General features: G+C 45.1%; 13 protein-coding genes across 24 annotated transcripts; 4 read left to right on the plus strand and 9 right to left on the minus strand.

Moving 5' to 3' along the window:
- Positions 1-1894: 1894 nt before the first annotated feature.
- On the minus strand, positions 1895-6090 carry isl2b (ISL LIM homeobox 2b). 4 transcript variants are annotated; one of them, XM_047042225.1, is made up of 6 exons: positions 5947-6087; positions 5294-5483; positions 4540-4802; positions 3334-3620; positions 2841-3008; positions 1895-2588 (listed from the first exon to the last, which is right to left on the minus strand). In XM_047042225.1, the coding sequence occupies exons 1-6, from the start codon at positions 6002-6004 to the stop codon at positions 2472-2474; spliced, it is 1083 nt and encodes a 360-aa protein (XP_046898181.1). In that variant the 5' UTR covers positions 6005-6087; the 3' UTR covers positions 1895-2471. The 4 variants fall into 4 exon arrangements, with proteins under 4 accessions (XP_046898181.1, XP_046898179.1, XP_046898182.1 ...); XM_047042223.1 differs by having other exon boundaries at positions 1896-2588; positions 3322-3620; positions 5947-6090; XM_047042226.1 differs by having other exon boundaries at positions 1896-2588; positions 3334-3617.
- An 800-nt stretch (positions 6091-6890) lies between these two features.
- On the plus strand, positions 6891-20577 carry LOC124482198 (electron transfer flavoprotein subunit alpha, mitochondrial-like). The gene is made up of 12 exons (XM_047042624.1): positions 6891-7027; positions 7792-7941; positions 8250-8331; positions 8448-8530; positions 9183-9282; positions 9974-10084; positions 10215-10316; positions 10426-10494; positions 10653-10735; positions 17659-17724; positions 19156-19236; positions 20337-20577. The coding sequence occupies exons 1-12, from the start codon at positions 6989-6991 to the stop codon at positions 20373-20375; spliced, it is 1005 nt and encodes a 334-aa protein (XP_046898580.1). The 5' UTR covers positions 6891-6988; the 3' UTR covers positions 20376-20577.
- Positions 20578-21688: 1111 nt separating this feature from the next.
- On the minus strand, positions 21689-48101 carry LOC124482004 (transmembrane protein 266-like). Its single transcript, XM_047042326.1, has 11 exons — positions 48048-48101; positions 46927-47051; positions 44772-44960; positions 31727-31881; positions 30831-30904; positions 30018-30074; positions 29674-29812; positions 27056-27171; positions 25975-26191; positions 23895-23957; positions 21689-23799 (listed from the first exon to the last, which is right to left on the minus strand). The coding sequence occupies exons 1-11, from the start codon at positions 48099-48101 to the stop codon at positions 23117-23119; spliced, it is 1872 nt and encodes a 623-aa protein (XP_046898282.1). The 3' UTR covers positions 21689-23116.
- Positions 48102-51736: 3635 nt separating this feature from the next.
- On the minus strand, positions 51737-56382 carry fbxo22 (F-box protein 22). The gene is made up of 7 exons (XM_047041783.1): positions 56194-56382; positions 55667-55799; positions 55393-55480; positions 55036-55134; positions 54012-54164; positions 53721-53886; positions 51737-53547 (listed from the first exon to the last, which is right to left on the minus strand). Exons 1-7 carry the CDS (start codon positions 56319-56321, stop codon positions 53154-53156), a joined length of 1161 nt encoding a protein of 386 aa, XP_046897739.1. The 5' UTR covers positions 56322-56382; the 3' UTR covers positions 51737-53153.
- A 2105-nt stretch (positions 56383-58487) lies between these two features.
- Positions 58488-65089, minus strand: LOC124481929 (tropomyosin alpha-1 chain). Of its 2 annotated transcripts, XM_047042221.1 has the most exons (10): positions 64867-65089; positions 64259-64384; positions 62342-62475; positions 61971-62088; positions 61453-61523; positions 61223-61298; positions 60813-60875; positions 60638-60707; positions 59941-60019; positions 59273-59500 (listed from the first exon to the last, which is right to left on the minus strand). In XM_047042221.1, the coding sequence occupies exons 1-10, from the start codon at positions 64978-64980 to the stop codon at positions 59497-59499; spliced, it is 855 nt and encodes a 284-aa protein (XP_046898177.1). In that variant the 5' UTR covers positions 64981-65089; the 3' UTR covers positions 59273-59496. The 2 variants fall into 2 exon arrangements, with proteins under 2 accessions (XP_046898178.1, XP_046898177.1); XM_047042222.1 differs by lacking the exons at positions 59273-59500; positions 59941-60019 and adding an exon at positions 58488-58742.
- A 3797-nt stretch (positions 65090-68886) lies between these two features.
- Positions 68887-133726, minus strand: tln2a (talin 2a). 4 transcript variants are annotated; one of them, XM_047042127.1, is made up of 59 exons: positions 133634-133726; positions 116853-116904; positions 106454-106618; positions 106136-106233; positions 105424-105553; positions 105097-105249; positions 104467-104609; positions 102732-102859; positions 102455-102518; positions 102227-102331; positions 100917-101072; positions 99744-99845; positions 99552-99628; positions 98298-98478; positions 98030-98143; positions 97811-97919; positions 96921-97129; positions 96018-96116; positions 95700-95867; positions 95011-95305; positions 93575-93741; positions 91693-91821; positions 90958-91071; positions 90661-90774; positions 90394-90528; positions 90136-90264; positions 89911-90013; positions 89163-89371; positions 88085-88204; positions 87722-87919; positions 86713-86852; positions 86095-86188; positions 85724-85813; positions 85488-85610; positions 85097-85240; positions 84838-84999; positions 84579-84719; positions 84240-84421; positions 83443-83575; positions 82951-83052; positions 82680-82850; positions 82198-82344; positions 81210-81311; positions 80983-81102; positions 80534-80680; positions 79555-79721; positions 78776-78959; positions 78397-78522; positions 78150-78221; positions 77348-77464; positions 77002-77187; positions 76783-76890; positions 76355-76460; positions 76086-76091; positions 75483-75607; positions 74200-74388; positions 72113-72295; positions 71873-71998; positions 68887-71638 (listed from the first exon to the last, which is right to left on the minus strand). In XM_047042127.1, the coding sequence occupies exons 3-59, from the start codon at positions 106587-106589 to the stop codon at positions 71510-71512; spliced, it is 7707 nt and encodes a 2568-aa protein (XP_046898083.1). In that variant the 5' UTR covers positions 106590-106618; positions 116853-116904; positions 133634-133726; the 3' UTR covers positions 68887-71509. The 4 variants fall into 4 exon arrangements, with proteins under 4 accessions (XP_046898083.1, XP_046898086.1, XP_046898084.1 ...); XM_047042130.1 differs by lacking the exon at positions 78150-78221 and having other exon boundaries at positions 133634-133718; XM_047042128.1 differs by lacking the exon at positions 76086-76091 and having other exon boundaries at positions 133634-133718.
- A 1537-nt stretch (positions 133727-135263) lies between these two features.
- ddx28 (DEAD (Asp-Glu-Ala-Asp) box polypeptide 28) lies at positions 135264-137277 on the minus strand. Its single transcript, XM_047042062.1, has one exon. The coding sequence runs from the start codon at positions 137068-137070 to the stop codon at positions 135394-135396; it is 1677 nt and encodes a 558-aa protein (XP_046898018.1). The 5' UTR covers positions 137071-137277; the 3' UTR covers positions 135264-135393.
- A 4599-nt stretch (positions 137278-141876) lies between these two features.
- Positions 141877-187115, plus strand: nfatc3a (nuclear factor of activated T cells 3a). Of its 3 annotated transcripts, none has more exons than XM_047041901.1 (10): positions 141877-142346; positions 153177-154299; positions 157319-157481; positions 166983-167182; positions 167675-167847; positions 167958-168098; positions 172251-172306; positions 172472-172598; positions 174286-175332; positions 183891-187115. In XM_047041901.1, the coding sequence occupies exons 1-10, from the start codon at positions 142256-142258 to the stop codon at positions 183965-183967; spliced, it is 3198 nt and encodes a 1065-aa protein (XP_046897857.1). In that variant the 5' UTR covers positions 141877-142255; the 3' UTR covers positions 183968-187115. The 3 variants fall into 3 exon arrangements, with proteins under 3 accessions (XP_046897857.1, XP_046897860.1, XP_046897859.1); XM_047041903.1 differs by lacking the exon at positions 141877-142346 and adding an exon at positions 145054-145853; XM_047041904.1 differs by lacking the exons at positions 172251-172306; positions 172472-172598.
- Positions 187116-187395: 280 nt separating this feature from the next.
- Positions 187396-201209, minus strand: esrp2 (epithelial splicing regulatory protein 2). Of its 2 annotated transcripts, XM_047041905.1 has the most exons (17): positions 201101-201209; positions 200783-200935; positions 200211-200339; positions 195875-195988; positions 195344-195458; positions 195129-195224; positions 194822-194876; positions 194316-194426; positions 194077-194209; positions 193852-193894; positions 192738-193039; positions 192382-192612; positions 192048-192246; positions 190877-191078; positions 190589-190772; positions 189404-189503; positions 187396-188855 (listed from the first exon to the last, which is right to left on the minus strand). In XM_047041905.1, exons 2-16 carry the CDS (start codon positions 200912-200914, stop codon positions 189417-189419), a joined length of 2133 nt encoding a protein of 710 aa, XP_046897861.1. In that variant the 5' UTR covers positions 200915-200935; positions 201101-201209; the 3' UTR covers positions 187396-188855; positions 189404-189416. The 2 variants fall into 2 exon arrangements, with proteins under 2 accessions (XP_046897861.1, XP_046897862.1); XM_047041906.1 differs by lacking the exons at positions 189404-189503; positions 201101-201209 and having other exon boundaries at positions 200783-201094.
- Positions 201210-203537: 2328 nt separating this feature from the next.
- On the minus strand, positions 203538-205829 carry si:dkey-148a17.6 (uncharacterized protein LOC108190685 homolog). Its single transcript, XM_047041975.1, has one exon. It carries the CDS (start codon positions 205294-205296, stop codon positions 204211-204213), a length of 1086 nt encoding a protein of 361 aa, XP_046897931.1. The 5' UTR covers positions 205297-205829; the 3' UTR covers positions 203538-204210.
- Positions 205830-208646: 2817 nt separating this feature from the next.
- amfrb (autocrine motility factor receptor b) lies at positions 208647-215704 on the plus strand. The gene is made up of 14 exons (XM_047042451.1): positions 208647-208811; positions 209543-209893; positions 209991-210083; positions 210237-210401; positions 211225-211377; positions 211520-211560; positions 211842-211974; positions 212220-212353; positions 212515-212625; positions 212740-212939; positions 213043-213146; positions 213373-213507; positions 213645-213838; positions 214003-215704. Exons 2-14 carry the CDS (start codon positions 209636-209638, stop codon positions 214151-214153), a joined length of 1872 nt encoding a protein of 623 aa, XP_046898407.1. The 5' UTR covers positions 208647-208811; positions 209543-209635; the 3' UTR covers positions 214154-215704.
- Positions 215705-215849: 145 nt separating this feature from the next.
- Positions 215850-219809, plus strand: dpep2 (dipeptidase 2). The gene is made up of 11 exons (XM_047041646.1): positions 215850-215953; positions 216057-216218; positions 216642-216768; positions 216871-217000; positions 217083-217224; positions 217495-217564; positions 217756-217932; positions 218061-218145; positions 218339-218414; positions 218524-218659; positions 218759-219809. Exons 2-11 carry the CDS (start codon positions 216064-216066, stop codon positions 218963-218965), a joined length of 1305 nt encoding a protein of 434 aa, XP_046897602.1. The 5' UTR covers positions 215850-215953; positions 216057-216063; the 3' UTR covers positions 218966-219809.
- Positions 219694-235246, minus strand: slc12a4 (solute carrier family 12 member 4). Of its 2 annotated transcripts, none has more exons than XM_047041644.1 (23): positions 235006-235246; positions 227951-228048; positions 227543-227674; positions 227021-227167; positions 226688-226742; positions 226450-226580; positions 226073-226314; positions 225676-225890; positions 225414-225578; positions 225208-225306; positions 225034-225091; positions 224519-224693; positions 224257-224375; positions 223486-223584; positions 223059-223178; positions 222856-222960; positions 222329-222693; positions 221908-222077; positions 221669-221800; positions 221443-221550; positions 221121-221308; positions 220880-221013; positions 219694-220290 (listed from the first exon to the last, which is right to left on the minus strand). In XM_047041644.1, the coding sequence occupies exons 1-23, from the start codon at positions 235139-235141 to the stop codon at positions 220199-220201; spliced, it is 3285 nt and encodes a 1094-aa protein (XP_046897600.1). In that variant the 5' UTR covers positions 235142-235246; the 3' UTR covers positions 219694-220198. The 2 variants fall into 2 exon arrangements, with proteins under 2 accessions (XP_046897600.1, XP_046897601.1); XM_047041645.1 differs by lacking the exon at positions 235006-235246 and adding an exon at positions 228761-228904.
- Between the last annotated feature and the right edge of the window lie 8610 nt (positions 235247-243856).

Here is a 243856-nt window from a genome sequence, read left to right on the forward strand (position 1 = left end):
TCTCGGAACAGATGCCTTTAGTGCCCAGTCGACCGAGGGCTTGTGCTGCTTCCCAGCCCGTCCCACTTCAGTCACTGGCCAACTTCATTTCTGTAAGACTGCAATCAAGTTACTGTAGGTCATGGCTTATCACTATGAGGCTTTCACAATACAAGTTAGTTCTTTTCACCAGCGTAAACGAAATTATTGTGATAATTAATAACAATAAAAAAAATACAAACAACATGTACATTTTAACAGCGATGGTATTATAGGCTACTGTAGGCCCTACTTATGTGTCCTATTCGACTTAAACTAATTCGATTATTGAAAATGTATCTTTATTGTGAATGGGATTGGATAGAATAATCTTCTGATTATGTTAACGCATTTAAATGGACTCCTCGCAATGTAATTATGCTTTATATTTGGGCTACCACAGTAATTTCTCTAAAGATGATTCAGGGAAAATGTAGCGTCATATTAATAGAATATCCCTAAGTAATTCCTGAATAATAACAAATCTATCTGTAATGGTTTCATGATGGTCGTATTAGTCGACGCATTCTTGTGCCAACTGCATTGCTAGCCTATTTCTTCAACACTTAGGCTATCTTGTGTTATCTCTAACTGCATGCATTGTCATCTGAAATAGCTCAATTACAGATCTTTTATCTACCCGTTGTCATTATAGACTTCTGTTTAAGACATCCCAGTTGCGTCATAGGCTATACAAACATCGTGAGAAAAATAATACTTCCAGAGCCTATAGGCTATAATTTAAAAAGACCTGCATCGTTTTTTTTCCGTAGCAATTTTCACATTAACATAGTAATTTGCTTTTTATGTAGGCTAATTAAAATATTACACATTTTCCACTAAAACATACTTTTTATGTTTATAGTGTCATTTGTTCTGCCCAACTGAGTAATTAAGCTTACTGGAATGAAAATAAACCAAAGGCAGTGCGTTTACAAGCTGCCCTGTCCTACAGCTACCTTCTTTCAAATAGAGTTAGTTTGTTGTGGCTTCATTCAATACATAGTTTGCAGGTGATGCCAAGGGTAGATAAGAGGTCGCCGATTGCTGTTGGCTGTCTAGACTTGTGACTTAACCAGTGAAACTGGAGTGATCACAATAGATATTTGGCTTAAGAAAGCGAATAGCCATTGGTTATAACACACATTTAGTCCGGATAATTTGTTACCAAACTGTAGATCTTTTTTACAATCCATAGGTTCATTATCTATCTAATTAACTATTTTAATGCTGTTTTTGTATTTTACCTTGGTGACTAATTCTCACTTAGACGTTTTTCTGAAGACATTTGATTTAGTTATAGGCTAGTCCTATTACATCAGATACAACTTTATTGTAACCTACACAGATTATATTCCGAGGCAGAAATTATCATTGTGTCATTCACAAGTCCCAAGGGCGAATCTTGGGTGCTCTGTGACAACATTTCGTTTGAGGTTTTGGTCAAGTTTTATTCAACTTCGAATAAAACCAGAGTGAGACCCTTAATTAATTAAATTGGGTCTCCGTAATGCGGCAAGCATTGATCAATATTGCAGTCATGAACAATCAGTGAAAATGTAATTAACAAAACCATTCGTTCCTCTTAATAAACACGTTTTGCGTCATAAAACTACTGCTAGGCCTATAAAACTTAAATACGATTATAAACCTAAAATAACAATGCAATTGTTTCCAGGAAAAAATATGATTAGGTAACGGAATTTGTATAATAAATGATGATGAATGAATGGGTCGACATTATTCACAGGACACAGCGACATAGGCCACCTTAATGTGTTGACATTTTGAGATTCATCCCAATTCATATCCATTGTAATTTACAAAACGTTTTCATGTAGACATCCAATACAGTATTTTTAGCTGTTTATTTCGATCAGTTAATAATTCCTTATGAATTGTTGTCCTGACAATAAATAACAATAACTTACTTTTGTTCGAGAATTTCAAACAACATAGCCAACCCCCGCCCATTAAGATAAAGTATTTTACAACAAGGGTCTGATATAATCTTGGGACATCATGCTCCTTAAGACAAACACACGAGCCACAGAACTCGATAACGAAATAAATGTATCAAAATCACATATTGAAGAAACAAGACATAATGATCACAATGAATTGCAAAATCGTCATCTGTTTAAACATCAAATGGCTCCAATTTAGTATTAAGAAGGTCGGTTTGTATATCCATCAAGATCTTCCATCTTCTCTCCAATTCAATTCATGCAACAAAAGTCTGCTTTTTGTCAAATGGAATCCTCAAAAAACTATATACGCAGTAGTCCAGAGAAGTTCCATCGCATCGTAGTGCCGTAGGTGATGTTCGGAATATATTGCATGTCCTCCATGTCAAAACGCTCCTCTTTTTATTTTGGACGCTGTGATGAGCTGGTCACATGCAGGGGACCGGGAACATGCTAGGCCTGGGACAGAGACCACAAGGCCCGGTTTCACGTATCGACAGGACTGGGTACCATGCTGTTTGGAGTGTCAGGTAGTTGCGATGACAGGGAAGTCACGTCGCTGCCCGAAGAGTTCCCTAATGACCCAGATTCGGAGAATGACACCTGGAAGTTATAAATAAGGCAGGGTCAATTTAATGTGGATGTCTTTAATTATTTCATAAAGTAATAATTAAAATCAGGAAATCCTAACTCTGGCATCACTTTAAAGCAAAGATGCAAAGAAATAGCCTACACTTTAACATTGACACAGGAACATTTGAATCGATGGCTCTGATTTGAGATTTGAGAATTGAAATTTAACTTTTTAACTGCACTGTAATTTAGGGCATGCACGATCCATGATTTCACTCTCACCAATTGTTGAAAGGCTGGCTGGTCCAAGTCACTCTGCAAGGCGAATTCACTCAGAGCTTTCCAGGGCGGCTGATAAGTCTGTACCTCCACTTGGTTGCCTTGAACTGTGTTGTCATGTCTGATTGGACTCCCAGCAACGAGAGGCGTACCTGTGAGGCCTTGTAGATTCTAACAAAGCAGAAAACATTCAGAATGACGTGGTTATGGAATAACTATATGCTTTGTTACTTTTCAGTTTTTCTGTTTTGAAGTCGTAAATTCATTATTGAGTGCTCATAAGACTGAATATAGAGCACAAACTATAGCCTATTATTTGATTATTATGGTGAGTAATAGTGGTGAGTAATTTACTATTCGGTGAGGGATGCTGCTCATGATGAAACTTGATGGTAAGTAAAATGGAGAACAGTAGGTTCACCAAATGAGTTGAATGAAATGAAGATGAAATGGGTAAAAATAGAAGTTTTCTAGATTAACTTACGAAGATGCTTACAGTCTTATCACTGTGGTGCTGTTGCTGTAATTGCTTCATGAGGATTGATCTCTTTTTATCTTTGCATCTTTTATTTTGGAACCAAACTCGAATGACCCTTGGGCTCAAGCCAGTCATCTCCACAAGTTGCTCCTTCATTAACGCATCAGGCCGCGGGTTGGCGTTGTAGCAGGTCCGTAACGTGTGAAGCTGTTTCTCGTTCAAAACAGTCCGAACCCGCGTCGTTTTCTCTGATTGCTTATGGACGTGATTTCGATGAGGTGCTTGTCGAACGGTGACAGGGTCTGCTAAGAAGAAACACAATAAAAAAATATGCCTACATTAGAATACACGCTCACCCTTTTTAAGTAGGCTGAACAGAATCTTTGATTATTGTAAATCTGATGTTATGGGTTTTGTTAGACGTTGACCACTTTTTGTCATTGTTAGACATGTCTTGTTATTTATTGTATCATAAGTATATCACTGTTGTTACTATTATTAACAAAAGGCTACTACTAGTTGTCCTATTGTTAATGTTAGGCTATTACAATTGTTATTATTATTAGGCCTACATTTCTAGTCTACATAAATGCTTATTTTTTCTCTTGAATTTACCTTAACTGGTCACAATAACAATTGAAGTCATTAATTTTGAAAGTTTGACTATTCTTGCTACATGCGTCAAAAAGCATGAAACGTCACTTGCATCACTTTTAAGCTATTTAGCATTAGCTAGCATTCTTTACAACAAAAAACTTGTGCTGTGTCCGTCTGCAGTGAATACAAAAAAAATATTAAATTGATCGATAATTCTTTGACATTAGCACGTGTGACCTAATGTTATTAGTGTTGACCCTCCATAATATCGCCACCATGAGAAGTAGGTTGGAAGCCATCATAGGTTCTGACTTCATTTTATAAATAATAGGCCTACTCTGTTTGGAACATGTTTAGTCAAGAAATTATAAAAATAAAAACAATTCTAACTATCAGTAGCCTATCAGCACTCAATGCATTTATATGTTGGGTACAGTATGATTTTTCACACAACTTGAATAAGGCTTACATTCAGGACATAGCATAGGATTAAGATATTAGGCTACTAAAACATATGAAAATGCCTGTATAATCTCTAGCAACCTTTTTCGAAATTCAAAAAAATATGATCAACGATGGTATGAAACCAGTCAGACTTTTGTTTTAGATGTACAGCCGATAACTGACCTGCCATGTGCAGTGATCTGCTTGAGTGAATGTGACCAGGGCTTATAGGACTTCCCGCGGAGCTCCGTTCCATCAACAAGCTATGGTCAGCCCGGCAGAGAAGTTCCTCGTCCCGCAAAGAGAACTCGTCTCCCGGTAAGAGCTGCCTGCTGCACACCGAACATCGGAAACACTCGATGTGATACACATTGTCTCTAGCTCGCATCACTAAATCGCTGCTGCTGAATCCAAGGTTGCATTTTGCACATTTTATCCCAAACAACCTGCAAAGTAAAGCAAGACATTAATCAATCGTATCTGAGTTACAATAATTGAAGTTTCCTTGTTTAGGACAAGACAATAAGCAGGCTTATGCTAAAAAAATTGCTTCAACATTTTTGTCAAAATGAAAATCACTTTCATTTCGGTTTAACAGTAATAAATGGTGGATAAATAAATGAACGTAATCACATGCATTTAAAATAATAAATGTAGCCTATATTAGACCTGTGAAGCTTTAAATTATATACTATTAGCCTACTTTATAGTATGCCAACAGGATATAAATACAAAATGTACAAATCTGACACAACTCTACACCTTCATTTCGTTTTTGTTTGTTTGTCAAGAGGACACCACGAGTTTTTATGGTCTCACAGTTGCCTCTCTGCCAACATTTTGGGCATCTCATATTTTGAAGCAAATGGGCCTACATTAGGCTCCACTCGAGTTTACTCTCTCAAACAAAAATACAGGAGAAGAATTTCAATCCTACCTTACGTAATCTCTTTTACAATAAGTCTTGCCGTCCCGGACGAAGCAAGTGCAGGTCTCATCCAGGTATTGGCTGCATTCAGCACACTTCAAGCAGGCTGCGTGCCACTCCAGGTCCGGGGAGACTCGCAGTATGTACTGGTCATGTATCTGACTTCCACAGCCTACACACATCGCGAATCCGGACTTCTCTGCAGAAAAGCAGCTGTTGTAAGCATATAGGTACCTACCAATTTTAAGCATTTGAAAACAACGAGGCCTTCATCTGACAGACTCCAACTTAAGCAAACAGCTCAAAATCCTTTACAGATTTGCACAGTTGCAAGGTAGACCACAAGTGTGTTATGTAACCAACAATTTTGCCAACAGTCATCACTGCTCAAAATGATTGTATTTTCAAATAAATTGCCAACAATTTTACAAGATGACGAAATTTGTGATTTATAGATATAGGCATATATAGGCTATACATATATATTTTACAATACTATTGAAAATGTACATATTTTAACCTACCTTTCCACAATTACCCTAATATAAATACAGATATGTACCTATAATAAGATGGGCTACAAAGAAAACGATACTAAAAATGTTACTTCACGCTACTCAATTCTTACCCAGCAGTAAAACATTTATAAAAGGACAGCTTACTTTTGGAATGATCCCCCATATCACCCAAGAAAGAAGAGTTGAAAATAATATCCACCATACAGGAAGGATGAGGGAATTGCAAAAGCTGCAGAAATGTAGTGAGAAGCTGACTGGCCCGCGCCTCGCTGCCTGATAACTTCAGCCCGGACTGTGGGACGGGGAAGAGTCTGCAGTGTCCCATACGCGCTCTGACGTCACACGTAAAACTGGACATCCATTCGTCCTGCTGCCTATTCTATGCATGCCTCTTGACATTTCAAGTGCACGAAATATAAAATTATGATTTGACTTGAAACAATGCTTTGTCAGTCACTGAAAAGCATGGCAGTAGGTTTTACAATTAAACTAAAGATTGATATCTGTTGTTGTTAGAATAGTAGTTTATGGCCTCTATAAAGCCACTGTCTCTTCGAGGAGCAGTCTATTCAAAATGTATATAAAGATTTTTTTTAATCGAATGACAATTTCCAGGCTCATTAGTATAAAATCTTGATTTTAGTTCGTTTTCTATAGCTAGACTTGACACTTGACACCCCATGTGGTGTAGAAGCCTAGTCAATCCATCTATTCGAGGATAAGGACATCTACTGGATGAAAATAAGAAGTGCATTCATGTAGCGTGTGGGTCAGAACTGCAAAGGGGTTTTAACAAGGCTAATTATTTCAGTCAATTGAATTGTATCCTGGACATGCTGCTGACAACTGATCTTCAGCTGTGTCTTACATGCCATTCTATTAAGAGTAAGTTTAATAAACAAAAAAAGAAACGGGAGTGAAATGTGCTTTGGCAGAACATAAAATAATCTGAGTCATGAAGACATGATAAAGAGTTGCATTTCTTGGTTAATTAATCCAGTTGATCCTATAATGAACAACCATTAGGTTCCAGTAGCCTTTATCATATCTACACTGAGACTCGGTGACTGGCGCGGTGAGGTTATGACTAAAGTGGAATACTCGCGAGAGACGAGAACAGGGAACCTGCTGCGTAGTTCGCTGTTTATCTGTCAGATTTGCTGCTTGTACTATTAAAGTATTAGATATGTATAAAGCAATAAACAAAATCCGTGTAGGACAATTGGTAAGTACATCACCATAGTCTGTGTTCCTTAATATTGCTATATTTTGGTAACAACGTTTAGCTGTCAGTGCTGTCTGCTGTCTGGCGGTGGAGTTCTGGGGTTAGTTCAGGACAAAACACACCAGATACATGCGATCTAATTAGTAAGCTATAAAGTTTGTAGCAAAATAGACTTGCTAGCTGGTTAGCATGCTAGCTAGTCATGTTCAATTGTAAATAAGAGAAATATAGGCTACTCGTTTATTTAAATGTTTGTCTAATGCCATATTATACAAAAGCTTCGTGTGGGGAAGCATTGGAGCCTGAACAGTGCCATTAAATGTGAATTACACATACCTCTATCTGCCACGGTATTAGGTTGCTACAGTAGCTAGCCAGATTTGAAACGAGCTATTCTCATACTAGAAAAGAAAGGGGAAGCAAGGACATTAATGCGAACGAGAAAATCAGCTTGTTGCATTTTCGGATTGTTGAATGGTCTTGTGTTTTTTGTGTATGTTTTATTAAACTTCGACATTTCGCTTTTTAGAAGCAGTTTTGGAGTGTAGCAACCTAATGTATGTACACATATCATTTAGACTACAACAGTAAAATTGCAGACTCAATTATGTATTGATAAAAATATGCCTTGAATGGCAGGTACGGCCAGGGAATTGATAAAAATGTATCAAATAAATAGCTACAGTAACTTGAGTAACCAGGGTACAGTGCCGCTAAACCCTACAATTGAACAAATCTTAAAGTTGTTTGACCTTTCTCTGCAGCACAATCTCTTTCAAAGGTTCCAAAGCACTCTAGTGGTGGTAGAGCACAACAATGACAAGCTGACACCCATCACACTGAATGCCATCACTGCTGCCAACAAGGTGGGGGGTGAGGTGTCCTGCCTGGTTGCTGGAACCAACTGCACCAAGGTATGACTTCAATGCCCATCGGCCTAGATGTCTATACATATGTATATCAGGGGCATAGCCACTGGTAGAACTGGGTAGGCACAGGCCTACTCAATTTGTTTTAAGGCCTACCCAGAAACGAACATATCTCTGAAAAATATGCACTGGGTGCACATTGCAACGTAAATAAGTAAAAAAAAAAAACTGAAAAGATGCCTATCCATATTTTTCTAGGCCTACCCAAAAAGATTATTCTGGCTACGCCCCTGATGTATATGTGTTCATGTTATTGACTAATTATATTTTGGATGTATGTTTTATTCATACAGGTTGTAGAAGAGATCAGAAAAGTCCAAGGGGTCAGTAAGGTGCTTGTGGCTCAACATGATTCATACAAAGGGATGTTACCAGGTGATAGTGGAGATGCTTGTTTTTGTTGTTGCAGGGGGTGGGAGTATTATTAAAAGCATATTACTTTTGGTCCATAGAAAATATAAACCTGATAACATCTCCTTTTCTCACTTCAGAGGAACTGACACCTTTGATTCTGGCCACTCAGAAGCAGTTTAACTTCACACATATCTGTGCTGGTGCGTCTGCCTTTGGAAAGGTAACTTGCCTAGCATTGGGTCAAGCTAAAGTAATGGATGTCTGTTATTAGCGAATTCTTAGATCCGTTCAAATACGTTTGTTTAATTATCAGGCCATGTGTGAAAGGCCAAATATTTTAACGACAAAGCCATGTACAGTTATCTTATCTTGCACTTGCAGATCAAGTCTTGTCTAGGCCTAATGGGTCTGAAAGTTTTTCCCCCCAACATTTTTGCAATAGAATATCTGCAGTTAGCGTAGTACTTGCCTCAATTACTAGCCCTTGTAATCTGTCATTCTGCTATTGAACTGTCAAGTTGCTGATCTAATGGTATTTCAATTGAATTAGGATGCATTAAACAATATCTTATGTATTGTAATCCAACTCATATTGATTAAGGGTAGATGGTTTCGATTTCAGTGAGTAGATGAATGCTTTTTAGGCGCATCCTAATCCTCTAGATTTGATTTCATTTGTTACTAAAACAAGAACAGTCATTTATCAAAGATGGCTTGGAATACTAGCCTAGATTGTATTTATGAGGTAAACCTCATCCAGTTTTTGCATTCACAAGTATTAGTTGAGCAGAAGATGTCTTAAACACCAACAAAACATATTTTGACCTAATCAAATTGGCTGTACCTTTAACATGCATATCTTTGGTGTTCAGAATCTTCTTCCCAGAGTGGCTGCCAAGCTTGATGTGTCTGCCATTTCAGACATCATTGAAATAAAATCTCAAGACACCTTTATCAGAACAATATATGCTGGTGAGGTTCTTGTTTTTTATATATATCATGTAAAATAATCATATTCATACAGTAAGGGCCACTTATTATGTATAACACTGCATTTAAAAATGCAATGCAATAAAACATATAGAGCATATACTTCGGAAGGTTCAAAATAAGCAAATAAATCAGTTTCTGTGGTTCGTGATAGTCACTGCCTCCATTATTGTAAAGGTTAAAGGTTAAATGGAGGTGGTTTTGCCATGTTTATTTGTAAAGTGATGAAGCAGTACTTGCATGTTATTATTTTTGACCTGTTAATGATTCCATGATCTACCCCAGGGATCCCAGCTGTCACTCTAAAAGCATCCAAGAACCACTCCAATCATAGTTTGATTGGCTTCATCACTATCATGAAATATATATGAGTATGATAAAATGTATCCACTTAAACTTTGGCAAGAGATCCTGGCTGGAAATCAGTTGGGTTTTCCTGAACTTCTTACTGAGGCGCACACTTGAATGTTTTAGTGGGTTTTGGCCTATTGCCTTCATTGTCATACCAATATGTAATTTATTCTGCAAAGGTTTTGGAATTCCCTTAACTTCTTCCAAGTGTTTCAGTATTCTTATGCTTTAATATGCCACATAATTCATTATTCCATATACCTATCATAGGTCTTTGCTCTAATGATATTTGAATTATCCCCCATCATGTTTTTTATAACAGGAAATGCCCTGTGCACAGTTAAGAGTGGTGAAATAGTCAAAGTTTTCACTGTAAGAGGCACGTCATTCGAGCCTGCCTCTAGAGAAGGAGGAGATGCTACCACTGAACAGGGTAATGTAGTTTTAAGACATATTGTTTCACATTTTAAAACACTTGTTTTAACATTTATCAGACATGTTCAGATGTTAAGATCATTCTTGTCAGCATTATGTTGTGTTTTTTCCTCTGTTGTCCTGATTAGTTGGTTCATCAGCTGCCATAGGGGTTTCTCAATGGCTAGAAGAGACCCTGTCCAAGAGTGACCGACCAGAACTCACCAGTGCTAAAGTGGTAGTGTCCGGGGGTAAGGACTGTTGTCTTACAACCAAATGCAATCATGTCTCAGCGATGCAAATGTCCAGGTGTCTTCTTCCAGGTCATGTGACTAAACATATGGTGTATTTTACATTCAGGACGAGGCCTGAAGAATGGTGAGAATTTCAAACTGCTTTTTGACCTGGCGGACCAAATGAATGCTGCAGGTACAGTAACAAGAATAAATGTACAGGAACATAACCCCCATCAAATTCATTACTGTGGGATAAAGTGTGTTTGTGCATGTGTTTTGTTTGTGTGTGCCTGAATGCCTTTTATTATAAGAGCAAACCTATTAATAACCCTCTGTATGTTCTGAATGCAGTTGGTGCTTCCAGAGCTGCTGTTGACGCTGGCTATGTCCCCAATGACATGCAGGTTGGCCAGACTGGAAAGATTGTTGCACCGGTAAAAAAATTAAAGCGCACACACATACACACATAGCAATATAAGTTTAGTCTATTTAGTTATATACAATAAATATTGTTATTTATGCAGTGTTTTCATTACAAAGTCAAGCTTATTTGTTCAAAATTGTAATTGTGTGTGTGCTATGCGTGCATGCATAACAATGCATCTGGGGTATTTTATTGGCATCATTCACGAGCCATCAGACAGATTCTCAAATAGCAAGGGAATACCATAAACGTGTGCTCGCTTACTATGTTCTAAACAATACAAACACAGTCGGTGTCATACCTTTAAACATATGTATTCAACACATTATTTCATTATTTCAAATTGAATGAGCTTATAAAGGTCAATTAGCAATGTTGTCTGAAAGGAGGGCAATCCCAGTTGTCATCATCCACACATTAGGGCATTTAAAACCTTCTGAAATGTAGTTAATGTCTGATATAAATCCTTAAATGATTTACTAGACTCATTAGTAAGTGGTCTTTAAGTGCTACGAGCCTTCCCTTTTCCCAAAATGTGCAGGCCTGCCAATATTTCCCAATGTAGATAATGTGTAGAGGATCTGCATTAATTAACAACAAAATCTTTATTTTCTTCTTCAAATATTACAATCTGATGACATGCAGGTCATTATAATTGCAATTAGTGTTCTGGCATTGGACAATTTCTTAATACAGTGGCAGCGTGCCCATGTCTATCCCTATACTGTGACAGACCCTCAAATATATCTTAAAAAAATCCTCATGCAAGCTTCTTTGAAAGGGGAACCATGTTGCAAATTTATAATTCATAATTCTTCAGAGTTTATGCAGTATTCACATGATAATTAGTATTAATTTTTGATTGCTGCCTGCAGGGCATTCTGCATTGTTGGGTGGGTATGCTATGCCATTATTGCCTTATTAGTGTAGCTGTCAGTCGCCTGTTTTATTTTACAACTGCACGTCTTGTATTTTGGCATCAACTGCATTCATCAGCATAAACCTTCATTGTGGTTACTTATTAGTAGTTTTACAAAATGGCATGTCACTTGATGTTTGATGATGTTTGCGACACCTCGTCTTGACACAGTCAAAATAGGACTGATACTTTATTGTAAATAAAAAGGCAGCTTCAGTGTTTCCCACAGATTAGAAACCTAATTGTGGCGGGGAGGGGTGGGGGTTGTCAGACGGGGGGGGGGGGGGGGGGGGGGGGGGGGGGGGGGTCGTAATAATTCCTTCGTTAATAATTCTTTACAGTTAATTTGTTAGTAATTTGTTACATTAAATATTAATCCAAAATGATTCACACCTTCACAAAATTAACAACAACTAACATATTATTTCTGCATTATGCATGTAGCAACCCTAGTGCTAAACAACTATTTAACTGGTTGGCTCCATGACGCCGGGTAAGCTAGCTCTTGAGACTTCTCACCAAAAGAACGAAGGGGAAACTTCGAGTACTGTAATTAGCTCTGGATAAGAGCGTCTGCTAAATGACTAAATGTAAATGTGAGTAAGGTACCTCGCGAAAAGTAGCCTCAACTTTTCTCGACTTTTAGCTACGGCACTAATGCTGAAGGCTCGCTGATATAGCTGTCGGTCTTACTAGAACGGCATATGTATGCGTTGTTGTTGCTAACGTGTGCTGACGTTGTGACTGTGCATATGTGAGAAAGACGCATGAGTGACAGAGAGACGGAGGGAGAGCAGGGGAAAGGAAATGCAGCTGAACGAATACGCTGCGTGTTTTAACCTAAATAGCGATAAAAACAAATATTTTACGAAACGCAATGTGTGGCGGCCGGTGTTGATTCTGTGGCGCACCGCCACAAATTAGTCTATGTGTGGGAAACACTGCAGCTTGTAACAGGTTCATTAAATTAGGTTTTTCATTCATCTCTATGTAATAATAATAATCCAAACAATTTGCTATCAGAGGTAGAATAAATGTGTGCCTATTAATTTATATTAGAATAGAAATATAAAGCTACAGTAAATCACATTGGTAAAAATGTGAATGTGTAGTCCTGTATCACTTGAATGGATGTCACATTCCAACTAATATTGGTAGTATTTTGTCATGTCATACTGTAGCTTATTCGATTTTGAAGGAAAAGTCTACATTTTAAATTGACAAAGAAAAGCACCCCTCCTTGAGTCACCACCTTACCGCGGTGGAGGGGTTTGCGTGTCCTAGTGATCCTGGAAGCTATGTTGTCGGGGGCTTCATGCCCCTGGTAGGGTTACCCAAGGCAAACAGGTTCCAGGTGAAAGACCAGACAAAGAGTGGCTCAAAAAACCAACCATGAAGAAATACAACAATGGTTCTCAGTTGCCCCTGCCCGGAAGCGGGTCACCGGGGCCCCCCCCTGGAGCCAGGCCCGGGGGTGGGGCTCGATGGCGAGCGCCTGGTGGCCGGGCCTTTTCCCATGGGGCCCGGTCGGGCACAGCCCGAAGAGACAACGTGGGACCCTCTTCCAGTGGGCTCACCATCCGCAGGAGGGGTCATGGGGGTCGGGTGCAGTGTGAGACGGGCGGCGGCCGAAGGCGGGGGCCTTGGCGGTCCGATCCTCGGCTGCAAAAGTTAGCTTTAGGGACGTGGAACGTCACCTCGCTGGCGGGAAAGGAGCCTGAGCTGGTGCGCGAGGTAGAGAGTTTCCGGCTAGATATAGTCGGCCTCGCCTCGACGCACAGCGTGGGCTCCGGAACCAGTCTCCTTGAGAGGGGCTGGACTCTCTTCCACTCTGGAGTTGCCCTTGGTGAGAGGCGTCGAGCTGGGGTGGGAATACTGGTTTCCCCTCGGTTCGGCGCCTGTACATTGGGGTTCACCCCGGTGGACGAGAGGGTAGCCTCCCTCCGCCTTCGGGTGGGGGGACGGGTCCTCACTGTCGTTTGTGCTTATGCACCAAACGGCAGCTCAGAGTACCCACCCTTTTTGGAGTCTCTGGGGGGGGTGCTGGAAAGCGCTCCTCCTGGGGATTCCCTCGTCCTCCTGGGGGACTTCAATGCTCATGTGGGCAATGACAGTGAGACCTGGAGGGGCGTGATTGGGAGGAACGGCCCCCCCGATCTGAACCCGAGTGGTGTTTTGTTGTTGGACTTCTGTGCTAGACACGGTTTGTCCATAACGAACACCATGTTCAAGCATAAGGGTGTCCATATGTGCACCTGGCACCAGGACACCCGAGGTCTCAGTTCGATGATCGACTTCGTAGTCGTGTCATCGGACTTGGGGCCGCATGTCTTGGACACTCGGGTGAGGAGAGGGGCGGAGCTGTCAACTGATCACCACCTGGTGGTGAGTTGGCTTCGATGGTGGGGGAGGACGCCGGTCAGGCCTGGCAGGCCCAAACGTAATGTGAGGGTCTGCTGGGAACGTCTGGCGGAACCCTCTGTCAGAAGGAGCTTCAACTCCCACCTCCGGGAGAGCTTCGATCATGTCTCGGGGGGGGCCGGGGACATTGAGTCCGAATGGGCCATGTTCCGGGCCTCCATTGTTGAAGCGGCTGACCGGAGCTGCGGCCGCAGGGCGGTCGGTGCATGTCGCGGCGGTAACCCTCGGACCCGGTGGTGGACTCCGGAGGTGAGGGATGCCGTCAAGCTGAAGAAGGAGGCCTATCGGACTTTATTGGCTGGTAGGACTCCAGAGGCAGCTGATGTGTACCGGCAGGCCAAGCGGAACGCGGCTTTGGCGGTCGCGGAGGCAAAAACCCGGGCATGGGAGGAGTTCGGCGAGGCCATGGAGAATGACTTCCGAACGGCTTCAAAAAGGTTCTGGACCACCATCCGGCGGCTCAGGAGGGGGAAGCAGTGCTCTGTCAACACTGTATACGGTGGGGATGGTGCGCTGCTGACCTCGACTGGGGACGTCCTGGATCGGTGGAAGGAATACTTCGAAGACCTCCTTAATTCCACCAACACGCTTTCCGACGTGGAGGCAGAGTCTGGGGACATCGGGGGGGGCCCTTCTATCTCCGGGGCTGAGGTCGCCGAGGTGGTTGAAAAGCTCCGCGGTGGCAGGGCCCCTGGGGTGGATGAGGTCCGCCCGGAGTTCCTTAAGGCTCTGGATGTTGTAGGGCTGTCTTGGTTGACACGACTCTGCAACATCGCGTGGACATCGGGGACAGTGCCTCTGGACTGGCAGACCGGGGTGGTGGTTCCCCTCTTTAAAAAGGGGGACCGGAGGGTGTGCTCCAACTTTAGGGGGATCACACTCCTCAGCCTCCCTGGGAAAGTCTATTCAGGGGTCCTGGAGAGGAGGGTCCGTCGGATTGTCGAACCTCGGATTCAGGAGGAGCAATGTGGTTTTCGTCCTGGCCGTGGAACAGTGGACCAGCTTTATACCCTCCGCGGAGTCCTGGAGGGTACATGGGAGTTCGCCCAACCAGTCTACACATGTTTTGTGGATTTGGAAAAGGCGTTCGACCGTGTCCCTCGGGGGCTCATGTGGGGGGTGCTCCGAGAGTACGGGGTACCGGATTTCCTGATCGGGGCTGTCCGGTCCCTGTACGACCGGTGCCAGAGTTTGGTCCGCATTGCCGGTAGTAAGTCGAACTTGTTTCCGGTGAGGGTTGGACTCCGCCAGGGCTGCCCTATGTCACCGATTCTGTTCATTACCTATATGGACAGAATTTCTAGGCGCAGCCAGGGTGTTGAGGGGGTCCGGTTTGGTGACCTCAGGATCGGGTCGCTGCTTTTTGCGGATGATGTGGTCCTGTTGGCTTCATCGGGCCGTGACCTTCAGCTCTCACTGGAGCGGTTCGCAACCAAATGTGAAGCGGCTGGGATGCGAATCAGCACCTCCAAATCTGAGGCCATGGTAATCGACCGGAAAAGGGTGGAGTGCCATCTCCGGGTCGGGGAGGAGATCCTGAACCAAGCGGAGGAGTTCAAGTATCTCGGGGTCTTGTTCACGAGTGAGGGAAGAATGGAGCGCGAGGTCGACAGGCGGATCGGTGCGGCGTCCGCAGTGATGCGGGCTCTGCATCGGTCCGTCGTGGTGAAGAAGGAGCTGAGTCGAAAGGCGAAGCTCTCTATTTACCAGTCGATCTACGTTCCTACCCTCACCTATGGTCACGAACTATGGGTAGTGACCGAAAGAACGAGATCGCGAATACAAGCGGCCGAAATGAGCTTTCTCCGTAGGGTGTCCGGGCTCTCCCTTAGAGATAGGGTGAGAAGCTCGGTCATCCGGGAGGGGCTCAGAGTAGAACCGCTGCTCCTCCGCGTCGAGAGGAGCCAGCTGAGGTGGCTCGGGCATCTGATTAGGATGCCTCCTGGACGCCTCCCTGGTGAGGTGTTCCGGGCACGTCCCACTGGGAAGAGGCCCCGGGGAAGACCCAGGACACGCTGGAGGGACTATGTCTCTCAGCTGGCCTGGGAACGCCTTGGGGTCCCCCAGGAAGAGCTGGCGGAAGTGGCCGGGGGGAGGGAAGTCTGGGCCTCCCTGCTTAGGTCGCTGCCCCCGCGACCCGATCCCCGGACAAGCGGCAGATGACGACGACGACGACGACGACAAAGAAAAGCACCCATATAGTATATGTTTAATCTAAATGGTGTCACCAATCCATATTGTCAAATTATCAGGATATTGTTTTAATAGAACCAAGTTGGTTGTGCCATTAAAAAAAAAAATTACACAACACATAACAGATGCATTATAAAGCCATTTACAGTGTTTTGTATTGTAAACCAACCTGTTGTTTTGCTTTAGAACATACTATACTATCATGCTAGTATCACCTGGTTGATTAACCCCATAGTGTCACAATCTGCCTGCGCTGCAGAGAACTTGTGTTCTCACACCTGAGGAAAGCCTTACTGTGTGAATGGAAAGGTTTCAGCATCACTTTGGGGTATTTTATGAACAGGACAGCAGGTGCACTACTCTCTGTCCTGCTAGCCCAGCTGCTGAGAGTGTGTATGGACACCAAACGGAAGACAGCAGACAACCAGAGCTTTGGGAAAACTGACCAAGCTTGGCAAATAGGCAGGTTACTGGTCTCTCTCCTCTCCTCTGCTCCCCCAACCCCCCTACCCCCAAAAGAAAACTGCCCACTAGTATGCTAGTTTGTAATGGAAAACTTTCAGAAGCTGTTTGTACGTAGCTAGGGACTACAGACTAAGAGGGAGCTTTTCTGGATTTCCCCTCCTGTCTCCTGAGTGAATAAAGGGCCCAAGATTGACAGCGCCTTTCATACTGTATTATCCGGCCTGGCTTTTAACTCCGGGAGAACTGTGTTCACAAATTGATGCTCTGCTCCTTTGGGGCTGCAGCTGAAACATTAAATTGTACTGAAATATTCATATGTGAGTGCATTTAGCTGAAAGCAATTGATGTGCGGCTCTCCAGAGAACAGATGGAAATGTTTCAGGGGCCCCCAGCACACTCTTGCAGACACCCTAAGCTCTGGTCAGGACAGTGATTACACCATCTACCTGGTCGGGCAGGGTTGAGAAGCTTCAGGGAGAACTGCTTCTGTAGGGTGTCAGTGGGTCAGAGGTCCCTGGTGGTGCCCATAATTCTCTAATGGCCAAACAGTACACTCTTGTGTGTGCACACATACAATGTGGTCATCTATTTTTGAGCTTGGAACAGTCCTTTCCTAATTGGATCAATAATCGATTGACTTACCCCCCTCCTGTTGAAGAAAAACATTCAAGGAAATGTTTTCATTCAATTATTCTCTTATTTGACATTTTCAGGGATATAGTTTGTTCAAGAATTTGTTACTGTCATTGTTTTTTGGAATTTGTTTTTGCAGTATGTATGAGTTTATGTAGAGTTTAATTTTATACAGTTGACTAAACATGCAACCATATGGGTAATTACTGTATAAAATCGGATTTCATTAACAGTAACCGTAATTTACAGTTTATGAAGACACAGCTATTTCTATACTATAAAAACATTTCTTTAATTTACAGGAACTCTACATTGCTGTTGGCATCTCAGGGGCCATTCAACATCTGGCTGGGATGAAGGACAGTAAGGTACAGTCACTGCCTGTAATATCCAAACGTAAGCTCACCCTGAGAAGTTAAAAGGCATCAACCAAATAATTGTCTTTCTCTTTTCGGAATATGGAATATTTCCTTTTCAGAAAACATATTGTAGTTGGGGGGGGGGGGGGGGGTATAAAAACTGAAATGTGAGTTATTTAAAAGGTATTTTATTATGAATAGAACAAAAAAGGTGGATGTGCAACATGGCTTCCCTGATGACCCTATTGTTTTACTTTAAACATTAGCTAATTTGGCAGCCGCAAGTCATGCATAACTACACAGAGTTTAGACCTTGTGCATCTGATAGCTAACTTAATTTAGGTGTAGATAATTTTATTCAGTTCTTTGGAGCTCCCGAGTTGTAGTGTTTTTCTCCCCAGAGGACACTCAGCCTTACCCTCATATTTATCACATGATTGAATGTAGTGAACCTCTTTCTCTGATTGCTCATATGGAATAATGTAATGAGCTTGCGAGCAGAAATTTGAAAGAAACAGGAAACATTGTTTCTATAATGCTTTGAGCACTAATATTAGCAAATATAAATGAGCTATTAGAAGTTTAACATATTAATTCAGCCATATTTGAGATTTGTATTCATTTAGCAGAGGGCTTTATCCAAAGCAACGTACAAATATTGTGTTTACTACTGTGCTTACTATATATGTGTAAATATTGGACAAGAAAGATTATCCCAAAATGTACCATCTTAATAAAAATGATTAAAATACTATATATAGTATACCATAGACCCTTTATGTAAAATACTTTCCGGATTATTTCTTTTTTGCTGATTTTGAAGGATCTTAACAAACTCAGGACATACTCTGCGTTTTTGTCTGCTTTGTTGACCCACTTTTATAAAAAGTAATGGAGGGGAGAAAACAGGAAGAAAACAGTTTTATGTAAATGTAGTTGGAAAAAACCCTCTCCCGTAGCCATGACAACAGTCTCCTGAGTGGATTTCTTCCACCAAGTGAACTATCTACTTCTGGATCCCGTGCACTTAAGAAGTATGTTTTAAAATGGGAACCTGAGAAGCTTTTTAAAGAATGATGTATAATTTATTTGTATTTTTCTCTTGCCTCAGAGCTTCTTGAAAGAGTTCCCTGTGTGAGATGTTCTGAATATGTCAGACTACACATTATGCAGTCTTGGTCCCAAATCTATTTGTTTTGTTTAAGATCGACCCTTTACATATATCCAGCTGGTTGATGTCACAGACCTGTTTTCAAAATCACTTTCATCCACTAAATACTTACGTATGTTCATAGATTAAATAGCTTGAACGTAGTTAAATTGGTTAAAATACCGTCTGTCAACTCAAAACATCATAACGGCAAACTGTGACGGCAGAAGCAGTGGTACACCTCCATTGCTTTTGAAACTCACTTTGTGGTATCTGGTTTTTATTAACAGACAATTGTGGCCATTAACAAGGATCCAGAGGCTCCAATCTTCCAAGTAGCGGACTATGGCCTAGTGGCTGATCTTTTCAAGGTAAATATTTTGGCACTGCAACACGTACAATAACAATACTTCCTGAATCCTTTAAAGATCATTAGGACACTTGTAAACATTTGTTAGTCAACCATTTGTAAATGAACACAGAACCGCTATCAAGGCAGAAAGGTATATAATAAACCTCATCATTCTATTGTTACGCTCCAGTCAGCACCACATCCATATCACATCCTATTTATGTATTCACAATATTTACTAATGATTTATCAATGACCATTAACCTATTTAAACTCCACAGTATTAAGACACACACAAAGATATCAAAGAACTTGGCTGTATGTTAACCTGTATATCTAATTCATGATATAATTCAAAATGTCAGTTTTAGTTTCCTTCTGACCTGGGCAGTCCTGACAGGTAAATGTGGTAAAGAATCCTTAGGGACATGCTTACCTGCACTTCTTCAAAATAATTTTACTTTTCATAACTCTAATAAAACCCCAAAATTCACACAAACAAGTATATTTCATGCAGATTATAAGCCCTCACAAGGAACATAAACTTCATCTATTGCTTTGCATCTAGTAATGAGAATGAAGAGGGATCATGTAATGTTAATGCCTTCAAAGCAGCTCTGAGCCATTAGAAACATTTTTAATAATTGAAAGGTAAGTGTCTAATGGTCACTGTTAAGTCACTGCGTATACTCTGAATGTGACAATGGGAGTTCTTAGTGGCTCATATTGGAACTCCCATGTGCAATATAATCTTTTTCATGTGACATACTCAGGCTCCCTGCCAATCAAAGTTAAATGCTCTTTAAAAACATTGCACATGTTGACATTGCAGCAGAGTCTTTAGCACTGTCTCTCCCGCATACCTAGTATGATGCAGGTGAACGTGTTGGCAGTGACATACCTGGAGTCTGTCGGCCACTTCCAGAGCTGTTTGTTATGCTGAATGAAAGCCGTGTGTCTTTTTGTCCATTTTGTTTGGCTAAAGATCATCATTTATTTACTCACGCAGTGCTGTGTGATAGCCACTGGTTTTACTAAGCTCAGTTAAAGTGATATGGGGGGGCGGGGGGAAGGTATGGTCTGGTGTTTCTGAAGAAAGTGTTTTCTTTGTACTTTCAGGCTGTTCCTGAATTGACAGAAGCATTGAAACTTAAATAGATCTCTCAGATAGAGAAGACTGAAGATAATACTAAATCCTTTCAAAATCACACACACAAACACACACCTACACAACCACCTACATGTAAATCCTGCCTTATCTGGATTTTATCCTTTGAAATTAGTGCTTTGTTTCTAGATGTAATATATATTTGATTGTATCATTTTGTAATTATAATAAAACCAACTGCACTTGCTAAAACAAGCTGTCTGTTTCATCTTAACTCTGGTAAAGGTCAACTCTAGTAAATGTGTACAGGTAGGATTTCACAAGAATTTGCAGTAATTTGACAGTTCTGTTTGGTTGTCAGAATACAGTTTGAATGGACAATATATGCTATTATGTTAAGTATTTAACATGGTTGTAAAACAATAACCTCAGTAAATGCAAGTAACAATATTCATGAGCTGTACAGTATTGTAGTTTCGCTTTAAAACAATGCTGGATTTTCATTAACATGAATGTGGTCGAAAATTACTTAATTAAATACTTGTGAACCATTATGATTGCTTGATTGAAGCCTTGATTGTTATTAACAATTAAACATCTAAATACTTACAAACATTTGACAATTAACAAAATGGTGCAGTGGTTTATTCTTTGAATTAATTATATAAGTTAATTAGGGGTTTTAATTGTAATCACTAGACAATTATAACAACTTAACCAATTAGTTTTTGTTTTGACAGGCTGGTTAATGTTAATACCCCTGAATAATTTACATGTTCCCCGAAATATGCAAATAGGACGACAGTTGCTAATGCAATACTGTTGTACTGTCGTTGTCGTGTCTGAACCAATAGGGACGATGCGTTAACAGATTCAAGTTTTGGTACTCATTAGGGGTGGGAATCTTTTGGTACCTGATGATTCAATTTGAATCGATTCTTGGGGTCAAAATTCGATTAAAAATTGATTCACGATTTTTTATCAAATTTCAATTCAATATATGCTACATAAAAAACTAGAAAAAAAACTAGAAAAAACCCCAACCTTTTTAAATTTGTGAATCAATGTGAATCGCTAGAAGTTTGAATCGAGCAGCAGTCATTTCTCCATTAGGGGGTCAAAGGTTGTGTGGGCCAGCCAATAGGACTGAAGGCTACATGAATCAAACCCCTTCTTTTGGTCAAATCATTTAAATGAGATCATTAAAAAAAAAACTTTAAAAGACAAATTGTTGTGTGGTTATTTCCCTCAGTTTATTGAGTTGTGGATTCTGTTTGACATGCTGTACTGGACAGTTAGTTGAAGTGTGACAGGAAAAGAATGGAGAGGGAGGAAGACATACAGAAAAGTGTCAAGGCTGGATTTGAATCCAGGGTGTTGCAGTACTGACCAAGCTTTCAGAGCATGCACACTAACCCAGTGAGCTAACAGGGGAGCACTGCTCTCATTTGGTTTTCTGACACCACAACTCTGCAGGTTGTTACAACTAGCTAGTTCAATGTCAAATTTAAATGATGAGTGGAACTTGTTATAATCCCTGATAGGTCAGTGGTTAAGGATGTGGGCTGCTGTGTAAGGGGTCATGTGTTCAAATCAGGCTGAAAGATCTTACAGTTACATTTTTACTCTTCGACTAAATAATAAAACTCGACTTATAAATAAAACTGATAAAAGGCCATTTCTTTTTAGACTTGGTTGAGTCTTTCCTGGTGGGACAGTTGGGTACCTGAAAAGACAGTTGGGAGAGTGGATCTGGACAGTCGGGGAGTATGCTGCGTTTACAGGGATCTGGGCCCAGGGATGTGTTTGGCACTGTGCTGGATGTGAACCCAGGTCGTTGTGGTTTAGGCTCTTGTTCTCAACATTTCATACTCCATGTTCAAAGTAAATAGAAAGCACAGCTTTAAAGTAATGTAACATACAACCATAAGAATGTCCACGTACAGAAGGCAAAATACTATTGTGTAGTCTTATCTATCAATTTTGGAAACTTTTATTCAAATGACAACACCTGCAGTTGACAATGAGATCTCCCATTTTAAGTTTACAAAAACGTGTAAACATGAAAATGCACAGAATTGACATGCCATGTTGGTGGCCCAGATCATTGTATAGGTTCACTCCATGTTTCCCCACCTCCAACCGGCATTAACTTCACAATTAATTTATTTTAATGCCTCAATTAGGCTTTTATTTAATCCAAAAACGTCACACTTGCTATCCTAATCTTCAGTTTCAATACAAATATCTTCATCTCAGTTATATATAGACAAAGGTAAGAAATTGACTGTTGGCAATGGTCATTCAGTGTACCCTGTGGCTGTAAGAACAGAGAGACTGGCACAGATACCATATCTTAAAAAATAAAATCAAAATCAAAACACTGCTTTCACCATGTAAAAGCAGAATCATACATAAGGAAGTAACACTGTTCTTGAAGTTTGTTCTCTATAGGCTTGAATAAGTCCCCTTGCTGGTTAAATCTCACAATTGAGACCCATTTAGTAGAGGATTTCCTGACGACAGTGGTGTCTAGGCTTGCATTAGTCCCTTTCTCACAGGGTTGATGTTGTGCAATCATGGTGCATGGCTAGCAACCAAGGATCCCTAACGAGGAAGAAGGCAGGCTCGATCTGCCGATCGACAGAAGGGTTTAGCAGAGCACGAGCACGTTGCCAGTGTGCTCGTTCCTGCCTTACTCACGGAGGATTTAGAAGTTAGGGATCAGTTACAACTGTCTAAGGAGGAACAGGTTGTCCTGTCTGTGCTCCTCGCCCACCCACTGGGTGGACTATGTGTTGGGCGTGATGCGGCTCAGGGGGGTGTCGGCCGGGGCCGGGAGCCTGTACTTCTCCTCCAGAGACGGTTCAGTGCTGCTGCTATGCAGGTGGATGAGAGGCTTAGTCTGGAGGAACACGCAGCCCCGACCCCGGCCCCGGCCCTCCTCCTGGTTCCTCCTGTTGTAGATGTTGACCCTGTGCTCCAGCTCGGGACTGGCCTTGGTGGAGCCTGTAGGACTGGGCAGCTTCAGGTTGACCGGGTCCACTGGCAGACCCTTCTGGGCCAGGCAGGAGTCCTCTGACAGGGAGCACAGCAGCTCCTGCACCACCACGCTGGGGTCCCGGGGAGGTGGGCCAGACGACGGCAGCTGCTGGGTAGGGCCCCCGAGAGAGCTGCAGTAGGACTGGGGGACACAGCAGTGTTGGGAGTTGTAGTCCAGGCAGAGTTCCCTGGCTGTGCTGCTGCTGCAGTCTGTGGAGGACGACCCTAGGGTGTGGCTGCTCAGGCTGTGGGGGCGGGCTGTCAGGCTGCCGCTGGACCGGGATACGCTGGTGGATGTGTCACTCAAATCGCCGCCCACTCTTTCAACACAGAGCAGAGGGTTGGAGTGGCCGGGGTTGGGGTTAGTGGGGAGGTGGACGTCGATGGCCGCTGTGGTGATCACCCTAATGCCACCTGCTGAAGCACCCCCGTCTGAAACGATACTTCTCACATCAGGCTAGGAGGATGCATCACAGCAATATGGCTGGGAATTATGACTGTTCCTTTAAGAGAATGCTGTCACTTACCACTGCTTGGCTCGCTGTAATACTGGCTGATATAGTTGTTCATATCATCTCGTACAACTGGATCTGGTGAGCAAAGGCAATATTGTTCAGTACTTAGTTGTACAATCAATAACCTAGATAATGTACAGGTACAGTATCTACAGTGCAGTACTCAGTATGCAGTCTTCAAATGTATACTTCAGCAGTCACAGACTACAGACTACAGAATGACTGAATCCCTTGTCAAAGAGCCGAAGTGAAATGTAAACCTTTGAGTGCATCTACGACGTACCGTCACTTAAAGTAACATACAGTATACCCTTCACTGACATACAGGTGCTTTACTGGCACCACTGATGTCTGAAAATCACACCGTGCTAGCGTAGAGAAGTACAGCAGGAGTGAACATGAGAGAGGCCAGACTTTAGGAAAGAGAGTGCTCTTTGTTTCAGCAGCCGGTTGCTCTCTGGCGAGCGGCTCTGATCCGCTCCATTCTGATCCGCTCTGCTCGCTTGATTGGCCCTGAGCTCAGTGTCCGCTGAGTGGAGCCCAAAGTACCCTGAGTGCTAGCCCCACTCCCCCAGGACTACTGTTGCAGACTCTGACGGGTAATTTCATTTATTTTTCAGCCTAAAATATTAATCCGAGACCCACCCCCGGAGAGGAAGCATTGCACTCACTAAAACACGACCAAGACAATCACTCTGCAATTAATAACACATGAGCTTCAGAATAGAGAAAGAGATGTCCGGCATACATAAAATGCTGTCTCTCTGACAGTCAGGCTATCGGACTGCCAACCATCTATACACTCACAGAGAAGACACGCGGAGAGCATTCAGTTCATAGCTAAATCAATATACATGCTCAATGTATGTACTGGTTTGCGGGCAAGTCTTGCGTTGACGGTTCACTAAAAGCTATGTATTTTATTGAAACAAATATTTTTTACGTATTGCACAATACATATGGATTAGAAAACATCTCAAGTCTTAGAGTGATACTAATTGCAGGCAACTAAAATTGTAACACTGTAAAACCACACCGACCACAGCTACTGAATCTCAGTAAACTACCCCTGAACATCAGAAATGGTGAGTGTTGAATTCTCCTCGATATCGACAGGTTCACCGGTAGTTCTCTTGTTCTCTTAAACAGTACAAAACCACAAACCCCTTGAGACCTCCTCACAAAATGTTTGTAACCCTTTCCATGTCCTCCCTCAGCCTTTCCAGTTCATGCCCAACAAGAAAAGAGTCTTAACAGCAAAGTGCCTCAATGAGAATGAACGACACTTTGATGGCTACCCCTCGGGCGAGAGAGAGAGAGAGAGAGCAACTCTAGCTGTAACCCACGCCACCGCAGTCTGCCCGGGCTTGGCCCCTGCGGCCTAAGTGCCTCTCCTGATGCCCATGTTTTGGAAAAAGCACTGCTTGTTCCTCCGAGCCAGATTTACCACAATCCCCAGGGAGTGGCGATGTGGCGACAGCTTTGGCGTCTCTCTCGGTGCCCTACTGTGGTTTTTAGGTGAAGGGAACAGATGTTCACAGGGGCCAGCTCTCTCTCCCACAACAAGGCCCAATGCACAGAGCACTCTGTACCTGAAATAGCCTAGCTGGGCGGAGGGCGGGGGCCAGTCGAGGGGGCCAACAGAGATGCCCATGCAAGCTGACGTGGTGTGGGGGGGAACATGCTTGTTTTCCCTCGGATTCAGCAGATCCTAAAAGCTTTTTTTGCCCTCATATTGATCCTGAAGCGCCTGCGGTCAGATGGGTGTTGTGTGCTTGCGTCGGGAGAGAGAGATAGAGGGGTTTAAGGCCTCGGAGTTGCTTGGGGGCTACTGCGCTAGATTAGCTTGACACTGCTCTGGCATCCCATTCACCTGATGTTGCACCGTTTGGGACTTTTTTGTCCCACATAATTATGTACATAGTTTATGGCACACCTCTCTTTCTCCTCTGGTTTGTCAGGCTGCCTTCTCAACCAAACATTTCATGTACTACATTTTCAAATGAATCAAGTTGATGCGGCTGTGGTCTGCTAATTCACAGTGCTGTTGTTGCACAAAAAAACCCACTAGAAGTATATTAGAGTGGTGCACCTGTGGGGGCACGGGGCTCCCTGTGGTTCCCCTGCCGGCCCCCCTGGCGGCCCCCCTGGCCCTCGTCGTCAGACTCCCCTGGGCCCAGGCCCTCCAGCACCTGGAAGCTGCTGCTCTGCTTGCCCCACACGTGGTGGATCTGCATGGCCGCCTCCCGCTCCGCAGCCAAGTCCAGGTCCTGCTGGGCCAGATGTGCCCTAAGCTGCCTGATCTCAAACTGAGGCAGCGATGGAGGGATGGTGTGAGGGGGAGGAGGGCGAGTTGACGAGAGAATCAGGCGAGTTGGATTGGTAAAGGTTGGAAGCAGAGGGAAAGGGAGAAAGATAAGGAATAGGAGAGTGAGAGATATTCTCAAAATATGTATCCCCATCTAAACACATACATAATGTTATAGTGCCTACTATAATAACATCTCAGTCAAAGAAATGTATATGATCTGTAAGTGAAGTAACTTACGGAATACATGTTATACTTTCTCTACAGAGTGGACAACAAATACTGACAGACACATTCAAAATAGATGAACCGTTTTCAATTTTACACTATGTATTCAATTGTGGCTGGAGTGCTTTGTACCAACATGCTTGCAATGATATACAGTTATGGCTTCTGTTGATATTGATTTTGAGGTTGGGGGCCTGGGAAAGAAATGATGCTGACGTGCAACACTAATGTCTGTGTCACCATATTCAGACAGTCACCATACTTAAAGATCTCAGAGATATAACAAGTAGAAAAAAGATATGTCAAGCAGATACCAGTAGAGGTTTTAAACGACCTCAAGGAAGACACACATATCTACAGTAGTAGGGTCTTACTGCCCTCTTCTGGTGGTGTTTAGAAACTACAGCATTACAAGCGACAGGACCGAATGATGCGGCATAACAGTGTCAGTCACACAAGTCTCAGATGTTTTCAACACGTTTCAAGATCTGTATGTATCGTCCACATAGACTGGCATGCCGTGTAGGGTTGTATCACAGCGACCTATCAAACAGACTCGCGGCCACAGCTGAATCTTAGGACGGCCTCTTCGACCGTGTCTAAGCCGTCTCTGAGGGGTGTTAGTGTGGACACTCACAGCCTGTTCCTGGCAGATCTGAGTGAGGCGCTCCAACTGCTCCTCCCTCATGGCCTTGGTCTTCTCGCACTGCTGGATCTCCAGCTCCATCTCCACCTTCACCTGCAGGACATAGGCTGTCCAGGGGAGAGGAGAGAGGCCCCCTCAGGAACCACACCCTCTCCAAATCATATCAGGAGGACACGGTACAGAAACCATCGGCGTAGCTTCACTCACGCTCGATTATTTAATTGTGTTAAATAAGTTAAAGCGCTCGTTAATGTTGGAACTCAATGTCCCAATTTACAGGCTTGTCCTGCACAGTGGCCTCCTCAGTGACAGTGACTCGAGGACGTTTATTAAATGTTAAATGTTTTTGATAATAATTTCATTTTTGTAATTTGTATAATGTTTTGTTTGACAGTTGAACATCTTAATACATGATAAAAGCAGAATATTGCAGTGAAGGCCTAGTCAACGCTTCTGCCCCGCTAACTAAGAGGGAGAGTTGTGGCTGGCAGTACGTGTGGAGCAGTGTAATTCACACCCTGGCTGATTCCACAGCTTCTGCTTCTCAAGAGCTTGTTTCATTCTCCTCTCGGCTCAAGCAAAGTGTTAATCCCCTAGCAGATAGTCCTCACCCCACTGCTCAGCCCACACTCCCCACCCCACTGCTCAGCCCACACTCCCCACCCCACTGCTCAGCCCACACTCCTCCCCACCCCAGAAACCTGCAGGGGCCTTAGCACCAACCCAAGCAGCCCAATGGCAATCAGTTTAACACACACAACAGGTGTGTGTTATATATAAAATGTATTTGTTTATATGTATAAATCTTTTACTTAACGCTTTTTCTCTCACCTATTTGGTTTTTCTCTTACCCCTGCTCTGTTTCTCTCTCACTTTCACCCTTGTTCACTTTACGTCCCTATCACTTTCTCTCTGACAAATATTTATTCAAGTACTGAACTTTAAAAAGGCTTGAAAATATCGAAATACTTAGTTACAAGTACTGCTGTTCTTAAGTAAACTTAACTATTTTTCTGAAAACCTTTTACTTTCACTTCTTACATTACAATGTTGTTACATTGTTATTGTGTTATTACATTTGACAGTTTTTACAATGTTTTTACACTGTTATTACTATAATTTATTATGTTATTATTACACTGTTATTACACTATAATTACACTGTGATAACACTGTTGTTACACAGTTGCAGAGATGGGAAGTTTACTTAATCTACTTAAGTATATTTTTCTAACAACTTTTTAAAACACTATGGTAGTAGCAATGACTACTTTTGCCATCTCTGTGTATAATAAAGTACCCTATAGCTGTGTAATCAAACTATAGCTTGTGACTTAAAATTGTATCAGTGGCGAGATACATTTTCTTGCTGAGTGGGCTGGCCAGCTGCCTAACTCTATTACTTACACACATCGAAACAATCAGGTTAGAATAGGCTATTGTGAAAACTAGGAAATTATGTCCTTGACATGGCCACTCAAATAAACTGGTTTGGACCACATTCAACGTGACTGTATTGCTGCTGATTGGGTTGAGCGCCAAACCAAGAAATAGCTAAATGTAGTTTACAATCTTACCTAGAGTGTAATTCTAGAGATTACATTTTCCTGTCATACATCCAAAAACACAGATTTGACATCCTAACGTAAAGAAACACAGGCTAGGCTGTATTAAGTCTGTCCGGATACTGTGCATCCAAGTATTACCACAGCCATTTTACTTGTCAAACCATTAACATGAAATTGGAAGTCGATGGGTATATTCAACCCAATGTCCCCACAATGGCTTTGTGTCACTGAATGTACAGTCAGGTAGGTAGGATCCGATCTCTGGTGAGATGGACCTTTCTGGTTGCCAGTGCCTTCATGAGGGAATATAAAGGTTCACTGAATATAACATAACATAAAAATAATTGCTGTAGCGTGGAGTGCTTGTGTTTGTGCGACACTGTATGTGTGGTCGAGTCAAAGAGTTGATCATGAAGACAGGGGCCTGGATGAGGGTGACCTCCCCTGTAGTTATCGAGCGGACCTTCCATTAGCAAAGGAGAGAACAGCCAGTGGATTCATTATGGCCTCTGAATCTGTTTAACAAGGCCTGGCGATCAATACCAGTTTAAGTAGCAGAACGATGGCAATTTACTCTCAGGGACCGATCAATAGCGATATTGTTCTGAACAGTAAATAATCTGTATAATCATCAGGTCTATGGGGTGGTGCTGTCATTGCAGGATTGATTGGCCAATCCTGTGTTTGTTTACATATATGTCTTGGGTTAATGATGGCTTTAACTGTTCTTTAAATCCAGCTAAACCGTGACTGCTGAAACCACAGAAAAAGCACCTTGGCTAAAAGTTAGGACTTCAGTTAAAATGTTTTAATCAGAACTGTAACTCTAACCGATTGTTTAACCTCTTGTGTCACAGCTATATGCTAAAATAGCCAGCCTTGCCCCTCGTTCTCCCACAAAGCTGCACAGGCAAAGAGCAGCAAAGGAAAAGCTCTTGACTTGGATGTGGACAAGCGGCCGGAGACTCTAGGGAGATAGCTGCCAGCTGTCCAGAGACAAGAGAAGGCTGTCCGAGCCCCATCCCGCCTGGCCCGTCTCACCGTCAATGATCCTCTTGACCCTCCAGATCCGCAGGGTGATGATGAGACTGATGGCGTCCCAGGGGCTGCTGGGGCCGTTGGCCACGGTGGAGGCCACCATGGGGGCCAAGGACAGCACGATGACGGCACCATCAAACACCTGCGGGCGGAACACACAGACAGGAAGCGCGTCACGCACGGGTTCGCTCGGAGGCAGACAGTGTGGAACGGCTGCATGGCTGTGCATCTCACCTCAACTCAGTTTGATGGGCAAAGTCTTAACGTCAATGTTTTTGTTCGAGCTAACTATTCTGCATTGTGAGTTTGGCTTTAGGACTTTCTTAATGGCTCCACTGGAATCTTACCTCAACTTTATTTTCGATGTAGTCCCAGATCCCAAGGACGACAATCCGGAAAACAGTCTGTGAAAGAGAGAGAGGGAGAGAAAATGAAATACTTTCCCAATGTTCTCACCTTCCATGAACTGTCCACATACTACATAAGATTCAAAGGTTTTAAAAGTAAGTATATCTGAATAAATAGTCAAAGTTAACCATGTGTCTATTCATTCAAATGCCCATAGAAATGTTGCTCTAGTTTCTGTGACCCATTTAAATGTAATGTCCAGTGAATCTTGATATTCCCTTGCAAAAGCGCTGGCCAAACAAAATGGTATATCTCTGTGATCTGATCCTTCTCGACTGTACATACAGTGACACAAAGGATGTTGTCGAGGGTACCTCATGTTGAACACGCTCTTCGACTTACAATTTAATTAGGATGGGTTGACAGGCAAAAGTGGCCCAGACAATTCATCAGGGTGTAGCACATACACAACAACAGTGTCACTGTAAGTGAGAAGAGGAGAGGATCTCCCCTGCAGGTAGGACCCTGCTCTCTGACTTGTGGACTTGGAGCAGCTGGTATCCATCCATGACCTCATCCATCTGACACTGGTCCTCTATGGTGTCGGGGAGCAAGGTGTTGGGTGTCTCATATCAATGGAACCAGATCGGTTGCTCGCTAACCTCTTCCATCATTATTACCTCTACCTGCCTCCTGTGTCCGCTGTGGTATCGTACACATGTACTGTACTATAGGTGGACTGTATAGTACAGGACAGGCCAGTACTGTACTGCATACGATGGATTGCAGTGTAGTCTTAGTCCAGCACTAACCTCAGAGAAGAAGAGAGAGAGGATGATAAGGCTGATCCAATGCATGATGCTGGCAAACTGGAACGCATTGGCAACTAGTGAGGAATATGACAAAAAGAGACAAATATTTTTAGCCAAAAATTCAATTAATAAAAAAAAGAATGTATATTTCAAGTTGGTCCAAAAGGTAAGTTAGTATTGACATATGAGATGAATCCGGATATCTATCAGATGCAAGCGCTCAAGTGCTGTATCTCTTTATTCCTACTTTCCCAGCCCTACAGTATGCATTTCCTTCTCCTTCCAGCCATCTCCGATCTGTCCACCAGTCTTCCTATCCCTCCCCATATCTCCCTCTATTAATCCACATGCCACCCCCATGCCATCCTGCCGCTAATCTTTCAATGTCTCTCTTCCTCCCTGCCCTGCCCACCCACTCTTATCATTTGTCTTGCAGGACTGGTGATACATCTCAAGAGGCTGCTGCCACACAGTCCTTGGAGCGAGACTCGGCTATCATTACAGGGCCTCGTCTCCTGGCTCCGTGCCCATAATCGATGGGGACGTGTGCCCAGTGCCATGGAGAAGAGAGCGGCTCATTCTCACCTCTCTCCATCGGAGTCATTTACTACCCTGTTCCAACTGGCAGGACGCTGTGCGATTAAGAGACAGAGGACAGTGAGAGAGCAAGGACGGCTCCCCTCTAATATGCTCCTAATCTGTGTTGACAGCATCCCCATCCACCACTTGGATTACCAATGGATTTTGGTTGGGCTTTAACAGCAGCCCAGAGACAAATCTTTCTTTTACACAACCACATAGCTGCAGCTCCAACACTTGGCAATCCAAGAAAGGCAGTTCATGAAAAAAAAGTCAGTTCGTCAGTTCATGAAGGGTGTAAATATAGATTTGTTTACATTGTAGCAGCTTGGTGTCGATGAGGAGTTCCAGAGTTAGGAAGAGCACCACCAGGATGACACAGGCCACCAGTAAGCAGTTGAAGCCAGCACTGAGTAGACACACCTGCCACAGGGCTACCCGCCGACCACAGCAGGGCTTCAGCCAGTTAGACCTGGGGAAAGAGAGAGGCGGAGGAGAATTGTGAAAACAAAGTTGTCTATTGCATATATAATGACCTCCTCATTTTGTATGTCTAATAATGTATTCATACAGAATATCAATACCAATTAAATTATGTATTCATTTAGCAGACATTTTTATCCAAATCAATGTAAAATACAATGTCGTATCTCAATGTTTCTGTCATTTGGTAAACTTGATATGCACTTGAAATGCAAGGAATGGCTGTTTTCCCCTCCATTCACCAGGAGAGAGCGCTAGTTGACACTTGCACAGACACAGGGTCAAATACTCTCTGATCTAAGTCATGAGCCAGGCTCAGAAACCAAAGCAAAGGGTATGAACAGAGGCTGTATTAAGAGCAAGGACACTGAGACTCTTTGAGTTAGTGACTTGTTCCTCTGTCAAAATGTGATCGGAATAGCAAAGCAAAACCCTTTGACATGAATGAAAGGATTTAGTGTTGAGGAAAGCACTCAAAGCTCAGGGACCTTTGAGGTTTGGAGAGTAAAACATAGAAGCGCACAAATGCATAGTCCACAGATTCCGTTGTGTGTCTCTACTCGTATTAGATCAATTCTTTGTGAAGTATTCCATAATTCAGAGATAAGATGCAGTTTAAATTATAGCCAAAAAGTTGAAAATGATCCAGGCATATAACAAATATCTCTCCAAGATCCTAGCTTATCCCAGATCCCATCTCTCTCCCTACACCAACTGCTCCCTCGACTGGCACAGGGAGACAAGAGAAACCATGCCCCCTCACCAGTTGTCCAGCTGGAGTGGAAAGTTGGCTTTCTCCTTCACACCTTCCATTCCTCCCCATGTACTGGCTACCAGTATACTTGGCAGCTTGTGCCCCTCTCTGTGATCATATCTTCATTCCCTAGCATGGTGCTAATTTGTGCTAAGTCAGTAGCGACAGAATGAGGCTGTTTTAATCAAGTTAAGCAAGAGTGGCCATTGAACTGTCACTGATAGGCCCTGAGCGTGACTGTGGACATGAGGGACCAGGGCATGTGGGGATCAGGACATTGTTGTCACGCACAGTCATTCCCAGAGGAGGGCTTCTATTAGTTGCATTCTTGTTCAAGACAACAGCTCCTGTCACTGCCTTCGTTTTAGACTTTTAAACAAAAAGATTGACATGTGAACAGGCCTGTAAAGCTCTGTCTTACTTTGACTTCACGAAAGCAATACTCTCTATGATAGGTAGAGAGAGAAATAATCAGCAACTTCTAATGTTTAGTCATGAAATAGTACAGGCTAGAACAGGCTTGTTCGGCCCTCCAGACAGGACTGTGAGTCGCCTGTTTACAAGAACCAGGAAGGTGCTCAGAGCACCAGCCGAGTCACTCACCTCACTCATCCTCCCAAACCCTCGGAGGGGGAGCGCTAGCTAGGTACACTCGACGTGGCCAAGCCCACAGGCCTGTAAACAACGCTAGGCTAATCTAATAAAGGCATAATCACGCTGTTAGCAATCATCTCTCTGGCACCGGGTGGGGCTCGAGTCTGTGGGCTCCAGATGGTGGTGAGTCTGCTCTAGCTGGGTTCATGCTGATACTCCCTGGACGTGTCTTACTACGCCAGGCAGGCCCGCGGCTGGGCAGCTCATCTTCTGCCTACCCGCCTGCCCGTGGCATCATGCAGGGAAGACCAGAGTGGAAAAGGAGTGACTATCATTCCATGAGAGGATGGGATTCAAACCCTTTTTTTTGTGCATGAGAATGCACAACGTTATCGAGATGTCAAATTGACGCCGTCATCCTTTCCGAGATTAGTGATTCATGTGAAGTATGATTTCAAAATTCCGAATTAACAATGTTGTGCAAAGTGATTTTGAATGGTTGTAATCACATTACTGGAAATGGCTGCATACAGTACCCTTATTACCTTGATCTTAGTCCTGTATACAATGTAGCCTTCAGTGAAACCACACTGCAGGCTAGAAGTCCAAATAATTGGCATGGGCCTTAATAGAGCCACCTGCTGGTGAGTTTACCTTAATGATGCATCTTTCTCAGTTTAACTTTGTCCCTCTGGCCTCTCTACCTACAGCATATGCTCTCAAACTAGGGAGGGACCTCTTCCCTGAACAAACACAAGCTGCTCCGTGGCCCACTCTAACCCCCAGACACCCAGAGATGCCAGGAAAGCACACCCTCTGAGACTCAAAGCAATATTCAGCTAATTAGCGAGACCTTATCATCCATGCTACTACAGTTTGCTAGCCATCATGGAGGCACGGGGGAAAGGTACTATCATCCATCAATAATGTAATTTATGTTCATGAAGGAACACAGTGGATAAGACTGCACTTGCCACTTGGCATCAGCATCTATCACTTAGACATCCACCATTGTGTGAAACAACCATCTATAATTCTTTTGTACTTTGTGAATTCTATCCACGGTTACTTCGGGACTACTTATCCCTTAGGTAGAATCTCAGTTTCAATCTTAGGTCTTGTGATTTCATACTTCATTTACACTACCCTCGACAGAAAGCAGCAAAAATATGATAATCTTGCCGGAACAATAAGAAAGCCGGGAGTAGCAGTTGTAAAATGAAACGTTAAAGATAAATCACTCTCTCCACAAGCTTAATGAGATGAACTCCCCTTTCGACCTCATCCCTGGGAGTAATGGTGTTGGAGAGCAACGTTCACAACTCAGTCTGACTGCATAATGCGGTCCCCATTAGGATGAGGGATGGGGAAAAGGCCGATGCAGGTTTTGGTAGACGGAGTGTGGACGTGGTTCACTGACAGCCAAGGACAGTAGGGTTGTGGAGACAGGACCTGTCATCCGATGATATTTGAGGATGAGTCCACAGCAGACCGTGTAGACGTCAAGATGGTTGACTCAGGGCAGGATGACACCAGGCTCAGTCACATGACGGGGCCTGAGGATGGACATGCAGCGCAGGCGTGACATCACACACGTGCCAAGGAACTTACGGTGGTGACGTACTCATATCCTCGATGTGCCCGGCACTTACGGCCTTAACTTATGTCTGTGTTGTTGACATAGTAATACACATAGTCACACACTCATGCACTGTGTTGACACACACTGAGTCAATGTGCCCTATTTAAAATTATGGTTAGAGAGAGCTTCTTTAATCAACTCAGAGAGACAGTCCCACAGACAGGACAATGGTCAAGGTGACCTCCAGCTCAAAAGAGACTACAATCCTGTTTTGTACAGTAACTTCCTCTTTATACCTATCTATAGACTTCTGACCTGCAGTTTCCTATTAGATTGATGAAATCTTGTCTCTCCCCTCATCATTCTGTCTGTGTCGTGGTGTGTTCTTTCACGGCCTGTCTTAGGTCCTCAATTTCATGCCCGACCCACACTGTCTCAGTCTTTGTCTATCTCCATCTTTCTACCTCGACGCCCCTCACCCTTCACTCTGTCCAACTAAATGCTATCTCCTTCCCCTTCCTATCTCTCTCTTTCTCTCTCTCGATGTCTCTTTCTCTCTCTCTGTGTCTCTCTCTCTAAGTCTTTCTGTTATGTGTGTGTCGGACAGGTTGATACAGCCATCAGCGTGGGCCTGCTGTGGAGGAGAGTGGACAAGGCGGGACAGGAAAACAGAGGAGGTAGATTAAATCATGAAACTGATCGATACCGGCGAGTGAGGAAGTGAGCGGCCAAACACAGCAAATCAGACAACATCCCTCAGAGTCCAGATGGCCTCTGATAAAACAAACTCCACTACCCACACTGCAGTTCCACCAAGACAGGGAACCACTTTCCCCTACTCATTCCATTCTAGGGCATGGGAATATCACCAGACTTTACTCAAAGTGGAAAGTTACAGCCTGAACAGCTTTGATCTCTTATTTACCCTCATCAGGCTTGGATTAGAACAAGCTTATCATCCAATCACAGATGATTTGTTTTACAAAGTCTATTTGCTGTAGCATTACTAATAGAAAAACAGAACAGGAGTTTCTTACACCAGACTTTTCCTCAGTCTCGATACAGCAGAGGCATAAGACAGGATATGACCTTCTACATTCCAGCACATAAAGTTTTCCTTTGCTCAGGAAACATGATGTGAGGAATAACTGCAATTTAGGCCCAAATACGAACAGAAAAACCAGCCTTAAAGAATCAGTGATACTGTCTGCCTGAAGCTCTCACCGAGGTATGTGGAATTCATAAACAATCCCGGGAAAGGAAACAAAATACGTTGCTCTAGTGTGCCCTTTGATTATTCATAGTGAGCTGTGGGATTGATATCTCAACTGCATCCTTACATCACAAAGCAGAGTCCAATTTCTGACAAACTGAACCCCATCAATCCCCAGATCCCTAGCAAACACAGTGGCATTATCGTGGAAATCAATCACAGGTGAAGTTTCCAAGGCTCAAAGAATTGGACCTTCCGGTACACACCTTTTTTTCAGTTGGCTAGAGCTCTATTGAAAACCCCAAGCGGAGAAGTTTGAAATGAGAGAGTATATATTGCTTCCAGGAATGGGTGTGGCTGTGTGGCGTCAGAATGTGGACTTGAATGTGCCGCGGAATCACCTTGGCAACTGTTTATGATCCCTTCATCTCCGATAAGTATAGTGCATGTGGACGCTTCTAATTCCCACCATTCAGATTAATCTTGGTGTCATTTGAGAGAGAATGGGATAGTCAGCAAGTGATGGGAGGCAGAAGGGGGAGGGGAGTAGGTTGAAGGAAAGAGATGGACAAGAGCCATATACTCGCAGGGCACTGCAATTAGAGGAGTCTTACTGAGTGACAGGACAAACAGGGGAGACTGGCAGGCTAGCTCAGGAAAACAAAGACGTTCTGCAAACCAAACACACCTAAAGCTTCACGTTTTGTATTGGGTGTCCACGTAGGGACAGTTGTTGAAAGTTTTAAAGGTACTGGAGGAAACAAATTGAGAGAGATAAAAAACTGCAAATGGTTACAACCTTCCCGAGGTAATCTTCAACTGATGGAAAAATTCTATTTCACCTGACAAATATGAACAGTCAGTCACCATGACCAGTGTGCAAGCATCTAAAACACCCCTCTAGAAACAAATGTATCTTCAGGATCCATGTCAGCCCCCACACAAAGCGTTATGGCAAAGCAAGCACGGAAAGAGGAATACCAACTAAGCAAAAAATATATGCTGAGTAGCAGCGATGTCGTGAGATCACAGGTAATTAATTTTACATTTGAAAGGTTTCCCATTACATATGTCTGCGCACCATTGCTCACAAAACATCAGCGCAGAACTGGCAAATGGCACAGGATTCTCAAATGTTTGTATCATTTGGAGAAATGTATTGATCACGTGCTGATTATAAAAATGTATTTGTTACATGTAGGATGGTTGGATCAACAGATTGTAAATTCTGAATAGAATACGGGGAAATATCTTTTTATTGGAAGTTCCATGTTGAGAGGAGTGAACTGTTTATGGCATATTTTCTAAATTACACATTAGATATGTTTGATATAGCGTGGATAGTCTCTGCCTGTAATGCATGGTTGTTCAGATACATTATAAGATTGAGGTTAAATATGGACTCGAAAATATGCCACAATTATTGGTTATCATAGGGTTTCTGTCATGTTAGTTTGCAATACACTAGAATATACTGAAATAGTACGTATCTTGTTAAAAGTATGGTCAAGCACATCTTAAGTCAGATAAGTGTAGATACTGTACAGTATTGTGATACTGTATAATCATGCAGCATGACTATGTGGCATGTCGTTTTTCCTCTTTAATCCACTTCCTACTGTTGTAACTGAAGCAGAATCTCTTCAAACAGGATTAGACTTCTAGAGAGTTCACAACAGCACACTTTGCCTGTAACTACACCAGTCCTTGTGAAACACAATGGGCTAATCACTCCTCCTGACACAGCAAACCACCACTAACAATGAAGATGTTCTGACTCGAGCCCCTAATCTCGAGGGTGGGGAGACATCATGTTAGGGGGGTAAGAAGCAGCTGGAATCCCACCCCCCACCCCACCCCAATTCTCTGTGGTCATCTTAGCACTCATCTTAAGGGACCTGAAATGGCCCTCATGCAAACTCTATGATGGGGGCAAAGGCAGGTCAGTGGGGCTGCATCCACTACAGCCAGCCCCAAGTAATGATGTCAGAGGGAGAGAGGGAAAGGGGAGAGGAAGGCAGAGGGAAAGGGGTGATACAAAGTGCAAGCAAATATGAGGACAAGAGGTTTGTGAGGGCTTTGCCCTTTTTGGCTCTCATTTAACATTCACAACTGCAAGGGGAAAGTAAACTACTTAATGAATGAGATAATGGGGAGGCGTATTGAGTACATAATTTGACACCAAGTAGGTTGAGTGATTCTAAGAAAAATACACTGATTGTCTTATGTGAATACCTAAATATATTATATACATAGCAGCTTTATAGCAGACTCTTGTCCAAAAGAATACATTTAAAACATATTGGTTTTTGCTGCAGTAGAAGTAGCATTGATATAGCTATCATCATACAACCCTTTGGTTTTATTAAACATTGCTTATTTGGTTTTCAACTCAAACCAGACATGAATGTCTTTCACTTCTTTCAGACTCCAGGTCCACCTCGACCCTCAACACACGTCCCCTCCTGTTGCAAGGGAGTTCACTGACAGAAAAATAAGTTTAACATTCAAGTTGTTCTTGGCCAGAGAAATTGCCTTTTAATACAAGGTAAATGGAGATAGATCTACCTATATCTGCAGTGAAGCTGACAAGCTGGTCTCCCCTAATAGGTTTTTCCCAGGACACTTGATCTCTTTCCCTTTTAGCCAGAAAAGCAATCTCACACTTTGCATGTCTGTGAATATTAACCACCGTGCCAACACAGGCCTCTTCCCTTTTTCTCAAGGTGATCCCATCTGTGTCTATTTGGGGGCTGGGTGTAGACTCAGAGCAGTCTGCAGCTATGATGGTCTCCACACAATGTGTGAGTAGGTGTTAGAATCACACCGACTGAAATTCCTTTACTTTGCCTTCTTAGTGAACATCCAGGGAGACTTATTACAGCATCTGTCTGCCACTGAACCCCTTTCAGACCACCCGGAACGTTCTTGATCTTCACACTGTAATAAATGTCTGTGAGGAGTTGTTTTGAAACGTGAAACGACCGGAGAAGGTAATCGTTTGTCGAAAATATACTTTTTGACATCCCATTTAGAGCTATGAGGGCCAGATCACAGGTGTACAGCCATTTGAAGTGAAAGCAGATCAGTTAGGATGGTTTTATGGATCTGGAGGCGACCACTTGGGTAGGAAATCTGCCCCCAACTGCCTCGGTTATTAGAGACTGAGACATAAACGGTCACGTCTCAATCAAACAAAAACATGAGAGAAATACAGGTGTAAGAGAGAGATAGAGAACCGCAGTTCGAGAGGCAGAGAAAGAGAGAGGGTGAGAGAGAGAGAGAGAGAGAGAGAGAGAGAGAGAGAGAGAGAGAGAGAGAGAGAGAGAGAGAGAGAGAAAGAAAGAGGGAGAGGTGAGAAAGAAAGGGAGGGACAGCAGCTCTTTCTCTGAGCTATGCAGAGATAACACAGAGGTCTATGATTCCCCAGTGGTTCCTAGACTACCTTTAGCACTCTAATTAAATCAAGACAAATTGGCAGGACCCACCTAACCACCAGAGAAGGAATAATTCCACACACCGTAGTGCTTTAACTTGTCCTTCTCCCCTGCTGTGGCCATAAGTCAGACTGGACTTTAAAAATAGGAAAAACTATGACATCACTGAGGGGCCGAAGTAGCCACACAAGCGCACTCAAGACTTAAGAGACATTTGGTGTACCTGTGGAACACAGGACCTGTGAGTTCTGCAAGTTCTGTTGAACCAAAGCCAACATGTCACCCAGGCCATCTCATGTTGCTGCACATGCAAAACTGACCAATGACCATTTCTGAAAACGAACATTAGGACCCTTAGCATGTGACTGGTGGGTGGTAGCAGTAAGAGAGGACGGATTCTTCATCCTCCTCATCCTCTCAGCCCACCAGGACACAACCTCAGATGAGCCATCTGGCCCGGGTGTCAAGTCACCTCACCCTGAGGTCCACACGCACATTTGGGGAGCAGCCAAATCAACGGCATATGCTTCTGCCTCTGCGTCTGGCAAACGCACTCTGATCAGGAGTGAGAGAGAGGGGGGGATGGGGGAGGGTGCATGAAGTGAGATAATTCCCGTTGCTATCCTAGATTCATTACTGTGGTCTGGGAGGGAGGGGTTGGGGAGAAGGAGGGGAGGGCTGAGGGCCCAAAACACACCTTTGCACCTGTTCAGGTATGCTCTATGCTGATGAGAAGGCAGGGAACCTGGTAGGCTGGTACTGTAACTGTCAGGCACTGCGGCTCAAGTGAAGTATTGGTCTTCATTCTGTAGGGTAATCTTGCATTTACAGTAAGCCTTGGGAATGACTGCTGTAGTACAGTATCGAACCATGAGAGCGCACAAGGTTGTGACCAAAATGTGTCTGCCATCCCTCCAGCTCTCCCCACTTTGGCCTGCTTTCCCGCCATTCGACACTGGGAAAAGCTGAAATGCAAAAAAAAAGAACAAACAAACAAAAACAGCTTGATGACTGGAGCGAGTGGGCAGCAATGAAAGTGCTGAACGCAAACCCACGCCACCTTGGTCCTCCCAGCTTCTCCTGGACAGGAAGATAGATGGCCTGAACTCTATTAATAACTGCACTCCACTTACCATGGCTCCAAAACTGCTAACACTGCAAGTGCCCCCTGATGCTAGCTAGAACAACCACCCCCACAATGTCGCCCACTTCTGCTGATAGACATGCTACATTAGGCAACAATGCAGCAAAAGTGTGCTTAAAATCTCTGACGCACACCTTCCCCCTTCCCTCCCTCCCTAATACAAGGACCCATGGTTCCTAGTATCGCTGTTGCCCTTGGCTGGTGGGAATGTGTTGAAAAGGGATGGGGACGAAGGAACAAAGTAGACCTTTTATTGACATTTAATTCAGTGATATTCATCATCGGGTGGCAATGGTGTGCAGATGTGAGAGAGTGACAGAGAGAGTGACAGACAGAGAGCGAGACAGACAGAGAAAGAGACAGACAGAGAGAGAGAGAGAAAGAGAGAGAGAAAAAGAGAGTGAGTATCTAAATGTACGGAGGCATCAGAGAAGGAGCACTGCCTGCCTTAATGACATGTGACAGCCAGGCATAAACTTGAATATGAAGTGAACCATGATTACAGACGATTAGATAACAATCACTACACAGTGCAGCCAGAGAGCTTTCGTTCCTCCCCTTTCTTTCAGCGTGTGTGCCCATGTGTATGTGTGCCTTTACGCTTGTGTGCTTGTCTATGTGGACGTGCGCGTGCACGAGTGGGTCTGTGTGTGTGTGTGTGTGTGTGTGTGTGGACGACTGCTTATCCCGCCTCTGAATCCCCATGTGGAAAGGGGGCAGCGCGTACTAGAGATAACAGAAAGGTCAACTCCACCTTCACAATGCTATGGGCTATGATATGCAAACATGGCCGATGGTGGGTGCTTCATCATACAGGCAGGTTGACATGAGAGCCTTTCTCTTGATTAATTCCCACCGCCTCATTCTCCACTACAGTACATGTCTCTGAAACTCACACCAGCCTCTTTGGCAGTGCGCGATAAAATCCATTCTTTGTTCATCAAACACTTGCGCAGGTCCCTATTCCCACGCTCTGTAAAAAATTACACAAACAATAAAACTATGAAATTGATTCAGTACATAAGAATGGGGCTGAATATTGTATGTATACCTGATTGGGAAGGAGCGAATGAAATTGCAGTTTCCACAAAATCAATACGCCTGTCACCCAATTTAAGAGTTCTGGCTGTTTTTACTTTCTATAGAACAGATATACCAGATACGTAACCAGTTAAGGAGAATACTAGCTTAATATCTCTTTCTGAATATATCTCAATGATCGCGTGCCGCAAATGTTTTTCACAGAAAGCAGCGCATGGACATGATATTCTGCCAAGAAAAAGCCATCCAGTGTCCACTTACTGAACCTCATCCAGTGAACCGTTCTTATGTTGATTAAATATTTGTTCCTCAATTTGAAGTACACACACACATGTCCACACACACAAATTGTCGCAATGTCTGATGCTTCCCTCCATCCCATGCATAATACAACAGCCCCACACACACACAAACACACACACACACTCCCACACACAGACACTCACACACTCCCTCTATTACAATCACACTCCCTCATGACCAGGCAGAGCCAATGAGTCTCTCCTAGAACAGCCTGGGAAGGCAATCCACTTTCCTGGAGGAAGTCAGTGGAGCAAAGGACACATCCCTCTCAAGGTACATTATCATGTTGATGGCCATGGACGGCCCTCGCCTGCGTCCGTCTCCATTCTTACCAACCTTCCTTCATCATTTCCTAAAGGTGAGCCAGCCTACAGTGTGTCCTAGTAAGCCCAAGAGGGTCCCGTTCTAAACGCAAGCACGTTCCCATCTACGGAAGTACTGGACGGAAGTACTTGAGAGAGAATCTACTGTACTGGATGAGATGCTTCACAACAAGGATGACCACTGCAGACAGCCTTGTGAACCCTGCTGTGGATGTGCGGACGCACGCTGGGTTGCTGAGTGACACCGGGGCCAGGCTTGCTGCTGTTATCCGGCAGCAGCAGATCAATAACCACGAGGAGACAGAAACACCCGCGTTAGCACTGGGAGCTCGGCGCTGCTGAAGCCCACAGAAGAGGATGTCAAGACCTGGAGGATGGCAGCTGACTGACTGATTGACTGACACATTTGCATGAAGCGTTCTTGGCTATGTCTCCATACTGCAGAGTGGCTTCCTAGCGAAGCAAGTATCGAGACACTGTTATCAGAGGTAAGGTCACCTGTCATGGGTTATTTTCAACAAGAAGAGGGAGAACACCAGCATATGAAGTCACCTCCATAGTCAGACCCTTATTTCTTCCTGAACACCTTCAGAAAACCAACCAACTGCAGAGCAGTGCTTAAATGCTCCAAACCATAACTACAGTGCTGATATAGAATTCAAACGCAGTCATGATACTGTAATTACGATTAATGCTAGAAAATTAGTGTTCCATTTAAGATATATACCGGAGATATAACACGATACTGTGCTCTATAATCTGGAGCTCATGCCTCATGGATTTAACAGGAATTTTATTAGACCTTTTATTAGACCTTTAAAATCCTGGTAAGAGAATTTTATACTAGAAGAAATGTTTTACTAATGGCCATGATAGAAAACGCCTTCCTGTAGTAGTGCTAGCTACTGTATGATAGTACATCTGAATTATAAGTCAAATGACCTATAAGAAAACAAATGCCTACACCTGTTTCTATAGATTTCACACATGGTAATGGAATGCATTCTTCATATTTCTCAAATCTGTTTCCAAACCGCCCTTCAAAATAAGAAACAAGAACACGACCCAAAAACGAGTGTGTCATCCGGGCACTGGAGTCACAGCGTCCACACAGCCAACGCACAGCAGCATCCCATAATGTGCCGTCACTGTCGTTACGTGCGACAGTGACAGAGAACGGGGCAAACGAGGGGCCGTGGTGTGTGTGCGAGAGAGAGCCCTAGCTGTGACAGCAGTAATGTGTCAGTGTCAGCAATGCCCACTGTTGACAGTGCGTCTGTGGGACCCATCTGTCCGGGACAGGGCCGGCCAGCACCAGACTCAGTGAAGTGAGACGGGCCCTTGGTGTCAAACGGAGGGGCTTGGCTGAGGCCTTGTGGATCCCATTCTCCAGCTTATGGTGTTTGTGTGTGTCCCGTGGAGGCGTCCCAGTCAGACACTCGTCTGACTCATTGTTCCTGGACAGGATGGAGGTGTGCTGACCAGATATGAACCGTGCACATGAAAATCTGCTAATACTGTGACTAATGACATGGACAGCTGGAATGTGAGCTCATATCCATATGCCGAGCCAGCATTTCTACACTCGCGCTGAAAACATGACCCTATTATAAGTATCGTACATTACAGTGCCATTCTAGACGGCTGGGAGAGTGTTGCTGTATTTTCCAAGATTTGTTATGGTCTGCATTAGACATACAGCGCCTGTGACATCAAGAGAAATGAAAAAGCAAAGAGCGACTATGTGTTTGAACTTTATATGCCTTAAGGTCTTTTAAAAATACTCTTGTAGGGAAAAAGATGGGGAATGATCCCAGGACCCAAAAATGTGTATTAATGACTTCCCACCTTGAAAATGACCCCAAAAAATCTAAATCATCTCCATAAAATGACCTATTCAGGGGTGGAGAATATGAGATGGAATGGTGTAATTCAATATAATGTCATGTATAATTACGCAGTACATCAGCCATTTCAGGGTATGAAGGCTGACATATTCTCTGGGAGGCCACTCTGAGGATCATGCCATGTACAATGTCAATTATGGTAATGATCTAATTGGTCAACAGAGAGAGAGAGGAGGGCTGATGTTCATTCTGACATGATTAATTGATCCTGCTTAACTTACTGCAGCCACTGCTCAGCCCAGGGCTCCTCGCTTGTTGAAAATCATATTGGATTGTGAGAAGCCAAGCCACCAAGTCATGCACTTGGGGATAAGGAGTAACATTGTAAACTACACAAGACATTTACCATACTATTAAGTATAACATAACTGTCCTCATAATCAATTATTTCTAACAACTTGTACAGTTATGTTGTGTAGTGCGATAGCTGAGGTCCCTGACAAAGGAGCAGGCTGTGATGAATTATGAATAGAGAGCTGTCTGACTGAGCACAAGGAAGAGAGAGACCTGATTTTACTAGCGGACTGGAGCAACTCAGTCTCTGGATACATTCCTTGGTTCAGGAAGCCTAGCTTTCTCACCCTTCCCGGTTATCGTCCTCGTCTAGGTTGGAGAGGAGTTGGGAACCGGCCAGCGAGAGGTCCAGAGCAGCCAGGGGCAGGTCACGGTAGCCAAAGCTGACCAGCTGTACAGGTGCCAGGCAGGGGTTCTCCTCTTCCCCAGGCTGGGAGATGATCTCCAGGTCGGACAGCCCAGGGTGCTCATCCTCCCTAGATAAACACACACATGGGAATGGAACACACATGGCCTGACATTAGGTTCCAGAACCAAATAATTGTTTAGCATTAAGTACGGCCAAGTTTGAAGTCTGAACTCATATAATTTTGAGACAAACTAATTTTGAGAGGCCACGAATGTGATTCAAAAAGAGTACAAACAAGCCACCTAGCATTATTGAAGACTTGAGAGACAATCCTGACCCTCTTTCTGCTTGGGTGGAGAAGAGCAGAATGACAATGAGAGCACAATGAGCATATCCAATTATTTAACATGGATTATTGTCTGATATGCATGAATACTCCTGTTTGTGCTGGAATAGAAATTGAAATGATACAAACACTGGCTGTTATTGAATATAAAGCTTGGCTTGCTCAAAAGAACAAACATCTACTTAAAAGCCTAATTTCTGCGTGGAAAATGTTGTTTTTTTATATAGCACATCATTTTATCAAACAAGCAAATATACAGACTGACAAAAAACAATTCCAGATTTGTTTTTGCAGATGAAGAAAACAAAGCACACACTCATGACTAATTTCAAAATGATCAACATTTAACAATATAGCGGGTTCAAAACAACCTACTATCTACTCTCCTCCATTGACCTACATACAGTGGACTTGTAATGATCTTTGTACATTAAGGTTTTGGCAAAGCCACTTTCTCTGAGCAAAGACAGCTTCAGAAACCAACACAGAAATGGTCAGCAACGATACTGACAGGGAGCCCGTGATGCTCGGGGCTTGGTGTGTGTCAGATCTGTGAATGACTGCTTGCAGCAAATGTGTAAAAATAGCCCGCTATTGCTGCATTTTCACATGCGTCTTGTTAGCGAAGCATGGACAGGCCTGGCAGTGGCGGTTTATGTGTGAGGAGCACTGCATTGGCGAGGGTATTCTATTATGGGGCCTGTGGTACAGAGCCCCGTGTTCCAACGGCCTCAGTTGTGTTTAAAGCTGGCCCATCTCCACAGAGCATGGAGGTGGAAACAAATGGGGCCCTTCGCTGTGTGCAGCTGCAGACTGTGTGCCCTGTGGTGCATATTTTTAGACCAGAGCAGATGCTGGTGTATCATGTCTGCCGTGACGTTCCTCGCCTCCCTTTGTCAGCTGAGTGGATCCCAGCTCCCCCACAAACGTGGAGGAACCGGAGAGGAGAGGAGGAAGAGGAAGCGATAAGAGAAAAAGGGGGAAGAGGCAGAAAGGACGTAGGAGGAGTAGGCGGAGGAGGATGGGAAAAAATGGAAAAGAGAGTAGGAGGAAGGGATGAGGAAGGAGAAGAGGGCAAAAGGTTGTAATACAAGAAATCTCCCACTGGCTCTCAGTCAGTGACAGGCCTCTCTCAGCAGGTCAGAGATGAATTCGGCTCCTCTGCGTTCGCTTTCATTTCTACTGTGCTGCGTTGGGCTGTGCTGCGTTGTGCTGTGCTGAGCTATGCTGGTGCTGTGCCTTTAGGCTGTGCAATTATGAGACTTCATGGGGCTGTAGGGCCTTGATTTAGCAGGTCAGAGAATGCTCCAGTTCTCACTGCACTGCACTCTATCTGATCCCCACTCTTGGTTCTGGGGGAGACACTAAGGAACAGAAAAGAACAGTTCATTCTGAGATGTTTCGCATAGTGGTGAGAATACTACGATGTGGATGTTTCCTGCAGTTATCGTTACAAATGTCATCTTTCTTGGCACCCAGCTGACTTTTCCTTTTTCTGCTTCTTCTTCTTCTCTTGTTTGTCCTCCACCTCCCCCTACGGGTCCTCCTCTCCATTCCCACTTCACAGTCCACCTCCTCCACATCCCGTCAGCCCATCACAAACACCATTACAAAAGGCGACCTTGAGTGACCTGAAACTATCAGAGGGGTCCATCTTGCCTTGTTTTATACAGTATTCTGAAATAAGGTCAACGTTAAAGGTCATCTGATGGGCTCAGGAGGGACGTGTGCTGTTGCAGGCCAGCACCACCAGCACACAGTGAGGGTCTGGTTAGTGAGGGTCTGGTTAGTGAGGGTGGGGTGGGAGAGGGTGGGGGAGTAGCCTTTGAGGCCCCCAGGGCTGATCCGATCTCCGCTGTGACTCACTACAACCTTCCCACAAGGACACGGGGCGGAGACCACACCAGGAGCATTGGCCCTTTCACACAAAAACGACACACAAGCTCAAATAAAGCACAAGATGCATGCGCATGTATGTATACACGTGCGTTTGTGTATTGGCACAGATTTATATCTGAACACAATCACACACACACTACTGAACACAATCACAAACTAAAACACTCCAGGTATACCAAGCAGGTGAACACAAAGTCGCACTAAGAGTTATGTCTTTTAGCAAAATAATGTCTGGAACAATTCAAAGTATGCCTACATTAAATGTCTGGCTCATGAAACAGATTAAGGTTAAGTGGCACATACAATCTGAACAAGGCCCAATCTCTCTCCTGTGAGTTTGCACAGCCCTTCACTTCAAAATGTTCGTGTTTTGTGTGTGTCTGTTTGAAAGCAAGCAAAGCTTTATGTTTGGGCTCATGACTAATCCCTACTTAATATGCTCCCCTCCGACATTGTTGTCTGTTTTGTGACCAAATACCGACAAACCTCGGGGAGGAAATGACAGGTAAGTACAATAACTCACCCTTGAGTCAGCGCACTATGCTGGAGATCCAGTACAGCATGTCTTAGAGTGAAACCCAGAAGCTAGCAGAGAGACTGCTAGAGAGAGATGGCCCTGAGGATCTCCAACTGTTAGTTCATGAGACAATGACACATCACCAGGCCCAGTAGGGAAAATCCACAAGGCTTGTGTGGAAACTTGAGAGAATATGATTATTTTGTATTTACATTTAGTCATTTAGCAGACAGGGCAACTTACAGTAAGTACAGGGACATTCCCCCCGAGGCAAGTAGGGTGAAGTGCCTTGCCCACAAGGACACAACATCGTTTTGGCACGGCGGGGTATCGATCCAGCAACCTTCTGAGTACTAGCCCGACTCCCTCACCGCTCAGCCATCTGACTCCTTTATATCTCCATAGAAAAGACTCCCACAGCACACTACATCTTGTACACCCGTCTAACAAACCCAGGCTGCTACTTCAGCCTCCCCGACCTTCATCAATTTCAACTTGGCCCCCATCCCAACTGATCATCACTTGCTACCTAATCAGTCATGGCAGACACAGGCTGTCTGTCCAGAGCCCCAGAATCACATTCCGGCACTATAGCATCCTGTGATAGGGCTTGGTGATTGGGCTGGTTGCCAGTAGATTTTAGACCAGTTTGCTGGTTCAATACTGCCAAGACTCTATAGTTATAGGAAAAGCCCAATAGTCAGAAATGCTATTTAGGGTGAAACACAGAGGCTGCCTTGGGGGGGGGAGGAGGGGGAGGGAGGGTTTTTGCACACACACATAACCTGCCCCCTCAGCCAAATCATAGAATAAGAACTGTTCTGGGTCAGGTCATTGTGTGGCATAATTGGCTCAGGGCAGTCCACTGACCATACAGAAGGTCACGCAACTTGGGGGCAAGACCAATGTCCTTAAACGGACGACAGCAACTTCTCTTCTCTTGACCTTCAACCCTGTACATTTAGAATAACATCGAGCCTTAGGAAAAAAGAAACGTCATCTGTTACATTTTCTTTTGCGGGCACGGAAATAAATGTTGTGCGTTTCCCCTTCTTAATGGGTTGCTCAAGTGGAATGATTTATCACTTCTACAATTTGAAGAATTTATTAATTCAATTAATAAAGATCCATTGACATTGAAATATCTAAAAGTTGGGACTTTAAATTTGTAAGGTCACGGTTTGTCTTAATTTGCACCCCCCACCTCTCCACTTCACTAGCGTTACACTATCAACACACACACACCTTCAAGTAGACCTGGATGTAAAAAACACATTTCCGGACAGCTAAGCACATCTGATCTTGCCAAGAAAACCCCTCACGGAGCAGCTGTCCACTGGCCCCACCAGGTGTTGTGGAGAACATTGGAGTAGCCAGTCATCACTGTGAGTCAGTGTCAAAGGAGTTGTGATTGGGACCTTCTTCAATCAGGGTGTCCACAGCACTTCTGACCATGCAGAAATGCTATCCTCTAAGTATAAAGCTCAAGTTCACCAACGATACGTTTGAAATTATAAGTGAATTTCAAATGGACTCATTCACAACATCTCCACTGACATTACACATACATTCTTTGGTTCATCAATCAGGATGTCAGGAATTATGAATCAAACAGAAGGTAGTTACACACCAGACATTTCCAAATGATTCCTATGAAAGTGTCTTCAAAGCCCAGATTGGACCTTGATGCCTGTCACAGATTCCTCTCACAGATTGCATATTATCCTGTATAACAGAAAACGCAACCCAAGCACTCCCCTTGTAATGCTTTTGAAAAGAGCCAATTAGAGGCATATTAGCCTGCTCATGGAGTGCGTTTACGCAGGCAGACAGACACCATGTGCTTGTCAACTCCTGCACACAGAACAAAAGAGGCAGAACCCTGGCTCCAACCTCCCCACCCTCCTGTTGGCATTGAATAAACAACTGGGTAAACAGCAACGTGGAGAGAAAGATGAATGGTTGCTGTCCTGCACCGAGAGCCCTTTAGAATCTCAACACGACCGGGGACCACAGATACGCAGTCGCCACAGAGTTTGCCAGTGAGTGGAGGACCAGCGTGACACAGACTCGAACACCCCGCCCCCCTTCCTCTCCTACTGGCACAGTGCACACGGGGAGGCGCAGGCTGGTGCTATTGATTTGGTCGATAGATTATAGGGTCAGACGCCACTTCCCTGTGTGCTTCCTCGGGCTGCAGTAATAAATGGCAAGGTAAAAAAAAAAATTGGAGGAGGAAACTCCCATTTTTTTTCAGGGGAAGTGAAAGGGTGGAATAGTTAATGAGGACTTCCACAGCGCTACCCTGGTGTTCTCTGGTTGAACCATGGTAAGTCGCCCTGTGTGGGACATGGGTTGAAAGTGTGTACATTTAGTACTCAGGGGGGGGACAAGGGGTCAGTTGAGTCTGGCAGGCGGGGAACTGAGCACAGGTCATGTTATTAGAGGAAGAGAGAAAGAAAGACGTTGAAAGAAGAGGGGAGAGGGAGAAAGTGAGATGGCAGGTGTGCAGTACTTACCCAGGGTTTGCCATATTCGTGGGTGATGGTGAGAGGAGAGAAGAGTTTGTCTATGCACGGTTTCCACTCTGTTCCACCTTTTCTAGATCCTGTCTTCGCCACACCTGATAGACACTGCTCTCATGTTGAACCTGGAGGAACCCAGATGAAGAGCAACTTATAATGGCAACTTGTCCTTTTGCACTACAAATCTTTTTCTTTCTTTCCCTTTATTTCTCTCTCTGTCACACACACATTTCCACACAAACACACCTTTTGTCTCTGTCTCTCTAACACACTACATTTGGGTCTATTTCTACGTATGTATCTAATGCAAAGCACCACAGTTTATCATACTACCGCAATACAAACATTTGCTTTTACTTGTAACAGGCCAGGTCATATTCATGGCCATAAACGTAAAGCAGAATTAATAAGCTTGAGTGAATAGCGCTTACGGGTAGACTGGGGGCAGTGTAAAATGATTGCCTGTTTTATCTTAGGGTAACCTACGAGGATACAGTACTATATGACACCGACAAAACTAGACCAATCTCAAGACTTGACTCAGTTGCAGCATATGAAAGACCAGAAAGAGAGTACGATGCAGTTCGAGTCCTCATTCTACACTGGGGAGCCCCGAGAAAGTAGAATCAATTATTCAGTTGGACCAAACGACCTACCTGTCTTGATTTACATTGTTGACAGTCTAATCGTGTCTCCCGTTGTCCCGTGCTGATGATGATGTCTCCCTCGGTGATGATCAGCGTAAGTGAAGCACCAGCCTCGCAATGTGTGGGCTGCTAGCTTTAGCACTTTCTCTCTTGAAAAGCACCCCTTCCAATGCCGCTTCAGCTGCTGCTTAGAATCCAATGCAAAACGAGAGTACTCGAGACTAAATGTAAGCATCGTCATTCAGCAAGATCGAATGAAGTGACTCTGACTGACCAAATAACCAGCTAACTGCATCCTTGCGCGTGGAGTAGAACGTTGTGTGCACTCTGCTCCGGATTCGCTACTGAGGGTTTCCCCCGCGAGCGCAGCAGGGACTCCTGCAGCCGAATATAGACCTCAGAAAGGAGCTGTCCAGGTGCTGAATTTGTGATCAACCTCGAGCTGTCCCTGTGATACCCCTCTAGAAGCAGTTGGAGAAAATAATATTTCCAAACAAACCCCATCGAAACATTGTCGTTCGCGCGCGGCATAACATTTGCATGACTTCGGTCACGATCAGTCAGATCTGAGAAAAAAAAAAATCTCCAAAGACACCAAAATCAACGATGAATTTACCCGCACATGTTCCTATGATTATGCCGTCTAGAATGCCTCTAAGTACAGCGTCTTTTATGTTTCTTAAATATATAAAACCTACTATGCGAACATAAATTGCCTTCATACCAATTGGCTTAACCGTTTGTCATTCAACAGGATTAGCCAGTTGATGGTTAAAACGTAGTCTACATCAATCAAATTCAGAACGTCTTCGTAGCCTGTTTCGATCATGCCTGGTTCTGTGCTAGACCAGGCATACTTACAGGATAGGTTTTGCGTGTTGAAATAAAGAAAATTATTGATCTAATTCAGAAGGAAATTTGATCAATAATTGTCCTTAATTTTAAAAAGGCATATGGTACAAAAGCAACTTAAATAGCGGCTGTCATTTATTGAGGCGGGAATGAAATACATCAGAATTTGGCACATATAGAAAAGAAGAGGTTAACTTCAACAATTTGCTCAGTCATTAATATATACAGATTCACGGTACAGTTGAACCGTTTTAAAAGATTGTGTAAAAGTAATTGAAAAGTGTGAGGTCTTTCACATCTGTAACAATGTTGTTCTAAATGAATAATAGATCCATATGAGAAATCAAACTGCGAGGCCCAATTTATATTGGTTAGTCAATTGCACATTGATTTCAAAACATCAACAATTGTGTTTACGTGTAGCCTATACAAAACATTATTCCTCAGTACTGTCATCTTAACACAACAGAAACAGCATACTATATGAACAAGGTGCAAACTTGAATGGCTCATAAGGGGAAGATTTTACATGAACCAAAATATTTAATTACAAATAGGTTTTGTGCAAGAAGGTTTCAGTCTCATTATCTAAATGTTAAGACTTGATCTGATAAGTTTGAAAAAAAGTTTCACAACAAACTAATGTCTTCTGCATCATTATGCCACATCAAACACCCTTTTTTGTACTGACATGGTTGAGTATTTCCACTGTGCTCACATCAGTGTGGAATACCCTACCCTGTGGACAGAAGAATAACTCAAGTGAAACCAGACCAGAAAATATAACCGTAAAACATTTAGTTCTAAAGTATTACCATATGTTTGGACCGGCTCACATGGAAAGATCCAAAGAGAGGGACGATGGAAGGTTTCCACCACTTAAATAATTGTGTAAGTTTTCTTAGGTAGAATACGTTTTGAATATCTAAGATTCCTGTGAATGTTACATAGGGAGAAAATATATGGGAAAAACTCTCAGATCTAGAGAGTCTTGATTTGTGCAAAAGCTCTTTTCCAATATTGACTGAGTAAAAGTGCCTATTCTGATATCTCTAGTTTGGGGTTTCATGTATGTGTTGACAACTTATCTGACCACACGTCCAACAAACCATCTGGTCCAAAGTATAAGTTGGATATGCTTGGAATATGTGCATTACACAGAGGGGAAAATATAAATTTATATATTTTGTACATGGAGAACTCACCATAAACCCTAACATGACAGAGGAATGAGATGATATCCGCATTTATAAGAATAACAAGAAAAGTTTGTATTCGGTCTTAAAACTACAACGCAACATTTGAATCAAGGTCATATCTTGAATTAAATTAGGTAGAACACAATTTTGACAGAATTAACTTGAGTTGAATGTTGTAACTGGGCAAACACAAGCTTGAATAGTACAGCTATGATACATCAATAGCACCATTGTCTACCATTGGCTGTGAGGCGACAACATTATCTCCATACCGTTGTTGCTCCGGATGTCTCTGCCTGAGAGACACACGCAGGTCCAGTCGCTGCAGAGCCAAGTCAGCCTAGGTGAACCAAAGTCATTACGGTGGTGTATCCGTGCTGCAGACTGTCAGTGTCGGTATCACACAGCGTGTAGTCCTCTTTGACAATGCGGTCACAGCCAATCTCTCCGTTCCCGAAAAAGCCAAAGAGGGGGATGTTAGGGAATACCTTACGGAAGGTGTCGGCCTCCACATTGCGCTGGTTGTTGTAGTAGTTGTGGCCGCGGCCCACGCAGGCGAACATGAAGCCCAGGGTGTTCCTCTCTGGGAGGTTGGCTGCCTTCAGCCTCTGGATGGTGGCCTCGGCTGCCTTGGGGCTGCTCACGTCCTGCTCCAGGAGGACCGAGGCACCCTGGATCTTGGGCCCGCTCAGGGCCAGCCCCACTACACCGTATGAGCCCTGGTTACAGCTACACAGAGGGGAGAGACCAGTCATTTAGCAGTAGGAGGTTATCTTCTAAGGGGCACAGCAAACACAGAACTGAATAAATTAGCAAGGTATCGATATACAATATAAAAAAGGATTCACAGAATTTTAGCACTGATCATCCTATAGTCTGAACTTAGTGAGACTATAACAGACCATCCTCTTGCCGGGGCAAAGACATTCTCCACGTGTCCTCCAGCTATGAGAGCCTTGCTCTTGGCCAGAGGCTCCAACACCTGGTTGAGGAAGCGAGCAGCACCAGACTTGTAGGCCTCGTAGCCAAACAGCAGGACCACTCGCAGGTCAGGGTTGTCCACCAACCCTGGAGGGATGTGAGAGCAGGGACTCTATTTTTAACTTTAGTAAAACAATTTCTGGCTAATGAGCCAGAAAAAACGAAATGCTAGTTCAGAATGGCTATTAAGAGAACTTCAATGTGCAACACACCTGCTTCTTCCAGGGCTGTCTGGGAGATGGTCTGTTTGCAGAAGTGGAAGGGTCGTATGTTGACTCCATCCATGCTGGGGAACATGATGGCATAGCCTGCCTCCCCTTCCTGGTGCTCCTGAGGAGGACCGGAGTGGGAGCCACTGGGAGTTACTGGAGGGAGGGTAGAAAAAAAAATAATGATATTACTAATATCCTTCTCTTGATTCAGTGCATCTTTTCAGATGGAAAAAAAGCAGCACTTGCACTTTTTCCTAGAACCTGTGTTCTAAATCCACTATATATTAGGGCGCCGGCATAACATTGCTTGAGATAAACTGCGGTTGACTTAATCTCCATCTATCCTTTAAGGAGATTGAGAATCCGTTTCCATTTCATTTAAGTCGAGAAAACTGACCCTGCTACGACCCAGATCCATGATGCCGCAGGGCAGCGTAACCACAAACAACCCTGTCTGCTGTTTAACCTGATAGACGAGAAGAACAGCTAGTGCATCTGAGCATGCTTGAGGGGAAACATTCTGATTCAGTGTCACTTCTACAGAGGGCTGTGATTATACAAAGAAATGGGGAAGCCTGACTGGGGGCAGACAAGGCTATCTATCAGTCTAACAGCCCTGGCGCTACTCAGGAGCAGAGTGAACCAACGGGGCAGGAGGAAGATTGATGTCCAACAACCCTAGCTGGCAGGTGACTCATTCCTCTCTGATATGCTTAAGTGAAATGACAACATTCAAATACTCCACCGGAAGAGAGTGCATCATTCAGCTGCAACTGGGATAATGACTGGGTTATCTTCAACTGACACCCCCTCTGCTACAAATTAGCCTACAGTTCGGGAGCAGACTTCGGTTTATGTTTAAGTCGAAGTATAAAAACTGCCTAGACAGTGTTCTATGTAAACTTTCTACAAAAATATGACCACCTGTGCTATTAAGTGTGTGTGTGTGTGGGGATATGTAACTTATAGGAGGTAGCCAGATTGTCATCTTTGATTGGATATGAGGAAAAACTGAAACACTTACAAACAACCCCAGGGGTTGCGATGCCCATGACGTCACACCCAGTGGGGAACAGCCGACTCAGATCCTCCACTGTCTCTGGACTTTGATGGCTTTTCCGTGCTGCAGTGGGGAAAGGAATACATTCATTGCCTACAGCATATCAAACTAAAATAATGTTGTAAAGATATTAAGGTGTATTCAAACTCCCCACAAGGGCTCATCAATGAAATGTCTATGACATCTTCCAGTTGTCAAATAGCTTAAAGCAGAGGCAGAACCATAGAAAAAGATTGACAAAAAGAGAATTCAGAGAACATTTTTCTATGACTCTAGCCAACAGACACTATATTCAAAGCATGATTAGCCAGAAAAACATACCTTTCTTTTGCTTAAAGCAGCAGTATTGCCCATTGAAGGTCTCACTGTCAACCATGACCAGAACTGTTTTAGGTAGCAGGAATACATTCTGAAATATAAGGTAGAAATATACTAAGTTCATTGGAGTAATGTTTGAACACACTGCTTACTTTTGAATTCCTACGGAAAACCTATTAGTCACTGTGTGTCAACTCTCCACTGACATATAAGGGGTGCATCTTCACCGTTTAACTATTCCAACGTGTGTTGCGATTTTTGAGTAAATTAATCTTACCTCCACTTCATCAGCCAGACTGTGACACAGAGCGTGTCCTTCTGGGTTTGACGGTCCTGAAGCTGAGATCCACGTTAGCTTCTGTTGGGTCCTTAGGACTCTACGGGCACAATTCCTCCACAGTCTGCAGACACTGCACAGTGGAGACCGACCAAACAATGTCACTAGCTAACTTCTACCTTCGTTGTTCGTTACTGCCCAGTTAGCTGTTTAACTAGCTAACAGCTAACTAGCTGGGTGTCACTGGCAGACAATACAGCCAGCAAACCAACAACTTGGCTGTAACGCTACAGCTTCTAATATGTCTTATTCAAAAAAGGACTACGCTATACTAAAGTACGTGACTAGCTTATCTTGAATACAAATAATACAACTTGCAATTAACGATACCGTAGCTAGTTCCGTAGCTATTAGCTTGCTCCAACCAGCTGACATAGCAAGAGCTAGCATTAACTAGCTAGCTAGCTAAGTTTGCTACACAGTCGCTCGTGAACCAACAATGTGTATCTTTGCAGTAGCCTACTTACCTTTCGATTCGAAGGAGTGACTTTGTTGGTACGAATGTCAATATTCTTTCAACTACTTCTGCAACATTGCTCAGTACGTATTCCGCCTTACTTTCGTGCAAAGCACCTGAAAAAAATCCATCATCCATTTTTGCTCCTCGAAATCCTTCAGCTTGAGCTACTTACATTCACCTTTCACCCAAGCAATTCTCCAACAGAGCAGTACGACAATCAGACTACCACCGCCACCTAGTGATTTGTGGCGATACCCGCCAGCAAAGACAGTAAGACCAACAAGCGATTCAAGATAGATAAAATGGAAGCAAATAAGTGACTTCATGTTTTGAATTGAACCCTTTGCATTGAATAATTAATATTGAAATGTAAACACCACAGAATTGGTGGTTGGTTTTGGCCTAGTTCAAATTCGAACTGTTAAATTCAGATCCCCAAAATTCAATTAAAAAATTAAAGCTTCAGGAATTCAAATAGAACAAAATTCTGGCTGCTCAATTTTGAATGGTGAAATCCAGATCCCCCCAAAATTGGGCCGAAAACATTCGAGCCAAAAACATTTAGATTGCAACATCCTGGATACCAAGGATAGGTAAGGCAAATGAGCCTGAATGCAATTGAACTCTATCACTTCTCAGAGAAGGGTCCAACTGCCGACCTCTCTCCTCAGGCCCCTCTCATCCATGTGTAGCAGCAGGGAGTCATACATGCATACATGCCACATGCATACATGTATATTATTCATTCAATCACAACCTGGGGTCGGAGGAGAGAGCGGTCCAGTCTGAGGCAAGCAATACTTGGTATCCAATTGCTCGGTTGCAATCAAAACATTTTCGGCTCGAATTCTTTCCGCTCGGCTTCACCATTCGAATTTGAGCAGCCTGAATTTAGTTTTATTTGAATTTTCGAAGCTTTTTTTTAGTTGGTGGAATTCTACTGTTCGAATTTGAGCTACCTGTATTTCTGAACCTTGAATTTTGGGACCTGAATTCTTTCATAAATAAATTCATATTTAAATTTTAAAGAGATTAATTAAAAACCAACACATTTGGTGGTGTTTACATTTCAATAATCAATGCCTTTTAAAATTCAAAACATGATGTCATTGATTTGCTTCCATATAAATACAGTTCATCCAGTTACATTTAACATCTTAAAATGTTCGATTTGTTGTGACAAACATCAGAGTGTAAGCCATACATAGTATGCCTATCTGGCAGAGTTGTCTGATATCCTCCCCTAATCCAGGCAATAACATAGAAGTAAACACAAACATAGGTTTTTAACTTTTACTAGTACAGCATTATTATATAACATTCATATACAATTTGCACCAAGACAGCACCAATAAACATGATTGTGTAGGAAAAGATAAATTACGTGTTTGGAATGAGATATGAGGCTAGTTGTCTTATTGACATCACTAGAAGTCTATATTGTAAACTTGAAATTACTATAAAACATGGTAAACTGATCACAAAATCTTAAACACCACATAAAACCTTGGTCAACATAATGTGCCGTTTTCATTCTTCACAATGTGCAAATTCTGCATTAAAATAACAGGCTAACGGTATTTTAATGAAAGGTAACAGAATTAAACATAACTCAGCTTTAGTGTGTTCCTTTTGCTGTTATAGATCCTACACCTTTCGGCATAATCTCCCCAATGTACCTATTATTTTCTGAGTGGGGCGCCAACGCGGGGCCCAATGGGAATTGTAGACAAGGAAGGGGCCACCAATACACATGAGAGTGAGGAGATAGACCAAGCCACATAGAAACAAGCTATGTGAGTATCAGATGCAACATATTTCATGTCAAATGAAATGTGAAGTTTATCTGTTAACGTTCCTTGTGCACGTGAACATTGTTAAAGATAATGCAAGCGGCACACAGACCATTCAGAAGCACGACCACTATAAAGTAAACTGTTGACACTGAATGTACACACAAATGTGACCAGTGTGGGTTGCTTATAGGATTGATTATCCAGTTAGTTGTCACTATCATGTCATAAGATGCGTTACTGTACATTCTGTTTCAGTTTCACAATCTGAGATTAAGCCACTATATGATCCTGTACTATTGGTTAATGAACATAATTACTAGTTTATACTATGTGCTTTTTGAGAGGTATGCAGTAAAAGGTCGGTATGGGCAAATTGGTTTGTTTGATAGATTTTCATTCATTTAGCTCATTGGGCCTGTTCCTTATTGACATCTGTGGGATCTGCCTTTTTACCTGAAATGTGGACATGCCTTTGATAATATGAACACGCATTTCATTTCTCTGATGCATACATTAATTTTAATATGAGCTGATTGTGCCTCATAGGCTATATTTGCTCAATTATTGTTGTAAATTCTGTCAGAGCCACGGTAACCTGAATTATTATCACAGCATCAGACAAATGTCTGTGGTCATTTGCATTTTAGCACAAAGCTAGAATAACAACAACAGTAGGCTATAGTTCAAGCATCATTGTCCATGGCTATTCTTAATTCATTAGAAAGAAGACGATTTTTCTCAAGCTGCTTGTACAGATGGTCTAGACAGTCAGAAAGCATGAAAGGAGAGAAGCATACAGATGTAGAAGACAAACAAGAGTTAGTCAAAGATCGACACAAACACATCCCACTTTACAACAACATACAGGGTTAGGGTTACTGTACCTTGTGTTTCATCTGATATAACACCTCTGAACGTCTGTGCTAATAAACTTCACTATATTAACAGAAGCAGTCCTGCTTTATGACAATGTCGACTATGGTAACAATAAAACCCAGGTATGAAAAACCCGTCTTTTCTGTAGAGCTCAGCTGTTATTTCAATAAAGCCAAGCACCATCAGAAAAAGCTCTGGGTGTTGACAAACTTGTCTGGAATCCAATAAATGAAATTGTGAAGACTTTTACTTACTTCTATTCTAATCCCAAGCTAAATCTACCCAAAATACACAAACATGGAACTGGAAGAGAAGCTTTAAATTTTATTCAAAGCTACTCACAATAAATTAAACACAAAAAAAAGAAACAAAAATGACAAGACAATAGAAATTAAGTTGGAGGAGAATCGGGGGAACGGCTGACATAGATGGAAGAATGTTTATTTTACAGAAAGCAAAATGAATCAAAGTTCTGTACAAGAGATGGACTCGTGAATGCTGGTGGCAGCGGAGGCCCAACAAGCAGTGAGACAGGACAGATAAGCCGTTTACAGAGGAGATAGGAAGGTGGGCGATGCTGCATATACAGATGCCGCTCAACCAGTGGGAAGCGTCTGGGATGAAGGGATTTAAAACATTTAACTGTGGAGGGAAGAAAAAGAGATGGGGGAAAACAGAATGGGTTTAAGTGGAAAGAAAGTAAGGAAAGTGAACAACATGCAGAATGAAGACAACAAAAACAAAGTAAAGGACAGGAGGGATGAAAAAGTACTGAACGTGATGAAGCAGAACGAACATGCATTTCTATGCTGGGTGATATTTAGCATTAGACACTCGAGCTAATAGCTGCAAATACTTTTGGAAAGTTATAAATAATACAGCACATAATCTAATTATCGGGGCATTATAAAAGTAAATCCACTATAAAAATTGCCAAACCGAATAAATGTTGTATAACAACTAATATAGGTCAGTTAAAGAACTGCAGCATTCATACATGACACTAGGGGGAGCAGCAGTGTAATGTAAGTGGGGAGGGTGTCGGCTAAGACACACGCAGGCACAAGCAGGTGGTGAATTACATGGAGGTCATGTCGTTGAGGGCGTGATCCAGCTCCTCGCTGATGGCCTTGTACTTGAGTTTCTGGGCATACAGCTCATCTATTGGGTGGTTGCACAGGAAGTCAGAATGGTGGCGTGGAGGAGAGGGAGATGATGGGATGATGGAAGAATGGAACGATAGCAACCGGGAGGATATAGCAAAGAGAAAAGGGCAAAAATTGGAAAACCAAAGGATTGCCAGACAGACAGACTGAAATAAAGGATAAAGGAATGACGAACAAACAAAATGTGACAAGTGTACATGGCACATGGGCTGTTGCTCTGTCAAATTCCTCAGACCCAGCAGGAAATCATGTCACACATATGCTTGTCCTTTCACAGCTACCAGAGTCACACCATCAGTAGTATGAGAAATGTATTTAACTGCAACACTACAGCAGGCCTATGTGGACTGCTGCTCTGGGACAGTCTGTCAAGTACAGAACGGACTGTGCAGATATTTGCCCAAGAAAATATTCCAATACTCTGCTGACTGGATAAATAACATGACACCATAAAAGGTAGAAGTCCTGAGGAAAATAGAAACTGAAAGGGAATAAGGTATAATGCTTTGGGGGAGTAAACAGTCAAAAAGCCCTGTGTCTGTGTAAGATGTGTAAATTTTTGATGAGCAAAAACTACAGAAGTATGAAAAATAAAGTTTAAAAAGAGTCATACCCTCCAGATCATCAATGGTCTTCTCAAGCTTGGCGACGGATCTCTCAGCGAACTCAGCACGGGTCTCAGCCTGAAGTAGGAGAACCATACATTTATAACTTCCATAATGACACCAAAGACATCATCCAATGCGTAGAAGCCACCTGCTAACTCTGCAACACTAACGTGAACTCACCTCCTTCAGCTTGTCTGTCAGGACCTTGATCTCCTCCTCATACTTGTCTTCCTTCTGTGAGTACTGTAGTGGAATAAAATAGCGCGTCAAACACTCACCCATTCATGAAGCCAATAATAAGTTTGAGTAACTGACTCTAAGCCAGTGATTCTCAATCCTGGTCCTCAGGACCCCATGTCCTGCATGTTTTAGATGTTTCCCTGCTCCAACACACCTGATTCAAATGAATGGTCGTTAACAGGCTACTGCATAACTAGATAACGACCCATTCATTTGAACCAGGTGTGTTGGAGCAGGGAAATATCTCAAACGTGCAGGACAGGGGGTACTTGAGGACCAGGGTTGAGAACCACTGAATAAGCGACTGTGACGGCAGAATATGGGACCCGATATTGAAGCAGGACACCTACCTTCTCTGCCTGAGCCTCCAGAGACTTCAGGTTGTTGGTCACCGTTTTCAACTCTTCCTCAAGCTCAGAGCATTTGCTAATAGTTTAGGAAAAGATGAGAGAACAAAAATAAGAGATCTCCCCAAAAAGTTGAATCAAATTAAAACAAGGACAGAAAATGTCTAAAATGTATGTGTCACTAAGTTGCTGGTAAATGTCCAAGCTGTTTGAGTGTGTTCCTAAGCGCCTACCCCTCAGACAGCTCAGCACGCTCTTCTGTACGTTCCAGGTCACTCTCAATGATCACCAGCTTACGAGCCACCTGGAGTCACAGCACGGACACACCATCAGGTTAGATTAAGAACAGCATTAGCAGAAGTCATACGTATCTTATCCTCGGACACTTGGATGCAGGGGCGGATCTTGAGATTTTCATTCGGGGTGGCAATGGGGTGGCAGAAGGAAGTTGTTGGGTGGCCTCCTGGAGGCGAATCAAAACCCAAAGTAGGGGGGTACGGTACTCCCTATGGTAAATGATTAGGCTATAACATTGTAGTTTAAATTAAACTGTAACATCAATATTATTTATGTTCTGTAATGTACAAATAATATTTTTCCATGGGAAGATTGGGGCGGCAGTATTTTTTTTTATTGGGGTGGCAGCTACCACCCCTTGCCACCCCTTGGATCTGCCACTGCTTGAATGGCACCAGAGACAGTGATTGTGCAGTGACTACAGCGTGTGATGAGGCCAGGTTAGGACACTCGCCTCCTCGTATTTGCGATCGGCCTCCTCAGCAATATGTTTGGCTTCCTTCAGCTGGATCTCCTGCAGCTCCATCTTCTCCTCGTCTTTCATCGCCCTGTTCTCAATAACCTTCATGCCTCTAGAGAAGGAATGATGGAGACACATAACAACAGGTCATGACATGGCCCTTCCCGTTTATCAAGTTAATAGAATGTTTACGGTACAGTATAACACTGTAAGTCATACAGTGCAGTATGGTGTACTGCAGTGATACAAACGCTCCCATAGGTTGGTTATGAATGGAACGACTTACTTGCCATAATGACAATACATCTCTCCTGTAAATGTACTTCTGGTGCATTTGATATGTGTGTGTATGTGGTGCTGCCCACCTCTCGCTCTCATCAGCCGCCTTCTCGGCCTCCTCCAGCTTTGTCAGAGCTGTGGCCAGACGCTCCTGTGCACGATCCAACTCCTCCTCAACCAGCTGGATACGTCTGTTCAGGGAAGCTACATCGCTCTCAGCCTACAGAAGAACCCCACAGAAAGAGTGCCGTCAACCTGGAGAACACCATCTTGCTCACACACACACACACATTTGGAGTATTGTTATGTGCATTTTCCATAGTGTGATCTGAAGGGGGTGTTTTGGGTGGATTTTCCTAGTCTGGATTTGACTTCATCACCAACTGACAGGTCTTGTATCAATTCAAGACACTGTGCAACATATCTATTTGAAACATATTTCTATTAGGATAAGGAGGTTTGGATCTCGCTTGTGAGACTATAGCTTGCTGATAAACAACTTCACGTGGCTATAGGCCGTTAGGCTATATGATGTTAATTCAAAGCTTATTATTAGACTGTCCAATAATGTACACATCATATTACGCGCGCGCGTCACATGATGTGAAAAAACTGCAAGGAGAAGAAACACCTGGATTCTAGCATTCTGATAAATTATCTTGTTGACAAATTTGCACGAATACTGTCTGTAGCCTGCAGCCTAATTGTCTTAAATTATTATAAACGGCTTACGGACTCCCTTGCTTCCCTCTCCAGACAGAGTTCCTTCTGTAGCTTCGCAGCTAGATCTTCTGCTCCGTCAGCCTGCTCTTGCAGTGATTTTATTTTTCTTTTTACAGCCTCCAACGACGCCACCCCAGCCATTTCGCATGCAGTCTGTCTGTTTTTTATACGCCCTGATTTATCCTGTCTATTGGTACAACAAGCGCTCCTTGGGATGCGAGACGTTGGCTGATCCCTGCCCTGTTTGTAATCTACAGCTACTGTGAAAGATGGGACGGGCAAATACCGGAAGTAACGGATTTTTCACATTGCGCTACATTGCATCAAAACATCTAGTCATTGCTGAGACGGAATAGGGTGAATTCAAAGCCTTATTTCGTGCCAGAAATTATAATTAATAAGTAATGTGTGGATCATTTATTTATATAAGGCATCAATAGAGCATCCCTTACTGGCCATGCTGGTGAAATCCTTTATTTCCCCGGGTAATTTGCTTATTATTTCTTCAGAATGCTGCAAAACATGAACCCTCTTAACTAACCTGGGATAGTAGCCTACATAGGCCTATGATATTTATTTATAAGATATAAATGCATAAGTGAATATTGTGTTTATTTTGTGTTTGATAAAGACGGCATCAAATAATAGCCTACAGTTTCCTGTAAAATATTATAAGAATAACCATTTATAAATAATAATTGTTTATATCCGTATTTATACCATACGTTAGGCTACTTTAGCAATTATGAGGCCTCGTGAATTAGGCCTATTTGTGACATGAAAAAGTTACCCTTTAAATTACGTTCAGAAGAACGATCAAAACGACGGATGAAACTAGAGCAGAACATTTTTCAACTTTGCTGAAACTTCTGAAATAGTTTGAAACTATTTGGCAGACATTCTTAACGACCCCTAGATCGGAACACTATCGGGAGGGGCATTGCCTAAACCAGTAAGGTGTGACCTTACCATATACAGCGCATGGCTAAATTTACCCTCCTTTGCATTTACGGTATTTGCTGTCCCTCCGCCCTTTTAAGTCCTTTCTTTACTGAGGTCTCTCAAACTGCAATTATAGTATATAGGTTCAATAACAATACCTCCTTGTGGCCTAGGATAAACTCTATATATATCCTTGATAACTATTTGACAGACAGTATTGCTTGTGTGCCAGAAAATGATATGGGAGAACTTGGACGTGAACGTGGATCTAATTGGGCCTCCAAGGAAAGTAGGCCTGTGGAGTAGGCCTAGGCTAGTCAGCGCCACCCCAAACTTACATCCGCGGCTTTCTTCTCAGCGAGCTCCAGTTTCTCCTGGGCATCCTTAAGGGCCTCGGAGTACTTGTCCAACTCATCCTCAGTTCCCTTCAGCTTCTTCTGCAATGCTACCAAGTCATCCTCGAGCTGACAGTCGTTGATGGAGGTTTAGTTGGAGAGTATGAGAAGCAGTTGGGAGCGCACGAGAGCACATTGGCACAGACAAACACAAAGGAGCAGAAAAAAACACAGTGTGAAACCCTTTCACGGGGAACGTGATAAATCAACTTGTGCCAAATGATCTGTAAGTCTATAAGTCAAAGTCTAACTGTTCAATACATAATAAAATCACAAGCACACATTATAATAGTAAATCTGAAATAATGCCGTATGATTATAGGCCTACAGGCTGATCTATACCAAAGAATTACATTGGCAACTTAATATACAGCACAGCGCATATATTCCCATTGTGAATCGGCATTTTTATTTGTATTGATCCTCTTGATCTTCTGAGGAATTTAATCCAGAGAAGGTTCCATTGCACTCGGTGCCAGGCACCCCAACCCTTGAGACACACTGCCACTGGCAACCATGCTTAAAACCGCTCTTTCTCGACCAATCCCGACCTGTTTGCTCCTGTCCTCCGCTGCCTTCTTGTCCCCCTCAGCCTGCTCAGCTCTGTCCAAGGCATTCTCCTTGTCGAGCTTGAGCATCTGCATCTTCTTCTTGATGGCATCCATGGCTGCTTAGTGTTAGGGTTGCCGCGTCAACCGTTACAAAAGAAAGTGAATAGAAGGACGAGAGGCTCCGAGCGTCTGAACCACACTGAATGCCAAGCTGGAGTGCAAGCTCGCGCCAAACGTAGGCTGTCAAATATGTTCTTTCGAAGAGGAGTCACTGGATCCCCCTTGGATACCCAATACCTTTTTGGAAACAACTCCAGCTGCTCTCCTCTGCGGGCCCTTTCTTTTTTATGGATCTCCTCGGCGATTCGCTACTCAAGACATTTGACAACTTATATGACTATACAAGGACCATGAACGTCAAGGAGTCCCCCCCCACTAAGACGTCTGTTCCTATTTCTAAAATACCACAGCCGCACGGCGCACGGGAGTCAGAGACAAGATCACAAAGAAATATGAAGGGGGAACAGAACAAAAACTTGCAGCAAAACTTAAATTCATGGGAGAAAAACTGCTGAAACAAAACAATTGTAAACATTTAAAACATGTGTGTCCTCCTCACTTATTTGTGACACCAATATCGAAACACCCATTGCTCTTGAATGTAAAAAAAAAATGGCTCCACATTAAGCAAAGTGAACATGTAATACATGCACAATTTATTTAAAACAAAAACATTATTAGGTGCTTTGCTGCACAAAGGGTGGTTAAGCCCCTTAAAGTAATTGTCCCTCTAAGGGCTATCCCGTTAGCTATAGGCTAAGCGTTTCTGTCAGTGGGGGCTAAAGGATCATGTCAAGAAGTCCCCCAGTGCATTGTTCACCGTCTGAAAAGTTACCAGATAGGCATAAACATTGCGTGAGGTATTACTTGCGGTACATCATTAACCTTGTCCCAAACCTCTTTGAGATCATAAGTGCTCGAGGGCTATCTCAAATGGGCTTCAGTGAAAGACACAAGGGTCTTTGACAGTTCAGCCATCCCCCTTCTGTGACGGTCTCTGGGTCGTGACAGCCTCAGCTGTTTACCATACGCAGTAGGGACAGGACAGAGGATCTCTGCAAGCACTCGGATTGGTCGTAGGGTGTGCCCCCTCCCTCTTAAGGCACCCTGACACATGATTAGATCCACAGATGTACCAAAAATATTAGGTCAACCTAATATGTAGTTCATTTTTACAAATCTTATTCAGCAATCGCTCCAATCATTATACTGAAATTTACTGAGCAAACTATGATGCATAGCAAAACAGATCATGCCAATGAAGCATTGAGAATATCTTCACATTGTAATCTCTTGAGACCCTCGTCTTGTACTCTCGTGTGCATTTGAGGGTTATTTTTAGTATCTTCAGACTTGGGGACCACCTGTTCTGCACTGCCCCTAGTCTACAACAACTACAAACGAAGGAGACTTGACCAAACCCTTGGCTTATCTTAGATGAAACTCCCTTGAGATGGTTGTAGATGATGAAACCAAAAAGCGTTGTTCTGCATGGCACAATTCTTTATGCAAAATGTATTATAATGTCTTGTATAATGCAATACACAAGATGTACAGTTTGAGAAGTTAACATGTTGGATAATGTGTGACATTCCTCTCTGGTATGCTTTGGAGTGGGCATCTTTTTGAATGTGTGGCAGTTGTCACTCTTGTTCGCCTGGACTTTGTCCAACTGTTAAACACCACAGGTGGCCATGCCTTTCATGCACGGAGATCCTAAAAGCTCACAACAGAAATTATTACAATCCTGCCAATAATTAAAAAGAGAGACAGTGTTTGTGATGTTTACATCTCTTAATTGTTTACAGGGTCTCTCTGTGATAGTATACATTTACTTCTATAACTGTGCATACTTAGAATATGGGCAATTATGTAGGTTCACCTGGAATCCAATACATACTATTTACTGTCAATCAAATGGTGTTTGTATTTGTATGTATGTTACATATGCATGTAAAACGTATTTATTTGACATATAAATGAATAACTGGGATCAGCTTGTGTAAAAGATTCTTCAATCAGTCTCATGGCCCCTGGCTGACAATAGCATGTAGGTTAAACATTCCAAGAATTCCTAGTATGGTGAAGGTTTCCTGAAACACTGGAGAGAGATACATAGTTGTAATCTCTAAATAACTGTGTGGACCCTCAGGACCTCTGAAAGTTTTCCTAATTAGTTTGAGGCTGCCTGCTGATGTGCCTGCATGCACTTTGATTTATTGTACCTTTTATTTTAACTCTCATAAATCTTCAGTTGCCGCAGGGTGTGATGAGGTGCTTAAAGAATGACAAGTGTCTCAACTTTCTCCAAATTCTCACAAGAACCAGAAGTGCGTGGATTGTTCAAACCCTCTGAGTCAGAGTGAGATGGGGATTAAGAGAGAGACACACACACATGACTAGCCAACAGCTTCCCTGTTTACTATTTGGTGGTTTGGATTAGTGGAGCTTGAAGTCATGTGGATGACAAGTGGGTATGATGTCTGCATTTGGAAACTGACAGCAGCATATAGTATAGGTGGCAATGCAGGTCACGTCACTAGTATGTTACTCTGCCTCTATAGTCAAGGAGTCTTAGAGGAAAGTCAACTTTATGACGCGATTGACTTTGACATCACATTCATGACATAACATTTAAAGAGCTTGACATGTTTATACCATAGTAGGCCATAGTAGTTTATTTGTAATAAATATGCATTTTTTGGGATTTTCGATAGTGGGATAAACTACAACTACAGTACGGTAATGATGCTTAAAAAATAAATAGTAAAAAATATAGGGATAACAGATCTCTGTAAACTGAGTAATACAGTTCAGACACACACATTTTATGAACATGTTATGCCTCCATTTGAATATATGTTTTACTAAACAGTCAGAAGCAGAATAACAATCAGAATTTGGTTTTATTCGCCATGTAGGTTTACACAAACACAGAATTTACTGTGGCCGGAAGGTGCAAACAATAAACATATACGGATCGTCAATCAAAAGTATAAAAGTACAGCAGTCTAACTAATCCCAGGAACTAACAATCTAAAAAATGAAACAAAACGGTCTTTGATATACAGGACTTTGTCACTCTGGGCTTTAACTGATCATTCAAAGTCTGGATGGCTAAAAACAACCTGACTACCAAACCATTATTGTGTCTAGTGCATATAGATCAGGCATTTTAATTCTGCAAGAAATTAAAGAAGAACCAATCAGTACTGAGATCCCCCGTGTTAGTTGAAGGTAGCAAGGGACACTGTCCCTTTAATCCTATACTGGGAGCAGCTGTGCCAGTGTAATTGACGTTGCCTCCTCAGATTTTAGAGGGGGGGACAAAATTAGCACAGGTCTCAGCTCCAGCCCAAATTAGAACAAGAGCTCACTAAGACTCGCTGACTAAGATTTACCATCGGACCCATTTTACTCCACAGAGGAGACACTTAAAGGGGCACTGCCTGCAAAATGTGACCTCTTGAGGAAAAATACCTGGGTCTAAGGCTTCTTCAAATAACTGAGGTTAACCACAGTTTCCATGCACAACCAGGGGAAAATGACTAAATCTGTGTACTATATGTATGGTGTATCCCAGTATGGTATGACCATCCTTATATGCTACTATAGTGATGCTTGGGCCTTAATGATGGTGCCAGACCTGTCAACATGCATACTACAGTACAGTACTAACTTGTGTCCTATAATCAGTTTATGAACAATAGTGGGTACATTTTGTGCTTTACAGTTAACTACTCGCACAATAACATCATGAAGAATCAACAAGACTGAGTAAGGTCAAGCCAGCTTGAGTGTTCCCTCTGAAGAGAAACTGAGGAAGGAGTAAAGCTGTGGATAACTCTAGGAGATGGCAGGGATCACAATGTTAGCCTGTCCTTCTGAATACTGAAAGCACATACCCACTTGCTGCACACAGAACACAAGTAGGCCTGTGTGTTTACTTTGAAACCCTTTATTTTCATTGAATACAAAAAATATCTTTCTTGTGGTCAGATAAATAGTTTACATACTGTATGTTACTTCATATCCATCTTTACCGTAGTCATTTCACTGTCATTGAATTCTGCTGAGGGGAAAAAACATACAGGTATGAACATATTCAATACCAAGTCACAATCTTAACAGCAACAGATATATATCTTAAAATCCTTATCTTTATCATTCAAAAAAAAAAAAAAAAAAGTTTATAGTGGCTTAAAGACAAAAAAGGAAGAAAAAGGAAAATCCATAAAACCTCAGTGATTTTACTGGTAACATACATCAGGTAACAGACCTAAAAATTCAATTTGCCGTAGTTACATACCAACGTGTCGGGTACATGCCCATGGAATGCAGTACAAAAATGCATTGTCTTCATATATATAATATACATTCTTATATATACTGGTGGAGCTTTTTACACTGCAATACATTTAACTTTGACAGATGTACCGTTCCTTTGAACCTACAGTCATGTTCACAGCAGGCAGAGAACTGGGGCAAATTGCAGAGTATGAAAAAAAAAGAAAGTACTGGACAATGTGTGAGATACCAATATTGAATACCCATTGATACAAGCAATACTTATAATCAGTACCTCTCATCAACAACAGTGGAGGCAAAAGTGTCACTCAAACAGACCGGATGCTGTATGGACTACAGACTAAGGCACTAATAAACTACAAATACCAGATGAGTGGACCAGTGTTCAACAGCAAATACAAACTCCAGACCAAATTTCACACAAACTAAAGAAAAGAATACCCGCAAAAAGGATTTTTTGTAGTTTGTGTAGGATTATTGTCATTTAATATGCAGCTCAGACTACAACCCTCCTTTCTGGTTGTGACTGAAATTAGTAACATCTGTAAAGCCATGCATTGGACAACGCTGGAGCAGAACCTCACAATATGCTTTTGTCTGCATACACTCACTGTTAATAAGACTAGGGAAACAAACACTACAATCAAACCTGGTCAGCACAAGGTCAATATATTGCAGTAGCACATCCAAGGAAGTCGCACAGAGCACCTGTTTGCACGTGTCACCAATGACTGACACATACAAAACACCACGAGCATGAGATGTAGTCTAGCGATCCAGATGTGTTGGAGCCATGTAAAGAGGTGGAGTTAAACTGTGTTGACCAGCAGGGAAGAGTAACCACCAGAAGCACAGTAATTGGTGCATAGTGGATAAAGAGGCACCGCATTGACCGTCAATTCATTCATTCACTCATTCAAAAAGTTTAATTTTCGAATTATAGAAAGCATGCGCTACACGCTTGTGCTAAACCCTGCTGTAGCTGACGTCTCACACTTGTCACATATTTGCATCAATCCAAAACTGCCTAAAAATCACAATGCATGATAAACCTATACTCGTAGTCCTTGCTTACGTTATAATTAGTGTTTCTAAAACGGCGTCTCTTCGATATTGCAAGGGTTGGGGGGGAACTATGTACCCACCAACAGCAAACCATGTGTTTGGAGGGCTCGCTTGACACACTTGAGGTTATAGAACACAACAACGCCCTCTAAAGCACCATTAGTGTTATTGCATTGTGTACTTCCTGTATGGCTCAAAACGTAACCGTAAACTAGCAAATGTTTAGTAGGAAATGGGAGACCTGTGCATGCAATGGTCCATGTATGATTGATGCAGCTCTCTGATCTCACTGTAGAAATGTGCTCCGGTACACTTCTCCTTAAACTGCTTCTTTACCTACAAACACGTTATCTAAAGTACATGAACCCCTATAGTGTCTATGGTGAGAGCATTTATTGGAGTTAAACACTTTAATACACTGTAACAGAGGATGTCATAAGTCTTAAGGGATCACACAGAAAAACACCCATAGTAAGAGACTGACCAACATTTTACATTTGTATTTGAAGCTTAGTTTAAAATGGGGATTTTTGGAAGTCTGCAACTTATCTATATGAGAAGTGTCTTAACTAGCTTGTATTGCAATGCTTTAGTATTTCCCCACAATAACATTAGTCGTACTCCAATATGGTCCAAATACCTAAACAGTCCAAATTATTGGCACTGAAGCACCACAAAACTTGTACCAAACCAGAGAAGTGTGTTAAAATTAGGACGTCTGGTGTATACTTCTTGTACTATTTTGCATGCTCTTCTGTCTAAAGGATTGGATCCACAGTAATGTTCAGTTCTAGATAAATCGCTCACTATTCAGTTAACTGTACTTTCAAATTTAGTTTGACAGTTAAATGCTCATTCCGATTTTTTTTTGTGGTAAATTATGCAAGACAAGTAGGCTGTTAAATGTACCACAGTAAGTATGTACAGTATGATAAGCTTAAACATAGGTACACAATCTTAGAGGTTTAAGACCCTTCCAAATCGAAAGGAACATTTCGGTCTCCACATCTGTGCTTCAACCCTGCTGAAAGAGCAGGAACACAGAAGAGGCCAGCTTAGCTGAACCGCGTTGCGCACCAACATAAACAATCATTTAGGTCACCACTGTGTGCATGGTTAGCCCATGCAGCCTACAAATACAGACACACGCCCACACATACACCCCCGCCCCACACACGCACAGCGGCGGGATAGTCTCGTAGCAGCCTTGTCAGTTGTCGTCCTCGCGGAGCTCGCTGGGCAGGAACTTGTACTGCTGCTGTCTGATCTGGGCCAGCTTCTTCCTAGCTTCCTCCAGCTCCCTCTCCTTCCTCAGCATCTCCTCCTGCGCTGCGATGATCTGGAAACAAGACAGCACGGCTCATTACACCTGACACACCGACTTCCGCTTCAGTCAGCACAGAGTATAGTACTGCCACACTAAGCAACAAGAACTATTAGCCATGGTGTATGTAAAAATATGAACGTTTGATTATGTGCTTTCACATAAGTACCCGGTACAATGGAGTCTTCCCTGCGAGAAGCAAGTGCTGTTGAGAGGATGGTAAACGTGTGACGAACACCAGATTCTCACCTGTGCAATACCGCCCACAAACTTGGTTTTGACGACTACGTTATTGTCGTCTGCCTTGTCGAAGGCAGCCTTCTGGGCCGCACGCACAAGGTTGTCCGAAGCCCGCTTTACTGCGTTCCCAGCAGACTTGGAGAAAAAGCAAGCCATGAATAAAAGCACCACAAATACAAAACACATTTTTTTTGTTAGCATTGCTATTCCTTTTTTTTTCATTTTTTTCTTTCAAGAAGCCTAATGTACCTGTAATCTCCTCATGGCTTCCGAGTCCTGGTCTGCCTTGACCTTGCAGGCCACCAGGAGCTGAGCGGTGGAGGCTGCCACCTGCTTGGCGGAGGAGATGAGCTTCTCCTCGCTGGCGTGGCCCTGAACGGAGGCATTGGCTGCCTCGCACAGGTTACTGGTGGCGGCCGCAACCAGTCGTGCCTGGGGGGAGAGAGAACACAAAGGCGAGATGGTTCAAACCCTACATGGCACTGCGACATTTCAGGGTTTTCTTCCCAGACAGGATTTGTGTGTGTGTATACATACAGTGCCCTCCAAAAGTATTGGAACAGTGAGGCCAATTCCTTTATTTTTGCTGTAGACTGAAAACATTTGGGCTTGACATCAAACGATGAATGTGAAACCAGAGATCAACGTTTCAGCTTTTATTTCCAGGTATTTACATCAGGATCTGATGCACAAATTAGAAAATATCACCTTTTTGTTCGAACCCACCCATTTGTCACGTGAGCAAAAGTATTGGAACATGTGACTGACAGGTGTGTTTTGTTGCCCAGGTGTGTCCTATTACATACATTATTCAATCAATAAATACCACTGAATGTCTACACTCAGGTTCAGATTGGGTAAGATAGGTTTTGTCTATGCAGACTGTATTCAGAGGTGAAAACAACATGAAAACCAGAGCGCTGTCTTTGGGTGAAAAACAAGCAATTGTGAGTCTTAGAGAAGATGGAAAATCAATCAGAGCCATTGCAGAAACATTGGCCATAGCCAGTACAACCATTTGGAATGTCCTGAAGAAGAAGAAAACTACTGGTGTACTAAGTAACAGACGTCGAACAGGTAGACCAAGGAAAACATCAGCAGTTGATGACAGAAACATTGTGAGAGCTGTAAAGAAAGACCCTAAAACAACTGTTAGTGAGATCAGCAACAACCTCCAGATGGCAGGAGTGAAGGTATCACTATCTACTGTTCGCAGAAGACTTCATGAACAAAAGTACAAGGGCTACACCAGAAGATGCAAACCACTCATTAGCAAGAAGAATAGGAAGGCCAGGCTGGAATTTGCCAAAAAGTACAGAGATGAACCTCAAAAATTCTGGGACAAAGTTTTATGGACTGATGAGACAAAGATTAACTTTTACCAAAGTGATGGAAAGGCTAAAGTTTGGAGAAAGAAAGGAACTGCTCATGATCCCAAACACACAAGCTCATCTGTGAAACACGGTGGAGGTAATGTCATGGCTTGGGCTTGCATGGCTTCTTCTGGGACGGGCTCATTAATCTTCATTGAGGATGTAACACATGATGGCAGCAGCAAAATGAACTCGGAAGTCTACAGAAACATTTTGTCTGCCAATTTAAGGAAAGATGCAACCAAACTGATTGGCAGAGCCTTCATCATGCAGCAAGATAACGACCCAAAACACACTGCCAAAACAACAAAGGAGTTCATCAGGGGCAAGAAATGGAAGGTATTAGACTGGCCAAGTCAATCTCCAGACTTAAACCCTATAGAGCATGCATTTTACCTGCTTAAGAGGAGACTGAAGGGAGGAACCCCACAAAACAAACAACAACTGAAAGAGGCTGCAGTGAAAGCCTGGGAAAGCATCAAAAAGGAAGAATGCAAAAGTTTGGTGACGTCAATGGGTCACAGACTTGCTGCAGTTATTGAAAGCAAAGGATTTGCAACTAAATATTAAGTCTTATTCACTTAAATATGTTTTAAGTATATCTGTTCCAATACTTTTGATCACATGACAAATGGGTGGATTCAAACAAAATGTGATATTTTCTTAGTTGTGCATCAGATCCTGATGTAAATACCTGGAAATAAAAGCTGAAACGTTGATCTCTGGTCTCACGTTCATTATTTGATGTCAAGTCCAAATGTTTTCAGTCTACAGCAAAAATAAAGGAATTCGCCTCACTGTTCCAATACTTTTGGAGGGCACTGTATATTTATTTATGCAACATTATTGTGTATGATGAAAATACAAGATTGTGTGTATATATATATATATATATGTATGAGTGTGTGTATATTTGTGTGTGTGTATGCATGCGTGTATGTGTGCGTGTATATCGACACTGACCGCAGAGATGAGGCCTTGGGACCACTGTCCATCATCCAGCGCGTTGGCAGGGATGGAGCCCACCTTGCCCTGCGCCACCAGCTCCCGCTGAGCCGCAGAGGCCGATTTCACCAGGGCACTGGTCGCCGCGGCGATGGACTTGGCCGCCTCCAAGATCTGTTCCTCGAAGTTCAGAGTCTCGTCTGCTTGCTGGTGAGAGAGGGAGAGGGGGGGGGGGGGCACACAGTCAGAACCAGAAATGACCCAGTAACCAGACTTTAACAACCATATAATTTAATCTGGACATTCAGGAATACATTATTTAATCTGGACAGTCAGGAATACATTATTTTGCACTACCATCTCTTCAACCAAGTATTCAGGATGAAAACGACGACAGAGCTAGGGAGGGAAAGAAACACAGGAGAAAGGCTTCTCCTCACGAGGGCCACATGAGTTCTGGCTCGCGTTCCCACGCACGCAGTCACACACCTCCATATGCGTGCGCGCAAAACGCACATACACACAGAGAGCACATGTCTGTAGACAGGGCGGGACACTGTAGGAATATGTTTGATATATAGTTGGACTGAATAACAACCTAATATATCAAACATATCAGACAGAGCCCTGCAGAGAAGGCTTCCGCGAGAGAGAGAGGGGATGGGAGGGAGTCTAAATCTCTGACCAGGGATACAGTGGGATATGCTCTCCATAAAACTGGGAACAGGGTGGGATGGGGAAGGGGAAGATGGATGGAGTCTGGGGGGCGGGGTGACTGGGTGTAGGTAGTTCAGTAATGGTACAAAGGAAGGGGACAGGGGTGGGGTCCTCCTGACCAACGTTCATCATCTGTATAACCTGATAAGGGTGTACAGGCCTGACTGGCCTAGGTAAGTCAGGTCAATAAATCACTGCAAACTACTAAAGATAAGACACAAATATCTGATTTCAGATATTTCTGATTGCTTTTTGCCTCCACATACAGAAACACACACTGAAGGAGTAGATAGACAAAAACGTGAATGCACACCTTTGTCAAACAGGCTACAGAACTACAATATCTGCCACAGAATCCCTTTCCTAGACATTTCACAATTGATATGGAATATGAAAATGGTTGGTGATGGTGATGATCTGTTCTATGGAGGAGGTCCTCAACATCTCCAACACCCTCGTCCTTGCTGTACTACCACTCACACGTTTAAGACGGAGGGGATTCAGAGTCAGAAGATGCCCCTTGAGGTTAGCCTCTATCTTGCCTCGGTTGGAACAGATGCATAGTGGGAGATGTAGTCTCCTACCTTGGGCTTGGCTCTGGGTTTCAGCTGTTCCAGCTTCTTGGCCGCTGCCTCGATAGACGCGGCCGCCCCGAGCAGTTCCGTCTCTGCTATTACAGTCGGGTCCTCTGGATCCACCCACTCTGTGCCTGTAACACAGACACACGCACACTGAACACATGCAAAGATATGCATTTCCCTTTTGACCCACCCACACGCAAAGCTGAGTTTAAGAAGGCATGCTCCACATCACTGAAATACACAGGACAAGAGCAAAAAGGTTGTGCAACTGTGCATGCACAGCAGATGATGGTCATACACAGATGGACGTGAAGGTGTCACACTGTTGCCTGAGAGAGAGAGAGAGAGAGAGAGAAAGAGAGAGACAGAGAGAGAGAGGACAGTCGAATGAAATGAAGAGCATAGCTGGATGGTGATGAAGCCATTATGGACCCACAGGTGTCCCTGTGAAAAGTGCCATTCCATGGGGAGAAATGATTGTGAATCCTGGGAGAAATGATTGTGAATCCTGGGAGAAATGATTGTGAATCCTGGGAGAAATGATTCAAACATTCCTGTTCATGAGGGGGTTAAGTGCTTGGCTTGCAGGCATCATTCCAAACTTACCTCCGTCTGTTGCAAGAGACAGGGGGAAGACAGGGGTGTTACTGAGCATTGCGTAGGAACCCACAGACATAAAACATAAGTAGAACATCCAAACAGGTTCAATTGCAGTTTCGGGAGTGAAAACATTGCGCTGAACTTTGATTTGTTTCCGCCAAAAGCACTGCGCACATTTCTGTACAATCCCATCGCGTATGTGATGTGTTGCAAAGGAGGGTACAGGACTGTCGTTTTGTGTTTTCCAGCAGCAAAGTTTTAGCGGTCGTCTCTACCTTTCATGGCCTCGGCGGTCTGGATGAGTTCGGTCACAGCCCCAGCCACACGCTTGGAGTGCACCACGAGGTGCTGCTTCTGCTCCACCGTGGGCCTCTGAAGGACCTGGGGACAGACACACACATGGTCAGGAAACATGCTTGTCCAACCAAGAGACGTCGTCCAACATGAAGCGAATCGCGTAACATGGGTTTGTATATATTATGGCATGGTGTTTGTCGCCGGCGTGGTTTCATTTCTTTGTTTGTTTTATCCTTGTTGCATTAACAACGGCCTTGTGCCTTCTGTTAATGCAACAAGGATAATACAAACAAATGAAATTATACCACATCAGCTACATATTGTTCAGAAAAGAATCAGGACCAAAATCGATCCAATGTACCTGTTACAAAATGCAATAAACCTGAAACTTGAACTTGTAACTCACCAGCAGAACATGGTCTAGTAGGTCAATGTAGCCTGTAGTGCACTCAGCCCCGAACATCAGTGCCCGGCTCCTCACCTCCTCGTTCACTTCCTGGTGGTATGCCGCTTGCTGAGGGAATAAGAAATTCGACTGTGTCAGAGGCCAAAGGTCACAGGAGTGCCAACAAGGTACAGCATAGTGGTAGTGGTGACGTTCAGGCTAATACAGGTGGATGAGGACCTTGCAAGTGGTGAGCATGTCAAAGATGGCCTTGCGACTCAGGTTGGCGGTGTGGATCACGTCCTCCTGCCTCGTAGAGTTTCCTGCCGACACCGCTTTGGCTGTCGCCATGGTGATGCCCTTTGTCATGCGGATGAACTCTTCGGGAGTGGTTGACTTGTCTGGGATATCCCTGGACTGGAACACCTGCTCCGGGAAAAAAAACACTGGGTTAAAATTTGTCTGTGTAGATGTGCACATTTGTAAGATTATACCATCAAATGTTTGCCCATTTGTTAGGCTGATAACTGTTCATTTCCCTTCCACATTGCCTCACACACAAACAAAGTATATAACGTTTGACTACCGTCAGCTCCTGCTTGATGCATTCGATAGTGGCCTCCAGAGCCCTGGTCCCCCTGGTCGCCTCATCTTCCACGGCCTTGACAGTCTTCAGCAGGGAGGTCACGTTAGTCACCATCACCTGGGCCACAGTGGAGGAGAGGAGACGGTGAGAGACAGTTTACTGTGGGATGTTGTTCCACCCACAGCCACCGGGGGCACTAAGCCATCATCTTGGCTAGAGAAAGAGCTCAGGTGAATTTTATTATACAGAGACTTGAGCTGAAACGACCATGAAAAGACTGCTTGTTTTGTGTTAATTTCAGTGAGTAATTAGAGGGGACCTAAAGAACAATAGAAATTGATTTATTTTGAAAACAATGTCTATCTAGAATCGAGTGTCATGTAATTGGGGTCGAGCCTCAGGGAATTGAAAGGTAGGGGGAGCAAACCTGCCACGTAACAAACCCCACAGCACTCAGTGGTCAGAGCTAGGAGGAACCCCACAGTACCTGCTCCTCTCTGGGGCACAGAAACCCAGTCTGTTATCATCCCGTCTCAGGGTTACTTTGAGTCTTGTTAAAACTCCACCTCCACCACATGCTGCTGCTAGGGGGGGAGGGGGGGGGGGGAGAGAGCAGCAAGTTCGGAACTCGCTGCCAATTGACTTGACGGGGGTCATTGATAAGCTATGAGATTAGGGCATGCTGATGGCATGGTGTGGGTGTGGGGTTGGGGCGGGGGCGACTGATTAATGGGCTTGTCCCTGGAAGGAGGAGGGGATGGCTGCTATGCACACGGCATGCCTTTCACCCAGGAGAGCTCACCAGAACACCGTTAACGTTCATATCAGAGTTGGGAGGGAAGCCATGTCCTTCTGCCATGTTTCTGGAGGAGGACTAGGTGTGGATTACAGTATTTAAACGGTACTAGTTTAAACAAAAGTGCAGCAGGTCAAACAATGGGTAACATATGCCACTGTTTTTCCAATACAAATATCCTTTCCAGCTACAGCTGCAGTGCCCCCAACGCTAGACTGGCTTCAAACGACACGCCGAGGAGAAGTTGTGTTACCTTGGCGGCGCTCTTCAGCTGGTACATGGACGGGTCGTCAGCCGCCTTCCCTGCCGCACATTTGGTGGCGCCGATCAGCTCGGCGAGGGCCTTGGCAACGTCTTTGACCGCATTTATCAAGACCACCTACAGAGAGACGGGGAACACATGAGAAACAGCAGACCCAAGTACAAACCAAATGAACATACTCGACCGTGTAAATATTTGTATTGTACAGTTGTAAGACAAGGATAAAGAAATAACATCATTTGTTAGTCTTCTCACTTTTTTTACCACAACAATTACAATTACGTTTCACAATTTGTTACAAATGCCAAATCATGTTTAACATGTTAAATAAAATATAGAAGGTACAAAAAATCAAGAGTGATGAGTCGACCTGTGTCTCGGGGTTATCGGAGCCGATGCTGGCCGCTCCCAGCTTCACCACGTCAGTCAGCTGGGTGATTGTCTTGGCAGACGATTGGGCGGCCTGGGCCAGCTTGTCCTGACCAGTGGCTGCTCCAGACACCAACATCTTGGTGTCCTCAACCAGAGCCTTCGCAGTCTTCAATATGTTCTCCCTGAGAGAGAGAGAGAGAGAGAGAGAGAGAGAGAGAGAGAGAGAGAGAGACAGGTGAAAGACAGAGGGTAACAGTTACATTGTAAAATGTTAGCCAACACAGCAATAGGCCTTTTAAAACTGCTATGAGGGGAAATAACATCAAAAGTTATACCTCTATTCTGTTTAACTGATATTCTTCAAATGGATGACCTCTTCATTCTCTAACTATCATCAAAGGCAGACTGCAGGTAAGTTATATGGCCTCCAGTGCTGGGAGACTTCCTCTCATTTCAGTGAGGGTGATTTGTAGATTCTAACTCAAGCCATTTCCTCCACTGTGATCACCAGGTAATATGTCTTCCTGTCACTCTAAGGGAAGGGGGCGGGGACGGCCTAGAGCCTGATTCCAGTCTCTGCACTCACACACTAGATCCAGAAACACTAGATACAGAAAAACTAGACCCAGAAACACTAGCTCCAGAAACACTAGATCCAGAAACACTAGACCCAAAAACACTAGACCCAGAAACCCACAGACCGAAACCCACAGACCGAAACAAAGAGACATACAGACAGTTCCACACATCGAAACACCCCGTCATCGACAATCCCACCTGTGGTCCGCAAACGACTCGTCGTTCTCGGCGTTGAGGGTGCCCGCGGAGGCGAACATGATAGTGGTGTCGAGGTCGGCGATGATGCCAGACACGGCGCTGGCGGCCGTGATACAGGCCTGAGTGCCCTTATTACCGGCCTGCAGAGCAGACAGCACCATGGACACCTGTGGAAACACAGACGACATTCACAAACAACGGACTGCGGCGGCAACCCATTTTGGTGGGCTTTCAACCACATTGTTTTTCATGACAAATGTTGAATCGTGACAGAAGCAAACAACAGTTGTTGAGAACTTGGGAGACGTCAGTGTGACGGCTGAATGGGTGTCTAAGCTCAGCTCTGCCCACACTTTTGAGTGAACACATGTTCCTGTTTCATTATGATAGACGTTAACTCAAGCTGCAAGGATTGTTTCCATTAGTCTAGAGGCAAACAGACTAGCACAAACAGTTGAGGACATGCATACAAATGGGTGTGTGAAAACCATTGAATTCACTGGAAAGGACTGAGAGAACGATCAATATCATTAGACATGTCATGTCGAATGAAAAACATTCACATTAAAAGACATGCCCCACCAAGTCTTCACTTCCGACATTCTCTGTAAAGCAGCATATTTTTACGATAAGCGCATCAACGCAAGAAATACTGATGCCTAAGCTTTTTCTCAAGAGAAATCATTTTGGTTCAGCACTTTTGTTTTAAACTACAAACTGATAGATCACCGCATTGATTTAATGCCTGTGGAATACGTATCATGCATTATTGAGGGGAACTGAAGATTCATATTGCCCCAGCCTCCAATTCAAACAGTTATAAACATTGATGCCTCCTTAAAAGTTGCAACACACACAAGAAAACCGTTATTTAGGACTTTGAGTGTTGTACGACTCCTCTGGGTCACAAAGGAAAAGCTCAGGGTCTTCCACATCAACTGCTAGAGCGTGCTGAACCAGTGGACGGTTGTTCCAGTACCTTCTCTGTGACAGTGCGGGCACACTCAATGAGCTCCCTCTTGGTGAAGCTGTCGGAGGGGGTGACCTGCAAGGCCCCAGCCTTCTGGACCAGGTGGATGCAACCGTGGCCTAGATCCTGCACGCGGGTCTTGATCTGGAAGCCAATCTGGAGAGGAGCGCAGTACTGGGTTACATTTACATTGCAGACGCTTTGATCCAAAGTCCCCTAAAAAGTGCATATAATAAGTACAGCAGACGATCGATGATCAGAAGTACATTGGTCTATCATATTTCAGTGGTCAGACTCAAGGAACGCTTAGGATTTACCCGTCACATTTACAATTCAAACTACATCATCAGGAAGGATAAACAGTTTAACAATGTTGCTGCCAAGTCATGGCGGCCATTTTGTCCCTGGATCTCTTATAAGGTTGCGTTACAGTTAGTATCCAGTACTGGTGTGCTCACCTCCTCTGGCTCTGCGGTGTAAGCGGCCAGACGACCCTGCTGGGCCAGCTGACCGTAGTCAACGGTGACCTGAGACGCCAGGCCTCCCAGCTCATCTGGACACGTCACAGACTTGGTCATCTAACACACACACACACCACGGGTTGTTAATAAAGGCTGACATTTCTGAATGGTTTCCTCAATAAAATGATTTCAAACTCATTACTTATGTCTGAGTCAATTCTCACCATTTCCTGAGCAGTGACTGCGATGGCCTTGGAGTATTTCACCATAGTAGTCTGGTAATCCACGAAGGAGCCCTCTGTGTGCGGAGGAGTGCCCTCATCCAGCTGACCCAGACACACACACACACACACCCAGACACACACACACACACCCCCAGACAAACACACACACCCAGACACACACACACACACACACACCCCCAAGTCAGCCTGCATTACTGACTGAATCATTACCCTGTAATTCATTAACAGTACTGCACACAGACAAAATTAATTCACCTTCATTAGTGATAATATGCACTTCATGCCTTTAATTATGAGATTACCGTCAGAGCATTAGGCTGAAAACCTGCTTCCAACATCTGATCACAGCTATTTGACCATTTCCAACATACGCAAACATCATGTGATTTTATAACCTGTGCAATACAAGCATTTAATTAACTTTAACGTACTGTAAAATGCTTTGATATGCAGTTGTCAATGTTGATTTGACAATATTACTGATTGGTATCCTTTGACTTAAGCTTTGATTTAATTCCCTCTTCTTACAGGCACACACAAGGAGAGCTGTTATCACAACGGATTATCTAAGGATTACCTCAATTTAATCAGGACAATCGCGCGTATGCACAAACACACATCTTGCAAACAAAGCGATACACCATAGGTACAATAATATAATAATACTGTTCGATTACTGAATGTTTAAATGCCAACGGTATGATTCAGATCAGATGGGTCACAAAACCTTTGAATGTCTCAGAGAACCTCAGAATGAGGGAAAACAAGATCCAAGCGAGGTCTTTCTAGCACTGCACCAGATCCCAGGCTTCCTCTCGCCTTCACACTTCATACGTGTCAGTTCCCAATATGACTGTTAATTGGATGACAGAGTCTTGGTGTCACCAAGTCGGTTGCTAGGAGAAGATCAGGGTTGCGAAGCCCCCCCCCTCCCACACACAGAGACACATACACCACCACAACTCACCTTGCCCATGGCCTCAGCGATGGAGTCCACCATGCCCCCCACCATGCCGACCTCGCTGGCTGCGTCGTTCAAGGTCACCATGATGTCGTCCACCGCCTCCTTCATCAGCTGGGCGGCCTCAGCTATGGCATCGTGAGTGTGGGACGCCTGCGGACACAAAACTGTTAACCAGCCTGTAGTTTGAATCTCTGAAGGTCTTTGATTTTTTAAATTTACTTTAAACCAGGAAGAAAAAAAGATCAAATACACTGAGAATCTTTTTCAATGGAGACATGGCCAAGAAAGGCAACAGAGCAGCATTTAAAAGTGACATTGACACAATGACAGTGCGAACATTGTCACACAGCACAAAAACAGCAAAAACATTGTCATGTCAATGACACTTCAGCATGCAGCTTAAAGCCATGATGCTGTTATGCTGTTGAGGGTGTGTGTGTGTGTGTGTGTGTGTGGGGGGGGGGGGGGGGGGGGGGTCAGGCTACCTTGGGGTTTCCCCCTCCCTCCTTAGCTGCGTAGAGCATTTGCAGGGCGGACTCGGCCAGGGTCTTGGTCTGGTCCAGGAACGTCATTTGCTGTTGGTGACTCTGTAGCTTTGAGGCCACGCCCACTGATGCCACGATGAGCGGCTCGAAGTAGCCGGCCAGCTGGGTCACCTGGGAAGAGGGGGTTCCAAGGTTAATGTCATGGACGCTGCCATTGACTTGGCGTGGATATAGGTCACAAAGAGTTAAATGGCGGTGATTTGATGGGTACCTTGTGACCCAGCTGGGCGGCCTCCCCTCTGGCGGCAGTGAAGATGGGGTCGATCAGGTAACCAATCTCCTGCACGGTGGACGTCAGCTGCTCTTGCAAAGCCTGATGAGTGTGGAACAAGGGATGTCACGAATCACAATACAGTTTGCTCTATTTTTGATGATGTAGCAAACACAACCATCATCTATGGACAGTGAAAGTGTATCCCCATAGTTTAATATTTCACCACATATACTGTATGCCAACAACTCAAACATCCAAAGATCACTTGCATGGCAGCTCTGATCCCCCCCCCGATGAGGCTGTGTGACATAAAATGGCTGCTGGCGCTAATTAGCAGCAGAGCTGGTTTTAGATCGGAGTTCAAAATAAACTCAGAGAGGGGGGGGAAAGACAGAGACAGAAAGGAAGAAAAAGGAGAGAAAGACAAATAAAGACAGGAACAGAGGGAACAAAAAGCGAGAGAACGGATGAGAGGGTCACCCTGGTTACCTCCAGTGAGATGTCATCTCTGCAGGGCAGGTTCTGGCTGACGGCTGCCAGGGAGGCCTGCTCAATGTCCCGGATACATTTGTTGATGTTATCAATGGAGTGGTCACACTCCCTCTGGCCTGGGGCCTTGTCTCTGAGAGAGGGGGGAGAGAGAGGAAGAAAGATTGGGGTGAGAGAGAGAGAGAGAGAGAGAGAGAGAGAGAGAGAGAGAGAGGGTGGAGGGATAGAAAGATTAGTCAAAAAAGAAGATATTTAGCGGATGTTTCTATGTATTATGACAGTAGAGACACTGAACAGGAAGTCTGGGCGTCGATACCATAACATTGTCCTCCTCTCAACCCAATAACTTCACTCAACTCTGGATCGGTTTAGATTGAACTTGGTGTCCCTGAACTTTGTCGATAGATCATGTTGTGCTTGGCTTAATCATGTTTGAAGCCTCTCAGTGTTCAAGGAGACAAGCCATGGGGAAGCAGTAAGTTAGGTTGACATCCATTTTCTTGCGTGACGACTCACTGCTCAGCAGCTTCTAAGAAGAGCACTCTTGTTCAGATTGAGGCTGCAGTAAACCCTGCTAGCGGCTAAGAAGGGAGAGACTGGGTTGTGATAAGTAGCGTCCTTTCTGGCACAGCGGAGCCCTACTGAAAAGCCTGAGTAACAAACGTTTTTGTTCTCTGTGCAGTCGCACAAATACATGAAGACAGAACTGGCCAACTTGTTTGAATACTAATGTGCAGATGTTCTGGGCTGTTTCTATGCAATTCCAATGCTCTGAGCACACGTTCCATTTATCTAACCTGATTGCTGTGATGAGACTCTTAATGGAGTCCGACACAGTGCGAGAGTGGCCAGCCAGGACAGACCAGGTGGGAGGGTCTTTGGGGTTAATAACCAATGAGCGCGCAGTCTTCAGCAGGTGGGTGGAGCTGTCCAACATGGAGCGTGCCGATTGGATGATTGGCTCCTGAGCAGCAGAGCCCTACATTTAAAAACATACACAACATGTCACAACATTAAGAGCGCACAGGAAAATACGAAATGTTTAAATGGTGAATAAAAAGTGTTTCCTGAGCAGGACTCCTGGTTTGTGCCCATATATACTATACTATATATATATATATATATATATATAATACCTCGCTGCTGATTTGAGCAGGGACGCTGGCAAACTCTGGGTTGGATGCGAACGCCGTCAGGTTCTCCACAGCCTCTATGAGAGGAGCTGTGGCCACGTGGCACTTGTTGCGGTTCTCCTCAGAGAAATCTCCATCCAGGGCCTGGAAATGGGGAGAAAAGGCCCACAGACACGCCCAGGCACACAACGGTCAGTGGGCTCGCATGGAATCCCTCATGGCAACGAACCAACAAATTGATGAAGCTGCGGTCGTTTCTCACCTTGATAGTTTTGACCAGGTTGGCCGTGCTGTTGGCCACCTCCTTGGCCGACTGGACAAAGTGTCTCTTGGCAACGGGGTTGGCTGTCTTGGAGGACGCCAGGCGGCAGGCGTTACACAGAGCCGAGGTGTGCTTTGCCACTATGGTGGCTGCAGAGAGAACCTGGGTGAAAAGCAGCTGGTTACTAAAGTAAAAAAGCTGGGGTTTTCATGAGGTAATCATTTATGAAAATAACAGGTCCTTCAGTAAGTCGTCTGACCTGGGAGGGGCTACTGTCGGGGTCCACCAGGTTATGACAGGCCATCTGAATCGCCTGATTGGCCCGTGCAAACTGGATGGGGTCAACGAGCCCCTGATGCCCCGCCTGGCTGTTTGGGTCGGACACGCCCACCAAGTAAGAAGCCTGTAGAGAGAGGTGTACGACTCATACTCACACACTGAGGAAGAAGAGTGTTTCAGATATCGGCAATTCAATCAGTTTTTTTCTAAGATATGAGACTTGTGGAGGCATCTCACGAGAGTGCCTCTCAGGAATTTATCAACACCTGAGCACTGCAGATCAAGCAATGTTACGACTGCAGTGCATGATGGATGACGCTTCAGGCCCAAACACGGTCACAGTCCTGGCTTGCTTTGGCTCCCAGCCTTACCTGCCCTGCAGCCTCTGTGAGACCGCACAGCGCCTTTGAGGCCACGCCCACGCACTCGCCAAACGCCGACACGTCTCCGGTTTTACAATTCTGAGAAATGCCTGCCATGGACTCTCCCAAGACCTTTACCAGCACACACAGACACACACACACACACAGACACACAGAAGATCGTCAAGGCAGTTAATAGTGTTCAGGGTGGAGGTGGAGTTGGGGGGGGGAGGGCGCTACAGTACCTTGGAATTCTCCATCACGCTCTCGATGCAGTCGAAGTAGGAGAGGTCGCTGACCGGCTCGTTGGGGTTGTTCAGCATTCCTTTCACTGCCTGAGAAAAGACAGGGACAAAACCGTACACAGTAAATCACTTGGCTCACCTTCAGCCTCGGACGGCCTTTGAAGGCATGACCAAAGGATCTACAGCACCATCACAGAATATCACTTGTTAGTCTTGTATGCTTTGCAAATCTTTTTTATTGCTACAACTTCTGTCAAAAGAAGTAGCGAAAGTGTTTACTCTTACTACGTTTACAACGGCCACAGTTCTATTAATAACTTATGAGGGTACAGTGGCTGAAGCTACAGCTGAAGAGGAGACGGCTGTGCTACCTCCAGCTCTCGCAGGGCATTGTCACACTCCTTCTGACCAGGGGCTTGCTGAGTACACAGGGTGATGAGCTGGTTAATGCTGTCCGTCACCGCTCTGAAACACAACAGGCAGAAGAGGTGTGTGTTTGTGTGTGTCAGGGAGCACTTAGACCCGACGTTCAGCTCCACTTCACAAACACAAGAGGCCAGGCTCCATTGGTTCCAAATCTAATAAGGTACTCTTGGTCCTCCTCTCCTCTCCAGCAGGCTTCAGTGAGCCTAGACATTCCACAGTCACACGCCACTTAACGGTCCAATTACCCAACAGGAAATGAACAGAATCCAGAGGCCTGGGGAGAGAAGCTTCCCACCCAGGGTGAGATGTTGTACTGGTTAACGCGGCTAGACTGGAGGTGTGAGAATGATCACAAGGCTCCGCCCTGGCGTTGCCACAGTATGGAGACAGCATATCGCTCCTAAAGCTGGTGGAACACACAGGGCTTGTGTAGTGCGCATATCAATTGCGATACTTTCGTGACATGGAAACACTTTCCATGATATATTCTCCCCCCGTGCTCATGGGGTGCAGGCCCAGGTGAGGCGCCCTGTGTCGGGTGAGCCCGGGGTGGGGTGTGGTACCTGGCGGCTGCAGCCAGAAGATTCTTGGCGTTGGCTGCTCCAGGGTCCACAGAGAGGGACTTGGCAGCCAGGAGCAGCTTGCTGGAAGCCATGGAGATGTTCTTCAGGTTGCCGATGACCTGGATCTGATCGTCTTTCCTCTGCAATAGAGAGGAATATTCATAAACTCCTGAACTGAATCATGTACAAAAAAAAGAAGGAAAATGGTTACAAATTGTTTGAAGAGTTGTATTTCAAAGAAATAACTTCATAAGCAGTACAGTAGAGTTCTGTACATACAGAACAATATCTAAAATGGTACTAAGGCTAGCTTAGGATACGCAGAGAACAAATTGTATACCCTTGTTCTAGTTTTAAAAGAAAATAAAAAAAGAGAATGAGGCCTTTGTTCCCTTCCCCTTCATTCCAAGACTGTCGATTGTTCCTCCGTGAACTCTCATCCTAGCTGTGCCGCTGTGGTCACCTGGGCCTGATTAGATCATCAATATCACGCTACACGCATTTCCCCTCTACAGATGATCAATTCAGACCGACCAGACCACTTTTGTGTCTCAAACACAATCATATTTTGGAGTCGATATACTGCGCCGAGACCATCATTGAACACAATAAAACATCAACTGTGCAAAGCTAATCAATCAATAAGCCTAGATATTCTGTCTCAACCATGAATGCCATATTCCAAATTATTCTGCATCTATTATGGCCAATTAGGTTAGAAGAGAAGAATTACTTTTTGAATCATTGGCATATGACTATTATAGAAGACAGAGATTTACATTTACATTTAGTCATTTAGCAAACGCTCTTATCCAGAGCGACTTACAGTAAGTACAGGGACATTCCCCCCGAGGCAAGTAGGGTGACGTGCCTTGCCCAAGGACACAACGTCATTTGGCATGGCAGGGAATCGATCCGGCAACCTTCTGATTACTAGCCCGACTCCCTCACCGCTCAGCCATCTGACTCCCCTAGAGATACTCTTCCAGATATCTACAAGCCACAATACCTGAGTATGTCCAGCCATCTCGATGCCGGCATCCAGGAACTCATCAAAGTCTTCGCTGAACTTTCCGGATGCAACGGCCAGCTGACTGCTGGAACCCCGGGAGGCATGGACCACGTCCCCTGCAGACTGGTTCAGACCCGCGGCCGTCTGGTTCAGCTCACTCTGGGCCTCCTGGAAAGACTTGGTGGACAGGGGAAGCTACGTGGGAGGAGAAGAGAAGAGACAGGCACTTTTGATGACATTATATTTGTAACATAGTTACAAAGTTACAACCTATATGCTTGAAAATGTCTCAAACTCCCGACATTTATGGCTCCTAAACTAGGCTTCCTCACAGTTTAAAATCAGCCGAGCGAGACTCACTGTGTCCACCAGGAGCTTCTTGCTGGCCTCTCCGATGCTCTTGAGGGCCATGTCCACATCCTTCTGGCCAGGCAGGCAGTTGACACAGTTGTTCAGGGAATGGGACACAGCCTTGGCTACCTGAATCACAGAACAGGTGTGCGTGTGAGCGAGTGTGTGAATGTGAGCAGGTGAACTCCAGCACCCTCCGCCGTGGCCATGTCAAGCAACATTTAAAAAATCTAAAATGCTAATGAACCAAGAAGCAGAGTGGGGTAATTGATGTTGCTAATTTGCACTTCGGTTTCCAACAGATGTCCCCCAATATGTTCGTGTCCCTTTGGGCCGTTGATGGCAACAGTGAATCACGCCGTCGCAGTAGCGCGCGGAGAAAGCTAAAACAGGAGAGCACCTGAACACATGAAAAGGATACGAATGGAGCCCGCTGGCAAGGTCTCAAGCAACCACGGACAAAAGAGCACCAAGAACGTCTGTTCTGAACACAGCCATTTTTTCTAAAAACGGCGCTCATTTGCAAAGGGAGCGAATACAGGACGACAACAAGATATTGTCCAGCACCAAATTAATTTATCTCAAATTCCATGTGGATATACTTTACTTATTCATATTGTTTGTGCGTGCGTGCTGGAGGGGCGAGACATTAATTTTTGATGTGTGCTTGGGCAGAAAATCTGCTTCTCTAGATTTGAATCAGTACGAACATTTTGCTCCCTCTGAAAGGAGTTGAGGTGCCACTTGAGTAGATCATTCCCACCTCAGACTTTACTTACAGTGTAAGGTGGAAAAGGTAAATAGTGTTCTTGTCATCGCAAGGTATGTGAACAGTCGGGCAGCAGACAACTAAATAATCCAGCTTCCTCTTCAATGAGCTTCAAAGCTACACATGAAAGACTGAGGCTTATTTGTTGAGAGAGAGGAGGTGACTTGAAATCATTAGTCAGCAGACTCTGCTCAGGTGAAACAGCTGGAATGTAGTTGGGGCCTTCTACATTCAGATCATGAAAAAGGAACACAGCAGATCTGAACAAGCCTTACTGCACACCATCTGAGCCTGCGGCTCGTGGCCATCCTCTCTCACCTGAGCAAGCCTCTGTTGGCTCTCTGCATCACCGGGGGAGACCAGAGCCTGCTTGGCCTCGTGGATCAGCATGGCTGAGCCCTCCATGACGTCGCGGGCTGAATCCAACATGGCGGCGGCCGCCTGGGGATCGGTGGTGGAGGCAGCCACGCCTCGTGCAGCCTGGCCCAGAGTCTTCAAAGCCTGGGCTGTTTCCCTGGCTGCTACCCCTACACACACACACACACACACACACACACACACACACACACACACACACACACACACACACACACACGGATCAGTTAGAAAAACATATGAAAACATGGAGAAATAAGCATACATTTGCTCAGCTACTTCTAGTTGACATCCGGGTGAATGAATTCCTAATACACTTTAATAGTTAACACAATGTTTTCTAGTTTCCAGAGTGTGTACAGCTGCTTTGCTTCTAGGGTCTGAACGGCTGAATGCTTCCTAGGCAGTGCAATGTAATCAGAGTTGGGGGGAATGTGACATTTCACTTACAACACCAGGAGAAATAAGCTAATTGAATCAGTTCACATTAGACACCCATGTGACAAGATTACAGCAGGAATGCACTGTCTATCAATGACATCCTTGAAAGAGGGAGCTTTTTCCAGTGGTATGAGTTAGACTTGTCACTGTAACAAAACCAAAACGAATAAGTCAAACAAATTCATCTAAAACTCCTGGTCCTGTTGGCTGTGGGTTCTTCCCAGCAGAGAAGACAGGAAGGAACACCTACCAGTGTAGTGTTCGTTGCCCTGGGCTGCACAGGTGAGGAGTTGGGCCATGGACGAGCCCACAGACTTGGAGGTGCTGCCCAGGTCCTGAGCACACTTCTCCAACTTGGCCAGGAGAAAAAAAAAATAATAACACAAACAAAATCAGACTTGAAGTCTCTGAGAGACAATAAACAACACCGATTTGATGATGTGTTGTTGTCATGAGTCATTTGGGGAAGCCTGACCGATTCTCCAGGAAGAGGTTTCAGCTGCCCGTCGACGGCGGCCATCAGAGCATCTTGGAGTTCGCTTTTTAGCATTTGGACGGAGGTGAGCGCTGAGTCGATTTCCATGGGGCCACAGGCTTCATGAGCCTGCAAAAGCACAGGGCGACAAACAGACCTTTATCAACCCAAACAGGCACTAAGGTTGAGGTAGATAATAGCATTGCAATGCAGGTGCCAGATTACAGGCATAACTAAGGAAGGCGTGTTTGTGGTCACCTTCTGTGCTGAGGTTCGGAGCTCCGCCAGGCTGGTGGCCAGGTTCTTGGCACACTGACCCAGTTGCATAGCAGCAGCCTGGTCAGTCACCGTGGGAACAGCGGACTTCGCAGATGTCACCATCTTACTTCCAGGCTTTCCAGGAAAAACAAAATGTCAACATGGCCTCCACAATTTAAACCGGCAATGTGCATGATGTGACATTTGCATTTGTTTCGTTTTTTGACTCCAACACGTTATTAGCTTTGCAATAAACTAGGTGTGTACCTGGAGGAAGTTCTGGCTGGCGATGATGAGGGCTAGCTGGGCACTCAAGTCCTCAGGCTGGGCCTGGCTGCCCCTAACTCCCTGAACGAGCTGGGGAATGTGGTCCGCCACTGCCTACACACACACACACACACACACAGTCAGCCATACATACTTTACCACATACTGTAGCTGCTACAGTCAGCCATCCACTGTAGATGCATGCAGGGGATATGCTACAGCTCTAGCCCTCCCCCCCCTCCCCCTTCCCCCGCCCACGTCTCCCCAGCGACCTCGAGAGGCTTTATGTTTCAGCACCTTGCAGCTCTGCACCAGTTGCTGGTGGGCGGCAGTGTTCTTGTTGGAGGCCGCTGCGTTCTGAGAGGCAGCGATGGTCTGGGTGGCCGCAGCTGCAGCTTGCTTGGCGGCATTCTGGCGGAATGTAAACACACGCAGACATAGCAAGGTATGTGTTGAATCCCATAGTCACCCAATTAAAAACACACACAGCCTCCTTTTATGAAAAAGGTCACGCGTTTGATTTAATGTCGGGCATGGGCATCCAGGATGGTGTTGGCGACATGTTTGTCATGAGCTTTCATGGAAACTTCTCCTATGTTTCTTTATTCCATATGATGGAAAACAAGGAAGGTTTTGCAGGAATGTAAACATGGAGGGGAGCGAAAACATTCAAACCTAGAATGTAAACCAGCTACACTAAACTGGAGGAAGTACAACATTAACAAGACAGTTACTTTTCTCAATACATTAAGCGTTCACAAAAGCAGGTCCAAATACATAACATGGGGAAAGTGGATTACCAGTGTGTATATAGAGAGACATTTATTTATTTTGTCAGAGAATAAACATTTGTGTCTCCTCTTGTCCGTTCCTCCCTAATCTAGTGCCTCTGCACCCTTGACTCCTTGGCCATCCCCAGCCTGGCCTTTATTAGTCCCTCCTAGTCTCACTAGTCTCTTCTGGTCCCTTCTAATCCCTCCTAGTCTGACCAGTCCGTCCTAGTACCTCCTAGTCCACCGGGTCTGTCCTTACCTCTAGCCTGTTGATAAGTTTCTTCTTGATGGCGTTCTGGGCAGCAGCGTTGGTGGCGACACGGAGCCCTTCCGCCGCCTCCCGTAGCCTCTGCTGCTGGTCCTCGTTCTCAGGGTACGCTGCTGCCCCCTGCACCAGGAGAGAGAGGGAGAGAGAGACAGAGAGAGACACACGTCTATCATTAGACTTAAATGGCACAATTCCGGCAAACACACAGCAGACTGAAAGTCATCCAAAACAATCTCCAGAGCTCACTCCAGTCCAATTACAGCTTTGGCTCATCTCTGTCTCGTCATCGCTGTCCGGCTGGAACCAGGCAGCACACACACACACACACACCTCTAACGCACTGAGCTCACTTCATCCCTCTGTGTGGGGTTCTTTAGCCGGCTGAGAGAGCACAGCATGGAACTGGGTTCACCCAAACCAATATGCCTAAGAGCTCTGGCCTCTTGTTGTTCTTGTTGTTGCAGGGGTATGGACATGAGCTAAGCCCAATGCCATTTGGTTAATTAACAAGCAGTAGGGCAGCTTCATCTGATACTACCGGAGCAGCCATCGTGTCGTAGGCTAGAGAGAGGCTATAAATATACGTAGCCTCAAGGTGATGTTTATATTAAGCGTGTATTTATGAGAAGGGGCATGGTGGGCCTGGGGCTACGGTTTCTCTCAAGATAGAGAAGGTGACGGGCGAGGGGTCAAATCACTTGGCGACAATTAAAACGGAAAATGCGCTTCTCCCATAAGGCATGGGTTGTTAGAGACAACTGGAAGACAACGCAGCAACAATTTAGGAGTTGTTTCTTGTTGCGTATGTGGAATAACGTCTACATACAAATTAGGCATCATTTGGGAACATTGATGCAAAACTAAGTTTATGGCACTGTACTGTGTGTTGGTGCACCTCCTTCATTCCCAATCGGTTCGGACACCGCAACAGTACAACGTATTGAAAAAGCGATCTGAAAGAGATCTAGTCATTAGCCAGAAAAGATCTGTCTCATCTTTCATCAGCAGACTAAACACTGACACAATCCTCTTTCTCTATGCCTCAGCAAAACTACATCTCTCTCTTCCTGGTCTCCCCTTCAGCTGGAGTTACATGGCTGAATGCAGTCTCCTTCTGAAGGTTACCAAGGAAATAGTCAGCAGATGTCTAATCCCCTTATTGATAAGGATAGCTGTGATTTTGATTAACCTGACACACATCAAAAGGTGTCTAACCAGCTATGAGCTATGGCCTTATTTAACATTTATAAAAAGGTGAACCATTAATACTTGCCTGCCATGCTAGCATCATTCATATAGCCTGGAGAAATGAAGAGAACCAGGAAATGATCATGCCGTAGCAGAGCGATATTCCGACTTACGCAACCAAGCCTGCTTTGTGGAATTTCTGACAACCATTTTTAATCACTTTGGCAACTTTTGTGTCGAGTAGAGCCTGACATTTTTCACTTCAGAAAGAGAATTCCAGTTGTGATATAACAGGAACAAGCCACATTCCTTCAGACCCCCTTAGGGCTGACTTCCCTCTCTGTACAGTGAGAACCTCTGTGTCTGGGTCTCCCGGCAGAGTTTAAGCCAAGAGGTCACCATATGGGGTCAGTGTGGTACAATCAGAGGTACCCACAAGTCACAGCGGGGGTCAGACTTGATGATGTCACTGGTACAAAAGAGGGCATGGGAACATACTGCTAAGAGCCTATTGAGACACACACACACACACTTCTCCAGGGATGTTGGATCCAATTTTGTAACAATCCAGACTATGTCTGGTTTGTACCGGAGAATGAACTGGCATCTCAGTTTTCTTTTCACCGTTTCTCAAAAGCTTTAACAAACTGTTTATTAAACTTGTGAAGCAGAAGTGTGTCGTCACCTTTGCCGCCTCCACCATTCTGGCGGTGGCGTCCGCCAGCAGCTTGGCGGCAGCGAGCAGCTTCTTGGAGTTGTCGACGTCCACCTCGGCCTCAGCGTCAGACCTCATGGCGTTGACCAGGTCGGACGTGGCCTGGGCCAGGACCCGGGCCTGACGCACCATCTCACCTGAGGGACAGAGAGAGAGAGAGACAGGAGAGAGAGAGAGACAGGAGAGAGAGAGAGAGAGACAGAGAGAGAGACAGAGAGAGAGAGAGAGAGAGAGAGAGAGACAGGAGAGAGAGAGAGACAGGAGAGAGAGAGACAGGAGAGAGAGAGAGACAGGAGAGAGACAGGAGAGCGAGAGAGAGAGAGAGACAGAGAGAGAGAGACAGGAGAGAGAGACAGAGAGAGAGAGACAGGGGAGAGAGAGAGAGAGAGAGAGAGAGAGAGAGAGAGAGAGAGAGAGAGAGAGAGAGAGAGGAGAGACAGGAGAGCGAGAGAGACAGGAAAGCGAGAGAGACAGGAAAGAGAGACAGGAGAGCGAGAGAGAGAGACAGGAGAGCGAGAGAGAGAGACAGGAGAGCGAGAGAGAGACAGGAGAGCGAGAGAGAGACAGGAGAGAGAAAGAGAGACAGGAGAGAGAGAGACAGGAGAGAGAGAGAGAGACAGGAGAGAGAGAGAGAGAGACAGGAGAGAGAGAGAGACAGGAAAGAGAGAGAGACAGGAGAGAGAGAGAGAGAGAGAGAGAGAGAGAGAGAGAGAGAGAGAGAGAGAGAGAGAGAGAGAGAGACAGGAGAGAGAGAGAGAGAGAGACAGGAGAGAGAGAGAGAGACAGGAGAGAGAGAGAGAGACAGAGAGAGAGAGACAGACAGACAAAGAGCAGTTGTAAGGGATGCAGGTACAGTCTGGGTCAATCCAGACAGGCAGTTGGGGTAGAGGAGTTGGTAGTTCTTCACATTATTAAAGTGGATTTGGCATAAGTCTGGAGGCATCTGGCATCTAGCCTCCAGAATTCAAGCGGATCTGCCAAGAGATCTGCCAACATCTCCCTGGAACAGGAATTACTCTTTTCCAGTCCATTTTTGTATTGAAGTTCATGTCAGGTGTAATACAAACCCACATATTTTCTGTTGTGAAAGCTTGTATTTTCAGACAGATGGGAACGCTACAGAAGTCTACCAAATTTGGGAAATCACTTTACTTAAAAGTAATCTTAGTGAAGGCCAATTCATTTGGAGAGTAAAAACCATCTCCACTGTGCATTACAGCTGTCTAGTCATGGCTGATTGTCTACAAAGAGATTTCACTAAGAACAATTTCACTGACAGTGTAAAAAAAAAAAAAAAAAAAAAAAAAAAAAAAATCTAATTTGTATTTGTAAGATCATCATCGTTAATCATTTATCCATCTTACATTGCAATAGGTCTCATGGAACAGAAAGCTGTGCAGTCTCACCTGCGTCTCCCATGGAGGTGAAGATGCTCTCCGTGACCGTCATGATGGTGTCGGTGGCCTGGTCGTAGCGGCCGATGGGCTCGCCGCGCGAGGCGTAGTGCCGGACGTGCTGCAGGAGGTCCCCCAGGGCCTGGCCCACCACGCCGGCCGCCGCGCCCACCTGCTTCAGCAGCTCCCCGTCGGTGGTGGCAGACAGGCAGGCCTGGACGCAGCCCTCCACGGAGCGGTCCACCAGCTTCCCAGCCTCGATCAGCTGCTCCTGGCACACCGGGGAGCTGATGGTGGGGCTGACCACCTGGAGGAGGATGGGGAGAGAGGGAGAGAGGAAATAATCAGTGAGAGAGGGATGGGGAGGGAGAGAGAGAGAGGAGATAGAAAAAGTGTGCCTGTTTACTGCAGTACAGGAGAGAAGAGGAATCTTCTAACATCTGATTACCCATGTATCGATGTAATAGTAACATCACGACTACCAACAACATATATCCCATTAAAACACGGAAACTGAACTGATTTGCAACTCAACAGCATCCACTTTAGCACTTCACCCATGGGCAAGCACCAAGCCTGAGGTTAAGTCCAATAAAAGTCAAAAGATTCAATTAACGAGGCCTGAATGTTCCTCTCAGTGCTGTCACTGAACCCTCCAGGGTGACCAGGACGTTTTGTCCTGAGTGTGTCTGATGCATTACCTTGGCACAGGCTACCAGCTGGGAGGTGGACAGGGCACACTGGGTGGCAGCGGCGATGACTCGGTTCTGGAGCACCGTGTCATCGGCCACCTGGGCCACGTTCTTCGCCTTCAGGACCATCATGGCCGCCGCGTTGGCCACAGCCTTGGCCAGGTTCATTAGAATATCCTGGATCACACACACACACACACACGTCATCCACAGCTACCATCTCTACATGCTTTTTACTTTGTTGTTCTCACCCAGTTTTTCATGCAGCGTACATGGCTGTGGTTCTGCATCGTTTTGTTCAGTGACAGTTAGGTGGCGGGTCTTTACCTGGAACCTCTCGTCTGTCTCATTCTCTCCAATTTGCCGCAGCAAGTCCCCACTGGCCTGGCCTATACTTCCTGCCGCCGTCAGCACCGTCTGCCGAGGCTGAGGATGACACACACACACACACACACACAAACAAATGCATTTAGAATGACACACACGTCCTACAGGTCCTATGGAACCTTGCCACACCACCGACAGACACATAAAAAGTAACAACCTACTTAAAACCAAATGTTGGCCTTCAAACAGTCCTCCCTCAAACTAAATAAGTCCCTCTGCACAGGAACACAAACAGCAACTCCTGTATTTCTAAAACAGCTTTGGAATAATTGCTCCATAAAAATAAAAACTCCCCAAAAACTGTGCAAGCTACTCCCCGGTGAGGAGAACAGAATGATCTGGAAACGCAGGTGGATGTGTAGGATCCATTAGTCATCCTGACAGTTATGAATGATTCAAAACACCCTTCCCCACCGATTGGGGTTCTGTTGTATCCCAACTACACAAAACAAGCAGAACATTGGCATCTCATTCCAAAAGGCTGCTTTTGTTCAGACAGGCAGGCAGGAAAGAATAATACAGGGAGGACAATGAAAGACTGACACCAAGCGACTCTCGTCTCCCTGTCAACCGCAGAAGAATATGAATCTAATCACGACGTCAAGCTGGCTGGGCCTGCTTGTGGGAGAGACGCCACATCATTACGAACAGCCCAGATTGAATTATTTCAGGAGGCCCGAGAGGACGGCGTGCCAAGTCTACAGCTGTAAACAAACACTCCTAATTACTCAGTAGCGAGGCTAACACCAATCTAGCCCGTTGAGATACTCATATCCCAAAATTAAATGTTAAAGATTATTTTATTTTTATATCTATTAACTTGAGCCTCCCCTTCTTCCTCACCTCCCCGGAGGCGGGCTCCACGGCCAGCAGCAGGTCGGACACGGCACCGGCCAGCGTCCTTGCGGCCCTCATCAGATCGGGGCCTCCGCCGACGTCGTCGGTGACAAGCGCAGCCAGCAGCTTGACGCCCTTGGACATCTCCGTCAGGTTGGAGGAGATGGTGGTGATGGCACAGCCCACGGCCGTGTAGTCTGTGTCCGTAGGGTCACCTGGGTCGGGGGGGGGACAAGGATGGGAGGGAGGGAGGGAGAACGTTCAGCCATAACTTGGTGCTTTGTTCCACCTCCCAGTTAACCATAAAAGGTTAGACCCATTACTGACCAGTCACAACATCAATTTGCAAATGTCACTGACATCACACCATACAGTTCAGTTTGTCAGAAAAAAGGACCACAGGGGTCTACTGCACATGAAAGAAGTCTTGTCTGCACAGTAAAACACATGGTTGATCAAATGACTGCATCTTGGCAGGACAATAACCAATGAGTATGGAGTGCCAGTTTGGCCCACTCCACATCAGGATGAAGAACAATTCCACCCTCAGACGTGCGATACAATCTGCAGCTAATGACAAACAGATCCCGGGAAAGCTTGAACCTCAGAATTGGTAATTGGGCAAATAATTTCCACCAGCGAGAAATAACCCCACAAGAGCTTGTAAAAACATTGCCTAAGAGCACAGGCTTCAAACTAAATGATCCCAAACTACATGAGTTTTAACTTATAACTTTAAGGTACAGTGTGGAAGTGCCACATAAAACAATCTCGGAAATGGATTCCTTACAGATTCCTAACCGCTACAATAAGTAACCTTACAGTGCTGTATATTCCACCTAGCATGCACATGTGTGTTTAAGCGCTGTTGTTCAGGTCGTTCTGAGGTAACTCACCAGCCGTGAGGTTGACGACGGAGGCGGTTCCTGCAGTAATGGCGTCCACCTGGGAGTGGATCTCGTGTTTGGACTCATCCACCTTGTTTTGAATCCACATCTTAGAAGCCTGGACCAGGACAAGGACACAGGCAAGAGGAAGAGAATACCTGTGAGAATTGTGAGAACAATGTGTTTGTGAGAATTTTGTGTGTGTGTGTGTGTTGTGTTGTACTGTACCATGTCCTGGCCTAGTGGTGGCAGGTCATCCACCTCTCCTAGGTCAGCCTGTGCCTGCTGCACAGCCTGCATACTGGTGTTGATGGTCCCCATAAGAGCCTGCTGAGCTGAGCTCTAACCACACACACACACACACACAGATTTAGATCAACGCGTGGCTGACAAACATATAGTCCACGCGACATACGTTCAGAAAGGCGTCGACCAAATGTGTTTTCGTTGTGCGCGTGTCTGTATGAGGAGGAGGGGAAAAGAACTGTGCCCTCACCAGTGGGGGCATGTGCCCCCTGTGCATCTGGCCCATGGTGATCTGCTGCTGGGCGGAGGGCATGGAGCCCACGCTGAGGGACTCGGTGCCGATGGAGCCAGAGCGGATGACCCCCGGTAGGGCTACCGAGCCGTGCTCGGCCCGGCCCACGCGGTTAAACTGCTGCTGGAGGATGGTGGACCTGGCACACAGATCGACAGAAGACGCAAACACACACACGCACAAACACACGTTAGATGCTTAGTATGTGCAATACCTGCTAACATGTATGATTTAGAACACCATCTGTCATCCTGCACATGTAACACAATTATAGTAATTGAAAGGGCAGCTGTGGATCAGTCATCATCAGATGACATCATGGTGGTTCATAGTGTGTGTAGCTGTGTGTCTACCTCCCTGTCATACTCAGTGTGGGAGGTTCACCTCACACACACTAAGGTTCACCTCACACACACTAAGGTTCTGAGGTTCTAAGGTTCACCTCACACACACTAAGGTTCTGAGGTTCTAAGGTTCACCTCACACACACTAAGGTTCTGAGGCTCAAAGGTTCACCTCACACACACTAAGGTTCTAAGGTTCACCTCACACACACTAAGGTTCTGAGGTTCTAAGGTTCACCTCACACACACTAAGGTTCTGAGGTTCTAAGGTTCACCTCACACACACTAAGGTTCTAAGGTTCACCTCACACACACTAAGGTTCTAAGGTTCACCTCACACACTAACCCAAACAGCAGACACATGACACAGCCTGTTTCCTTCTTCCGGGAGACAAGCCTTTTTTTGCTGATCCATAACTGAAACCTTCTAGATTGAGTTTCCTGTGTGTGTGTGGTGTGTGTGTGTGTGTGTGTGTAGAATGAATGCCCTTGACTTGCCCTGGGCCCTTCCACACTGGCCCAGATAGAACAACAATCGTGGCCAATAGTCTCTCGGAACCGGAAAAGGAATATCAATTGAGAGCTAGACAGGAAAACAGCTTCCATTACTTAACCAGCGCTCCATCTAGATAAAGGGCCTAATAAACATGTAATGACTGATTGTCCTGATAACATTTTTGTTTATCTGGCGTGGCATAACTTCCTTTGTTGGACGCTGTCCCAGGTATAATTTTGTGTGAAGAGGAAGTGTTCCCTGTAGACTGCAGTGATTCAGTAGGATGTATTTGATATGATATAGGACTGGGGACTGGGTTGTAGTTTATCACTGCTGTTGTGTTGTTCTAGGCTTAGGGATTGGCTCACATACTTCTTTGGGGAAACGGATTCTTCCAGCATGGTCGACTCCTCATCTCCTTCTAAACCAAAGCGGTCCTTACTTTGCTTCTGCAGCGAGAAAATATGACAACCAATGAGGGGAAAAAAATATTGCATTTATGGTTTTACAATCTGAAGGAGGTTTGAAACCTTAATCTGATTCTACACGAGTCTAGGACCATACCTTCTTCAGGATGATGTCGATGTATCCAGCGATGAGCTGAGAGATCTGCTCTCCTTCTGTGGTCTGAACAGAGTAGTAGCTTTCCTGGTACTCCCCAAAATCCTATAATGGTCCAACACACAGTCATGCTAGTGGTGAGCACCACAGCAGTGCTACCTGCCTCCGATCAGAGAGCTGACTTAAAAAACCAGCCAGAAAGCCTTTTGTGACTGTATTCTACATACGGCAGAGCCACAACACAAGAGTAGGGGATTAGTCTTAATCTAAAGGACAAGTTAGCAGGTAACATTGGCCTGATAATGTTTTCAATTGAGTCAAGTCTAAGGAGACTAAAGTACAGATTATGCTCAAAATGCTTGCGGTGCAATTGAAGACATTCTGGTACTGGAAAAGTACAATTATCAGTGACACTGTCCTAGGGAACAACACAGGAAGGGATCACAAAAGAAATATCAGAAACAAACCGAAAGTGTAAGACTATGTTGCTGCAAATGGAAATATGCAAGACCAGAAACACGGAAACCTATCCATATGACTAAATTCTATGACTATATTCCAAAGCAGTCTAAATTCAACCCCTTACTCCACCCCGCCCAACACACGCACACACACAAAAAAAGCACTGCTTTTAAATTCAAAGTTGCTCTCACAACCCTCATACAGAAAGGGGGGATTAATTCAATTGAGCGGTGGAAAAGACTACATGTCTACCAGGAAAGATCTACAAGATTAAGACTCTCATGCTTATTGACTCCCCGTTAGAAGACAAAAGAGAGCCATTGACTGAGAAGACAAAGGAGCCGTTTGGTAAATCAAGTGGACAACGGCAGGAATAGACAGATGGCCCAGCTGTGATTGTTTATGACTGCTGCAGAAAGCACTTTCATCAACCTAGTCATCGCCACCCAGTTGAGCTTCTAAACACATAGGAGATGGATGTAACTTGAGTCTTGAAAAGGGGTGGTGGACCAGCGGATGTTTAATATTTGTGTCGGCTGTGTGCACTATACCGTATGTGGCATGCTCTTTTGTGTGTGGATGCGAGCGTTTTGTTTGGAGCAGATGACAGGCGTGTAATGGATTTGGTGTAGTTCATTTTAATCACAGATGACATGAGTGTGAATGCGTGTGTGTTGGTTTTAAGCCCAAATGACATCCGCTGAGGGGTCTTACCAGGGTGAAGCTCTTGGGCGAAGCGGCCCACCTCTTCACGGTGGTCAGGGGCCACTCCTGAACCACGTCTTTGGTCTTCTCTTCCACCCGCATCACAGACTCTTTGGTGATCCCCAGTAGACGCGGCACCAGCTTATTCTTACTCTTCATCTTTTCCTGCAAGGTCAATTTGATGAATTATGCTGAGCTAGTGACATGGGGTTATCGGAGAACAATGGAAAAAGGGTATTGAAAGAAATCAAATAAGGAAAAACGATCTATATCTATAGATATATATCTATATCTAAATCTATATTTACATCATATTCATGGTCGGAGGAGAGTGCTTTATGTGCTAATGCATCACACATTGTGAAACCTTTTTTAATCACGTACAAAAATGTAAACCTCCACCCTCACTCATTATTTCATCTCCATCCTCACCCCTCCCCCCCCCCGCTGGTGGTCATCTCTATCTCCCAGCAGGGGTTGGCAGCTGCCACGAGGCCAGGACCTACCTGGCAGAGGACCAGCGAGTTACTGTTAACTCCCCTGGCCCAGGTTTGCCTCTTCTATCACTCTCCTCCTCCTCCTTCGCCCCCCCCCCCCACTCTGAAATAATCATCACACCACACTCCACTGCACAAGCGCACAGTTGGGTTCCTTCCAGAAACTCGCTGAACTCCCCATAGATGAGGTGACAGAGGGAGGGAGGCAGCCAGCGCAACAGTGTGTGTGCATGCTGGAATACTTGTTAGGTTATCTATCCATTAATTTAAAAAGGTAGCATTATCAAACTTTTTTGGACTTCCAAATATTGTTTCATAGTTGAAAGGGAATGATTATTTTATCAAATTTCTTGGGATCTTGTATTTTTATACCATACCAGTTATCAATATCATTAACACCAGTAATTCATTTTACAAAACCGCAATATTTCCTTAAATGATATAAATTCAGTTTCATACATTGAACCTAATTATACCACTAAAGTACGAGGAGGTGTGTTTTTCATCTGCCATATGAAGGTCGGCAACACAAAATAAAAAAAAAATAAAAAATACTTTTATGTGCTTTTCGGTGGTGGCCAGATAAGCATATTTCTGACATCTGGTAGGCTTTAATGTAATGCTCAGGTGGAATTGAATCATTTTCATAGGCCCTGCTGTCCACTGAAGTAGAAGGGCATTCCTCTTATATGAGAAGAGGCCAACATGAGGGTGGTACGGTACACAAGCTGGAACATGAAAAGCTTGATTTGGGGTTGTAGGAGGCTCGTTTCCACCCTACTAGAGGTTCAGAACCGCGTTTCAGAATCGGGCTTCACGTACCTTCACCAGGAAGAAGGAAACCCCGTACGTGCGAAGGGACCGGGCCAGTTTCACATACTTCACTTTGGCCTCGATCTCAGTCATCTCACCACAGTTCTTGTGGTCCTGCACGTTTATTGAATATATTCAAATGTCAGCTGTTTGATTTGAAAGTTTTCAAGATAACTCATTGTGGGCAGACAAATTACTATATTTTTGTTTTTTTACTGTATACACTTTAATACACACCTGGAATATTTTCTTCTCCGATCCCCTCTGCTTGATGTATTCTTTCGGGAGAAACTCTTTCAGGCTGAAAATTAAGGTATTGGTTGAGAGTTTATGCATTTTATACACCATTACTTCTGTTTGTTTTGGTGGCTTCAAGGCAGAAACAGAGCCTTTCAGTAAAATGATTTGTAACAGGAATACAAAATGTGATGGCCCTTACAGCTTGCCTATACATAGCCTACATAAATCACCAAGAGGGATTAGGAAGTAATTTCCCCACAGGACACATGCTTACTCGAGAAATCCGGGTTTGTGTTTGTGCTCTATGTGGGGCCCGAACTGGATCTGGGCCTGAATCCCGGCAAACTCGCAGGCCTTGTCGAACGACACAGGGTGGGAGCCATTCAGGATGTCGTCCCTGGCCTGGAGGAAGAAAAACAAACAAGTAAAGAATCTAACAGACTCTTTGATGATCTACAGATGCACTAGGCTACCATCAATGTCGATTTTGCATTTCCTGAAACGTTTAGATTGAAGATTTTTTTAGTACACAGGTAGACCCCCTCAAAATAAAGAAAGAAATAATAAAAAGGTAACCACAGCACCAGGGGGCTTTTTTAGCACGGCCTCTCTCTAATCTGCCTATCTGAGCTGTGATCTCATAATGAGGCAGTTGAGCTCATTGACGGCTGGAAGACAAGGGTCGACACAGGGAGCCTGCTGAGTCTCATCGACCTGGTAATTGAAACGGGCCTCCGTCTGAACTCCCCATCTAAGACGGCCTCTTAACAGAGCGGGACAGGCACGTTAATCGTGGTGCTGCCTTTTGTCCAGCTGTGGACGGGTAAAGGTCAGGGATGTGTGCGTGTGTGTGTGTTAGCATGTGTGTGGGCATGAGAGTGAGTATGTATGTTTATGTGTGTGTGTATATATATATATATACACACACACACACGTGTTTGTGTGTGAGTGGGAGGAAGAGGGAGTGAATGTGTGCATGTATGTGAGCATGCGTGTACATGTGGCTAGTGTGTCATCAGTATGAACAACATGGGGGCAGACAATGAGGCAGCAGGGCTGGGAGAGTCACCTCATTATTGGCAGCTGCACTTGTCTTCCTATATCATTTCCCTGCCTGTAGACTCACCCAGAGAGGGGCACACAGAACGCCTGTCTCGCCTGCTCTTCATTAATGAACAGTAACTACCAGCTATTCAATTCAACCAGCAACCTCATGAATTCGTATTGTTGTTGCTTATTGCCAATTTCTTCTGACAGTCATAGCGCATTAACGATTGAAAAATGGAAGGATGGGTGACTTGGCAGTCATGCATTGATGGAAAAATGCAGGACTGGACAAAATGGCCACCGCAACAAAGATGATTAAGGTGGCCACATTGGTTCAATCCATTTTAAACCCACGTGATACACCTTGGGGTAGGGTTGACCTGTCTCAAATTAGGCACTGATTATTTCCTACCAAAAGTGTGACTTGTTAATCAGTTGTTCCTTCATTACCAAGAGAGAACCTTCCGGACAAACCGCACTAATGCTGACTGATTAATGAATGACGTTCGTTCCGAGTGTTGAGATTCATTAAAATTGTTTGGGAGCAGACGACGGCAGTATGGAAATCACATCTCTGTCTGAGAAGAATTGCAATGCATTAACGCTGCATATTAGGATGAAAAAGATTCGGATATGGGAAAAGTACAGACGTAAAATTGAGGGGTGGAGGGGGGGGGGGGGGGGGGGGGGGGGGGGGTGAGAGAGTGAAAAGAGTAAGAGATAGACGCAGGGGCGTAGCCAGAATAATATTTTGGGGTAGGCCTAGAAAAGTATGGATAGGCATCTTTTCAGTTTTTTTTCTTATTTACTTTGCGATGTACAAACGGTGTATAATTTTTCGGAGATATTTTTATTTTTGGGTAGGCCTTAGAACAAATTGGGTACCCAGGCCTACCCGAGGCCACACCCCTGGATGGACCGTAAAGTGATAAAGGAGTGAAGGAGAGCGACGATTGAGAGACCTGGACGTAGAGCAAGTTGAGCTGGACAGGGTCTCTGGAGTCCACGTTCTGGTCGGAGTAGAAGAACTTGCGTCTGAGTAGCAGGGTCTCCGCCTCGTCCACTCCCTGCTCACGGAAGGTCCGACTATGGTCCAGCCAGTTCACTGAGAAGAACACACACAAACACACACACAATATTAAAACTGCAGTTGGGGCGCTTCATCACAGGAAGCACATCCAAACATTCTTTGATTCTACCAGATAATTAATGTCCCATTCAAGCTTTACCACGGGGTCAGTGAAAGGGTTAGCTTCACATTTCATAAACCATAACATCAAAATCCATTCTGGAATGCCCCCCCAGTGGTGTGTGATCATGTCAGCCGGGCAGTAAACCTGCACATTGTATTGATGAATGGCTTAATATCCTAAGCCTGTTGAAGACTTACAATGGACCCTGTCCATTGCACTCACCACATTAAGATGGCAGCATGGCACACAGGCCTCAGTCACAACACACAGGAAATGTACGCTTTGTGCAGGATATGAAACTCTGCCACTTTTGTGGAGGAAACAGAAGCAGTTTTTCCAGACATCTGCTGTATAATGATGGAGGGACGTCCCCCCCCCCGAGTGAAATCGTCAACTCACGGTCGTCGTCTGTGTGAAGCTTGGCTTTGAGTTTCTCCATTTTCCTTTCGTCTCGTAGCAGAGTCCGATCCTTCTTCAGGGTGCCCATCCCGTCCTCCTTCTTCTCTTCCACCACTTCCTGGATCAGAGAGTACTCCTCGTAGTTGGTGATGCCTACGGAACAAAACACAGGAGGTCTGGTGAGACACCCAGTTCACTCACTTTCCCAATCATTTATGTGTATTAACAAGCCAGGCTGGTGACATGGGAAAACATTGGTTATATTAAGCAAAAGGTATCATGTAATACATGTAAGATACTGTAAGAGATATTAAGAGCATGCTTTACCTATTCTACTGCATATGGTTACGAGCAGCTCTCCCACGGTTTTGGAGTCATCCACCATGATGGTTTTCACAGCCCCATCCAGCATCTTGATTTTCTGTGGCCTCTGTTTCTTCTTGTACTCAAGAATGTCCTGAAACAAAGACAAGGGGAGAGAGAAAGAAAGGGGGAGGGGGGGAAGAGAATCAGAGAGAAAGCGAGACAGAGTAGAGAGTGTCTGATGAGTGATGTTTAGCCTGCAGCAGGCAACGAGAGAAGGATGAGAGGAAGGCAGAGAAGCTGTCGCTGTTCAACCGCCGCGTATTCCCCACCGTTCCCTCTCCTCACAGCGACAACACAAGGAGTGTCTCCAAATGAGTCGACAATGAGCCTGACACCTGGGGGGCTTCTCCCGTGGGGGGGGGGGGGAAGACATCTTTCGAAAAAGGACGACATGTGGAAAGGATACTCAGGTATCATCTCTGCCTGTTCGAGCTACTGTAACTGAACCGACTGCAATAGCGGGACACATCTGATAAGTGCGTGTTTGTCAGCCGATATCAAAACCTTGACTTCAATCAAATGTCAGACATGTTGAAAGTGTGTGTTGTGCACAGAAGGCGTGACAGAACTGCCACTCAGGCCAACAGCATTCGCACTCTCTCCCTCCATGGTCACAAGTAGAAACGGTAGCTCTGCCAGGCACTGCTGCGTTCGGAGGTCTCTGATCTCTCACCCCATTCCGGAGCATGTAGTAGTCCAGGGTTCTCCCTGACTCCAGCCAGATCCCTTTCCTGGGGTCCTCGTCGGAGAGGAATAGACCGTAGTCAGAGGCTGGAAACGGCAAAGAAAACACATTTTAGAGATCAAGAAAAGGGAAAATGTCGTTGTACAAAGACAGAGAGGAGGAGACAGAGGGTACAAGAAAATGAGAAGATGGGCATTTGGAGGAGCGATGTGGAGATTTGGGAAACCAGTGTGTGTGTGTGTGTGTGGTCTCCTCTCGACTGCAGTCAGTTGTGGTCATGTACTGTATGGTTGGTCAAAGTCCTACCTTGTCCGGTCTGGGCTTCCGGAACCCTCTCTCTGATCATCCTGCAGGCGTCATAGACAGCTGTGGAGGGCTCAAACTGCATGGTCTTCACCACGTTGCACTGGCGCACACAGATCTTCAGCGACAGGGCCACCATGTTGGCGGGCGGAGTGGGTGCTACTACACCTGTGAACAGAGGGAGAGAGCAAAGCCCTTAACAGAAGCCAAGCCTTCACAGTCTAGGAGGGTATGAAAGCATCCACTCATCCACAGGATTATGTCACACATGCAACAGTAACTAAAAAAAGGGGTGTCTTTCACATAGTTTTCAAAAAGCCTTTGCCCTGTAAAACTGGCTGACCTTATGAGAAGACAAGGCTTCTCACTGTGTCAAGGGGTCAAAAGGTCATCAGAGGCCATGGTGGAAACACAGTCAGCCCCACATGACCCCTCACACCCCCGCTGACCTTTGGCACTCATGAGAGGACACAGAATGTGCCTCCTCAGTGAGATGTGTACACATGGGAGGTAACTATCTCTGTCCAAAAGGCCAAAGGAAATGAACCATGCAATTACATTAAATGTAATTACATTTTAACTCAGCTGATTGGACATACAGTAAACACACTGGCCTATCAGTTTATGATAGCGTCATAGCATTTGCAAGCGATGAAACATGGATTACATTGTGGTTATATTTGGCAGTAACCATATTAGTCAGATGTTTGTTGCTGATTATAAAGGGTGCTCCTTTCAAAAGCCTAATATGGAGCACAACTGTTGGTTATAGATTTTATGTAAAGCACCTTGAGCTGCAATTTTTGTATGAAATGTGCTATATAAATAAAGTCTTACTTACTATAGTTGAGCTTTGATTCTCCGTCCCCCTTTCCCCACTAGCCTACTTTATACAAAACACCCCCTCTTTATTAAACAGTCAAACCTCTCTGTAGTCCAAATGTTTGAGATTGAAGGCAGGACAAACAAACCTTTTGTTTGGCTATTGCTCTGAATTGCGCAGGTGAACGTAGAGTTTCCATTACATAGGAGGAAGGGCCACATAAACTCCAGGAATTGGATTAGAGAAAGAGGAAGGACAGTGGAGGAGGGATAGCAAACTAACAAGTGATTTGTTGAGAAGATAACCTGCATAGCATAGCCGACACTACCCCATTGGCTAGTTAACAGCCTGGCCCCAAAGGAATCTCCAGAAGTATTGGTTTAGCCAAGGCTGACAAAACAAACTCTATCCACACATGTATACACACAAACTCCCACAGACAATGTCACACACCAACACACACAGCAAACGTGTTTAACTGCGGGCCAAACAGCTATATCTTGTTTTCATATAGGTTTGAATCAATGCTATCTTGTTAGGTGTTTACACCAGTCACCTAGAGACTTCACAATGGGAAACTTGGAGGTCTGATCGTTTTTGCAGACGGCTTCTGCTTGGATATTGTCTTTCAATGTCTTCCTATGAAAGTTAACCAATCCTTTTCTTGCTAACATACTAGCATCCCATTCTCTCATTCATTGATTGAACAGCCCAAAATGGCTCATGCTGTGGAATTGACAATGATTTCTCTGCTAAATCCCATGTGTTTATTCAGAACGATTATATTCAATTCATCTCATATCTTCAATAATCCTCTCCGCAAACAAAACCAGTATCACCCGTCATTCACACAAACAAAGACCTTTCCAAACCTCTCCATCTTAGAGTAGAGGTGCTTGAATTGGCTTACAGCATTCAGTGGCATAGCCTCATGCTGGTCTCACACAGTCCTGTCTTATGCATGCCAGTTCCATCTCATTCTATGGAGTCTCCATGGTCCAGTGAGAGGGATGTGAGGTGAGATGTGCAGTGTCATCACAGACACTGTGGCGATGTGACAGAGTTGCTGACTATGCTGTCATTTTGACCTAACCCAGTCCAAGTTCAAACCGCTACACCGTAAAACACTTTGGAGCATATTGTGGTGCTTTGGAGTGAGTTTGTGTGTATGCGTGTGTGTGCGTGCATGCGCCGTGAGTGTGTATTCAATTACCCTTTAAGAATGAGAGCTGGAGTAATTTTCCAAATGAACTGATGGGCCTCCATAATAGGGTATGGAGTCAACCAAAAAGCTTTTCAAATGACTTCCAATCACTATCACAAAACTAGAAGCCATCACAATTGAGAATTGAGCTCAGTTTCCTCCAAATGAACTCAGCAGTGAGGGTCTTTGAATCACTGACAATGACAGAGACAAGTTGGCTTAACTGCGCCATCCTGTCCAGCCACCCAATCCATTTTCTCCTGAAGATAGGAGGATTTGCAGAGATCTAATACGATTTAAAAGAACCCAGAACACAAATACTCGAGCAATACGAACGCCTTAGATGGCCAGCTTAATCCAGCGTGGGAACAAGAACAATTTGGGAAATCCAGGTTTGTAGAGTTGAGTTTCTGAAAGAAGGTAAGCTAAGGTTTTTTTTTTTTAGGGGTCATTCCAAGGATTCTACTTAGCATCTGCAGGCTCTGGGTAATGAGTTGTTTCAACATGTCTTCGAGACGTCTAAGCCACTGGGTTGCCTTCTAGGTGACCCCATATCGGTGTCTGTCTGGCTAGTGTAGTTGACATCAGCCCTAAATACACCTGTCATTTTCCCAGCCCTGTCCTCCAGCCTCTATCGATTTAATTAAGGCCAGTCAATGAGGGCTCCAGCCGACCAGCCAGCCAGCCAGACCGCTCCTCTCAACCAAGGTCACCTCCAGCCATTCCCCGGCAGAAAGAGGACCATCAGGACACAAACACAAGCACGAACTGCAAGACCTCTTTGCCCTCGCCAAACACGCGCCACTGAAGATGAGCAGAGACATGTACAGTAGCATGAACACAGCGTGAGGTCATCGAAGCCCATCGATAGTAACCTCTACCTCAGTTACACCTCCTCTCCCCACTGTCTGTCCGTGTCAATGCTTCAGGCGCCGGTCTCGCATTACATAGTTTTGCTCAGGAATGGATACGGCTGTGTAGGATCCACCCAACATGCTGCCTGAGGTAACCTGCTACTTCATCATCTGCTGCTGGACAACTTGGAATGATTTGTAGTAGTCCTGGCACAGATATTACAAGGTGAATGTCCTGGTCTATCTTTAAGCATTTCAATGTTGCGATTCAATCTATTCTCCATTGCCACACGCCCGTAGGTGCATAAAACAGCATCCTACATACATGTCTATAACGTGCAACTTGAAGATCAAATACTATGCAGAGAATGGCATTCTATTCAATTCTGACTGAAGATGAAATCTGACCCATCCGTTTCATTATGCAGACATGGAAGGGGGGTGGGGGGGTATACTCAGGGCTCAAAGAGAAAAGGGTCTCAATAGATCAATGGAGAGCAAGGGCTTCTGGGAATTCCCGGGCCTGGTTACTGTAATGGCCTCCAATTCAAGGGCACGCCATGTAGGCAGCGCTAGAGGGGGAGTGTCGGAGGAGATTCAATACAAAGAGAACACACATCTGTGTGGCCACAAACACAGTCCAGCACAATCTCATTGTGTGACAGCACCTGGCTCTTCCACTGTACACATGGCCTCAGGTAACGAAATGAAGTTGGTAGAAATAGAATCCCATTGGCCCCAAATTGGATTTGGTCTGCTAGATACACCATTTAAAATGACATATTACTTAGCATGAAGAAAATGAAAATCAACCATCAGTACATACAAGGTTGTTGTAAGGATGTACAGGTAAATGAAACAAAAAACACATGGTAAAACATCTCCAACCCTCAACAAAGGCTTTGAAGCAATATCAGCATCCTAAATATTAATTTAATCAACGCAGGAGGTGGCTCTAATGTACATCTTCATCGTCAGGTACCCGTCAGCCAGTAGGACAACCCTGCTCTGGTAGGGGCCAGGCCCAGGGTTGGAGAGACCATTGGGGATGAAACCATCTGCTCGGTGTTCTCTCACTGGTAGAGACAGCTTGGAGCCTCCAGCAGCCTGGCCCATATGCAGTGCATTTGTCTACGTGTCCATGTAAATGGATTGCACGGCGTACATAGGCACCAACACACATCTTGTGAAACACACACACACACCACTCTTCCGTTGAGGTGGAGTGTGTGGCCTCCTAGCCGGCTCCCTGGTTTCCACAGTGACTTATCAGTTTCACATGTGTCTCATTAGAAGGGCATCTGGATTTTCTCCATTGGCCCCTTCGACACACAGTCAAACACAGTCATACATACACGCACACACAATCACCACACACACACACACCATCAAAGACAAAGCCTTTACCACATGAGTTGACTTTCCCCTCCAAGAGGCAGTGTAAAAAACAAAGCCTGCTGGAGCAGTTAGTCACCTGGTGGCCCTCGAGTTGGGCGACATCCTGCATTCCTCCTGTGCTGCCGTGTGACACTGACACCAATGTGGTGTGTGTGTGTGAGAGACTATCCATGTGTGTGTAATCAACACTGAAACTGTATGTGGGGTGGGTGGGTGTGTGTGTGTGTGCATGAGTAAAAGTATGTGTGTGTTCCATCCCGGGCAGACGCTGAGGTCCAGGAGGTCTGTCTCAGCAGACAGCAGCACTAACACAGGGGTAGGGTTTCAAACAGAGAGGAGGCACACACAGGCCGCGCCGGAGGGCAGAGAGGGGAGCCCACAGACAGACGCTCGGTAAAGTTTCAGCTAACCTCTTTTCTTTCTCTCAAGATCATGAGGAATGAGCCTGGGCTTTCACATCAGCACTAGGCTGACTCTACACTGTGCTAACCCCTCTCACAGTCTTCGTCCATTTTTAAACATCAAAGGGGGAGGAGAAAAAAAAAAAAAAAACTGGCCTCTAAAGCTGTTATAAGGCGCTTTTGTTTACTGGTAAAGTATTGATTGGTTTCATGAGTGTATCAGTGATAGACATGGGTCTAAGTCTGACAGGCATTCTCACAACAGTGTGCTAGCTAGAGCTTACGTCTCACACAGCTGCATTCACTGAGGGGTTGCCATGGCTACAGAGTCTGGATGAGCTGGCCAATATCCGGCCTGACCAGAGAGAGCAGGAAGGTAATGACCATGCACACTCATCCTCCGGGGTAGGTGAAGCTCAGCGGTAGGGCATTGGTGGCAGAGAATATCACGGTAGATCATAAAGATACAAGTTTAAATCCCCCCCTTATGTACGTGACTTTGGATAAAAGCGTCTGCTAGGCCTAAATGGAGGATGACGCATCATTACATTATTCAACCCCCTTCACATGTCCTTCCTTGAAAAAACACAGTTGATATCACCACAGCACTGCATATGACTTCTTTCTGTGCTTTACCTGCCATTAGTGGAAGCCTCTAGTGTAACGTACACCGTGCTAGCTTCGAGTGACACGTACACCATGCTAGCTTCGAGTGACACATTCTCTCCGAACGCAAAATCAGCCCCCAACTGTGAGGTCACTCACACCCTCACACTTCAAAACAAATCCCCCACACACAAACACGCGAGCCCCATGAATACACAGTGTCATGCATGTATTTCTCACACAGGGAGTCTACATCTTCCAACAACGAGGGAGGTGTTTCTGGAACATTCTTTCAGGGTGAAGACACAAACACGGTCACAACACAAAACACACACTACCCGGATCCAGAAAGGACCGGGTCTCTGCAACGGTTTGGTTCCCAGTTCCCAAATGTTTGACATTTCAGCTGCACTATCCGCAGCTGTCCTGAGCTTCTGAAACATGCTGCACAAGCAGCCCAAGCTACAAACATTTGAAGCCGTTACACAGACGTCCTGGTTGACCCCTGCCAGCCCTTCTTCACACATCCACCACATCCCAAAGCTCACTAGGGGAACCGGCGACACAAATGCATAGTGAGCCAACTTCAGTGAGTTATAACTTCAGGGGCTGGTGTTGTGCGGTGTAAACAATATCCCCATATGGCAAATATCAATCTTTCCCTGAAAGACACAGCTTGGATTCTCCTTCAGACGACGTGATTTCACAGAGCTTCTCCACACAACATGTGGGCAGAGGAATGATCGGTTGGAAGGTAGAGAAGGAAAAAGATTAATAAGTTTACTTCATCGCAGAAAAGGGCATTGTTGAAGACAAATGGATGTAGGTGGAATATATACAGCATGGTTTGAAATCCATCAAAAAAGCTGGGAAACCTCTAGTACATTTTTTGGAATGTGTGCCGGTACAAGGAGTTTAAGTGTAATGTAATCATTTCCAATCTGTAACATCACATGTGCACTAATATGTCTTTATACAAAAAAAGCACACAGTCTGTGAATTGTTGGATAGTGACATCCTTGTCCCATCAGCAGACCGAATCCTCTTGGTTGTGTGGTTAACATCAGGAAGAGATGGGAAATCAATACAGCTTATCAGGTACTTAGGGACACATAATCCTGAAGCTCCTGGCTGACTTCGGCCCTTTAGAGTTGGAGCTGGCTGAGGTGAAAACACAGAGGACATTGGAAGCTCATTCTATGGCATGACAGGGCAGTGACGGGGCACTGGTTTTCAATGTTTCGTGAGGCTGGCAATGGGACACATACCTTGCCCGCGATGGCATCAAGGCCTAGAAATCAGGTGACTCATGGCTCCAGTGCCAGACAGCTGCTGGGGAACTGGCACCATGGCCAGCAAGCCGACCAGCTGTAACAGCTTACTAGGAAGATGGCTGTCAAGAGCAAGTGTGCGGGTGAACGATGCCCGTCACATGCCACTCTAGAGATATTCAGCTCACCATGGGGCCCATTACCAGGCATGAGAACATGGCTGAACATAATCGCTATCCATCACTGCACTGGTGGATGTTATAAAATGAGCATAACAACCGTTTCTGCCAGAAAGGTTGGGTAGTTCCTTTCAATATCCCCTCAATAATTTCAAAACCATCAAATTGGTGGATGTGCAAAGCCAACAGTATAACATCACCCTTAATGACCAAGAGTGGTGCACAGCTCTTTTTGGGAAGACTTAATAGCCAGTCACATCATATAAATCTCCAAAAAATGCTAGCTACAATGCTAAAAAACGTACAAAATGACAAGTAGATTTTGATGTATCAAGCAGAGTAGAGTGGTTAAATAAGGCTGGGATGCTGACTCAATATTTCCACACCAACAACTTCCATTCAAGTAAAATGTTATTGCTGCCCCTAAAACATGTTTTCAGCCACTGAATGTTAAGCGGCAAACACTTGTCAACAGCAGAAGCTAGGCAGCAGAAGCTAGGCAGCAGAAGCAAGGCAGCAGAAGCTAGGCAACAGAAGCTAGGCAGCAGAAGCTAGGCAGCAGAAGCTAGGCAGCAGAAGCTATGCAGCAGAAGCTAGGCAACAGAAGCTAGGCAACAGAAGCTAGGCAGCAGAAGCTAGGCAGCAGAAGCTAGGCAGCAGAAGCTAGGCAACAGAAGCTAGGCAGCAGAAGCTAGGCAACAGAAGCTAGGCAACAGAAGCTAGGATAATTAGGATTTTCTGGTCGTTGAATGACGTAAACTTTGCATTCTCAGAAACATAAACCACCACCATATTAATCTGAACACTCGAGTTACAGAATGTTCTTGATTTCATTGCTGTAATAACTGAAAAATAACCATATTATCTTGACGGCGGGGGGGGGGGGGGGGGGGGGAGTATTGTCACACAAATCACACATTTCTTTGAGGTCCAACAATTGATGTTTCCCTTGGGTACAGCCATGGTTCACTGATGACAGACTTGTGAGACGTCTACTGGCTCAGGTCCTGTAGAAGAGATTCCCAGCAGTAGCTTAAACCCCCACGCTTCACAGACCAATACCATCCTCAATCAGGAAGGAAGGGGGAGGATTGAAATTACCATCCTTAGCCATCCTAATCTCGCTGGCATTGTTTGGAAAAAAACGACAAAGTCCTCTTTAGCAGTGCTTAAAAGCCCACACACTCCATTGATCTAGTTGGCAGGAGTTCACACAGTCAAGAGCATCTAGGAAGGCACATGCAAACCACTATTTGTTTAAGAAGGGAAAAGGCTGCAAAGTCTTCACACAGAGCGATTTGAGAGTGCTGCACACAATGAAAAGAAAGTATCTCATGTAGTTAATCTTTGTATTTGTATAGCCTGAATCTTAAAGATCATGCATTGCTCTTCAATCAAGCATGTTCGTGTGAAAGGCAAACCTCCTGCAGAGTTAAAGTACTTTAATTACTATTAAATGCAGATATCAGCTTGACCATATGCTTATACTAAAAAGAAAAAGGCACCGTAGAATATTTACCAACTAGCTGAAACATAATTAAAATGGATTAAATACTAAAACGGTGATGTAATTTCATATTTGATGAAGTTAGCCTCTTTTCAATTCAAATCCTTAAAACTTATGCCCAGGCAAGAAGCGAAACAAACATACTATAAAGCTCGCCTCAGCATTAGTCGTAACATTTACATTTTACATTTAGTCATTTAGCAGACGCTCTTATCCAGAGCGACTTACAGTAAGTACAGGGACATTCCCCCCGAAGCAAGTAGGATGAAGTGCCTTGCCCAAGGACACAACATCAGTTGGCACGGCTGGGAATCGAACTAGCAACCTTCAGATTACTAGCCCGACTCCCTCACCGCTCAGCCATCTGACTCTACTCACGTATCACTTTCAGCTTCATAGAGCATGATGCACACACACAATATTTACTCACATATAAGTGAAGCCCTCGACCGATCACCGTCTTAGTGCCAGACTTGACAGTCAAAGTTGAACTTTGATTACTTATATGGACACACGTGAAGTCTAGCAGGAATTATGGCTGTGTATGATGGGCACTTAGTGTCCACCGACTCCATAACATACACCCCACAGTTTATTTACCTTCCTCTTTTTTCCACTAGAAATGTCCTCTCTCGGTGATAAATAACCCAGTAATTCAAAGAGTCTAAAAATGAAGGCAACTGATGGGAGTAGGTCATGTTTTCTTAATGTAAAAATCGCATATAATTGCTTTTCTAAAACAGTACTGGTGTTTTTATTCCAGCACAGAAGATATGTCATTATAATAATGCTTCAATCAGAGGGAAATGTGTGGAAAGTCCAGGCCGAACCAATCAATCATAAATGTGGGGGAAATAACAGGACAGACATTTTGTTGGAAGAACAGAAGGCCAGTTAAAAACTGGACATTGGGATTAAAAGCACCAATAGGACACATTTCATTGGGCAAACAAGTGTCAGCCATATACTCTAGTTTCCCATCACTGTCAGACTATTTGGCTACACAGCTAACATAGGAGATGGTTCCATTAGATGTCCACAGAAGGTCAAAGTACAGATTAATTTATGCAGCAGATTCTCTTCAGTTTGCACCGTATTATGTTTAAGGATACATACATGATAAGTACATGTGTCAAAACACAGCACAGTAACTGGTTTACAATGGGAACTACAAAAAAAAAAGTTAATTACTCTCAGTAAAACTCATAATACCGTAAAGTTTTCCAGAAGTGGTAAAATGATGAGGGGCTGGGCACCATACAATCATGGTTAATTGCTCTGTGTCAGCATAAAAACACCACAAAGAACTGCAGGTGCATGTAACGCAACAGACAACACACACTGCACATGACACACAAACGCCACACATACTACACAACACACGCAGAACACCAGCAATTACACACTACTCTGTACTGTATGGGGCATCTGGACAGGAAGCTGCTGGTTCAATTACTGCATCTCCCCGGTACGGACAGGATATCTCACACATGAGAGAAGCTCTCTGCAGCCACAGAGCCAGCACCACTCGGCACCATTGGAGAGCATGATGGGCTGTGTGAGAGTGAGAATGTGTGGGAACGAGCAGGCAGAGGAGGAGCAATATACAGAGAGTAGGAGAGAGAGAGGGAGCGAGAGCAGGAGTGCACTGAATACAATAAATACAGAAAAAAGGGAAACAAAACAGGCAGCAAATTCCAGAAAACGTAGCAAGAAGATGGAGATACAGCTAAAGAGATGCTCCAATGTTGTCTCCTGCCTTATTTAGAAGCAGATGAACCTGAGTAGAATAAGGATGGTGCCTGCCTACCTCCCTGCATGTCTGCCTGTGTCTTAACTCTTTCCAGACGCACTATTTCACGCTCCACTTCCACACGTCTCCCAAGCAACCAATGTTTGGCTTGATTCCCTGCCGTGGCAACTCTTGACTATGTAAACGTGACACTGGTTGTGGGCCCCTGACTGTGAGCACATTCAATGGATTGAGGCAACTTGAGAGTTAAAAATGAATAAAAACACATTTGGATGGCTTCTCCCCAATTAATGACAAAAAACAACAACCATGTGAGAGAATCCACTTGCTAGTAAGTACTAAGTGTGGGGCGTTTGGAAAGGTATTTATAACACTTTGCTGTCAAATCTCTGACATTTAGTCTTACCTTAATGCTGATGATAATGCAGCCTCTGTCTGATGTCTGCAGATAATTACAACTGAAAAAAGAGAGCAGAGAGAGACATGAGAGTCCCTCACAGACATATTCAATATTTAAAGGTTTAGCCTAAACAGTCTAAAACACAGTACATGACAGTTGAGTCTGTCCCATATGCATGGCGACGGCTTCAGCAAATTAGGGCATTGTTATTCTACAGGAGATCCTGTTCTACTGGAAAATGGGTATTTATAGGTTCTAATATTTCCAGGACACCATATGTCACACTTTAATAGTCAGTGTGTCACAATTAAGATATACCTGAGACAAAAGTATTTTTACCCTGACATACCAATTGATTAGAAGCTGAGCTAGGATTACGAGGCAGTGACTTTAGTGTGGCAACAGCATGATAACAATATGTTGAACAGTTTTTTGAATGTTCTTTTTAGTGTCTTTTAACACCTAACGGCTTTCCAAGGACTTCATATTTCTACAGGATCATTGTGACAGCAAATTTCAATCACAGGTGCCAAGCCTCACATGGGGAGAAATTGGGTATTTTGTCTGAGCATGAGCTAATGGAACCAGCTGCAGAGCCCTTCTTTGGCGGACCTGTGACTGATAGAGGATGACTGAAAGGCACACTCAAGGTGGAACATCACTGTGAAAAATCATTGGGACACAAGCGCTCCCTCACTTTTCCCCTTACCTTGATACACCGCTTATAAAAATAGTAAAAATGGTCCATCCAACAGAGTGTATCTATTGTAAGTTAACACACTTTCAGTGGTATGTCATTTTAAGACAAATGAGACATGGGAAAATAAGATTCTGGTAATTTCCCCAAACCTATGCAGAGAGCTTTTGCCTGGCAAAACTACCAAACAATGTAACTCGATGCAACTTTGACCCCTCCGTCTTACGTCAAACTGGTCCATTCAGGTGAAAGCTAACACAGGTCAATCTGTCTAATTGGAGTCATGGATATCTGACAGGTATTTGATCCCCTGCTTACACATCACTTCTGGGCCACAGCTCAGCTTTTAGCTCACTAGCTAGCACCAACAACTTCAAAACACCGTGAGGTTGAATCCCACTGTATTGGCAGCAAGGAGGAATAGGCTTCAGATTTCAGACTGCAGGTAACTGATATACTCTATTTTTTTCAAATTCCACTGAGACAGTGTAAAAATTAAGAGATAAAAACAAATAATTGAACTTTTCTCAAACAGCCTTATTGTAAAAATAAAACCTGTGCCTGTGACAACACCGATAGGGTGAGGATATATTTGCAACGATGGATGTCTGGTGTTTGCCTGCATCACAAGCTTCACCAACTGACTGCGCATATTACAAATAAAAGAACCTCAGAAGAATTCAGGTAACCTCAAATGTCAAACAGGAACTCCAGGAAGTGCTCTTAAACTACACAGGAATTCCTGAAAAGGAGCAAAAATTATGTGATGAACCAAGCTTGTTTTTTATTTTTTTTTCTAGCCTGAAGCAAAAAATACATTTGAGCAGCACTAACAAAGCATGCCGAGGGAGAAACCTTATCATGAGCCACATAAAAGAGGCATCTGTATTCTTGTACTTCGGTTTTCTAAGCCCCCAAGGAAGTGCATTGGGGAAAAATACTAAAGCCTTGCAGCTTTAGGAGGCTCCACAGACTATCTAGGTATAGCTGCTAATACTTGGGAATGGCTTTTCATCCCCTGGGGTCTCCAGAGGTGGGGCACAGGGGCATAGCACCACCAGTAATCTGAAGGAGTGGCATACACCACATGAGACTCCATTGTTCAATCCATCAACTTTTTCCACTCTTTCTCTTTCTTTTCTATGCTAGGTGTTAAACAAAATTCCGATTCATCTTACGTCATTCCAAATGGCTTTATGTAGTAACAATGTTTTGGTGTTTGGCATACTCATGCTTCAGTATCTCCACATACTCAACAGAGAAGACGCTCCCCATGATGTCTTGGAATTTAAATACAGGTGCCACATTCCAGCCACAATGCATTTAGGTTCTGGAACCCATCCATTTGTGGTGGGTGCAGGATTCCCTAATTAACATAGGCTGTATGATGCACTGATATTGCATTAAGATTGGTTGTTTAGCTCTACCGTAACAATCTACTCCTGCTGTTTTGTTCTTGGGGGTACTGTAGCATTGGAAACAACAAAGGACAATCTAATCATGTTATTCTCTTGGAATCAGCAGAGGTCCTGAACCTGGATTTGTTTGTTGGCACAAGACTAGCCTGAGCTTCTAATGAGGAAAACACAGTGACATAAAACACTCTAAACCTGCCTTGCTGCAGCACAGATCTGTGGACAAAGTTCTGTTGAATGGTGCTGGCCTTGTGTCTCCTTACAAAAGCAGGTTTATTTACTCAAAGCTCTCTAAAGACATTATTTGAATGTACAGGCAAGCTTTGTATTCATCACATGTATTCATTGAAAATGAAGGAAACCCTATCATCATCCTCGCTTAAAATGTGTGGTCAGGTTAGTGTCACAAAATTATTTGGAACATCCCAGATCCGCTTTGATACCTCACTGACAGAGGCCCGCTAATTGTCTGGTGTCTTCTGCAACCCTCCCATGGATCACTGAAGCACCAGCTATGCAATTAGCTAAGTGGGTCCTTTGGATGTGGGTTCAGTAAATGTAGTGACGACATGGTGAAGATTCGTTATGCCCACTGGCCCACCTGCCTTGTGCTGTGGTGAACATCAGTGTTTCTCCTATAAATTGTGCCGGTTTGGCAGCCATCAGGCCAACGTGAAATCTGATTCATCGCCTACTGTGGCAACATTTCCACGTCATGGTGAAATTTGTCTTAAAGCCAAAGAAAGTGCAGCATAGAATCTTGCACCCTGTCTTCATGATGCACAAATATTTCTCAAGGGTCGTAGGTTATACAGCTTATTTTTAAGCAATGAATGTAGTTTAAGTCACCCTCTCCTTGGGATCACTGTTTTAGCTCTTGAATATACCAAACTATGGAAGCAAATGAGTGACCATGTTTTGAATGAAGGCATTGAATACTTAATATTGACATTTCAACATTCGGTGGTGTATAAATTTCAATATTAAGTATTCAATGCTTTTTAAAATTAAATGTAACTGATTTGCATCCATACCGAATGGACAAATATTTGAATGCCACATGCTGAGCCATCAAGCGCCTTTCAGTTTAGGTTTTTTTCGGTGTACCACCAGGCCTAAAAAGAATGATATGGGAAACACTACCCATTCTGCATTTTGATTCAGAAACAGCGTCAGAAACAATTTGGTATAAGAGGAATAAGTACTGTAAAAGACAAAAGCCTTTTCCAACTCCTATTTGAGCAGGGGTATATCGACCACCGCCTGCTGGCCAGGGTCTATGGGGCTTCACTGCTGAGAACAGCTTCTTACACTCTCCACGGACACAAACTGCCGTCTCTTCGATAGGGGTACGGAACAAGCGATCGATGAACAAAGAATCCCACTGAGACCAACATCCTGAAAGCACTCCTGTTCTGAGTGTTCTCTCCACTGAGATAATCAAGCAGATAAGGAATCACACACTGAGCTAGTCTCTAAATCATACTGTCCAAATCTCTTAAAACAACAGCTATTGTAAAAGGTATGTAACAGCTATGGCACTTAAATCTTCCTAATGTAATCCAATATGAACTGTTATCGTCAAGGCACATTGATACAACATGTAGTAAGTTCAGAATCAGCTTCATTTGCCAAGTAAGTTTGCACAAACAAGGAATTTACTATGGCAGGAAGGCCCAAATCCAGTAAGTGTATAGGCTGAATCAGTCCTAAAACCCTGTGATACCCGTCAAATTCAAATAATCCCTTTATCACAGTTCAGAATAGAATACAAACACAAAACAGGCCATCTTATTCATCAACACTGTACATCTGAGCAGGGACACACTTCCATCAACAACCTCCATCAAGAGAGGACAAAACAAGGAAACGTTGATTAAACATTACGATACACTGATGTTTAAGCAGTCCAGTAGTTTTTCTTGATTCATTTGTTCAAGAGATGGACGAGACAGACAGACTATGATCTCATCACTGATTAGATGCAACTTATTAGGGTATCAACTCTTCTTCAAGAAAGCGACCCTTATGCCAAAAGGTGAAGTAGGAGTACTCGGATGCCTACAGCATGAGTAAACGCCTATTGAGTTGCTCCCTTTCTCTTGCAGTCAGCTCTTCTTTCATTGTGTTTTTTTTAGCGAGGGTTCAAGACATCTGCAGTGCAGCTGTTGCTCGCCCTCCCCGTCAGAGGTGAGAGGGTCAGGAGGTCAGGAGCCCTGTGTAGAGACAGCATTTAATCCTGGCTATGGCCAATCGCTGGAAATCAAACACCACACACACAGACTACACACAGGCCTGTCTCTAGTCTCACTGCTATACAAGGCAGCCATCCCTCCCCCCCTCTAGAGACAAGCAAGATTCTAAATGATTAGGCCTACTCTCCCAGTAAGGAGCCAGTAATTCAATTAGGCAGGCCCTCAGCCCTCTCCCAATGCCATGAATGGAATCAAGCACATCCGTCCAACTGGGGTCTAGGAGGAGGAACAGCAACTGTGTTTACATTTGTGGTTTACATTAAACCTGTTCCCTGAGTGCATATGTGCATGCACGTTTGTACTCCCACTCAATAACTGTTTTCCACAGATGCAGATGTGACATGGCTGTGTTTCCTTGTGCTGTCAGGTAGCCTGACAACCATATACAGGAGAGAGGCGAATCTGACAGGGTTTATTGAGTGCCTCTGCACGGCTGTCATCAACAAAGCCAACAGAAGGGAGACTGAAGCGGCACCTGAGGAACAGGCGTGTAAACCCAGTTCAAAAAAAAGGAGAGAGGATTAGTCCGTTGAATCAGGCAGGAGGAGACACTCATTCTGCTAAGTGCAAATACTTTATTATTTGTGAAAGATTTTAATTCCCTATTCGATGACACTTCGCCTAAATTATATCAAGAAATCAAGAACTTATTTTGCATAGTGTCCTCACACATTCAGAATTAAAATTGGGATCTAGTAAGATTACTCATTAGGACGCTGCCATTTGAAAGTGCGGGCGAGAGTTATCTGGACCGCATGACTGTGGCTGGGCTGGACAGGCGCTCTTCAGAGAAAAGAGAGAAAGCTGGAGGCCAGAGAGAAGGTCTGGGCTAAACTGTCGCTGTCACTGCAGGTATGGCTGGCATGCGGCAGACCAGTCTTAAATGACACTACGGTCCAGGCTCGCTCCCGATGGCACTCAGCCATCTTGGTAAGGGTAGAGCAGGGCACTGTTTCCCCCTTACAGCCACCCCACCCCTCTCTCATTCTCTTGCTCCCTTCCATCCGTCAAAGCGGCAGGGGCCTCCCATGAGGCTTAGGGTATTCAGGACGGAGGAAACTCAGTCTGGCGCTTAGGGACCTTGGTGGTGGAGATGCCAGCTGCCCGGCATTAATGACATAGTAAAGCAGCTTGAGTGAAACCCTGGTCAAAACTATGGAATTCCACTTGCTTACTAGATGGCATTGCTGTGTCCAATACAGTAGATAACATACCCATGTTCCAACCAATGGGAGAGAACCCAATTTCCTAAAACATTCAACCGTCTTGAGCTTTGTCTCGAACGAGCAGAACCATCTCTTCCACCTCAGCCCCAACTGAAAATTGAGACTAGGCTAGTCGACAAATTGTATGAGCCATGCTATGGGGATCGACTGACCAGAATACAAATATATTTACATGTAACAATATGTTAAAAAAATATTTGAATCCGTCTAAGTGTTTGGCTGGTCATCCTAGCCTAGGCCAGCATTGTTTAGCTCTGCGTGTTACATCCCCCACCCCCAGAGAAGGCCTGGTGTCAGAAATCACCCTCACGAGCAATCCCTCTAATCTTTATTACAAATCAGCTGTGGAGATCAGAGAGATCTTTAATCCTCTAGCTGAGTGGATATCTGCATGCAGGCATTGAATGCCTGCTGTCTCGTCCTACCGCTGTGACACAAAAACAAATACAATCCAAGGTATATGGAATACAAGGCTGCATAATAATAACTGGAAAATAAAACAGACTTGCCGTCTCTGTAACCTGTGGGAGACTGGAGATTACCTTGCCTAAAGGCAGGTAAACTGACCTGCAGGAAACAAATAGGCCTTTGGCACTAAGGAGAGGCACAAGGACATTGAAAGAAGAGAACAACATGACAAGCTGGCTCAGAGGGCTGTGCCTGACCATTGTGGAAGAACAATACAGCTGCGAGCAGCTTGGTTCGATGCTGTCTGCTTCGCAGAGGCTAGGTCCCTTGGATGTCAGTCCTATTGTGTGGAGCAGGCAGCAGCCTCTCCCACTCTCATTCAGAGACATCAAATACCCTGCCCTATTTTGTGGTGCACAGACAAGATGGTCATAGAACACATAGACAGACATACTGCACATGCACAATCCTCACACGTCCTGTTGCAGTGTGATATGTTACATCGCAACCCATTTCACCCCCCAAAAAAAACCTGACAGCTTGAGCTGGTTTATAAAGCCATGGGACCGTTTCACTTGAAACATGAGAGCTTACAAAATACCAAAAGTATCACCAATTAAAATGACTAGGGCACACAGTGCCCGTGATGCAGGTGGTGAGTAAGATGTCATGATGCACACCTGAAATGGGCACATTGCCCGTGATACAACCGATGAGTAAAATGTTGCTGACAGATTTCTGAAATAATTGATAATGCAGTGCCAGTGCAGTGTCTGTGATACAATCTCCACATCATCTAGTCACTTCTGCACATCATAAAAGCAATTTCTCATTATCCGATCCACTGGCAGCGATTAATTTCGCGCAGGTCCATTTATTCGCTCCTCGCGAGCGGTTGGGTGTGGAGGTGGGATTAGCACATAGCCTACTTGGATTCTTTGTGGTGCTAAAGTGTTATGCTGTTTTGTTTTGACTGGCAACATGTCTGATGTTGCTCGTCCACAAATGCCCTTGTTTAAACTCGCAAGGCAAATAAAGCTCATTCTGATTCTGCATCTATTTATTTATAATAAACGCATCGAATATGGTCCGCTTCTCTTGCTAGGCGACCTGTTCGGCTGACTTGCATTGGCAGATATCCCACACCACCACACTGCCTTGCAGAGCCTATCACGTGATGATTGGAAGGCGGAATTTTGCTGTCAAATTTTGTCAGTGGATCGTCAGCCTTCGGAAATACGTACAAACATGGCACAGAAGTATTTCAGTATAAAATCCCAGAACAAGCACATGTTAATAAACGGCTAGCATCGTTTGGCTACTGTAGACGATAACGATTTAGGTAAAACGTACACTAACCTAACTGGGATAGAGATGCTATAATTATTGGAATTTAGCTAAATGGGAACGATGGTCATGATTTACTCTGTTAGGACTTCGATATTGCACAAACACTTAGAACTGGATCTTCGGAACAGATGGCTGCTTCAAAGCACTTGGATTGTGCGAAGAGATCTGACAAACTTTGGTCTGGGGTTAGCTCTCCTCTGTGCTATGTCCATTTCTATTGTGATGTGACATATGCTCACAGAATTCCACATCAACCAAAGTCCATGTCTCAGGAGTAGGGTAACCTGGTTTGAGATTTGAATCTGAAAATATTGTAGGGTAGGAACGACTCTAGCCACAGAGTTCTGAACGTGTTCTTGACTGGATCGTTAGGGGATTAGATTGCTGAGCGGTTAGGGAATCGGGCTATTAATCAGAAGGTTGCTGGTTTGATAGCATTTCAGCCGGCTGCAGTGTGCACACAAAAACACAAGAGGAAAGGTGCTTAATTTCATACATGTGATATGAAATATGTCATTTTCCCCCAAGCAGTGAAATAAAATAACCATATAGGCTACTGGAGGTCAATAGGCACAGTCACTTATGGACAGATTCCTGTCTAATGTTTACAGAGGGTCATAGAAGGTGGTCAACACTGAGACCACAGGAAGAACCACATATCTGTACTCTTGTTAAGCCAATTCTTACTTTTGCTAAACATGGGGTGACATGCTTACAGCCAGCCAGCCAGCCAGGGAGAGGACCGCATTTTAAGGATGGTCAGACAAGGTGGTGATGATGCGTAAATGTCATAGATGCGGTGCGAACATTCTGCCCAACTTCTGCCGCCCTCATCCATCCATTTACCAGATGTGAGATGATTTACGATCTGCCAAAGCAACCTGTGTCATTCCTTCCTTGTGACGGTGCTGCAGCTGAGGTGTTGACACGCTAGCCGTGGGGCTGAGGAGGAAGAGAGCCTACCAAGTGAGCCAGAGAGAGGACGAAGGAGAGAGGGAGAGAGACGGGTGGGGGTGTTACCGTTTCCCGCTAGGTCAGCAGACTAGGGCTGATTCCAGCAGGGTTTATCTTTCAGCAGGAATACCACCTTCACACCAGAAGCAGGGTGCGAGGGGAAGGGCAAGAGGAGAGAGAGCAGTGCGTACTCTTGACAAAACATTATAAAGAGTAAATGCATGGCGGATAATACTGGGATTACCAAAATCATGAACAGACAACAGTAGAGATGTCTCTGAGGGGATGAACTATTCTTATGATTCCATTCACCCAGTTTACTGGCTGATATTCTCTACTTCATGGCATATCTGAATTGTAATGTGAATACACTTGGCTACTTAGGCTACATTGATTGGCCAGGAGGAGCTTCAAATAATGTCAACGTGTTATTGTAATAGCCAGTGAAGAGCAGTGATAAGAATGCCCAGAGTAGTACACGATACACTTATGGCAATTTACCTGAATTCCCACACTAAGGGTGAGTGAAAGGCTTGGCAGTACTGCGAGCAGCCGTACCATTAGAGAATCTGTTGTTGTCAACCTCAGGGAACGTGGGCCAATTGAGGCCAATGCCAGCTCACCACTTGAAACAGGCAATAGAATCAGGACTTGGGAGCACCCAATGTTGCTCATTCTTCAAAGACTGGCCCAGGCTGCCCAGCAGAACAATGCCAAAGAGGCTACCAGCACCAGGTTTCTGTGTCGATACAGTGCAACAGTCAGATCCCCGGCCTGGCTAATTGGAGATTGTCTAAGCTTCACAGTATAAGGAAAATAAATTCTGTGAAGCTCCAGTGAGACAGAGACACTATTTATCACGTTAAAAAGGGGAAGCTCCCCTGAGTCTGCCCTGAGGGTGTGTACAGCACTGGAGAGGACTAGCAACCCAAGACAGGACAAGGCTAGCTTTATTCCTCAGTCCAAGAGACAAATGCCTGAGACCATCTTAAGAGAGGGGAGCAACAATGCACTGTTTGTCTCAGCAACCAGAGAACAAAAGCTCTTCAGAAATATCAAACAGGAAAAAAAGTGCACAGAAATAGAGATTAAAAGTTTATAGAACAATCACATTTCAATCAGGAAAGCAGAAATACAGACATTGGATTATCACAATTAAATTCAAACTGGGTCCAGAAGTGATTAGGCCATTTGAAAGCCAGGGCCAAGGCAAATAAGTAAACCCTTGAAGCATAAAAATCACAAGCTTTTCATTAGTCTCTTACAGAAGACTAACTATGTAGTCAGCAGAGCCACAGCCAAACTGTGGAGTAAGGGTTAAGAGTCCAGTTCTGATCTTTGGTCATTTACTAAATACCCCACTTCTGATATTTACAAAATGGCGTTTTATCAGGGTGGCACTGTCTGAGAATCAGACAACACAGCCAACACGAATGTTAGTGTAATCCTTACCTATATAACTGGGCATTCACAGTCCTTTCAATAAACATAAGCCCTGTTAATGACTGTATTTTCCACAGTCCACTGGTTTAGTTTCCTTGGACACCATTAACCCCATCGCAAACCAGCTATTCCAATGAAAAATGAGCTCCCTGCCACCTTCCATTTGAGACAAGTGTATTAGTAATGAACCAGAGGGCCTCTTAGGCTATACTATTCACAAGTACTAAACATGAAACCATGATTTAATCTCCTCAGAAACAATAAAAATTATTTACTGTTTATGATGAAATGGGACGGATTTTGCAAAGAACATTATTATTCGACCTAATATTATTTCCGTTAAGAGAAACTGGTAAGGCAGTGCAACTGAAATGTCCATATGTAGCCTACGTGGGCCTTTATGTCATTTTACACAAGTCAATGAAAAACAACAGGCAAACCACAAGGTTCTTAACATGGAACACCTCATTAAAACGGGCTCTCTTTAATGCATACCCTTCTAAGATCCAGGTGACATTGCGAGCCATTGACCTATCCCTGAATACTTCAATATCCTTTTCTCATCTTGCACCATTATTGTGGCCAATGACAGCAGCTACAGGCCCACTGGACTGGTTCAGTTTAACATGGAGTTTAACGTTAGCCGTTATATCTACTTAGTTGCGTTAGCGACCACTGGCCCCTAGCATGCCACACAAATAAAAGGCTATTTCCATCCATTTGATTAACGTTGAGCTGTCCACATGTAATGCAATCCAGCTGCCACAATCATGACGCGGTCTTTAAGAAACTTTTTTAGCCAGGAGAGCTAAAGCAGAGCAGAGGGTCTGAGGACTCTTTCGCCTAGCCTCTTTCTGTCCGCATTTTCAAAGCTGGGAGGCCTGGCTGCACTCCCATTCACTCTTCCTCACTAATAAACAAAGAATGGATTCCCTTATATAGCCCTATTGAAAGAGCACACGGGCGACATCAGAAATGCTCATGCAAGGAATGTCATATAGCTACTTTATTTTTTTGGAGTCATGGAGGTTTGGGCCAAAGGCATAAGAAGGCATTGGCACTGTGATTGTGTAACGGTGGTACATTAATAGGCACTTAAAGAGCTATTTGTGGAAGAGTGCATTGACTACATGGTGCACAGTCAAGTTGGCCATGTTTGACTGGGCTGGAAAGGACATGGGTTACATTAGAACATAGAAACAATTTTCATATAGGGCCATTAAGAAAAATGATCTTCCCACAGTGTGCTTAAAATGCATGAGCCCATTATGGGGCCTAAGGCTGTTACGGTCAAACAGAACTGCCTGCTCTACAGTCACAAGTCCTGTTTAAAATATAACAAGACCATTGTGCTACAGAAGTCCCTTAATTTATAACAAATAGAAAACAATGGGCATCGTGATTTGATTATACAGCCAGACCGGTTACAGTGTAGGTCCTTTTCAAACACCAACTAAAGTACATGAAGGTTCCCTGTTCCCATGATGGATAATGGTCACAGAAACAACTACATGCCTCGGTGCTTTGTTAACTTTATGCCTTCAGGTCCATATAGACTTCGAGCAAACATTGACACCCTTCTGCAAAGTGCAAATTCCTCCATCGTAGTCTGTGCAGACCATCAAACACTGGTTAAGAGGCTGTGTGTATCCAGAAGGGATCAAATACCAGTGTCCTGGCTCACCCAAGTCAGAATAATTTGACATTTCCGAGGTCTTGTGGAGGTACTCAAGCCAGGATAACTTATCATAAGTGTGACTTAAAACTGGGGAAATGTGCCAGTCAGCTTTGAGAAACAACAACAACCAATTTAAATGTCATTCTAGACCTACAGACACCTTACACAAACTGTAGCCTAGCCCACTGAACCCTCTTCCAAAGCCTTAAGAAAGTGTGAACTTCCAATCTCAGCTGTCTTAAGCTACCCAACCCCTGAGGTTGGAAACATTTGCACACCTGTGATGGGATAGGGTTAGCACTGAAACACTGAGCCTCAACCAAGCTAGCAGTTCAACATTTGCTGAAACAATCTATCCTTATGGGAAAACCAAGAATAGAACATCCTAAAGCAAGACTGGGGAAAAGGCAGAGCAGAGGGGAGGAACACATTTCCAACACTTAAATGCTTGTGAACTCAACAATACATACTACACTTCCAGGGGAATTCCAACACAGGAGGTCATTTCCAGTGTGGTTACTATTCAAGTGTCAGAAATAATCCTTGATGAGTGTTATGAATGTTGAAATTGCACCAACAAATAACAAACATGTTGTGCAGGCCTCTGTTCTGGGCCATCAGCAAACTGTTCATAATAAAGTCAACCCGACACGAACCCCGTTTGACACAAACTGGGAGGGGTTCGCTAGTCAGACATACATCGTGCACAAGGCTAAACAAGGTCATAGGGTCAAAGGGAAATGACGAAAGGACATCAGAAAAGTCAGGTAGTATGGTCCACAGCCCACAATGTGGCTTCACACGTGTCGCACAAGTCCACACTGCGACCGCAATGTGGTGGTCACGTACAAGTGGTAGGCACCATACAGTCATTTTTGTCCCGGTGACTAAGCGGCATGAGTCTAAGGAGCGAACCATGCCAACAGGGCATTCTGCCAGAGCCACAGTCCAGCAATAGCAAAGGTGCTCAGCTGCAACCTCAAACACATTGCTGGGCAGATCCTCTTTCAGCTGGGATGAGATGACAGTTCAGTTGGCCTGGGCCGAACCCCTAAAATGAAGAGGGGGGGGGGGGGGGGGGGTGTACTGTGTCAATCTGGATTTGGCCCAGAGGCCATTGAACCATCTTAGGGATACAGTTTGATGGGAAGGGATCATATCCTATGTCTGATTTTGCCATATAAACATTTTCAATGGGCTAATTATTACAACAAGTATATTAGGCAAGACCTTCTAAAGTATTGTGGTGAGCTCTTTCCTTTAAATAAAAACATAAAACAGTCCAGCACTATGTCAAAACACAAGCCTGTCTGATGATTTAATCAGGGTCAGTATCATGCACATTGTTTTCTAATGTTTACAGAGATCTAATACATGAAAAAGGGAAGTCAACATAAACCAATCAAATTGAACATATTTTTTAGTCTAACAAGAAAACAGAACTATAGCTTTCTAAACAACACACAGTGCAAGTAATTAGCTTATTCTGACACACTTGAAATATTTATAGCCAAAGTGCTTTCTTACAGCAGTTCCTAGAAGATACTTAGAAGCTGGTCAATCGAGAACTAGTTCTAAAAGTAATTCAAGTCATTTTATCTGTCTGAAAGAGAAAAACAGACACTGTCTTATCAAGACCTAAATACTGAATGGGGCAAACACTTGGACTTAAATTCTAGATAGTGGGGTTGCATGTTTTCGAATATCAAGTTAAGAGACTACTGAAAGAAGATTTAAAAACAAACACCATATAAACATTCCTGTTTAATATCTCAATGATTATTCTAGAATATAGTCACCAAATCAAGATTAGACTTTTGATTACAGGCCCGTAGCAAGATAATGCTTCAGTTCAGATTTTTTCAGAACAGAAGATCTGGACATAGGGAAGGCATCAATTTCAATCAATATGTTGATTTGCTATGCAAATGAGAAGTCCTGTATGCAAGTTAAAGGTTGGTGGGGTAGACGGTATATTCACATACTTTCCATTTAAAACTACACATTTACATTAGCATCTTGATTGTGCATGTCTGCCGGACATATAGTATACTGTAGTATTTCATCAGTTGCTGTTGGCAGCTTCTTGGGATGGCTGTGACTCTGAATGCCGCGTGTGTTGCCTGCTGCTAATTTTAACTGCTCATATGAGAATGTGGGTGGGACAGAAGCAAACTGGGTCTGGGTCTCCTTCTCTCTGTCTTGGTCCAAACTAAGGGTTAAGCACAGGCAGGCACGACGACAGCTTTGAACTTCAAAGGAGACCGGCCACAGTCCTGGAATCTTGTGATTTGACTCTTCTGTTAAAGGTTCCTCATGCCAAGACTGGGTCACAATGGAGTGTGAAATTCAGAGATCTTGTTGTTAACGTGCTCTATGACAGCCAGGTCTGAATCTGCCCTCATACAGACTCAGACCTACACATACTGTAGAACGGCATCTTTCAACACTAGCCCTGAAAGGTGCATTTGCTGCATTACAAGTAACTGCTGTGACTCATGTGAACCGCCACCTACAATGGTGATTCATTCTTAAGATACACCCCTACTGCCATCACTTAAAATGGCTCCAAACATCAACTCATTCTTCACCTTCACACATCCTCATCTACCCAGGCACCAACTGCATTGTGTTCCCCGTCCCTTTAAGGTCTCATCTCGAATCCCTTTAGCCCGAGTGAATCCAAAACTTTCCACCCCTGGACAGAGCCACCTACCTGGGCTAGGGACTGAGCGTCCACTCCCCTCCCTTGGTCTAAAACGTTTATACGGCACTTCCTGTGATTACGCCGCCGACCGGGTCAGCAGCCTTGACCGCTCATTACTTCCTCTCCCTGGTCTGTGATGACAGCAGAGGCCTCACTCAGAGCAGAATACAGACGGGATCGATACATTAGCAGAGCCTTGGTGATTAACTCCTCCAGGACCAGATTCTGCTAGCGTGAGAGGCCATAAGTGCTATAAACACATGGCCGAAAATCGGCGCTTCTTTTGTCTTCCCTGAGACACATTGTACAGTGGGCCTGTGGTAGTTTGATGTGCAATACTAACCACAAGCCCTGAACCAAACTACATGTCAATCAAGTCAATACACGGACAGTCATTAAGATACAATCAGCACACAACCTATATTATGCTATATTATCATAGAAAAGAACATGCCTAAAAAATTGTCATACACCCCACTAGGCTATATACTCATTCTGATAACTTGGGTACACAACAATAGGGTGTATACTTCACTATATAAATTGCATTCATGGGCACCTAAAATACAGTTCTCTTCTCACTAAAAGCAGTTTCATAAAAGGCTCAATTGTGATTATAAATACTGCCTCTATTCATGTCACTGATGGCAACACTGATAATTAAACAAGTAAACCATTGAAACAGAGAGAATATTTGTCAATCACACTGCTTCGAGAGATTGAAGCTTAGACATGCTAATAATGTACTGGATGAATGCACACATTTCAAAGGTCACAGCATTTGCAAAATACGAGAGAAAGAAACCTTTTGATTAATGCTATTGGCTCATGCATGTTCGATCTTTGGTCAGTGTGGAGAATGAACTAGATGGGCAGGGCTGCACACCAAGTATTCATAATTCCTAATCATCTGTCACTCAACTCTGAAAAAATGAGAGACCATTCTCCAAGCCCAAACATGTCCCTCCAATAATACCAGTGAGAGGAGTATAAACAAAAAGGATGGCAGACCCAAAATACGAGTAATATCAGCCAATGCAACAAACCAATCTGGAAGGTGTCACAACAGAGCACTCCATCTTCCCCCAAGGAATTACATACACAGAGTGCATCATACAAGGCCATGTGTCTTTTGTGACACACCAAGGACTAAGCAGGAGGATTTACTTTGGCTCATAAAACTGCCAAAAAACCTCACTTGCACAGCAAACATGTCAAGCATCCCTGTCGCAGTCTCGAATGACCATGTCAGCCTCTTAACAAGCTCTGAACACATCGTTTAACCTAGAACAGTGCAGTCCATCATATGACAGTGAATATGTACTGTAAATTAACCAATAGCCTATGTGGTGAAATGTTTTGGATATACTATTTGCTTATTTGATAGATATGTAGTTTAAATATGCACTGGCACAACCACAATCAATAAGATTATCTAATAGGTTGCTCTATGCAAGGGGTGTGGCACCCGCATGTACTGCATGTGAACACAGCATCGTTGTATCATGCTGTAGTATATTATCAGAGATCGGAACCATGAGCTTCCGAATAAAAAACATATTTTCCAGCATTAGCAAAACATGTATCATGTTCTTCTCAAATTGTCATGGGATATTTTGTATCATTGAAACACGTGCAACGACAGTATCGGAAAAAATGAAGCTGACAGACTTTTAAAAGCGCAAGTATTCGAAACTAGCCCGTATATTTACAGGTTTTACGGTTGCTTTCAAGCAGAGCACCTGTTTGAAAACGATATATGGCTATTCCTTTATGTATTTGTACCAACAAAGTTGATGCCACAACCACACACAAAAGCAGTAACAGTTTATTGTCGGACAGACTATAGGAGGAAAAAAAAATCCCTAATCTGTACATACCCAGCAGTCAAATAATTATATTTATCTCTGACAAAGTTTAGGAAAAGTGTCAAGGTGCCTAGTGTCGTACAGAACAGCGGTGGGACACCGTTTGGGTTTAGCCTAATGGCGGCTTAATGTTGTTACCTCAAGGTCCATTCAGCAGGCAATAACTGCCTGACTACACCTGATGGAGCCTTCAATTTGTATTAGAAAAGTGAGAAGTACAACTGTAATGCTTAATTACTTTGTAGCCAAATGGTAGACGCAACTACACCAATATAGCACAGCCTGTTTTACAACATGCCCAATTCGGGAATCTTATAACACTGCTCGATAGCAGAAAAAAACATAGCCCCACACATCAAACGCAATCTAACATTGTGCCAATAACGTAGGCAACTCTAATAAGTGATTTAATGGCCTAACAAATGTATCAACCTTTCACAAATTCTCTGCGCAGGCTATGAAATGTAATTTTAAAAGTCGTTCAAGTTATCTGTACCAAACAATATGAATGAATGAAAGATTGGATGAAAATGCATAATTTCAACACAAACAAAGCCAGCAGGCACCCGACTAGGATTAGAACAAAACTAAATAATTTTCTTCAAACATTCCCTTGCTGGATCCATTCATCAGACAGGCAAGCTTCGATGTAGCCTTGCCTGCAGTAATGCAATGCCTAAATTGCATGCACAATTTATATTCAAGCCTGGCCAGAGGAGGTCAAATTTCGACGACTATTGACAAATAATGAATAGGAAAATTATTCTGTAAAATGCGCAATCATACCTGCGAATCTTCTACAGTTTCATTGCAAGAAGCCAGCCTTCAGATGCACATAACCAACACTCCTGTCTCTCTAGAGAGAAAAAACCTCGTTGTGGAAATCTCCAAATGGCTAAATAGTAGGTAGACGCGTTTGAACCCCGGCGTTCGCCAAATATTCATATACGAAGGAAGAGCAACGTCATGGGAACTGTATGGGTAGAACAGCTTGAAGTAAATACATAACAATATTAAAAGTTGTTTTTGCATCAGTGTGGAAACGTACTTAATTTCAAGCCATCTGGACATCGTCAGCTTGGCCAATTAAACAGAGTTGCAAGATTTAAGGTTTGTCTCCGGTATGAAGCCGGCTGAGCCTGGGATAAAAAACGCGCGTCCCAACCAATACATGAAGGGGAGGGGGGATTTGTAACCCTTTGCTCTTAAAGAGGAAACGCGTCATATCCGAGGGACTTTAAGTGCGTTGTAGTCCATTTAGTAACAAACAAAAAATATGGGGCTACAATCAGATGAACAGATGATCGTTATACTTACTATTTTTATGTGTGTCAAACAGATGAGTGAATGTCAAAATCGGAGACGCGAAAAAACTGTTGAGTCACAAGTGAGCTGTAGCAAAGAGTATAGAAGCAAAATAAGTTATTTGGCTGCAGAAAGGGAACAAGCTCATTTTGTGTGATTTAACGGATACTGTTGGTCATCTTTCATCTAAGATGTTATTAAGCAACACGTTACTCTATTGCTCTGTCACTAAAGAGTCCCTAATTGATAACATGCATACTTGTGGTATGTGCGCATGCTATATAATACTAAAGGCGAATGATTAAAATAAACCAAAAACTTTTTCTTTAAAGATCTCACATACATTTTTGTTTCACTCAGACACATTTCCATGTTCTGTGGTTTTCTTTGAACAAGTAGCCACAGGCAGTGAACATGCTTTCAAGTCTGTCAGCACCACATGAAAGACTGACATAAGACAAAACCTGTATCTCATCACTCTTATGATAAGATAACTTCATATTGTACATTATAACAAATCTGAATGGATCAAAATAACTTGATGTTAGCCTCTCTGTGGCTAATACAGATTTTTTTAACTTTATATAGGGGAAAGAGAAGGAAACAGGCATGCAGAAATGACTCATGCCAGAATCAAACCCTGGGTGCTGTGTTAGTGCCTCAGTCTATATGGTACACAGCCTACTGGGTGAGGCACTGTGGTGCCCCAATATATAATTTGACAGCCTAAAAGTTTCCTTTTAAGAGTAATTTGCACTGTAATGAGCTACTTGTTATACTGATACAAAGATACTATCATCTGAAATTATTAAGATGTTTTAGGATTTGAGTCGATCAAAATAGTCCAAATCTATGCAAATTCCCTTCTTTCTCCGTACAAAATACATACTCGGATTTACCTATATTATGATTGTAACTGCATATTGTTCTTACACACCAGATCAGCATTTTTCCTTACAGGTGTGCACCATGACTGTTAAAATGATTGGTAAAAATAACGCCATCTAAAACTATGTAAATGCTGCCGCCTTCTGGTTGAACATGAGAAACATTTTCCTAACAGCATTGAGAAAATAAAGAGGCATTTTTATGAATACCGTTTTATAAACGTGTTCAGTTGCAGAGTTTAATACAATACATATAAGTTAATTAATATTACAAACATTCGTTTTCAGACCCCAAAAAATGTTATGACTTGTCAAAAAAAATATATTGGCTCATGATTAAGGTAACTGCTCTACTTATTCAGTCTCCATCTCTTTGAGGCTTGGTTTTTGGATGGCAGACTCCATGCCTGGAAGGATGGTTCTCCTCCTGGCGGCAGTCTCTATTTGCTGCACCCGCTCCACATCCCAGGGATGGCTGACAAAACTTAGCACTTCCCCATTCTCCACACTGCCCGCCCTGCCCACCCGCCCTGTTCGGTGAATGTAGTCAGTGTGGGACTCGGGAAAGTCATAGTTGACCACCAGTCGGACCCTCTGTGTGTCCAGGCCACGAGAGGCAATGTCTGTGCAGATCAACACATCCACCTGACCTTTCTGAAAGGACCGGAAGATCCCAGCCCTCACTGCTGCGGGCATCTCCCCCTGCAGACGGACATGGCGCACTCCCATTTCCTCAAGGGAGTAGCCAAGCCAGTTGACAGTGGCTGACTTGTTGCAGAAAACAAGTACCCCATGCTTCTCCGGCTCTGCCTGTTTCAGGGCTTGGTGGAGCTCTAACAGCTTATCAGCTCCCTTCACCTTCAAGAAGGTCTGCTTGACATGGGGCATTAGGAAATGCAACATCTTGCTCTTGATGGTCACTATGCTGCCTAGATCAGTCACCTGGCTGAGGACATCACCCACACCCCCAGGGAAGGTGGCTCCGACCACCACCAGCTGGGATTTGGGGTTGGGTCCACGGGTCTCAGAAGGCTCACTGGCTACCTGAGTGTGGACCAGGATGCTCTCCAGCATGCCTGCAAAACTGGGGTCAAACATGGTGTCAGCTTCGTCCACTACAAAGACTCTCAGTTCACTCAGATCCAAGTAGCGCCTCCGTAAGGCTTTGACCATAGCTCCTGGGGTGGCCACCAACACATCCGGAGGACCCTTATCGAAGGCTAGCTTGATGTCACCCACTCCCTTCCCTCCTCCCACAGTCTTTACTAGCAAGCCCAATGGGGTACACAAGGTCTTGGCAACAGCTGATACCTGGTCAGCTAGTTCCCTCGCAGGCACAAGAACCACTGAACGAATCTTGGGTGCAGTGTCAATGTAATCCTCTGACTCCTTTTCACTCTGGAGTTTGTGAACAATAGGCAGCAGGTAACTCAGTGTTTTTCCACTTCCTGTCTCTGCAGCGCATACAATGTTGTGACCTTTCAGGATTTTTGGGATGGTCTGAAGTTGCACTGTGGTGGGGTGCGTTATGTTCATGGTGCTCAAAACTTCCAACAACTCTGAAGAGAGACAAAGGTTTTGAAATGTCACAGATTTCTTCTTTTTCTCGGTTTCCTCCAACTGACACTCACTGACGAAGGACGGGACATGCTGGGTGTTGTTAACGGTGAAATAGTCACCAAATGATTTGTTATGTTTCCATCCTTTGGAGGACAGTACAGGCTGCTCAAACTTGCCAAGTGTATAACTTGCCGACTGGTTCAGCTGAGGATTCTTGCTCTGTATTAGCAGCTTGCCGGGTTTAGTTGTGGCGACTTTGTTCTTGCCCCTGATCTGCTTCACGCCTTCGACCTGTTTCTGCATATACCTGGGAATACGAATGACCACCGACTCTTTGGTGGTTGCTGTTTGACAAGCACGGTAGAAACTGATGGTTCCATGAACATGAGAGCAGAAAATGTCCTTTGATGAGTAAATGTTGTTAGATAAGTATGATCTGGACAATAAATAGCCAATCTTCGCTGACTGCATTTCGATAATGGAATGAACTTCAGCTATCTTGCTAGAAAAAAAGTCCGGAAAACACGTCTACCTCAATTCAGCCAGTGAAATGTTTTGCTGTCGTGCATCACGGAATTATTATCTAATCTTTTGTGTGCCTATTGGGATATTTATTGCATTGCTTTATATTGATAAGACAACATAGCTAACATACATGTGTTTGTGGCGATTGACGATGACGTCAAGTTGTCGCGAGCGATGACACACTAATAGAACCATCCCAGTGTTGTGCCATCCAATGCACGGCTCTCTGAAAAGGCACCCCCTCCGCGGGAGCGCGCGCGAACCACACGAAATCAAAAAGTGAAGGATTTCGTCTTGATATCGCAACCAAACGGAGGGGAGACAGCTGTCTCACATTATACGTTCTTGGTTATAGAATTCAAGAGAAGAATTTCGGTTTTCTGTGGAAATAACAGATATTATTCTCAGCACAAAGAAGACGAGATCCTTCACTTTTTGATTCCGAGTGGTTGGCGCGCGCTCCCGCGAGGGGGTGCCTCTCATGGAAGCCGTGCATCTGATCGCACAACACCAGCGGATGCAGGATTTATCTCTAGAAACCCCCCAAAAAAGAACACAAAACTATTTAAAGCAATGATAATTTGGTTTAATATACAACTTTACTGATGTGTCATTACAACTTGTATATATAGGTACTGCCCTGTATACAGCATTGACTTATTTTATGTAACATAATTATAATAGTCATGCACAAAAAATTATGGAAAAACAAGTGTCAAATGGATCGAAATGATTATCTGATGTCTAGCTAGAATGAACTTCTGTGAAGTCTCTTTTGAGATGCCGTCCAAAGCTATGACTTCACATAATCCATCACATAATCAACCCCTTATAATCACTATGACAATCCGCTCATCTGTGTCAGGGACAGCTTCAAACAATGCAAACAAAAGCATTGTCTTGGCTGCCGGGTTTTGAGCCGGTCCATTCCTAACTCCTCTCATCCCCGTGCATTATATAAACTTAATATTGGCCAATGGATAGTCTGGCTGTTGTCATGAATCAGCAGAAGCAGTCTGACCTCTGTTCTCAATAACGCTGTATGCTAAATGGGTCACCATTGGTAAGAGCAGTGTCATCGACACAATTGTCAGTCCACGTCCATGTGACACCAAACGCTGGCCAAGTCCCCAGGGGATGACAGCCAAAGGACCCCAAGTTCAATGTACTTTGTTCAATGTAAAATATTGGCCACAGGAAAGGTACACCTCTGTATCTGATTAGATTTGATTGCTTCCAGCTAAAGCCACATCTTTTAATGTGCTGTTCTCTTTGAAAATGCTCCCATGGAACCATCAGAACATTGGGTCATGCATTTCTGAGAGAACATCATCTGAGGAACCTCTCTGTGGTGCAGTGCAACCCCCACCCTACTGCACCCCACCCAGCCTAGACCACCACACCACCCTGCACCAAAGTGGATTCAAAGGCAGGGGAGAGGGAAATACCCATGTAGGCTTCCAGCTTTAGTCACTTTAAGTCCAAGATAGCTACTGATCTCTCCAGCCATGTGTTCATTGAGCTGTGACATGTATTGATCCTTCATCAGACACAGTTCCCATGTGATGAATGAATTGGCTAAGCGATTGATTTCCTGTTGGCTTTAGAACATCACACATATACTTTCAGTAATAGGGTGTTGTTGTCACGGGTAGGTTTATGTAGCCTTGGTAACTTCTGTTTAATTTCCTCCTCATAGGAGACCTTTGTGAAAGAAATTTTGGGCCTTTATGTACAATGAATGTGTTTTAGAAGTTTACAGTTGGATAAGAAGCTTGATACAATGTATGTTAATTCAACTCCATTTGGTAGAGATGCCACCTGTAGTTTTATAACACCTAACTAGGAGACTTGAAGTCTAGGAGACGTGAAGTCTGGGTGACCTGAAAGAGTTCTTGTCACCTGTGGAGAAGAGACAGTTGTTCTGAAGAAAATGTGGATTCAACTGTATTGTTCTAAGGATTTAACCAATGACAGAAGAGATTTAGTATAGCTTCCTGTCTGTAGGATGGACCAATGACTTTTGAGAACTGTCGTATCTATAAAATGGTCTGTGGAAAGATGTTCTGGGGGGTTCAGGGCCATCAGCTGGGTAGTGCTGGTGGGCTGGATTCTCCCGGTTCCATTCTAGAATGCTAGATGGAGCTGTATGAAATTGTCTTTGTGTCACTGTCTTATGTTTGTGTGCTGATGATGTTATGTTGGTAACGTTATTATGTTTAAACCTACGTCAAATAAACATTAACTCTATACTTCACCCGACTTCAGCTTGAATGATCGATTGTCTGCAAAAACTACCACGACACCTTTAGGGCTAGTTCTATGAACAGCCAGGAGATGGCAGCATATAGCAGGCCAGGAACAACACAAAGTTTAGAACCCTGGTTCAATGCAGACTCTACAATCGTGGCATAAAGAGTAGATTTTTGTCTTATTATATGTTCATACAACCACTACTTTAACGTTGAAAATACCATAAATGCAGACATTGTTTGCTAAATCAAGAGGGGATTCATTCTGTTGCATACACATTTTTGAACTAGTTAATTTCGATACTTTAAGTATCTCTTATTAAGGTATTTGATCAGTTGATCAGTGTTCTGTTCATTAGTTTGTTTTTGCTGCATTTCAGTTTTGCAGTTTTTGCAACTTAAACCTCAATCCTTGAAAGAGTGACACCTTTCAAAAAGGACCAGTGCGGGGGTAGAGATTGTTTTGCCTCACAACTTTCTTTACAAGAACTAACCACATCTACACCCTCCCACACAATCTGTGGATAATGTTCTTTATCTTCTTCCTTTAAAGGTCATCAGAGAAAATAAGAGATACCTGAATTGAACAAAAATTGGTCTAAAGACAGTGATGTAGAGAAACAAGCAATATTGACATATTCCAATGTTTAAGAGGGACACAATGTTATCAAAATGCCTTAATACTGTATTTTTTTATGTTATCACATTTAACTGTTTCACATTCACATCTGTCTGGTTCATCTATATTGGTCTGGCTTCAAAGTTATGTAAATAAAACAAATGTGAAATATATGAATAGACATGAAGGAATTAAAAGGGGAGTGATTAATGCAAATTATGAATAATTAACAATAATTTGATTCATCACACAGTTTGTTGGTCGATAACTGCCATTTTCGAACTAAAATTCTTAATAATTATGTGCAGTATTTGTCAAAATGATCCATATTTATGATCTGCATCAAGAAAGACAGAGAAGTATTCTGTTTAGTATAGGTAGCTGACAAACATCGACAAAAGTCATATTTCCTGCTGGTAATAATCCCTTTGTTTAAAAAAATATTGGTTCTAATGTAATGTTTTGCATTTGTTATTGACTGTTGATGACAGTTAGATGTAAAACCTTGTGTTTGGAAATGAAGACCACAGGAAATGTGATATTGATGCTTTTGCATGCATTTGTGAACTTCGTGTCTGTACGCCCACATGCTTCTTTTTTCACTCTGCTGTGTGTTCCCTGTCACCATTACATGATAAGATGGTTCTGTCTGCTGTGTATGCAATTTTATGTCATAAGGATATAGAAATTTTTGTACAGAAGTACATTTGTGTGTTCAAGTTTTGGCCATCAGAATTTAGTGAACACAGTATCACAAGAAAAGTTTATGATTTGCTCCTAATTCATTTAGTGAAATTGGCATTTATTTTTGTTTGTCTACATACTTTCACCTTCATCCATACAGTTTGTGCTTGTGTGACTCACACGTCGACAACGTAATACTTCTCTGTAGGACTGCTGTAAAGAACATAGAGTAGAAAGAGACATATGTGTTCTTTTAGCAAGTATGTAATAGTATGCCCATCTAAGATCCACATCTTGTATTGTTGGAATAATTGCCTTCAAGTACATTGCTTGAAGGCAACTATTCCAACTGCTTCATACAAACGACCTGCAAACAGATGGCTTTACTCTGTTACTCTGTTCATCTCACAGATGTATTTCTTATTTCTGTATAAGAACTTACAGCTTTCCACTTACTAATTTGCAAGACTGCATAGCTCCAGACTGACCTCTAAGTGACCAGAAGAGGATCAAGAGGTTAAGAGTGTATCGTGTTATTATAGTTTCCAATCTGGCCTTGGCTTGTCTCCTCAAAATATAATGTTAAGAGAGGTGAGACATAGCTGGTGTAGTCAAATTGGCTATGGTTTGCAGACAAACAAATAAAAGTGAACTGAGAAACGATTGGAAAATATATACATAACACAAGGACCAAAGGTTTTGACCAGACCGTAACCGGTCACCAATTTCAGATTTTACTCTCATGACCCACATGATACATTAAAAAGGGATAATTCTGGAGTCAATATTGAACATAGGATGTACATTCATTAAAACAAGGATTTAAGAGGTTAGTTTGTAGAGTTATACTAGGCACCCATGGTTTGATTTTCCTCCACTACTACTGGCGCACACATTTTGTATCTTTTTGTATCAACCCTAATAACCGATTTCAGTCATTTGGCAGTACATTATTGTCAAACTGTTGCTCCGACCAGCAAAACAAGCAAGCATACTTCGGGCAACTGGCATGTTGTTTTAACTTAATACTTGAAATACCATCAAAATAGAGATCCAGCATATTGGGATAAACACATTAAACTACACCCGTAGCAAGATATTTAAAGACAGAAACGTGTGTGCGTGTGGTGTGCGCGTGTGTGTGTATGTTCTGTTGTCTGTCTATCGAGTTTGCTGACGTCACTGCTGGAACTGCCCTTTCACGCGCTGTTAGTAGAAGTTGGGATAGAAGCTCCGGTAGAGAGAGAGGGGCAATTTTACCGACAACCTTGTCCCTGTCTTGTTGACACCAAACATCTATATATCAATTTCGCGCTTCTGTGGTTTAAAGAACACGTGCGTAGTAGAACAGACTATTACGTGTAGGAATAGAAACGTCGGGGAGTGAGCACATTTTGGATTTGTATTCAAGGAGGAAAACTAGTCCAACGTTCGCTAGTCTCTAGAATTTTATGAGCTAAACGAAAAGTTTGGCTTTCCATTTAGTAAATGTTGTGACAGAGCCCACGGAAGAGTTTTGCGCTAGCCGTCGAGTGACGGATCAACCCGAGCTGTCAAACCCGAGCTGTCAACCCCGATGACTACTGCAAACTGCACCGGTAATGAGGAGTTGGACTTCAGACTGATGTTCGGAGAGGACGGGCAACAGCAGTCGCTAGGCCCCGCAGGTCAGTGTGTTCCCCTTGTTCAAAATAGTAGGGCAAGTATAAACTCACTAGGCACAGTTTTCTACAACTACTACCGAATTTAGCTAGCCTGTTGTATACGGTAGGCTATGCTACAACTGCCAACTCACATGCAACTATTGGTTGCAACACGTTACCAGTTGCGTACATCTGAACAAATACTTTTTATTTATTTATCATAGAAAATGTTTATATTAACTCGTGTTACACATAGGCCTCGTCACATTTAGCAGTAAACAACATTGCAACAGCAGTCAGTTTGTACCTTCATGCATGGCCACAGATTGTATTATCAATTAACTGGCGCGTTTTGCCTATAGCCTACTAATAATCGCGCGGTATAAATTATAATATCCCATAATCTGAAGGCAAGTATTGTAGTACTACAACAGTAAATGTTAACTATTATGGTGTTACTCAAAATACATAACCTGACCTATAAGCCCTTTAAATCGACATTTAATACGACAGGAGTGAACACATTTCTGCCAGCATTACTGCCCGAGAATCGTTTTATTTTTTTCAATTGTTTTTGAATGTAGGGAAGTGTAACAAAGTAGACAATCAAAAAATCTAAAATCTGTTGGAGCAGTTTAACATCTGTATGTACGTTATGCTATTTTATAGAACTTATAATCAATCAGTAAAAGTAATTTGGATTTAAATTATCTAGATGGATCTGGTGAATTCCCCTCTGGCCGACACGATAGAACAAAATCTTTTCTCAGTGCTTGATCGAATCTTACTTTGACCTTCTTATGAATACAACGTATTCAATCTGACAACCATTTTAAACGCAGTAAGTAAGTAAGACTTTATTTATATAGCACATTTCATACAAGAATTGCAGCTCAAGGTGCTTTACATAAAATCAGCATTGACAAACCAAACGTTGGACGTTAGAATACTAATAAATATGTCACCTTGCAGACTCAGTAATCTGCTGCAGTATGACCTTACCAGGACCCAATATCTGCCTGCCATCGGTATAGTGATGTGTGACAAACAGCCTGACCAAGTGGGCATATTTGAATTCTGGTGATGCAAAATACCAAGAGCTGAAATGCATAGAGATATATAGGCTACTATTTTGATTATTTGAAAGTAATAGGATCTTTTAGGCGTGAATAGCTTAGTAATTACTCTAGGTATTGGTACAATAACTGTACGGGATATCACTCTTTTTATTGCTTTTAATTTAGGCTAAAGATTTGAGCGGGACCCAACGTGACTGCTGCTACTAGCATATGGTCTGAGCTTGAGCCTTGGTATTTACTACTGTATGCTAGTCAGAACTTGCATCTCATTTCTCTGCTGGGTATCTGGTACTTTCTAAAGTTGGTGTAGTCTAAGCAGGACTAGGTGACATTTGTTTAACAACAACTTTCTCTGAAACTAGTGATGGAACTAAAAATATTGAATATATTACATGTGTAGTCCTTCAGTAATCAATGCAGTGTTCTTTTCATTTGCGCTCTGGCAAATTCCCGAACCAATGTTGGCAATAAACTCCAACCAAATTTCCCCCAGATTAAAAATACCTTTAATTTGGAGAGAGAAGTGAATAGGAAAAAGTGACGTTGGAATAGGCATAAGAAAAAAAGTGTCACAGTGCAAGCGGGTTTAATCTGGTTGGACTGAATGGTTTGGCCTGTGCCTATACACATGAATAACTGGCGTGTAAGACAGCATCTTACAGCCAGAGTTAGAGTTGCAGTAGCACTCCAAAGCCAAATTGGTTCCTCTCTCTTCTCTTTTTTTTTCACAACCTAAATCATATGTCAACAAACAGTTTTATCCCTATTTAACCCAACCCACTGAAGAATATGTTCCACAGTAGTAGGCTATGCTGTCATCATATCATTGGATAGCTGATATTGTACTCGTATTTCAAAGATATTATATGAGCATTCCTTAGCAGTGACAAATGTTTGTCTCTCACCACTCATGCTTTAAGTCATCTTGAGTTAAGACATGCTATGTTTGTTGAGGTAGGCTTAGACTATTGTCAAAGTTTTTGTAAGACCTGTTGTGAAAGCACCTGTGCCTATGGTGACCCACCCCATTCCTACCCATACTTCTCTGGCGTACTATGGTAAAAGCAGACCTGGTTACAACCATGTTGTACAAGGTTGGACTCTTTTTTTGACTAGGTAATTCATGTTTCATGGAATAGTAGACATACCTTGTTTAAATAAAATGGTTACGTTTGATATCATGTCTGATAGATGCCATGGCCTCATCGCTTAGATATTAGTGTATGAAAGTCGTATTGTTAAGCCAGATGCATGAGAATTGGCAACTGTGACATACACTGTAGGCCTACAGTAGAATGTATTTACAGTGTACAGGGTATTATACTGTAATATATAAACACGCAACACCTTTTAAAAGACTACAGTACGAATAGACCTTCCTGGCAAACTGGCATGGTGATGTGGCACAAAAGGTGGCAGAATTATAGGCCTGGGGGTCAGTGGGCTGAGAGAAGAAATGGCCTCATTGGGTGGAAGGCTAGAGGTAGTGTAAGGGGAAGAAGTGCCCTCTCTGGGTTGTAGAGGATCAGGGCTCCAGTAGAGGTCTCTGGCTCTGTGCCCAGACATGCCATGTGGGCTTCAGATGGCAGTGGAATGAAAGAAGGGGTGGGAGTGGGGGTGGGGCATATGTGGATGGCTTTCTCGCTCCTGCAAGGAGAACTGGAACGGGAAAGAGTTATCTCACTCTCCTTGTCTTGTCCTTTTTCTACCCTATTTTTGTCACCCTGCCTCTCTCTCTCTCTCTCTCTCTCTCTCTCTCTCTCTCTCTCTCTCTCTCTCTCTCTCTCCCCCCTGTCTCTTTTTCTCTGCCGGTCGCTTTTTCTCACCTCCTGGGGCCAGTCTGGCAGCTCCTAGTCTGTCATCATAGCAGAACTGAGCTGTGCAGGCCTCGACAAGGACCACCAAACCACGTCTGTTTCTCTCTCTTTCTCTCACTCCTTTCTCAGGCTATGAGAGACCACCGTTAACTGTGAGTGACTGATCTAGCCTAATGAAGTCTCCAGAGGCCAGCTTAGCATCTCCACTTTGCTAGAATCAGGTTCGATTTCGCTCGGGTGGAAGCAAGGATGACATTTTGGCATTATGTAACGGAATGCTGTTTGAGAGTTTGATGTTGAAACCTAGTATTATTGAGTCATAGATGAAAGTCAGTGATGAAATCCTCCATGTGAAAAGTCAGTTAGAGAAAGCTACTCTTTGGCGGTTCTAGCTGTTGCTCAGTGTCTGGACTCCTGACTCGGACTGTCTTGGCCGTGGGAAAGACTGAAATTACATCGCTCTCATGGTGGACTATTTTGAGCTCCCAGAGAGGGTGGCAGAGGGCAGGCGGCAGGTTTCAGAGCGCCGTTAGAGCAGGAGACCCCGAGCAGCGTCTGAAGTTGTCCAGTCTGAGCACCGCTTTATCGTCTAACGGGAGTCAGCAGTGGAAGAATGCTGTGTGCCACGTCACCAGGTGAGTGGCTGTCAACTCCCAAACACCGCCCAGGTGTGTGTGTGTCTGTGCGAACGATCAGAGCAGGCTACATAGTCCATCCTGTAGTGTGTCTGAGTGAAACAAGATAAGAAGTACAGTGTGTAAATAAAGAAATGTCTTGTGTACACTAACATTTACCATTTGTTTGTTGAAAATCGTATTTAGAAATTGAGGAGGCAGTACTTCAGCCAATGCTAATGTGTGCAATGGAGTCATTAGTACAGGGCATTGCCCAGAAGCTCTGTCAGTGAGTAATTCCCTGTACTGAACCCCATATGTTTCACACAGTAGCAGTTCTAGACATGTGTCTTCAGTAAAACTCAATTTGAAAGGGTAGTGGGAGGCCATAGCAGTACAATAGCTGCGCCCATGACACAAGTCCTTACCTGGTTCAGTCCACGTGGCCGAGAATCAAGATGAGCCCACCTCAGAGGTCTACACGTGGGGCTAACTCACCATATGGGTGCCCCCTAACCCCCGAGGGTTCCATCTCCCCTGAGTGATGAGAGAGACGTTTGTTTCCCGGGGTGAGGCACAAGCAGCAATGTGTGGCATCTGTCTAGTTTAAATATAGTTTAACTCGAGCCACCGCTGGTTGCACTGTATCAACAGGCTACAGGGACGTTGCACCAGAGAGAAAGTCGTTGAACTCTTGCATTTAGGCTTTTCTTTTTTGGTCCTCACTGCCCCCACCTTCCCTTCACCCCTCTCCATGTTGTGTTGAGAGGCGGGGCCTGTTGCACCGAGGGTAGTATCCCACTTTATTTTAGGCTGTGCCTCCAAGCTCAATATCTATTAGCCTCATGCTCAACATTGGCACCTCTAGCCTGTGCAAGTCATTTGTGTTCTAAAACGACCTAGCCCCACTGTGATAACAGTCATGGTGCTTCTTAGATTGTTTGTTGATCCTATCCCGGGTCTTGTCTTATCATGATTGGCTTGTCTCAGGAAACTGATGTACAACAGTTCAAATTCCATACAGTGGGTAAGTCTAGGCTGAATTCTTTTGTTTGTTTGACTTTGTTACTCTAGCCTTTAAGATGAAATAATTGGACTATCTGATGAACGGGGAGTAACAGTTTGTTGTAGTTTGGGGAACTCCATGGCACTCCACGAAGCCAGGCCTACGTGTTTGTTATGGTCTTCTTGCAAAAGCTGCCAGACATAAAGATGTGATACAGAGATGCCACATTGTGTGTGTGTGTGTGCGTTTAGACTTCAGGCATTTAGCGGGGGCCTGTAAAGTATATTGAAGAGGCCCCAGTGAGCAAAACAGAGGTCTCCTTAAGCTGCTCGCAGCCAGAGTCAGGGCTACAGCCTCGGCCTATATCTACCCAGGGACACACTACTTCCTTCCTATTCACAAGGTCCCTAAGGCACCCCCTTTCCCATCTCTTGCTGCCTTCCCCCCTCCCTGCTTGCCATGGTTGCACAATTCACTCAGAGGCCCTGCACTGCTGTTATAGTAGTGTAATTAACCTGGGAGAGGGAGGTAGAGGAGGGGGGGGGGGGGTAGCAGTGGCTGCTGGGAAGGGAAATGAAGATATAGTGAGTCTGGTTATGACACTCCAGTTTGGATGGAGTTGGTGCAGGGGAAGAAGTGAGGACATGTTGAGAATTTTTTTTTTGAATGCTGGTAGTGTAGTTGTTGGTACTATTTTGAATCCAAACAGTCATTTCAGTAGTATTTTTTTAATAAAAAGGAAATTGTTGAAAACATAATTACTGAGCTAAACAGACCTTCTGAGCCTCTTATTTTGCTTCTCACTGTATTTGTCAGTTGGATAATAGACCTATTCAGTTGCTCTTTCCCAGACTCACAGTTTGCAAATGTCAATGTCAATTTCTCTCCCGCTCTCTCTCTCTCTCTCTCTCTCTCTCTCTCTCTCTCTCTCTCTCTCTCTCTCTCTCTCTCTCTCTCTCTCTCTCTCTCTCTCTCTCTCTCTCTCTCAAACACACACACACAGACTGACAGACACATACTCAAATGCACACAGGACTCTCTCTCTCCCTCTCTATTTTTTTCTCTTTCTATTTCTAACTCTCTCTCCCTCTTTCTGGTTCGCTGTCTGATTCAGGCACATGCACAGTCAGTTGTTTAAATGTCACCCCTGTGAGCAGTAGCCTCTGATGTTATCTTCTCTGGGTTACTGCAGGCCTCTGGACCAGCCTGTGCTCACCACTACGCACCTCACAGGGCAATCATTTAATGTGCTGTGGCTGTGTTCGTCCTGACTTCTGAAAGAATAACCTACTATATCGCAACTGTCTATCAATCTTTCTCACTGCTTTGGTTATAATACAGTAAAAAAAAGGACTTATAAAAAGGACCTTTTTTTGTGCGGTTGATATCAAATTCTAGGAGAATAGCTTTTGCACATGATAGTTGGCGTGTGACTAGAGGGCACTGGTCATGTATTTGAGACCATATGTTAATGTGGGCCGAGCCAGCCGTTGCTGGTTGCAGCTTGGGTGTGGTAAGGCAGGGAAGGGCAAGATAAAGACATATGAGCATAACGGGAAGATGTATGTTCACAATAATTAGCGACTTTTGTTACATTTTCTAAGCATTCAAAGATATCCGTAGCATCAATATATATTGCATAAATATTTAGCTTACTCTCCACACACCCCACCCTTTCACACACACACGCACACACGCACAAACACACACACACTTGTTCAACAGTAGGTCTGGCCTCAACCCCCTCTTCAGACTGCAGGGCCGCAGGTGTAGGCCAGCCCTGGGAGTGTGTGTGTGAGTCTGTGTGTGTGTGAGTCTGTGTGTGTGTGAGTCTGTGTGTGTGTGAGTCTGTGTGCGTCACAGAGTGTTTAGGAGAGGAGGCAGCCAGCCAGAAGCTGTTCTTGGAAAGAACAGGAGGAAGGAATTAAATTGGTTATAAAGCTACCCTCAGTGCTCTTAACGATGGGATGCATCAGAACCAATTTCCCAAAAGTAGGTTCGAATTTTTGCTGGCACAGATGATAATGATTGGGTTAGTCAACTTCCTTAAAAAGCGATAACTGACAAAGTATTATTGTGGTGACGGGGCCCTCAATGAGGTAGCCAGGAGCACTTGTACAGGGGAAACTTGCCCGCTGGAGCAGGAGGGGGGGGGGGAGGGTGGTGAAAGCAGAGCCGTTTCTAATCAACCTGCCTCTCCTAACAAAGGGAACCCAGGCTTAAGTTACCCCAGCTCACACACACACACACACACATCCTACAGTACCCTGTATAGTATTAATGAAGGAAACGTCATTGACAAAAAAAACAACAAAAAAACAGTCATGACAGTACTCTGACACGGTTCTTCAAGTCCAGAGCCGAAAAGGAGGATGAGTAGAAAGCGGAGCGGGAGGGGCGACAGGGCCTGCCTATGTAGTGTCCCCTGCTATGTGGTTTTGTGTCCCCCCCCCCCCCCCTTTGTGTGTGACGTGGGTTGGATTCAGGATTTGGTCCGTGTCACAGAGCCAGCAACCGCAGACTGGGGCAGCCTCCTCCAGTTGCCGTGAGGGCAGGACGCAGCACACCTCCGTGCCAGTGACCAGTGTCTCCACCGGGGCGATTTCCAGCTATTATTAGCTTAGGAACAGCAAAGCTGCTTAGAGCTCTTTATTTAACCGGATCGGCAGTCTGATGTGTGGGCACTTCACTCGTGTATGACGCACTGTGTTGCCAGGTGGAGCAGGGGCCTTCTTGGCATTGCTGCAGCTGTCTGTGACCCCCCCATTCACTAGCCTGGTACTGTACGAGGCCCAGCTGAACCCTACCAAAATTGGAGGCTCTTGGGCCAATTACCTATTCCTTGCTCATAGTTGGGGGTCAGATTTAGCCCTAGCAACATGTTACAGTGTGTCTGTTCCACATGACGCCTTCCTCTTTCTCTCTGCCTTTCCTCTGAAAGCAGGTGGTCGTGGTCTGGCTCTGACAGGGTGCTTTCCCACCCAGCCTCCAGCTGATGAAGCCCCTCACCAGGTATTAGGTGGCTGGCTAATCTTGGCCCATTGGGGGAGGGGTGGGGGTGGGGGGTTAGCCAAGGGGAACTATCCACCCCCTTCCTGCCACCCAGTCGGACCCCCCCCACCACATGCCCTTTCCCACATCCCCTCCCTCCCCCCAGCACCAGTGTGAAGAGGTCTGGGCATCGGCAGAGGGAGTTTGCATCCGTCATCTAAGGAGCTAGAAGGGTCTAGACAGAGACCACATGGGTTACCACCACCATGCCATAAAACATTCTTCAAAGGAGCTCTCAGACTGGTCAGAGGAGCTTTTACACATTCTCGAGCGCACAGGAAAAGTGCACACTCATAGTTTATTCATATGCAGACATTTCGATGAGAGCTCAAAGTATGTAGCATTTCATTGACAGGCTGTCGAGGCGGTTGAGTGATGTGATTCTAATCAAAAATTCAAAAATGCTGAATTCAGTTGAAGTTGAATCCGTAGAATATTGGATCAGTAGCTGTCTGACTAGACTCATTCCATCTGTATGCGGCCAGTGTCTGTAGAAATGCTGAGAGGAGGGCTCATTTTTAATTGAGAAGCTGTAGACTCTCTCTGGCCTGTTACTGTCGTTCTCTCTCTCTCTCTCTCTCTCTCTCTCTCTCTCTCTCTCTCTCTCTCTCTCTCTCTCTCTCTCTCTCTCCCTCCCTCTCACTCTCTCTCTCTCTTTCTCTTTCTTTCCCCCCCCTCTCTCTTTCTCTTTCTCCCCGCTCCCCTCCCCCTCTCTCTCTCTCTCTCTCTCTCTCTCTCTCTCTCTCTCTCTCTCTCTCTCTCTCTCTCTCTCTCTCTCTACATCTCTTTCTTTCTCCCCCCTCCCCCCCCTCTCTCTCTCTCTCATTCTTGCTCTCTATATCTGTGTCTCCCCCCTATTCTTCTCTTTCATCAAGCGAACCCTACTAATGAACTGGCAGCCTGCAGTGGTGTATTCATTGATGGCTGTCCCGCCTCACTGATTTAGAAACGCATGACGATGAGGAGGAGATACTCGACTAAACAACCCGTGCATGTGTTTCATGCAGGCTCCCGCAGAGCACATCTTTAATAAATGAGGAACACTTATATAGTGCTTTTGCTAATAATCCGATATTGAAAATGCCTTTTCTCCACAGGTTTTAATTAGCAAAAGCAAAGTGTAGGCTTAGGTTTTGCACTTTTATCTCTGGACTACGAAATATAACTGGATGCAAACGCAGTTATCCATGAAACCTAGAGTACCTCAGAGTTCTTGGGCCACATAAACTCACAGTCTCACCTAGTTCCACAGTAGCTGTTGTTGGAGGCTACTAGAATATACTATGCCTATTGAACCGAATTATAGTAAAAATACTTTACAGTAGTGATTATTACCATTTATGTGATCATCAGTATGTTAAAACTGTTGCATGTTAAGCTTATTTCCTACTCTAGGGAAAGTCTCTGACTATGCAGTCTGTCAGTGTATCCACCCTCCATGTATTGCACATTGTGTGTGTGTGTTTGTGTGTGTGTGTTTTGTCCTTCCGTTAAAGACTGGGTGGGGCAGTCTTGATCCGATGCAGAAGGCCATTGTCTCTCTCTCTCTCTCTCTCTCTCTCTCTCTCTCTCTCTCTCTCTCTCTCTCTCTCTGTCTCTGTCTCTCTGTCTCTCTCTCTCTCTCTGTCTCTCTCTTTCCCTCTCTCTGTCACTGTGGCTCTCTCTCTTTTTTTTATCTCTGTCTCTCTATTTCTCTCTCTGTTGTCCTTCCCTCCCTTGTCAGTCAGACGCTGTCGTCAGAGGATATGGAGCCGGGCCTTGTGACAGGCAGGACCAGAGTGCAGCTATAAATAAAGAGACTGCTGCTGGGGCAGGGACAGAGATGAGGAAGAGATGGAGGAAGGGATGGAGGGAGATGGGAGGAGCCAAGATGGAGAGTTGGGGAGAGATAGATAACTTCCAATCTTAATCTTTAGAACTGGCACACAAACACTTACTTACACGTAGTCTCTAGTAGGCAAGAAGGAGAATTTATATTGTTTGCGGAACAGTAAACATTTGAGGAACTCAGATGTACTTATGTCTGTTTTGAAATCGCAGACTGGTTTCACCACCCGATCCCTTACATCTAGGCTCTAGTTCAGCCTTGGCTTTGGTTGTGGGAAAAATCACGAGATGAAGGCTTGCATTAGTCATAAAGCTTTGGTTATTTATTTTGTGTTATCTGTGTTTATGGCTCATTGTTATGTATTGATCAGGGGTTCATATAACGTATGCCCTCAGGCCCAACAGAATGAGAGGGAAGAGCAGTGCTTGTGTCAGCTGACCAGCTCCATTTAGGTGCCACACTGGCCCATGTTTCCCCAGTGGGTGCTTTGCAGTGGAATCTCATCAATAAACTCTAATAGAGTGCTGGCTTTCAGACATGGGCCCATGTCGGTTTGGCGTCAGTGTGTGTTGGGGTGTGTGTGTGTGTGTGTGTGTTTGTTGGACAGGCCAGTCTGCGTGCTGGCTGATCGGTGGTATTAATAGGCAGCCGGCGCATCCGTGATGACAGCCATGAGTATGCAGCACTGTGCGAATTGGTTTCCGGTGTGCTTTGGTCACTGGTCATCAGTTCTCCCTCTTAGAATGGCGCCCCGTAAGCCTGACCATCCACCAGCATGCTACAGCACCCCCTCCACCCCGCCCCCACCCCGCCTCCACCCTCCAGCCCGCCCATCTCCACCCTGCCCATCTCCACCCTCCACCCCGCCTCCACCCCGCCTCCACCCTCCAGCCCGCCCATCTCCACCCTCCTATGCTCTATATCTGGAACGTAGATATCATTGGGACCCTAAATGATGTATTGTTTTAGAGGGCAATCCTCCTGTGACAGGTGAACTACAAACAAAGTTCAAAACAAAGCGACATCAGCAAAAGCAGCAATAAAGTGATTAGTAGCTGCCATTGGTAATGGATGGCCTTGGCCAGTCATATTATCATTCTCACTGGTGCATATAATATCGCTACACAAACAGTGCTCATAATATTGTGTTGTGCAAGTATTGGCATACTCCTATCAGATTAGTGGATTACTTTACATCATACTTTTCTCAACCCAGGGCCATAGTGGGCTTGACCTGTGTTTGCTAGTCTTGGGTAACGTGTTCTGAGAGGTATCTTTGCCTTTGTCTGGAACAGTGGAAGTCTGGGCTTCACACTTTTAGTTCTAGAATGAAGTTCCCCCTGTGCTGGTATTATAGAGCATTTAGCCTAGGTTTAAGCCTAAAACTGAAACACTCTACAGAAGTTACAACCTTATTTATTCACCTTTTTATTCATTTTTTTTTAAATTCTCTGTTTAGATCTGGAGCCTGATGACAACACATCGTTCTACATCCTCAATGTGGGCCAGCATGTAGTCCCACTGCCAGGCATGCAGTCTCACTCCCAGGTCATCAGCACCTCGCCCCACCTGCAGTCCCACAAGGCCTACGAGCCCATCTATGAGGCCCACCACCAGGGCTCCAAGTACAGCCCATCCCCTGGGGGGCCCCCCAAGGCCTTCGAATGCCCCAGCATCCAGATCACGTCCATCTCCCCCAGCTGCCAGCAGGAGATGGACGCCAACGAGGAGGAGCTGCGGGCCAATGGTCCTGACAGGGACTACCACGACAGACCCCAGTCCAGGGACCACCTGTACCTGCCCCTGGACCACTCGTACAGGGACTCCTCCCTCAGCCCCAGCCCCTGCAGCAGCCTGTCCTCCAGGAGCTGGTTCTCAGACGCCTCCTCCTGCGAGTCCTTCTCCCACGTCTATGACGACGTGGACTCGGAGCTCAACGAGGCCGCCGCCCGCTTCACCCTGGGCTCGCCGCTGACCTCCCCCGGCTGCCCCTCTCCCCACACGGGCGGCAACCTGGAGGAGGGCCCCTGGCAGCACCACAACCCCGCCTTCGTCCACTCCCATGCCCTCAACCTGTCACCGCGCCAGTCGCCGTGCCACTCGCCGCGCACCAGCGTGACCGACGAGAACTGGCTGAGCCCGCGGCCGCCGTCCCGACCCTCCTCCAGGCCCACATCGCCCTGCGGGAAGAGACGCCACTCCAGTGCTGACATCTGTTACCAGGGCTCCCTGTCCCCTCACCACTCCCCCACGCCCACACCGGGCCCCTCACCCCGGGGCAGCGTGACAGAGGACACCTGGGTGGGAAGCCCCTCCATGGGCATGTCCCCCTTCCAGTGCTGCCCCTCCGAGGCAGACATCCCCTCCAAGACCAGGAAGACCTCCCAGGACAGAACGGTCTCACAGCCTGGGAAGGGGGACCTGGTGATGGACGAGCAGGGGAACATGTCGCCCCTGCTGGACTCCCCCTCGGACGACGCCATGCACAGCCTGAAGAAGGACGGCCCTGGGGAACAGTTCCTGTCGGTGCCCTCCCACTTCACATGGAACAAACCCAAACCGGGCCACACTCCCATCTTTAGGTGCGTACCCAGCAGGAAACATGCTGTCAACTTCTTTATCATCGCCTGGCATGGAAACATGTTATCGTACTGTTACTCTTAGGCCAAGGTTTGTTGGGAGATAAAGACATTGATATGTATCTTTATTAGCTCAGGGGAAAGTCTTCACAATGCTTCAGGGACTACGTGTTACAGACTAACTCAATAAATATATATTTGCTAGTATTGAGTATCACTTTATAGAGTTTAGCAACGGATTTCTGTATTAGATAACACGTTATATCATTCTGTAGATTGGAAATCAGTGAGAGGCCTAGGACTTTAAGACAGAGAACTATGAAGCTAAAGTGGACTAGAGTGTAACACAAGGCAACTGGTGTTTGGGGCCAAGCACATGGTCACACACGGCACTACACAACCACACACACACAGAACCACAAAATTACAGGGCAATAAGCCCCACCAAACATCTCTTGATCTTCATGACGCACTTTCTCAGACCAGCGGTGAGGAGGGAAGACTGTCTAAAAGAGGGCCAAGTGAGAGAGAGAGAGAGAGAGAGAGACAGTCTGCTTTCCGGCCCTCCCAATGTGTGTAGCAGATGACCGCCTGGCCTTGTTTGTGTGCACTGGCCCCTAGCTCTATAAATCAGCACAGGGGCACATATCTCTGAAGGGGGCCACCATGCGCCTGCTCTCTCTTGCCCCCTCAGCGCTACCCCCCACCCCATCCAACCCCCCCGACCCCACAGCCCTGCCACTGATGCTCATCACACACAAACACAGCTCAGATCACACACAGTCTGGCTGCTCATTCAAAAAAAAAAACGAACAAGAAAACACTCACAGACAGCCCAGCAACCTCCAGACAGCCCTCCGCATCCAGGTAGTCAGGAGAAGTCAAATGATTGGTTGTTGGAATCGTCGATTGATTTCAATCGGTTATTGGTTGGTTTTGGCTATGGGAAAGACATGCCGTGTTCATTCTTTTTTTCTGTGATCATTGAGAGTCTGTTGAGAGAGGTTCTGGAAGTGCCTCCAGAGAAGCCATATGTGTGTGTGTCTGAGTCTGTGTGAACGAATGAGGTGTGTTGAACAGATGGCCCAGGCGTTTGTTGGGTGGGTTTCTCTGGCGCGGTGGCAGAGCAGGCTGGATTGTGATGGGGGGTCTCTGGCTGGGTTTGGGATTGTGCCCCTCCCTCAACATCGCCAAGGCTCACAAGAACTTTGTTTGTGTGGCGGGGCGACGGCAGTAGGACGTGACTGGGGTGGGAGCCTGCTGTACAATGCGGACACCCGAGAAAGGTTACGCTATTTCAGGCCACGGGCGCTGCTTCGCCACCCGGTTCAGGTTTCCTCCAGCCCTCTCTCCTGTTACCGTGGCAGCGGTGCAAACATACACTTCCTGGGTTATGTCATGTCAGAGAGGCTGAGGAGACAAGAAGCTGACACGCTCTTTGTTGTGTTGGCCTCACCTGACTGGACCTTATTATTGGTAGAAAGATAAGGGAAAGGATAAAAGCGCAGATCAAGAAAAGAACAGAATAACTGCTTTTGTTTGAGCATTTATTACTCTTGCCCTATCCATCTATCTATCCACGGGAGATAATTGAATTGTCAAATTTGTTGGCTGCTGAATAGACAGCAACACAATACCACTCATTGACTGAAATGTCAGAGACTCAAACTTTTCTGTAGGCTAGCTAGATGGTTATTTTTCTTTCAGGTCCAAAGAAAGCAAGCTGCACATTTTTCTCATTTGGCATGATGGGTGCTGTCCACAGCTAGCCAGCACTTGATGAAGACTTGGAGAGCCCCAAAAAAAGTGAACGAGTCACTTTAGCTTTCAGAACTTGTTAAACCTCCCCCCCCCCCCCCCCCCCCCCCCTCCCTTTGGTTGTTTTTTTTCATGTCGGAGTTCTGCCATGTGAGAGAGCAGGCCTGTTTGACATAATTGCATGGCACAGCCAGCCTGCTGAAAATGCCCCAATTTACATGGAGGCACAAAGAAGCCATGGTGCTGAGCTGAAGAAGGAGGGCTGCCGTGCCAAGGTCCGCCTGCCAGTGAGGCAGCACATCCTGGCACAACCCTTCCAGTGACGGAACACGCTTACTCATAGGTCGTAGCACAAACACGCGCGCGCCCGCGCAAGTGAGTTTCATTTCTACTCATGCATACTGCATTGTGCTGTAACAGAGGAAACTGTCTTCCCTCTAACTGTTAACCTCCACACCTGGATGGCACAGATACAGTGCTCCGGAGCTACCCCTCAACATTTGGCGTTCGTCAGGGCTTTCGGGCTCTGTAGCAGGTCTAGTGGAAGCGGGTCGTACTATCTCCAGGTTCTAGCTGCACTGAGCTGTCTCCCAAAGCTCGCTGCACATCAGAGGCAGCTTGGCCGTGGGGAGGGACATGATGGGGTTGTTTAATTTTGAGTGCAGCTGTTCAAATATGATTGTGGCCTACATAGATAAAAACACACAGAGGGGAAAAACACACAGCAACAGGCCCTGTGACCCACTCCAGATCCAAGCTGTGGGACACGCTAACCCCTCGTTCCATCTTTTAGACTTCTTTAGAAAACATCTTTCTAAAATGATTCATTAGTTGTGTAAGCCCCTTCACTTGCACGGCTATGGTTTTATGGTGTGTTTTCAACTTTGTGGGAATTCCCATGATTCACTGTGAGTTTGGGGTGAATATGCTAGCCCCCATCTAACCCCTGTAGTGTTCAGAATGTGTCAGACCAAATGATAGTCCTTCACAAAACAGTTTCTAAAGGTTATGATTCAGTGTGAACCCCTGCCTCCCTCCCGCCTCTGTATACTGTAACGTGTGTGTCACTGTTTCTCCATGTTACCGCTCATGTACCACTGTGCTTCTGTCTTCCGTTTCTGGTTCAGTTCCATCAAATCTGCTTCGTATTATTTTCTCTTTATTTTCACATAACCGGAGGTGCACAGAGTGGTTATTCGTGCACCGTGGTATCTTGTTGATTGAGAGGCATTCTTATCATACTGTGTATGTGTGCTTTTCCCAGGACCTCCTCCCTGCCCCCTCTCGACTGGCCCCTGCCCAGCCAGTTTGGCCAGTATGAGCTGAAGATCGACGTGCACCCCAAGACCCACCACCGGGCCCACTACGAGACCGAGGGCAGCAGGGGAGCCGTCAAGGCCGCCTCTGGAGGTCACCCCGTCGTCAAGGTGAGACGCTTAGCCTATCGGCTTAGCCCATTGTGATGGTACAGCCACTTACCACACAAACACCAGGAGATGGGACCACACTGTATACACCGTATGCCAAAATGCAGCTTATATTACCCTATACTGTAGGTCATAGGCTGTTTGTTGTGACTGTCTGATAACACAAGCTGATATTACATAGGTAGGCCTGTCCCCTAAGCACCTATCACTATCCCAGCACCTTTATGCAGTAGTCACCGTGACGTCGCAGAGACAACCATAAATCTGGGAGTAGAACTTGAGAAGCCGGCCAGTGTGAGAGAGAGGAAAGGATGATCCGCGAGAAGTGACCTGTCTCACCTCGATTACCCAAACCTCTTCCCCATGGTGGACAGCTGTGGGTTGTTGAATACGGGCTGTTGCCAAGTCGACCTGAGTTGTCGATTTATCTTTTAACAACCCGCTCCCAGAAGGAGTGAAGCTAGCTTACACCTGAGCTAAGGCTCCTTTTACCTGTTGCGTGTCAGTATTGTCATGCCGTCACCCCAGCCTCTCCCCTTCCCCCCTCTCTAACTCCAACGTCACACGGGGAGGAAGACTGTTGAAACAGGTACACAATCTGCAGCGGTGTCACCACAGCTCAATTAGTTCCTTTGTTATATGAGAGCCAGCGCCACGCTGCCTGGACCCTCTTTAGTGGGCCACCAGCCAGCCAGAAAATCAACCATCCAGCCAGCCAGTAAGTCAACCATCCAGCCAGCCAGTAAGTCAACCATCCAGCCAGCCATCCATCCAGCAAGTCGACCATCCAGCCAGCCAACGAGCCAGCAAGGGACCTAGTGAGCCAGCCAGTGATCCAGCCCACCAGTCAACTATTTATCCAGATACACAGGGAGCCAGGAACCCAGTGAGCCATCAAGGGGCTAAATATTTCATGGCCACGGTGTCAGGGTCCCATTGTGTGGGGAGAAGGATGCTGGCACCACTGCTGGCCGTGGCCACTGTTGCATAACCCAACAATGGCTGAGCTTATAGGCCAGGAGAGTCCGTCTGTCAACCCCCCCTGGATGAGCTCCGGGTGGATTTAACCTGAAAATTGATTGAAATGTTCTGATAGTCCATGGCCATCCTGAGATGGTCTTAATGAATGCATTCCTCTCCCCCCCATCTGTTCCTATGGTTGCCTGATGTCTTGGATGGATGAATTGACCCCGCTGACCCGTGGTGGTAATTGTAGAGTGTGTTCATCAGGTCTAGTTATGCAGACAGAGTCCTGCTTCTCTGCCACTCTGCTTCTCTGCCACTCTGAGATAATGGTTAACCACCTCTTCTAGAGACCCTAATTCCCCATACACCATGTGTGAGGATGCATAATTTAGCCGTAACATTTTAGAATCTAGGCATTTGGCCGCATTTGTTCTCATTGCTAGCTAAGGAGGGAGCTAGGGAGTCAGATGGCAGAGGGGTGAGGGAGTCGGGCTAGTAATCAGAAGGTTGCCGGATCGATTCCCCGCCGTGCCACATGATGTTGTGTCCTTGGGCAAGGCACTTCACCCTACTTGCCTCGGGGGGAATGTCCCTGTACTTACTGATATCATCTCGGTCAGGCAGGTCTACTGGACTCCTTGTTTACTAAACAAATGTCCTTATTAGACTGTTGACTGTTTTTCTACGCACCTTGCAAAGAGAGCCACACCAGAAAAATGTCAACAGTTTGTGCTGAAGGCATGACTGTTGTTCCCGAAACCCTCGATGAAGCTCATTCGAAACTTTCTTCAATAATTATTATCGCTGCATAGACACCTCTGTCACCGGGGGGCCGACCGCTAACGACAGTAGCATGTTCAGCAGCATGTTGCTCGTCACGGCTCGGGCGTGTGTCGTTTACTAATCCTGGGAGGGTTGGACCCCGGCGCCTTTCGAGTGCATGTGACAGCAGCACCTGCTCTCCACGGGTGCTCCGCTCCTCCTGTGGCCTCGCACTCCGGTGCGCTGATGTCATCAAATGATGCCGCAGCGGCCATCTGGACACGGTGTGGGCTTCCTTTTGTCACCGCGGAGGCACCCCCAGATCAAGACGCCGCCGAGATGCTACGTCAACAAAACAGGATCACACCGGATAGGGGAACGAGGGGCCGGGAGCCTGTCTGACTTAGCCCCAGGGACTAGAAGAACGATGTGTGTTTGTGTACTGTGTGTGTGTGGCATGTGTGTGTCTACAGGTGTTTTTGTGGAGAAAAAGTAGAAGAGAGAGACACACGTATACATCATTCCATGCCATCTGCTTTGTGTCAGGGCGAGTCGTGTTACTCGCACTGGCCCCTTTTTCCCCTGCGCTGCTGAGCTTCCACTACCCATCACCCCCATTCCTGCTTTCTAGACAGGATTGTGTTTACACGAGAACAGCCGGGGCTGTGTCTGCAGGGTCTTCGTGATCGCTAGAGAACGTGGTTGAGCAGCTTGTCGTGGTGCGGGTTGTGTTGGAAAGCCTTCAGGCAAGAGCAGAACGACGTGCTGCTCTTGCCTGTTGTGAGGCGCGCAGGGATCCCTCCCAGCTACGAGCCTCTGTCAAACCTGTCATCGTGCACGCCTCTCCACAATCGTGTCCCGACTTGTCGAACATCCAACCAGAAAGGACAAAGCATAGTGTCTGAGTCCCTGTGCTTCACCGGCGTAGGCTAAGCTAGAGTACCCCACCGGCCATGTTGTTCGTCTACTTTTGGGGGAGATGAAGCATACTGTTTAGGGTTCACTGCGCCCAAAGTGAGTTATTATAGCTGTGTCCTGAGGATTATAACGACCAGGACTGTTAACCACAAAGGTCATCAGGCCATCGGCCCAAGCACCGTTGTTTGCGTGAGGAGAACAGTAGCCAAAGTTGATTTTATCGCCCAGTCACTCCCTACTACCCCAGATGGACATCTACTACACGTCCAAGTTAATGAGTAAGGCAGAGCCTCCTACGATACCTCATGCATGTCCTGAAGAAACGACGGCCTTTGGATCGCACAGGTCTCACTGAGTCATAACAGAGACGTACAGTAGCCATATAAACAAAACATGAAACAATGTGACAGTGTTTACAAAAGGCAGTTTGGAGCACTTTGATTCACACAGCTGGGATCTGGGAGGAATGCTGCTTATTCCTGTGTCAACCCATTGCCCTGGCTATGCTAACTAGCATGCCAGCTAGCCTTAGCACGCCATCCCCTCAGGGACCAGTCTGACTACGGGCAGACCATAATCGGCACACCTGTTGCTAGGAGACGTGCAAATCTAAAGCCTCTCTGGCTGAGGTATCTTGTGCGCATTTAACCGGCTTAATTGTGTGCAGGCTCTACCACAAAGGGAAGCAGCCCCCTGGTATTACCTGGTAGACTGTGGAAACAAACAGGTGTGCACGTGCACACACACACAAACACTCATATACACACACAAACACTCATATACACACACAGACACACGTATATAAGCACACACACATATAAACACACGGCGGGCCAATGAATGTATTATGAAGTACATCTGAAAATAGCAAAGATTTTTAAAATATAAATATTTGACGACGACCATTTAACATCTTGAACTGGAAGCCACCTTAATAACTCTAAATGAGGCCATGGTGTCTGGTGACTGGGATTTGAAATTGTAGACGTCCATTTCGGTCCAAGAGCGCATTCAATTTCCCTCATGGCCACACAAAGATTTTGACCCCAATATCACCATGATCCCCGTCTCTCTCTCTCTCTCTCCTCTCTCTCTCTCTCTCTCTCTCTCCCACACACCGTAAAGCTCTCTCTCTCTTTCTCTCTCTCCCCCCCCCCCCCTTTGTCCAGTGACAAAGCGTTCGCCCCTCGTCACTTCTCTGCCTCAGTCTGTTTTGTCTTTTTGTTCCGCGGCTGTTGTTGTTGTTGGTGACTGCTGCTTTGTTGACTGTTTCAATAGCCGACGCGTAACGAAGAAACATGCAACTCTCTGCAGTTTGAACTGTGTGAACCAGGACTGTTGTCCAGCCCGTAGGTGTGTTACACAGTAAACAAGACGTGGACTGGTCTCGCGCCAACTGCATGTATTTATACGTAGGGGGGGGGGGGGGCATGGTAAGACGGCTGTATCTCAAGAAGAAGGAGGGAGGAATGAAGAGAGCAGAAGAGAGAGGGGCGAGGTGGGATAAGAAGAAGGGCTAAAGAGTGACTGAGCTCCCAGAGCAGGCCTGCAGAGCCATATACAGGCCGAGCATACAGTAAACGGTGTGTGTGTGTATTGACCTTGTTTAAACAAACGACCGACCAGCCCCCTGGCTCTCTGTGCCCCGGTGTGCTGGGTAAACAGCAAGCCCTGTGTGTGAGAACAACTGTGTGTGTGTGTCTGACGGTGGGCCCCCGGCCGTGTCACAGCAGGTTCATCGCCAGACGACATGGACCAGGGGCTCTCCATGACCTTGACAGCCATTGCTCCCACTTTTACTCCTCCCTCCCTCCCTCACATAAACACACACACATGCAAGCTTGCTCACCCCTTCAAGGCTGTAGTTTACATCAACAGGAGCATGTGTAAACCCACACTCTCAATCACCCTCTCTCTCTCTCTCTCCCTCTCTCTCTCCCTCTTTCTCCCTCTCTCTCTCTCTCTCTCTCTCTCTCTCTCTCTCTCTCTCTCTCTCTCTCTCTCTCTCTCTCTCTCTCTCTCTCTCTCTCTCTCTCTCTCTCTCTCTCTCTCTCTCAATCTCTCTGTCTCTCACACTTTCACTCACATTCACAGCCACACACAGGCATGCACGCACACACACACACACACACACACACACACACACACACACACACACACACACTGCCTCAGGGCTGTAGTTTACTCCAGTGTGAGCGTGCGTAGGACCACACCAACACACACGCTCACGTATACACAAGCACAGACCCTAGCCATGGCAACTGCAAAGAAACACGGGCGAAACAACTTGGCGCGTCTGTGAGAAAGTGTCGTGTTACCAGAGAGGGCTGGGGCTGAGGGGGGTGACGAGGAGCACAGGAGAGATGCTGCCCTCTCTCACTCAGTACACTCCTGTTTGGGCTTAGGGAAGGAGGGGGGTGGGGGTATATTTGGTGGTGCCCAGCATAGCCAAGCGTAGCCCAGCCCAGCATAAGCCCAGAATCACATCCCTCAAATACTTGTGTTTTCCCTTTCATTTTAATATGAATTGTCAAACATTTTAGAGGCTGTTTCTCTGTGTGGCTGTCGCTCTGGGGCCCCAGCCAAAATCCCCCCCCCCCCCCCCCCCCCCCCCCCCATTACAGGATCAGTGGAACAGATGCCGTACCAAATAGAGGCCCGGTTTATTTCAATCTTAATATGTAATGGTATCCAGCGGTTTTATTTTAGGGAAGAGTTAGCCTAGCCTATTCCAGCCACGGCAGCAGAGGAACATGTGACAGGTATTAATATCAGCAGGTTTAATATATCTCCTGATCCATCAGGCCTTATTGACCAGCTGGTGGGGGAGGATTTTAGAGAGGTTAAGAAAGTGCAGAGACCACCCTCCAGAGGTATTTCACACTGGGTATCAATTCAACAGGGGCGGCTGTGGCGATAGGAATGTAAAACATGCTCACAGGATCAGTGAGTGTGTATGTGTTTGCGTGTGTGTGTCTGTGTGTTTTTGCTTATGTGTATAGATGTGTGTGAGCGAGTGAGTGATTCAGCGCGTCGGTAAGCAAGTGAGTGTGCGTCCAGTATGTGTATTTGTACAGAGTAGGGCTGGAAGTACATGGCAGCTCCAGAAAGCTCTCGTGTTAACGCCACCGAGTGGACACCACGCTGCTCGTGTGCTTTGGATTTTCTCCATGTTTTCGCTTGAAATATTTTCGCCATAATGTTGGAACTGAAAGGAAACCGCAAAGAAAATAGTTGTTTTGGAAGTGGCTTTAAATGTCACGGGTCACGTAATTAGCCACGGCTTTTATGTTTCTGTTTGACTTGTGCTGTTGATTCACTGGGAGTGCTGAAGTGAGCCTTTCTCTCAAGGCCTAGAATTAGTTTTGCCTGGCTTATTATTTGACTTGGAGAAGCCCCAGTCTGCAGAGTGTGGGCCTGACCACGGTGTGGCTCCACACCAAGCCTGGGCCTCGCCAGCAGCCTCCTCAGAGGCTCCCCCTGGCCTTCCCCCTGCTCAGAGGCTGTTGAGGCCCTCATAGGATGTACTCTAACCACGCTCGTTAAAGGGACGATGGAGCGTTGACTTAATTTGGTGAATTGGCTTAATTGATTTCTTATTAGGTTGATGAAGGCATTCTTCGCCTCTCCATCTCTCTCTCTCTTGCTTTTACACATTTACGTTGAGCATTTGCCTATATCCAACAATCCAGTACTGGAAGTACACAGTTGTAACAGTATTGCAGAGGTTAGTGCCAAGGAGCGCTCTGTGCTTAACTAGACACAATAACATAATCCCTTCTACGATATTTCTACTACAAGAATTCTCAAAGACAAAGATTGAACAAAATAGTTCTGGTAATCCACATGGCCCGTCACCCACACACACATAAACACTTCACACACACAGGCTGTCTGCCCTAACTTTTACAGTTCATCCACATGACCATAAAACACTTAACGCTGCCGGCCTTATGACATGTAGTGAAAATCATCAAGAGTCTCTCTCTCTCATAGACTGAGGTGGCATGACGCTGTCTCAGAGACCTGGTTGTGCTTGCAGTGTGTTTGAGCCACGGCATGAGGACACAGTGTGACCTCTCCGGCCTTCCCCTCTCGATGCAGTCCCCTAAGCCTCTTAGCCCAGTATGGGTCAACAGGGGAGTCACCGGAACTCCTAGAAGGCAGACCTCAGGCACACACGCACACACGTACACATCTTCTGCTGGTTTCTTCTAGGAACGGCAGCCTAAGAAGAGCTCTCACTGGCCTGTGATGTTCTATCACAAGTGACTAAGCCCGTCTGCATCCGGCTGCGGTGTTAACGATTAGACTCATGACAGCATATGTTGTTTATCCAACTGCCATGTGCCTTGTTCTACTGCATGTTACTAGCCTTAGCAGAGCCACGTATTCAACTAATTGACAAAATGTTCAGTTTTAAAGTCAATGGAAATTATATATATATTTTTTTTTTTAAGATGGTCATTGGCTGTTCAACCCGAAGCCCAATTTGCACTGAACTGCCTGCCATATTCCCTTTTCCCAAGTCTAGAATGATTCCAAACAACATATCAAAGGGCTGTTGAGCTCTCTAGGGTGGGGGGTGTGCTGGTGCCTATATAAATAGGCTAGGTGTAGCCAGAGCAGAGAGTAACCTATGTGAACCAATCAGGGCTGTGGGCCACACCACGTCCTGCTGGGTCTGTTTGTGTTTCCCCGAGAACACTCTGAAGATTAATGAGCCTAGCCAGCCTGACCTAGCTCCTCCTCCCCAGCCCCCGGCATCCAGCTCTCGTTCCCCAGCCAGGGCAGCCCCGGGGCCGGGCTGGGGGTCAGGGCTCACCCAGAGAGAGGGGGGTCCTGGGAGAGAGAGAAGCTCAGCGTGTAAACAAGGCTCCAGAGCAGTACGGTCTTTCTAGCTGCTAACTGACCTCATAGCCTCCAACGCTTCAAGCTGAAGGCCTGAACACTGGGGGCTTTATGGAGGGGCTCTCTGCCTGGCTGATGGCCCCTCCCACAGCCCCAGGGACTGTCTCCTCTCCTCCAGCCCGTGTAGACGCAACACGTTGGTTCCACTGCTCTGTTTGACCCCAGCGGCTCCCCATACATCTGTTCCAACCCTATATGGGATCATCCAGGTTCAGGCAGAACGCGGAGACCAGAACAGTCCGGGTGAATTGAGTCAAGCTGACAGAACGCAGATAGACGTGGTTGCCATGAACACTCCTCCCTGCTGCACACCACAGAGCGCCTTTCAGTAAGCCGGAGCTGGAAAGTGAAACACTCAATCACACACCCTGAAACACAAACCAACCCGGACCAATAATTGGTTTCAGAGAAAGTCAATGTTTTTTTTAAACCAAATAAGTGTGGTGTTTCCGGGTCTGGGTGTTTTTCTCAGGTGCACGTGTTGCCAGGCCTAATTTCAGCTTTTCAGTCCAAGGTGAGTTGGGAACGATGAGTGCTCTCCAACACTCCTCTCCCACGCACCTTAAATCTCTCTCTCTCTCCCTCACTCTCTCTCTCCCTCCCTCCTCTCTCTCTCTCTCTCTCTCTCTCTCTCTCTCTCTCTCTCTCTCTCTCTCTCTCTCCCTCCCTCCCTCTCTCTCTCTCTCTCTCTCTCTCTCTCTCTCTCTGTCTCTCCCTCCCTCTCTCTCTCTCTCTCTCTCTGTTTCTCTTGCTCTCTCGGTCTCTCTCTCCCTCTGTGAGTCGTCTCTTTTCCCTCAACATTAATGCTGGTGTGTGACGCAAGCCTGGGGAGGGGGGGGGGGGGGGCTGGGTGGGTTCACACCAACTGTGGTCGGGGCTGGCCAGGCGTCTTAGGTGCCAATGAAAGGACTGTTTCTGCTTTCTTCTCATGGGGCTGCCCTCGTTCTCTAAATTAACGGTGGCATCGGTGACTGTGTGTGTGTGTGTGTGTGAGTGTGTGTGGAGGGGGAGCGCAGGAGTTGCCATCTTGCCGTCACAGACCTTTGCCAAGCACAACATTCCAACAGTGGTGGATTGTGTAGGACTAGGTTTTATTTTTTCTCCCAAAAGGAAACCCTCCACCTCCTTCTTTCAACCAACCCCTCACCTGCCTGATGACCATGTCAGCCTGGGAGCCGAGCCGGGCCAGGCTGGCCCACACCTCTGCTCGATCCGGAGGCGTTGGCATTTTTTGCCTCCAGGTTTTGTACTGGAGCCCAGAACCACAGCTTCACCAATAAAAGGTGCATTTAAAGACATGGTAGACCTCTTAGACTGGGGTGAGGATCATGTCAGCTACTTTGATTTTCAGGTGCTCTATTCACGCCAGTTTTTTTTTGCTGATGCTGTGGCACATTGAGTTTGAGGTTGACGATCTTCTTTCACGTCAGCTCTTGTTCACTCATTTCTTTCCACCTCCGTGTTCTGTCTCACACGCTCGTGTCTCAAACACGCTTGTGTCTCAAAAACGCTCGTGAGCTCTCGCACGCTTGTGTTTCAAACACGTGTCCTTCTCTTTCTGGTCGCCATGACTTGTTATTCGATTTGCTTTGGAATGGAAAAGGCTATAAGGTCAGAGATTATGGTCTGCATAAGGGATATCAGAGCTAATTGTGCAGATGTGGGTATCCTTGTTAACCTAAAAACAGCAGCAGGGGGAAAATATGAGAGGGTATTAGTGGAGAACATGAGAGGACCTGGTTGGAGGCCAGAGTTCCAGATGAATCTCCAGCAGCACTGCCAGAACCTGCCGGCTGGCCCAGACCTGAGCTTCTAAACTCTTGAAGCCTGACATTTAGATTCCCTCCAAAAATGTTACAGTTGGAAATTCTGAAATGTTCCTCTATTTTTCTTTCCCTATCTCTCTCTCACTCTTTCTCTTTCTGTCTCTCTGTATTGTCTCAGCTGGTTGGCTACAGCGAGAAGCCTGTCAACCTGCAGATGTTCATCGGGACAGCGGACGACCGCTACCTAAGACCGCACGCCTTTTACCAGGTGCATCGGATCACAGGGAAAACAGTTGCCACTGCCAGCCAGGAAATCATCATCTCCAGCACAAAAGTTCTTGAAATTCCTCTCCTACCAGAAAACAATATGTTGGCCAGGTAGGTGTCACATCCACTTCAGACATAAATTACCCAGCTGTGATCCTACTGCCTTGGAAGCCCCTCCAGAATAAAAATAACTAAATGTATTATACAGGGTCATAATGTCCTCCATCGGGGATTTTATTGATTTGTAATTCAAACCAACAGGAGACTAGGCTCAGCAGGAAAATGTGAGGATTTCCCACAGAGGAGAATACGTTCCATTTCCATATTTATGAGTCTGCTTCGCCTAAAGTTTATATTTCTCCGGTTTTATTTCATATGAATTCAAAGGGAAGGATTTTCTGGGACTTTTCACATTTACCACAACAATAAATCATATTTACAACATTCGTAATTTGCCACTGATATTTCTTCACAAGAGTGTAGTTACTTCGTAGGTTTGTTTTTACAACTGTCAGCCCTTTGCTAATTTCCAATTTCTCCAATATTAGCCAGTGGAGTGTGGGGTGCCAGCATTTCCTAACTCTCCCTGCTCTGCTCTTGCAGTATTGACTGTGCTGGCATCCTGAAGCTCCGGAACTCCGACATTGAGCTCCGGAAGGGCGAAACAGACATCGGGCGGAAGAACACTCGTGTTCGGGTGGTGTTCCGTGTGCACATCCCCCAGCCCAACGGGAAGGTGCTGTCTCTGCAGGCTTCCTCCGTCCCTGTCGAGTGCTGTGAGTTTTTGCATCCGGGCCTCACGCATACACACACATACACACACATCCACGTACACACACTATCACATTCTGACGAGACTGCATGCTGATCTACTCTGCCACCACAGCTCAGCGCTCAGCCCAGGAGCTTCCCCAGGTGGAGAAGTCCAACTTGACCAGCTGCCTTGTCAGTGGGGGAGAGGAGATGGTCATCACCGGCTCCAACTTCTTCCCAGAGTCAAAGGTCATCTTCCTGGAGAAAGGCCCCGGTAAGAGACATGCCTACACAGTACCTAGTGCATTGCTCAGCTGTTGTGAGTCACAGTTCCGCTCTGAGGAATAGTGCAGAATAAGCTACTTGCCTCCAAAAACGCATTAAACAGTGAACACTAGGGCTAGCCTACTTATTGTTTTGCCACAGCATTAGTATTGTTGAGTGGAGAATAAAGAGTGGAATGACCTCTTTGTGTGTGAAGCTGAATTATACCTACAGTAGCTGAATCACTTGTGTCCTCACAGAGCCAAGCACGTCTTGACACCTGATTTACTGGGGGTATGGTAGTGAGGCATGTGGAAGCACCTGGGACTAGTCTCTCCCGCCCACAAGTCTGCAGGCCTGGGGAGCTTTCCACATGGTTACCCCACCTCTTATCACAGTCCCACTCTGATTAACTGATCATCCCTTTACTGACTCATGAGGAGAGTTGTGAAGTGTGGAACATTATTAGCATATGTGAACCTCCAGGAAACAATACAATACCGGTGGCCGTCAATTTAGATTTCTGTCAAGACTCACACACAGACACACACAGAGACAATCACACACACACACACACACGGATCCTTGCAGGGACAGATTTATGGTGAAGGGAAATGCGGTGTGTCAGGTGTGAAGAGAGATCACCTGCAGGGTAGACCGTAGGCTAGCATCTGGTGCTGTCTCCTCTGACGCTCCGGTCATCACACTCTCCTGCCCCCCCCCAGCCGCTTAGGACATACTGCAGCTGCTCTTTCCCTGGTCGATTCGCCCCGTAGCCTGGCTTGAAATGTACACATAGATGTAGACGTAGATATGACAGAATGGTGGCGCAATGCACACGCCATCATAAATACTTAGGTTAGACGATTACATGTTTCACATCGGGCTGCATCGCGGTCTATAATTTGGTGTCCTTTTGACAAACGTGGCTCCATCTTTCTCTTCCTTCCTTCTCGCTCTCTCGCTCTTTCGCTTTTCCGTCGCCAATAATGAAAACAAGTGGAGGCGAGTTCCAGGATGGAAACTCTGAATGGGTGGCATTTACCGAACCAGTCGCTGCCTGCCCAGGGCAACTGCAGGACGGGGGAGAAACTGAATCAAGTCAGCACAGGGAGGAAATGCAGGGGTGTTGTTACTGTACCGTCCTCAGAAGGAATTCTCTGAGCGCTCGGATGAAGAAGGCATGGAGGGAGGAGAGGGAGGAGGACTGCGAGGAATGTCTCTGAAGTCGTCTTGAGGTGCTTTTAGGGAAAGCGTGGAAGGAGCAGGTAGCGTGGCGGAGGCCTTTCCGTCGAGTCTTTTGTGTCTTTTCAGAGGCAAATGGAAACCACAGCAGGGTTAACAAAGAGCTGGAGTTGGGCAAACCCGTGTCGAAGGGGAGGAGCATTGCATGGAGAGAGAGAAAGAGAGAGAAGAGAGATAATAATGATTTGGTTCGTCCAAATGATCCTCTTCATCATCGCTAATCCATCTGCTCCCGGCAGAAACATGCTGGAGCAGAGAGAGCAGAACCATGGAAGAAAAAGGAAGAAAGGAGTTAATGACAGAGAGTTTTCCATCTTCTCTCCCAAACAGAGGACAACAGTTGAATCGCGTCATGTAGGAAACACAGACTTATTGTGGGTTGTCAATAGGCAAGGGTTTAGGGTGGGAGTGCAGAGGGTTTTGGGGGGCTTTGAGTTGATGAGCAAGAGGCCTGACAAGGATAACATCTCTGTGAAGAATAAATAATATGTGATCCTCTTGCCGACTTTAGATCCCCTATTCTAAACATGAAAGTTAATTAGATTGACAGGCTATACAAGTCTTGGTCTTGAGTCTCTCCAGGGTCCCTTTTGCAAGTAGTCAACAAACTACTCAGGGCCCTGGAGAACAGTTGGTCCAGGTGAGTCAGGCTGAGGTAAAGAGACTGTGCAGTCGTCAGTTCAGGATCCACTCCCTAGCTCAGAAAAGCAGGCCTTCTCACAGTTAAACACCATAACATCCATCCTGGCTCCCCTCCTGCCTCATCCCTTCATGATGCCCTCTTTGTATTCGCTCCCTTCAGGTGAGAAAGGGAAACTCGGGGTGGTGAGGAAGGGATATTAAAGAAGCATTGTTTTGAGAGGGAAAAAGTAGTTGTCATTTCAGAAAGGACCAGACCAGACCTGACCAGAGTACTTTTAGTAGAGTCTTGATGAAGGTGGTGGTTTACACAAGGTAAACACCGCCTGAATAAAGTAACATCTAATATTCCAATCATTATGTGTTTTTGCCTCTCAGACAAAACATCTAAAAGCTCGTTTATTACAACTCAACTGATTTTTCCTCTCTGTTTTGGTGGTTATTACAACACAATAGGTGCAGTATTATTTCAGTACATATTTTGTCAGACGGGGTGTGGGACACCATTCCTGTTTGAGCTTGTTTTCTGACTGCAGCGCATGTGGGGCCCTCTTGCTCTCACCTGTTTAATGTCAACATGAGCCGCAAGAAAATACATTGTGCTGAAGTCGGTCCGAGAGGCACCCAAGGTCATTCACTCATTACTGAAAAGCTGCCTGGCTCTATGTGAGCGAGAACCTCACTGTGCACTTCAGAGGGAGCTAATCCACTACAGGATTACTGGTATATGGACTCCTGTTATAACACTAACCTTAAACCCAGTAACATCTTAGAGCCACTTGAGGGCGAAGGCAGGCACAGTGACTTAATGGCGATCGTAAGGATGTGGGACTGCACAGTATAGATGTGGCGAGTCTTATCTGCGTGTGGAGCCGAGAGAGACCTCTGGGGCTGGAGCAGGTGTGGGACGGCTGTGTGTGGAGATGGGGGAGAGAGAGAGAGAGAGAGAGAGAGAGAGAGAGAGAGAGAGAGAGAGAGAGAGAGAGAGAGAGAGAGAGAGAGAGAGAGCTTACGTCCGAGTGGGAAGGCAGCTCTCACAGGTGCAGAGATGTGATCAGGGCTGTCACGTCACGCTAGGGCCACACACAAACACAGAGGCGTATTTACAAATGAATGGGAGGCGGTTGCAGTTGTTGTGCCATGGAACAAAAGGGGGATGATTGCATAAGTGGTTGCAGCGGCTGGATTATTGTATGATGGGATGGCAGTGGCGAGGATGGGGATTCCTGTCTCGGGGCCAGTGTTTCCCCAGAATGTTATTCTCCCGACTGCTTTCTGAAGGGCTGCCTTAAGATGTCTGGCCAGATAATTAGGTCTGTTGTAGGAGAACTGGAAAATGATGGGATATTTCCTTGCCAGAAACCTGGCAGGCATTCTAAAATAAATAATAAAATAATTGTTATTCCACTCGTCTCCTCATAATTCTTACCAGGCAAGACAAACAGCAGGATATTTAGAGTTTGATTTCTATTTAATAGCTGTAAAAATATTCTCCCCAGGGTTGCTGGGCTCATAAAAATGACATCATAGGATGTCTCAGGTCCCCTCAGAACAAATGAATATCCTATGCTTTCGGAAGCTTCTGTGGTTCCTAAGTCCTGTCCGTTTGAATAGAGTGCACACTCCAACGTGATCATTCGATAAAATAGACCCCAGAGAAAACAACTCCAGATGAAGGAAATGGCTAAACAGAGTAGTAGACCAGATTGGAAGATGTGGCTGGATTATAAAATCATTGAACGTCCTCCTAATGACGTGTGGCTCATGTGGAGGTGTACGTATTGAGCTCCACGATGAATTGTCAGGTTTTTCCCTTTCAGCTTCAGCTGCTCTGTGATCCATCAGTTTCATGGCCCAGTGAGAGGTCTGCATTTCCCATACAGGAGAAGCCCCTGTCCCTTTATGCATGTCTAAGAGACTTATTTAAGATGTACACAGAATTATTATTCAGAGTACTGCAATTTATATCCCCCCAGATGGACGCTGATGCGAAGTCCAAGAGCTGACAATTCAATTTAGGGAGGAACTGATGAGCTCCTCGGTGTCACAGTCATCTGCTCGATCCATTTGTCTGTTTTTGCGGAGGAGGGAGGCCTGTCTCCAATAGAAGTCCTCATGGGCGCCTCGGTTCACTCATCATGCGAAAAGCAGACAAAGACCTTTTCTGGCTAGCCTGCATCCAAGCGTAGATCCAATGATGTCCGCTTTGGTCTTTGGCTTCAGTGTATCGGTCAAGTGTGTTTTACTCATCTGTCATGTCTCATCTCTGCTCTACTAGATGGAAGACCACAGTGGGAAGTTGAGGCCAAGATCATTCGTGAAAAAAGTCAAGGAGTAAGTTTTAAAAAATTATTTTTTTAGTCCAGCAATGCTGAAGCAATACTGTGGTGTATTATTCTATCTGCTGCATACACAGTAGGCTTAGCCTAACCTTCATACCCCCATAGCCCTCATCATCCTAACCCTGTATTGACGGTGTGTTCAACCTGTTTCTGCCAGTCAAGCATCGTGGTGGAGGTCCCGCCCTACCACAGCAAGACGGTGACCTCGTCCGTGCAGGTGCAGTTCTACGTGTGCAACGGGAAGCGCAAGCGGAGCCAATCGCATCGCTTCACCTTTCTGTCAGGTGAACACCGTGCACGCGGAGCTCCAAGGCTTCATGTTTTGGGTTTTTAGCCAATCACAGAGCAGAGGTTTCCAGGAGCCGCAGTGATAAAGGTCCAATTGTAAACTCTGGCTCATCTGACGTCTCCACTCGCTTCCCAGGGTGGTTAGAGTGAGTTTGAGTGGAAGCAGAGGCAAACACGGAAAGCAGCGCACGCCATGCTGTCATCTGATTGGCTGTGCTAACCACGTTTTAGCTCTCCCCTTCCAGTTTGCATGGCTGTGGTTTAAAATGGGCACCTTGACGAACAGTTACACCCGCACCTGCCAGCTGTTCATGTTAAGCAACTGTAAACTTTGTAATCAAGCCCTTTTTCCGGCGTGGATTCATCTAAGTTGTCGGTATGCAAATGCACGCTGTCCAGGAAACTTTGACCACACTCAGACCAAGGATTGTGGTTTCCGTAAACAGTCGTCTCTGTTCAGTATATTTTTGACATTTGGATTCCCTAATGGTTTTTGATTACGCTTAATTTCTTCCCCGTTATGTGATATTGTTATTGTTTTCACAAAGAGTCAAACCGAAAACAGCGTTGGCGGAATATAATGACATGTGAGCATTTTTGTCCCCGGTCTCCAGCCCTGAGATATACCGCATGAGTGTGTATATAGGATGTGTGTGTGCGCGCATGTTTCTGTGTAAATGTACGCATGTGGCCCCAGCCCCTCCACCCACCACCCTTTCTCCGTTTGCAGCGCGCCCACTCATCATGCACTTCCTGTTTTCCCCGCTCACAGACCAGGACAGCCAATCAGAGCGCTGCACAGGAAGCACACTGCCAGCGTAGCTAGGACGCTGACACTACTATTGTTACCACGGACACCACAATCTTAATTGTGGCAAACAGCCAGGATGCCGATCGGCGTGTCCGCCCCCGCACCGTGGGATGTCGGGGCACAGCCTAATTCTGCTCCCTTCTCAGAGGGGAAATGTGAGCGAAAGTAGTAGAGTAGATGTCTCTGTTCAGTATGGATAGGCGTAACGCTCTGGGGCATTAACGCCAATTAAACTTTGTAACATAAAAGACCCATTGGGGACAACTAGCCAATAACGAGAAAAGAAACCGTGTTTTTGCCTCTTTGCTAAACTTTGATCAGAAAAGCGATGGGAGTGAGGCTCGGCGCTGCGGCGCTGGAGACTGGTTTGTCTTGGTGGTTGTGAGTCGGGCTGGAGGGCGTTCTGCTTTTCCTCATGCAGCCCTGCGTATGGTGGCACTGAAACAGCAACATATGCTCCCCTCGACTCTGAGCTGGCCCAATCAAAATCAAACCCTTGTCACAAGGCAGCAGATTGGGAAATAGGTTACTAGGCTCCGTGTGGGTGGGAGCTGATATAAGGAATGCCCCGGTTTTATTATAAGGATATTTCGTTTACGTTCCTTTTACCGACTCTGCTTTGAATACTTGAAATGAGACAATATCTTGACTTTGTAAATAGCAAGTCTGGGATTGATTATTGAACTGTTGTCAGATTGACATTAACAGGAAATGATTAGAACATTACTGATTACTATCTTGTTTCATGGAAATCAGTTGTTGTGATCATTATGCACACATTCATTCACAATGACAGATCTAGACGATTGTATGATAAAAAAACGAATTAACCCCGCCCCTCTCTCTGTCTTTCTCTTTCTTTCCCCTTCCAGTCCTAGTAAAGCAGGAGCTCAGAGAAGATATGGACGCCCCTGCTGTGCCCCCCATGTCCATGTCCATGCCCCATCCTGCCAGCCTTGTCCGCACCCAGCTGCCTTCCCCTGAGCAGGGACACCCGCCGGACAGCCTTCTGTCCAGCTCCCCTCGCGGCCTGGCCCCAGGCCCCGGCCCCAACCTGCTCCCCCTGCAGTCCTCCTGCCCTCCCATGGGCTCTCCATCCTTCCAGCACCTGCCCCACCTCCAGGGCCGCAGCCTCCACACGCCTCCAGACTGTCACATGACATTTCACCCCGGCTCCTCCGCCCCTCCCCTCAGACCCGCCTACCAGCCTATGCACAGCCACGTCCACGGGCACAACATGCCCTACAACGGTCAACCCAGTCTTCCCATGAACACCGGTGCCCCCCAGGGCTACGAGAGGATGCCTTTCCAACAGGACCCTCCCCCCCCTCACCCCATGGGGCTGAGTATGGTGTACCATCCCCCTCCCTCCTCCAACTCCCCCACCGCCCCCAGCCCAAACCCCAACAGCGCACCAAGCCAGCCTCCGACCCACTCGTCCCCTCACCTGCACACACTGGGCTACCACTGCCCCAACCCGGCCCAAGTTCCCTCCCCCAGCCACCCCCTGGGACAGCCCTCCCCTCAGCTGCAGCGCGCCATGGGTTACCACCCCATTGGGAAGAGATCCGCCTCCTGCCCCACCCCATCCAACGCCCCGCCCCGAATGGTCCCCTCGCCCCACTCCGGCCCATCCTCCCCCCAGCTGCACCAGCTGCCCTACCAGTCACCCACCTCGCCCTCCCCCACGGGCAGCCCCCTGGGGCCGCTGCAGCACTCAGGCCAGCCCTCCCCCCAGGCCAGCAGCCCGGTCATGGCCAGCCTGTCTCCAGTAGGGCCCCTAGGGCACCCCCCGCTGGACTCCCAGGGCCCCTTCCCTCCTGCTCCGGAGGAGGAGAACGTGAACATCAAGCAAGAGCCTGAAGAGAGGGAGCCCACGTTCCGCTCCATAGGGCTGCAGGACATCACTCTGGATGATGGTGAGACACTACCTCCTCTGTCTGGCTGAGTCGCTCTGCGTCTCTGCGTCTCTGCTTTGTCTGCTCTCCTGTTGTTACTCACTCTTTTTTTTTTCCTGCGTTGGTTCACTTGGAGGTAAATATAGAGCACCATATACCATTAATCTACATTTCTGGATGAAAGGTTGAAGGGAACACATGTGATACGGCCTGATGATAAGCTAATTTGAGGTAAACCTATACTCCACCATACTTGCTGTATTCCCCAGGGTAAAATGATCACTCATTAAAGTGATTGTATTTCAGCCACCATTTGAAGAGGCTGTCGTGTACACAGGGTTATACAGTGTATATCCGTGCGGTCGTATTGAATATCATAGCACAATAGGCTAATGACTACCGCATTAGAGGCCTCATCACAAATCGCTTTATCTCCAGAGTTAGGAGATTAATTACACGTTGTCTTTAGCTCCTTAGGATGGAGGGAATATTGCATCAGCAGGGCCACTCCGAAAGCACTGTCATGTTTGGACCACAGAGACCACAGTTGTTAGCTGCAGTAATTGCAGTGTGTGCGTGGTGCGTGTGGTTGTCTGCGAGAGAGACAGAAGGAGAGTGTTTTCTCTGTTGACGCAAATCTGTGTACAGACAAAGCCTTTGCCTTGCTAATTAGGAAGCCAGAGGTCTTGTTGACTAAAGCACTGTAACAAGATGACCCAAGGAGGGGAGTCAATCACATTGGGGCTTTTCTGGACGAAAATCCTCCCTCAGCAAGAAGCACATGAAACAAATCTCAATTCCTCATTTTCAGTCTAGTTTGCACTCTGCCATGCAAAGCCATTCCTACATTTGCAAAATCCAGGTCGCGTAGTCAAATGAGCAGGCAAATGGCACTTGGTTAATGAACAGCCTGGAGTGGCCGCGTCAGGACGGGCAATATTGTGCTCTAGCAAGGGTCAGGCTAATTAACACAGCCCATTATCAATAAGCCATGTGTGAAAGGCCAACTACCGGGGAGTACACGAGCGTAATGCAAATGCATACGCTCTCACGCACACAGTTATGCACACGCCATCAAAAAGGTTTCTTTCAACTTTCCGTTTCAGTATCGATCACGTACCCCGCTCACACCTTTTCTCTCATCGTCCTCCCCCCCCCTTTTTTTCACATGCATACACATTGCATCCACACACACTCTTGCACACACACACGCGCACACACTTTCAAAAGTTGCTCTCTCGCTGCCTCGGTCTGTCCCCGAGACGCAACCCGAGAAAACGACGAGAAAAAAGTGTTTGAGAAAGTTCTGACTGACACAGATCAGCCGGGATTAGGAGCTCCCCCAGAGCCAGGGTTATAAATAGCATCCGTGTCACTCTGCCTCTGTAGGCCCTGTTATGAAGCATTTCAGAGTCCCCTAACAGAGTTTTATCGGGTCAGAGCGGCACCTTAAATAGACCAGACTACAGCTCAGCACACAGTCTGGAAAGCTCATCTCCATATCATCATTGTAGCCCTGTTAATGATTCATGGACTGTGTTCCCGTCAGTGTGGATGTGTGCTGAGCCTACCTGGGTTAAAGAGTCTTAAGGGGCTGTCGTGAAAGGCGTCTTGGTTGAGCGCCATTCCTTAGCATGGCCGCCGTTCTGTCGTGTCACCTACAAAGACCCCTGACAGCGAGAACATATGCCACGTCACTGTGAAAAAGTGCTGCGACGAGCTAGCAGATGGTCTCGGTGACGTGGTCTGGGGACCACGCGGGAGGTGTGCACGCACGCTCGCTCACACGTGCCCGGGTACAGGTGGAAGAGTGCACGTGCAGCCCAGGAAGGTTCACAGACTGACATGTGGATGGGCGAGTTTAGGATCCCATCCGACTGTATGGGGTCTTATTTAAGACCGTACAGTAGATTGTAATTGGCTTTACCCTGCTGTACACTACTTCTGTTTACCATGAAGGAATTAAGGATGTCTGGCCTATGGCATTGTGTCCTCACAGAGTCTAACCCTTGGCCCTGTAGGAGGAGCAGGGGCTGTAGCCTATTACATTTAGTCATTTAGCAGACGCTCTTATCCAGAGCGATTATTAGTGCAGTGTGGTACAGTACAGTACATGGTTAGGCCTGTTGCACTCTCCTCTCATCCCCTCTCTCCTCTCCTCTCTCTTACCCTGTCTTCTCCTCTCTCTTCTCCTCTCCTCTACTCTCTCCTCTCATCCCCTCTCCTCTCTCCTCTCATCCCCTCTGGTCTTCTCCTCTCTGTTCTCCTCTCATCCCCTCTCTCCTTTCCTCCCCTGTCTTCTTCTCTCCTCCCCTGTCTTCTCTCTTCTCTCCTCCCCTGTCTTCTCTCTCCTCTCCTCTCCTGTCTTCTCTCTCCTCTCCTGTCTTCTCTCTCCTCTCCTCTCCTGTCTTCTCTCTCCTCTCCTCCCGTCTTCTCTCTCCTCTCCTCCCCTGTCTTCTCTCTCCTCTCCTCCCGTCTTCTCTCTCCTCTCCTCCCCTGTCTTCTCTCTCCTCTCCTCCCGTCTTCTCACTCCTCTCCTCCCCTGTCTTCTCTCTCCTCTCCTCCCGTCTTCTCTCTCCTCTCCTCCCCTGTCTTCTCTCTCCTCTCCTCTCCTCTCCTGTCTTCTCTCTCCTCTCCTCCCGTCTTCTCTCTCCTCTCCTCCCCTGTCTTCTCTCTCCTCTCCTCCCGTCTTCTCACTCCTCTCCTCCTCTGTCTTCTCTCTCCTCTCCTCCCCTGTCCTCTCCTCACACTGCGGGCCTGTGAGAGCGAACACTCCTGTGAGGGTGATTAGGGCCGTCATGGCGACAGACTCTGCAGCACTCGTGGTGCCGACCTGTGTGTTTATCTAATTAATCAGCTCAGCTCGCTCTGTGTTTGCAGTGTGGGCCCACGTCGCGGCCTGCACCTTTTGTTTGCTCTCCTGCCTGGGCGCCCAGCTGCCTCCTGGAGTGAGCACGGCATTGTGGGTTAATAATAGGCAGGGCATGCTGCTCCCGCTCCACGCCAGAGAAGACTGCAACCTCTCGGCTCCGACACTGAACACGCACACACACACATATGGACCGGGGGAGGTATAAATATAAACATTCAAGTTCACCCAACATGCATTAATGCATACAAAATAGCTGGCTTAAGTGCATCACCTCAAGTAAGCAATGGCACCGCCCGCTGTAAATGACACACGCTGTCGTCACGTGCGTGTTTGCTCCCTCCGAGGCAGCGCTCTGTGCTCCCGTAAACCAGAGCATTGACACATACCTTCTCACCGGCCCATCCTGTGCACCCAGACAAACACATAGCAGTCTAAATGTAAAACACGGGTCTAATCTTGGGTCTGTAACTATCGCTCCCAAGAGAAGCACAGTTGTCAGTCGATGACTACAGAGTCACATCAGCCCCCCACTACTCTTCTGAAACCCTTCACTCTGCTTCAGCAACACAGGGGCATTTCATAATGCAATAAACTAAATATAGCCTTACTAGACACTACACACTTTGAATGTACACTTAGATTTTGTTTGGTTGTGGTGACGGAGGCCTGGTCAGATGAGGACAAGCAAGGGTCTCCCTAAGTCGCACGTTGTTTGTCTTCAACCAGCGAACGTGAGAAAGTTCTCCTCCGTGTCTCGGTTCCACTGTGGCTAGTCTTGTGACAGGGGCGAGGGCCGGGACTGAGGCTGAGATTGCATCCAGCCTGGAGTAGGAAATGAATAAAAACCTCTCATTCATCTGAAGGAAAGTTCGAAAAAAAAGAAACATTACAGCAGTAGGAAAACACAAGCCTCCACCAAATGTCGCTTGTTAAATACAATCACAAACATTCAGCCGGTCCCCCCTACTCCCCCCACGCCTCCCGAAAAACAAGGGGAAACAGGCTTTACGTCTGTCATCTTTCCATACAATTATGGACTTATGGAGAGTAATTCCGCGGCCTAGGCAGAGCCTGGCGCTCTGGCGTTGAGGTTGTGTGTTTCTGCAGCTTTTTCTTTCACGATGCTGGGCAGATGGGAAAACCCAGCGATCTCGCCACGGTGATGAGGCCAACATGTTGATGAGGCCAACATGTTGATGAGGCCAACATGTCGATGTTGATTCTCTGCTCAGGAAATGGAACAAGAACAATGTTTCATTTGTTTTATTATTAAGGGAACACCCCTCCAAACGGTTTTGAATTGGAATCCGCTGTTTATACGCACGCTTTCGCCAACAGCTATGATGAAAGCTCCTGTGTTGTTGCACTGCTACTGGAGCTGTGCTCCACTGAAAAAGAAACTGAACTGTACCACATGACACTCAACCACCTTCATCACAAACTTGTGGAGGTTTGGTATGGAAGTGACCTGGTGAACAGAGCTGGGGTGTATGTCAGGCTTCCAGAGAGACACTGTGTCTTGTCCCGGTCCCGTGGGCCACCTTGACATGCCACAGGCATCCATGTGAGTCGTCCTAGCCCACTGGGCTTACAGCTGCCTCCACGCTGGCCTGATGGGACCAGGCTCCCTCTGGACCTCAGCGGACCACGGCCTCCGCTGACGTCACCTTTGAGAATCCTCCGGAAAGCAACAGGGTTTGCTGTCGACTTGAGGATGAGGCTGAGCTGGTGCACAGGGCTCCCAGATGTTGTAATGAGGGTTTACCTAACCCGTCTGGATGACCCTTCAGGCTCCTGGTGGCTTCCTCTCTCTAAGCCCCTTCTTGCGGTTGCCTCTCGTCTGCCTGTGAGTAGCCGTCCGTGGCCAGGGTCAGAGGCTGGGGCTCTCTTGAGTCACTTACAGGCGCAACCAACGGAACCCTACTGTGATTCACAGAGTGACTCAGTCAAAACGGAAACGCAGGCTCTGTGTTAAAGAACGGTCTACTGTGTGTTCCCAGACTTGAAGAAGCCAGAAAAAAGGTTGTTAGAGAGGTAAGAAATAGAACCTGAACAACCCAAACAAGGCTGGACTTTCTGGCAGTTTCCACAAGCAATGGATGTGGATTGTGGATTCATCCCTTTGACTGAACGAGTGTCTTCTCCACTGGGCTGTTAGTTTCATGCATGTCGTTACACGGCCCAAGTGGAAACAAGTGTTCTGCTGACGTTCCCCCTTTCAGACAAACTAGAATCGTGCCTGTCACTATGCTCAAGGGTTTTCCACTGTAGCATATTTTCTTCATTTGCCGAACAATTGCTTCAGTCTTTATTATTTTCTTAAGCTGGGGGTACGCTCAAAGTACATTTTCTCTTACGTGCTCACTTCAGTGTCAGGGAATTGTATTTCATAACCTGTCAGGAAGGGTGATAATGAGGCATTTTCCATGCTCACTGACAACCTGTTTGTCTCCCCAGAAATGAACATGTGCATGTTCCCCTTCTGTTTCTTATTAGGAATAATTATCACGTCTCTTTTCAGACGGAGAGTTTAGACACGTAGACAGAGATTCCTGTCAACTTTTAGATTCGATGATGTTATTTTGATCTGGAAATGACGAATCGGGGCCAGAAAGGGCACTCCATTCATATTTGGCTGGGGGCTGTTTTAACTGTGATTAATATGACTTCTCCCCTTTTAGACCCAGCTGTGACATGTCTTCAGACTGATGTCCTCTTCTCGTCAGACCGGGGCGAGGGTGCTTGGCTCAGGAGGTCCAACTCCTGACCATAATCATCCTACCTTACCTAGCAGGGAGGGAAGGCTTTACCTCTTAAATACAGAGAGGCAGTTTGAATGTGATTAAGACCAAATCTCTAGGCTCCGGACACAAATCACGCTGTAGTGAATTATACCCTGATCAAAAAAAAAAGAAAGAAGCACAGAGCCGACGTCGAGCCTACTAGGCCGAGTCGTGGCGGGTGCTGTGTGAAGACATTCATTCTATTCAGGATTCTACAGAGGTTCATCTGTAGAGGATATCCCTGCTCGCGAGGGACTGGGACCCACCAATACGAAAGCACGCATGGGGTGAATCACCAGGTTTCTGCTATGGAGTCACCAAAAGATGACTCGATCTGAGATCTCGAAGAACAATAGTTGTAAGGCCGAGCACAGATCAAAGATAAGCGTTCCTGTTCTTCAGATGACTAAGACAAGTGTACGGTAAATCAATGTCTCAGGGTATTAGAATGAGTTCAACAATTACGCATTTAAATTGACTGTTGAATCTTGTCCGGCTCTTCTCTACCAAGGTACTGTAAATGTGTTTACTTGATGGCGGGTGAAAGCTTAGGGTTGCCTCTACAAGACACGCTAAAGCATAGGCTACACCATTCATGCTAACGTAGATGATCCTGACAGACGGTTACCAAGTTTTCACTGGTACCTGTGACGTTATGCACTGACCTCACAGCAGACGAATATCTTCCGGCCATGTGACCATCTGAAGGGGACCGGCATATCGTGTAGGTGTATTTGTGCATGCACACCCGTGCTTACATGGGTGCCTGAAGACGCGGGAGCTGGCTTGTCGGAGAATCAATCGGAAATTCTGATTTCCGATCTTCAGATGGACCCGTTTAAATGTTCCTACCAAACAACGTTGGTAGAAATATTTATTGCAATCTAAATCCACCGTTATAATTAGTTTTGACTAGCCGGTAATGAATAAATACACAAGCTCCCTCGTAAAAAGTTGTCATAAGTAACAGTAATTCATACAGTTGTATTTGATGGATTTTTATTTAGGGAATTTAATGTAGCTGATGTATGCATGTGTGGTTGTGTGTGTGTGTGTGTGTGTGTGTGCATGGTGTGCGCATGGTGTGTGTGCGCATGGTGTGTGTGCGCATGGTGTGTGTGTGTGTGTGTCTGTGTGCGCATGCTCTAGCTGATGACAGAGGAAGAAACGCCCACGCTAACAGGATGATGTGAGAAAGTGGCCAAGCACAAAGGCCTCTGTCACATAAGCAGCTCACGTAAACAAATACAACACTTCCATTTCTGTCATGAAACAGATAATCCTCTCAGTTCATGAGAAACTCAGGCAAGTTGAATGATGTTACCAAAAATGTCTCCTGTTACCAAAAAATTGGGATAGTCATAACATTAGGGTTAGTGTGATGCCGAGCAATAAGTGGTCACATAGTCACATATCTGAGGGAATTTCTTTATTTAAAAGCGTACAGGGCGAGGGTTTTTTAATTCTCTGGGGTACCCCCCTATTGGAACTGCAATCATAAATCAATCAACAGTATATTTGTAAAAACAAATAGGCTAAAACAAAGACAAGAACTTCCCTCTAAGTCTTTTCCATTCAAAAATGTTTGTCCACCTTTCTGTTTATTTTATTCCAAATTATGTCTCATAATTTACAAAGTGATGATGTTGTACTCATCATCATCACCAGTACAGTGGGTTTTATTCTACTTTTACAAACGGTTGATTGATGGGCTGAAGCCTTGCTCGTCCTGGCCTGTCGGGGCCCCGGTTTGGGGAATGAGTGATTTCACAACAGGCTTGCACAACTGCATTGGAGGGAGAAAAGAATTCCCCATAGCCATGTTGGTGTGGGCTGTTGTCATGTATGCCAGAACCAGTTTGGTGAAGCCACACTTTTCCCCAATCATATATCTGACATGGCAATGCGTTTATCACCTATTATACAGGAAATCATGCAAAGCTTCCCATTGCGACTGCTCGTGGAAAATATTTTGTCAAATGAAATAACGTTCCACTTGCACTATTTCTCTTTCTCACTATGTAATTATCCCTCTCCCTCTCTCTCTCTCTCTCTCTCTCTCTCTCTCTCTCTCTCACTCTCCATCTGCCATATTTCCCTACCCAGGTGAAGCTATGGAGTGTACCCTGTAGTTTATAGGTTGGAAGTTGATTTACGTTTTGGCTGTGGATTTTACTGGCACCCCGTGGGGCAGCCTACTGAGACACCGGGGCTGGTGTGAGAAGCAAATGGCCGGTGTACCAATAACACAATCCGGCCTCTGTTGGAGGCCCTCGAAAAACAGACCTGAGAGGCGGGCGAGATCCTGCTGTTATTTATGAAATATCAGGGGCCTCACAGGCCTGGCAGGGGAATGACTTTAATGCACATGAGAGGCTTTCCAGGGCAGAGAACATGGGCTTTAACAATGGGTTGGTTTTATTAAACTCCTTCTGCTACAACCACAAACCCCAATGACGAACAAGAGGAAACATACTCCACGGCCAATAAATGCCTAATGAAATAATGGACAGCTTGCTCTCGCCCATTAAATAAATGGAGGATGGTTTTTATACTGGTTATGCATTTTGGTCATACTTTGGAGGCTGTCAAAGGTTGAGTTTAACATACACACAAGCAGGGAAATGGTTTTCTCTCCGTCTTAGTGTTAATCACCGGTGATTATTTAATTCCAACGTCTAACCTTTGAGTGATAGGCTTGGTATGATTGAGTTTTTCCCCTTGACTGCTTTGGCTTTTTTAACAGTTGAATCACCTGTTGAGCAGTGCAGCGTCGCCCTCTGCTGGCTAGAGAGAGTTTAATCCAACAACGAGCAGTGACCCACTTTTGCTACACGTTCACAATGACTATAATTAGCCAATGAAGTGTTTACCGATGTTATGACCCGTGCGCTCACCCAGCGTCTTGTGTTCTTGTGTTGCAGTGAATGAGATCATCGGCCGGGACATGTCCCAGACTCCAGGTGCACACGCTCAGTCAGTAGCACACAATCATTCATAGCCCAGACTACTGCCAGGCCTCCACACACCCTGCTGGTCCCAGCTCCAGCCCCCAGGTCCATCCACAGCCCTGCTCCCTGCCCCTGCCTCCCCAGGACAGGGCAAGGCAGGCCAGAGAGAGACTCTGGGCTGAAAGGCCTCATCTCCACCTCCTAGACCTGCCCAGCCACTCCTAATCAACACTCCTAGTATTGCAACACACACTACTCCTTGTGCACAAGTACACAACAGGCCAACACACGCATGACTGTCACACTCACACGCATGACACATGTCCCAAGCACAGTTGCACCCGTGCTGAGGCTAACAGTGCACACGTGCCGGTTGCGGGGCTGAAAGGCCGCTCTGCAGGTTGCGTCGAGCAGTGCAAGTACCCCAGTCAGGTAAGGCAGGGATGCAGCGAGACATGCTCGCTTGCTCTGCACAGGTTATACTCTTCAGGCCCAGTGAGAAGGTCTTTGGTTCGGAAACTGACCCCCTCCACTCAAGCAGGTTCTATGCAGCAGAACAGATCTGATTGGCTCATGCAACGTGGCTGCCTCCAATGACAGTGGCGTTCACACCGTGCACTAGAAACTGCATCTTGCTTTTTTTCTATTGGCCGGGTATCAGTCGGGACAGAATAGTAGGGTGAGGCAGACTGTTCACATAGCGATGTGTGTCCTCATCCTGCCACCAGCATAGGCCCTCGTGTGTGTTCCCTCTGAAGCTCAGTTGGGCTGGAGAGTGTTCTCCTCTGTAACACTGCCCCCTGGTCTCAGGTCTGGAGGTACGTGTGTGTGCGTGTGTGTGTGTGTGTGATTTACCCGTTTCCATGATGCTGGACAGGATCTGTAATATGCAACATTCCACACTTCTAGTGTACTTCCAGCCTTGTAGATATCTGTACATTATTGCTTCCCCCCCCCCCCTCCTCCTCCTTTTTCAGGTTGAACAAATGCCTTATTAACACATAGCAGCTTTGAATAACAGCAAGAGCTTTCTGTTTGTTTTGCACAGCTGACGTTCTCGCTGAATGAGGTTAACTCTTGCATTGTTGTCATATAGATTTATGGGTGGGTCGATGGACGTGATTTAAACGAATGTGACTTTGAAACATAACTTTTGGACATGGGTATCTAGATCACTCGTCTGTGTGCGGTTGAGCCTTCAGAGAGGTGGTGTGTTGGCTGTTGAACGACGGCGTCTGAATGATCCACAGAGGCATCTGGGGGGTCAGATGGCTGAGCGGTTAGGTAATCGGGCTACCAATCAGAAGGTTGCCGGTTCCATTCCCGGCCGTGACAAATTACGTTGTGTCCCTGGGCAAGGCACTTCACCCTACTTGCCCCCGAGGAATGTCCCTGTACTTACTGTAAGTCGCTCTGGATAAGAGCGTCTGCTAAATGACTAAATGTAAATGTAGACCCGCCGAGTTCCTCTGAGCTCTGTCACGCAATAAGTCACCTGATTTCCAGGGATCCCTCGTGTGCCTTCCACCCACTAACAACCACCAGAACCTGGCTGCTATGGCAGCTTGTTCTATTGGATCTATGATAACTGCACATTGGAACTGTAAAAAATATATATTTTATATATAGGCCTATATATAGTCCACTGTATTTGTGTAAAGTCAGGTCCCTACACTCCAAACAACAAAGTCCATGATAGTTGTAAGGACACTGCCGAATGAGGGTGGTTCTGCCACCAGCTCCGTGACAATCACTAGTCAGTGTCTTCACTTGGGTCAATCTTTCATCCAGTCACCTACAACCTGGTGTCATATAAATATTAGTGATTCTCTTTTCTAATAAACCGAAAAGGTCCCTTTTGGGAGAAATGCACAGTGGAATGGATGACATTCTCACAGCAATAACAATGACTATAAATGCATATTACTGTACAATTTGAGTATTATAGAAACACTTTCCAAAGAATGGGTAAAGACTGAGTGTTTCAAGGTCTTTTAGAGGATGTGGAGCCTAATTCTGAATGATAGATGGATGGATGGCACAGAAAAGAGAAAATACTCTTTTGGGTTAAATTGGCCTGCAAAAAAAATACAAAAAGAAAATAGATGGCCACTCGATGAAAAATTGCTTTGGCTGTTTGCCTTAATGAGTTGTCTTTGACTGGCGCTTTTGCATGTTTTTTGTCGTTTTTTTCTGAGGGGGGCGTTAAGGAAAGCTTTGTCAGTCATGCCCAGGTGGAAATGAGACTAATCCTGCTATGCACTAAAACCCTGTGTGATGCCTTTAAAAACCCCAGAAATCGAAAAGAGAAAAAAGAAAACCTTGATGCCTGTAGTTGTAGACGGCTTAGATGCTTTGATCGAATGTTCTAGATAAGCAAACCAGATTTATTCTTTCTGTATAAAAAAATTCAGTGAATTTGTCTTGTAAAGGACACAGTGCAAGCGTCTTAATAGTATAGTGTGTGAGTGTGTGTAGGTGTGTTTGCACCCAATAAATTGTACATAAGCAAGTCCTAACTGACTTTCAACGACAAAAAAGCACACAGATGCATTAGGCTATGCAAACCACAACATGACGATGGGACATTTGGCATCAAATACAAATGACGGATTTGTAATGTGTTTGTTTTCCCTCTCATGAACTTTGTCACTTGTTGAACGGTTTCAAATAGATGTCACGACTTGACTGTGTAAACTGTAGCAATGCCTTAACTCATGTTCGAATACCAATTGTTGGTTGTCTGTACGCTCTTCCGTGTTGATTTAGGAAGAACCTTTGGGTCATTTTTGGACAGGTTGTTAGCTGGGTGGTTGGGTATGGGGCTGGGAGAACCCTGCTGAAGACTGACCCAGATGTCCTCTTCTGTCAAACCAAAGACCGATCAATTATGTTCCCATTTTACATACAGGTACAGCAACACAGACGTAGAACTCTATTTTTGATACTTTGAAATGGATGTCATTCCTAAAGGTTGGGGACATATATATATCTATAAATATATATAAAATAATGTTTTGTAAAATAAAGGGAAATACAGGTTTAGCTGATGTTTACAGAGCCTTGTCATTTCGTGTACATTTTGTATTTTAACATTTTGTAATTTCTAAGACTGCAGTGCTTTTTGAAATTATTCAAAGGTAATACCTTGCCTCCTAGGATCTTTAGTAGTGTATGAATAAAAAGAAAAATATCCAACCATCGCTTGGTGAGTGTTTCTAACAAAAAATATTGAATGATTAAAGGTGGTTTGCTGAAGATACGAGTATAATAATAGTATAATAATAGTATAATAATAGTATAATAATTGCCATCTTAGCAAATAGGAGTCATCAGTTGTAGTTGGTCTGTAGTCTGATAACACGTAACATGTTCCATCAAACCTCTAAATATTTATACTTTTAAAGATTATTATTTGAATAATATCACTTTATTGGCAGACACTCCACAACATTTCTAGCATACACAACACAAGAGGCAACATCAAGATCCATTTATTGTTTCCAGTTGTACGGTATACACAAGTTAGATCTAAGCTCACACTTGTACAATATACACAAGTAGATCCAAGCTTATCCAGTTGTACAGTATACACAAGTAGATCCAAGCTTATCCAGTTGTACAGTATACACAAGTTAAGTTCATACAAGTCTCATACTCTCTTGATAGAAACCAAAACGCTCTGCCTCCCGAGATATGCCTAGCTGCGATCAGGCTAGTATTGCACTCTGGGTTTCCAAAAGGCACAGCAAAAATGAGAAACAAAAGGAACTAGTGTCTTTTGGAAGTCCAGTCGCAGGAAGAAAAAAAATGGATGTAGCTTACGCAGTTTGCCGGTCCAAAACAAGGGAGAATTGATGGAGCATGTTGCCATGTCCATAAAATTAGTCTGGCAAAAATTCCAGAAATATAGCGAAGAGATCCACTGTCTATAAAGGTAAGATAACATGCCTAAAAGTACAGACCTGCAGCTGACGTTCTTTCACATTTAAATAACAAATCAAAATTTTGCTAATGAGGTTGAATTAAACTTACAACCAATTTCTCACGCTAGCCTACAGTATTTTTTAAGACAAAGGTCTTCGGAGACTCAACTCTTAACCAAACACACAAAAAAACTACAGTGCTTTGACAGTCTAAACAGAATGGCATTATGCCATACATAAATGCTCTTTATAGCAAAACAAAAATAATTAGAAGTTACAAGTAGTGTGAGTCAAAAGACATTTGTCACAGTGGCTTGAGCTAGCCTACTCTATATGGACAATGAAAACAGCCATGTCATACAAAAGCTTCTGTTTTTACCTTTTGCTATCCAATACAGTATAATAGGTTTGAGACGGTCTATATGGCTTTTATTATTAGTTACACTGCACAGCCCAGCATCAGAAGGTAGGTCAAACAATGCATGACACACAGACATGCATGCAAACAAGATTCTGCAGACAGACATTTAACACAATGGGACACTGTTTTCAATCTGGAAGTCCTGGATGGTGGTGAGCAGTAAGCATGTAAAACATCGGTCACTGTGTTGATGTGAGAGTAGTCACATTGGTGGTGCTGGAGTAGGGGCCAATCACATTGAATCGCACAGTCGTGACCAGTAAGGATGCATCATAAATATGCGCAGTGTCGTGTGGTACTGTGGAAAGAGCTATGTCGGTCAGTAGTTGTGGATGGAGGGATGGATGGAGGGAGAGAGAGAAAGGGGTGGGGTGGGGGGGGGGGGGGGGGGGGGGGTCAGTGGTAGCCACCCTCTCTCCTCGGGGCCCGTCAGTCGCAATATGCCAGGCGGACGGGGTGACCGGAGAGGGGGTGGTTGGAGCGCTCTGTCACAGCCCTTCTGGCCGCTTCCTCGCTGGGGAAGGTGACCAGGGCCTCGCCGCTGCGCTGGCCGCTGAGGTTATACAACACGAGGACGGCGTCTGACTGAAGCTGTGCACAGAAAAAAAATAACATACATACACAGGACAGAGGTTAGACCGTGTTCCCTGATTATTACATCTTTCCGACACCAGGGGGCGACAATCACGCAAGGGAAATATGAGGTCCTGAGCTGATCAAAAACAGGTGAAGGACTAGAATCGAGGGAAGGAAGTCAGGATTATCAGAAGCTCGCCACAGTTCAACAATATTCATTTACAGACCAATATGATAGTTTGTAGTTTGCCAAGCTTCCCTTCATCGCACCCTGAGATAGAAAATGTTGTTAATAAACCCCCCAGAAATACAGTCCACCCGTAAGCACGCCAAGACTGAGAAGGTAGAAGCATCAGAGTCCTGTACCACGTCACCATGACCACCGGCATGTTATAAGTACAGAAGGAGAAAGAGAGGAAGAGTTCAGAGCACACGGATTGATTTGGGGTTAAACAGATGTCCAGGTTTAGAGATCTGAGCAGGCAGGCAAACATTGGAGGGGGCATGCTAGGGGTTAGGGTTCATTGGGGGGGGGGGGGGGGGGGGGGGGTTGAGGGTCTTACCTTGGGGGTGTCCCTACAGACAGAGCCACTCTTTGGGCTGGATCAGACTCCTGGCCTGATCGCTCATCTGAACCATGCTGTTGTAGTCATCAGGAGCATACTACAGCATAAGTGGATTTACAGTCAGAATGGGCCCTTAAAACACTTTAAACACACTTCCACTAACACACACACACACACGCCTCTCACAGTCCCCAACATTACCAAGAACTGACGGAGTCATACATGCCACTTGCGGTGCATGTATAGAAAGAAATACTGAAACCGTTTCTCACCCACACCCTACTGAGCGTGCTCACTGAGGACCCAACACAGTGAGGTGAGCCAGATCCCGGACCCCAGGGGCCACACTATCTGGGGGGCATGACGCTGGTTTAGCCAAGAGTCAGGGAGATTCACACGCACACTTCTCACTGAGACCAAGTTGCCCATGATATCTCACCAGCAGGGCTCGAGAACTGGGAACTTAACAACCATCTACCATAGGCCCAAGAAACCACTCCCTCTCACACACCTAAGATTACTCATAACCTGCCGCACCTTCTCTACAGTAGGTAGAATTACCTCCAACATCAGCTTCAAATACAAACCAAAACACACCCAAGCCCTTCCATATCACAGCACCCCAGGCTAAAAGACCCACTCAACCCAGTGCTGGGAGAATTCATACCGTCCTCTGAAGACTCCGCCTACTGAGGGTGGCAGCCAGTGAGGGAGAAGGAGAGAGCACAAGTGCACACATGTCCCTTCATTGGATGCGGCTGAACTGCGTTGGTATTGTGACAAAAGCACACAGGTACTAGGGAAGATATTTTGTGACTGCGTCATGTCCCTGTGGTGAATCCTGCTGAGAGGGCTCTGATGAAAATGGGGCTAAGCCAGCCAGATCCCATACAGAAGGCTTCTATGATCTATCTGGAAATACTTTAGTGACACAGTCTTCGGATACTAGACTGAGAACAGCAAAATCCTTCATGTGCAGGAATTCAAGTTCTGCTTTTACTTTGAAAGGTTGGTAGGAGTAAGGTGGAGATCTACCTCCCACACATCCAGACTCACACAGACTCAGACAGGTGGTCTCAGACACGGGAACAGATCCACACAGGCTGCTGGGCTGCGTGGTGCGTGGTGGGCGACTGGGGCACAGGAGGTTGTGATTGTTGTGTTTTCGGGGAGGGTACTGACCTGGTAGCCTTGGAAGAAGCTGAGGATGTCTTTGACGCCAGCGTTGTAGGGGAGCCCCTGCATCCTGACCAGGGCGCCGTGCTGGGGCATCATGGAAGAGGCGTGGGGCTGCCCTGCCAGGGACGCTGCTAACGAGCCCGGGGGCGCCGCAAAGTAGCCCACGGTGGAGGGGGACACTGGCGGGCTGGCGAAGGGAAGGAAGAAGTATTTATTAGTAGTTGGTCGTTTATCAACTGTGCAACAAGTGCTGCTTTCTACTTTGTTCTGCTGTGTTGTCCATGTACTTACCTGGGATAGTAGGCTGTGTAGTTCATGTTCATGTTCATGTAGAGCTGGGGATGCGGGGGGTAGTAGGCCAGGGTGGGTGTGGGGTTGTGTGTGGGAGGCTGGGGAGTTCTGGGGGTGGCCAGCAGGGGGGGCTGGTAGAGGGCGGCCTCAGAGAGCATGGCAGCCTGGGCAGGGAAGGCAGCGTAGGACGGGGGAGACAGACCTTGAAGAGGGGAACAGGGGGGGGGGGGGGACATCAGTCACAAAGCAGTAAACACATCAGACAAAGCTTAGCTACTGATATCGCAGCTATATGGCAGCATATCAAAAGCTAGGCAAACACAGATGAGCTTCAGCCTACTCATGAGCCAATGTGTTCAATCAGGTCGCAATGGCATACAGCCACATATGCCCATGAGGATGTTTTCACTATATGCATGGGGTTGTGTGGGCTGGGTTGTATTCAGAGCGGTTCTGTCTGTCCTTGGGGCTCCGCGTGTCCCGCAGTAGAAACACACTGAGGAAAGCAGGTACTAGAGGGATGTATTTACCCACAAACAGGCGTCCAGGGCCACCCCACCCCCTCCCCCCACATGGGACACGTTGACACAAAATCCAAGTGTGTGACCTTGTGGGAAGTGGCAGAGGGGGGGGATTCCAGGTATTGTAAACTTCGCTAACCTTAAAACCTAAATAACCTCCAAATGGCCGGCAGAGGGGAAAAATTACTTTTTAAACACCGCTCTACAGCTCATTGAACAAAAGTACAGACGATAACCCTAGCCTCAGCTCAAAAACCTTTTCTTCATTTGAGAGCACCAACAGCAGGCTGTGTACAATGGGCGATAAGCAGGAATCTAATCTCCATAACCCAAGTACAGATAGAAGACTTAAAAAGAGCAAAGTCCTCAAATGGCCCCACCCAGTAAAGAGTACACCAGCTGGACTCCACTCTGGGGTTGAACCAGGGAAACTGTGTCACTGCTCACACATCCATCTTAAACGAAACGGGAATCAAACCTATATGAAAGTCATGACATCTTCGAACCTTGCCATTTACTTTATCTACCTAGGTAACATCCTCTCGAAATTCTCAGAGGATATATTAGCATGAAGCGTTTGACTTGAATAAACTGACTTGGGCTGGTGTTGGGTGTGGTGTCGACCAAGTGAGGGGCTAATGGGGACCTACAGGGCAGCTTGCAGGGAGGAGGGGAGAGGCCACTGCGGTTTAGGGTTCCTCCCATCAGGACAAAGCTCATCTCCTCGGTGGAGCACTGGAACACCTCCACGTAGCGGTCCTTCATCATCTTCTTGTGGCACTTCTGGGCCACCATGAAGGCTCGATCGGATGACTTCATCTGAATGAAGGCGTCACCGGAGGGACGACCCTGGAGGGGGGAAGAGAGAAGGTACGTGGTGTATTAGCGAAACGTTCTGGTGCTACAGGACCGTTTTTAGGAGGTTGAATATTGAGTCCAGGCTTCAGTAACCCAGGATGGAGAACTGTGTATGTGTGTGTGTACCTGCTGGTTGAGGACCATATGCACTCCGTGGGGTTTGATGTCAACGGTGTGCTCTCCCATGAACTCCAGGATGTCCTCGATGGCGGCCGTGTAGGGCAGGCCTCGGAGGCGGACACAGTCGCGCGTGCTGCCTGTGGTCATGAACGGGGGCGTGGCCAGGACAGGCATGGGCACCATAGGAGGCTGGGGCAGCGTGGAGATCAGGGGGGCCGACATGTAGCGGTTCAGCACCTGAAACACACACGCGCGCGCGGAAGCATTCTTGTAAATCGAGTTCACTTTGGCGAGTGAGTGAAGGAGAAGGGAAGAAAGGGGCAAGGATGGACGTGTATGGTCCGGCCCGGGGGGTTTCTAACCTGCTGCACCTCGGCGGCCGTGCTTCGGAACAGCTCGATGTATCTCTTGCCCAGGATCTGCTTGTGCTTCTTCAGGGCGTTCTGGGCGTACTCCTCGCAGGAGAAGAGCACAAAGGCGTCGCCCGTCGGCCGCCCGTCGGGGTACTTGACAAAGAGCAGGCCCTCGGTGGAGTCTGTCACGGGGCTCTCGGGCCCCAGGAAGGCCAGTACATCCTGGGGCGTGGCAGTGAAGGGCAGGCCACGCATGCGGATGATCACCTGGTTCTCCTTGGAGAGGAACTGGGCCACCTCGTTCGACGTGCCTGTCAGGAATACGGACAGGAGAGAAAGACTGAATAAAACTGCCAACCTATTACGTAGCGCATGCTAGAATTTAGGAAGCACAGCCTATTCAGAAATTCTTCGTTCCTACATTCATCCTGTTCTAAGACAACAGCGGTGTTAAAGGGATATGAACCAGGTGAAAAGGCCAGTCTAAGTGTTTCATCAGCAAAAATGACATTGTTTATTCTGAAGTATCGATCTCCAGTTGTCCGGGTAAAGTCCACAGACACAGGGACGTAGAGGAAGTGTCCATCTACTCTGACTCAGAGACCCTTGTCCCCACCCCCTACCCCCCACCCCGTCCTTGCCCCTTGTACTCGGTGCTCTGTGGTCCTGAGGCCCAGCCTTTGTCTCTTCACACCCCCTTTGTGAGGGACCCGAGCTGGGCCTTACACTGGCTGACGGCCCCCTGTCCCTCCCGGGAGTGTGCTCTGGGCAGGAGTGAACAGGTGAGCTGCTGTTGGCCAAGGGGTAACGTTTCCTCCAGCTACCCTCTGAAGGGTGGGTATTAGGGAGGTGGGGGGGGGGGGGGAGTGTGGGGAGGAGTGTGGGGCTCAAAGAAAGCCTTTCATTCCCCCAGGATAAGCCAGCGGAGCTGAGGGGAAGGGGGCAGGAGTCTCTTTCACATACTGGGATGGGGGGGGGGGGGGGGGGGGGGGGGTTGTCCGGGATGCAGGAGGGAGACTGTTATTGAAAGACAGAAGTGCAACAGGGAAACTTTCAACGTCAGGGTTCATAGGGAGAGAGAGAGCAAGAGAGAGAGCGAGAGAGAGAGAGTCTGAAATCTGACCTCCAGCGATCTTGAGGAATTCCTCCCCCGTGGCTTTGTACACCTGTATGATGAGAGGAAACCCCATACAGATTAACTCACAACAGGCTTTCAATGTGCTTTTGTATGTATGCATGTTTGTGGCTCTCATAGCATTTCCCCTTCTGGAACAGTTTCATGCTGTTGTACTGGGAAGAGTTGAAAGAACTGGCTGCAGTATGGTGGTGGTGTACTGCTGGTGCTGACCTCAATGTAGCGGCTGCCCATGTGATGCTTGTGGCGCTCCAGAGCCAGGTCTCTGTGCTCTGGGTTGATGAAGCGGACCAGGGCCTCGCCATTCCTCCGACCCTGGGTGTTCAGACAGAGAGCCACGCCACCCCTACACACACACAGAGACACAGTCAATCCCCCCTTTTTCTGCAAACTGAAATTCTACCAGTGACACAGCAATCAATGAGTGTTCGTATGAAGCGGGGGACACCTACTTGGCAATGTTGAGACCTTTGAAGAAGCGGGCGATGTCCTGGTCAGAAGACTGCCACGGGAGGCCCCTGGCTCTGATCACAGTCTCACTGTCCACTGGCTCCGTCTTACTGCTGGAGACAGGAGAGACAAGAGTCATGGTCATCACTAGCACTGGGTTGTTCAGCTCCACTCCAATAGGAATCCTCTCACAGTAAATGCCAGGGGTTGTCGGGCCAACAGGCACTGGGAGCCAGAGAAGGATTTGCGAAGGGCTATTGAATAGCCAGGTAAGCACTTGATGGCAAAGTTGGACAGGTTTAATTACACGCTTGTGGTTTCCTTGTTGCTGTAATCAATGCTGAGAGCTTGGGTTTGAGCAATGCAGGGACAGGCAGTGAGGCACAAACGACAACTAAAAGAAGGGTTTAGCTGATAGGTGTGGCGACACAGCACATCATTGTAGAGCAAGACAGGTTTCAGTTGATGAGCTGACTACATAGGACTTCATGTTGAGCTTTATACATACCAGGCTCCCGATTCAAACTTGTACTTCACGCTTTCAAAGCAGGAAAATGTGTGGCCTACAGGGACATGAAAAATATGGAGAAAAAAAAAAGATACGTCAAACTTAAATCACATTTTAATTTCTTCAGGAGAAGCACCTTGTGGAATGTGTGAGGAATACACAACATCATTAATACAGATGGAAGATTTGTTTAAGGTTTCAGGGCAGAACAGCTTGTTCAGATTTGAGCCAGCATTCCTCCTGTCTATGTGGGTGGGCTGGTACAGGGTGGATTGCTAACAGAGGACTGAAGTGATGGGGTACTTACTGTAGGGTTCTGCCAGTATGTGAAGGGTGAGCAGGACCATGCTCCTCACTTCTCTCAACCCCATCAACTGCTCTGTCACCGGAGGGATGCACACATCTACACACCCCCCATTAAGGACCTAGTCATTCATAGTAGCCTTAGCAACAATCACTGAACTTGTATATTGAATCCCCCCTTAACCTTAAAAGGTAAGTTTAGTCAAAACATGAGGATACATTCTAGCATGGAAGGCAGGGTGTGGTCCTGGACCGGGCCGGCGTTGGGACAGCATTTGTGAAACTCTTTCCTCACGTCCACAAATGAGTAGAAACATTCTGGGAGAATGAGGTTCTGTATAGAATCAAAAAAAAAAAGAATCTGGTAAACAGCTGACCGAAAGACAAGAAGGAAAACAATAGAAAAGCGAGAGCAGAAGAAAAAAGAAAAGATGGATGGGAAAAAAGATTTTGCAGATATCTGGCATTCCTCGGCAGATTATGACATGTTGGTGCTAAGTCAGTGAAGCTATGCTGCACTAGCTTTCAACTGAGGAGGCATACAGCCACCTTGTGCACACCTGTTGCTAAAGGTCAAAAAGGTACAAACGAGGCCAAAATACAGGCAGAGCAGAAGAAAACAAGTAAAAACGTACATAACAAATAACAGTATAGCCGTTGTTTACTTCAGAAATTGACATAATATTGACTGAGGAGAGAGACATGTTTACATGTCAACCAGACATGTAAACAGAGAATGACAAAGCATACCTTTTTGGAAGCCTCGGGGTGCAAAGCCTGTCGTATTACCAGGGGGCCGTCGACACAAAGCGTGTAGGAGGTCCTGCCCAGAGCCTTCACCTCAGCTGAGACTGACTGTTGGAACTGCAAGGATAGGATAGGAAAGAAAGACTATTAAACCATATTGGTCCAGTTTAGCACCAAAAGTAAACATAAGCTATGGCTTCATAGAGTGTGAGATGGCTGCCTTTGTTCTAGGCTAAGTGCTAAGTAAACCACTTGTTCTCAGACAAACATGAGACCACCAAAGTCACCTCCAGCAATCTGTACATGCGCCATGATCACAACTCCAATACCTGATGGATGGCCTTTAGGGAAAATTCACATCTAAAACATATGTGAGGCTATGAAAAGGTGACTAGGTGTGTGTGTTTGGGGGGCTAGTCAGACTGGTTCTGTGTTTGCATTGTGTTGAAGCAGACAAGAAAGAACACTGCAGTAATCACCTGGATCAAGAATTTCACTTAGCAGAATAACCAACAGTCACCACGCCCACGGAGCGGAATGTGGGGAGAGGGTGAAAGACAACAACCACCCCAGCCAGACCAACCTGCCCCCCCCCCCCTCCCCCAGCCAGACCAACCTGCCCCCCCCCCTCCCCCAGCCAGGCCAACCTGCCCCCTCCCCCCCCCCCAGCCAGATCAACCTGCCCCCCCCCCCCCCCCCCCCCCCCCCCCCTCCCCCAGCCAGACCAACCTGCCTGGCCCACTTTCCATAAACACTCCAATCACCAGAGCAGCTCCCACATCCACATGTGTTTAGTCAAAACTGCCTACTGGGCCATTACCCTTGTTGGGTAAACCCAGAAGTGTCTTTCAACAACATCATCGACATGTCTGTAATAAATGTACAGCCTGTTTCAGCGATGTACGAGTTATACACTGAAAAACATCACAACATTTGCCTGGGTGTAGTTTTAATAAAGTTAAACCTAATTCAAATGAGTCATAACAAATACAAATCTAGCATTCCATAACATGTTCACAAATGTCACTAAAATAACATTTTCCCTGCAATGATGGACTGTGGTGATCTGTCTGATGGGACTGATTAATCGCTGGGTAATTTCACCTTGCCAGTGGCCATTTGGGGGGATATACATCTCATCTAGGGGAGAGTGTTGGGGGGGCATGTTGGAGCCTGCTGTCTATACACAGAGCTATTACCTGCCCAAACAGCTGCTGACTCAGGAACTAACTACCTAGGAGAGAGGGGGAAGAGACAGAATTTCCTAAAGTTTCACTCAGTTATAGGGTTCAACTTGACTAACAGCTACTGGCAAGAAGCGCACCAATTCACACACACCAACCCTGGTACTTAAACTCATGACTATTACCATTGGAGGTCTTGGGTTACAATTCTAAGGATGTGACAGTTGGATTGTCATAGTGATCAGGATCTAGGAAGTTACTGATTAACACGGCAGTCCTGCCATGTGGAGTAAAGAGGCCACACCCCTTTGTGGCCAGCTCCACTTGTCCCATGCTGTCACCTAGGTTAGAGCAGATAAATATGGGCTGATTGGCAGTCTAACAACAGAAAGATATCCTTCTCAAGCACTGAAAGAAGAAAGCCATCCTGCTGCTCATCTCAACAGTACAGCATGTCCCCCCAGTTAACTGACGCCTGAAAATTGTTTTCACAAGTCTACCAGGGGGAGAATCCCTTTGAATTTTTCAGTGAAAAATCACAAGTGAAAAAAACGACTCCCTGTTTTCTGTAGATTGACAAAGTGAAAGCCAGGTGTGAAATAAAGCAGCGTGCTGTGTCACTGTGGAATTAAAATAACTTTGGAATCCGTTTACATTAGTGAACATGGCCAGGCTGCATTCCCAAAAAGCACCTGTTCTTGGCAAAGTGCAAAACCACTTTTACGGCCTACCAATACTGTGTCTCATTCCCCTGTCCCAGGTACACTTCTGGGATGGAAGGCTACTAAAGTGCAGGCATAGTTAAGCGTTTGTGAGCAAGGAGAAACATTAACACATGGTTGTGGTAACAAATACACAGGCCCACCTTGGTCAACAACAAAAATGAAAATGACAGGTGGCACACCCTTCCCTTAAGTCTCTCTCTCCTGGCTGCCAAACGCCACCATTAGAGCCAAACAAGTACTATGGAACAGGTTAGCTAATGATAGCAAGTACATATAGAGCTAAAGGCCAACATTCCCACACAGGTTATAAAAGTACCGGCAAGTCCGCTATGAAGAAAGGGCCGTTGTTGATAATCTCTTCTATGTGATACTTAATTCAGTGCGATTTGGCAGGTGTTTGGTATTGGTATTCTCAAGGCAGTAGCTCACTATACAAAGAAGGGTGTATGACATTATGACCTTTGAACCTGGCACTATCCGCGCTTGCTCTGCCGTGTTTGCACGGTGAGGTGAGGCCAGGCGGTACAGCTCGCCATGATAAGGCAACAGGCAGTGCCAAACATCTCAGGTCCATCTAAAGTATTGCCCAGCCCAAGGTGGAGTCATCATGGCTTCCACAGGCCAGAACAAGGATTGGGCTGGGTCAGGGGCAGGGGGCTGGGGCAGGGGAAGGGCCTGGCAGGGGGCTGGGGCAGGGGCAGGCAGGGGGCTGGGGCAGGGCTCAATCTGCCATACAGGCTTTTACAGTTGCAGCTTCCCACTCCCTGGGACTGTGGTGCAGCAGGTGCTCAGTATTAGATAAGAGATAAATATGCCACCAGCAATAAACTCATCTTCCCCTCTATCTCGCTTCTATCTCCCTCTCTAACAGTATGGACGCTTATACTGTGAAAGCCAGGGCACGCATTCAGGCAAGAGTTAGCTTAGTGTCTGGGAAATACATGAAGAACACAACTATCACCTCAACATCTGTAGTTAGGATTTAAAGACAAGTCAGTCAGAGAGAAAAAAAAACTTTAAAAATCACTGCTGAAATTACCCCTTAACTACAAGCCACCTTCCTTAATAAATCATTTAAGAAACAAGTTTGCGTCCTTGGAGACTCTGGTCTACAGGCCTATGACATTCTGAGTTTTATTCCCCATTGAGAGATAGGGTCTGTAGGTGAGTCATTTAAAACAACTCTTCTTCTCTGCACACAGTTTCATTGAATCAAACTAGCTTGACTACTACACTATCTGTCTTCTCATTCCTCATGAAGCCTAAATCAATATGGAGCAAATACCAAACTAAACCTGACCAATGGCAAGAGAAAGTGGCCCTACCAGACAGACAAAAGCAAGTAAAAATTGATTGGTCTGGTTAATATTTGAAAGCTCCACACACAGAATAGACTGCATACAAATTGGAATTCTAGCAAAATCACAATCAGTGACTTCAAACATGCGGCTTTCGGAACGGACAGCCTTAGACACAGCAAGTCAACTGCCTCAAAAACAACTACTTGTAGTTGTTGTTGTTCAGGATCCATTCTCAGTGTACTTTTAGGCAAATAGCAAAGTTATAGAATTGGTCCTAATCTAAACCGTAATCACTAGGAGACCACAATAATAAGAGGTGTAGAATTATGAAACACTTGGGGGGAGGTGTACAGACTGCACACAAATACTCTCGTCAAAGCAGTTGAAAAACACGTTTGGCAACAAAGACCTTTGTCAAAACATACCAGCGGAGGCAAACAAGGAACCTGAAAGCAAATTCACATCCTGGTCATAGATGTGGTTTGATAAAGAGGCTACTGTAGGTGTTCGACCAATGGCTGGTCTGTGCCTCTCTATTCCCTGTCCCTCCCAATCCTTAGTCCTGTCCAGAAGGGTGGTGCGTTCCCAGGTAAACATTCTGTCCTTCGAATACCTACTCAACATACACACACCAGTCTGAGACAAGACTAGACCTGCAGGTCCCTGTCCTCCACCCCCCCTTCCCTACCTCCCAGCCTCAGGCGCTGGCCAGCCAAGCTCCTAAAACCAGCCTCTCTGTCAGGAAATTTAACTGTAGGCCAAACCACAGCAAACGCAGGAACACAAACCAAACTTAATACTTCAAAAAGGTCATTGCAACAGAAATTTGACACGCCTTGAATTAACATACAGCTTCACAGTCAAACTTGTCACGTCCCGTCTCGCTCCAGGCAAAAATGTATGATGGAATTCGAAAGCTGTCATTTCATTGAGCCCAGTTAAATGGGCCATTATGACATTTCAGATGAAAGCTTTGTTCAAGACGATAGCCAAACAATACAAAGTCAAATTTTAATAAGACTGCGGTCAGAAGATGCACTAGGCCTCAAACCGAATGAACTGCGTTGTTCAACTTTGAGGAAGGATAAGACAATTATCTCCACCTGCAATTACCCCAAATCATTCTCACCTGTTGCAGAACTTTATCCAGAGTTTCGGCCTTGCAGATTTCATCCAAATCTAACCCAGTCTCTTCTATGCACTGGTCTGTCAGTTCCAAACTGTCTGGCTTCACAAGCCTTCTTTGAAGCTTTCCAACCTGTAAACAGAATTAGTATATAATGGCATGGCATGTTATGTAGCGTGATGACAACGCTACGTTATTTAGGCCTTCCCCTCTTAGCATGACCAACCAACATTTATTAACTCACAGCTTTGTCATGTTGACAATTGACAATGTCGTTGCAAAGCAGTTATTGTCAAGTTAACACAGGGTTGCTTATGTCGACGTGCTAACATGTAACCAAAAAGGCATGCTTTTATTGATCAGGTATCTTAAACTTAGCATTTGTGCATATCGACATGGCCTAATGTTGTAGTTAGACAGTCTGCTTTAATTAGAATCATTACGTTAGCAAAATGATCATGGCAAAGCACACCTTGTTGATTTCAGTGTCAACTGTCAAACTAAACATAAGACTATTCCGCTAGAGATAGCCACAAAACATAGGAAAGCTTACAACAGGTCAGAAAGGTTCGTACCTTTTTCTCATGTAGATCCACAATTTGCCACACCAAGAGAATTATTTCCCTCTCATCGGAACCCAGTTTACCCCCATTTGCACCAGCTGTTGCCCCAAAGAACACCACCAGAGTATCACTGTGCGAAGCCATCAGGAACCACAAGGGTAAAAACTACAATTAAAGCAAAGATCAAATAAAATAACAATAGGGTTCACCTTTCTCCAAGTGATAAGAGGAGCAAACAAAAGATCTGGAAATTCAATTGAAGTAAACGGAGAGAGGAAAGAAGATTATTTTCGGAGAGGACACGAGAGAGATTGCGGCCAAACACTATACCTGTTCAAGTACTTGAGTGTGTTCTATCCTGAGATACTGGTTTAACTGGTAAAAGAAGGGTGGAAAAAAATCCGGGTTTCTTTCACACGAACTCCATGACAAGCCCTGAAGGTTTTTTTTTTCTCTGTATTTTTTTAGTTACCTGTGTATGGATCAGCCTATAACTTGAGTCAATTTCCCTGGCGAGTTGGTCTATTGGCTGCTTTGCAAAGGTGAGGGGATGGACTTAACAAAGGCATACCATATAACCTAATATGATTGGATAGTAAAGTTAAAGGAAGTAGATGCCCAGAAACCCATCGTTGTCGTTGCCGAAACACAGAACCCTCTCCGCCACAGCGTGGTTGTTTCTTTAGATGTGTGATACCGAAGAAATTGTATGCCTTAAACAGTGGGCGGTATTTGCATCGACAGTGTCTTAAAGCAAGAAAACTATCATTCAAGTTTACAAACGTATAAACACACGAACGCGCAGCCGCGCTTACTGACAATTTACATTTCTCTTTCAACACACACACGCAGTATCTTCACTCAGACAATATCTGTTGAAACACAATTTCGAAATGGCATTTAACCATGAGAGTTAGTTGTTTTTGGCATTCTTCCCAGGATTCACTGTTTTGTTGATCTCGCGGCCCCTCCCTGCTGCAGGTAACTATGGACTGGAGACAGGAGAGGGGCTTTTGTCTGATCTCTCGTGTCCTATTGTACCCCTTCAAGCCCCACCTTTGAGTGTCCTATTGTTAAGGTGAAAAGAGGTTCCCATTCCCAATCTTTGTCTTTTATATATTTTTTTTTTTAAATAAATAAACATTGAGAATCTGCATTTAAGGAAGAAAATCAGTGAGACAATGTTTGGAATTTTAAAAGGTATTGAATACTTAATATTGAAATTTGAACACCACCGAATTTATTGGTTTTGAAAAAGAAAATAATAATTTTGAAAACAGTTTGTAAAAAACTAGGAACGGTTTTGTGCCATGTTGTGTTTGGAAAAAAAGTGACAAATAAAAAAAACTTACAAAAAAAAGTTTCTAAAAATAAAATTGTTTAAAGTTCCGAAAGTTTGAAAATAAATAAATATATAGTTTTGAAAGGTTTAAAAGGTATTTGCGAACAAAAGATTGAAAATAAGTTTTTATCATTGATGAGTACTTAATGAGGGCTTCTATATGCTGTATTGTACTTTGCTCTGCTTTGCTGTTTTAGGCTTCTCTGTCCTCGTCTACCCTCTCCTTCTCTCTCCTCTCCTATGACAGATTCCTTTCCATGGATTTAACATCCAACCTTTTACTCCATGTATTTTTCCACGATTGCTTTCAGACTGCTGCATGCTGACTCACTAAAATCAAGTAAACACTCCTCAGTGTGAAACCAGTGGGATTTACTATAGACACGTGGACCTAAATTTCAGGGCCTACAGGAATCATTTTCACATGGTTCTACCTGAAACCACTGCTAATTTTGTGAAGGATCAGACAAGCCAAACACATCATCAAAGTAGTGAGCGGAGATGGAAAGGATGCTGGATATTAAACAAATTTCCTAACATAAAAGTCAAGCTTACATCATGTGGACATGAACTAATCAAACGATTGGTTCAGGAACAGGTGAGAACAAGCTTATTTTGCTGTAATTGTGTTGACACAAAATCTGCAGCCCTGCTCTGTCTCTAACAGTTATTAAAGAACACTCAGAGCACACCTGCTCTGCCACTGCATGTCTGTGTATGTGTGTGTGTGTGGATGTGTGTGTGTTGAGTGACAGCGGGACATGTTGAATAGAGCCAGGCTTACCGGAACATTATGAAACAGCCCCCCCCCCCGACCCCTGTCTCTAACTTTGAGTTGATTTGTCAGAATTTATATTTAAGTATATCCATTTGAGATATTTCTTGTGAGGAAGACTGTGTTCTTGAGTCATCATTGAAGGAGAATGAAAACGTTTAGGTGGATGATGGACAAGTGTGATGCAACAGGTTTCGAATAATTTTTTGGTGAATGTTTTGAAAATCACCTGTTTGTTAGGGAAAATATACATAAACACTGCCACCTAATGGACTGTAGACTACACTGGACCAGATAGTGATCAGTTATTTTTCTATGTGCTTTTTGTAGATTTACCAACTTCAGCCTCACTTATTTGTTCTCGATCATTTCTATTTTGGAGCAACTAGCAAGCTTATTTACAAAATTGGGCAAGTAAATGTGGAATTGTATCTATTTCATTATTCCATATTGATGGTAAATCCCCCAACCTTAAGTATTTTTTTAAAGCATCAAGGGGCAAGATGACACTTTTAAGGAGTTTTGTTACCCTTAAAAATACAATTGCATTGCATACAATCACGAATAGGTGAAGCTAACCCGTATGAAACCAGTATGGGGTTTTGATGTGATTTCCATATGACTGTGACAGAGGATAGTTAGTACACAATTCCCCTTTTTAATAAGTTCAAGGGCACACAAGCAGCTTTTCATGTTGCAATATGTATGATACAGACAGTTTGAGGAAGTTGAAACCGTGACTGACTCTGTCGCCAGATTGTGGCTATACATGGAATCCAACTTTTATCTGTGTTGAGTTACAAATGTTAAGAAACTTGACATTAATATTCATGTTTTAGAAATATATATTTCTAGCTCCATGAATCCAAGCTGTGCTTGGAATAATATATTAAACCAGGAGGAGTTTAGAAATAGAGGTTCAAGAAAAACACTAGAAAACAGATGCTGTACACTTAACTAAAATGTAAATTATAATCAGGCTATAAATTAACCACACTACTCACAAATCTACAAACGGGATGTTATTTTAACCAAAAATATTAGACATAGAGATACTGTAAATTAACATTTAAAACAACACTTAAAAATGAAAAAGGGCTTATGAGACAGATATACTCACACTTAAGTACAACACACAGTTACCAAAACTTCAACTGCTTTTAGAAAACATACATGTTTACCAAGATCATGCTAACAAAGATGCATAGTAACACAAACAAAAATTTTACAAAAATAACGTAATTATTTATTTTACATTCGACGCACCTTAACCCAAACATGAAACTGAAAAAGGAAACATAAAAAAAGTGTTTTCTCTCAATCTCAGGATGAACCCTTTTCTTGAATATTTAGAGAGGAATTCATTTGCTCCTTTGGCTGTGTTTCGATTTCGGAGCTGTTGGTGTGAGAGCCCAGCTGCCTCTTACTCATGTAGGACAGCTCTTTAGTCATCTCACCTGGAGATGTGCTGGAAATGTGTCGGAACAGCTTCTGGATACCTGTCTCCCTTAGCGAGCTACGGAACGATCGTGCCGCAAAAACGTACAGTATCGGGTTGACCGTGCTGCTGATGAAGACCATGGCTCCAGCGATGAAGGTCATGGTCTCCGTGGCTCCCTCCAGGTGCTCTGCCACCTCAGGGTGGTTGTCCTTGACGACCAGGTAAACGAGCGAGAGAATGTTCACCACGTGGTGGGGGGTCCAGCAGAGAGTGAACACCACCACCACGCTGGCAATGAGACACGTGGACTTCCGCTTCGACTTGAAGGTCATCTGGGCGATGCGGCTGCAGAGGCAGCTGTAGCAGATCACCAGTATGCAGAGAGGCATCAAGTAACCCACCAGGGTCTCCAGCAGCAGAAACACAGCCTCCTGACCACCAGAGGTGTACTCCCTGTATAGGCACTGCTCTTTCCCAGGGTCCCCGTACAGCACCTGGGTGGGTATGACGGGTATACTTAACAAGAAGGCAGCCGCCCAGATGGCCAACAGGAACTCATTCAGTGCCTTTTTTCTTCTCCAAACAGCAGATGCGAACGGGTGTCGAATGGCTGCGAAACGCTCCACACTCATGAGGGTGATGAGGAACACGCTGCTGTACATGCAGGCGTTGATAACGTAGACCATGGCCTTACAAGAGGCCTGTCCAAAGACCCAGGAGTGGGCCAGGGAGTATATCCACAGGGGCAGGGTGATGAGCACCAGCAGGTCAGCAACAGCCAGATGAAGGATGAGCACCACGGTATGGGAGCGCTGCTTGACATGCCTCACGATGGTCCAGATGACCAGCAGGTTCCCCGGAGCCCCCACCAGGAAGGACAAGCCCAGGATTACACAGGCTACGGTGGTCCTTGCGCCATTCTCCTCATGGGCCGAGGCTTCGGACGATGGGCTGGTGGAAAGGTTCATGCTGCTTGCGTGCCGACAGTGATCTTAGACAGACAACAAATTGCTGTACAAGCAATCCTTTACTTCCCTTTAACATGTCAGACAAACAGGAAAGCAGTTTTTCTCAGGAACATCGGAGACGGTGTGGTTTCTGTCACACAGTGCTACTAGAAGGTGTGCCCTTTTCTTGTAAAGAAATACAATATTTGAAGAAATGAATGTACATCAAACCAGGCTACCCCAATAGCAACCCCCAAAATATTGCTCATTTATTAATAGTATTTGTAATATCTATAATATATTGCGCAGCTCCCCCTGTCAATAATCTAGCACCCCCTCAACACCTGCATTAAACACTAACTCACACAGATATCCAACTTTGGCTTGAGAATGATTGCAGGGAGAACCGAGAGCCCCGAACGAATATGACCTCTCGTTTTAACCCCTTCGAAACCCCGCGAGGTTTCACACACAGAACGTGGAACTTAAACACATAACAACATTCCCACCCAACCAAATAGAACCCCTTATACCAGGTCACTACATTACCATGATTCAAAGCTTCAAGCATTGATTTGAAAAAAAAGATTTAAGTGAATATTTATTCATATTTGCCAGTTCCTCTTTTTGGGGTGTGTGAGGCCATTTCCTGGCCATTTCCCAACTAACCAGTTGACACAGACTACCATGGAAAAAGGATATGAATAGGGGCCTGTGCCCCAGTAGAGTTTTGTGTCTAACAACGCCTCTGATGCCAAGTTTTCAAAAGTGAGATTGGAGTGAGATTCGGTGGGGCCAACCAAAAACTTTTTACAACGTTGGCGGGACTACTTGGTTGGCGTTGCCTTCTCAGCGTGAGAAAATACAAGGTGTTGCGTGAGAGCGTGTGAACTGGTTGAAATGTGTGAGAGTTGGTAGCCCTGCAGATTAAAGAAGAGCAGAGTGCAGCAGGCAGAGAACGTCTAATATGGGGAGAACCATAGATAAAGCCTTTATCTATGGGGAGAACTGCCACTCGGGTACTTCTGAACTGGTTGCAGTTCCCCTCTAGTTCCATATAAGGGCGCTAACGGTCGAGTGCAGAATGAATGGATGTCTATGGAGCCCTCAAACCCCTCAAAATCCACTTTTCTCACGATATCATTTTTTGTCTAGTAATTTGAATGTTGAATTCAACAGGGGAGGCAAAAAAATACACACTGCTGGGTGTTACATTTTTAAAGTCGCCTCTTTGTTCTAAAAAGCCTTTTAGAATGTAAATTACGTCATACACATTGTAGGCCAGAGATACTGCTTCACGGCAAGCTCTGGTCACTTCCATTTTTCTCTCGGGGCATTGACAAGAGAGCTGACAGGGTAGGCTCTCCCTGTCAATACACAATGCTAGAAAATAGTTTTGGTTTGCTAATGTTGTTGCCAATGTTGCTAATGCTCTGACATGCTGGTTCTGCTTCGGATGCCATCAAGCGGGATCTCTGGTCGTAGTCAGTCCTTCAGTAACCAATCAGCATTCGTTAGCAGAATGCTAGCGTGTTGTGGGCAACAACGACTTACCATGTAAGACAGGGGTCGGCAACAGGCGGCCCGCGGGCCAATTGTGGCCCGCCAGCGATTTTATTTGGCCCGTCAAAATATTTCCAATTATATATTTTTTATAACGTTTTTTTCCCCGTCGACTTTTATTTTGAAACCGGAAACTGGGTATGGTGTCATTAGATGTTGTCGACTTCATGCAGCGCCGGCGTCGCCTGCAGCCCGGTTGACTTGAAGTAACCAATGGCATTCTCAGCTTCAAGGCAGCCGGCTGTCGGCGCTGCCGTCGCTGCATGAAGTCGAATACACTTATTGACTTTTCTGAAGTATTTTTTCGCCATGTCATCGCTACCATATGATCGCTACACCTCACGGCTGACAGATCGCCTGAGGTGAAAGCACAGTTATGGTTAGTAATCATGGGCAGCGCTCTCTATGGCAGCGCTAGGAAGGGGCTAGCAGGTGCTTCAGCACCCCCAAGAAAGACCAAAGCACCCCGATAGCACCCCCCACGACATTGCTTATTAATTTATAGTTTCAGGCCCGGAATGGCCATCGGGAGAATAGGGAGAATTCACGGTGGGCCGCTTTGCCCGCTTATAAATTGGGCCAGAAGATCGCCTGCTTTCTCTTTGTTTTTTTCACACACCGAATAACAGGATATGCCTTAAGTTTGTTAAGTTACTGTGTGACTGAAAAGTAAGCTAATAGGCTACATTATGTTTTAATCTAATTAAGCGCATGATCAGACCGTGCATTAAAAAGTGCAGTTCAGTTGTCGCGCATGTTTCTCAAACACAAACCATAATTTATTGTTGTGGAGGGAGTTAGCTAGATTAAGCTGAAGCGAAAAAAATAAAATGGAAGGGATAAGATCCCAGGAGGAACTGAAAAAGCCAGGTAAAAAATTAAATTTTTGCTCGCATTAATGTGAAGTTCCGATTTCACCTCACATTAAAACCTTGACTAGGTCCTAGTAATCCTATTCTCACTTGATGACAGTATTTATGTGCACCAACGATGACGACCCACCACGTTGGGATGACAGTGACGACCATGTTGATACAGTTCGTTAACAGACCACCAATGGGCTCATGCACATGGTTTATTATCGTTAGCTATTTGTAGTAGACATACCCATTCTCCATATAGGCCTAGTTGTTGCGAGTGCACGTATCGCAAGGGCACCTATCGCAGCGTCTAAATAGGCAGTAACCCAGACTCTGGCCCGCCGTCTAGTGGCGAGGAAAAATACTGGCCCGTGGCCCAAGTTACTTGCCGACCCCTGATGTAAGAAATCGAAAGGACATAAGTACTCGTTCATTTAACTTTCGAGTTATAATCCATGTTGAACATGCAAAAACTACAATCAAATATGAGATTTCTCAACGACAATTAGGTGAAAGAGACCAGTTAGCCGTTTACCTCCTTAGACTCCCGTTCATTTTGCACTCGACCGCGATCACTCCCACTGGAACTCTGGTGGTGGAACTGCAACAAAATTCGGTACATTTGGGCTTAATAGGGAGTGGACAGGCTCTACGTAAACGGGCTCTTGTGCAGGGCTCTCAAGTTTTATTTTATTATTTCATCAACCTTTCAAAACTTTTTTCGAAAATATTTGTTTTGCTGCCTTTTGCCTTGCTCCATGGTAGGTTAGTAGACAAGCTTACGTTTGTTGTGCGTGGAAATGAAAAAAGGCGCACAATGACAATGAATAATATTGATCATGCCATCAAATAAAGATTAAAACAGTAACGAGCCTGGCTTTAAAATGCAAGTAGCCCATTCATCTGTACTACCAATTCTGAGACTTTTATTTTGACAGCTGTGTGGATGACGTTGCTTAGAAACTCAGACGTCTGGAGCTAGCTAGCTAGCCAGCTAGTTTACAGTCTGGTGACTTGTTTCGCTTAAATATAACAATGATGATGTCAACATAGCGAAGCATTGCTTTTGTAATTTAACAGCACTTCGCTGGACTAAACTGTCAACTTAAAACAGTAAGAAAGGTTTAGAGACATATTTGGGTGCCTAGAAAATAGTTCACCTTTGTGTAAGCTTGGTGTATTTACAGTAGCTAGCTAGCTACCCTACTGTAGCTAACTAACGCGTTAGCAATGTCTGACTGCTTGAGCTGTTAGCGAGTGTTGTGAAAGGGAATTTGTAGAAATATACCTATATACCCTGTAATATAGCTATATACCCTGCGAGTTGATAGTATTTTCTAGCTCAATAAATTGGCCAGCCGACCGTTGGACATGTTTTAGAACATTTAGAAATGCGTTTGTTATTCTTTAGGTGTTAGCTAGCCCTACAGTAGCTACATTACAGTACTGAAACGTGAAAAATGAAAAACTAGCTACTGTACACGTTAGCCAACACAAGCTAGCTAGTTAGTCATTCGTCTGTACTAATAAGCGAACTGTCTGTCTTATATAAGGTACTTTAGGACCGAAGTAAAATTTATTTTGAATGATTTGAACAACATTTGGCTATGGTTGCATTGTGGTTGTCACTGGTTTTGAATGTAACGTCAATTGCGACTGTAGCTAGTTAAACAATGTGGCACCAGTGTTAACTTGTCAAACAAACTAAATACACTTGGGGATCACGTCCACATGGAAGGAGACAACCGTTTTGTTTCAAATATGCTAATTTATAGTTGGGCTGTACATAACTGGTTTTCTAGACCATGTGAAATGCTAAGTTTGTTTGGTTTCTGCTCTTTCAGGACTTCCGGCTAGACAAAGCTGGGGTGTTTTGGTAACTGGTATCGAGCCAATTTACCTCCCAAGTCTGGTGAAAGAGAAGTCCAACCTCAACCATGCCTCTGCTGTTTTTGGAGAGGTTTCCTTGGCCCAGTCTGCAAACCTACACAGCGCTGAGTGTGGCCCTGCTTGCTGGTAGCATTTTCAGCGCCTACACCACTGTGACAGATCCTGGGTATGAGGTCTCAGATATGGATGAGCCTTCACCCATTCCCTCTGGTGTAGACATTGAAGACCTTAGTGGTGATACTGGGGACAAAGACTTGGCATCCACAGTTCTGGGGTACCTTGTGGCTGACAGTCTGTTTGTATGGGTGAGTTATAGGCTACTCAAGACAGTTGGATATGGTTACAAATCTGATGTCAGTTTGTTCAAGAATGGAAAGGTGCTCATGCACTCTATATCCTCAGGTGTTGGTCAACACAGCTTGCTGCTCTCTGATGCTGATCGCCAAGATGATCCAGTGTATTGTGTTTGGGCCCCTCCGGGTCAGCGAGAAACAGGTGACTGATCAGGGATGTCTGACAGACTGACACTATGTTGTTGATGTTTTCTAAACATTGTTTTGTTAGTAGACTGTTTGTTTTCCCCTAAGTGTACACCTTTTCTGAATAGAGCCTTTCCCCCTTCTTACGGACTCTTTCTCTTCCCCTCAGCACCTGAAGGATAAGTTCTGGAACTTTATCTTCTACAAGTTCATCTTCATCTTTGGGGTGCTGAACGTGCAGACGGTGGAGGAGGTGGTCATGTGGTGTCTGTGGTTTTCTGCCCTGGTCTTCCTCCACCTCATGGTCCAGCTCTGCAAGGACCGCTTTGAATATGTACGTCTCACCCTCTGGCACTGGGGGCATATGCTTTTAGAGGGCTCAGACTGTTCCACATTTGAGATGGTTTGTGCGGTTGCAGTGAAAAGGCATGCCATCTAAAGCATTTGAAATGGATATTTGTATCACATGCTACTGCTATATTTAATGAAGCATAGCAAAGTCATATGAGGGAACGTTTTTTGTACCGTGTGTTTAGTTTTAGCCAGTTGAGTGGGTATAAGGGGGCTGTTCACTAGGAAGGGTGACCTTATTTACTTGTTTTCAGTGTAAACATAGACGCAGCTAGCCTAGGCCTACTTTTTGGATGGCACAGCCATGACGTGTTGAACCATAACATAAGTCAATGAGTGGACTACCACAGTATCTTTTTCAGCGCTATTAATAGTACTTGCAGCATGCAGGACCTCACTTAGTCTAATGTTTCAGAATACAATTATAGACCTTGCGAAAAATAGATTTAGTTTAGCCCATTTGCTTGATATTTCGATGCTAGTCAAAACTGGACCATTGTACTTTCCAGTGTTATCTGCTGTCAATGTCTGCTGTTGACGTAATGTGCTGACCCTTTATTACATAACCAGGCTGGAGTTTACTACTTTAGTTATCTGTTAATGTGTGTAAATATGATATCGCTGTGTGGAAGCTACTCCTCAGTGGAAGTACCACGCAAATGTCATCATAGTGCTAAACTGGCTAAAGCGTTTGTTGTCAAGTCTGTGCTTAGCAGTGCTCATGTGTTTCCATGTCAGACTATATGACTTTATGTTGATTTGTGTTCCCTCCCTCACACTACCCCCCCCCCCTCCTTCCCCTGCAGCTGTCCTTCTCCCCCACCACTCCCATGAACAGCCACGTCCGTGTCCTGGCCCTGCTGGTGTCTCTGCTGCTGGGCTGCTGTGGCCTGGCTGTGGTGTGTGGCCTGTTGGGAGCGCTCCATGGGATGCACACCCTCTCCTTCATGGCTGCCGAGGTGAGATTTCTCCCCCCACCCCCTTTACCTCTGAAGTCATCGTACACTATTGTGTTGAGGAAGGGTTTATGTATTTACTACTCATTTTTTCTACTCGGACTCATTTCTAAATCCAACCCTGTTTCAAACCCCTCTACTACAGTGTCTATTGGTGACTGTACGAACAGGGCATGTCATCATGCGGTAAGTGTTTGCTATCTACCTTTGCACTTGACCAAGCAACCCTGATTACATGACATATGCAGATTTAGAATGACCTAGCTCTTTTATTAGCCAGCAGTTTGTTTTTCCTCTGTTGCCATGGGAACCAGCTGAAAGGCCGCTTTGTGCTAACAAGAGTGATCAGGGGGTGATTACCTAAAGCTCTATTCGGAAAAGCGACTTGTTCATTACTTACCAAGACATTATTATACATATACATCTTAGCCATGTCGATAAGCACCTATGCATTTGTGTTTTTCCAGGTATTCTATTCACTTGTGGGATCTGAACCACCCTGGGACCTGGGAGAGCAAGGGCACCTATGTGTACTACACAGACTTCATCATGGAGCTGACTATGCTGTCCCTGGACCTAATGCACCACATCCACATGCTGGTAAGAGAGGATAAGCAGAGTGCCCCCTGTAGGCCTTATTGGAGTACTATAACTCAATAAGAGTGTGCTAGAAAGAAAAGCTGGTAGCCTTGGACTTTCCAGTAACAGAGCTATTGCTTCCAGGTCATGAGGGTCACAGTAGCCTCTAAAAAAGGCTGGCTAAATTAGCTGCGGTAATGATTAACGCACGGAGAGCTGAATTTGTTATTTTGTTCATGTTTGATCTCTCCTCTTTATCATCTCAGCTGTTTGGGAACATCTGGCTGTCCATGGCCAGTCTAGTCATCTTCATGCAGCTGCGCTACCTCTTCCACGAGGTCCAGCGTCGCATTCGCCGCCACAAGAACTACCTGCGCGTCATCGACAACATGGAGGCCAGGTCTGCCAGCTCACAATAACAACAAGTTCAAGATTCTTTCTCTTCAACATTTTGGGATGTATTCACCGGAGAACATGGCCTTGCTAAGGAGCCAGGGTGTAGGAGTTTCCTTGAATGATTTACAGTTTTCTAAATGTGATATCTGCCATGTATCCATACAGGTTTGCAGTGGCCACATCAGAGGAGCTCACTGCCAACAACGACGACTGTGCCATCTGCTGGGATGCCATGCAGACTGCACGCAAGCTGCCCTGTGGCCATCTCTTCCACAAGTAAGATCAATCTTACTTCCTTACTCCGGATGCCAATCTTTCACAAAGGGATGATTTGTGGACTGACCGGCCAAGGGAATATCTGTCGTATATTGATGTCCTTGTTTGTCTCAGCTCCTGCCTACGCTCCTGGCTGGAGCAGGACACCTCGTGCCCTACTTGTCGGATGTCCCTGAACATCAACGGAGATGGGGGCCAGGCACGGGCCCAGCAGCACCCAGGGGGGCCCCTGGAGGATAACATGGGCCCCGGAGGGCCCGCTGCAGATGCCAGGCCACACATCAACCATCACAACCACTTCTTCCACTTCGATGGTGAGGCCCAGTAGGGACGAGAGTGACTACATCCAGACTCCTAGGCCTGCATAGGTAAAACCAAGGTAGTGTTGTTTTGTGACCATGTGTCTTCTTCTTCCAGGATCCCGCATTGCCAGTTGGCTGCCCAGTTTTTCAGTTGAGGTGATGCACACCACCAACCTCCTGGGCATCGCTCAGGCCCACAACTCTCAGCTGAATGCCATGGTGAGTTAGCGGTGTCACCGTTTCATCCCTTACACCTCGATGTTCATGTCCTTCAAAATCTGACCTTTCGTGTTCAGAGGGATTGTGATTTAACTCCTCTTCATTTTCAGTTGAAGTAAGGTTTTGACAATGTCGGTATGTTGTTGTTGGTTTCATTTGTTGGCTTGGTAACGATTTATCTGGCTTCTGGGTAATGTAGTATTTCCTTCTCCTCCCTCTTCCGCAGGCCCACCAGATCCAGGAGATGTTCCCCCAGGTGCCCTACCACCTGGTGCTGCAGGACCTGCAGCTGACCCGCTCTGTGGAGGTCACCACTGACAACATCTTGGAGGGACGCATCCAGGTGCCCTTCCCTACACAGGTGAGCACAGAGGCTGTTTGGGCCTCAGTCGATCTGAAACAGCTGTGACGATGGTGAGCATCGGGAAGGATTTGCTGAGACAGCTTTGGTTATTTCTCCGATTGGAGGCTGATTAAACGTGGTTGTTTTGGCCTCAGCCTTCAGAACGAGCCGCACTGCAGGGTGGCCCTGCCTCAGAAGAGCCAGCTGGGGCCAGTGGAGGGGGGGAGCATGCCAGGCCCAGCGAGCTAGACAACCTTGAGGTCAGAGGCAGCCGCTTCTCCAAGTCGGCCGAGGAGAGACAGAAGATGTTAATGCAGAGGAAGGATGAACTCTTGCAGCAAGCACGCAGGTACAAAAACAAAGTAACAACCAAACTTTCAAAATAAAGGTACCCCCTTTTCAGTACGTCTTTCACAACCGTCTCTTTCTTTTGGAAATGTCCCATGACTTGTTCTTGCAACCACAATGGGAGCGACTGCATTCAGTAAGACCCACTTGTACGTTCCCTTGTAGGAGATACCTGAGTAAGAGCCCAGAGGAAGAAGAGGAGAACCCGCCCAGACTGGAGGACGACGGGCCTGACACCAACCTGCTCAGACACAGGACCCTGGCAGCCGCGGCAGCAGAGAGACGCAACGAAAACCACCAGGACCCAGCTCCCTGAGACCCAGCTCACGTGCCCACGCGCTCAGACCAGCCTCCAGACGCCCTCCAGAGTGGCCACCACACTCACTTTGAGAGGCCCTGAAAGAGCTAGTCCCACATTCAAAATGATCCACGGAAATACCTACACAAACGTGATTTTTAACCAGTGTTCTGAGCATGGCTGCAGTGGGGGGGTGGGCTGCTTTAGACTGCCTTTAGAAAGACCTGCCAGAAACAGGAGTGGCCTGTGCATCTGAGCTTTCATAAGGGTATACACTACATGGGCGTGTGTGTGTGGGCGTGTGTGTGTGTGTGTGTGGGGGGGGGGGGGGGGGGGGGGGGGGGGGGGGGGGGGGGGGGGGGGCATGGAGAAGTATATGAGTATAGAGGCTGTGGAGCTATTTCAACACCGCCCCCTTCATTTCATTGTTGCACATTGCAACCATCAGCTTCAGTTTTAACTGTACATCAGAGTCTTGGGACTGACTGGCTGGGGAGAAGATTTTATTATATAGTTGAAGAAATGGAACTGGTATTTGTTGTTGTTATTTTCTAGAAATCATTTTCAACTGTGAATTAAGAATAGGTGATGGTGATGACATGAAAACATACATTGTATACTTTTAGTTCTTGGTTTTGACCAAGCGAATGTCACTTTAGTATTGCGGCCTCTTTGTAAAAAAAACTTTATGAATGTACTGAACTACATAATGCTGGAGTGTGAATGTTCTGACCAAGGAGAACATGTCCTGGTGTGGTAAGTATCATATCTGCCTGTGCAAACTATCTGGACAGACGGCAGGCTTCAAACCCACTCGACCCTTACTCACACTCACTAAGAGCAGAAAGGGGGATCCACCATTCGGTGTGTTATTGGTATCATGTTATCAGACTACATTTAGTCTCCACTTTTCAGATCAAACAGTATTTACTGAGCACCGTGAGAAGTGTTTAGCTCATGACAATGTAAACTCATACGAATTCAGTAGATTGTAGGGTTCTCCTACACTTCATACATAACCTGGTTTATTATCAGAAAAATGTGCACATCCTTGATGTTGTTTGATTTCCCTTGTACAGAATGCCAAATACCCCATTTTGAGTTACTTTGCATGTGTTGTGGGGAGGGTGTTTGTTTTCTTCCGCAATATCCCAAAGAGCATCCCATGGACTTCCACAACTAGCAGATATTTTGTGACATGTATCTTTAGTTTTATTTTCTTTCATTTATTGTTTAATAATATGTGGAAGTCCTTATTGTGAATTCAGATAACTCGTTTGTTGACAAGAGAAAGTTATAACTAAAACACAATGTTTGTTTGATTTGAACTATTCAGCTATTTGTATTATCATATCCATTGCATATTTTCCTATTCACAGCTTATTTTTGTAACCATTGCATATGTAATCGAATCAAAACTTTTTGGACTAAGCTTGCTTGTCTTTTTGTGCCTAAATCACGAATGGTTCAAATATGGATTAATCCTGTAAATAATGTAGTTTTTGTAAAAAATGTACGATTAATACATTGAGACTAAATAAACAGCTTCTCTGCAGCTTTTAACGAGAATATTTGTTTCTGGTCTTGAATCCCCAATGTTGCCAAATGTACCATTTATGGAATTCATGTTGTAATCCCCGCTAGAACGGGCGCCAGTTACTTAAGATTTTTTTTCCAATGAAAACATTTGCATTGCATCACACCGTCATCTGTACATCATTATTATGTAAATAGTGTGTTGAAACGTGGGAGGGAGTAGGCGGAAGACCTACGGTTACCTACAGTTACTCTCGACATATCCGGACCTGCAGACCAGCTGTAAGTCCATCCTGTGGTTCATATTACTGTTACACACCTTTACTAGTGCCTTTATTCATATTTAGAATGTTGTTAATAACGTTCGCTTCCGATTTGTTTAAAGGTAAAGGATGGTGAAGAGCGCAACTATGCTGTCGTGGACATTTCCCAAAAAGTTTTTGTGGATGAGCACTGTCAACTTCTTGCTGTCGGGATGTTTCGCGTCTGGACAGAATCTGACAGAAAAAGCGCATGACTTGATGTCAAAATTTCGCCTCATTGATGGGTAAGCTGACCATAAGCTGAACGTTACTCGGCTTAATGTATCAGTCTGCATATTCATGTTATTAAACAATATTTTAAGCAAAGTACCAAATAGAACACTTATTTTTTTTCTAACTGTTTCAATACGTTTTACTGAAAATATCAGCACAAAAAAGTTTTGTCATCCATTTATATATATTTTACCAAGGACAAGGACAATAGGACAAGGCCATTTTATTGTAATAATAGATTTTATTTGACAAAAACGATGTAAAATCTAGTTAGTCTGCAATCCCATGCTTAAAAATGTATTTAATCTCTGAGTTTAGGTGTAGGCCATAAGACCTGTAAAAATTAAAATAAAATTGGCCCCAAATAGATCGTCTCTTATATAAATTGGATACCAACCAGATTTTTCATCTTCTCCCCGCATCTTGTGGTTCAGTCATAACGACCTCCCTCTCCGCCTGAGGATACTATATAACAACAAACTAAGTCAAATTGACCTCCTGAACGTCAGCAAAGTGGCCACAGACATTGGGCGACTCACAGCCGGTCACGTGGGTGGACAGGTAAGGCATCACCTCTGTCTGTGACTTCTAGTATCTCATAGCTTTGTTGATGTGCTATGGTGGCTTCACGTCTTGTGTGATCTTGTGCCTTGGTCTTGTCAGATGTTCGCAGCCTATGTGTTGTGTAAAGCCCAGGGGATGGATGCGGTGAGGCTCACCCTGGAGCAGATAGACGTGATCCAACGGATGTGCACCGAGTACCCTGCACTGGAGCTGGTCACATCAGCCAAAGGTACCGCAGAAAAGTGGAGCACTGGCTGCCGCAGCCTTAAGCAGGATAATTAACAATGAGATGACCTGTTTCGTGTCTGCAGGACTAAGAGACTCTACCAAGATTGCCTGTCTGATCAGTATTGAGGGAGGCCACTCCATAGACAGCAGCCTGCCGGCCCTGCGCATGTACTACCAACTAGGGGTTCGCTCCATGGCCCTCACACACACTTGCAACACACCGTGGTGAGGAGCCCCACACAAATAAGGCCTTCGACAAAACATTGTACGTTTTAATATCCCCTTGATTACTTTCCTGTGCTTGACAGTTTTTTTCTGACTTTGTTTAACCATGGTTTTCTGCTAAAGATGCGTACTTCAAACACATGACTCATGCACACTCAGGCAAAGGTTAAAGTAATTAAAAGATTATCCAAAGTATTTTGATTCATGTCTGGTACAAACTCACACCTTTGTGTCACGACTCTGGGTGTTGAGTGCTTTCTCTCACTTTAGGGCTGAATCGTCCTCGATCATTTATGATGTCTATCAAAGAGTGAATGACAGTCTAACGCACTTCGGTAAGGTGAGGTCATTTGACAGTATTTTAAAGAATTTATCTTTGGCCTGGCAGCATTTGATTCCTTTTTTATTATATCCAAGGACATGTTAGCGAGATGGTGTGTGTGTGTATGTTTGTGTATGTGCTGCTATGTATGTGTATGGCCGTTTGTGTGTATGTTTGTGTGTGACCCACCTGGGAACTGTCCTTCCCAGGCGGTGGTGGAGGAAATGAATCGTCTGGGCATGATAATAGACCTGTCGCACAGTTCCTGGGCCACAGCCAAGGCTGCCTTGCAGTTCTCCAAAGCCCCTGTCATCTTCAGCCACTCTTCGGCCCATGCCATATGCAACCACAGCCGCAATGTACCTGATGAGCTTCTCCGTTTACTGGTGCGATCCTCGCCCCCTCGGACCTTTTCTTTCTATTTGACTCCTTCTTCGCCTCTCTCCAACTTCCTTATCCTCTTGTGTTGCGTTTCTCACTCTCTTTCACCCGGAGCCTTCCTCTTGTGTTTCAGGAAAATAATGCAGGCCTAATCATGGTGAACCTTCACACTGAGTTTGTAGCCTGCAGTGACAAAGCAAATCTCTCCATTGTAGCAGGTAAAAGAGACTGATAATATTGTCATCAATATTTTTTTTTAAATAAAAAATAAAGCCTGCCAATGACAGTGCCTTTTAAAAGGATGCTCTGTCTCAATTTAAGTCAATGTGTGCTTACTTCAAATGATGTTAAATGTACAGTACATACCACAATCTCTCAATTACACCAGTCGTTCTGTGTTTGTTTTTTAAGACCACTTTGACCACATTAAGAAAGCGATTGGAGTTGCTTCAATCGGAATAGGTAGTGACTTTGATGGTGCACCAACGTAAGTGAGAAAATGAGTCCATACTTGAATGATTTTGCTCACTTATTGCCATTATTGCGCTCTAGTTTTAGTGCTGTTTCATTCATTCAAAAATGGTTCCCATGTGAAGCTTTCCTGTTGGTTTGGAAGACGTGTCCAAGTACCCTGCCCTGATCCAAGAACTACTGCGTAGGAAGTGGACAGAATCAGAGCTGACTGGGGTCCTTCGCAACAATTTTCTGCGAGTCTTCGAAGCAGTGGAAAAAGTGAGCTCTTTTGATGAAACATAAGTGAATCTATAATTTGACTACATTTGACGATCCAGATTCTTGATTTCCCTTAACAAGTGTCCCTCTCTCCCCCAGGTACGTGATGAGATGAGAGACAACCACCCCAGTGAGGTCCAAATCGCCCTGTCGGAAGTCCATAACCCTTGCCGCGTGGTCCTGAGACCCCCAAAGACAGGGCTCCTGACTAAACAAAGGTCCTCCTCCCATAGCCAGTTAAGATCATGGAACTGTCCAACATGGTTCTGCATCACAATAATGCTCTTCCTCTGTATATTGGACTGATCTGATTACCAATACCACATCCATAAGCACTAAGCACCTTGTTCATGGAGGCGTCAGTGTGTGTGTGATTTAAGACACAACACATTTGGGTTTTTGAGTTGGACTGCAATTATGTGTGACTTACATGATACAAAATGTTTAAACTTACATTCAACGTACATTACATTATAGTGACAAAAGCATGAAACCTTGATTTGATCATTTATCATTCTTATTCACTTTACATTTATTTGGATGTTAATTTTAAATGTGCCAACATTTGATTACGTGACGAGATTGAGTGTGACTTTGCTATGAAGCATTCTTTCTTTTAGCTTTATAGCAAGCAAAAGCATCTTTTAAAAATGTTTTCTATAGTTTGTTGCACTTGCCATGACATTATTTGAATAGCATACTTTTCTACATCATTTTATTTTCCTGTAATGCACTTTGTGTTTACAATCTCTTACATCATAGATTTGTTTCCATATGGAAATACAAATGTAATTAAGTCTGAAGGTTTTATGGACTCCTTTCATTCAAAATTGTTCAGGCATTCTTCTTCTCTATGAGGAAGCCCTGGCATGTGTCACTCATCTGGTGGCCTAGTTCATATGCCACCATAATGACTACTATAAGTAGTAATTCTTCAATTCTTCATTTGCAGATTTAAAAACGTTTCTCTTTTCAACAATACAAATAGCTCTCCAGTAAAAAACAAACATACTGAAAATGATAAACTCCTTGAATATGATTAATGTCATCCACATTTATAAAGTATTTTCTGCAGAATGTATCCCAACTGTAACTGTCATTATCTACAATCTGAATCTCTTACTTCATAGGGGAAGGTTGAGAAAATAAATAAGAAAATAAATACAAGTTATTTTCCACAATTGTAACATTAAGAAAAAGGAATCATTTGACACTCTACTTAAATATGGTCGCATGGATCACCAAGAAAAGGTCTGTGGTCTTTCAAGCTATCACTGATTACAAAGTCCATAATATAAAAAAACATCAGTTTTTTAGCCAAAAGTTGACAAAATATTGTCTAATTTACTTAAATTAGGAAGACCTTTTTTACCTTTTGTTGTCCACAACCTACAATGGATTGTCACAATGTCAGTCTTTCCCTAACATTTTCCTAAGAAAGATAACAAGGGTATGTGGAAAACAGCAGGAGATAGAGGATGGAATGTTTTCCTGTGTGGGCAGTGTAATGACCCTCAAATTGGCCTTTTTCGTGTCAGGTCAAGAGTAGATAGTGATGACCTCTCGTCCTCCCCCTCTCACCAGCAGCACTCGCTCTAGGCCCTCGGTCAGCACTTCTAGGAACTCCATGTCTGAGGTGCAGGTTCAGGAAACACAAATATTACCAAATGATTGCCCACAACTGCTTTGCATGCGCACGCTAGCAGAAAGAGTGGGTTTAGAAATGAACTCAGCAAGACTTTTAATATGGCCTTGCAAGGCATAAGATAAGTAGATGGTAAATAATTATTCTATAGTCTTCATTAAACAGTAAGCATAGATTTTAGGCACACCAATAACCAGGTTATTTAACCAGGTTTGAGATGATATATTTGTTCATACAGTGGGTAAGACCCATTTATTAAAAAACACAAAGTTACTGGGTGGTTCCGTTCATACTAAAGTCCTGTTTGGAAGAAGTAGTGCTGTTAGGTTCTGAAATAAATATAAGACTTTCATTGGAACCTCTTTAACTTTGGATTGATGTACTTTAACAATATTTGGGTTGCGTGACAATATATCTGGTGACAAATGAGACAGTACTCTTTAAACAGCTCTTGCTTTTTTAAATACCATAAATCAAAGGAAGTTCGGACGTCATGTGGCGGATACTAGTGCTAAGCGAGGCATGTGCGTAGCAGACAAGACCCATGTAATAGCTGGTGTAAGGTAAAAGGATACAGTTTTCATCCCCATCTGTGTTCCGTGGAGGCCCAGGCATGTTGAGCAGGACTAGACGAGCGTCATGAGATCTGTTTACGATTACTTCGTTAAGCTTCACAGCCGTGTGCATTCGGCGGACGTTGGACTGGTCTCTGCAATGCACAAATACACGCACAGGAACACATAAATACACTGAACACATAATTGAAGGCTTGACACCAAATATGGAGAGGCGCCAGAGCACAGCTGTGACACGTACGGTTTGAGACTAATGAGTTCTCGGAAGTTCTCCGGGGCATTGTTTCTGTTCCTCCTCTCAGCTTCACATTTCTCCCTGGTCCAGGTCATCTGAATCTTATCTGGAATGGGTTCTACCACTTCCTCCTCCTCGTCCGAGTACAAACTGCCCATACGCACCAGGGAGTGTCTGTCCTTCACCAGCTGAGCCTGTAGTGTGCAAATTCATGGATCCACATAGGTCAACATAGGTCTAACCATTCACACACATTCACTCAGTGACTCGGTTGTTATGGCTGTGAAACATGATGGCACATCCAGGTGTGTGAAGTATGTGTACATACCTCTCTATCTCTCTCTGCACTGGACAATCTCATCTGTCTCAGCATTTGGGACCTCTGCTCCATCATTAGCGTGCGCTCGTACGTGTACGCTGAGATGTCACTGTCATGCTGACCGGAACCAAAATGGTGTTTTATTAGCATGTCTGCCAAGAGTAACATGTACTGGCTCTGCTTGATGAATACCCAACGTGGGGCAAAGTTATTGGGCCTTTGAATGGGTCCTCACCATCTCCACCACCTCCACCTCTGCCTCAATCCTCAGCTGGTAAAGAAAGGTTGCCAGGTCCTTCTTCATCTGGATGCTGTTGTCCTCCATCTGAGCCACGGTGAAGATACGCATCTTGCATTTCTTCCAAACCTGAAAATGCAGTTATGATGTGGTTTTTAGGGCTGTAGGGCGATTCTCTAAGTCCTGTATGGTGATAACTGTTCCAGAGGGTTCAGAGGGGACAGGAAGTTCCTTACCTTGTGCTGTTTGAGCAGAAAAGGCAGCAGCATGAGCATGCCTCCGTCATGGACAATCCACCACACGTCGATGGTCCCATCGGTGAAGCGCTCGTGATTGCTGGGGTAGAAGGACACATTCTTGGGCACCATGAGGGCCAGGTGGGCAGCTGTGGTGCAACGGACTGTGTCTGCACATGTGAGGGGGGAGGATACACGGAGAGACAAGGACAACAGACTCATTAGGTACTAGAAAGTTGAGAAATATGATTATGGAGAAGTTGGGTTTCTATATCTTCAAATGCAAAGTGAGACATAAGTCAACATTGACATATAGAACACCAAAGTATTGTTGTCATTTAAGCAGCAATTGGAAAATGGAAAAGCTCTTGGCGATAGAGCATGCAGTGCATGGCTGAGGTGACTAAGGTTAGGGTCTTACTAATGAAGGTCTTCCAGGCGCGTGGGTCCTCGCTCTGCCTCCACCCATAGGGCCAGCCCATCACCACTGTGTTGTGTTTCATACCCCCCAAACCACAGGACTGGATCAGGTGGGTGATGCCCTCTCGCACCTTGGACGCCACCACCACCTGGCAGAAGCCCTTGACTCTCTCGATCTCCATCATGTTCTTGATGGCCTGCTCCGAAGCCTGCGTCTCCCCATAGCTGTCCAGGAAGTTGCCCTGGATGACGGAGCCCACAATGGTCAGGCCTTTGCCTGCCTTCAGCTGGGAGGCGAAAGTAAGCAAGCGAGGGTACTTCACGTGAAGGTCCTCATCCAGCTTTAGCAGGACAAGCACCTGGGGCCTGTAGTAGAGAGGGAGTGGAGATAAGGTACTTGGGGAGCTGCCAGAGAATAACGAGAATACACCGCCACGTGCAAACTCCATCATGACTGACTGAGAGAAACAGTTGTGCGGAATGCATTGAGGGGTGATTTCAAAAGAACAAAAGGGGGGGGGATCTCACCTCCAGTTTTTAGTGTGTGGGGGTCCTGCTTCTAGCCGCAAAAGGGCATAGCGTGCTCCACTTAAAGACAAGCCTCTGATCCCATCTCCCCACTCTTTCTCAGCTCTGTCGGAAGGAGAGACAGAGATGTCAACATTCTTTACCATTTCCCCCTGTGTCGAGGCAGACTTGCTTGTTGCGCGTGGTTGAGGCACCAGACATACCCCTGGTATTCGATGTACTTGTAGATCATGCCAGCGATGCCCATGGCCACAATTGCATAGTACCAGGAGGAGATAAACATCAGCCCCAGACACATGCTCATGCCTAGGAAAGACAGAGCCCTGTGGGGGGAACAGATGTCTAAAAAACCAAGCACACAAGCACAAATACATACCAGCTGGAATCTAACACACAGTCAGTCAGCCCATCTATAATACATATGCTGGCTGGAACATTATTACCGGTAGTGATGCATGGAAGGCACGTCATCTGTCAATACTTCCCTTTTAAAGTGCTAGGCCATTCAAATAAAACTGTCACCACAGTATTAAAATGTGTGCCCAACTTTCCCACGCACATACAAATGGGCTCTAAATAATTTGTGTTTCCCAATCTATAACAAAAAGCACATGACTACTGGGCACTCACCAGTGGTAATATTTAAATCTGGGCCTCCAGTTGGGTGTCCTGAGCAGGGTTTGAACTGCGCAGGCTAAGTTCACGAACAGATAGCACATCAAGAAGAACCTGTCGAACATAAACAGTATTTGAATCCGACTTTGCCTAATATAATAATTGTAAATGTCTTTCTTGACAAAGTATTCTGAAGAGAGAAGGTTAGCCACGAGAAAGCATTTCCTTGTATTTACAAAATGTAATGGACTACCTAGGAACTTGCTACTGCTTTGGATTTACATTTCGATGCACACTGCATACTGTAACAGGTGGCTGAGCGGTTAGGGAATCGGGCTAGTAATCATAAGGTTGCCGGTTGGATTCCCGGCCGTGCAAAATTACGTTGTGTCCTTGGGCAAGGCACTTCACCCTACTTGCCTCGGGGGAATGTCCCTGTACTTACTGTAAGTCCCTCTGGATAAGAGCGTCTGCTAAATGACTAAATGTAAATATCCCAAAGTGACCTAACTTCTACACACATATCAAGTGAGTACTGAGTGCTGTACACAGAGCTGTGAAATGTTTGTCTGAAAGTCAAGGATTTAAATAGAGTATTCTGGGAGGTCTAACTCCTTCAAGCATGTCTGTGAGATGGAATGGAACAGTTCTCTGGAGAGAATGTGGTTTAGATTAGTGACAAAAATGTTAAATGCTTTGTTTTCCTCCCAAGCACATGTCAATTGTATCTTAATGTGTGTGAAGTTGTGTGTGGAGAGAGTGTGTGTGTGTGTGTACTCAACTCACATGGAGAGGATTGGTGCCACCATGTCTAGCGAGGCGATGAGGATGCCCAACTCAGCGATGAGTCCGGTCAGTAACAAAGCCCACGTGGGCTCCCCATTGGCCTTCCCATGCCCAAATACCTGCACAACCAATCAGGTTACCAGTCAATCACAATCAACAAATCAGATCTGTTCCGCAAACTATGATCTACACGAGTCTATATCCATCTCCAGTGGATGGTGCTGCTGATGAACTTGTGTGACTGACAGGTGTGGCAGCCTACCCTGAGAAAGGGGATGATGTTGTCCTTGGCGATGGCCTGTAATAGGCGTGGGGCTCCTGTCAAGGACTGTAGCCCCGCCCCCACGGTGGAAAAGAAGGAACCAATGACAATGACCCAGGGGGAGGGCCAGGAGAGCGTGCCCACCACCAGGGTCTTATTGACCGCGTCGCCAAACCTGCAGGACACAACAGGACACATACACTTCTTAGTGTGACTCTGACTATATACATCGAAAAGCTATGGAATTCTGATCCTAGCTCTTCTGCTGCCTTTTGTATATACACCATTTTTATACTTTGGATAAAGTAATATGCTAAATAAAAGGATTGATTTAATAAAATGCAAATGTCATGTTATGTTAGCAGGGTAAGAGACTCCTAATAAGCTCCAATTATTCTATGTACAGAAGATCACGCCACATGATTTGGTGTTGTTTACTTTGGTGGAGAGCTACAGTAACAAGAGCACACACAGTCAAATGTGCAATGTGTGTAAAAGGCATGAGGTTCTCTCACTTGTCTCTCAGTACCACTCCTTCAATGCAGGCCCCAAACAAAACCACTGAGCTGAAATCTGAATACAGGAAGTTAAGGGAGAAAAACAGACCCACAGCTGGGTCTCATCTATTTTGGTGGTAGTTGTCAATGAAACCTGTCCACTTTAGCAAAAGCCTATTGAGTGAAGGATACAAACTAGGGAGGTGGTTGTTATGGCTAAGATTGTTCCTACAGGAATTGACTTCTGAGCATCCTTGAGATCTCCCGATCTGTTAGAGCCTGCCATGATACCTGCAAGTATTCATAAAAATGATTCAGTATCTCCATGTCAATCATTGTGTGGGCGGTTATCATGATTCTTGGAAGTTTGGTTGCCAGGTTTGGATTGACAGGTTTACCTGTAGCTGAGGGAAAGAAGATTCCCACCAGGAGGGTGAAGGATGTAGCGATGTCTGCAGACACGTAAAGGCCGAAGCTCTCCATGGCACCATGTGCATCCATTGAGGGCAGACCTGCTTTCTCTAGCATCTGCCCTTTCTCCAGGTAGTCTCCCCACATGTTATCTGCACACACACCAGGGTTTTACAGAAAGCCTCGGAAAACCAACATACAGATGACGATTCTCTTTGCAGTACAAAGTGTGGATGTTAGCGAGCCCACCTCTAATGATGCCACTGGCCATGCCAGGAATGCCCTGGATCTCCGTCACGTTGTTGAGGCTGAAGTAGTCATCACACTGAGAGCTGCTCATGTTTCCCTGCCCGCAAAAGTTCTTCCACAGCTGAGTGGGCTCAGTCTCGTTGCCCACAAGAACAGTCTTGGCACACACGTCAAACAGATCTCTGACCAACGTCCTGTTGCCCAACATACAGATCCTGCACCAAAAAACTACATTTTAACAGGATGAAGTTTCAGCATGTTCATCATAAATTAGGGCGAGAAAATACAGAACGTACAAAACAAGCGTTTGTTTCCTCTCGACAAAGAACAAAACAAACAGTCTTCTAACTTCCTGTTTAGACAAGAATAGTTAACCTTCTGTCCTTCACAGACTCACGGAAATTCTGGGGGGTGGAAGATGGATTTAATTGCCCCTGCATAGATGGACACGATAGAGATGATGACACAAGCCAGGAAGAGCGAAGCCAGCTTGTTGACATATTTGACCCCAACGAAGACCACCACTCCCATGAGGCAGAGGCAGATGGTGCCGTACACCCTCATGTTGTTGAGCATGGCACTGTCACCCCCATGAGGGTCTGTGGCATGGAAGATGGCCGCCTGAGGGACAAGGTATTTCTGAGGAGAAAAAACAACAACAATGAAAGGATTTTCATTGACGTTTCATTGTAATATCAAAGTAAAACTTTTTTTTTTCATAAGGATTATTTTCTATGTTTTTAAGTTGAGAGATGGGTACCGAACAAAACTCACCAGGAAGATCTCGATGGCTCCCAGTATATACATGGCAGCTGCAAAGGTGGTTCCCAGGTAAAAACACAATCCAACAGCGCCCCCAAACTCTGGACCCAGGGATCGCGAGATCATGAAGTATGCCCCTCCAGCTATCCCACCCCGATCAGGACAGAAAAGAGTCACTATGGTTACCGGGACTGAAATGTATTACAAAGAGTTCATTTGAAAAAATATTTCCACAAAGGTACAAACTTACCTGGCACGACCCCATTTGTGGCTATAGCACTCATAGATATTGCGGTGAGCATTGTCTGCAAACAGATATGTATATGTACATTTCAAGCAATAAGATAGCAACATGATATCATCAGTGGTTGCCTGGGATTGTTGTACATTTAACTACTTCATAGGAAAATTCCAATAATTTAGAATTGTGTGTGGATGTGCTGACTTGTTAATTGCAGCCACAGGGCAGTGACCCAGTTTCATGAGGATGTTTTTCATGGCATCAAGAACTGAGTGTGTAACTGTGTGTGTGTGTTTGTGTTTGTGTTTGTGTGTGTGTGTGTGTGTGTGTGTGTCTACTAACGCAGGAGCAGCACATAAAAACGATGAGGAAAGACTGGACAATGCCAGCCGTCCCAACGATCCAGGTCAGCCGAAGGAAAAGGATGACACCAAAGATATTCTGTAGGCAGGGCAGGTACACCCCCATCAGGGTGCCCATGTTGGGGGACTGCAAACACACAGAGAAAGGACATTGAAATGCTACAGTGGGACAGGATGTTGACAAGCACTCCAAACATGGCCCACTGGAAAGAGCTTATTGATTGTGTATTGATGTGGTGTATGGTGTAGGTCAATGCCTTTTGTTTTCAGCTTGGTGTTATACCAGCCAAATTTGTGGCACTGGCCACCATCAGCCCAAAATAGAGATACACTAAAACAGAAGTAGATGTATGGAGGATGAAAGGAAAAAAATACTATCCAAAAAGAAAGAAAAAAAGAGCGATTGGAAAGAAAGAATGTTGTAGAAGAGAAAAACAGAAATAAAGAACAGAGTTAGATACATAGAAATTGCGCCCTCCATCAAGTGGGTGTGACCTCTGACCTTAGGTGCCTTGTTGCGGGCTGGGCCGGCGCTCTCGGCATCCTCATGCTCCTTGGCCCCCTGGGTGATGCTGGTGTAGCTGACCAGGCGGCTGAGGAGTGAAGACACCTTAGGACGGATGTCCAACTCCTCCTGCAGATGGGGAATACACAGGTGAAATTATATTCCATTAGGTTATTTTAATACAAACAGCTCTTTATATGATGTGGTGCTGTTCATAGTGTGGCAAGCAGACCTGTGTAGCGACGATGAATACCACTGGATTCCACATAGTATAGAGCATAACAACAGTTTAACACCTTTTCACCCTGACCCATGTCTCTCAACACATAAAACGGGATTTATGAAGATAAAGTCACACTTCTTTATTTTGTCAAAGTTAATTAAGATTTTAAGCTGCTTACTGACCTCAAACAACGCCAGGTTTCTGTCATAAAAATCATTCTTCTTGGCTGCAGATTCTGCACTGTTGAGAAACGGACTGTCCTCCTTATGATTCCCAAGTCCTGAGAAGGAAGAGAGGAAGTTGAGGATGTGTAGAGGCAGAGGATGGTGAGATGGATATTGTCTCTAAACTCCATCTAGTTTAGCTCTCTTTTTGAATCTCTGACATATGACAGGATGTTGAGCATGAGCTTTTGGCTTCAGATCTATTCTGGCAAAGTTTAAGTTTAGTAAACACACGTCGCAAAACTAAAACTGAGAAAATGTATGTTGTAATTTGTACAGTTCCCAATATTAATATATTGTACAGTATCAATCCAGTATTAATGAATGACTGAATTGAAAATAAACTTGACGTCAAAACTGAGCAAAACAGAAAAAAAAGGTAAGTAGAAGATCACATAAAATTCCTGTCTCACTCAGAGTCTGTTTCCAGACAGGCAAGCAAAGACAAGGTCAAATTCCTGGGGTATAACCGCAGAGTAGTTAAGTGAGCTCTCGGACATACACCCACAGACTTCATCAGCTACCTTGAGCATTCAAAAAAGATCTGAAAATCACCAGAGCCTGCCAACTTCTCTTCAATAAAATGCCCATGCAGCCCAAAGTAAACCAAACACACCTACCGGTAGTCTGTGCCTCAAATAAATAACTAAATAAATCACCCACTTTTCAAACAATGGCTCTGCATAAAACTAATTTCAATATGCCCAATGCTCTTCCCTGTCTCCTACCAGAATGGACTCCATCCCTGTTATCCTGCAGTTCTCTCACCTGTGTCCTGTGCCCCATTGCCAGTGGTGGTGCTGGGGGTGAGCATGCTTCCACACGCTGCACAGGCAGCTACACAATCTGTGCTCTGGCTTTGGAGTATGGTCCTAGCCAGGCATCATCGCGGACACCCAGTTACCCAGGGAAAACTCTCACTGTGGGGCCCGATCCAGGGCAAGCATGCGTGCAGGTCACACACACGCACACACACCCACACACACACACATGCTTGTGTAAGGGGTATTAGCTTGCACACATGCAAGTTTGCACAATAATTGGAGCACATGCATACATGCACACACAAGCATATATATTAAGGATTTATTTAAGCATTTGCCAGAACTTATTCAAAGCAAGTTGAATGAATCAGAGTTTAAACTTGTCCAACACTATAATAACTGAGGCATGGCAATGCTTGTCTTGTTTTTCTAATGTTGACAACTTTGCCAAATCTGTTCCTTTTGTAACAACACCACCCACGAAATGAATAAAACAACATTGTTCAATTAACTGTGTATCCTAAACATTGTGTATCCTAAAACCTTGCTTTTATTGATGTTCTTGTCTGGAGCAATCATTCCACTCCACTACCACAACCACCAGAGTATTGTATAATTTTACACAGCTGTAGAATATCATCACTGACCATGGAGCAGAACAAGAGAAGAGCAGAAACAACATTAACACTGACATCTAGTGTCAGTTTGATGTCAGTGCTATGAAAACATACCAGGTCAGAAATGTCACAGCTTCAGTTTTCAGCAACAACAGGATGTTCAAGGGCTTCTCATTGTTAAAAAAACATCCGGGTTTATTCATTATTCTTCCCAAAACTGCCTTAAGGCGATTGCAAAAATGGAGAATGAGTGTCTGGGTATGTGAGTGGTGGTGGTGGGGGGGGTTCGTCTTTAATGTCATCATCAGGTTGGAAGTCTAATGAAAGGGATTAAAGATTAACCTGGCTGTTGTGAGCACAAAGGCTCCCGCCGCGCAACTAAGACTGGCTCAGAGTCTTTATGACAGCAAGTCCCGACAAGTCAGCTGTGCCTCAGCTGAAATACCTGGCAGCTACAGGATCAAAGAGTGGCAACAAAAACACACTCCTGTAATGCTGAGCTGCCTGCTGCAGACATATGAAGAACTTGTCGCTAACGTTAAAGTCAGTTTAACTTGTAAATAAACATCATATTTACCTGCAATCCTTCTTGACTACCGTACAATAAAGTTAGTTAGCTTCAGACACTAACTAAGTTAGTTAGCTTCAGACACTAACAAATGTTAGTGTCTGAAGCTTGAATAAGAAGTCACTTTGAGTTTCAATTTTTAGTGTGATGTACAAACTCTGAGTGAGACCATTTGTCCTGGTCTGCATTCATCAAACACAGATCAAAAAAATTGCACATTTGGCAGCCAATCTATCCAATGTTGTTCTCTTTAAACAAAGGATATCTAAAGCAAATATGCCGTTTGACCCTAATGTGAGTGGGAGCTAGTGTTTAGCACATCTGTTCTATTTCCACTTCTTCCTTGTGTTAAAGTACCACCAAAAGAGTTTACCAAAAGAAAGCACTAATAAGAGAAGGAGTCCTTCCCGCTTGTTCTGAGTGTTTAACGCCTGGAAATCACCTTACTTGTTGTCCTAATGTTCTTATTCTTAAGAAACCTTCACACCCTATGGATAACTTCACAGTCATGCTACCCTTAGGTTTAGTTCATTACACCCCTGTGACCTACAGTCTGATTGTCAAACACACATCTTCCCACATGTCCACATGGTCCATCCGACCAAGGAACATCCAAATACATCAAACATCAAAAAGTCCTGATTTGTGCTCATTGACATTCACACTTTTAAATGGTTTTACTATTTCAACAACCAATAACTCCTAAACTTTAATATCAACAAGCACTTAATCTGATTAGCTGTGGAAAACAATTTCTCACTCTTTTAGCTTCTTAGGTTTGAAAGCCTCTTTGCTAAAGTTCTCCTTTAATGAACATTTAATACGTAATTAAGGGATGGAGGAGTCACATAGCTTAGGGCCTCTTTCTGGTGTGTGTGTGTGTGTGTGTGTGTGTGTGTGTGTGTGTGTGTGTGGAAGGGGGGGGGGGGGGGAATGTCCTTGAGAGTGTGTGTGCAATTATTTGTGTTTTGGGAGATTTCCTGTAGGGTTGGCGTTCAGGACTCTGATGATGAACTCACAGAGGCAGATGTGATCAAGAAGGACCTGCTGAGGCCACAACTAAACTACTTCCTTCACAGCAACATTGCCTGGGCATTCTTCCATGTTAGCTCAGCTCTCCAAAGCCAGCAGGCTTCCACTTCACTCTGCTTGCAACCAAACCTAATGATGATACCATGCAGGTAGGCAACTCATTTATGTTAACTTAATAGACCTTTTGGGAAAGAAGTATAATGATCATTTGACATGACATTTTCTGCTTATCCATAAATAATCAAGATTTAGTGTCATTTGAACAAAAATAAGATAAGTCAAAGATGGCTATGTGTGTAAAGTATGCCTATGGAAAGTAGACATTGGAGAAAGGTGACATGTGACTGGTTGTAGTAGATATACTCATTAACTTCTGTCTTTAATCAAATCAACTGCTTTTTACAACTAATGGGAAAATTAAGTATAAATACATCTGAAACTCTATGGTGCACATGCTTATCACTTGTCCTATCTCTGAAGGGGTTGGTCGTGTTCAAAGCACAGCTGTTGGCAACAGTGGGAGTATTTTGTATGCAGTGTCACACTTTTCCTTCCAATGAGATGAAAGCTAAAACTATTAAGGTAGGTTGTGTCTAGTGGTCAAGCAAGAACAGTAAATGAAATACACTTTACCATCACTTCATCATGTATCGTCTCCAGAATATTTCACAATCTCATTATTTCACTTGAAAGACAATCTTCAGACACATTTCATGGTTCTTGGTTTTAATATTAATACACCCTGTCCTCTCTTACCTGCCAAGAAGAAAAACACTTGTTCCACAGCATCGAAAACAACGGGCCATCATTAGCTAAAATGGGTCATTTTTCAGTGAGAAGCCCCCTCTGAACAGAGCGAAGGAATGTTGGCCTGCTGTGTTGAGGCACTGTGTGGTACTGTAGCTTTGATGTGCGCTAACGATGGAAGCTACTAGCGAGGGGGTGGTAAAGTGGTGTGGGGGCAAAAAAGAACTGTGCAGCCTTAAGAACAGAGCAAGGAGAAGCCAACAAGTTCATGCAAGATTTCCACACCACAATGGTGGAATAGTAAGCATAATGTAACATCCGTGATCAACTAAACTCAATAACTTGATGAAACACCAAATGCTGACCCAAGTTATTTTGCCAGTTTGGGTGGTTTAGTGCTGGCTCGTTCTCCAATCAGATAACTGAATGTACTAAGCAGAGAAGAGTGATCTTTGCCAATTCAGAGAATTTCACAACACCCCAAATTAAGGGCAGCCAACTCCCACTCTATTATAGCTCCATGTCGTTGTCAGATGTTTCCATCGGACCAAGTCTTGGCTAACCCCAACTAGCAGTGGTAAATGAGTTCAAACTTGCGACTTTGTTGCTCAGCAAGATACATTTGGACTATAGGTCAGTTCACACCAACAGCCATCCTTTGTATGTGGGCGTCATTACAGTTGTTGCCTGAATATGTCATTGCCACTTAATCAAAACAGAAATGTAATATCTCCCCCATGGGATAGGGATTCTTCAAACTTTTGAAGCTTTCGGTTGGCTGAGTCAACACTCAACAGGCCTTAAACATATCAACAACCCAAAGCAGCTGAGCTATCTTCTGACAGTGTGCAGGCTAAACCCATTTCTCTTGGGTATACCCTTCTTAAACAGTCTTTTTCTGTCACTGGTCTAAGGGACCAAATTAACTGTCCAGCTGTCCAGGATCACATCCCTCACACACACACACACACACACACACACACACACACACACAAACACGCAGCTGATTGTTTGTGGTGTGTGTGTGCACCTGTCTGTGTGTGTGTATGTCTGTGTGTTTGAGATCTCTCTCAACACCTGCCCATTTCTTTCCAGCCAGTGTTTATCTCCACACAGGGCTTATGAGCTATCAGGAGCACGTGGAACAGAATGGCAGGAACGGGCACCACATTCTCCTCAGACGGCCTGAGAATGAAAAACAAACCAGCAGTCTCCTGCTGATGCACCACTTTAGGTCATGCACAGGACAGTACTGTTCAGTGTATTCTATAAATATAATTGACCATGTATACTGCAGTTTTGGATTTCAACGATGTAAAATGTAAGTAGAAGGGAGGCATAACTATGAAGAAATAATCATTCATTTGATAATGATTTCCACACATTTGAACACACAAGTATACAGATTGACACACAATCATATTCAGGCGACAAGGCCCTGCTAAAGGGTGGATGTTCCGACTAACTTGCTGCTCTTGCTACCCTATTGGAGCACCACTCTTGTACAATGGCCGCAGTGTGCAATCCAGTCCAGTCCAGAACAGAGTCACAGTCTGGAACAGACTTAGCACTGTGACAGTCTCTCTCTCTCCTTCTCTCCACTCCCTTTCCAGACTCCAAACCAGACCCACCACTCCCATGATGAAATCACCAGCCCCCTTCCCCATTCTGCCTCTTTCCTCCACATAAGCAGCACCCAACCCCAGAGTAATAACATATCCCTTGTCCTTCAGTATCCTTCTTTATAAATCACTTCCTCTCTCTCTCTCTTTCTCTCGTTGTGTACACAAAGCCAGTGGAAGTGCTGTCATCATCCTTCCCTCCTTCAGGATGCTTCATCCCCATGCCCCAGAGTGAGAGCGAACAAGACAGGACATACGTTGCAGAGAAGAACCATGCAGAGAGACAGAGGGAGCAAAACATGCATGGAGAACTTTCTGGGTCATTTCAGGCCATATGTCGTTCACTTCACTGTTGAAAACCCCCTTAAAGAGCTACGACAGTAACACATGGTGAAGGACTTCAGGAGAGTATTTCTGGGTTTTCACCATGTTTGAGGATCAGAGGACCCAAGGCCATCCAAAAGCATGACCTCCATGCATTCCAGGCATACAGGCAGACAACTAGGTCAAGATGTCCTATGATTCTGTGTGGGTTGTCTGTCCTCCGGAGCCCTCTTTCCCACTGGAGCGAGGACAATCTCTGTTGCACAGGACACCACGCACACATGCTCCTGCCCTAACACACACATTTATCCCATTGAAATGAACAAGACAAGCTCTAAAATTGTGGCTTGGACTATTGGATACTTGGAAACAACAGCAAAGACCAAGAATTCTGTCTAGAACACTGTGAACCAGCACGACCCACGGCTTGTTGCTGAACTCAGTTCAGGACAGTAGTGGATGAAGGGTGTGCTTAGCCAGGGTCTGTGTACCCACCCTCTCACCCACTCGTCTCCTCAGCCTGTGGTTGTGCGTGGGTGCTTAGTTTACAGGCTGCTCCCTTGTGTGTCTTTTATTAAAAGTCTCCTTTCAATCTCACACAACAGACTCACGCCTGGTTGGTTCCCATGTCAGCTTTTATATAATCCTGCCCCAGGGCTACACTCACTCCTCGCCTGTCTTCCACTCCTCCCTTGCTAATACTTAGGAGGGGGAACCCTTTGCTTTCTCCCTTGATGCAGAGGCAGAATGGTAACGAGGGGGTGGGACCATCTGAGACAGAGAGAGACAGGAGAAGCGTTTGCAGGCTGGTTCCACAGCCTATTGTTCTGTTTCTTGTGTGAAAAGGAGAGCACGATGGGCACAAAGAGCCCTCCATCTTTTGTGTGTCTTGTTCGTCTTACGACAGAGCTGTTGCTCAGCCTTCCCCCTGCTCCCTCCCTCTGAACCACAACCCCACCCGCCCACTCCCCTCCGCTTGTTTTCCCTTTGTCACTGAGAGGGTGGGCGCTGGTGACAGGATAGTCATCTTTCTGAGATTCTCTGGTAGCCAGTCAAGAAACACACTCTAAACCACTACAGCAGTTCCTCAGTTCTCCCGGAGACTCCAAAAGGGAGTTGTCAAAAACAGTCCTGACTGCTGGGAAACATGCCGGTTTGGAGGATTGCCATGGTTACCATACAACCAGCTGGTCCACTCAGAACAACTTAAACATTCCCAGGGTCACAACAATATATTTGCTTTCCCTAGAGAGTTGTTATGTTTTTAACAAGATTAACTGACACTGTGTTTCTCCTTTATGACAAAGTTGAGGTGTTGTTTATAAGTTGAGAGACTTACCGTCAGAACTAACAGTATCTAGGTTTCCTGGGTAGCTCTGCCCTGTGTCTCTATAATCCACCCAGTTTATTCCCTCCAGACTGTCATAGTTGGACTGAGCGCTGTCCTCAACCGGCACCACTGTAAAATGGGGCATGTTTTCATCCGCTAGCCCCTGCTGCCTAAGCTATCTCCAGTCAAGGTTCAGCTGGTCGTTAGCGCTTCACAGCCTCAGCCTGCTCAACTCCTAAATGCATTCCTCTACACTGCGCTCACTTCCTCTGGCGGTCATTAACATAGTCCCACCCATGGGCCGGCCTCCAGGGCTTGTAGCATGAACTGAAAGGGGCTGTGGGGACAAGGCAGTCAGTCAGGCAGGGAGAGGAGAGGAGATGCCTGGGTCTCAGTGTCCTCCTGGGTGAGTTCTCATCAACATTGATGCAAACACATGACAGAGGGGAGAGAAGGGGTACAGCAACTGTGAGCCCCGGATACTCTGTGTGAGTCCCACTGAGAACTGATCCTGCCTGGTCAGAACAACATCTCCTCAGAGTCTAGACAGGCAGCTCTCTGTTTGGGGGCCTTCCTCAGAGAACATGCACACCGCAACGTGGCAGTTTGGAAAATAATCAAGTCATGTGAGTAAGGGTGGGAGAGAGATACTGGAGAGTGGGAAAGAGAGAGAGAGAGAGAGAGAGAGGGAAAGAGAGAGAGAGAGAGAGAGAGAGAGAGAGAGAGAGAGAGAGAGAGAGAGAGAGAGAGAGAGAGAGAGAGAGGGAAAGAGACAGAGAAAGAGAGAGAGAGAGAGAGAGAGAGAGAGAGAGAGAGAGAGAGAGAGAGAGAGAGAGAGAGAGAGAGAGAGAGAGAGAGAGGGAAAGAGACAGAGAAAGAGAGAGAGAGAGAGAGAGAGAGAGAGAGAGAGAGAGAGAGAGAGAGGAAACAAGGTCATAAAAGGCCCGGTTGAGCATACGCAGACGAAAGGAACGGATAGTAAACCCACCCAACGTTACCTCCGCCTACTAACAACTGCAGTTTGATGTAATCTCAGACTCTGACCCCGAGGACACAACGAATCAGGGCAACCCGATATGATTCTGATCCAATATTTTTTTTGAAATGTCACAGAGCACGTTTATTGTCAAGTACATTTTCGACTCTTGACTTGCCTTGTAGTTTAAATATGGACATAAACCACATTCACAAGGGACACATTTATCAAATCCAGTTGAGATGAACTAAACAAGTTTTTCTAGTTTTTATATTAATGTTGTATTCACCACAAGCACCCAAGTCAAAGTATCAGTGCTATTAACTGCAGCAGGAATACATAAACCATGCTCTTTCATGTTTGGGACATCTCCCCAGTATCTTGACAGAACTTCACAACATATTTCTACTTCTGAACTATCTCTGACACTATGATAACATCAAACTCACAGCACGATTTTGTGGAAACGAACAGAGAGAGCATTTGGATTTAAAAGACTCTTAAATAGTTGGGGTTTTGTTAGACAACAGCTGTTTAAGAAATCAGGGAGATGAACTTGACATAGTTTACTTTCTCATTTTCCAGAAACAGAAACTCCAAGTCCTGAAAAGCCAAGGATCAAAGAGTTTACCCAAGACAGACCTGTAATTAGTAAGGTCTGACCGAAAGTGGCTGCTCTCCTTGAACTTGAGGAAAGAAAACGACATCATTTCAATGAAATGTTCCCATGTACCCAACACTGTACGGTCTGAAAGGTTAGGGTCTTTTCTGACACTGTTTTGTGACTGTGTAGAAACAGGTTCAGGGTTTAGTCATCCAAACAGGACTGGCACATATTTCACTCAGACCTGCCTAGTTACGGTGATGAAAACATGAGCGATCTAACCACTCTGAATACAACTCAGCAGAACAGTGTTCGCTTGGTCCCAATAGATTTAGCTTAGTAACCCTTATAATTTCAGAAAGTTACATAGATAATCCTTTTAATGATTCATCCTTAATTTATAACACTTATATGTACATTTCTAGTAAAAAAGAAAATCCACAGCATCATCACAAACTAGTGTTTGACAGTTTGACAGTGTACTAAGGTCCTTTTGTTCCATGACGGGCTTGTGTTTACTGGGCAGGATTGCTAGTGTAATTGTCATGGGGATGCCAGTAGCCATATAAGGCCTGCCTCCAGAATCTCTGCCCAGTGCTGTGTGTCGTAACTAAGACTCAATGCATTTCAGACGGGGCCTAGACGCACTCATCTCTCCCACTCATTGTGACTCAGTCATGAGTGAAAGACAGGCAGGGGGCGAGGCTGGCTTCCTGGAAACTGGAGGCCAGCTGGGTCAGCTAGGCCAGCTTGTACGCAGACATTTACAGTAAGACAATTTGAGCTGTTGGACCTTTTTGTGTTCCACACAAACCCTTTTGTGAAGAAAGTCTTTGGGATGGTATTTCCTCTAGGTGGAGTGAAAGGCTTCTGTGTATGGTGTGCTCCAGAGCATAATCAACTAAGGTCAGAAGCTATCATAGTTTTTGTTAAGTAAACAGAATCTGTCAAAAGTGATTGTTTATGGTGCAGAGTTCAAATTCACTTAAGGCAAATTGCCTGACATTCTAGGGCATATTATTACCTAAGCTTTGTGGATATATTCTATAAAAAAATTGTGTTTCAGTAAACAAATTGAAGTAGAAGTTCCTTAACAATGACTTTACCCTACCTCCTCGACACACTGGACTCAAAATCAGTGAGCTTCAAACCCCCTTTCCTGGGAAATGACTTATTCTTTATGTGTATACAACATGAGCAAATTTCACAGTTCAGCCTAAATTTCTTTTCTTTTTTTAACTTTTGCAATTACACAAAAAGTCCACTAGATGGCGGCACCCACATGTCTGACAAATGTGCTTTTCAAGATCTATTTAGGTTGAGGATTTTAAAAGGTTAGACATGGGGCCTGTGCATCAAACTCTCATTTGCAGCCTGGTTAGTGCAATATCTTATTTTGAAAGAATGGTTCTTTTTTTCTGTGGAAAACATGGCCCTGATTTGTATCACCCATTTGCTGAAGGTATTAGACTCAATAGTATAATTTTGCCTTCTAAAATTGATAAAATTCGAACTATTCAGTAATTTAAAGAAGGCATCATTTTATTCCCACAGTTATTTGCTAATGGGCTTTACTTTGCCAGTCTATGCCCTTCACATTTGATGTTGTAAGAGATGTTAAAGAGGGAATCTCTGAATGAATGGGATTAAGACGCACCAGAAATTCAAATCGTTTGTGAAAGCCAAGCATCCCCTGTCTGCCTGCCAAATACATTGATTAGGATTTTCCAATACTGCGCCTGAGGAGGCTCAAGTCGATCCAATTACCTTTGGCTGCCGTCATTAAGTTGAAGGACCCTCCAGCCCTTCTCCATTGTCTCCAGCACTAAGATCAGGATAAGAAACAATGGTCGCTCCATCGCTAGGCGATCCAAATGCTGCCTGTATGGTAATAACCCTCATCTACAGTTGCTCCACCTCAATGCACAGTGGTTGACAGAGTGTTTCTCTACAGTCTCAGCTTGTCATGGCTGCAGGCTGAATGAGTGGGCCTCGATCCTAGACTACCTTTTAAAACCTAAAACCTGACCACTAGTCAGTTACGGTAAAGTCTGTTTTAGACCTTTGAGAAAATAGATTTTGACATTTAGTGTGTGACCGGATTGGCTGAAAAAATCCAGTGGCGATTTTTTTTCAGCCGTACCATGTGTCATCTGCTCTGGCAAGGAGCCAAAACAGGCCTTGAGATCTTGGTTCACCTGCTGAATGTGACAGTTTCAAGTGGATGAGAAACAATAAGCTGTGCTGTCTTGGAATGTCTATGTTTATGAGAGCACTAAATATAGTCCTCCAAGATGTTGTAGTGAAAAGGATTTGGATATAACACCGAAGTTGGAGTTGTCATGGTACAAGAGGGGGAGTCCTGAAAAGGAGCTACAATTTAAACACCATGACAGGTGAACATAAGCAAATCATTTTCCATTTAAAGTTGCTCTGTGCAAAACGTAAGGTGAATTTATAGGTCAGTTTGAATTCAGTATTTGATCAAATGATCTTGAACCCGTGAAACAAACCAACCACAGTAGGTTCATGTATTCACAGACTAAATCCAAAGTCAATCTTAGTTACACATCTGCTTTTCATCCTGTTTCAACTGAAAAACCCAATGGTCCATTTCCATCCCATCACATTAACACTTCACCATGAAACTTGTTTGGAGCCTGAGTTACCGGGTTTTGCCACAACACGGTTATCGGGAAAGGAAGGGTCACATCTGCGGTGAGAACAGTTTATTTTCCACCGAAGGGTCAGTCCTTTTCTCTCACCGGGTACGTTGTTATTATTTACCATCTCCTGTTTTTGTGCAGTGTATGGCTTGTTTTGTTGATTACACATGATTGTAAGTACTTTCCTCATGATGTAGCCTTCTCTTACCGTATTGACGGTTTTCCTGTAGGTCTATGTGTGATTGACAAGTCGAGCCTAACAATGCAGCAAGATCCAAATGCACACACAAGCACACACTCACACAACACTACATGTACACACCCTAGCACACACACACGCACAGAGAACTGCCTCCCAGGAAATCCGCCGCAGATGGATAGGATAACATCAAGTCTACTTCCCCCTGTGACAGAGAGCAGAGAGTGGAAGGACTAGGAACCAACCCAAACAGGATTAGAGGCGAGGAGATGGAGATCTAGCCCTGAGTCAGGGACACAAACACTCTCCAGGGGAGCTGTTTGTGTTCGTCCTGTCCTGCTCTGTCTCAATGAGCGACCTGTAGATGGCCATCAGGCCATGGGCCGGGCTGCTCCCATCAGCGGTACCACTCTGCACGGCCACGTCCGGCTCTGTTCCCTCGCCTGTTTGTGGCACATTGGCAACAATCCCAAGGATGTTGTCACATGGCTTCATGTGGGAAAACCTTGGAGACCTGTTCCTGTTCCAGGTTCACAGTGTTCCAGTTGTTATTCAATAACATTTAATCCAATGCAATGCAATTCAATTCAATCAATTAATTAAGTGCAATGTAATATAATTCAATGACATTCCAGTCAGTTCAATTAAATGTACTTCATTAATCACATGGAAATCTAAGTGTTCAGGTAACTCCGTGTGGATAGTTACAGAGTAAGTAATATATTGAGTAAAAACAACAGACAACAACCCAGAATGCGATATACACAGTAGCAGCAAATAACTGCAAGCAACTGACTCTGCTTTGGAATATACTATAATGTCTGTATAAATCTATTAATGGATTTTTGAATAAACTGAGGTTCAGTGAGAGAGAACAGACCACAACTCCCATCTGCCACCACGTTTACGCACCTGACTGCCTTTTCAATAACACACCTGATAGTCATCTGCCAAGCCAATGTCTATACCTCATACTATGAATACAATGTTGCTGTACCAGCCACTCCCAAATCCCTACTTTTGCCGAATCAAGACCCCAGGACATCTACGACATCCTTCTGCCTGGATCACTCTACAACGGACTCACCTCATTCATTCATTCATTCATTCATTCATTCATTCATGCTTCTTCTTCCTGCAAGTAAAACAACAAAAAAACAGTTGTTGTTATGGTCTTTGAACTTGTGTATTCTTGTAAAAAATTTGACAGTGTACATTGCTGTTGCAAACAAATAACAAAGATTTATAGCATGTGTTACATAATATCTTTTCACCCCTATAAATCTGCAAGGAGTGATAAGATGGAACATTGTGACTGACTCCTCATCTATTTGAAAATTCCTTCCAATATCTTTATTATCTAACTGTTTTCCTTAGTGATAGATAGCCTGTTCTTTTGGGCTCTGAATGTTCTTATTAATTACTGAATGTAGTGTGGAACATCCTTTGTTTATATCAAGTCCATGACACTGATAATACTGTTATCTAGGGCAAGACATATTCCCACAATAAATAGAAGGCTTTATTAGTTCAAAATACTCTTGAGAACTTGAAATGATGTTGTTCTTCCATGAACAAAATGCAACAAGAATATGCATGTGGGTTTCCTTCTTTTTATAATTTACAGTTTTGTTTGTTGACAGGATAATGTGTGACCAGATCCCAAATCCCATATCTTACTCACAGCATGGAATGGTGTGCAATGACATGTTGTGTACGTCAGTGAGAAATAAGGGGAGAATGTTGAGACATTTCCTGACACAAAGTTTAGCACTGTCACAGACTTTGAAGACTGAGCACTACCTTCACTCACACGTACGTCAAATGAATTCTAGTTCTTCACTTCACTAACCCCTTAAGCCAAGGGTTGTGCACTGTCTATGGGACTCTTCTCCGACAAGTGAGGTTGCCACAAAGCCATGGCAACCACTTGACCTCTGAAAGATGTCAACACGGCTAATAAGCAGACAAAACAAGTGGCCATAGTGTGAACAAACAACAGCTGCGACGGAAATGTTTCATGCATGCTTTTAAACACATTCTTGACTGAAACACTACAGTACACTTTGTTGCCAAATGTTCAGTCTTGGCAAGTAACAATGTCTTGTGCTTGGTAAAATAGATGTAACAAAAACTTGAAAATCTAAACACAATGTTTCTGAAATAAACCCTTAAATCCTGCCTATTACGTTTGTGTTGGAATGTGAAGGGTTGAATAAAAAAATCCCCTTTTGTCACCCATCAGAATTTAGCTGCCTCCATTGTTGGGAGGAAAATGCTATGCAGCTCTGTGATTGGTGGTCCAGCAATGAATTTACAGAGGGCCGATTGACTATTTTCCATTGACAGTAAAAATGACCAATCATATCTTCCCTCTAAATGGGTGGGCTTTGTTACGGCTAACTTTATAAGAAGTTCCACCCGCCGTGGGGAACGCTATCACAAGCTAATTACTAGCTAACGTTAGCTTGTTCGTTCACTTCACAATGGAAGCCGCGAGTAATGTTCCCACTAGTGAGGACATTGTTTCACATTTGTTATATGCGCCGTTTTCCTGGTTACATTTTAATGAGTTAATCGGCAAAAGAAGACCTACACCAGAACTTAAATTTGTGCAGAAAACTAAAGCTTTTGAGAGGCATTTCAACTCCAGCAAGTATACGCGGTACACGTGGATGACAGGATCAACCAAGGATCAAAAGCTTCACTGTTGGGAATTGGGATTGTTTGCTGTTTGGCGCGGAGAGTGGGTCCTGGTCCAAAGATGGATTTTCTGATTTAGGAAGTTTATCCAATTTCAAGTAAAGATCATCAATGGTAGGCTATGTCATTTAAAAACTTTTCGGCCGCCGTGCCAACTGATTTTATTCCAGCAGCGCTGCCACTGTTTTGTAGCCGTAGCCTAGCCTATAGCCTATGTTACAGTGTTGTGCAGAGTGAGCCGTCAATCGGTAGGCTAAATGTACCAACACAACGTCATTATGCACAATTAAGGGCTGTACTTTGCCATGAGACCTTTCCAGTTCACCAGTAGGTCCAAAAGATTTAGAGGCCATTGCACGTCCTTGAAATGAATATCAACCCAGCATATTTTTACATGAAAACAGAACTTCAGTAAAAAAAGAAAAACAATTCTAGTTAACTTTCAGTGAAAGATCAGTCTACAGGCTTGGGAACAATAAATGAAAACAGGTACATAGTCAAAATATATAACAGGGTATGCATCGTCATGATGTTTGCCTGCACGACTTCCAAATCAAGTGCATGAGTGAGATGTACAAATTTGCTATGAGTGTTCTCTCTTACAGTGTTAGTTAGTACCTCAGAGCATTAGACAATACCCTGGTGCAGCCTACGGTTCCAAAACCTCTGTTTTTATGATGTTGATGGACATGTCTGGCTGTGAGGTTTTTGCAAGTTCAAAGAAGAAGCCATGAAAGAATACAGTCTGCATATTCATTGCTCAAGTTCTCCGTTGGTATGTCTAACTGTTCTACAGTTTTGGTGTAGGATTGGTGTCCGTTACATGATAAGATGGAGTTGTCTCTAAAATGGCCTTACAATAGTGATCCAGATACAATCCAATGATGTTTCCCTGTGAATGGTTGTGTTGATGAAGTGAGGACAGATGAGTGCTCAGATGGAAAGACTTACCTTGTAATTTCCTTCAGTAATTTGCCAGCTCCTACGAACATCAGAGCGCTGCCACTGAGAAACATTCTCTGCCCTGTCTATTTTTACCACTCCACTGTTACCCTGTCACTCTCACAAATAAATTATTGAAAAGGTTGTCAGATGTTTGTGGCATGTGCTTAAAATATACACTGTATGGGTGTGTATGTGTTCACATGTGTTTGTAGAGGATGGAAAGGGGGGACACTTTGCCCAAAACTAACATGGTCAAGCTCGATTGCTTGAAGAATGCTTTTTATGCAAGTCTATCTCAGTAAAAAGTAAATATGTACAATGGTGGCAGCTGGCAGAGAGTGCAAAAGTGAAGTTGATTACATCAGTCCCAGAATAGAATGTTTTCAACTGGTGCTGAGGTGCAAAAGTTCAAAAATCTGCAATTGATATTGATTAAGTTGTTATAGTATTTGTGCAACATACCATTCTGATCCTTGATTTTCAGAAGTGTTCTCCACACTATTATGTCACATTGGATTAAAGCACCTGGCAAATGAATAGGTGGGGGTGTGGGTAGGTAAAGGTGGTGAGGGACGCTCCTAAAACAGGAAACGCGTGCAACACATAATCTCTACAATGTGCCCATGGGAAAAAGATTCTTTAGCAGAACGGAATTAAAGGCCCTTAAGTGTCCTTTCGGTGCCCACAAAGCATTCTCTGGTTTGCTCTTTTTAACAGTCATGTGGTCACTCAAATCTTGACTTGCCCTGGCTAATATTCCAACTGTT

The sequence above is a fragment of the Hypomesus transpacificus genome, chromosome 19 (assembly GCF_021917145.1).
Source record: "Hypomesus transpacificus isolate Combined female chromosome 19, fHypTra1, whole genome shotgun sequence".
Lineage (NCBI taxonomy): Eukaryota > Metazoa > Chordata > Actinopteri > Osmeriformes > Osmeridae > Hypomesus > Hypomesus transpacificus.

What these genes read in the sequence shown, in the direction of transcription:
- isl2b (XM_047042223.1), bottom strand. Translation starts at nt 6,004, where the DNA reads ATGGTGGATATTATTTTCAACTCTTCTTTCTTGGGTGATATGGGGGAT. An exon ending in TATGGGGGATCATTCCAAAA is followed by an intron (nt 5,484 to 5,946) that starts GTAAGCTGTCCT and finishes GCTTTTCTGCAG; the next exon opens with AGAAGTCCGGATTCGCGATG. An exon ending in TGTAAAAGAGATTACGTAAG is followed by an intron (nt 4,803 to 5,293) that starts GTAGGATTGAAA and finishes TTTACTTTGCAG; the next exon opens with GTTGTTTGGGATAAAATGTG.
- LOC124482198 (XM_047042624.1), top strand. Translation starts at nt 6,989, where the DNA reads ATGTATAAAGCAATAAACAAAATCCGTGTAGGACAATTG. An exon ending in ATACAAAGGGATGTTACCAG is followed by an intron (nt 8,332 to 8,447) that starts GTGATAGTGGAG and finishes TTCTCACTTCAG; the next exon opens with AGGAACTGACACCTTTGATT. An exon ending in AGATGCTACCACTGAACAGG is followed by an intron (nt 10,085 to 10,214) that starts GTAATGTAGTTT and finishes TGTCCTGATTAG; the next exon opens with TTGGTTCATCAGCTGCCATA.
- LOC124482004 (XM_047042326.1), bottom strand. Translation starts at nt 48,101, where the DNA reads ATGGGGGCCAAGTTGAAATTGATGAAGGTCGGGGAGGCTGAAGTAGCA. An exon ending in ACCCTCACTGTGTGCTGGTG is followed by an intron (nt 44,961 to 46,926) that starts GTGCTGGCCTGC and finishes GTGTTTATCTAG; the next exon opens with GGAGGATGAGCACCCTGGGC. An exon ending in ACATCGAAAATAAAGTTGAG is followed by an intron (nt 29,813 to 30,017) that starts GTAAGATTCCAG and finishes TTCCGCCCGCAG; the next exon opens with GTGTTTGATGGTGCCGTCAT.
- fbxo22 (XM_047041783.1), bottom strand. Translation starts at nt 56,321, where the DNA reads ATGGATGATGGATTTTTTTCAGGTGCTTTGCACGAAAGTAAGGCGGAA. An exon ending in CGCAACCCCTGGGGTTGTTT is followed by an intron (nt 54,165 to 55,035) that starts GTAAGTGTTTCA and finishes CCCTCCCTCCAG; the next exon opens with TAACTCCCAGTGGCTCCCAC. An exon ending in GACAGCCCTGGAAGAAGCAG is followed by an intron (nt 53,887 to 54,011) that starts GTGTGTTGCACA and finishes ACATCCCTCCAG; the next exon opens with GGTTGGTGGACAACCCTGAC.
- LOC124481929 (XM_047042221.1), bottom strand. Translation starts at nt 64,980, where the DNA reads ATGGATGCCATCAAGAAGAAGATGCAGATGCTCAAGCTCGACAAGGAG. An exon ending in CCGATCGCAAATACGAGGAG is followed by an intron (nt 61,524 to 61,970) that starts GCGAGTGTCCTA and finishes CTGTGACTCCAG; the next exon opens with GTGGCTCGTAAGCTGGTGAT. An exon ending in TGGAGGCTCAGGCAGAGAAG is followed by an intron (nt 60,876 to 61,222) that starts GTAGGTGTCCTG and finishes ATTCCACTACAG; the next exon opens with TACTCACAGAAGGAAGACAA.
- tln2a (XM_047042127.1), bottom strand. Translation starts at nt 106,589, where the DNA reads ATGGTGGCCCTGTCGCTGAAGATCTGTGTGCGCCAGTGCAACGTGGTG. An exon ending in CACCACTAGGCCAGGACATG is followed by an intron (nt 97,920 to 98,029) that starts GTACAGTACAAC and finishes GTCCTGGTCCAG; the next exon opens with GCTTCTAAGATGTGGATTCA. An exon ending in AGCTGAAGAGCGCCGCCAAG is followed by an intron (nt 78,222 to 78,396) that starts GTAACACAACTT and finishes ATCCACACCTAG; the next exon opens with TCCTCCTCCAGAAACATGGC.
- ddx28 (XM_047042062.1), bottom strand. Translation starts at nt 137,070, where the DNA reads ATGCAGTCAGCGAAGATTGGCTATTTATTGTCCAGATCATACTTATCT.
- nfatc3a (XM_047041901.1), top strand. Translation starts at nt 142,256, where the DNA reads ATGACTACTGCAAACTGCACCGGTAATGAGGAGTTGGACTTCAGACTG. An exon ending in GGCCACACTCCCATCTTTAG is followed by an intron (nt 154,300 to 157,318) that starts GTGCGTACCCAG and finishes TGCTTTTCCCAG; the next exon opens with GACCTCCTCCCTGCCCCCTC. An exon ending in TTCGTGAAAAAAGTCAAGGA is followed by an intron (nt 172,307 to 172,471) that starts GTAAGTTTTAAA and finishes TGTTTCTGCCAG; the next exon opens with TCAAGCATCGTGGTGGAGGT.
- esrp2 (XM_047041906.1), bottom strand. Translation starts at nt 200,914, where the DNA reads ATGGCTTCGCACAGTGATACTCTGGTGGTGTTCTTTGGGGCAACAGCT. An exon ending in AAAGGTCTCAACATTGCCAA is followed by an intron (nt 194,210 to 194,315) that starts GTAGGTGTCCCC and finishes GTGTGTGTGTAG; the next exon opens with GGGTGGCGTGGCTCTCTGTC. An exon ending in TGGGCAGCCGCTACATTGAG is followed by an intron (nt 193,895 to 194,076) that starts GTCAGCACCAGC and finishes CTCATCATACAG; the next exon opens with GTGTACAAAGCCACGGGGGA.
- si:dkey-148a17.6 (XM_047041975.1), bottom strand. Translation starts at nt 205,296, where the DNA reads ATGAACCTTTCCACCAGCCCATCGTCCGAAGCCTCGGCCCATGAGGAG.
- amfrb (XM_047042451.1), top strand. Translation starts at nt 209,636, where the DNA reads ATGCCTCTGCTGTTTTTGGAGAGGTTTCCTTGGCCCAGTCTGCAAACC. An exon ending in TCCGGGTCAGCGAGAAACAG is followed by an intron (nt 210,084 to 210,236) that starts GTGACTGATCAG and finishes TCTTCCCCTCAG; the next exon opens with CACCTGAAGGATAAGTTCTG. An exon ending in TGCACCACATCCACATGCTG is followed by an intron (nt 211,975 to 212,219) that starts GTAAGAGAGGAT and finishes TTATCATCTCAG; the next exon opens with CTGTTTGGGAACATCTGGCT.
- dpep2 (XM_047041646.1), top strand. Translation starts at nt 216,064, where the DNA reads ATGGTGAAGAGCGCAACTATGCTGTCGTGGACATTTCCCAAAAAGTTT. An exon ending in AAATCTCTCCATTGTAGCAG is followed by an intron (nt 218,146 to 218,338) that starts GTAAAAGAGACT and finishes TTGTTTTTTAAG; the next exon opens with ACCACTTTGACCACATTAAG. An exon ending in GACTTTGATGGTGCACCAAC is followed by an intron (nt 218,415 to 218,523) that starts GTAAGTGAGAAA and finishes TCCCATGTGAAG; the next exon opens with CTTTCCTGTTGGTTTGGAAG.
- slc12a4 (XM_047041644.1), bottom strand. Translation starts at nt 235,141, where the DNA reads ATGCCCCATTTTACAGTGGTGCCGGTTGAGGACAGCGCTCAGTCCAAC. An exon ending in CTTCTTTCCCTCAGCTACAG is followed by an intron (nt 225,307 to 225,413) that starts GTAAACCTGTCA and finishes GAATACTTGCAG; the next exon opens with GTATCATGGCAGGCTCTAAC. An exon ending in AACAACCACCTCCCTAGTTT is followed by an intron (nt 225,092 to 225,207) that starts GTATCCTTCACT and finishes TCCTGTATTCAG; the next exon opens with ATTTCAGCTCAGTGGTTTTG.